This window comes from Pseudophryne corroboree, chromosome 3 (genome assembly GCF_028390025.1).
Source record: "Pseudophryne corroboree isolate aPseCor3 chromosome 3, aPseCor3.hap2, whole genome shotgun sequence".
NCBI classification, from domain to species: Eukaryota; Metazoa; Chordata; class Amphibia; order Anura; family Myobatrachidae; genus Pseudophryne; species Pseudophryne corroboree.
Genome location: NC_086446.1, coordinates 682,660,370 through 682,948,727, shown reverse-complemented (window position 1 = coordinate 682,948,727; position 288,358 = coordinate 682,660,370). Strand labels below are relative to the sequence as shown.

Genomic DNA, 288,358 nt, shown 5'->3' with positions numbered 1-288,358 from the left:
TAAATTTACCCCATAGTGTCCAAACAAAAGATCCACTCAGATTCAACGTTTGTGCAGTTGCAGTAAGCGATTCCCGCCCTTTACGGACAGTGGAATCCAGTCGATAATACGACATTGTAACATAGGAATTTGATGTCCAGCTTCAACCCAGAGCCCAGCAACTGGTTTATCCAAGCCTCCTGACTCCAAAGCCTGTCTGATCGAACATCGATGGTTTGCCATCCGATCTCTAAATCGTCGTTTTGTAAGTCGAACATGCAACAGCCCACACGTGTAAATAATAAGATAGATCACATGATGCAATAGGCAATGTAAGCGGTGCCTAATTGCAATAGGTGCCCCACTATGTGGGTGTGGGAAGGTGGATCCTGGTATTATGGATCGACAAGCAGTCTTAGCAGTTGAAACATCCCTTCTTTGAAGATCTTAACCACGTGTTACTCCCTCCCTTAGGTGGACCAGCAAATGGCCGCATCAGCATTTGCTTTAAATTCGCACCTCTGCAATATGCCATCGGTTGTCGTTGGAACTCTCTACCAAACTTGGCATCAGAAGAAATTATATTCCAATTTTTATTAAAAACATGCTTAACATTCAGTGCCTTATCATCATATTTGCTGGTGTATATCATTCTATTCAGTGGTTTCACTTTATTTGTAGAAGCCTGCATTGTAACCTTTTGGCGTGCTTTTTTCAAACACCCTTCAATGTTCTTATGGGTATAACCCCGCTCCTTCAATCTGATCTTAACTTCCCGGATCTGTTGTTCTGCCAGGGCACCATCTGAATTCATTCTCAAGACACGCATAAATTTAAAAATTGGTAGGCTTGCCTGTAGACTTGGAGAATGATGACTGGTGGCGTAGAGTAACGAATTCTTATCAGTCTCTTTTCTAAAGAGCGTAGTACTTATACAAGTATCCAGGCAGTATAGCAGGACTCCAGTGCAATTCGGACAGTTAGAAGATCCCAGTTTCATTTACCCAAAGGGTGCATTCTTCTACACTTTTTCAAGAACTGTACCCATCATCTGTTGATGTTCCAGTCCCAGTGACAAAAGGTATGAGTGATTGGGTTGACTGGGATTAGGTAAAAACTGGTGGGGGTCCAGACCATGAAGCGGCAGACCGGAGCGGCTCCCTGCAGCAAACTCTGCCATTCTGGAGCTTGTAGTGCTTGTCCCTGTCAGTCTCCCTCCGGGGGATGATCTGTCAGGGAAGGGGGGGGTGTACAGGGGTGCATTGTGTACCCTAATGTCAGGCACGCCCCTCACGCCAGCCGGCTTACCAAGTGTGGCCAGTAACAGCATTAAAGGGAGGCTGTCTGTCTTCCCCGCTGTATACCGAGCTGCCCTCCGCTGCTCCTCACACATCAATAGTAAGTGCCCCCGCCCTTTCCCATAGTGCTGTGATCTGTCTCTCCTGCAGCGCAATTAGGACAGGTTGCGCTTGTGAGGAGACCCACGGATATCACCACACCGACCGCGGGAGCCCGGCTTTTAGATGGCCGATGGGGGGTGGTCCAGACCATGAAACGGCAGACCGGAGCAGCTCCCTGCAGCAAACTCTGCCATTCTGGAGCTTGTAGTGCTTGTCCCTGTCAGTCCCCCTCTGGGGGGATGATCTGTCAGGAAAGGGGGGGGGTGCATTGTGTTCCGTAATGTCAGGCACGCCCCTCACGCCAGCCGGCTCACTAAGTGTGGCCACTAACAGCATTAAAGGGAGGCTGTCTGCCTTCCCCACTGTATACCGAGCTGCCCTCCGCTGCTCCTCACACATCAATAGTAAGTGCCCCCACCCATTGCCGCCATTCGCTGGTGCAAAGGGGCAGGGCATAATGCCATGAAGTACCTGCCCCTTTCGGAGAAGCTTAGCCAGGTAGTGTCTTTCCAGGTTGGGTTCGTGTGACCGGCAGTCGCCATACCGACCGCGGGAGCCCGGCTTTTAGATGGCCAATGGGGGGGGGGGGCTAGCGCAACAAAACCTCTTGCGGGCTTGGTGACTCTCTATGCTCGCCACAGGTTCTTTTCCCACTCTATGGGTGTCGTGGACAGAATAGTCCCCTGTTGGTCGCCATGCCAGTGGCCGGGCTGGTCACCGGTCGGTATCCTGGTGTTGGTGTAATGACTAGCAGTCTCCTGACCTCTCTCTGTCTCTCCCCTCTCTCTTGCACTGCTCTCTCTCCCTTTCTTTGTCTCACCCTCCTTCTGTCCCTGGCATGTTCTTGCGCTATCTCACTCCTTGACGGTATCGTTACCTTAACACCCTCTCACCTCTCCTGCTTACTACCCCCCTTACGCTCTCTCTTTCTCTTGCACCCCTCTATCTGTCCCTCTCTATCTCCCTCTTTCTCTCTGACACACTCTCTCCCTCTCTCTTGCTGCCCCCTCTCTGTCTCTCTCCCTCTTTCCCTGACATCCTCTCTCTCCCACTTACTCCCCCTCCCTCTCTCCCAGACACCCTGTTTCTCTCCATTTCTTGCTCCCCTCTTTCTCTCTCCCCAATCTCTCCCTGATACCATCGCTCTATCTCCCATCTCATCCCTCTCTCTTTTTCTTCATCACTCTCTCTTTCTATTGCTACTCTCTCTCTCTTTCTCCGTCTCTTTTTTGCTTTTCTCTCTCTCCCTGACATCCTTTCTCGCTCTGACATCCTCTTTCTCTAGCTATCTCGCTCTTCTCTCTTTTACCATCTCTCTCTCTCATTCACCCCTCTGTCGCTCGTTTGCTTCCCCGTATTGCTCACCCTCTTTGTCTCCGTCTTACTCCCCTCACTCTCTCTCCTGTGCCCCTAAAGGACAAAGTAGTGACAGCGTTGGGGTGCAGAGTAAATTTTATTGGTGAGGGCCCCCACACATTTGTTGCCCTGGGGCCCCTACTAGCCTTAATCCAGCATTATGGTGGAAGCAGTATTGCTACTGTAGGTTTTATGTGTAAGGGGCAGTACCACTGTGGGCATTAAAAGTGTGTAAGCAGTATTGCTACTATGGGCATTAGGTGTGTAAGCAGCACTGCTACTGTGGGCTTTATGTGTAAGGAGAACGACTACTGTGGGCATCGTTTATAAGGGGCACTACTGTGTGGCGTAATGTGTATAAAAGGTACTACTGTGTAGTGTAACATGAATAAGTGGCACTACTGTATGTCATAACGTGAATAAGGGGCACTAATGTGTGTTGTAACATGAATAAAGGGCACTACTAAGTGGTGTAATGTGATTTGGGCGCTACGTGTGGTGTAATCATGTGAATAAGATTGTGCTACTGTGTGGCGTAATTTGCATTGGAGTAATAGTCTTTGTGAGACTACACTCCTTTTTTGCGGCAAAGTCATGTGCTGTGGCAGGTGTAGAGGAGTCAGTTAAAATACTAATAATTTTTTATAAAGGGGTGTGGGGGGGGCACAGCATTTATCTTGCCTCCGGGCAACTGGGATGAAGGTACACCACTGTACTGCATAGATGTTATATTAATATACAAACATCAGACTGTAACACCCCAACTCCTCTTCACTTACTTACTCACTCTATTCTTAGGCACCCCGTGGTACTCTATAGACCACTCCTTTCACCCAGAAAATCTTTTTGAAGCAGTAGTGTCACCAATATTTCGTGTGACAACTGTGATATCTCAGTACACACTCCCCTTCAAGATTCTAATGACAGTGCACCATGGTGTGATGCCTCTTTCTATTATTTCCTGAATGCCCTGATGAATACTTTTTAAAATTTTGAAATGTTTATGAAGTACAGTATAAGTACAATATGCGTATATACTTATCATTATGCCTCTCAGCATTCAATATATGTGTCCCCATGGATCTCAGTAGAGAACAGAAGATAGCTTACAAAATCAGCCTAGGGGCTTCTTCTATACTGTAGTGTCATTTCTTCTGAGCAGTCAACTAACCCTGCAGACATAGGAATAATACTGTTACAGCCATGGATCTTGTTTTATATATTGATAGAAATTTACAATAAATGACAATTTTTTCTTTGGGCAGGATTCACATTGTTTAGAGTCAAATGAATTGTTTTTAGAATTCCCTTTAAACACTGTAAATACAGCAGTCAGCATCACTACTTCTCCATAGCCGGGTTATTTTTGCAGTTCCATGTGATGTGCTGCTGGGCATACCAGACAATGGCTGTTTCAGCTATTTTTCTCTGCTTCTCCTGCTTCACCCTGACCAGGTGTCAGTAATACTGAAGCCCCGACTCCAACCTGGGATACTGAGTATGGGTCAAAGCCAGGGCTTCAGATATACTTACCCCTCTCACTCTGACAGCGGGCCCTGGGTCATCATCGATCACACAGGACGCTTGGAGATGACATAATCTCCAAGTGCTCCTGAGCTACCCAATAGACGGCCTTTTTGGGTCTGCCTTTCACACTGCAGCTGACCTGGGTCAGACCTGGGAATAACCCTGGTCGCAACCCGGGTCAGACCTTTCAGATCAAGCCTGGACCCAGATCACTTTCAGATCAAAATATGTAAGAATTCAGAGGACACAATGCTGGGTGCGTGCAAACAACAGCAGCCGATCTGCGGTGTTCGCACCCACACAGCCGTGGGCCCCAAGAATAATTCAGGCACAAAAAAGAACACTATGTATATTTAAATACACAGAAAACACTAGAAATTCGTGTAAAAATGTATAATTGTGCTGACCACCTATAACCAATCGTATGTAGCTCCCAGTGGGTGTAGTAGGGTATGCCGGCGGCCGGGCTCCCGGCGGCCAGCATACCGGCGCCGGAATCCCGACCACCGGCATACCGACAGCTGGGCAAGCGCAAATGAGCCCCTTGCGGGCTCGCTGCGCTCGCCACACTGCGGGCACTGTGGCGCGCTACGCACACCACGCTCTCTATTCTCCCTCCAGGGGGGTCGTGGACCCCCAAGAGGGAGAAAAAGTGTCAGTATGCCGGCTGTCGGGTTTCCGGCGTCGGTATACTGTGCGCCGGGATCCCGACAGTCGTCAAACTGAAGGCCACCCGCTCCCAGTATAGTAATCTGAAAGAGGTTTAAAACAAAAATAGAATATATAGTGAAAGAGAGCGCTTAGCAATTGGAAAATTTATTATATATACACAATATTAAAAAATTAAAACATAAAACATTCCTTATGAAAGCACACTTAATATAGTACCAGTATAGCCGGCAAATGACATCAATTAATAGCAATATATCTTATAAAGAATTATTTGTATAGCTGCCAAATTGTACTTGGTCCACCAATATTTTTAAAGGATAGCGCCGTGCTCCACCTCTTGGTAAGCCTTGTACTTATTTTCACTAGTGGGCCCAGACAGTCTCTAGATAAAAGATAAATAGTATCCAAACTCCTCTAGACAAACTCCTCAGTTCATAGCAGCAATAGTTGCACACACAGGTGAAAGAACTTGTACTCCGGTATTCACATAGCAAGTGTCCGGGACCGGGTAATGATTACCTGTTTCAAGTGCAATACAGAGTTCGTAGCAGCAAGGAGAGCGGTGTTCCGTGTGAGACGTCAGTCGGGCAGCGACACAGTGCAGCAACGAGGGAGAGCGTTGTCCGGTGGTGGGCAGCGTTTCCAAGGTCAAACTGGTATAGAAGTCAGGTGAGGATCCCTTAACATGTTTCTCCGTACAATTTGGCAGCTATACAAATAATTCGTTATAAGATATATTGCTATTGATTAATGTAATTTTGCCGGCTATACTGGTACTATATTAAGGGTGCTTTTATAAGGAATGTTTTATGTTTTAATTTTTTAATATTGTATATGTATATATATATATATATATATAAAATACATTTTCCAATCGCTAAGCGCTCTCTTTCACTATATATTCTACTTTCAGATCAAGCCTGGACCTAGATCACTTTCAGATCAAGCCTGGACCTGGGTAGCCCTGGCTTGCCCCAGCAATAACCCGGGTACTCGGCTCTGTATGAGTGGTATATCCAGCTGCAGCTCCTGCTACCTGTTTGGAGGAGAGGGGCTGGTGCTACTCGTGCTAGCTGCAGTCTGAAGAGGAAGAGAGGAGATAGTCCCAGTGTTTTGTGGGACTACACATACACAAAACACTGGCTTTACGGATTGCATCAGAAGCAGTCCCGGACGGTTAGGGCTGACGATAAAGAGGGGAATGTGGCTTCTCTCTGGATGAACACTGTCTATCAGTCGCAGCCTGGACTGGCAATCCCAGAGAGAGAAAACACCTCCCAATTGAGCTGGCTGTGTGTGATTGGCAGGTAGCACTTGCAGTGGTAAATCACTGGCAGTCACAGTTTAGCTAGTGCAGACGTGGGCCCTCATTCCGAGTTGATCGCTCGCTAGCTACTTTTCTCTGACGTCCTAGTGGATGCTGGGAACTCCGAAAGGACCATGGGGAATAGCGGCTCTGCAGGAGACTGGGCACAACTAAAGAAAGCTTTTAGGTCACCTGGTGTGCACTGGCTCCTCCCACTATGACCCTCCTCCAAGCCTCAGTTAGATTTTGTGCCCGGCCGAGGTTGGATGCACACTAGGGGCTCTCCTGAGCTTCTAGAAAGAAAGTATATAATTAGGTTTTTTATTTTACAGTGAGACCTGCTGGCAACAGGCTCACTGCAGCGAGGGACTAAGGGGAGAAGAAGCGAACCTACCTGCTTGCAGCTAGCTTGGGCGTCTTAGGCTACTGGACACCATTAGCTCCAGAGGGATCGACCGCATGGAACTGGCCTTGGTGTTCGGTCCCGGAGCCGCGCCGCCGTCCTCCTTACAGAGCCAGAAGCAAGAAGAGGTCCGGAAAATCGGCGGCAGAAGACATCAGTCTTCACCAAGGTAGCGCACAGCACTGCAGCTGTGCGCCATTGCTCCTCATACACACTTCACACTCCGGTCACTGAGGGTGCAGGGCGCTAGGGGGGGGCGCCCTGAGCAGCAATAAAAACACCTTGGCTGGCAAAAATACCACAATATATAGCCCTAAAGGCTATATATGTGATAATTACCCCTGCCAGAATCCATAAAAAAGCGGGAGAATAGTCCGCGAAAAAGGGGCGGAGCTATCTCCTTCAGCACACTGGCGCCATTTCTCCCTCACAGCTCCGCTGGAAGGAAGCTCCCTGGCTCTCCCCTGCAGTCTACACTACAGAAAAGGGTAAAAAAGAGAGGGGGGGCACTAAATTTAGGCGCAGTATATATAACAGCAGCTATAGGGGACATAATTCAGTTAGTCCCTGCATTATATAGCGCTCTGGTGTGTGCTGGCATACTCTCACTCTGTCTCCCCAAAGGGCTTTGGTGGGTCCTGTCCTCTGTTAGAGCATTCCCTGTGTGTGTGCGGTGTGTCGGTACGGCTGTGTCGACATGTTTGATGAGGATAATGATGTGGAGGCGGAGCAGATGCCTATAGAAGGGATGTCACCCCCTGCGGGGCAGACACCTGAGTGGATGGACTTATGGAAGGAATTGCGTGCACGTGTCGACTCCTTACACAAAAAATTTGACGACATGCCAAATGCGGGACAGCCGGCTTCTCAGCTCGTGCCTGTCCAGGCGTCTCAAAGGCCATCGGGGGCTCTAAAACACCCGCTGCCTCAGATGGCAGACGCAGATGTCGACACGGATACTGACACCAGTGTCGACGACGATGAGTCTAGTCTAATGTCCACTAAGGCCATTCGTTGCATGATTGAAGCAATGAAAGAGGTGTTACAAATTTCTGATATAAACCCAGGTACCACTAAAAAGGGTATTATGTTTGGGGAGAAAAAACTACCCGTAGTTTTTCCCCCATCAGAAGAATTAAATGAAGTGTGTGAAGAAGCGTGGGCTTTCCCTGATAAAAGATTGGTAATCTCTAAGAAGTTACTAATGGCGTTCCCTTTCCCGCCAGAGGATAGGTCACGTTGGGAGACACCCCCTAGGGTGGATAAAGCGCTCACACGTTTGTCTAAAAAGGTGGCACTACCGTCTCCGGATACGGCCGCCCTCAAGGAACCTGCTGATAGAAAGCAGGAGGCGATCCTGAAGTCTGTATATACACACTCAGGCATTATACTTAGACCAGCTATTGCGTCAGCATGGATGTGCAGTGCTGCCGCTGCGTGGTCAGATTCCCTGTCAAGAAAATATTGACACCCTAGACAGGGACACTATTCTGCTAACCATAGAGCATATAAAAGACTCAGTCTTATACATGAGAGATGCACAGAGGGAGATCTGCCGGCTGGCATCTAAAATAAGTGCATTGTCCATTTCTGCTAGGAGAGGCTTATGGACTCGCCAGTGGACAGGGGATGCAGATTCAAAAAGGCACATGGAAGTTTTGCCTTATAAGGGTGAGGAGTTATTCGGGGATGGTCTCTCGGACCTAGTTTCCACAGCAACTGCTGGGAAGTCAGCATTTTTACCCCATGTTCCCTCACAGCCTAAAAAGGCGCAGTTTTATCAGGTACAGTCCTTTCGGACTCAGAAAAACAGGCGTGGAAAAGGCGGGTCTTTTCTGTCCAGAGGCAGAGGTAGGGGAAAAAGACTGCAACAAACAGCAGGTTCCCAGGAGCAAAAGTTCTCCCCCGCTTCTTCCAAGTCCGCCGCATGACGGTGGGGTTCCACAGGCGGAGCCAGGTACGGTGGGGGGCCGCCTCAAAAATTTCAGCGATCAGTGGGCTTGCTCACAGGTGGATCCCTGGATCCTGCAAATAGTATCTCAAGGGTACAAACTGGAATTCGAGGCGTCTCCTCCCCACCGGTTCCTAAAATCTGCCTTGCCGACAACTCCCTCAGGCAGGGAGGCTGTGCTAGAGGCAATTCACAAGCTGTATTCCCAGCAGGTGATAGTCAAGGTGCCCCTACTTCAACAATGACGGGGTTACTATTCCACACTGTTTGTGGTACCGAAACCGGACGGTTCGGTGAGACCCATTTTAAATTTGAAATCCTTGAACACATACATAAAAAAAATTCAAGTTCAAGATGGAATCGCTCAGGGCGGTTATTGCAAGCCTGGACGAGGGGGATTACATGGTATCCCTGGACATCAAGGATGCTTACCTGCATGTCCCCATTTACTATCCTCACCAGGAGTACCTCAGATTTGTGGTACAGGATTGCCATTACCAATTCCAGACGCTGCCGTTTGGACTCTCCACGGCACCGAGGGTGTTTACCAAGGTAATGGCGGAAATGATGATACTTCTTCGAAGAAAGGGAGTTTTAATTATCCCGTACTTGGACGATCTCCTAATAAAGGCGAGGTCCAAGGAGCAGTTGTTGATGGGAGTAGCACTATCTCAGGAGGTGCTACACCAGCACGGTTGGATTCTGAATATTCCAAAATCACAGCTGGTTCCGACGACACGTCTACTGTTCCTGGGTATGATTCTGGATACAGTCCAGAAAAAAGTGTTTCTCCCGGAGGAGAAAGCCAAGGAGCTGTCATCTCTAGTCAGAGACCTCCTGAAACCGAAACAGGTATCGGTGCATCACTGCACGCGGGTCCTGGGAAAGATGGTGGCTTCTTACGAAGCAATTCCTTTCGGCAGGTTCCATGCCAGAATCTTTCAGTGGGACCTGTTGGACCAATGGTCCGGATCGCATCTTCAGATGCATCGCCTAATAACCCTGTCTCCAAGGACCAGGGTGTCTCTGCTGTGGTGGCTGCAGAGTGCTCATCTTCTAGAGGGCCGCAGATTCGGCATACAGGACTGGGTCCTGGTGACCACGGATGCCAGCCTTCGAGGCAGGGGGGCAGTCACACAGGGAAGAAACTTCCAAGGACTATGGTCGAGTCAGGAGACTTCCCTACACATAAATATTCTGGAACTAAGGGCCATTTACAATGCCCTAAGTCAGGCAAAATCCCTGCTTCTACACCAGCCGGTACTGATCCAGTCAGACAACATCACGGCAGTCGCCCATGTAAATCGACAGGGCGGCACAAGAAGCAGGATGGCAATGGCAGAAGCCACAAGGATTCTCCGATGGGCGGAAAATCACGTACTAGCACTGTCAGCAGTGTTCATTCCGGGAGTGGACAACTGGGAAGCAGACTTTCTCAGCAGACACGACCTCCACCCGGGAGAGTGGGGACTTCATCCAGAAGTCTTCACGCTGATTGTAAATCGATGGGAACGGCCACAGGTGGACATGATGGCGTCCCGCCTAAACAAAAAACTAGAGAGATATTGCGCCAGGTCAAGGGACCCTCAGGCGATAGCTGTGGACGCTCTAGTGACACCGTGGGTGTACCAGTCAGTTTATGTGTTCCCTCCTCTGCCTCTCATACCAAGGGTACTGAGAATAATAAGAAAACGAGGAGTAAGAACAATACTCGTGGTTCCGGATTGGCCAAGACGAGCGTGGTACCCGGAACTTCAAGAGATGATCTCAGAGGATCCATGGACTCTGCCGCTCAGACAGGACCTGCTGCAGCAGGGGCCCTGTCTGTTCCAAGACTTACCGCGGCTGCGTTTGACGGCATTGCGGTTGAACACCGGATCCTGAAGGAAAAGGGCATTCCGGAGGAAGTCATTCCTATGCTGATTAAAGCCAGGAAAGATGTGACTGTACAGCATTATCACCGCATATGGCGGAAATATGTTGCTTGGTGTGAGGCCAAAAAGGCCCCAACAGAGGAATTTCAACTAGGTCGATTTCTGCATTTCCTACAAGCAGGAGTGACTATGGGCCTGAAATTAGGCTCCATTAAGGTACAGATCTCGGCTCTGTCGATTTTCTTCCAGAAAGAACTAGCTTTACTACCTGAAGTTCAGACGTTTGTGAAAGGAGTGCTGCATATTCAGCCCCCGTTTGTGCCTCCAGTGGCACCTTGGGATCTCAACGTGGTGTTGAGTTTCTTAAAATCACATTGGTTTGAGCCACTTAAAACCGTGGATCTAAAATATCTCACGTGGAAAGTGGTCATGTTACTGGCCTTGGCTTCAGCCAGGCGTGTGTCAGAATTGGCAGCTTTGTCATGTAAAAGCCCTTATCTGATTTTCCATATGGATAGAGCGGAATTGAGGACTCGTCCCCAGTTTCTCCCTAAGGTGGTATCAGCTTTTCACTTGAACCAACCTATTGTGGTGCCTGCGGCTACTAGCGACTTGGAGGATTCCAAGTTACTGGACGTGGTCAGGGCCTTGAAAATTTATGTTTCCAGGACGGCTAGAGTCAGGAAAACTGACTCGCTATTTATCCTGTATGCACCCAACAAGCTCGGTGCTCCTGCTTCTAAGCAGACTATTGCTCGCTGGATTTGTAGCACAATTCAGCTGGCGCATTCTGCGGCTGGACTGCCGCATCCTAAATCAGTAAAAGCCCATTCCACAAGGAAGGTGGGCTCATCTTGGGCGGCTGCCCGAGGGGTCTCGGCTTTACAACTTTGCCGAGCTGCTACTTGGTCAGGGGCAAACACGTTTGCAAAATTCTACAAATTTGATACCCTGGCTGAGGAGGACCTTGAGTTCTCTCATTCGGTGCTGCAGAGTCATCCGCACTCTCCCGCCCGTTTGGGAGCTTTGGTATAATCCCCATGGTCCTTTCGGAGTTCCCAGCATCCACTAGGACGTCAGAGAAAATAAGATTTTACTCACCGGTAAATCTATTTCTCGTAGTCCGTAGTGGATGCTGGGCGCCCGTCCCAAGTGCGGATTGTCTGCAATACTTGTACATAGTTATTGTTAACTAAAGGGTTATTGTTGAGCCATCTGTTGAGAGGCTCAGTTGTTTTCATACTGTTAAACTGGGTATAGTATCACGAGTTATACGGTGTGATTGGTGTGGCTGGTAAGAGTCTTACCCGGGATTCAAAATCCTTCCTTATTATGTCAGCTCGTCCGGGCACAGTGTCCTAACTGAGGCTTGGAGGAGGGTCATAGTGGGAGGAGCCAGTGCACACCAGGTGACCTAAAAGCTTTCTTTAGTTGTGCCCAGTCTCCTGCGGAGCCGCTATTCCCCATGGTCCTTTCGGAGTTCCCAGCATCCACTACGGACTACGAGAAATAGATTTACCGGTGAGTAAAATCTTATTTTAGCAGCTTGTCAAACGCATAGTCGGCGCCCACGGGGGAGTGTATTTTCGCTTTGCAAGTGTGCGATCGCATGTGCAGCCGAGCGGTACAAAAACATTTTGTGCAAAACAAGACCAGCCCTGTAGTAATTTATCCTGTGCAATGATTCCAGCGACGGAGGTCCCGGAATTGACGTCAGATACCCGTCCTGCAAACGCCTGGTCATGCCTGCGTTTTTCCAGCCACTCCCAGAAAACGGTCAGTTGACACCCATAAATGCCCTTTTCCTGTCAATCTCCTTGCGATCGGCTGTGCGAATGGATTCGCCGCTAGAAGCATTGTACAGCAACGATCTGCTTTGTACCCATACAACACGCCAGCGCATTGCGGTGCATACGCACACGCAGTTTTGCAGTTTTTTTACCTGATCGCTGCGCTGTGAAAATCGGCAGCGAGTGATCAACACGGAATGACCCCCATGGACTGCAACTGGCTCACTAAGGTGGTGGATTTTACTTGGGCAGCCCTGCAGCCTATAGGCAAAATCCTCCACTGGGTATAACTGTCTCCTGCTCTCTCCATGGATTCAGTTGTTATAGCGCGCCCGATCTCCTGTCTAAAGTGATGGGAGATTGTGGGGCAATGTTCAACTGATCTCTTTTCTCATACACTAGCTGGAGTACCCGGCATTGCCTGGGATTTTCAGAATGTCTGTTTACAAAAATAAATGTAAACACACAGTAGAAATAACATTGTAGATAGCTGAATACCCGTGCTTCACTACGGGATGAGGATGGTAAATTAGAATGATAGTTGTTCGTTAATTTACGTTGGTTGGAGATCCAGTATATAGCATATCTTGCTTCCCTGACGCACTTTGTGTAGCGGCAGGACCCCTTTTGGTCCCACAAGGGGCCCTGCTCTTCCCACTATACAACTCTAAGTCTGTGGCTTCCTGCTGCCTCCATTCCCCTCCTCACATCATGTCAGTGCCCCTGTGAAATTATCGATTTTTTTACAGTTTCTTATATAGCGCAGCACATTATGCATCTCCTGATATACTCTGTGCTGCTGGGGGACCGTGCTACTTCCACTATATAACTCTCAGTGTGTGGGTTCGTGCTACCTGCATTCCCCTCCTCACATCATGTCACTGGCCCTGTCACATGCAGCCCTGTTATCATCATGCATGTCCTCATAAAGGGGGTAATTCCAAGTTGATCGCAGCAGGATTTTTCATAGCAATTGGGCAAAATCATGTGCACTGCAGGGGAGGCAGATATAACATGTGCAGAAAGAGTTAGATTTGGGTGGGTTATTTTATTTCTGTGCAGGGTAAATACTGGCTGCTTTATTTTTACACTGCAAATTAGATTGCAGATTGAACACACCCCACCCAAATCTAACTCTCTCTGCACATGTTATATCTGCCTCCCTTGCAGTGCACACGGGGGATCATTCCGAGTTGTTCGCTCGTTATTTTTTTCTCGCAACGGAGCGATTAGTCGCTAATGCGCATGCGCAATGTCCGCAGTGCGACTGCGCCAAGTAAATTTGCTATGCAGTTAGGTATTTTACGCACGGCATTACAAGGTTTTTTCTTCGTTCTGGTTATCGTAATGTGATTGACAGGAAGTGGGTGTTTCTGGGCGGAAACAGGCCGTTTTATGGGAGTGTTTGAAAAAACGCTACCGTTTCTGGAAAAAACGCGGGAGTGGCTGGAGAAACGGAGGAGTGTCTGGGCGAACGCTGGGTGTGCTTGTGACGTCAAACCAGGAACGACAAGCACTGAACTGATCGCACTGGCAGAGTAAGTCTCGAGCTACTCCGAAACTGCACAGAGAAGTCTTTTCGCAATATTGCGAATCTTTCGTTCGCAATTTTGATAAGCTAAGATTCACTCCCAGTAGGCGGCGGCTTAGTGTGTGCAAAGCTGCTAAGAGCAGCTTGCGAGCGAACAACTCGGAATGACCCCCATGGTTTTGCCCAATTGCTAACAAAAATCCTGCTGCGATCAACTTGGAATTACCCCCATAGTCTGTGCTGCTGGCCCACCCCTAGGGGTGCTAGTGGTGTGTTACCCCCACAGTGTTTGTTCCCAGAGTGTAAGTCATATGTGTAGCAAGTTTGGTGTAAATTGCTTCAGGCATTCCAGAGTTATGCTCTCTGCTGAAAAACTCTTTGCTGCTGCCTCACCCCTAGGGGTGTCTAACCCCCACAGAGTTTGTTCCCAGATTTTAAGTAAGATGTGTACCAAGTTTGGTGTAAATTGCTCTAGGCCTTCCACAGTTATGCTGTCTGCTGAAATACTCAGTGCTGCTGGCTCACCCCTAGGGGTGCTAGGGGTGTCTTCCCCTCACAGTGTTTGTTGCCAGATTGTAAGGCATATGTGTACCAATTTTTTAGTACATTGCTCCAGCAATTCCGGAGTTATGCTGTCTCCTGATATACTCTGTGCTGCTGTCTCCCCCCTAGGGGTGCTAGGGATTTCAAATTGTTTTAGTTGCCTCCACCGTATTTTAATATGCTCGTATGTAAAATTTCACAATCTTCGCTTGTAAACTGTGAATTTATATAGAAATACAGAAGGACAGAAGGACAAATTTTCATTTTTTTATATTAGATATTGTGGCCAGAGTAGCGGATCTTGCCACGGGCAAGCAGGACTTTGCCCGGGACGCCACCTTCCGGAGGGTGCCCGCGCCATCCGGAGGGCGCCGCACCATGGCAAGATCCGCTACTGTGCCCCCCGCCGCTGTGCGCCCCGCTGTGAAGGGAACCAGACGCTACGCGTCTAGTTTCCCTTCGTGGAGGGGACCTTTGCTGTGCGGTGCGCGATGACGTCATCGCGCACCGCACAGCAATGTGGCACAGACGCTAGGGGTCATAATTGACCTCTAGTGTCTATGCTGATCGGAGGAGAGGAGCGGCGCCGGCGGAGGTCTGCAGCGGTCTGGAATCAGGAGCGGGGATAGTAAGTATACATTTTTTTTTCCTCTTTCAGCGGCACTACAGGAGGCACAAATGGGGGCGTAACTGACCATGCCCCGTATGAAGCCACGCCCCTATAGTTTTGCCCGGGGTGCCACAAGGGCAAGAACCGTCCCTGTGCGGCCAGAGAGTTGGGTTTAGCTGCGTAAAGCGGTTAAACCCAACCAAACTAATGATCGCAACACAAAAAATCCTGTTAAAGTGCTGTCACCTTGCTACTCCTGGGGGTTGAGCGCTGAAATGCCAGTGGCGGCAGCCATCGCGCCGAATGGAGCAACAATTCAATTACTCCATTGACCGCCATCTAGTGGCTGCTGGCACAAAAACAATTGAATAGTGCCCCCTATGTAACTGTCACTTACTCTGCAACTTTCAAACTGCCACAACAACTCACACACTCATTTGCCTTTCAATTTATTTTTCATAAACTTTATTGCACTCAGTTAAGTCATAGGTTGACCATTACTCTGTAGTTTCCTAGCACATTACATTCTGACCAAAAATAGCCTTGGGTATAGGCATTATAGGTGAATATCTAAGATATTCCATATGCCATAGCAAAAGACACCAGACTTACGGTTCCGGCGGCTTGATGAGTGGCAGCTAAACAGACCGGCTCCGCTACCCGTGCCACCCTCTTACCTCTGTCAAGGCATCCGCCTCCCCACATCACGCCCTCCGCTAGCCGCTGTCCCACTGGTGCTGCCCCACTGTATGGAGCGGCACTTAGAGGCTATGCCGGGATCTAAGAGCCGCGCACATCGCGACAGGGAGTGCATGGAACGAGAGGCCAAAATGGCACCGAGTGCTAGCGCCGGTGCCGGAGGGGTCTCTGCTGCATTATTTCCTCAGCCACTGCTCCCCACTCAGGACGCTTTGCCAGCCTTGGGCACCGCTGTGGACACAGGCATACCAGCTTCACCATCTCTCTCCTCTGCATCCAGCAGTGAGGACAAGGTACTCCCTGCACACACAGACCCTGCCATCTATGGAGATATGGTGCAGGCTATTAGAGCAGCCATCAGTCCTTTACTTAAAGAGCAGACTGCTGACATCAATAGGCACATTTCCCAGCTGCAGCACAGGCTCCTTATGACAGAACACAGGGTGGGTGAGAATTTTGCTGAAGTTTTTGACCTTAAACAGGAATCTCACAGACAAGCAAAAAAAATCTATCAGCTCCATAACAAAATCCAAGACCTCGAAAATAGGTCCAGTCATAATAACCTGCGTATTATTGGCCTGCCTGAGTTAGTAAAAGGCCAGGATCTGTATGATTTCATTAAACTCACACTCCCTGCTATGCTACAGGTTCAAGACAGGTGTACAAATTTGGTTATACAGTGCGCCCATAGACTCGGCCCGCAGCGGTCGCAGGAAGGAGCGCATCCCAGGGCGGTCATCTTTAAAACCTTAAACTATCTGCATAATGAACTGTTATGGGTGGCATCCCGCAAATTGAGAAATCTTAAATGGGAAGGACGGGTGGTCTTCAGTATGCCGAATGTCGGGATCCCGGCGCACATTATACCGGCGCCGGAATCCCGACACCCGGCATACCGACAGCTATTCTCCCTCGTGGGGGTCCACTACCCCCCTGGAGGGAGAATAAAATAGTGTGGCGCGCGTATCGCGCCACCGTGCCCGCAAGGGGCTCCTTAGCGCTCGTCACGCTGTCGGTATGCCGGCGGTCGGGCTCCCGGCGCTTGTATGCTGGTCGCCGGGAGCCCGAGCGCCGGCATACCGTACTACACCCGGAAGGACATAACTATCCTGAGTTTCCAGGACTATTTGGCCGAATTAGCAAAGGCGAGGAAGGAGTTATCCCCGATTTGCACCCGCTTGATACAGGACGGCTGCAAATTTGCTTTATTGTGTCCGGCCAGGATGAGGATCTTTGAAGGCTCCACGTTTAAGGATTTCCTAAATCCCAAGGATGCGGAAGCTTATTTCAATGAAATCTCCGCAGACCGCCGCCATTCTTCCCAGATGTCAGACTATGATTAATATTGCTCAGAAGGGCTTCCTACCTGACTCTACCATGTTTTCTAGTTGGAATATTCGGTTACTGGGTTCTACCTAGTGATCAGTTGCTCATTCTCAGTTGTCTTGTTCATCTTATTATGTGTCTGTTTTGTACGTTCCTTTTCTCTACACGCCGGTGTATACCAGTTACTATTTTTCCTAATATCAGACTGTGCTCCTGTTATATGCTTATATGTATATTTCCTACATTTTTCCACCACTGCACAGTAGATTGCCATACCTTTATACTGCTACCTTTAGCGAAGGAAACTTTCTTTTTTTTTTACTTTGTCGACCATTGTGATGTTCATATTATTCACTTTTTCATAGGGCCCTCGGGCCCAGGAGTTCATTTCTGTTAAGCAACTTTAGGTTGTATCTGTTGACATTCTTCTATATAACTGCGGAAGTATATTAATATTGTTATGTTTCTTTGTTTTTCTCTTACTACTTTGTCTCTTCCTACTTTTCTATCTTTCTCTCTTTTCCCCCATTCCCTCCCTGATATTGGCGCAATTCCACTTCTGACTGTATTGAGCCTGTTGGTGTGTCCCACCCTAAGGTCTGTAATTGAATTCTTCTGTACCTCTCATACCTGGTATAATGTCATTTAAAGTTGGATGTTGAAATGTGGGTGGGATAAATTCCCCACAAAAACGTAAACATATTCTGTTATACCTAACCAAATTGCACCTCGATGTTATCATCTTACAGGAAACCCACTTAACAGTGCCACAGACACAAAAATTGAACGCCCTCCAGTGAACACTGTTGGCGTCTGCTCCTTATTCCTCCAAAGCCCGCGGTCTTGTAATTCTCACTAAAGCTCATTTATCCATCATAGTTAAGCATGTTATAGCGGACCCAGAGGGTCGTTATCTCCTGTGCTATGTGACCCATGACACTCGGGATTGTATCTATTTTATTATGTATGCCCCGAACACCTATTCTATATTATTTTTTCAAAAAATTGTCTCTCTTTTGACTCCTTATCTTCATCTCCCGATTCTGCTTGGGGGTGATTTTAATTTAATAGCCTTCTCTCAATTAGATAAACAATTCCCCAATACATTTAGGAGAAAGCTGCTGAAATTCGGAGTGAACGCTCTGGCATCCAAACTACACCTCATAGACATCTGGAGAGTGCTTAACCCAACTGAAAGAGAATATACATGTCTTTCCGCATCCACGGGGACATTATCCAGAATTGATTATCTATTGATTTTCGACACATGGCTACCAAGAGTGGAGGAGACCAATATTGAACCAATCACTTTTCCTGACCACGCTGTCACCTGGGTCAAATATTCTCTGATGAAGGAAAGGGACTCTTTCATCTTGTGACGATGCCTGATATCACTGGCCACCTCCTCTAAACTGAAATCGGTAGTCATAAATGCATGGGATTCCTTCCACCATTCCAATATTGACACTTTCAACTCTAACCCTATTCTTTTCTGGCAGGCCTCTAAGGCCACAATCAGAGGTGAGATTATTTCCTCTTCTGCCCATCAAAAATGTCAATTGACTCAGGAATACCTAAACGCCCAAGACATTCTGACCGAATCCTTTCAAAAATTCAAATCTACCCCATCCCCTTCTTCCAAATTGCAATATATTGAGGCAAAATCGAAATTTGATTCTATATTCTCCAATATGGAATCTTGGTATACTTTTAACAAGGAATTCAAATTCCACAAATTCAGCAATAAATCCAGCAAACTTCTGTCTAATTTATTTAAAGGCCACTTCTTCTATGATTCACCCACTGAAATTGCCTAATCATGCTCACACATCCTCTAATGCACAAACAGCCGCTGTTCTCAATACTTTCTACACTGATTTATACTCCCCTCTGACCTCCGATATCTCTCAAACTGACAAATTTTGGGAACAATTATCTTTACCCCAATTACCTGAGGATGCTGGTTTTGCCCTTACCCGACCTATCACACTGCAGGAGGTACTTGACTCCATTACACACCTCAAATATGGCAAGGCCCCAGGCCCCGACGGCTTTGTTTCAGAATATTATAAATTGCTCGCCCCAAAAATAGCACCTTGTTTAGTGCTGGTTTTTAATGCCATTCTTCAAAAAGACTCGATGCCACTTTATTTTAACATGGCCAACATTACAGTTCTACCGAAACCAGGCAGGGATCTTTCTGACCCTGCTTCTTACAGGCCCATATCTTTATTTAATTTATAATATAAATTATTGACCAAAATAATAACGAATCGTCTTAAATTAATAGTGCCCCTTTTGGTACATCAAGATCAAACCAATCCAATATTCGCCGGGTTTTATCTGTGATTTGTGACTCCCAGTGTGCCGTGTCGAATTCTCCAAAAGCAATCCTCTCACTTGATGCTGAAATAGCCTTCGACATGGTGCACTGGGACCACTTATATAGTACCCTACACCGGTTTGGCTTCCCCCAGCAATTTATCCTTTGGGTGACTACGCTATACACCTCCTCAGCTTCCAGGATAATATGTAACGGTATTATGTCGGAACCTTTTCAGGTCTTGAGAGGCACACGACAGGGCTGTCCGTTGTCTCCACTATTATTCGCCCTTGCCCTGGAACCCTTTGCAGTGGCGATTAGATCATCCCCATTATACCAAGGCATCTGCATTAAAAATATTGACTTACGGGTCTCTTTATTTGCAGATGATATGTTGCTGTTTTTTTCTCACCCCAAACACTCTGTCCCAGAGGCCTCAACATTATTGAACAGTTTAGAAGTTTCTCTGGTTACAAGATCAATATTAACAAGTCTCAACTCCTTACCCTCTCTGGCCCTTCTCCTGATTTTTCCACTAACTCCCGCCTGAACACTATAAAACTCAAATCTTCACATATCAAATATTTATGGATACAGATCCCTAATAAAATTGAGGCCCTTTATAAATTGAACTTTATGCCGGCTGTTGCTAATATTAGGAATAATACTGAATTGTAGCACGATCTCCCTCTCTCCTTACTTGGCAGAATTGAAATTATTAAATCTATCATTTTCCCTAAGCTCACGTATATTATGCAATTACTCCCAATCAAACTTTCGGTTAAGGATAGTCTTACGATCACTAAATTGTGTAGCAAATTCATATGGAAATCTCGAAAACCTTGTTTATCACTCTCAAAAACTTAAATTGCCTAAATCCGGAGGGGGACTTGGTTTTCCAAATTTGCTTCTATATTCTAGGGCACTCCTCATCAGGTACGCGCTTGACTGGCTTCTAGAACTCAACACATTTTCTATATATGACTTAGATTGTGCCTTGCTTCATCTGTACTCTCCTGGCGCCCTACTTCATACCCCGAAATCACATATTCCGCGGGAAATTTATTCCCATGTCTTATTTAAAGATACGTATGAAGCATGGCTATCTATGTGCAAAACTTTACCTAGAAATCCCTTAGTGTCGGAATGGCTTTGCATTTGGGGTAACCAGATGTTCTTGCCAGGTATCGGCAACTCTGATTTTAGACGTCTTCGTCAGAAGGGCTTGAAACTTATATCTCAGGTATTTGACCCAGGTGGCAAGCACTTAACCTTTCAACAACTAAAATCCATGTTTGGCATATCTGCTTACAGCTTTTATCAATAATGCAGCTATCTCACTATGTTGCCTCTCTGCCCCCCATAAATGATATCAAATCCCCATTGGATCCACTACATAATGTTGTCAGGTTATTTAAATAAAAAACAATCAAAACCAGGATGATTTACGAGATATTTATTACCCCTATGACCGCGAAATTATGGACGCAGACAATGTCTAAATGGACATCCGATTTGCCTTTAATAACTCAATCCCATGCCTTATTTCAATATTTTCACAACACATTACGTATTCTTCGGTCATCCTTACTACAAGAAACACATGTTAAGGTACTTTACAGAGCATACATTTCCCAGGGTCAGAGACGTCATTACATCCTTGAAGAATCTGGCCTCTGTCCCAAATGTAGACATTCCTCCGCTACCCTCTTCCATAATCTGCGATCCTGTGGACACATTAACAAATTTTGGAATAAAATTATTAACTACATCAATACCTCTTTTGACTTCCATGTCACCTTGCATCCTATCCCACTATTGTTTGTTAACTTCGATTTTTGGAACCTCCCTTTACCTCACCGACATCTAATACCTTTTTTAACTATTCTGCTTACCTCAGCGAAGAAACTTAAACTATGGATAGCCTCTAATTCTCCTAAATTATCGAATTTGTTGGCTCTATTGTCTAGTAAATACATGCATTTTGAAAAATATGGTGCTTCTATATATAACCAAAATCAGACCAGTTTTGAATACAGATGGGGTCCATTTGAAGCTCTCCACACAGGGGATTGCAGTATTCTCTCAAGGGTATGATTATATATACATTTATGTTTTATCTCAGTTCTGCTCTAATTACTGTGGGTTACTTTACTCACCTTATGGATGTACCTCTACTTACTTTCCTCTGTATGCACTACAGGCGAGTGTTGATTGTCAAGTAATTGGGCCCATTACAGGTTGTGCACCTCCCCCCCCCCCCTCCCTTATCACCCTCCCTACCTCATCTTCCATCCTCTCTTCTTTTCCTTTCTCTCTTTCTTCTTTCTAACTTTTTCTTCTCATTCTTCCATTAATCAAGTATACTGTACTTAAAGTATTCTATTTCGGGATGTATGCCAACATTTTGTTACCTGTAACTACTTGTTTTCTAGGTGCTATATTGCTATTTTTATCTCACTGCACAGATGCGCTATCTCAGGATCCATTACTACCTAAAACACCTAGTCTATGTCTCTACGCATCCTCTATTTGTCTGCACTACTATTGCACTATTTTTTTCAGCTTCTCCAGGAATCCTTCCTATGTAAATCACCGTTATCCTTTGTAATTTTCTATACAATTACTTGTGAAACCTAATAAAAATATTTTGAAAAAAAAAAAAATAGGAGACACCAGCAGACGTGACCTCTCAACAGTGGAGCTACAGTCAGTGTTTTTCTTTTCAGCATTTTCAATATGCTGATAAGAGCACTAACGGTAGTCCAGCTGCTGGGAGAGGTCACGTCTGCTCCCCCCAACACGTCAGGAGACAGACAGTGGAGCTGCCAGCAGATCATGTGACCACATCAATGGCAACCACCAGTGAGGAGACGAAGGGGCATCAATTTGGGCATGTCTGTGTGACCTGGGGCAGTAATTTATATTATAATATTATATTATATTAATTTCTGTTCCTTGATATTCATATTTTCATTATAATTCTGTGTTTATGCATATAGCACTGGTTCCTTTAAAAATTACAAATCTCAAAGACATTAAGTGCCTGATTCTGAGTGTCACGCAGTGGCACCCATGTCTGCGTCTCTTGCCGGTTGCATGTCTGCAATTTTATGCAAATGTCGTTACAAGCCCTTCTTTGGTGTACAGCCATGCTTCTGCATCTGCAGGGACTGAGATACCCTCTTTAAGCATCTTAAGATGCTCAAATACTGCTGTGTGCATTTTTAGAAGCAGCTATCGGTAGTATCCAAACTTGAACCAGCCCCATGCGAAAGATTAACAAACTGAGTTCACAAGCAGTTCAATAACATGCCCAAGACACTCCCATAACTACCTCATGTCGACCTTTTGACTTGTTGACCTAGAGACCCTGTCGACCTAGTTACTGTCGACAAATAGTGGTCGACCTAGACAGGTGGGTGTTTCGAGGGGTGCTCGATGACGCAATTTGTGTTGAATCACGCCATCATAGCCCCACCCCTGCTATACAAAGCCTCTAATATCGGCATGTAATAACGGCATAATGTGACCGCGAGTGCCACGCCCCCTGTGTGGCCTCATATCCTGAGCCCTGTCCATGACCCACCCCCTCTGTGAGTCCCACCCATCCCGCCCCCTGCTGCGCTGAGCTGGAGAGTCCCCCTACACGATCAGCCCCAATGTCACCATAACTACTGCAGGTAAAAGTAGATAAATTGCATCATTCTGTGAGGAAGATATAAATACTGTATTTATATCATTAATACCTATGATTTATGGCCAACCGTGTGGCCAGGTGGGTTACTTGTCATCGTATGATGATGGGCCTGAAGCTGTAGTTCTATCCTATCCATTTTATTCTGGCCCTGCTCACATAATGTTGTTCACCTCTATACCACTTGTTTCAACTTTAGTTCTATCCTACATTTTTAGTCACATATTACATTGGATACAATCGCACCCAGGAAATAACCTTGTGTTGTGTCCCAGGACAATGAAAGTAAACCAATCTTACTTGGCTAATCAGTACAGAATGGAGCTGGGAAGGAACAGTGCATTTGGTAAAAGTAGCATGAGGGGGATGCAGTCACTGTGACGACATTCAAAATATCGACAATAACAATAATAATGTCATCACCACAATGTTGACTGTTTTGATGCCAATATTGTTGCTATATATCGACATAGAACATGTAAATATCTGCAGAACAATTCTTGACGTGAAATATTGACATTGCCTTGGGACCCTTGCAGGGGTGCCTTAGCTTGGTGATCCAGGACCAATTCAAATTATTTATGGTCAGTGTAATAGGCAAAACCAGTGCTGGTGGCTGCCAATCATAAAATATGTGGACAAACAGAAGCAAATCTTGTCTCTCACCACACAACTGACCTAAGGATGACATATAAACACAAGTTACTTAATTTACTCTTTCTAAATTTCTCAAAATATTTTGGCCTAGGGGTGCCGTGATTTAAAAAAGTTTGGGAACCACTGGATTAGGCTATGGAATGGGAAGGTTAGGGTTAGGCACCTGAGGGGAGGGCTAGGGTTAGGTACTAGGAGGTGGGTTAGGGTTAGGCACTGGGGGGGGGGTTGGGCTATGGTTAGGCACTAGGGTGAAGGTTAGGGTTAGGCACTGGAGGGGGGGGTCAGGGTTAGGCACTAATGGGAGGTTTAGGGTTAGGCTCTGGGGGGGAATTAAAGGTTAGGCACTAGGGAGAGGGTTAGAGATAATTGCCTCCACTATTTTTGTAGAACTCAGTGCGAGTTCTAAACATAATTAACACGTCATAATTTTTAGGTGTGAATAATAGTAGACCCCTCAGTATTTGACAAAACGAGTTCTGTAATTTAGCCCACGTTTCTGCAGTATGCATAGAAGCGGGAAAACAGAAGTACAGCTGTATTCTATAACAATGTGAATAGGAAGGAAGTTGACAAGTGCTGTATGAGTACTGTCTCATAGTTACATAATATAAAACTCAGCACATACCATATCTGATCACGAGTCATGCCCTCATTTGCCATTACTGAAGAGGGCATGACCAGCGTTCTGTGAGCTGCTGGCATGCCCCCCTCTCCCTCTGTCTCCAGTGTCTATTCACGATTCACCGCTGCTCTGGCAGCACACCGGGGGATACTGCGGCCTGCGGGTGGGATAGCGGGACAGTCCCAAAACAACGAGACTGTCCCGCAAAAATGGGACAGTTGGGAAGTATGCTTGAACGCATTGTCTGTCCGAGGAGAAAACTAGCCTGAAGTGGGCTCCTAATGCCATCTTTTGAAATTGTGAATGATGGTATTGTATTTTTGTTGTCCTACCAACTTGCAGAACAGGTTGCCGAGGGCACAGATGGTGCAATAATTTAAATGCAAGAAAAACTAAATAGTTATTAGAATATTGGTTCTACATCTAATATAGGGATTTATGTAATGACTCCCGAGTTCAGTGGGCGTGCGGGATGCTGGCTGAACTCGGACGTTTTTTTAAAGGGGCAATCTCTTACAAGGAAAAACCATGACTTGTAAGTGATTGACCCTTTAAAAACCGTCCGAGTTCGGCTGGCATCCCGCACGTCCGCCGAACTTGGGCATCATTACATCCGGCCCATTGTGTATTTGCTTGAGGATGCCCTTTTTTTCAAAGCTGAAATAATAAAAACTAAATTTACATTTATACAACATGATCAAATTCTTAATCAGCGTCGTAAAAAATAATAATTATACTGTAAATATCTACAGCCCTATCTGGATCTCTGGAAATTAAACTTGGTAAGAAAAATCCTCTTTGGTTGCACTGAACAGCATATTCTAAATGATCAACCCTTCATACTGCAGTTCTTTTTTAATTAAGATTTTAACTTTTAATTTTAATTACTCATTTTGGAGGGAACAGTTATCCAGTAGCATAACTACAGGGTGGCACACAAGGTAAAGGGGGCCCACTACGAAATCAATCACTACATACTGTAAACTCAAAGGGAATGCCATATCTATATGAGGGAGAGAGGGTGATTACTTGGAGAGGCAGAGGGTAACAGGAGAGAGATGATGATGGGGATAGTGTACTATCTAGTGCAAAGTGTAGTCAAAATTGGCACTTAGTCAAAATTGTACATAGACAAAATCTCAAGCACAGATTGTCAAAATCTGTACTATCTGTGCTATCTGGACTCTGGGAGAGTTCAAGGGAAATCGCATAGTCAAAATCGAACATATCGAGGATCTCACCGTGTATACACACCTTAAGAGGCAGTGGGTTATGCCAGGGATTGGGTGGTGGGGAGGCAGTGGGTGACGCCAGGGAATGGGTGACGGGGGAGGAAGTTGGTGACACCAGGGGTAGGCAATGGGTGATGTAGAGGATGATGGGGAGAGGCAGTGGGTGACAGGCAGAGGGTGAAGGGTAGAGGCAGAAGGTGACGGGTACAAGCAGAGGGTGAAGGGTAGAAGCAGAGGGTATCTGAGGTCTATGAACGAGTAGGGGGAAGTAAAGGGTGTAAACTGGGTTGAAAGGGTTCACTGAGACATGAAGGGAAAGTATCAGCAGGATGACAGACAGAAAAAAACATGGTGGTTTAACACGATAGCTGAGAGGAGAGATGAGAGAGAGATGAGGAAGAAAGAGAGGGGGAGAGAGATAAAGAGAAAGAAAGAGAGAGGGCGAGATAAAGAGACAGAAAGAGAGAGTAAAAGTGAGAAAGCGAGCGATAAAGAGAGATCGTGAGTATGCTGTGAGTGAAGAACTGACCTATCACCAAGTCCACCATCCTTGTGCATGCAGAGAAGCTACTCACAGCAGGAGGCATCTACCCATTGTCAACACAGTGGGGACAAAGCCTGGGCCAAAGTAGTGACGTAGGTGACTGGCATGCCTGACTGTAGGGTGATCTAGGAAGGCAGTCCAGACTCCTCTCCATGCCGCTGTGGGCCCTTCAACACAGCAGGCTTCAGTGAGCTGCAACGGCTGCACTGCAACTAGTTCCATCACAGGAGCTGCTGCTGCTTTAATAAAAAAAAAAAAGTGTCTGAGTGCAAGATTTGTCTATGGCCATCACATATACTACATGTAACATTAAAGGTATGCAGGGCCGGCGACAGAGGGGGTGTGGAGGGGAACCTGTACCGGGCCCCAAGGATCAGAGGGGTCCCAAGGATACTCCACTTAGAGCACGGCAGGGATGTGAGCCGCATTGTCTAAATAGGGCAGCGAGCTGTAGGTGGTGAAGGCACAGCCTCAGAGTGACAGAAGCCTCTTACATACAGTGACTGTGCGGGTGACTTCTGGGAACCAGCTCTGTTGCAGGCAGTTTATGTACACTGCAGTGCATTGGCAGGACGCGTCGGGAGGATTGTTGATCGGTTGCCAGGCGACGGTGACGTCATAAACTGCAGCCGGATGTTAGAGCCGCCGGAGACTTCCCGCCCGCCACGTCCTCCCAGTCCATTCGGTGTGTGTGTAAAGTATTTAAGGTAAGTTTTGTCAATGCACTGTTTGCTTCATCACCATTTGTCCTTGAAAAAAATACCCTACGTGGTATTAAAACGTTGGACCAGAATGCTGTTTTATCACTTATAAATTCACTACTTTGCTACTGAAGTCCGTGGAGTGCCGCCTGCATTTGTTATGCGTTGATCGGTGAGACACCTTTCACACAAACAAGTCCTATATTTTATATATATATATATATATATATATATATATATATGCTGCAGTCAGGCTCGGCACTCCTTACAGGGAAGAAATACTTGCTGTGGTGCCATCTGAGGATGTGTACCGTCCTTTGTATACAGTGGAAAACAGCGGCACTCAACAGACTGTAGAATCAAATATGTAGCCTTTATTACGGTCCTACGCCGTTTCGGGGTGATCCCCCGTCTTCAGGGACAAGCAATATGAGCAATGCTTGTCCCTGAAGACGGGGGATCACCCCGAAACGGCGTAGGACCGTAATAAAGGCTACATATTTGATTCTACAGTCTGTTGAGTGCCGCTGTTTTCCACTATATATATATATATATATATATATATAAAAACAACATGCAGGTCCGGCTCTCCCATTAGTCAGTACAATAGCGCTGGGTGCCTCCACAGTAATAGGATACAGGCAACGTCGGGTGCGGCACTCCAAGCGGCGGGGACAAAAGTACACTTACATCCAAAGTGAAGACAACGTTTCAATGCGCTTTACTTATGCATTTTCATCAGGTCAAGTGAGAAAGAACAAAAGTGCTTACCTAAATAGTGTGTGCAGACGCAATCACTGCGCTTCCGGATCACAGGCACACGCCAGGTCCGTTGGCTCTCTCACATGACGTCATCACCCATGGCCAGTAGCTATAGTAGCAACATCAATAAACAAAAGTAATGCAAACATGTTCAATATACATCACAGGCAGCAACAACATAGTAAACAACATATAGAAAATACATATGGAAAGACTTACTGAGGTATAAACACCAATCAATACATATTGACATATAGCCTGAGTAAACCAGCGTAGGCCAGTGTGGTATTAGCGTATACAACAGCATCTATAAACAATGCATGATATAAGCAATGCATGGTGCAAACAATTGCTATATCCTAGAGGCACACATAATGGATCTTGTTAGAACTTAGCCCTGCAGCGGTAGGCACCATACTCGCTGCATCCCAGGTACCTTGCATGTACATTGCAACAAGGCACCTAAGACTAAATTATATCATATAACAGCAGAACTTATAAAAATACATTAAGCCCTAAATGCTCGTTCAAGCCTCTAGGGTGCAGTGTCCCCAGGCGGTGAATCCACCTGGTTTCAAGCCGGAGAAGTTTAAGGCACCTGTCCCCACCCCGGGTAAGGGAGGGAACATGATCGATCATGCGGTACCGTAGGGCCACTAACGGGTGTCGTGCTACCGCAAAATGTCGAGCGACCGGCTGGTCACTCGAACCTTTAGCAATGGCCGTTTTAATTGCCGACCGGTGGGCTGCCATACGTTCTTTAAACATTCTTTCTGTTTTGCCTATGTATGACAGCCCACACGGACAAAGCAACTGATAAACTACGAACTTGGATGAACAAGTGAGTGTATAATTAATGGTCAAGACTCTGCCCGTAAGTGGATGTGAAAAACTTTTACCACTAATCATGAACTGGCATGTGGTACATGAGTTGGCATGCAATATCCCCTGTGGGTTTGGATAGATATCTGCTTTAACAAGCATATCCCTAATGTTGCGCCGTCTAGTATAGCATGACAATAATTTAGTCTGACCTAAATTCAATTCCTTATCAGATTGTACTATGTGCCACATTCTCTTAGAAATCTGATTGATACCGCTGCTAGCAGGACTAAATTGACCCACCCATGGCAAAATGGTATTGGGCTCAGTGGTTTTTGGTTTGACCTGTAATAGTTTAGACCGATCAGCAGCCAAAGCCTTCAATTTAGCTTGCTCAAGTAATGCTAATGGGTAACCTCTAGCTAAAAATTTGCTAATCATGCTATTCATTTGGATCTCAGCTAACACAGGATCAGACGTTATCCGGCGGACCCTTAGTAGCTGAGAATAGGGCAGGCCCCGCTTGAGTGGTGTAGGATGAAAGCTAGAAAAATGCAAGAGGTTATTCCTATCCGTTGCTTTACTAAAGATGGATGTATGAATGTATTCATCTCTAATCGAAATCTCCACATCCAAGTAGTTCACAGAATGTGTACTCATATTATATGTAAACTTAACTGGGTGGTTACAGCTATTGTGTGTCTCTATAAGCTGAACTAGTCGTTCCTGGGTGCCCTTCCATAGAATTAGTAAATCGTCAATGTAGCGACAATACATAATAATATCAGACGCTACTTCTGGGTCCTCAAAAAATATCTCCTGTTCAACCTTAAACATATAAATGTTCGAGTACGATGGGGCCACCGGGGACCCCATCGCACAACCAGTCTGTTGCAAATAAATCTTACCATCGAACAGGAAGACATTTTTAGTAAGGGTCATGTATAAAAGATCCAAGCAAAATTGTAGCTCTGGCCCTTTAAATTCAGGATGCCCATGCAGAAACTCTCGAGCTGCCTCTATACCCTTATCATGGGGAATTATCGTGTACAGACTCTGCACGTCAATACTACAGAGGATTACTTCATTGTTAAATCTACTCAGCATCTGTAGCTTGCGTAGTAGAGTACTAGTATCAAGAAGATATCGAGGGTGTGACTGGATGCATGGCTGAAAAAAAGCATGAAGAAATAAGGCTACCGGTTGGAACAGGGATTTGTTGGCCGATATAATTGGCCTCCCGGGAGGTTTAACCAAGCTCTTATGGATCTTGGGGGTAGTATACAATAACGGTATAACTGGAAATTTAGGCAGCAATGCCTTACAGAGCTCATGTGAAATAATCCCTGTCCCAACCGCCTCCTCAAGTATGTTAGATAACTCAGTCAAAAAGGCAGACGTTGGGTCCTCAGATAGCAATCTGTAAACAGAAGCATCATTAAGCTGTGATATAATTTCCACTCTATAATCAGCTAAATCCTGCAACACCAAGGCACCGCCTTTATCGGCAGGCCTAAATATGATATTAGAACAGGTGGACAAACGATCAAGAGCCAATCTCTCAGCTCTAGTTAAATTACTCCTCAAATGCAGTAAAGAGGAGATATGTGGTCAGTCTCAAGTTCAAGGAGGCGCATAAAAGTTCGAACAGATGCATTGTGTGTCTGCGGTTCAAAGACCGACTTTGGCAATATTTTTTGTAATTTAACCGGTATTTCCATGTTCTCAGTTGCCGGCATAGAACTCTTGGCAAAGTGTTCTTTTAACTTTAACTGGCGATGTAGCCGATATTTATCAACTTTCCATTGTAGTGGGTCTTGTGGGCAAGATGGTATATAAGACAAGCCTTTAGATAATACTGATTTCTCAACGTCACTAAGCTCATAGCTAGAAAGATTGATAACTAAGTTTTCTGATATCGCGGATTCTTGGGTGGACGCCCCACTCTTCCCCTTCCTCTGCCATTGGTGCCCACGTCTGGTGTACCGACGTTGCCTCTTACACCAGGGATCTTGGCCCTGGTGGCCACCCCTAAAGGGTGGTCACTACGGGTTGTTTGTGATGTTGACTCCGAATCGCTGGTAGTGGAGGTGTGTTCCTTAGAGAACTCAAGGTCACGAGTGCAATGGATTCTCCGATGAAAAAAAGGTCGCTTAAAGTCGCGTTTGGTGGCCCCATCCACTCACCTATACACATTGTGTTGCTCATAATCAATATCCACTTTTTGTCGCTTGGATGCTTTAAATTTAATGAGTTCCCGTTTGTGGAGCTGTAATTGATCATTCCATTTAGAAATCCAGTCGACTGTGGTGTCGGCTTGTAAGTTGGCTTTATGCTTCAACTCAAACTCGGCAGCCTTAGACTTATACGCATTCATCTCTTTTGTTGACTGCTCAATAATGAGCAGCATTAAGTCCATTGAACAACGGTTTAAAATGCCGACCCACTTACGGCAAAAGTTGGGATCATTGCGTCCAATTGTAGGAGAGTTTCGTACTCGCAACCCACGAGGTATCTTTTTAGCTCTATAATAATCAGATAGAGAGAGGCAATGATAAAAGTAATCTATTTCTTTGCGCTTAATTTTTAATAATTCATGATAGAGATCTTCCGATGAAAGTGCCTCCTGTTGGTCACTAAGTAATGCTGAATAAAGAATGGCATCTGCTTCAGCTTCCGTATAACCATGTAGCTCCCCGATAGGGTACTGGACCAGGGGCATGCCTGGAATAATGTGTATCTGCAGGTTCTTCAGCCATACTGCACAACGGAAACCAACAAGGTCACAGAAACACTGGGTGAGGGACTAGAGTGACCTTACAGATCCACTCAAAGTAGAAGAATGTCACCACAACATTCTTTTCCGGCTTGAAACCAGGTGGATTCACCGCCTGGGGACACTGCACCCTAGAGGCTTGAACGAGCATTTAGGGCTTAATGTATTTTTATAAGTTCTGCTGTTATATGGTATAATTTAGTCTTAGGTGCCTTGTTGCAATGTACATGCAGGGTACCTGGGATGCAGCAAGTATGGTGCCTACCGCTGCAGGGCTAAGTTCTAACAAGATCCATTATGTGTGCCTCTAGGATATAGCAATTGTTTGCACCATGCATTGTTTATATCATGCATTGTTTATAGATGCTGTTGTATACGCTAATACCACACTGGCCTACGCTGGTTTACTCAGGCTATATGTCAATATGTATTGATTGGTGTTTATATCTCAGTAAGTCTTTCCATATGTATTTTCTATATGTTGTTTACTATGTTGTTGCTGCCTGTGATGTATATTGAACATGTTTGCATTACTTTTGTTTATTGGTGTTGCTATAGCTACTGGCCATGGGTGATGACGTCATGTGAGAGCGCCGACGGACCTGGCATGTGCCTGTGATCCAGAAGCGCGGTGATGGCGTCTGCACACACTATTTAGGTAAGCACTTTTGTTCTTTCTCACTTGACCTGATGAAAATGCATAAGTAAAACGCATTGAAACGTTGTCCTCACTTTGGATGTAAGTGTACTTGAGTGCCGCACCCGACCTTTGCCTGTATATATATATATATAAATATATATACAAAGAACAAACGGTGTCCGGCACTCCCACAATATTGCAGCTGGTCCCAGTGCCCGAATCAAAGGGTTAATAGCAAAAAGGGAAGAAACGGCACTCAGGAACTATCAAAGTTGAAAAAATGCGTGTTCTACATTTCGAGAGACCTTTAATCTTCTTCGTCAGGACATATAAAGACACTAAAGATAACATACCTTTAAATACCTCACCCAGGTGCATTGTAAGCCCGCGGCCGCATCCCGTCGCTGTCCCGCTGGCGTCGCCGTGTCACAACTGAGGGTTTTGGCTGACAGGAGAAAGCCTCAGTTGTAGGGGCTGAGAGGAACTTAAACCGGGGAGGTTTAATCAGACCCCTGGACATGTAAGTGTTAAAAGGAAACCCGAAGGTGTGACCATGACAACCAGGTAAAAGTCAAAATAAAAGTTTATTAACAGACTCCGTGTAAACAAACAGCATTCAAGGTAAATAATGGCAATGATAAATAATATGATTCCTGGAGCACTCTGACCATGAAATGGTTACACAGGACACTGGTAGGTAAGAACAGCTGTTACAGTCCTTAGATGGAATAACCTTACCAGGCCTGGCTGTAGTAGTGAAGATATCCAAGGAACATGCCAGTAGATGGAACAGATGAAGTTGGTAACTTGAATCAGCTGTTGTAATTGCTGGATGGAACCAGCCAGGTGGTAAGACACGGAGTGGATGCGGAATGGAATCAGCCAGATGATAAAGTCACTGAATGAATGCTGGGTGGAACCAGCCAGGTGATGAAACACGGAGTGAATATAGTAAGATGCTAGGGAGCGTGGAAACAGAGGAATTGAAGGATGATTACCGGTGGTAGTGGATACTGCTGGAAGCAGATGAAATAGCTGGAAGCTGGAAACTGGATCAGCCACGGAGGACTGCAGAGTCAGGCTGCACCGCAGGATGGTAGGCAGGTGCGGGTCTCTTTGGTGGATGCTGGAGACAGGAGCTGGAACCTGGAAACACAACCACAGGAGAGAGACTGGAACAAGGTATGACAAACAAAGCACTGACCATTTCCTGGCCCAGGCACAGGATACTTATACCTGCAGCAATGCAGGTATTGGCTGGGCAATTATGCAGATTTCCAGGCAGTGGATTGGAGGAACTGAAGCATGTGATTAGATCCAACATGGCTGCGCCAATGTTAGAACTTGGAGGGAAAACTGGCTTGGGAAACCATGTGGAAACATAACTGTAATGGTGGCGCCGCCCACAGAGGACAGGAGACGCCAGACTGACAAATGTATGCTGAGACTCGTGGATGACAACGGAGGCCGCGGCAGGCATGGAACACCACACTGACAACCTGCACCTATAACACAGGAGTGGCGGCGGAGGCCGCGGAGAACGGGAGACGCCATGCAGGATTCAAACATGGCGCGCTGTGACAGCATCTCAGCGTGACAGGAGGAATGTGCAGTATGTGGAACACAGATGAGATCCGGCCTTGGAACGCTGAGCGAGCCTCAGGAGACATCTGAAAGGCAGGTAATGGCGTCCAGATACCCGGATCGTGACAGCACCCCCCCCTTTAGGAGTGGCCCCAGGACGCTTCTTAGGCTTTAGTGGAAACTCCGAGTGGAAATTCCGGACCAAGGCAGGAGCATGGACATCAGACGCATTGGTCCAAGAGCGTTCTTCAGGACTATAGCCCTTCCAGTCAATAAGATACTGCAACTGACCGTAACGGAAACGTGAGTCCAGAATCTTGGCCACCTCATACTCGATTCCCCATTGAGTCTGAACTTTAAGAGTTGGAGGAAGCGCAGAATGAAACCGATTGAGGATCAGCGGTTTCAACAAGGAAACATGGAATGTCCTGGGTATTTTCAAGAAGGGAGGTAACTGGAGTCTGTAAGCAACAGGATTGATGACTTGTTCAATTTTAAAAGGACCGATGTAATGAGGAGCAAATTTCATAGTGGGAACTCTCAACCTCAAATTCTTTGTGGACAACCATACTCGATCACCCACCTTGAGAGCAGGAACCGCTCTACGCTTCCTATCGGCAAACTTCTTGTACCTAAATGAGGCTTTAAGCAGGGCTGCGCGGACATTCTTCCAGTTGTTTGAAAACTGACGCAAGGTGACATCCACTGCTGGAACAGAAGTTGCTGGAAGCGGTTGGAATTCTGGAACCTTAGGGTGAAATCCATAGTTGATGAAGAATGGTGTTGAGGAGGATGAGGAATGGTATTGATTGTTGTGGCTAAACTCGGCCCAAGGAAGGAGTTGAACCCAGTCATCTTGGGAGGAAGGCACATAAATGCGGAGGAAGGCCTCCAAGTCCTGATTCACCCTCTCGGTTTGACCATTGTTCTGAGGATGGTAAGCTGTAGAAAACTTTAACTTGACTTGGAGGGCTTGACACAAACTTCGCCAAAATTTGGCTACAAATTGTACTCCACGATCGGAGATGATCTCATCAGGAAGACCGTGAAGTCGGAAGATCTCTTGGATAAACACTTGGGCCAACTTGGAAGCTGACGGGAGACCGGTGAGGGGTATGAAATGTGCCATCTTGGTGAACCGGTCAACTACCACCCAGATGGTATTAAACTTATTGCATATAGGCAGATCTGTAACAAAGTCCATCGACAAATGGGTCCACGGTTGACTGGGAACAGATATTGGAACCAGTTGCCCCGCAGGAGACTGGCGGGGAACTTTGTGTTGGGTACACTTTGGGCAAGAGGCAATAAACTCCTTGACGTCCTTCTTCAGAGTTGGCCACCAGTAGGACCTAGAGATACACTTGAGGGTTTTCTGAATGCCTGTATGTCCGGCAAAACGGGAAGCATGGACCCAATGCATGAGCTTCTTCCTTAACACCGGCTTCACAAAACTTTTCCCTGGTGGGGGCGTAGAGTCCATCCCTACCGTGGAGAATGCCAACGGATTAATAATAGGATGCTTGTCTGAAGACTCTGACTCGTTTTCTTGCTCCCAAGAGCGGGAAAGGGCATCAGCCTTGCGATTCTGAGAGCCCGGACAGAACTGGAGTTTAAAGTCGAACCTGGAAAAGAAAAGTGCCCATCTGGCCTGACGGGGGTTAAGACATTGTGCGCCTTTCAGGTATAAAAGATTCTTGTGGTCGGTAAGTATCGTGATTGAATGAGAAGCTCCCTCCAACAGATATCTCCACTCCTCAAGAGCGAGCTTGATGGCTAGCAACTCCTGGTCGCCAATGGCATAGTTGCGCTCAGCTGGGGAGAACTTCCGGGAGAAGAAACTGCAGGGATGTAGATGGCCATCTTTAGCCCTCTGGGATAACACCGCTCCTACTCCAACGGAGGAGGCATCCACCTCTAAGATGAAAGGAGAGTCGGTGTCGGGCTGTTTCAGAACTGGTGCAGAGATGAAACGTTTTACAAGATGAAAAGCTTGCGTAGCTTCTTCAGACCACTTGGACGGGTTAGCACCCTTCTTGGTTAATGCAGTGATAGGCGCCACAATGGTGGAAAAGTCTCGTATGAACTTTCTGTAATAATTGGCGAACCCTAAGAACCTCTGGACCCCTTTGAGGGTTAAGGGTATCGGCCAATTCTGGATTGCTTGTAGTTTCTCAGGATCCATCTCTAGTCCGGAACCGGACACAATGTAACCTAGGAACGGAGTGGATTTAACTTCAAAGACACATTTCTCCAATTTGCAATAGAGATGATTGACACGGAGACGGGACAGAACCTCCTTTACCCAGAAACGATGTTCCTCTAGATTATTGGCAAAGATGAGGATATCATCTAGATAAACCACGACATGGCGGTATAAGATGTCTCTGAAGATCTCATTCACGAAATGCTGGAAGACAGCTGAAGCATTGCTCAATCCGAAGGGCATGACGAGGTACTCATAATGTCCATCACGGGTGTTAAAAGCGGTCTTCCACTCGTCACCCTCACGGATCCGGATGAGATTGTAGGCACCCCTCAAATCCAACTTTGTAAAGATGGTTGCTCCGCTGACTCTATCGAAGAGCTCTGTAATCAAAGGTAAAGGATACCGGTTGTTGACGGTAATGTCGTTCAGACCTCTGTAATCAATGCACGGTCGCAGACCACCATCCTTCTTCTTAACGAAGAAGAAGCCTGCGCCAGCTGGAGAAGAAGAAGGTCGGATAAAACCTTTCGCCAGGTTCTCTTTGATGTACTCCTCCATGGAGTGCATCTCAGGCAGAGACAACGGGTAAGTTCGGCCTCGAGGTGGAACCTTCCCTGGAATGAGATCAATTGGGCAGTCCCATTCTCTATGAGGAGGAAGGATATCAGCAGAAGCCTTACTGAACACGTCCGTGTAGTCTTGATATGGAGGAGGTGGAACATCAGACGACCTGGGGAAAGAAGAACAAACAGGAAGCACTTTGGACAAACAAGTCTTAGCACAGGAGGGACCCCATGCTAGTATTTGCGTAGTCGTCCAGTCAATCGACGGATTGTGGAGACGGAGCCATGGAAGGCCCAAAACCACTGGATGTGTGGCTCTTGGAATCACTAGGAAGGAAATAAATTCTGCATGAAGAACTCCCACTCTCAGACGAACTGGTAGAGTCCTTAGAGAAATAACTGCGTAAAAAATCTTGCTGCCATCTATTGCAGTTAAGGAGATGGACGAAGGAAGTCTCTCGGTGGGTAGGGACCACCGTTTAACATAAGCTTAGGTTATGAAATTCCCAGCTGCTCCGGAATCAAGGAGGGCAATGACGTTCCTGTAACGTTGAGCAATTTGGAGCGAGACTGGGAGATTACAATCATGAGGAGATGGAGAGGAGATCATTACTCCTAGCCGGCCCTCTCCTTGGCGAGCTAGGATTTGGAGTTTCCCGGACGTTTGGGACAGGCATTGATAATGTGAGACGGAGCTGCACAATAGAGACAGAGAGACTCAGAGAGACGTCTTCGGCGCTCAGCGGGAGATAGACGGGAATGGCCAATTTGCATAGGCTCATCCTTGGATGGAGACGGTTGACGAAGAGGAGGAGCAGAAGATTTTGGAGCAGACGATCTTCCTCGCTCGGTTGCTCTCTCTCTGAAACGTAGATCAACCTTCGTGCAAAGAGAAATTAGCTCATCCAACTTAGAGGGCAAGTCTCTGGTAGCTAACTCATCCTTGATGCGTTCTGATAAGCCATGCCAGAATGCAGCATACAGGGCCTCGTCGTTCCATGCCAGTTCGGATGCCAGGATTTTGAACTGTATGAGATACTGTCCCACAGTACGTGTTCCCTGGCGTAAACGGAGAATCTCAGATGAAGCAGAGGTTACCCGGCCTGGCTCGTCGAAGATGCGCCTGAATGTTGCCACAAAGTACGTATAGGAGGACAGCAGGGGATCAGACTTCTCCCATAAAGGTGATGCCCAGTCAAGGGCTGAGCCGCTGAGAAGGGAAATTATATAGGCAATTTTAGTACGGTCGCTGCTGGGCAAATTACCAGGTTGAAGCTCAAAGTGGATTTCGCATTGGTTAAGAATTCCCCTGCAGAACCTTGGAGATCCGTCAAACTTTGCTGGCGTTGGGAGATGAAGACGTGGAATGGAAATGGATAAGGTGGGTGGGGTTACAGCTGGTGTCACTGTAGTGGACGCACCGGACGTGCCAGGTCCACGGAGGGTCGTTTGAATCCCATCCAGCCGCGTAGAGAGAACCTGGAGACAGCGGATGATGTGGCCTTGTGCAGCCTCCTGATGTTCGAGTCTGGCTGCCAGTTCTTGCATCGGCCTAGCCGCTTGATCCTGGTCTCCGGCTGGATTCATATGGTCAGTGCTTACTGTCACAACTGAGGGTTTTGGCTGACAGGAGAAAGCCTCAGTTGTAGGGGCTGAGAGGAACTTAAACCGGGGAGGTTTAATCAGACCCCTGGACATGTAAGTGTTAAAAGGAAACCCGAAGGTGTGACCATGACAACCAGGTAAAAGTCAAAATAAAAGTTTATTAACAGACTCCGTGTAAACAAACAGCATTCAAGGTAAATAATGGCAATGATAAATAATATGATTCCTGGAGCACTCAGACCATGAAATGGTTACACAGGACACTGGTAGGTAAGAACAGCTATTACAGTCCTTAGATGGAATAACCTTACCAGGCCTGGCTGTAGTAGTGAAGACATCCAAGGAACATGCCAGTAGATGGAACAGATGAAGTTGGTAACTTGAATCAGCTGTTGTAATTGCTGGATGGAACCAGCCAGGTGGTAAGACACGGAGTGGATGCGGAATGGAATCAGCCAGATGATAAAGTCACTGAATGAATGCTGGGTGGAACCAGCCAGGTGATGAAACACGGAGTGAATATAGTAAGATGCTAGGGAGCATGGAAACAGAGGAATTGAAGGATGATTACCGGTGGTAGTGGATACTGCTGGAAGCAGATGAAATAGCTGGAAGCTGGAAACTGGATCAGCCACGGAGGACTGCAGAATCAGGCTGCACCGCAGGATGGTAGGCAGGTGCGGGTCTCTTTGGTGGATGCTGGAGACAGGAGCTGGAACCTGGAAACACAACCACAGGAGAGAGACTGGAACAAGGTATGACAAACAAAGCACTGACCATTTCCTGGCCCAGGCACAGGATACTTATACCTGCAGCAATGCAGGTATTGGCTGGGCAATTATGCAGATTTCCAGGCAGTGGATTGGAGGAACTGAAGCATGTGATTAGATCCAACATGGCTGCGCCCATGTTAGAACTTGGAGGGAAAACTGGCTTGGGAAACCATGTGGAAACATAACTGTAATGGCGGCGCCGGCCACAGAGGACAGACTGACAAATGTATGCTGAGACTCGTGGATGACAACGGAGGCCGTGGCAGGCATGGAACACCACACTGACAACCTGCACCTATAACACAGGAGTGGCGGCGGAGGCCGCGGAGAACGGGAGACGCCATGCAGGATTCAAACATGGCGCCGCTGTGACAGCATCTCAGCGTGAAAGGAGGAATGTGCAGTATGTGGACACAGATGAGATCCGGCCTTGGAACGCTGAGCGAGCCTCAGGAGACATCTGAAAGGCAGGTAATGGCGTCCAGATACCCGGATCGTGACACGCCGGAAGTGACCTCACGCCCGCGTCACCAGCTGGCCGAGGCGGGGGGGCCTGGGCGTTCCACAAGTGTTTACCCGTCACCATAGTTACAGGGCTGCTTAATACAAGAACAAAATATGGACAGTTTGAGTGACACAACGTAACTGCTTTAGATGGAAACCATAAATCGGGTTAATATGGATTAATATACAATAGATTACATAAACACTGATAATATTAGGCATACATGTAAATGATTATGTTCCCAAAAACTGATCAATAATCTATAGGAACCTAGGCATATCCTAAGATCCCAAATAGCAAGAATAGGACAATTGCTCATTAAGCCCAAAGGGTTGCAGGGTTTGGAACTTATAGATCCATTTTGTCTCTAGACGTAATAATAGATTGTCCCTGTTCCCTCCTCTTTTACAAGGCGGTACCCAATCTATCATCTAGTACCTTAATGTGGCTAAATTGTGATGAAAATCACGAAAATGCCTAGCGACTGGCTGATCGTTCATTTTTGTTTTTGTGCTGGTGTTTGCCTCTACGCTCTCAATGGCCTTTCTAATACTAGATCTGTGGGCTGCCATCCTTTCCTTAAAACATCGGATTGTTTTGCCCACGTATAGTAAACCGCACGGGCATTTGATGTAATATACTACGTGAGTACTAGAACATGTTAAGGGATAATTTATTTGAAATCTTCTGCCTGAACGTAGATGTGAAAAGAAGGCCCCTGTCTCTAGGTATTGACAAGTAGTGCAATTAATGCACTTAAAATTCCCTGGTTTTCTGGACAAAAAGTGTGTCCATGAATTGGCTGCAAAGCCAGTGATATCATTATGCACTACGATATCTTTAATGTTACGGCCTCTACGAAACCCTGGCATTAGGGATTTATTAAGGAGGCTTGGTAAATCTGAATCGCTATTCACAATGGGCCAATATCTTTTGGCTGCTCTCATAAAGGATTCTGAATTAGATGAGAATTGTTGTGGCCAGATCATCTTATTTTGTATAGTGGGTTCTTTTTTTATACTTAAGTGCCTGCTCTCTGGGGTATGCCAATGCTTTATTCCTGGCTTCCCTAAGCATCTTTGGGGAGTAGCCTCTCAAAAGGAACTTATTCAGCATCAAATTGATTTGAGTTATTGCATCCTGATGGTTAGAACAGATGCGAATAATGCGCAGAAATTGAGAGAACGGCAGACCTCGTTTAAGTGAAAATGGATGCTGACTATCAGCATGTAGATGTGTATTCCTGTCTACCGTTTTTTGGTAAACATTAGTCACCAGTTGACGGTCAACTAGAGAGACTGAAACGTCCAAGTAATATATATTCTGTGTACTGTACTCATGTGTAAATTTGATGTTCTCATCTCTGAGGTTGAGATCATCAAGAAACTGTCTGAGCTCAAGTTCTGGACCAGTCCAGAACATGCACACGTCATCAATGTAGCGGCAGTAGAAAGAGATATATTGCGACTCTTGCAAACGAGAGAAGAATAATTCCCTTTCTACTGCAAACATAAATATGTTGGCGAAGCTTGGTGCCACGCAAGACCCCATTGCACACCCAAGCAACTGAATGTACAATATGCCATCGAAAAGAAAATAATTCCTCTTGAGAGTCAACTCTATCAAGGTAAGGAATAAATCTAGATCTGGGCCCTTATAATGAACATTACCCGTTAGGTGTGTCCTAAGTGCCTGTAGGCCCGTGTGGTGGGGGATGTTAGTATATAGACTAACCACGTCTATTGTACACATAATGGTGTTTGACTTAACTGGGTTAAGGTCTTGTAATTTCAAAATGTAGGCAGTAGTATCTTTTAAGAAACTCTCCTCAGCCTGGACAACTGGCTGTAGGTAATAATCCAAGAACTGGGATACAGCATAATACAGGGAGTCCCTCGCCGCTATGATCGGCCTACCCGGTGGTTTTTGCGGGTCTTTGTGTAGTTTAGGAATTAAATAAAAGACCGGTATCTTGGGCCAGTCTTGTCTGAGGGAGTCCCTGTGCTTAGGGTCCAAAAGCCCTTTGGTTACTGCTGTGTCCAGAACCTGAGTAAGTTCCTGCTGAAATCATGATGTGGGATCATAATCAAGGCGTTTGTATACAGTTGTATCAGACAACTGTCTTAGCGCCTCTGCTCTATAATCGTCGACATTCAATACGACTAGGCCCCCACCCTTATCTGCCACCCTCACGACAATATCTTGGTACGTACTCAGGGCTGTTAATGCTTTACGTTCTGGTACTGTAAGGTTACAATGGTTGACTTCAAGTCGGCTGGTTTTAGTAACCTCATTCTCGAGGCGTTGGACAAATACTTTGATAGCAGTATTTGAAGAGGGGGGATCATAGGTAGATTTTTTATAAAAGTTGGGCATCTTAATATTTTGGGAGCTAGACTCCTCAAAATGATCCCTAAGGCGCAATTGTCTACCGAACTTATATAAATCAACACTGTTAGTAAATACATCAAATCTGCCTGTTGGAATAAAAGAGAGTCCCTTATTAAGTACTGCCAATTCATGTTCTGTTAAGGACCTGTCGGAAAGATTAAACACTAAGTTTTCTTTTTGTATTTTCTTTTTGCTTTCGCGGGCCCACTGGCAGCCTCGTCTGGCTCTGGTTCTTTTGACGTGTCCACCTTCGCCCGTGTAGTAACCCCTAAAGGGGGCTTTTGTGAAGAGATAAGTCCACTGTGCCCAGCACATTCCTGGTCGCTGTTGGCTGATGTACCGCCACTAAATGAATCAGTGTCTCTGATAGGTCTTCTCTGGAATCTATGTCTCCTGAAGTTGTCGGTTCCGGTCGATCTGTTTTTAACCCAGCTGTAGACCTTTTGCTCTGAATAGTCTTTCTGAACAGTGACTAATTTGGCCTTCTTGAACTTTATTAAGTCCGCACAGTACTTGTCAATCTGCTCTTTTAACTTAGGTAACCACAGGGTATTAGAGTCCGTTTGTAGTTTATGTAAATGAAGGTCATCAAGGGTGCTGATCTGGGATTTAATTTTAGCCAATTCTTTAGAGCACAGGTTCTCAAACTCGGTCCTCAGGACCCCACACAGTGCATGTTTTGCAGGTCTCCTCACAGAATCACAAGTGAAATAATTTGTTCCACCTGTGGACCTTTTAAAATGTGTCAGTGAGTAATTAATACACCTGTGCACCTGCTGGGTTACCTGCAAAACATGCACTGTGTGGGGTCCTGAGGACTGAGTTTGAGAACCTATGCTTTAGAGGATTCTTCTATCACCAGTAGAATCAGGTCGAATGAGCACTTGTTAAGAATCGCTGCCCACTTGCGGCAAAAATCAGGGTTATACCTCCCAATTGTTGGGGTATTCTTAACCCTGAAGCCCCGTGGGATAAGACGTTCCCTATAATAATCAGACAATGTTACCCCGTGAAGGTAGTAATCGACTTCCTGTTTCTTCAATTTACATAATTGGGCATAGATCTGCCCCGGTAATTCAGCTCCTGCTGTAGAGGTCAAATTGTCCTTGATCAGGATCGCGTCGGCATCACTATCCGAAAAGGAGAAGAATTCTCCCTTTTGTAGGGTTAAATGACTAAAGCCAGGGACTTGAACAGTATCAGTCTCCTGGCGTTCCTCCATTCAAGTAAAGATGCAGTCTGTTACTCCAAGTGCTGTCTCATCTGAGACTAAAAACAACAGGGATGCTCCTGTGTGTGTAAGTCCAGTATAATAATTTTAACAGCGGGTGCCTTGACTATAGCTCTGCACACCGTGACAGGTGCTGCAGGCAATAATACAAAGAACAAACGGTGTCCGGCACTCCCACAATATTGCAGCTGGTCCCGGTGCCCGAATCAAAGGGTTAATACCAAAAAGGGAAGAAACGGCACTCAGGAACTACCAAAGTTGAAAAAATGCGTGGTCTACGTTTCGGGGACCTTTAATCTCCTTCGTCAGGACATTTAAAGGCAATGAAGATAACATACCTTTAAATACCTCACCCAGGTGCATTGTAAGCCCACGGCCGCATCCCGTCACTGTCCCGCTGGCGTCACCGGAAGTGACCTCACGCCCGCGTCACCAGCTGGCCGAGCCGGGCGGGGGGCCTGGGCGTTCCACAAGTGTTTACCCGTCACCATAGTTACAGGGCTGCATAATACAAGAACAAAATATGGACAGTTAGAGTGACACAACGTAACTGCTTTAGATGGGAACCATAAATCGGGTTAATATGGATTAATATACAATAGATTACATAAACACTGATAATATTAGGCATACATGTAAATTATTATGTTCCCAAAAACTGATCAATAATCTATAGGAACCTAGGCATATCCTAAGATCCCAAATAGCAAGAATAGGACAATTGCTCATTAAGCCCAAAGGGTTGCAGGGTTTGGAGCTTATAGATCCATTTTGTCTCTAGACGTAATAATAGATTGTCCCTGTTCCCTCCTCTTTTACAAGGCGGTACCCAATCTATCATCTAGTACCTTAATGTGGCTAAATTGTGATGAAAATCACGAAAATGCCTAGCGACTGGCTGATCGTTCATTTTTGTTTTTGTGCTGGTGTTTGCCTCTACGCTCTCAATGGCCTTTCTAATACTAGATCTGTGGGCTGCCATCCTTTCCTTAAAACATCGGATTGTTTTGCCCACGTATAGTAAACTGCACGGGCATTTGATGTAATATACTACGTGAGTACTAGAACATGTTCTAATTCAGAATCCTTTATGTCAGCAGCCAAAAGATATTGGCCCATTGTGAATAGCGATTCAGATTTACCAAGCCTCCTTAATAAATCCCTAATGCCAGGGTTTCGTAGAGGCCGTAACATTAAAGATATCGTAGTGAATAATGATGTCACTGGCTTTGCAGCCAATTCACGTACACACTTTTTGTCCAGAAAACCAGGGAATTTTAAGTGCATTAATTGCACTACTTGTCAATACCTAGAGACAGGGGCTTTCTTTTCACATCCACGTTCAGGCAGAAGATTTATAATAAATTATCCCTTAACATGTTCTAGTAAGAATACCCCAACAATTGGGAGGTATAACCCTGATTTTTGCCGCAAGTGGGCAGCGATTCTTAACAAGTGCTCGTTCGACCTGATTCTACTGGTGATAGAAGAATCCTCTAAAGAATTGGCAAAAATTAAATCCCAGATCAGCACCCTTGAAGACCTTAATTTACATAAACTACAAACGGATTCTAATATCCTGTGGTTACCTAAGTTAAAAGAGCAGATTGACAAGTACCGTGCGGACTTAATAAAGTTCAAGAAGGCCAAATTAATCACTGTTCAGAAAGACTATTCAGAGCAAAAGGTCTACAGCTGGGTTAATAACAGATCGACCGGAACCGACAACTTCAGGAGACGTAGATTCCAGAGAAGACCCATCAGAGACACTGATTCATCTAGTGGCGGTACATCAGCCAACAGCGACCAGGAATGTGCTGGGCACAGTGGACTTATCTCTTCACAAAAGCCCCCTTTAGGGGTTACTACACGGGTGAAGGTCGACACGTCAAAAGAACCAGAACCAGACGAGGCTGCCAGTGGGCCCGCGAAAGCAAAAAGAAAATACAAAAAGAAAACTTAGTGTTTAATCTTTCCGACAGGTCCTTAACAGAACATGAATTGGCAGTACTTAATAAGGGACTCTCTTTTGTTCTAACAGGCAGATTTGATGTATTTACTAACAGTGTTGATTTATATAAGTGCGGTAGACAATTGCACCTTAGGGATCATTTTGGGGAGTCTAGCTCCCAAAATATTAAGATGCCCAACTTTTATAAAAAATCTACCTATGATCCCCCCTCTTCAAATACTGCTATCAAAGTATTTGACCAACGCCTCGAGAATGAGGTTACTAAAACCAGCCGACTTGAAGTCAACCATTGTAACCTTACAGTACCAGAACGTAAAGCATTAACAGCCCTGAGTACGTACCAAGATATTGTCGTGAGGGTGGCAGATAAGGGTGGGGGCCTAGTCGTATTGAATGTCGACGATTATAGAGCAGAGGCGCTAAGACAGTTGTCTGATACAACTGTATACAAGCGCCTTGATTATGATCCCACATCATCATTTCAGCAGGAACTTACTCAGGTTTTGGACACAGCAGTAACCAAAGGGCTTTTGGACCCTAAGGACAGGGACTCCCTCAGACAAGACTGGCCCAAGATACCGGTCTTTTATTTAATTCCTAAACTACACAAAGACCCGCAAAAACCACCGGGTAGGCCGATCATAGCGGCGAGGGACTCCCTGTATTATGCTGTATCCCAGTTCTTGGATTATTACCTACAGCCAGTTGTCCAGGCTGAGGAGAGTTTCTTAAAAGATACTACTGCCTACATTTTGAAATTACAAGACCTTAACCCAGTTAAGTCAAACACCATTATGTGTACAATAGACGTGGTTAGTCTATATACTAACATCCCCCACCACAGGGGCCTACAGGCACTTAGGACACACTTAACGGGTAATGTTCATTATAAAGGCCCAGATCTAGATTTATTCCTTTCCTTGATAGAGTTGACTCTCAAGAGGAATTATTTTCTTTTCGATGGCACATTGTACATTCAGTTGCTTGGGTGTGCAATGGGGTCTTGCGTGGCACCAAGCTTCGCCAACATATTTATGTTTGCAGTAGAAAGGGAATTATTCTTCTCTCGTTCGCAAGAGTCGCAATATATCTCTTTCTACTGCCGCTACATTGATGACGTGTGCATGTTCTGGACTGGTCCAGAACTTGAGCTCAGACAGTTTCTTGATGATCTCAACCTCAGAGATGAGAACATCAAATTTACACATGAGATTGAGTACAGTACACAGAATATATATTACTTGGACGTTTAAGTCTCTCTAGTTGACCGTCAGCTGGTGACTAATGTTTACCAAAAAACGGTAGACAGTAATACACATCTACATGCTGATAGTCAGCATCCATTTTCACTTAAACGAGGTCTGCCGTTCTCTCAATTTCTGCGCATTATTCGCATCTGTTCTAACCATCAGGATGCAATAACTCAAATCAATTTGATGCTGAATAAGTTCCTTTTGAGAGGCTACTCCCCAAAGATGCTTAGGGAAGCCAGGAATAAAGCATTAGCATACCCCAGAGAGCAGGCACTTAAGTATAAAAAAGAACCCACTATACAAAATAAGATGATCTGGCCACAACAATTCTCATCTAATTCAGAATCCTTTATGAGAGCAGCCAAAAGATATTGGCCCATTGTGAATAGCGATTCAGATTTACCAAGTCTCCTTAATAAATCCCTAATGCCAGGGTTTCGTAGAGGCCGTAACATTAAAGATATCGTAGTGCATAATGATATCACTGGCTTTGCAGCCAATTCATGGACACACTTTTTGTCCAGAAAACCAGGGAATTTTAAGTGCATTAATTGCACTACTTGTCAATACCTAGAGACTGGGGCCTTCTTTTCACATCCACGTTCAGGCAGAAGATTTCAAATAAATTATCCCTTAACATGTTCTAGTACTCACGTAGTATATTACATCAAATGCCCGTGCGGTTTACTATACGTGGGCAAAACAATCCGATGTTTTAAGGAAAGGATGGCAGCCCACAGATCTAGTATTAGAAAGGCCATTGAGAGCGTAGAGGCAAACACCAGCACAAAAACAAAAATGAACGATCAGCCAGTCGCTAGGCATTTTCGTGATTTTCATCACAATTTAGTAGAGATGAGCGCCTGAAATTTTTCGGGTTTTGTGTTTTGGTTTTGGGTTCGGTTCCGCGGCCGTGTTTTGGGTTCGACCGCGTTTTGGCAAAACCTCACCAAATTTTTTTTGTCGGATTCGGGTGTGTTTTGGATTCGGGTGTTTTTTTCAAAAAACCCTAAAAAACAGCTTAAATCATAGAATTTGGGGGTCATTTTGATCCCATATTATTATTAACCTCAAAAACCATAATTTCCACTCATTTTCAGTCTATTCTGAATACCTCACAATATTATTTTTAGTCCTAAAATTTGCACCGAGGTCGCTGGATGACTAAGCTAAGCGACCCTAGTGGCCGACACAAACACCTGGCCCATCTAGGAGTGGCACTGCAGTGTCACGCAGGATGGCCCTTCCAAAAAACACTCCCCAAACAGCACATGACGCAAAGAAAAAAAGAGGTGCAATGAGGTAGCTGTGTGACTAAGCTCAGCGACCCAAGTGCCCGACACAAACACCTGGCCCATCTAGGAGTGGCACTGCAGTGTCACGCAGGATGTCCCTTCCAAAAAACCCTCCCCAAACAGCACATGACGCAAAGAAAAAAAGAGGCGCAATGAGGTAGCTGTGTGAGTAAGATTAGCGACCCTAGTGGCCGACACAAACACCGGGCCCATCTAGGAGTGGCACTGCAGTGTCACGCAGGATGGCCCTTCCAAAAAACCCTCCCCAAACAGCACATGACGCAAAGAAAAAGAAAAGAAAAAAGAGGTGCAAGATGGAATTGTCCTTGGGCCCTCCCACCCACCCTTATGTTGTATAAACAGGACATGCACACTTTAACCAACCCATCATTTCAGTGACAGGGTCTGCCACACGACTGTGACTGATATGACGGGTTGGTTTGGACCCCCACCAAAAAAGAAGCAATTAATCTCTCCTTGCACAAACTGGCTCTACAGAGGCAAGATGTCCACCTCATCATCATCCTCCGATATATCACCGTGTACATCCCCCTCCTCACAGATTATCAATTCGTCCCCACTGGAATCCACCATCTCAGCTCCCTGTGTACTTTGTGGAGGCAATTGCTGCTGGTCAATGTCTCCGCGGAGGAATTGATTATAATTCATTTTAATGAACATCATCTTCTCCACATTTTCTGGATGTAACCTCGTACGCCGATTGCTGACAAGGTGAGCGGCGGCACTAAACACTCTTTCGGAGTACACACTTGTGGGAGGGCAACTTAGGTAGAATAAAGCCAGTTTGTGCAAGGGCCTCCAAATTGCCTCTTTTTCCTGCCAGTATAAGTACGGACTGTGTGACGTGCCTACTTGGATGCGGTCACTCATATAATCCTCCACCATTCTTTCAATGTTGAGAGAATCATATGCAGTGACAGTAGACGACATGTCCGTAATCGTTGTCAGGTCCTTCAGTCCGGACCAGATGTCAGCATCAGCAGTCGCTCCAGACTGCCCTGCATCACCGCCAGCGGGTGGGCTCGGAATTCTGAGCCTTTTCCTCGCACCCCCAGTTGCGGGAGAATGTGAAGGAGGAGATGTTGACAGGTCGCGTTCCGCTTGACTTGACAATTTTGTCACCAGCAGGTCTTTGCACCCCAGCAGACTTGTGTCTGCCGGAAAGAGAGATCCAAGGTAGGTTTTAAATCTAGGATCGAGCACGGTGGCCAAAATGTAGTGCTCTGATTTCAACAGATTGACCACCCGTGAATCCTTGTTAAGCGAATTAAGGGCTGCATCCACAAGTCCCACATGCCTAGCGGAATCGCTCCCTTTTAGCTCCTTCTTCAATGCCTCCAGCTTCTTCTGCAAAAGCCTGATGAGGGGAATGACCTGACTCAGGCTGGCAGTGTCTGAACTGACTTCACGTGTGGCAAGTTCAAAGGGCATCAGAACCTTGCACAACGTTGAAATCATTCTCCACTGCACTTGAGACAGGTGCATTCCACCTCCTATATCGTGCTCAATTGTATAGGCTTGAATGGCCTTTTGCTGCTCCTCCAACCTCTGAAGCATATAGAGGGTTGAATTCCACCTCGTTACCACTTCTTGCTTCAGATGATGGCAGGGCAGGTTCAGTAGTTTTTGGTGGTGCTCCAGTCTTCTGTACGTGGTGCCTGTACGCCGAAAGTGTCCCGCAATTCTTCTGGCCACCGACAGCATCTCTTGCACGCCCCTGTCGTTTTTAAAAAAATTCTGCACCACCAAATTCAAGGTATGTGCAAAACATGGGACGTGCTGGAATTTGCCCATATTTAATGCACACACAATATTGCTGGCGTTGTCCGATGCCACAAATCCACAGGAGAGTCCAATTGGGGTAAGCCATTCTGCGATGATCTTCCTCAGTTGCCGTAAGAGGTTTTCAGCTGTGTGCGTATTCTGGAAAGCGGTGATACAAAGCGTAGCCTGCCTAGGAAAGAGTTGGCGTTTGCGAGATGCTGCTACTGGTGCCGCCGCTGCTGTTCTTGCGGCGGGAGTCCATACATCTACCCAGTGGGCTGTCACAGTCATATAGTCCTGACCCTGCCCTGCTCCACTTGTCCACATGTCCGTGGTTAAGTGGACATTGGGTACAACTGCATTTTTTAGGACACTGGTGAGTCTTTTTCTGACGTCCGTGTACATTCTCGGTATCGCCTGCCTACAGAAGTGGAACCTAGATGGTATTTGGTAGCGGGGGCACACTGCCTCAATAAATTGTCTAGTTCCCTGTGAACTAACGGCGGATACCGGACGCACGTCTAACACCAACATAGTTGTCAAGGACTCAGTTATCCGCTTTGCAACAGGATGACTGCTGTGATATTTCATCTTCCTCGCAAAGGACTGTTGGACAGTCAATTGCTTACTGGAAGTACTACAAGTGGGCTTACGACTTCCCCTCTGGGATGACCATCGACTCCCAGCAGCAACAACAGCAGCGCCAGCAGCAGTAGGCGTTACACGCAAGGATGCATCGGAGGAATCCCAGGCAGGAGAGGACTCGTCAGAATTGCCAGTGACATGGCCTGCAGGACTATTGGCATTCCTGGGGAAGGAGGAAATTGACACTGAGGGAGTTGGTGGGGTGGTTTGCGTGAGCTTGGTTACAAGAGGAAGGGATTTACTGGTCAGTGGACTGCTTCCGCTGTCGGCCCAAGTTTTTGAACTTGTCACTGACTTATTATGAATGCGTTGCAGGTGACGTATAAGGGAGGATGTTCCGAGGTGGTTAACGTCCTTACCCCTACTTATTACAGCTTGACAAAGGGAACACACGGCTTGACACCTGTTGTCCGCATTTCTGGTGAAATACTTCCACACCGAAGAGCTGATTTTTTTGGTATTTTCACCAGGCATGTCAACGGCCCTATTCCTCCCACGGACAACAGGTGTCTCCCCGGGTGCCTGACTTAAACAAACCACCTCACCATCAGAATCCTCCTGGTCAATTTCCTCCCCAGCGCCAGCAACACCCATATCCTCCTCATCCTGGTGTACTTCAACACTGACATCTTCAATCTGACTATCAGGAACTGGACTGCGGGTGCTCCTTCCAGCACTTGCAGGGGGCGTGCAAATGGTGGAAGGCGCATGCTCTTCACGTCCAGTGTTGGGAAGGTCAGGCATCGCAACCGACACAATTGGACTCTCCTTGTGGATTTGGGATTTCGAAGAACGCACAGTTCTTTGCGGTGCTACTGCTTTTGCCAGCTTAAGTCTTTTCATTTTTCTAGCGAGAGGCTGAGTGCCTCCATCCTCATGTGAAGCTGAACCACAAGCCATGAACATAGGCCAGGGCCTCAGCCGTTCCTTGCCACTCCGTGTGGTAAATGGCATATTGGCAAGTTTACGCTTCTCCTCCGACAATTTTATTTTAGGTTTTGGAGTCCTTTTTTTACTGATATTTGGTGTTTTGGATTTGACATGCTCTGTACTATGACATTGGGCATCGGCCTTGGCAGACGACGTTGCTGGCATTTCATCGTCTCGGCCATGACTAGTGGCAGCAGCTTCAGCACGAGGTGGAAGTGGATCTTGATCTTTCCCTAATTTTGGAACCTCAACATTTTTGTTCTCCATATTTTAATAGGCACAACTAAAAGGCACCTCAGGTAAACAATGGAGATGGATGGATACTAGTATACAATTATGGATGGACTGCCGAGTGCCGACACAGAGGTAGCTACAGCCGTGGACTACCGTACTGTACTGTGTCTGCTGCTAATATAGACTGGTTGATAAAGAGATGTAGTAGTAGTAGTATGTATGTATAAAGAAGAAAGAAAAAAAAACCACGGGTAGGTGGTATACAATTATGGACGGACTGCCCAGTGCCGACACAGAGGTAGCTACAGCCGTGGACTACCGTACTGTACTGTGTCTGCTGCTAATATAGACTGGTTGATAAAGAGATGTAGTAGTAGTAGTATGTATGTATAAAGAAGAAAGAAAAAAAAACCACGGGTAGGTGGTATACAATTATGGACGGACTGCCCAGTGCCGACACAGAGGTAGCTACAGCCGTGGACTACCGTACTGTACTGTGTCTGCTGCTAATATAGACTGGTTGATAAAGAGATGTAGTAGTAGTATGTATGTATAAAGAAGAAAGAAAAAAAAAACCACGGGTAGGTGGTATACAATTATGGACGGACTGCCCAGTGCCGACACAGAGGTAGCTACAGCCGTGGACTACCGTACTGTACTGTGTCTGCTGCTAATATAGACTGGTTGATAAAGAGATGTAGTAGTAGTAGTATGTATGTATAAAGAAGAAAGAAAAAAAAACCACGGGTAGGTGGTATACAATTATGGACGGACTGCCGAGTGCCGACACAGAGGTAGCTACAGCCGTGGACTACCGTACTGTACTGTGTCTGCTGCTAATATAGACTGGTTGATAAAGAGATGTAGTAGTAGTATGTATGTATAAAGAAGAAAGAAAAAAAAAAACACGGGTAGGTGGTATACAATTATGGACGGACTGCCGAGTGCCGACACAGAGGTAGCTACAGCCGTGAACTACCGTACTGTGTCTGCTGCGACTGGATGATAAATAATGATATAAAAAATATATATATATCACTACTGCAGCCGGACAGGTATATATTATATAATGACGGACCTGCTGGACACTGTCTGTCAGCAGAATGAGTTTTTTATAGAATAAAAAAAAAAACACCACACAAGTGAAGTCACACGACGAGTGTTTAACTTTTTCAGGCAATCACAATATAGTATACTATACTACTAACTATACTGGTGGTCAGTGTGGTCAGGTCACTGGTCAGTCACACTGGCAGTGGCACTCCTGCAGCAAAAGTGTGCACTGTTTAATTTTAATAATAATATGTACTCCTGGCTCCTGCTATAACCTATAACTGGCACTGCAGTGCTCCCCAGTCTCCCCCACAATTATAAGATGTGTGAGCTGAGCACAGTCAGATACGAGTGTTTAACTTTTTCAGGCAATCACAATATAGTATACTATACTACTAACTATACTGGTGGTCAGTGTGGTCAGGTCACTGGTCAGTCACACTGGCAGTGGCACTCCTGCAGCAAAAGTGTGCACTGTTTAATTTTAATAATAATATGTACTCCTGGCTCCTGCTATAACCTATAACTGGCACTGCAGTGCTCCCCAGTCTCCCCCACAATTATAAGATGTGTGAGCTGAGCACAGTTAGATATATACATAGATGATGCAGCACACTGGGCTGAGCAGTGCACACAGATATGGTATGTGACTGAGTCACTGTGTATCGTTTTTTTCAGGCAGAGAACGGATATATAAAATAAAACTGCACTGTCTGGTGGTCACTGTGGTCAGTCACTAGTAAACTCTGCACTCTCTACAGTTCTACAGTACTCCTAAGCTCCAGTAAATCAGGTCAATCTCTCTCTCTCTCTCTTCTAATCTAAATGGAGAGGACGCCAGCCACGTCCTCTCCCTATCAATCTCAATGCACGTGTGAAAATGGCGGCGACGCGCGGCTCCTTATATAGAATCCGAGTCTCGCGAGAATCCGACAGCGTCATGATGACGTTCGGGCGTGCTCGGGTTAACCGAGCAAGGCGGGAAGATCCGAGTCGCTCGGACCCGTGAAAAAAAACATGAAGTTCATGCGGGTTCGGATTCAGAGAAACCGAACCCGCTCATCTCTACAATTTAGCCACATTAAGGTACTAGATGATAGATTGGGTACCGCCTTGTAAAAGAGGAGGGAACAGGGACAATCTATTATTACGTCTAGCGACAAAATGGATCTATAAGTTCCAAACCCTGCAACCCTTTGGGCTTAATGAGCAATTGTCCTATTCTTGCTATTTGGGATCTTAGGATATGCCTAGGTTCCTATAGATTATTGATCAGTTTTTGGGAACATAATCATTTACATGTATGCCTAACATTATCAGTGTTTATGTAATCTATTGTATATTAATCCATATTAACCCGATTTATGGTTTCCATCTAAAGCAGTTACGTTGTGTCACTCAAACTGTCCCTATTTTGTTCTTGTATTATGCAGCCCTGTAACTATGGTGACGGGTAAACACTTGTGGAACGCCCAGGCCCCCCGCCCGGCTCGGCCAGCTGGTGACACGGGCGTGAGGTCACTTCCGGCGACGCCAGCGGGACAGCGACGGGATGCGGCTGCGGGCTTACAATGCACCTGGGTGAGGTATTTAAAGGTATGTTATCTTTATTGTCTTTATATGTCCTGACGAAGGAGATTAAAGGTCTCCGAAACGTAGACCACGCATTTTTTCAACTTTGGTAGTTCCTGAGTGCCGTTTCTTCCCTTTTTGCTATATATATATATATACATATATATATATATAATATATGAAGGGGCCCCAGGGATATCACTGTACCGGGCCCCAAGATTTCTGTTGCTGACCATGTCGGTATATTTATCTATTTTAACTGCCACCCCGCCATGTTATGTGTGGTCTGCGCTGATTAACGACTAGCAGCTGGATAAAACGTGTAGACCTAAGAATGTATAGAAATCAAATAGGAGGCCCATCTTCAGAGTTTACCAGGGGTCTCCAAGCCTGTAGTTACACCACTGCTGTTATCCAGAATATTTGTACCAGGAACCAAGTTGATAGCATCATTAGCCAAGGTTATCTGACTCTGCTTGTTATATCCTATATTGCCAGATGAATGTCATGTACATTTGAGCAGACAGGCTGGAAATATGCAAGTTGGTGATTGCTAATGAACTCAGTGCCCCTGTCAAGGCCACGAATACAGCGGCCAAGTGGGAACTGAAAAGCATGCATTATCTTTTCCTCTATGAAGGTTCAAACTACTCTTGCTACATTATAATTTGCTGAGCTGGCCCAATCACATACAGCACACGCTGCACTGCAAGGGATCAGGAACAAATTACTTTGTATTGGCAAATAAGGACAAAAGAGTATACAGTTGATAGATGCAGTTGAGAAGCACAATTTACTATAGAAGTACCGCATTCCTCTTTTAGGTAACAATATTGTGTTATCAGCTTCCCCGGGTGTGCTGAGTCATGTGCAATAACCTCATTTTACAAACAATGCACTATATAGTATTAATATGCTAATGTGATCTAGCTATTGTTTCTCTGACGTCCTAGTGGATGCTGGGAACTCCGTAAGGACCATGGGGAATAGCGGCTCCGCAGGAGACTGGGCACAACTAAAAGAAAGCTTTTAGACTACCTGGTGTACACTGGCTCCTCCCACTATGACCCTCCTCCAAGCCTCAGTTAGATTTCTGTGCCCGGCCGAGCTGGATGCACACTAGGGGCTCTCCTGAGCTCCTAGAAAGAAAGTTTATTTTAGGTTTTTTATTTTACAGTGAGACCTGCTGGCAACAGGCTCACTGCATCGAGGGACTAAGGGGAGAAGAAGCGAACCTACCTGCTTGCAGCTAGCTTGGGCTTCTTAGGCTACTGGACACCATTAGCTCCAGAGGGATCGACCGCATGGAACTGGCCTTGGTGTTCGTTCCCGGAGCCGCGCCGCCGTCCCCCTTACAGAGCCAGAAGCAAGAAGAGGTCCGGAAAATCGTCGGCAGAAGACATCAGTCTTCACCAAGGTAGCGCACAGCACTGCAGCTGTGCGCCATTGCTCCTCATACACACCTCACACTCCGGTCACTGAGGGTGCAGGGCGCTGTGGGGGGGGGGGGGGCCCTGAGCAGCAATAAAAACACCTTGCTGGCAAATATATCACAATATATAGCCCCAGAGGCTATATATGTGATAAATACCCCTGCCAGAATCCATAAAAAAGCGGGAGAAAAGTCAGCGAAAAAGGGGCGGAGCTATCTCCCTCAGCACACTGGCGCCATTTTCTCTTCACAGTGCAGCTGGAAGACAGCTCCCCAGGCTCTCCCCTGTAGTTTGCAGGCTCAAAGGGTTAAAAAGAGAGGGGGGGGGGGCATTAAATTTAGGCGCAATATTGTATAGACAAGCAGCTATTGGGAAAAATTCACTCAATATAGTGTTAATCCCTATATTATATAACGCTCTGGTGTGTGCTGGCATACTCTCTCTCTGTCTCCCCAAAGGGCTGTGTGGGGTCCTGTCCTCAGTCAGAGCATTCCCTGTGTGTGTGCGGTGTGTCGGTACAGCTGTGTCGACACGTTTGATGAGGAGGCTTATGTGGTGGCAGAGCAGATGCCGATAAATGTGATGTCGCCCCCTGTGGGGCCGACACCAGAGTGGATGGATAGGTGGAAGGTATAAACCGACAGTGTCAACTTCTTACATAAAAGGCTGGATGACGTAACAGCTGTGGGACAGCCGGCTTCTCAGCTGCGCCTGCCCAGGCGTCTCAAAGGCCATCAGGGGCTCAAAAACGCCCGCTCCCTCAGATGGCAGACACAGATGTCGACACGGAGTCTGACTCCAGTGTCGACGAGGTTGAGACATATACACAATCCACTAGGAACATCTGTTACATGATCCCGGCAATAAAAAATGTGTTACACATTTCTGACATTAACCCAAGTACCACTAAAAAAGGGTTTTATGTGTGGGGAGAAAAAGCAGGCAGTGTTTTGTTCCCCCATCAAATGAGTGAATGAAGTGTGAAAAAGCGTGGGTTCCCCCGATAAGAAACTGGTAATTTCTAAAAAGTTACTGATGGCGTACCCTTTCCCGCCAGAGGATAAGTTACGCTGGGAGATATCCCCTAGGGTGGATAAGGCGCTCACACGTTTGTCAAAAAAGGTGGCACTGCCGTCTTAGGATACGGCCACTTTGAAGGTACCTGCTGATAAAAAGCAGGAGGCTATCCTGAAGTCTGTATTTACACACTCAGGTACTAGACTGAGACCTGCAGATAGTGCTGCTGCAGCGTGGTCTACTATTTTGCGAACATAAGAGCATATTAAAGACGTCGTCTTATATATGAGGGATGCACAGAGGGATATTTTGCCGGCTGGCATCCAGAATTAATGCAATGTCCATTCTGTCAGGAGGGGATTAGAGACCCGACACTGGACAGGTGATGCTGACTTTAAAAGGCACATAGAGCCTTATAAGGGTGAGGAATTGTTTGGGGATGGTCTCTGGGACCTCGTATCCACAGCAACAGCTGGGAAGAATTTTTTTTACCTCAGGTTTCCTCACAGCCTAAGAAAGCACTGTATTATCAGATACAGTCCTTTCGGCTTCAGAAAAGCAAGCGGGTCAAAGGCGCTTCCTTTCTACACAGAGACGAGGGAAGAGGGAAAAAGCTGCACCAGTCAGCCAGTTCCCAGAATCAAAATTCTTCCCCCGCTTCCTCTGAGTCCACCGCATGACGCGGGGGCTCCACAGGCGTAGCCAGTTACGGTGGGGGGCCGCCTCAAAAATGTCAGCGATCAGTGGGCTCGCTCACAGGTGGATCCCTGGATCCTTCAAGTAGTATCTCAGGGGTACAAGCTGGAATTCGAGGCGTCTCCCCCCCGCCGTTTCCTCAAATCTGCCTTGCCGACAACTCCCTCAGGCAGGGAGGCTGTGCTAGAGGCAATTCACAAGCTGTATTCCCAGCAGGTGATAGTCAAGGTGCCCCTACTTCAACAAGAACGGGGCTACTATTCCACACTGTTTGTGGTACCGAAACCGGACGGTTCGGTGAGACCCATGTTAAATTTGAAATCCTTGAACACATACATAAAAAAATTCAAGTTCAAGATGGAATCGCTCAGGGCGGTTATTGCAAGCCTGGAGGAGGGGGATTACATGGTATCCCTGGACATCAAGGATGCTTACCTACATGTCCCCATTTACCATCCTCACCAGGAGTACCTCAGATTTGTGGTACAGGATTGCCATTACCAATTCCAAACACTGCCGTTTGGACTGTCCACGGCACCGAGGGTCTTTACCAAGGTAATGGCAGAAATGATGATACTCCTTCGAAAAAAGGGAGTTTTAATTATCCCGTACTTGGACGATCTCCTTATAAAGGCGAGGTCCAAGGAGCAGTTGTTGGTCGGAGTAGCACTATCTCGGGAAGTGCTACAACAGCACGGATGGATTCTACACATTCCAAAGTCACAGCTGGTTCCTACCACACGCTTACTGTTCCTGGGGATGGTTCTGGACACAGAACAGAAAAAAGTATTTCTCCCGCAGGAGAAAGCCAAGGAGCTGTCATCTCTAGTCAGAGACCTCCTGAAACCAAAACAGGTATCGGTGCATCACTGCACACGAGTCCTGGGAAAAATGATAGCTTCTTACGAAGCAGAATTCCATTCGGCAGGTTCCATGCAAGAACCTTTCAGTGGGACCTCTTGGACAAGTGGTCGGGATCGCATCTTCAGATGCATCGGCTGATAACCCTGTCTCCAAGGACCAGGGTATCTCTACTGTGGTGGCTGCAGAGTGCTCATCTTCAAGAGGGCCGCAGATTCGGCATACAGGACTGGGTCCTGGTAACCACGGATGCCAGCTTTCGAGGCTGGGGGGCAGTCACACAGGGAAGAAATTTCCAAGGACTTTGGTCAAGTCAGGAGTCGTCCCTACACATAAATATTCTGGAACTGAGGGCCATTTACAATGCCCTAAGTCTGGCAAGGCCTCTGCTTCAAAACCAGCCGGTACTGATCCAATCAGACAACATCACGGCAGTCGCCCATGTAAACCGACAGGACGGCACAAGAAGCAGGATGGCGATGGCAGAAGCCACAAGGATTCTCCGATGGGCGGAAAATCACGTCTTAGCACTGTCAGCAGTGTTCATTCCGGGAGTGGTCAACTGGGAAGCAGACTTCCTCAGCAGACACGACCTACACCCGGGAGAGTGGGGACTTCATCCAGAAGTCTTCCAACTGTTGGTAAACTGTTGGGAAAGGCCACAGGTGGACATGATGGCGTCCCGCCAAAACAAAAAACTAGCTATTGCGCCAGGTCAAGGGAACCTCAGGCGATAGCTGTGGACGCTCTAGTGACACCGTGGGTGTACCAGTCGGTTTATGTATTCCCTCCTCTGCCTTTCATACCAAAGGTACTGAGAATAATAAGAAAACGAGGAGTAAGAACGATACTCGTGGTTCCGGATGGGCCAAGAAGAGCTTGGTACCCAGAACTTCAAGAAATTATATCAGAGGACCCATGGCCTCTACCGCTCAGACAGGATCTGCTACAGCAGGGGCCCTGTCTGTTCCAAGACTTACCGCGGCTGCGTTTGACGGCATGGCGGTTGAATTCCGGATCCTAAAGGAAAAGGGCATTCCGGAGGAAGTCATTCCTACGCTGATAAAAGCCAGGAAAGAAGTAACCGCAAACCATTATCACCGTATTTGGCGAAAATATGTTGCGTGGTGTGAGGCCAGGAAGGCCCCAACAGAGGAATTTCAGCTGGGTCGTTTTCTGCACTTCCTACAGTCAGGAGTGACTATGGGCCTAAACTTGGGTTCCATTAAGGTCCAGATTTCGGCTCTGTCGATTTTCTTCCAGAAAGAACTGGCTTCACTGCCTGGAGTTCAGACATTTGTAAAGGGAGTGCTACATATTCAGCCCCCTTTTGTGCCTCCTGTGGCACCTTGGGATCTCAACGTGGTGTTGAGTTTCCTAAAATCACATTGGTTTGAGCCACTTAAAACTGTGGATTTGAAATATCTCACATGGAAAGTGGTCATGTTATTGGCCTTGGCTTCGGCCAGGCGTGTGTCAGAATTGGCGGCTTTGTCATGTAAAAGCCCTTATCTGATTTTCCATATGGATAGGGCAGAATCGAGGACTCGTCCCCAGTTTCTCCCTAAGGTGGTATCAGCTTTTCACTTGAACCAACCTATTGTAGTGCCTGCGGCTACTAGGGACTTGGAAGATTCCAAGTTACTGGACGTAGTCAGGGCCTTAAAAATGTATATTTCCAGGACGGCTGGAGTCAGGAAAATTGACTCGCTTTTTATCCTGTAGGCACCCAACAAAATAGGTGCTCCTGCTTCTAAGCAGACTATTGCTCGCTGAATTTGTAGCACAATTCAGCTGGAGCATTCTGCGGCTGGATTGCCGCATCCTAAATCAGTAAAAGCCCATTCCACGAGGAAAGTGGGCTCATCTTGGGCGGCTGCCCGAGGGGTCTCGGCTTTACAACTTTGCCGAGCTGTAACTTGGTCAGGGGCAAACACGTTTGCAAAATTCTAAAAATTTGATACCCTGGCTGTGGAGGACCTGGAGTTCTCTCATTCGGTGCTGCAGAGTCATCCGCACTCTCCCGCCCGTTTGGGAGCTTTGGTATAATCCCCATGGTCCTTACGGAGTTCCCAGCATCCACTAGGACGTCAGAGAAAATAAGATTTTACTCACCGGTAAATCTATTTCTCGTAGTCCGTAGTGGATGCTGGGCGCCCATCCCAAGTGCGGATTGTCTGCAATACTTGTATGTAGTTATTGCCTAACTAAGGGTTATTGTTGAGCCATCTGTTGAGAGGTTTAGTTATATTTCATACTGTTAACTGGGTATAGTATCACAAGTTATACGGTGTGATTGGTGTGGCTGGTATGAGTCTTACCCGGGATTCAAAATCCTTCCTTATTGTGTCAGCTCTTCCGGGCACAGTATCCTAACTGAGGCTTGGAGGAGGGTCATAGTGGGAGGAGCCAGTGCACACCAGGTAGTCTAAAAGCTTTCTTTTAGTTGTGCCCAGTCTCCTGCGGAGCCGCTATTCCCCATGGTCCTTACGCAGTTCCCAGCATCCACTACGGACTACGAGAAATAGATTTACCGGTGAGTAAAATCTTATTTTCACTGTGTGCTCTGCAAATCAAGGTAATAAAAATGAAACCACACTGGCTGCATTGAGAATCTGTGATAAAATATTTCCATGCAAATTTACTAATTTTCTCTTGCTAGGAGACCAGCTCTGATAAAACCAGTAGCGGATCTTGCCACGGGCAAGCAGGACTTTTGCCTGGGGCGCCGCCTTCCGGAGGGCGCCGCACCAGGGCAAGATCCGCTGCTGCTGTGCCCCCCGCTGCCCGCCTGCCCCCTGCTGCCGCTGTGAAGGGAAACTAGACGCTACGCGTCTAGTTTCCCTTCGTGGAGAGGACCTTTGCTGTGCGGTGCGCGATGACGTCATCGCGCACTGCACATCATTTCAGTCTGTACAGGGGGCGTAAATGACCATGCCCCCTGTACGAAGCCACGTCCCCTATTGTCGCCTGGGGCGCACAGCGCCCAAGATCCGTCCCTGGATAAAACCCTGTCCTGGCAAATAGCTGAAAGCAGTGTTAAAGCGTAAAGCCTGTGCCCTGCCCCTTTTATGTACATTGGTGCAGTTTGCTTGCTGGAGCCGAACTCGAGAGGGACCACGGCACATGCTTATTCCTGCTCCCGGGCGCATAAAGCAAAACCTAGAGCAATGGAGTCAGGGTGCCCACTTCAGGGCTGGTGTCCAGAGGCAGGGCCGCCATCAGAAATTCTGGGGCCCGGGACTACCTATCACAGGCTGGCCGGAGCTGTAGCAGCCTGGTCCCATGTAGCCTCCTCTAGTATCTTTAATAACTGTCTCCTCTGAGGCGGCGGCCATTTTTGGAGGGACGTTTACAATAGAAGCTTGCAGCATCTTCTTCCACTCCTTTGACAGTGCGAGAACTCGATAATGAAAAGTGGGCGGAGCATCGTGGCGGCGGACGGCGGCATGAGTGGCCCGGGCCCTCTCCTCCTGTCAGAGAGGCCGGGCCCGGGACATCTGTGCCAGCAGCACCCCCCTGATGGCGGGCCTGTCCAGAGGCGACCACCTTCCATTGTCTCCTGTGTTTATTCCCCTGCTCCTCCTATCACAGAATACTTACCCCCCTCTGACACAGATCTCCAGTTGTAAAGCGCAATGGAATGTGCTGCGCTATATAAGAAACTGTTAATAATAATAATAATAATAATAATAATAATAATAATAATCTCCCCCTAGCACAGAAGACCTAACCCCCTGACACAGATCTACTCCTAGCACAGAAAACCTACCTCCCTTACACAAATCTCCCCCTACACAGAATACCTACCTCCCTTACATACATTCCCCCTAGCACAGAAGACCTACCACCCTTACACAAATCTCCCCTACACAGAAGACCTACCCCCTGACACAGATCTCCGCTAGCACAGAAGACCTAATGGTGCCCACACACAGTGTGATTATCGCGTGCGATTTGATCTTTTTAGTTCAAGTCGCATTGCGTCTAGTTCAAATCGCACCGTGTTTATTTTCCATTGCGATGCGATGCACGCTCCCGCGTAGTCAATATCGCAAGGCAAAATAGTATGTGCAGGCAGGTATTTTTGTACTACATCGCATACATTACATGTTGTAGTGTAGTCAAAATCTCATGTAGTTAAAATCGCGTAGCAACATTGAATAGGCTCAGATCACACCTTGCACAGATCTCACCATGTGTGGGCACCATAAGCTTCCTCCCCTAGCCCCTTAAACCTAACCCTCCCACCCCCACAGCCTTACCCTAACCCTCGGCGGGGGTGCCTAACTCTAACCCCCCCTCCCCGCAGCCTAAACCTAACCCCCCAGGACCACAGCCTAACCCTCCCCAGTAACCTAAACCTAACCCCCCCACCCACAGCTTACTTATCCTGCATCCCTGTGGATTGTAGTTCGGCATCTTGGCTTTCAAGATTCCGGATCCTGGATGGTGAACCTATTTGGGATGCCGTTGTCGGTATTCTGATTGCTGGGATCCTAACTGTATCTCCCTCACACAGATCTCCCCCTAGCACAGAAGACCTACTATCCTCTATCACACAGATCTCCCCCTAGCACAGAAGACCTACTATCCTCTATCACACATATTTGCCCCTAGCACAGAAGACCTACTCTCCTCTATCACACAGATCTCCCCCTAGCACAGAAGACCTACTCTCCTCTATCACACAGATCTCCCCCTAGCACAGAAGACCTACTCTCCTCTATCACAGATCTCCCCCTAGCACAGAAGACCTACTCTCTTCTATCACACAGACCTCCCCCTAGCACAGAAGACCTACTCTCCTCTATCACACAGATCTCCCTCTAGCACAGAAGACCTACTCTCCTCTATCACTCAGATCTCCCCCTAGCACAGGAGACCTACTCTCCTCTATCACACAGACCTCCCCCTAGCACAGAAGACCTACTCTCCTCTATCACAGATCTCCCCCTAGCACAGAAGACCTACTCTCCTCTATCACACAGACCTCCCCCTAGCACAGAAGACCTACTCTCCTCTATCACACAGATCTCCCTCTAGCACAGAAGACCTACTCTCCTCTATCACACAGATCTCCCTCTACAATAGCACAGAAGACATACTCTCCTCTATCACTCAGATCTCCCTCTAGCACAGAAGACCTACTCTCCTCTATCACACAGATCTCCCCCTAGCACAGAAGACCTACTCTCCTCTATCACACAGATCTCCCCCTAGCACAGAAGACCTACTCTCCTTTATCACAGATCTCCCCCTAGCACAGAAGACCTACTCTCCTCTATCACACAGATCTCCCTCTAGCACAGAAGACCTACTCTCCTCTATCACACAGATCTCCCTCTACAATAGCACAGAAGACATACTCTCCTCTATCACTCAGATCTCCCTCTAGCACAGAAGACCTACTCTCCTCTATCACACAGATCTCCCCCTAGCACAGAAGACCTACTCTCCTCTATCACACAGATCTCCCCCTAGCACAGAAGACCTACTCTCCTTTATCACAGATCTCCCCCTAGCACAGAAGACCTACTCTCCTCTATCACACAGACCTCCCCCTAGCACAGAAGACCTACTCTCCTCTATCATACAGATCTCCCTCTACAATAGCACAGAAGACATACTCTCCTCTATCACACAGATCTCCCTCCAGCACAGAAGACATACTCTCCTCTATCACACAGATCTCCCTCTACAATAGCACAGAAGACATACTCTCCTCTATCACACAGATCTCCCTCTAGCACAGAAGACATACTCTCCTCTATCACACAGATCTCCCACTAGCACAGAAGACCTAGTCTCCTCTATCACACAGATCTCCCCCTAGCACAGAAGACCTACTCTCCTCTATCACACAGATCTTCCCCTAGCACAGAAGACCTACTCTCCTCTATCACACAGATCTCCCCCTAGCACAGAAGACCTTCTCTCCTCTATCACACAGAACTCCCTCTAGAATAATACCCACCCCCACCCCCACCACCACTCCATCACACAGATCTCCTTCTAGCTCTTTATGCTCCCAATCCACCTCCACCTACTGCGAGACACTGCGACCCGCTGGTGGGACAGTGGTATAGTACCAGAAAAACAGGGCTGCCCCACTGAATGTGCACTGGTACATTGCACCGGGTACATTGCCTACCTCCCAACTGTCCCATGTGGGACAGTTGGGAAGTAGGCAACGTACCGGGTGCAATGTACCTGCTGCACAATGGGAAACACTGCCTTAAGTATTTATACTGAAATATACATACTATGTCCATTTTCTTCCCATATATGTCACAAAGCTTTGAAAAAAGGAGAAGAATAAGAACAAAGAACACAGAAGTGGTTTATAAACTCATCAAGGGAAGTACTTTTCCTTTATATTCTCTATAAACTCAGTGCCAACTGTTAAGTTAATTTTCTATGTATATTAGAGATGAGCGGGTTCGGTTCCTCGGAATCCGAACCCCCCCGAACTTCAGCCTTTTTACACGGGTCCGAGGCAGACTCGGATCTTCCCGCCTTGCTCGGTTAACCCGAGCGCGCCCGAACGTCATCATCCCGCTGTCGGATTCTCGCGAGGCTCGTATTCTATCGCGAGACTCGGATTCTATATAAGGAGCCGCGCGTCGCCGCCATTTTCACACGTGCATTGAGATTGATAGGGAGAGGACGTGGCTGGCGTCCTCTCCGTTAGAATAGATAGAGACACTTGAGTTGATTTACTACTAACTTAGTAATTTTGGGGAGCATTAGGAGTACTCAGAGTGCAGAGTTTTGCTGATAGTTACTAGTGACCACCACCAGTTTTATTTATTATTTAATATAATCCGTTCTCTGCCTGAAAAAAAATGATACACAGTCACATACCATATCTGTGCTCAGCCTCAGTGTGCTGCATGATAATATCATCTATGCATATCTGACTGTGCTGAGTGCTCACTGCTCACACAGCTGAATTGTGGGGGAGACTGGGGTGCAGTTATAGCAGGAGTACAGTGCACACTTTTGCTGCCAGTGTGACTGACCAGTGACCACCAGTATATTGTCTGCCTGAAAAAGTTAAACACTCCTGTGGTGTTTTTTTTTTTATTCTATAAACGCATTCTGCTGACAGTGTCCAGCAGGTCCGTCATTCATTATATTATATAAATATTTACCTGCAGTAGTGTTATATTTTTTTTGTTCATCTCTATCATCTTTATCATCTCTATATTAGCAGACGCAGTACGGTAGTCCACGGCTGTGGCTACCTCTGTGTCGTCAGTGCTCGTCCATAATTGTATACCTACCTGTGGTGGGTTTTTTTTTTCTATCTTCTTCATACTAGTAGTTTAGGAGTCTGCTGACAGTGTCCAGCAGGTCCGTCATTATATTATATATACCTGCAGTAGTGATATATATATATTTTTTTATATCATTATCATCTCTATACTAGCAGACGCAGTACGGTAGTCCACGGCTGTAGCTACCTCTGTGTCGTCAGTGCTCGTCCATAATTGTATACCTACCTGTGGTGGGTTTTTTTTTTCTATCTTCTTCATACTAGTAGTTTAGGAGTCTGCTGACAGTGTCCAGCAGGTCCGTCATTATATTATATATACCTGCAGTAGTGATATATATATATTTTTTATATCATTATCATCTCTATACTAGCAGACGCAGTACGGTAGTCCACGGCTGTAGCTACCTCTGTGTCGTCAGTGCTCGTCCATAATTGTATACCTACCTGTGGTGGGGTTTTTTTTCTATCTTCTTCATACTAGTAGTTTAGGAGTCTGCTGACAGTGTCCAGCAGGTCCGTCATTATATTATATATACCTGCAGTAGGGATATATATATATTTTTTATATCATTATCATCTCTATACTAGCAGACGCAGTACGGTAGTCCACGGCTGTAGCTACCTCTGTGTCATCAGTGCTCGTCCATAATTGTATACCTACCTGTGGTGGGGTTTTTTTTTCTATCTTCTTCATACTAGTAGTTTAGGAGTCTGCTGACAGTGTCCAGCAGGTCCGTCATTATATTATATATACCTGCAGTAGTGATATATATATATTTTTTATATCATTATCATCTCTATACTAGCAGACGCAGTACGGTAGTCCACGGCTGTAGCTACCTCTGTGTCGTCAGTGCTCGTCCATAATTGTATACCTACCTGTGGTGGGGTTTTTTTTTCTATCTTCTTCATACTAGTAGTTTAGGAGTCTGCTGACAGTGTCCAGCAGGTCCGTCATTATATTATATATACCTGCAGTAGTGATATATATATATTTTTTATATCATTATCATCTCTATACTAGCAGACGCAGTACGGTAGTCCACGGCTGTAGCTACCTCTGTGTCGTCAGTCACTCGTCATCCATAAGTATACTAGTATCCATCCATCTCCATTGTTTACCTGAGGTGCCTTTTAGTTGTGCCTATTAAAATATGGAGAACAAAAATGTTGAGGTTCCAAAAATAGGGAAAGATCAAGATCCACTTCCACCTCGTGCTGAAGCTGCTGCCACTAGTCATGGCCGAGACGATGAAATTCCATCAACGTCGTCTGCCAAGGCCGATGCCCAATGTCATAGTACAGAGCATGTAAAATCCAAAACACAAAATATCAGTAAAAAAAGGACTCAAAAATCTAAAATAAAATCGTCGGAGGAGAAGCGTAAACTTGCCAATATGCCATTTACCACACGGAGTGGCAAGGAACGGCTGAGGCCCTGGCCTATGTTCATGGCTAGTGGTTCAGCTTCACATGAGGATGGAAGCACTCAGCCTCTCGCTAGAAAAATGAAAAGACTTAAGCTGGCAAAAGCACAGCAAAGAACTGTGCGTTCTTCGAAATCACAAATCCACAAGGAGAGTCCAATTGTGTCGGTTGCGATGCCTGACCTTCCCAACACTGGACGTGAAGAGCATGCGCCTTCCACCATTTGCACGCCCCCTGCAAGTGCTGGAAGGAGCACCCGCAGTCCAGTTCCTGATAGTCAGATTGAAGATGTCAGTGTTGAAGTACACCAGGATGAGGAGGATATGGGTGTTGCTGGCGCTGGGGAGGAAATTGACAAGGAGGATTCTGATGGTGAGGTGGTTTGTTTAAGTCAGGCACCCGGGGAGACACCTGTTGTCCGTGGGAGGAATATGGCCATTGACATGCCTGGTGAAAATACCAAAAAAATTAGCTCTTCGGTGTGGAAGTATTTCAACAGAAATGCGGACAACAGGTGTCAAGCCGTGTGTTGCCTTTGTCAAGCTGTAATAAGTAGGGGTAAGGACGTTAACCACCTCGGAACATCCTCCCTTATACGTCACCTGCAGCGCATTCATCATAAGTCAGTGACAAGTTCAAAAACTTTGGGCGACAGCGGAAGCAGTCCACTGACCAGTAAATCCCTTCCTCTTGTAACCAAGCTCACGCAAACCACCCCACCAACTCCCTCAGTGTCAATTTCCTCCTTCCCCAGGAATGCCAATAGTCCTGCAGGCCATGTCACTGGCAATTCTGACGAGTCCTCTCCTGCCTGGGATTCCTCCGATGCATCCTTGCGTGTAACGCCTACTGCTGCTGGCGCTGCTGTTGTTGCTGCTGGGAGTCGATGGTCATCCCAGAGGGGAAGTCGTAAGACGACTTTTACTACTTCCACCAAGCAATTGACTGTCCAACAGTCCTTTGCGAGGAAGATGAAATATCACAGCAGTCATCCTGCTGCAAAGCGGATAACTGAGGCCTTGGCATCCTGGGCGGTGAGAAACGTGGTTCCGGTATCCATCATTACTGCAGAGCCAACTATAGACTTGTTTGAGGTACTGTGTCCCCGGTACCAAATACCATCTAGGTTCCATTTCTCTAGGCAGGCGATACCGAAAATGTACACAGGCCTCAGAAAAAGACTCACCAGTGTCCTAAAAAATGCAGTTGTACCCAATGTCCACTTAACCATGGACATGTGGACAAGTGGAGCAGGGCAGACTCAGGACTATATGACTGTGACAGCCCACTGGGTAGATGTATTGACTCCCGCCGCAAGAACAGCAGCGGCGGCACCAGTAGCAGCATCTCGCAAACGCCAACTCTTTCCTAGGCAGGCTACGCTTTGTATCACCGCTTTCCAGAATACACACACAGCTGAAAACCTCTTACGGCAACTGAGGAAGATCATCGCAGAATGACTTACCCCAATTGGACTCTCCTGTGGATTTGTGGCATCGGACAACGCCAGCAATATTGTGTGTGCATTAAATCTGGGCAAATTCCAGCACGTCCCATGTTTTGCACATACCTTGAATTTGGTGGTGCAGAATTATTTAAAAAACTACAGGGGCGTGCAAGAGATGCTGTCGGTGGCCAGAAGAATTGCGGGACACTTTCGGCGTACAGGCACCACGTACAGAAGACTGGAGCAACACCAAAAACGCCTGAACCTGCCCTGCCATCATCTGAAGCAAGAAGTGGTAACGAGGTGGAATTCAACCCTCTATATGCTTCAGAGGTTGGAGGAGCAGCAAAAGGCCATTCAAGCCTATACAACTGAGCACGCTATAGGAGGTGGAATGCACCTGTCTCAAGCGCAGTGGAGAATGATTTCAACGTTGTGCAAGGTTCTGCAACCTTTTGAACTTGCCACACGTGAAGTCAGTTCAGACACTGCCAGCCTGAGTCAGGTCATTCCCCTCATCAGGCTTTTGCAGAAGAAGCTGGAGACATTGAAGGAGGAGCTAACACTGAGCGATTCCGCTAGGCATGTGGGACTTGTGGATGGAGCCCTTAATTCGCTTAACAAGGATTCACGGGTGGTCAATCTGTTGAAATCAGAGCACTACATTTTGGCCACCGTGCTCGATCCTAGATTTAAAACCTACGTTGTATCTCTCTTTCCGGCAGACACAAGTCTGCAGGGGTTCAAAGAACTGCTGGTGAGAAAATTGTCAAGTCAAGCGGAACGCGACCTGTCAACATCTCCTCCTTCACATTCTCCCGCAACTGGGGGTGCGAGGAAAAGGCTCAGAATTCCGAGCCCACCCGCTGGCGGTGATGCAGGGCAGTCTGGAGCGACTGCTGATGCTGACATCTGGTCCGGACTGAAGGACCTGCCAACGATTACGGACATGTCGTCTACTGTCACTGCATATGATTCTCTCACCATTGAAAGAATGGTGGAGGATTATATGAGTGACCGCATCCAAGTAGGCGCGTCAGACAGTCCGTACGTATACTGGCAGGAAAAAGAGGCAATTTGGAGGCCCTTGCACAAACTGGCTTTATTCTACCTAAGTTGCCCTCCCACAAGTGTGTACTCCGAAAGAGTGTTTAGTGCCGCCGCTCACCTTGTCAGCAATCGGCGTACGAGGTTACTTCCAGAAAATGTGGAGAAGATGATGTTCATTAAAATGAATTATAATCAATTCCTCCGTGGAGACATTCACCAGCAGCAATTGCCTCCACAAAGTACACAGGGAGCTGTGATGGTGGATTCCAGTGGGGACGAATTGATAATCTGTGAGGAGGGGGATGTACACGGTGATGAATCGGAGGATGATGATGAGGTGGACATCTTGCCTCTGTAGAGCCAGTTTGTGCAAGGAGAGATTAATTGCTTCTTTTTTGGTGGGGGTCCAAACCAACCCGTCATTTCAGTCACAGTCGTGTGGCAGACCCTGTCACTGAAATGATGGGTTGGTTAAAGTGTGCATGTCCTGTTTATACAACATAAGGGTGGGTGGGAGGGCCCAAGGACAATTCCATCTTGCACCTCTTTTTTCTTTCATTTTTCTTTGCGTCATGTGCTGTTTGGGGAGTGTTTTTTGGAAGGGCCATCCTGCGTGACACTGCAGTGCCACTCCTAGATGGGCCAGGTGTTTGTGTCGGCCACTAGGGTCGCTTATCTTAGTCACACAGCTACCTCATTGCGCCTCTTTTTTTTCTTCTTTGCGTCATGTGCTGTTTGGGGAGTATTTTTTGGAAGGGCCATCCGGCCTGACACTGCAGTGCCACTCCTAGATGGGCCAGGTGTTTGTGTCGGCCACTAGGGTCACTTATCTTAGTCACACAGCTACCTCATTGCGCCTCTTTTTTTCTTTGCGTCATGTGCTGTTTGGGGGGTGTTTTTTGGAAGGGCCATCCTGCGTGACACTGCAGTGCCACTCCTAGATGGGCCAGGTGTTTGTGTCGGCCACTTGGGTCGCTGAGCTTAGTCATCCAGCGACCTCGGTGCAAATTTTAGGACTAAAAATAATATTGTGAGGTGTGAGGTGTTCAGAATAGACTGAAAATGAGTGAAAATTATGGTTATTGAGGTTAATAATACTTTGGGATCAAAATGACCCCCAAATTCTATGATTTAAGCTGTTTTTTAGGGTTTTTTGCAAAAAACACCCGAATCCAAAACACACCCGAATTCGACAAAAAAAATTCGGTGAGGTTTTGCCAAAACGCGTTCGAACCCAAAACACGGCCACGGAACCGAACCCAAAACCAAAACACAAAACCCGAAAAATTTCCGGTGCACATCTCTAATGTATATTTCTGTTTTAAGGTGTAACACAGGGTTTACAGAGGCTGCTTGGTTTAGAGAAGCGCTTAATTGTCACTGCCTATTTATACATTATATAGAGATGTATGATGTCCGCTGGCTATCATCAGGTGGCAGGGGCATAGCCAGAACTTTGTGGGCCCCGTAGCAACATTTTGAAGGGGCCCCCATCCCAATTCTTCTAGACACTTCACTGCAGCAGTTGTTCATTTTATGTCCTATAATAGTGCCCTGTTCATTTTCTGAAACATAGTAGAGTCTTATTTAATGTTATGCCCCATAGTAGTGCCCTAGTTTCTTTTATAAATCGTAGTAGTGCTTAAGTTCACCCTATGTCACATTTTAGAGCTGCCAGTACACATTATGCAATACAGTGCCCCCAGTTTACATTATGATATAAAGTGCTCCCTGTTCATATTGTGTCTCATTACAGTGCCCCGGTTCATATTATATAACATTAAAATGCCCTCTAGTTAATTTTATGCCACACTACAATGAGCAGGTCCAAGGGCATACCTAGATATATTGCAGGCTACAAGGAAAAAGTTTGAAAGGACCCCTTCGTACCACCTAATGGTGAAAAATGTATATAACACATGTATTTTGACAGGGAAGGGGACCCCTCTCAGCTCTGGGCCCCATAGCAGCTGCACTGCCTGCACCTATGGTAGCTACGCCCTTGTCAGGTGCCTAGATTAATGTTTATAAATATTTATATCAACAACAACATCACCTTTGGTATGAAGTATGTGATACCAACACAGCTTTATGAAAGTAGAAGAATCTTTAATCCAGAGCACTGGCATATAATACAAATACAGTCATATTTGGAGTATAGTATATTCACCCATCCAAAGTTAATGGTTCAGTGTCATCACCCATTGTTTAGTCGACTGTACCGTTTCGGTGCAGCAAGCACCTTCCTTGAGGACTGCTTTTTTGTTAAGGTGTGCTGGTCTCACATACTTCACCCCAAAGGCGTACGTACCTCCCAACACTTTGTTCCCGAAAAAGGGGCATGGCCTTAGGAAAAGGGAACGCCACAATCGCGGCCACGCCCCCTGTCCCTCTCTCACAGTGCATAGATCAGACATGTCCAAATTGCGGCCCTCCAGCTGTTGAAAAACTACACATCCCAGCATACCCTGACACAGCTTTAGCATTCTCTGACAGCAAAACTGTGTCAGGGCATGCTGGGATATGTAGTTTCACAACAGCTGGAGGGCCGCAGTTTGGACATGCATGGCATAGATGGTGTGCGCATGTGTAGAGCAGCAGACTAAAGAGGTCTCCCAACTATCCACAACCCCCCCTCCCCCCCTTCACCACCACCACAGGGCACGGCGGCCCATGGGTGGGACAGCGGGACAGTCACCAAAAGATGGGACTGTCCGACGAAAATCGGGACAGTTGGGTGGTATGCCAAAAGTGACGTTGTTGTAGTTGTTGGTATACAAATTGATTAGACCTGCACCCAATTGTTTATTTTTAGAACGTGTGCGATTCGTGCAAGTTTGAATATAGATAGATATAGAGGCGCTGCTATAGAAATCTGGAGACACAGCCCCCGGTACAAAGCCACTGTTTACCGGTTCAGACCATAAAAAATTGTACTGTACCGACAAAAACTGTACAGTTGGAGGGTGTGAGAGAGCGCTGCTCCTTCATTTCTTTATGTAGTTCACAATTCGGTGAGTGCTCCACTCCGGGGGCTCCGGTTTCCTCCCACACTCCAAAACTACACTGATAGGTTAACTTGCTTCTGATAAAAACAACTAAAAAAACGTGTACTTGGGAAGATCAGATGGGCCAAGTCGTTCTCATCTGCCATCAAATTGTGTATAATTGAGAGATTGATTTATTGTCAGCCAGGATATTCGTGGTATATTTAAAAAACACATGATAACACATAGGGTTTATATAGTGCTGCTTGGTACTGATACAACAATACAGCACAGATGATCAGTGAGTGTACTGGCCCAGGGGGCGGGTTTATGGAGTGTAACAGTGACGTATTTCGATGACCGCGTCTGTAATAGAAAGTGACTGGGCTGTGCGCTTTTTGTGGAGTTGGACGTTGACTCCGGTCCCTGAGCACAGGGCTTTGCGCATGCGTGCTGTGTTGGCTCTTGCAGTCGTTTGCTGCTTTCACTGACAAGAGCGGAAGGTGAGTAACAGGGGCAGAGCAGCTGCCGCAACAGCGGGGACTCTGTTCCGGGTATGGTCCCAGCTCCGGGGTGTCTGAGGGTCCATGGCTGCTATTAGTGGGAGGTCTATTATTTATCAGTGAGTTTATGGGAGGCTGGCGTGAACACAGCTGTGCCCAGAGAGGGGCACAGGAGGTACACAGAACAGGGCACCGGTACACAGAGCTGGTGACCAGTATGCGGAGAGCTACACACCGCTGAGCCCAAGTATGCAGAGAGGTACCCAGGCAGAGCACCATTATGCGGAGAGGTACACAGAGCAGAGCCCCAGTATGCAAAGGTACACAGAGCAGAGCCCCAGTATGCAGAGGTACACAGAGCAGAGCCCCAGTATGCAGAGGTACACAGAGCAGAGTCCCAGTATGCAGAGGTACACAGAGCAGAGCCCCAGTATGCAGAGGTACACAGAGCAGAGCCCCAGTATGCAGAGGTACACAGAGCAGAGTCCCAGTATGCAGAGGTACACAGAGCAGAGCCCCAGTATGCGGAGAGGTACCCAGGCAGAGAACCAGTATGCGGAGAGGTACATAGAGCAGAGCCCCAGTATGCAGAGGTACACAGAGCAGAGTCCCAGTATGCAGAGGTACACAGAGCAGAGCCCCAGTATGCAGAGGTACACAGAGCAGAGTCCCAGTATGCAGAGGTACACAGAGCAGAGTCCCAGTATGCAGAGGTACACAGAGCAGAGCCCCAGTATGCAGAGGTACACAGAGCAGAGCCCCAGTATGCAGAGGTACACAGAGCAGAGCCCCAGTATGCAGAGGTACACAGAGCAGAGCCCCAGTATGCAGAGGTACACAGAGCAGAGCCCCAGTATGCGGAGAGGTACCCAGGCAGAGAACCAGTATGCGGAGAGGTACATAGAGCAGAGCCCCAGTATGCAGAGGTACACAGAGCAGAGCCCCAGTATGCAGAGGTACACAGAGCAGAGCCCCAGTATGCAGAGAGGTACACAGAGCAGAGCCCCAGTATGCAGAGAGGTACCCAGGCAGAGAACCAGTATGCGGAGAGGTACACAGAGCAGAGCCCCAGTATGCAGAGGTACACAGAGCAGAGCCCCAGTATGCAGAGGTACACAGAGCAGAGCCCCAGTATGCAGAGGTACACAGAGCAGAGCCCCAGTATGCAGAGGTACACAGAGCAGAGCCCCAGTATGCAGAGGTACACAGAGCAGAGCCCCAGTATGCAGAGGTACACAGAGCAGAGCCCCAGTATGCAGAGAGGTACCCAGGCAGAGAACCAGTATGCGGAGAGGTACACAGAGCAGAGCCCCAGTATGCAGAGGTACACAGAGCAGAGCCCCAGTATGCAGAGGTACACAGAGCAGAGCCCCAGTATGCAGAGAGGTACCCAGGCAGAGAACCAGTATGCGGAGAGGTACACAGAGCAGAGCCCCAGTATGCAGAGGTACACAGAGCAGAGCCCCAGTATGCAGAGGTACACAGAGCAGAGCCCCAGTATGCAGAGGTACACAGAGCAGAGCCCCAGTATGCAGAGGTACACAGAGCAGAGCCCCAGTATGCAGAGGTACGCAGAGCAGAGCCCCAGTATGCGGAGAGGTATGCAGAGCAGAGCCCCAGTACGCGGAGAGATACGCAGAGCCGAGCCCCAGTACGCGGAGAGGTACGCAGAGCAGAGCCCCAGTACGCGGAGAGGTACACAGAGCAGAGCCCCAGTATGCGGAGAGGTACCCAGGCAGAGAACCAGTATGCGGAGAGGTACACAGAGCAGAGCCCCAATATGCAGAGAGGTACACAGAGCAGAGCCCCAGTATGCAGAGGTACACAGAGCAGAGCCCCAGTATGCAGAGAGGTACACAGAGCAGAGCCCCAGTATGCAGAGAACCAGTATGCGGAGAGGTACACAGAGCAGAGCCTCAGTATGCGGACAGGTACACAGAGCAGAGCCTCAGTATGCAGAGGTACACAGAGCAGAGCCCCAGTATGCAGAGGTACACAGAGCAGAGCCCCAGTATGCAGAGGTACACAGAGCAGAGCCCCAGTATGCAGAGGTACACAGAGCAGAGCCCCAGTATGCAGAGGTACACAGAGCAGAGCCCCAGTATGCAGAGGTACACAGAGCAGAGCCCCAGTATGCAGAGGTACGCAGAGCAGAGCCCCAGTATGCAGAGGTACGCAGAGCAGAGCCCCAGTATGCAGAGGTACGCAGAGCAGAGCCCCAGTATGCAGAGGTACGCAGAGCAGAGCCCCAGTATGCAGAGGTACGCAGAGCAGAGCCCCAGTATGCAGAGGTACGCAGAGCAGAGCCCCAGTATGCAGAGGTACGCAGAGCAGAGCCCCAGTATGCAGAGGTACGCAGAGCAGAGCCCCAGTATGCAGAGGTACGCAGAGCAGAGCCCCAGTATGCAGAGGTACGCAGAGCAGAGCCCCAGTATGCAGAGGTACGCAGAGCAGAGCCCCAGTATGCAGAGGTACGCAGAGCAGAGCCCCAGTATGCGGAGAGGTATGCAGAGCAGAGCCCCAGTATGCGGAGAGGTATGCAGAGCAGAGCCCCAGTACGCGGAGAGGTACGCAGAGCCGAGCCCCAGTACGCGGAGAGGTACGCAGAGCAGAGCCCCAGTACGCGGAGAGGTACGCAGAGCAGAGCCCCAGTATGCGGAGAGGTACGCAGAGCAGAGCCCCAATATGCGGAGAGGTACGCAGAGCACCAGTATGCGGAGAGGTTCACTGAGCAGTGCCCCAGTATGCGGAGGGGTACACAGAGCAGAGCCCCAATATGCGGAGAGGTACGCAGAGCAGAGCTCCAGTATGCGGAGAGTAACACTGAGCAGAGCCCCATTATGCTGAGAGGTACACTGAGCAGTGCGCCAGTATGCGGAGAGTTACACTGAGCGTTCTGTGCGTGCCACACTATTTATTCTCCCTCCAGTGGTGTCGTGGACAACCCAAGAGGGAGAATAGTTGTCGGTATCCCATGCTTAGCGCCGGGATACTGACAGCGAGGATTTCGAATGCTTCCCCTGAACAGGGCCCCAGTATGCAGTGAGGTACACAGAGCAGTGCCCCAGTATGCGGAGTGGTATACAGAGCAGAGCCCCTGTATGCGGAGTGGTATACAGAGCAGAGCCCCAGTATGCGGAGTGGTATACAGAGCAGAGCCCCTGTATGCGGAGTGGTATACAGAGCAGAGCCCCTGTATGCGGAGTGGTATACAGGGCAGAGCCCCTGTATGCGAAGTGGTATACAGAGCAGAGCCCCAGTATGCGGAGTAGTACACAGAGCAGAGCCCCTGTATGCGGAGAGGTATACATAGGAGAGCCCCAGTATGCGGAGAGGTACACAGAGCTGAGCCCCAGTATGCGGAGAGGTATACAGAACAGTGCCCCTGTATGTGGAGAGGTACACTGATCAGAGCCCCAGTATGCAGAGAGGTACACAGAGCAGTGTCCCAGTATGCAAAGAGGTACACAGACCTGGTGACCAGTATGTGGAGAGCTACACTGAGCAGAGCCCCAGTATGTGGAGAGGTACACCGAGCAGAGCCCCAGTATGTGGAGAGGTACACTGAGCAGAGCCCCTATATGTGGAGAGGTACACTGAGCAGAGCCCCTGTATGTGGAGAGGTACACTGAGCAGAACCCCTGTATGTGGAGAGGTACACAGAGCAGAGCCCCTGTATGTGGAGAGGTACACTGAGCAGAGCCCCTGTATGTGGAGAGGTACACTGAGCAGAGTCCCTGTATGTGGAGAGGTACACTGAGCAGAGCCCCTGTATGTGGAGAGGTACACTGAGCAGAGCCCCAGTATGTGGAGAGCTACACTGAGCAGAGCCCCTGTATGTGGAGAGCTACACTGAGCAGAGTCCCTGTATGTGGAGAGCTACACTGAGCAGAGCCCCTGTATGTGGAGAGCTACACAGAGCAGAGCCCCTGTATGCGGAGAGCTACACAGAGCAGAGCCCCTGTATGCGGAGAGCTACACAGAGCAGAGCCCCAGTATGCGGAGAGCTACACAGAGCAGAGCCCCTGTATGCGGAGAGCTACACAGAGCAGAGCCCCTGTATGCGGAGAGCTACACAGAGCAGAGCCCCTGTATGTGGAGAGCTACACAGAGCAGAGCCCCTGTATGTGGAGAGCTACACAGAGCAGAGCCCTAGTATGCGGAGAGGTACACAGAGCAGAGCCCCTGTATGCGGAGGGGTATACAGAGCAGAGCCCCAATATGCGGAGAGGTACGCAGAGCAGAGCTCCAGTATGCGGAGAGTAACACTGAGCAGAGCCCCATTATGCTGAAAGGTACACTGAGCAGTGCGCCAGTATGCGGAGAGTTACACTGAGCGTTCTGTGCGTGCCACACTATTTATTCTCCAGTGGTGTCGTGGACAACCCAAGAGGGAGAATAGTTGTCGGTATCCCATGCTTAGCGCCGGGATACCGACAGCGAGGATATCGAATGCTTCCCCTGAACAGGGCCCCAGTATGCAGAGAGGTACAGAGAGCTGGTGACCAGTATGCAGAGAGGTACACAGAGCAGTGCCCCAGTATGCGGAGTGGTATACAGAGCAGAGCCCCTGTATGCGGAGTGGTATACAGGGCAGAGCCCCTGTATGCGGAGTGGTATACAGGGCAGAGCCCCTGTATGCGGAGTGGTATACAGAGCAGAGCCCCAGTATGCGGAGTAGTACACAGAGCAGAGCCCCTGTATGCGGAGAGGTATACATAGGAGAGCCCCAGTATGCGGAGAGGTACACAGAGCTGAGCCCCAGTATGCGGAGAGGTATACAGAACAGTGCCCCTGTATGTGGAGAGGTACACTGATCAGAGCCCCAGTATGCAGAGAGGTACACAGAGCAGTGTCCCAGTATGCAAAGAGGTACACAGACCTGGTGACCAGTATGTGGAGAGCTACACTGAGCAGAGCCCCAGTATGTGGAGAGCTACACTGAGCAGAGCCCCAGTATGTGGAGAGGTACACTGAGCAGAGCCCCAGTATGTGGAGAGGTACACTGAGCAGAGCCCCTGTATGTGGAGAGGTACACTGAGCAGAGCCCCTGTATGTGGAGAGGTTCACTGAGCAGAGCCCCTGTATGTGGAGAGGTACACTGAGCAGAGCCCCTGTATGTGGAGAGGTACACTGAGCAGAGCCCCAGTATGTGGAGAGGTACACTGAGCAGAGCCCCTGTATGTGGAGAGGTACACTGAGCAGAGCCCCAGTATGTGGAGAGCTACACTGAGCAGAGCCCCTGTATGTGGAGAGCTACACTGAGCAGAGCCCCTGTATGTGGAGAGCTACACTGAGCAGAGCCCCTGTATGTGGAGAGCTACACAGAGCAGAGCCCCTGTATGTGGAGAGCTACACAGAGCAGAGCCCCTGTATGTGGAGAGCTACACAGAGCAGAGCCCCTGTATGTAGAGAGCTACACAGAGCAGAGCCCCAGTATGCGAAGAGGTTCACAGACCTGGTGACCAGTATGCGGAGAGCTACACAGAGCAGAGCCCCAGTATGCGGAGAGCTACACAGAGCAGAGCCCCAGTATGCGGAGAGCTACACAGAGCAGAGCCCCTGTAAGTGGAGAGCTACACAGAGCAGAGCCCTAGTATGCGGAGAGGTACACTGAGCAGAGCCCCTGTATGTGGAGAGCTACACAGAGCAGAGCCCCTGTATGCGGAGAGGTACACTGAGCAGAGCCCCTGTATGCGGAGAGGTACACTGAGCAGAGCCCCTGTATGTGTAGAGGTACACTGAGCAGTGCCCCAGTATGCGGAAAGGTACACAGAGCAGTGTCCCAGTATGCGGAGAGGTTCACAGACCTGGTGACCAGTATGCGGAGAGCTACACTGAGCAGAGCCCCAGTATGCGGACAGCTACACAGAGCAGAGCCCTAGTATGCGGAGAGCTACACAGAGCAGAGCCCTAGTATGCGGAGAGGTACACCGAGCAGAGCCCCAGTATGCAGAGAGGTATACAAAGAAAAGCACCAGTATGCACAGAGGTACACAGGACTAGGGGCCTTATTCAGGTTTGTTAACAAACCAAAAAAACACACCAATGGGCAAAGCCATGTTGCACTGCAGGTGGGGTAGATGTAACGTGCAGCGAAATTTAGATTTGGGTGGGGTGTGCTCAAACTGAAATCTAAAGGCCCATACACACTAGGCGATTTTGAGCTCAAAGTAGCTCACTTTTGGCGTTTCGAGCTACTGTAGTTTGAGCTCAAAACCTCCTAGTGTGTATGGCCGGGCGATGGGCACTGATGCGCGCTCCCGCATCATCGCTGGCCGCCGCCGCCGTCCGTCAACCGGTTTCACCGGCTGAGTGAACCACTTTACACAGTCTTCTACTGTGGAAAGTGGTTCACCCCTGTGAAAATTGTTGGGCCGGGAGAAAATCGCTCAGTATGTATGCACTGAGCGATTTTCCGGCCAGTGATTTTCACATCATCGCTGTGCATGCACACTGGGCAAAAACGTCCAGTGTGTATGCACCTTAAATTGCTGTGTAAAAATAAAGCAGCCAGTATTTATCATGCACATAAACAATATAACCCACCCAAATCTAAATCTTTTTGCATATGTTTTTTCTGCCCCACCTGCAGTGCAACATGGTTTTGGCCATTTGTGTACTTTTTTGGTTGCTAAGAAACCTGAATAACACCCTAGGCACTGTTACATAGAGAGGTACACAGGGCTATGCCCTAGTACTCGGAGAGGTACACAGAGCTGGTAACCAGTATGCAGAGAGGTACACTGAGCTGGTGACCAGTATGCAGAGAGGTACACTATTGAGCTGGTGACCCGTATGCAGAGACACTGAGCTGGTGACCAGTATGCAGAGAGGTACACTACTGAGCTGGTAACCAGTATGCAGAGAGGTACACTACTGAACTGGTGACCAGTATGCAGAGAGGTAAACTACTGAACTGTTGACCAGTATGTAGACAGATACACTACTGAGCTGGTGACCAGTATGCAGACAGGTACACTACTGAGCTGGTGACCAGTATGCAGGGAGGTACATTATTGAGCTGGTGACCAGTATGCAGGGAGGTACATTATTGAGCTGGTGACCAGTATGCAGAGAGGTACACTACTGAGCTGGTGACCAGTATGCAGAGAGGTAAACTACTGAACTGGTGACCAGTATGCAGAGAGGTAAACTACTGAACTGGTGACCAGTATGTAGACAGATACACTACTGAGCTGGTGACCAGTATGCAGACAGGTACACTACTGAGCTGGTGACCAGTATGCAGAGAGGTAAACTACTGAACTGGTGACCAGTATGTAGACAGATACACTACTGAGCTGGTGACCAGTATGCAGACAGGTACACTACTGAGCTGGTGACCAGTATGCAGAGAGGTAAACTACTGAACTGGTGACCAGTATGTAGACAGATACACTACTAAGCTGGTGACCAGTATGCAGACAGGTACACTACTGAGCTGGCGACCAGTATGCAGGGAGGTACATTATTGAGCTGGTGACCAGTATGCAGAGAGGTACACTACTGAGCTGGTTACCAGTATGCAGAGAGGTAAACTACTGAGTTGGTGAGCAGTATGCAGACAGGTACACTACTGAGGTGGTGACCAGTATGCAGACAGGTACACTACTGAGGTGGTGACCAGTATGCAGACAGGTACACTACTGAGCTGGTGACCAGTATGCAGAGAGGTACACTACTGAGCTGGTGACCGGTATGCAGACAGGTACACTACTGAGCTGGTGACCAGTATGCAGACAGGTATACTACTGAGCTGGTGACCAGTATGCAGACAGGTACACTACTGAGCTGGTGACCAGTATGCAGACAGGTACACTACTGAGCTGGTGACCAGTATGCAGACAGGTACACTACTGAGCTGGTGACCAGTATGCAGACAGGTACACTACTGAGCTGGTGACCAGTATGCAGACAGGTACACTACTGAGCTGGTGACTAGTATGCAGACAAGTACACTACTGAGCTGGTGACCAGTATGCAGACAGGTACCCTTGAGCAGTACCCTACTATGCACAGAGGGTTTGGCAAGATATTGTAAATACTTGAATGTAGAGGAGGGCAATGTCAGTGTGCTATACATAGAACATTGCATGGAGGAAATTCAGGTAAACAGAAGGGATGCAGTTAAATTACCGTCTGTCAGGATCCCGGCATACAGGAGACCAACGCCAGAATCCCGACAGTGGGTGAAATACCACTGGATGGAATACGTAATTTTGCTGAGTCTGACCACTTGGTTGGTGGGTCCATGCCACTAACCAGGTAGGAATATAACCTGTAGCATGCAAAGTGAGCCACCGGGCCCGAAACACAGCGAGCCAGCAAGGGAACTCGATGCCTCGCTGCAGGGATTCCGACAGACGGATTTCTGCTGTTGGTATACTGACAGCCGTCATCACATCTGTCGGTAAAACATACAGGTTCCAAACAGAGCTTAATATCTTGATGTATACTGATATACATATACCGTAGCTGGGCACTAGCATGCTCAGAGTTGTACACAGAGCTGGGATCACACACATGGAAACAAAGCTAGCCCTTGTGCTTCTATCTTAGAGCACACACTAAATGTACAAGTAGCTGGGCATTATTTAGTAAGGCAGTGGTTCTCAAACTCGGTCCTCAGGACCCCACTCAGTGCATGTTTTGCAGGTAACCCAGCAGGTGCACAGGTGTATTAATTACTCACTGACACATTTTAAAAGGTCTACAGGTGGAGCTAATCATTTCACTTGTGATTCTGTGAGGAGACCTGCAAAACATGTACTGTGTGGGGTCCTGAGGACCGAGTTTGAGAACCTGTGTAGTAAGGTATCAGAATTTACACAGATGCATGGACCTGAACAGAAAGTGGCAGAGATCTGGTCTCTATGACACATGTACAGTAGCATATAGACCTGGGCTTTGGAATATACTGTAGACCGTTGTATACAGAGCTCATTATTACCACAACAAAAACACACAAGATGCATTCAGATGTGCATAGGGCTGGATAGTGTGGCCTAAGTATTCAGAGCAGGCACCTATTGGGCAACAGTCAGCACATTGACACATAAGAAGTAGAGCATTAAGAAATACACAAGTTTTGTACAAGCACACAGACATATTACGGTAGCTTGTCAGAACACAGATATTCAGCTGGGTACTGAGGAGTACCTACAGTACAGTTTCCTAGAAATATACACTTAAGCTGGAATCTGGATGTACAGTAAATAGAAGTAGGAATTGTAATAAAAACATGTATACAGACATGCACTGGAATATATCCATTTGTAAATATGACTAAATATAGATATGTATTCCATGCTAAGGACAGAGATATTCCCAGGTGTTTGTCGATATATAGGAAAATATAGATATGGACTTGGGAATTAGTATATTTTGAGATCTATGCAGCAATGGGAGTGCAAGAGCTTCTCAGGCTTTATAAATGTTTTTTTTTGCAGCAGTCATTTAGATTTGTATACAGAACTAGAAGATATGTTACCATCTTTGCATATCTACTCAATGTGATATACACAGATGTATACAAAACTGGAGTATATAGAGATACAGAAAGCTTGGCAATAGGGTACAGTATATACAGATCGTTACATAGCTAGTCACTATAATATCCAGAGAGGTATACAGAACTGGAATATACAGTATAGAGTTACAGAAAGTTAGGCAATGTGGTATACACGCTTTGTAATATAACTAGTCCCTATAGTTTATGCAGATGTATACAGAATTGAAGTATTTAGAAATACATGAAGCTAGGCAGTGGAGCAGCTAGTCACTAATATACACAGATGCTGATGTAGCAATGCCTTTAAACCATGTACTTGTCCGGCAATTTATTGTACTGTAAGTCATTGTTTTCCCTCAAATGTTTATGTACTTAGGCGCTGTGGAACCATTGTGGCGCCATAGAAAGAAAGGATAATAATATATAGAGATACAGTACAGGAAGTTAGGTACGGGATGTACGGAATCCGGTCTCTAGGTCGACATGTTCTTAGTCGACAGGTCAAAAGGTCGACATGAGTTTTTCACAATTTTTTTTCTTTTTTTGACTGTTTTCATACTTAACGATCCACGCGGACTACGATTGGGAATAGTACGCGAGGCACCTTGCCCGAAGCATGGCGAGCGAAGTGGTGCACTAATTGGGGTTCCCGGTCACTGTACAGAGAAAACGATACAAAAAAGACATACAAAACTCATGTTGACCTTTTGACCTGTCGACCTAGAACATGTCGACTTAGATACCCTGTCAACCTAGTTACTGTCGACCAATAGTGGTCTACCTAGTTACTGTCGACCTTGCATACCTTACCCGGGATGTACAGTACACTGATGTAGCTAGTCAGTGTAATATGCCTAGATGTATACAGAACTGGAGCATATAGAGGAACAGGAAGCTAAGTCAAGTGATGTACATAGCTAGTCACTGTAATATGCACAGATGTTTACACAGGTACACTTAGCAAAGCAATGGAATGTACGCAGATGAGTAGCCTAGATGCAGCGCTTGGTATTATCTGCAGACAATGGTCCTGATACAGAGATGCACAGATGCAGCACTTGGTATTATCTGTGGACAATGGTCCTGATACAGAGATGCACAGATGCAGCACTTGGTATTATCTGCTGACAATGGTCCTGATACAGAGATGCAGCACTTGGTATTATCTGCGGACAATGGTCCTGATACAGAGATGCACAGATGCAGCACTTGGTATTATCTGTGGACAATGGTCCTGATACAGAGATGCACAGATGCAGCACTTGGTATTATCTGCAGACAATGGTCCTGATACAGAGATGCAGCACTTGGTATTATCTGCGGACAATGGTCCTGATACAGAGATGCATAGATGCAGCACTTGGTATTATCTGCGGACAATGCTCCTGATACAGAAATGCATAGATGCAGCACTTGGTATTATCTGCAGACAATGGTGCTGATACAGAGATGCACAGATGCAGCACTTGGTATTATCTGCAAACAATGCTCCTGATACAGAGATGCACAGATGCAGCACTTGGTATTATCTGTGGACAATGGTCCTGATACAGAGATGCAGCACTTGGTATTATCTGCGGACAATGCTCCTGATACAGAGATGCACAGATGCAGCACTTGGTATTCTCTGCGGACAATGCTCCTGATACAGAGATGCACAGATGCAGCACTTGGTATTATCTGCGGACAATGCTCCTGATACAGAAATGCATAGATGCAGCACTTGGTATTATCTGCAGACAATGGTGCTGATACAGAGATGCACAGATGCAGCACTTGGTATTATCTGCGGGCAATGCTCCTGATACAGAGATGCACAGATGCAGCACTTGGTATTATCTGTGGACAATGGTCCTGATACAGAGATGCAGCACTTGGTATTATCTGCGGACAATGCTCCTGATACAGAGATGCATAGATGCGGCACTTGGTATTATTTGCAGACAATGGTGCTGATACAGAGATGCACAGATGCAGCACTTGGTATTATCTGCGGACAATGGTCCTGATAGAGAGATGCACAGATGCAGCACTTGGTATTATCTGCGGACAATGGTCCTGATACAGAGATGCACAGATGCAGCACTTGGTATTATCGGTGGACAATGGTCCTGATACAGAGACGCACTCAATGTTGATGTTGGACGCAGCAGTGCGGGATGGGGGAGTTGCCACTGTGAATATGCCAAAGCTGCACTCTGCACGCACAGCGAATTATTAGCCATTGTGGACGCACGGAGGATGTATTCGCAAAGTGAGGCTAGTCAGAGTTTGGGGGAGGTAATTGGGGGTAGTTGGAGAGATTCAAGCGTCTTAAGAGAGACTCTCAGTCCGATACTATGCCCCTGATGTCTCTACTTATGTATGTAAGCGGTGGATGTGTGACGCTAGCAGTGGGTGTCTTTGTGCACAAAACAGTGGCTGTACCATTAACATATCTACCCAAGTCCACTGCGAATGAAACTGCAGCTGCGCATGCCACTGTATGCACCTCTGTATCCAGCCCAGTGTTCTCTTTTCCTTTTACACAAGTTATTACTCTGATAAGTTGATGATCTTCATCTTTGCAGTGTAATAAATAGCGGTGTACACTCCTCTTAGCTTTAGGATCTATGTATACAGTGAGCTGTACACTGGATTATTTACATGTACTATACACAGAGGTTTGATATACTTAGATGACTACAGACAGCCTGCCGCTGCAATGTACACAGTTCTGGACTGTGGTGTATGTACACAAGCTAAGCACTGGCGTATAGGCAGGGCCTCACATGATGTACTAGGCAGAGCATGACACATGCATAAGCACACAGAGTAAGGCTTAGGAAACACTGTACTGCAGAAGCTCTTGGTTGCTCAGTGGTTACTGAGTAATTCTATATATAGCCAGCAAAACAATATATGGTTAAACCTTGTTTACATTAACAAAGAAGATTGAAATAACAATATGCTATGCAGATAATCTAATCTATTTGTTACATACAGCAAAATCTGTTGTTGCTTCATATCTTTGCATAGTGTACAGTTGCTTACTGTGTTATGCAAATGTTGACAGAATTTGAAGCCTTTGCTACATTGTGCTGAAGTCACTGTCCCAGTATAATTAGCTATTTCAGCTTGTTACATACTCACTAATTGAGGCTGGTTCTGCCCTTCTCATTTTACAGGCTTAACTGAGCTGTAAACATCCCCAGTGTGTTACATAAAGTACAGAGGTGTTTTATGATGCTGTAATACTCTACTGAGTTTGTATGTTCTTAAAATCATTATGCAGTGTAGTGAGGCTTAGCCTACATAGGCTAGCACAGCTCTATAGCCTCATACACATGTTTTGTGATTGAGCATCACTCTTGGACCCTCTTTAATATTGCAGAGGGATCGTTATGCCTTGGGTCCCTACTGCACATACCATATGTTTGAATATTACATTCATCCAGCATTCTAAATACATGCTGATTGTTGGGACTCTCTGTTCTCTAGTCTAATGAGTTCAAACTTACTGTGTGAACTATTTGCATTCTGTCCTTCTCCAAAGAGGAATCTATTGGCTGGTGATATAGGGAAGCACATTACATATATTCATGTAGATCAGGGACCAGCTATAAATCTTCATGAATAGATTTTTTTTTAAATCTTTAATCACCTTGTTATATTTGTCCTCAGGTTATCTCCACATTTTTACTGTACTTTATATGTGTAGGTGGAGCGAGTAGAAATGGGGAAGATTTTAGGTGATTTGTGTCCCATTAGTGTATGATTAAAATAAGGATATGTCAAGAAGTAGTTTTTAGGGTATGTAGTCATTACGTTGACATTCAGAAAGTCAATATTAGAATGTGTGTAAGGTCTACAAGGTCTGATTGTTTACAGTGAACATGTCAACATCTACAAATCTGCTCATAAAGACATTCACCGTGTACCAGGTGCACTAGATGACAGTGTTCATATCGGATGTCTTTCTTTTTTGCCTTTTGTACCCAGATTTGCGACCTAGTCGCTTACAGAAGTAAGGTTGTTTAAATGCACTTGCTTCCAGTTATGGCTGTGAAGCAGACAACGCCTCAGTGTAAATGGAACAGAGCTCATTAATGGAGTCATGTAGCAGTATGGCTAGATTCATGGCCCTGTAAACTCTCACGGAGTGAAAACCGCACCCAGCCACAGACTGAAACCTGGTGTTATAGGGACAGTGGCAATATACATAGTATGCGACATGTACTGTATGAATTTCAGTGTGCTTTTGCGCAGAGAAGCACCTGTTGGTTAGGAAAGGATGCAGTCATGTGACTGGTGCTTGGGGGTCCAGGCGGTCACCATGCGGCCGCTGGGCTCCTGAGCAATCACAATGCCGCACGACGGAATGCCGACACACAGAGACTATTCCCACTGGTGGGTGTCCACTACACCCATGGAGTGGGAATAGAACCTGTGATGAGTGCAGCGAGCTACCGAGCCTGCAAGGGAATTTGTTACGATAGCTGGCGGGATTCTGCGGTGGGTATGCTAACCACTGGGATCCCGGGCGCCGGCAAACCATTACCAACCCGGTAAAAAAGGCTGACTTTCTAATTTGGGGTGGCATATTGAGTGAACTCTATAAACACATTTTAGTATTGTGATAATGAAAAGAAAGGTTATTTTGACCCCATGAGGGCAATTCAGTTGTTTTGTGGGTGCCCAAACATAATACCCCCCCGCATTCACGTCTGAACGAAGCAACAATTGAATAGCCATCTACTGGCAGCCGGGGCGAACAACCATTGAATCGTTCCCAAGGAGGAATACTGGCAGTGAGGATGCCGAGGGTCAGAATACCGACACTGGCATCCCGATTGCTAAAATCCCAACAGGTTAGAAGAACTAAACTAACCCTAACCCTCCCGCATAATTACATTTGGGATTCTGGCACCAGTCTTCTGACCACCAGGATCATGGTAGGCAGGATGCCCACTACATCCCCCCCAAGGAGTATGTACTTGAAACTAGATCAGTGGCTTTCATGTCATCTCAACCAAGTAATAGGGCACATGTACATTAGTTTTGCAATGAATCTGTCTGAAACATTGTAAGTTGTTCACTTGTGTTCTTTTCAAACTGTTTTGCTTTATAAGCTAAAAAGTTTTGTGTGAACCTTTAACTCTAGCCCACTGGATAATTATACAGTCCACCCCAAGTTATACAGCTAACACGTTTTTTTTTTCGGGATGTTTTTTTCACTGTCATGTTTGTTCTCACACAGCTACTTATATACAGTATATCTAGAAGTGTCGTACTGAGTGACGCTAAACCCTAGGCAACTTTGTATGCGATAAATGAATAATCTTGTAGACAATTAACTGTATTATTGCTCTGATTTATTTTGGGGAATCCTTTTTATAGGGGCTGATCCATCTGCAACCTTACGCAAATGCTGCTACAAAGGCTTTTCCTTGTGTTCATCTGTACGGCCAAATGTGCAAGGACTGAGACGTCCACTGTCAGCGACAGTAAAGATTGCTGCGTGTTTAGACACCACCATCTGTCACAAAACATGCACGAGACCTCTGGCAGGTGCAGTTTCTCTGTCCGAGTGTGGCCTCCTATTTCAGCGGTTGAGCTTCAGTGTACGCAACCACTTTCACCGACACGCCAATAAGATGGACAAATCCGCGCGTGCGCTAAGCCACGTCCCAGTAATGGCCATCACTTTTCCATGACATTCCAGATACTGCGCGTACACTCTGTGTAACGCATGCATGGGGGGAGTTTTTAAGAATTGTTATGGTTACATGTTTGCCTTGCATTAAGTCTTTCCCTTCTTTTGACAAAATGTATGGGTGTTCTGGAGAGGGCAGAGTGTCATGAAGTGCCAAACTTTCTACCCCTGCATAGCACTGCTTTCAACATTTCATGATGACTTTCAGAAACAGCAATCGCCTGTTATCACAAGCTTTAACTAATGCCCTGCCCTGTCAATTTATCCCACTGCAGACTATTGTTTTACCTGTTCTCACGCTCTCGTATATATACAATCAGCACATTATCATTACAGCTTCCAATCGGGAAAGGGAGAGACTGTAGAACCGGTTTTAAGTCAATATATATTACTCATCTCTCACTTTCTCACTTTCAAAGGTTGTGTTTCAGAATTATCACTGGTTCCAAGTGTATTAATACGTTGCATTATTGTGAACAGGATCTATCTGCCTCCATTGCGTGCAGGTACAAGTTTATCTACAGATTTATTGTTTAACTTTTATATAGTATATTATTTGCTTTTGTCTCATGAAGATCTGGGTGCCAACTTTGTGCGGTATCCTATTAGCCGCGTAAATTACCGTGGCTAAAGGTCTTGCCGGGGGCTATCCTATTAACCCTGATAAGGTGGCACAAGCTGTGGCTTATCCGGGATTTTGTTTCACCTGGCTCAGGCAGACGAAACCAAACAAACCAAATCCCCGGAAACAGCACTGTGCTGTTTCTACAGAATGCACACAGGCCCCTCATTTGTCCATGTGCTTATCTGTAAGGGATTTGTCCCCAGAGGAAGGCACCTGAGCAACTCAGCCCCGCAGCAGGATATATATAATTTTTTTTTATTTTTATTTTTTAATTGGTAAACATTGGAAAAAAGTGTGAAAAACATGTTTTCGCACCCAATGTTTTATCTCCTCGAATAGGATACTGCCACTAGTTATATAACATTTCACCCATGATGGATGTTCAGTCTTAAGCTGAGAACACACTAAACAATTATTGGTCTGATTTGCCAATAATTGGGAGAACGACCAACGTTATTATTTAGTGTGTACAAACGATCATTTCGGTGTTTTCTCCGATAATTCTGCAAAAAAATCTTGCCCACACACACGAATGATTGATTTTCTGACCTGTCGTCCCAAACCAAAAATCTCGGCCACAATTTCTCGATATCGAGCAGTGTGTGTACATTCTCTCAATAATCTGCCCATATTTCCTATGTTTTCCTGTCACTATGTCATCCTGTGGGTGTACATATGCAAATGCAGTAGGATGTGGCAGAAAATGGGTTTAAAAAAAGATCTTTTAGTGTGTAGCTCAGATATTGGTGCCTAAAACTGCCCGTTAAATTGGACGATTGTCGGGCCGACCAACAAAAAAATCTGACCGTGTGTACCTAGCTTTATACTGGCCTCTGGAAACTTCTTGGGCCCGATACACAGTGGAACACAGTTTGATTTTGTGGCCTTATCTTGCGTGTTTTTGCACTGGAGCCAAGTGTACTCAAGGACGGGTGATTTATAGTCATATGCAATGCAGTTGGTATGCCATGCGTGGCTGAAGGGGCATTACTGGTTGTCAGTGTATATAGCCTAATGTCAGAGAGTGTGTGTAGATGGGATTGTGGCTATGCAGAATTCTTCATATCCATATTTACTCCTGTTTGCAGACATATCTTTTACACTAGAGAGTGCACATATAGTAATGACAGCTATATGGATAGAGATTGTCTGACCACCAAGAAGTGTACAACTCTGGATATGGGCGACTATTTACATCTAGCTATGGGCCTGATTCGAGTTCCAATGCAGCTTGAAGCATGTTGTAAAGTACAGATGGCCAGTACTTTGCGGATATGCCGGTCACATACTGTATAGTACTGGTCCTGCACAGTGGCGTTTTAAGAGAGGAGAGGACCCACGTGCAGTCTCCATTGCAGGCCCCTTCCTCTCCGGCAGCTAGTAGACTCTGGCATAATGCCAGAGTCTACCGCGCATGCGCAGGTCTCTGGGAACATGGCGCCCACGTCTTGTTCCCAGAGACATCTCCAGCACGCATGTGCAAGTCACTCGGTAATGGCCACGGCAGCCATTTTTCAAGTATTTGTGCCTTCACTGCATGGCCGCCGCCGTGGGACTGCGGGGCTCCGGAGGGGTAAGTATACTATATGGGTGCAGTGTGTACGGTGTGGGCCCCCCAGACCTAGGGGCCCGTGTGTGCCGCATACACTGCACCATTATAGAAATGCCTATGGTCCTGCATCATTGGACGCACTATGGCTGCAGTTATCAAGTGATTGATGGTCTGCAGCCATTTGGGGGTAGGGAGGGGGTGGCTATGGCCTCTTGTTTCCCTAAACGAAGGTGTGTCACCTCCATTTTGGAGGAGTGCATAGGCCAGGTTCTCTGTCTTCTGACAAGATTTTCTGGCCTCTTGGTAGGAGTTGCAGTGGCAGGCTTACATGATCCCATGGATCACGCAGCCAGGTGTGGATTAAAAGATTAGTATATAGATTGACAGTAAATAGGTCAACACTAGATGGTCGACAGGGTCAAAATGTTGATGGGCAAATGATCAGAACAGAGAAGGTCATTACACTTTTTTTTATTTTGTTATTTTAACCCTAATCCTAAACCTAACACCTCCCGTCTGGTGCCTAACCCGAAAACTCTCCGTGGTGCCTAACCCTAACCTTCCCCATGGTGCCTAACACTAAACCTCCCTTTCCGCAGTCAAACCCTAACCATCTCCTCCAGTAGCCTGAACCTAACCCTACCCATTGTGACTTACCCTAATCCTCCCCTCCCGCAGCCTAACCCTCTGCCAAGTGCCTAACCCTAACCGTGCCCTCCAGCAGCCTAAACCTAACGTGCCCTACACTTAAAATCATGAAAAACCACATGTCGACCATTTGCATGTCGATTTTTTTTTTTTTTTTTAACCTGTAGACCTATTTACTGTCGACCATCTGTCTATTTACGGTGTATCTTTTATCCAGATACCCATGCAGCCGGGTGATGATGCTGCAGGTGATCTGATGCTGCCTCCTCGGACGCAGCAGTGTATCATAAATGCATGCAGGAGGTGTCTGCATTACCATATCTGTGCATCACTGCTTCCAAGTAAGCAGCAGCGATGCACAATCAAGCCACATCTGAAACAGGCCCTATGTGCTACTGACTTGCATTCAAACTCTGCATCAGGCCCATTGTATTTAATTGTGCAGTTATATGGGGTCCTTCGTGTATCGTCTGTCTTTACACATTACCATCAAAAATAGACTGGCGTGTGAATCCAGCCAGCATCTCCTAGGAGAGATGTAGACTCTAGCTGATGCACAGTATTATTTTAGGGGAAAAATACTGGTGACCTGACTTTGCTCTTGTAATGGAGACATGTTAATTGGACTTGGCATTAGCAAATGTCACATTTCACAGTGATGAAATGTAGAGCTAGAAAGCATCAGCCAAGCTAGACCCTGACTCACCGTAATGACAGCAATCTAGTCTGTATAATGTAATTCAACCTTCCAATCGAAGGGAAGTCATTTTGTTTATTGAGTGTTAATACAGGAATGTGGCAGAAATGCTGTCTTGGGACACAGATTTTGAGTTAACCATCATAGAAATGGCTCATACTACGCCCAGTTCATGACTACACACTCTGCTATCAATATGCGGTTAGCATACTGCAGGCCTGGCCAACCTGTGGCTCTCCAGATGTTGTAAAATTACAAGTCCCATCATGCTTTGCCACAGTTTTGCTATTGGGAAATGCTAAAACTGTGGCAGGGCATGCTGGGATGTGTAGTTTCACAACATCTGGAGAGCCACAAGTTGGCCAGGCCTGGCATACTGCTTGTCAGGTTCCTGGCTGTCACAATACAGATGCCGGGATCCCGACGGCGGCACCATACCGTCGCCAGTATACCGGCAAGGTAGGTGATTCCCCCTCTATGGATGTCCACAGCACCCATAGAGGGAGCGCCACCGAGCCTGCAAGGGTCTATGTTGCGCTCATCCCCCGCCAGCATTCAACCGCTCGGGATGCTGATGTCGGTATACTGACATTCGGCATCCCGTGCGCCGGTAAAACATACCGAAGGTTAGGAGGCTTACTGGGGGACTATTGAGATTATGATGGACAGGATGCCAGTGTTGGTATGATAACCACTGGCATCCCATCCATTGGTCATTTGTACTGATCCCGCCCATGGCTCCCCAGCTGTTGCGAACCTACAAGTCCCAGCATTCTCTTCAACAGATTTACTATTATGGAATGCTAAAACTGTGGCAGGACATCCTGGGATGTGTAGTTTCACAACAGCTGGAGAGCCACAGGTTGGCCAGGTCTAGTAAATATCCTAACCCAGGTGGTACTCAGCAGGTGAGCAAACTGACCTAATATACAGTGCCTTGCTAAAGTATTCACCCCCTTGGCTTTTTACCTATTTTGTTAGATTACAACCTGTAATGTCATTTTTAATTTAATCTGAATTTTGTCATGGATCTGCACAAAATAGTCTGAGTTGGTGAATTGAAATGAGAAAAATTTATATAATTTTTTTTTTTATAAATAAAAATTTGAAAATTGGCATGTGCATATGTATTCACCCCCCTTTGCTATGAAACCCTCAAAAGTTCTGGTGCAACCAATTACCTTCAGAAGTCACATAATTAGTAAAATGAAGTCCACCTGTGTGCAATCTAAGTGTCACATGATCTGTCAGTATAAACACACCTTTTCTGAAAGGCCCCAGAGGCTGCAGCACCACTAAGCAAGAGGCATCACACCATGAACACCAAGGAGCTCTCCAAACAAGTCAGGGACAAAGTTGTTGAGAAGTACAAGTCAGAGTTGGGTTATAAATAAAAATATCCAAATCTTTGATCCCCCGGAGCACTGTCAAATCCATCATGGAAGTGGAAAGAACATGGTACCACAACAAACCTGCCAAGAGAGGTCCAGCCACCAAAACTCACAGACCGGGCAAGGAGGGCGTTAATCAGAGAGGCAGCACAGAGACCAAAGGTAAACCTGAAGAAGCTGCAGAGTTCCACAGCAGAGACTGGTGTATCTGCGCATGTGGCCACAATAAGCTGTACACTCCATAAAGCTGGGTTTTATGGAAGAGTGGCCAGGAAAAAAAAACATTACTTGGTGTTAAAAATAAGATGGCACGTTTTGAGTTTGCCAAAAGGCATGTGGACGACTCCCCAAATGTATGGAGGAAGGTACTCTGGTCAGATGAGACTAAAAGTTAACTTTTCGGCCACCGAGGAAAACGCTATGTCTGGCGCAAAACCAACACATCCCATCACCCCAAGAACACCATCCCCACAGTGAAACATGGTGGTGGCAGCATCATTGCTGTGGGGATGTTTTTCAGCAGCAGGGACTGGGAAACTGTTTCGAGTCGAGGGAAAAATGGATGGTGCTAAATACAGGGATATTCTTGAGCAAAACCTGTTTCAGTCTGCCTGTGATTTGGGACTTGGACAGAGGTTCACCTTCCAGCAGGACAGTGACCCGAAGCATACTGCTAAAGCAACACTCGAGTGGTTTAAGGGGAAACATTTAAATGTGTTGGAATGGCCTAGTCAAAGGCCAGATCTCAATTCAACTGAGAATTTGTGGTCAAACTTGAAGATTGCGGTTCACAAGCTGAAACAATCCAACATGAAGGAGCTGGAGCAGTTTTGCCTTGAGGAATGGGCAAAAATCCCAGTGGCAAGATGTGGTAAGCTCATAGAGACTTATCCAAAGTGACTTGCTTCTGTAATTGCCGCAAAAGGTGGCTCTACAAAGTACTGACTTTAGGAGGGTGAATAGTTATGCACACTGGAGTTTTCATTTATTTTGTCCTATTTTCTGTTTACTTCACAATAAAAACTAAACAAAAAACCTCTACAAAGTTGTAGCCATGGTCTGTGAATGAATTGATACAAACCTTCAAACAATCCATTTTAATTCAAGGTTGTGAGACAACAAAAATGAAAAATGCAAAGGGGGTGAATACTTTAGCAAGGCACTGTATCCAAGATATAATGAGATTGGTACTATTGGCTGGCCAGCCAGGCTGGTCTGTCAACATACATCCAGGCCAAGTGAGTCAAAAAGCCTAACAAAAAAGGCAGCAGCAAATACAGAGGAACACAATGGGTTTTAAACATTTCAAAGAAATGTGAGTCCAGTAGATAACCAAATAAAAATGACCACACTCCAATTCCAAACAGCGTAATACTGTATCTGATTTCACATTGTTTTCACTTTTTCTACATGTAATAAAATATCATGAGGTAATTAGGGTGTCATAGCATGCCACTGCCCACCTGGTGTGGTTTATCAGTTATTTGGGGAGAGTAGTCAACTAATGTATGCCATAAATGAATAGGTGGCATTCTTGCGCATATTGATTTAACTTACACAATGACGGTTTCCCCTGTTTTACACCGTTTTTGCGTTAATTTGTCCACTGGATGATCTATCTCATTAGTTGTTCAGGCTTTTATGTATATAACACCACTAGTTAGGAGGAATTTGTGCACCAGTCCATACAAGGTAATATTTTCTGTTCAATAATGTAGCAGAGGCAGCCTATGTGTCATGGCATTTAAGGAATGCTTACTTTCCGTAATGTTTTATATTGTACCTGAATCAGTACCATGTGCTGAAATGTCAGAATATCAGTGACAGTTTGTGCATATATTTAACACACAAACAATCGCTGAATGTCCAGGCTTAAGGACAATCATGCTTGGGAACAGGTGACTAATACCCCTTAAACAACAAAAATAACATGGGTTTCAAGCTGCGTTACAGCAGCTTGAAATCTCGTTTACTCCGCAGGCTAATGTTGGGTTAATGCGGGGGCTTCCCCTTGTCGTTGCTTGGAAATGACATCAACTCCATGTGCCGCTGAGCCTTAGGCTTGTCACCCATTTGCATGCCCTGTTACCCAGGTCCTACCCTGCTTGCTACCCGCATTGGATTCCTGTGTCACTAGACCCAGGTTATGTTTTGGGGACCCTTTTACACCGAGCCTCGAACCGGCAATAACCCTGGTTATTGTGGTGGTGTGAAAGGGTTATTAATTAGTACCTCAGTCAGTTTGATTGAACCATTTGTGTTCAGCCATTGATTTCCCTAAAACCTGGACAGGTAGGGTACCTTGAGGGCAGAGTATCAGAACCACTACTTTAACATATTGACTTGATTACGATGTCTGTGGGTTTTAATAACAAAACATTACTTTGGGGATAAGATCACTTTTTAGCAGTACTACATTTGTTACCTGCTTCAGAACAAAGCATTAGATGACTATGCGCAGAGCCTAGTAATGTAGTGATTGACTGCTGATATGATACGTATGCACCCTTTGCCTTGGAAGGGACAAACTAGCCTAGATTTTTTGTAATTTCGATTCTAATGCTCAGCAAATGAGGCAGTTCTGTAGTATATGATTCACCTCCCACAAAATGTTGCTTTAGAATGTAGATTCACACAAGTATATAAGATAGACAGCATGCATAAAAGAACTGCAAACCTAGGGTATAAATCATATTTTTTTACAAATACCTCATATGTATGTACTTCCTATTACATCATAAATCACAGCTAGAAAACTCCATACCACTACATGTCATAAGCTTTTTTTTAATTATTTTTTTAATCACTGTATTTGCTTGCAGTGCCTGCTGCTTTACCATTCCTTATTTATGACATTTTTGCTTCTACCTTTGATTTACTAGTAACTTCTGTGTGTTACATGCAAAGGCGCTGTCCCCGTTAGCTACTACGATAAACTCTGCGTTTGCGGTTGTACACTATAGTAACGCAAACCTTTTAAACTTTACACAAAGCTCTGCATCAAGTCATTTCAGAGGCTTAAGCAGTTGAAGCTTGTAAACTGGAGCAAGTCCAGCGCATGACTCTTCTGATGTGAAATCATCTCAGAATTTACTGTGGTTTACCTTGCATATACAGTATGACTGCATTCCGAAGCGTACAAACAGTGATAGTACTCTCCGCGCCTTGCCATATATTTTCCACTGGTGACTCTAACTTTAGAGTTTGTGATAAAACATATCTGAATTCCTCTTACATGATGTTAGGGACAGGATTATACCTGGATTATAGTGGATATTGTATAGGCTACACTGCAAGCAATGTATAAAAATTAGGCTTCTGTAAATTCCCCATTATTATAGTTAATGTGACACTGAACGTATGCTGTTTCCAGACAATATGACCATGAAGTAGTTAATCCAAGTAGATTTTCCAAGTAGGGAAAGAATGCAGCAATTCATCTTCATATGCACAAAGATTAAAAACTTTAGCAAAAGATTATGGAATTATGTGTGGCCTTTGTAGTGTTCTAGTTAGGACGTAATTAAATTAAACGCATTCCTTTTCCTCCATGATGAACATATTACTGTGTATGGGCCCACAGCTGTGAGAACCTTGGTGAGATCATCAGTACTAAAGAGGCATAATTCAGTTCACTTTGCCATAGACGATATTCTCCGGTCACTTGGCTTTCAGGTCACTTGGCTTTCAAAGCCTCAAGTGGTCTTTATGTAGCACAGGGTTTTCAAGTCATTTTCAAGAATTGCTCTTTCTTAGGGCAGCTACGGTATTTTCTGTTTCTGGTAAATCACAGAACATAAATTGCAATTAACGGTGCACAATACAGAAAATTAAATTGAGACAAGTAAACGTTGTGAATATTTTATTCCCACGGGTTCAGTATGTCCGGCGTCCTCATTCTGACGAGTGTCGAGATCCCGGCGTCTGTATTCCAACTGCCAGGATCCCGATTTAACTGCATCCATACTCCCAGCCAACCCCGCAGTTGGTTAAAGGGAATTTCTCTAACGTCCTAGTGGATGCTGGGGACTCCGTCAGGACCATGGGGAATAGCGGCTCCGCAGGAGACAGGGCACAAAAGCAAGCTTTTAGGATCACATGGTGTGTACTGGCTCCTCCCCCTATGACCCTCCTCCAAGCCTCAGTTAGGTTTTTGTGCCCGGCCGAGAAGGGTGCAATCTAGGTGGCTCTCTTAAAGAGTTGCTTAGAAAAAGTTTTTAGGTTCTTTATTTTCAGTGAGTCCTGCTGGCAACAGGCTCACTGCATCGAGGGACTTAGGGGAGAGATTTTCAACTCACCTGCGTGCAGGATGGATTGGATTCTTAGGCTACTGGACATAGCTCCAGAGGGAGTCGGAACACAGGGCTCGCCCTGGGGTTCGTCCCGGAGCCGCGCCGCCGACCCCCCTTGCAGATGCTGAAGATGAAGAGGTCCGGAACCAGGCGGCAGAAGACTCTCAGTCTTCATCAGGTAGCGCACAGCACTGCAGCTGTGCGCCATTGTTGTCAGCACACTTCACACAGCGGTCACGGAGGGTGCAGGGCGCTGGGGGGGGGCGCCCTGGGCAGCAATGTATAATACCTGTATGGCGAAAAATACATCACATATAGCCCTTGAGGCTATATGGATGTATTTAACCCCTGCCAGATATCTAAAACTCCGGAGAAGAAGCCCGCCGAAAAGGGGGCGGGGCCTATTCTCCTCAGCACACAGCGCCATTTTCCCTCACAGAAAGGCTGGTGGGAAGGCTCCCATGATCTCCCCTGCACTGCACTACAGAAACAGGGTTAAAACAGAGAGGGGGGGCACTGATTTGGCGATATGTATATATATTAAAATGCTATAAAAGGAACACTTATATAAAGGTTGTCCCTGGATAATTATAGCGTTTTGGTGTGTGCTGGCAAACTCTCCCTCTGTCTCCCCAAAGGGCTAGTGGGTCCTGTCCTCTATCAGAGCATTCCCTATGTGTGTGCTGTATGTCGGTACGTGTGTGTCGACATGTATGAGGAAAATATTGGTGAGGAGGCGGAGCAAATTGCCTGTAATGGTGATGTCACTCTCTAGGGAGTCGACACCGGAATGGATGGCTTATTTATGGAAATTACGTGACAATGTTAACACGCTGCAAGCCGGTTGACGACATGAGAGGGCCGGCGAACAAATTAGTATCTATCCAGGCGTCTCAAACACCGTCAGGGGCTGTAAAATGCCCATTTGCCTCAGTCGGTCGACACAGACCCAGACACGGACACTGATTTCAGTGTCGACGGTGAAGAAACAAACGTATTTTCTTTTAGGGCCACACGTTAAGGGCAATGAAGGAGGTGTTACATATTTCTGATACTCCAAGTACCACAAAAAAGGGTATTATGTGTGAGGTGAAAAAACTACCTGTAGTTTTTCCTGAATCAGATAAATTAAATGAAGTGTGTGATGATGCGTGGGTTTCCCCCGATAGAAAATTATTGGCGGTATACCCTTTCCCGCCAGAAGTTAAGGCGCGGTGGGAAACACCCCTCAGGGTGGATAAGGCGCTCACACGCTTATCAGAACAAGTGGCGGTACCATCTACGGATAGGGCCGTACTTAAGGAGCCAGCTTGATAGGAGGCTGAAAAATATCCTAAAAAGTATACACACACATGCTGGTGTTATACTACGACCAGCGATCGCCTCAGCCTGGATGTGCAGAGCTGAGGTGGCTTGGTCGGATTCCCTGACTAAAAATATTGATACCTTTGACAGGGACAGTATTTTATTGAATATAGAGCATTTAAAGGATGCATTTCTATATATGCGAGATGCGCAGAGGGATATTTGCACTCTGGCATCAAGAGTAAATGCGATGTCCATATCTGCAAGAAGATGTTTATGGACACGACAGTGGTCAGGTGATGCAGATTCCAAACGGCACAAAGATGTATTGCCGTATAAAGGGGAGGAGTTATTTGGGGTCGGTCCATGGGACCTGGTGGCCAGGGCATCTGCTGGAAAATCCACAGTTTTTTACCCTAAGTCACATCTCTGCAGAAAAAGACACCGTCTTTTCAGCCTCAGTCCTTTCGTCCCTATAAGAGTCATATCTGCCCAGGGATAGAGGAAAGGGAAGAAGACTGCAGCAGGCAGCCCATTCCCAGGAACAGAAGCCCTCCACCGCTTCTACCAAGTTCTCAGCATGACGCTGGGACCGTACAGGACCCCTGGATCCTACAAGTAGTATCCAAGGGGTACAGATTGGAATGTCGAGAGGTTTCCCCCCTCGCAGGTTCCTGTAGTCTGCTGTACCAATGTCTCCCTCCGACAGGGAGGCAGTATTGAAAACAATTCACAAGCTGTATTCCCAGCAGGTGATAATAAAATTACCCCTCCGACAACAAGGAAAGGGGTATTACTCCACACTATATGGTGGTACTGAAGGCTAGGTGAGACCTATTCTAAATCTGAAAAATTTGAACACTTGCAAGGGTTCAAATCCAGATGGAGTCACTCAGAGCAGTGATAGCAAAGAACAAGGGGACTATATGGTGTCCCGGGACATCAGGGATGCTTACCTCCATGTCCCAAAATTTGCCTTTTCTCACCAAGGGTACCTCAGGTTCGTGGTACAGAACTGTCACTATCAGTTTCAAGACGATGCCGTTGGATTGTCCAAGGCACCCCGGGTCCTTACCAAGGTAATGACCGAAAGGAGGATTCGTCTTCAAAGAAAATGGACGACCTCCTGATAAGAACAAGGTCCAGAGAACAGTTGGAGGTCGGAGTAGCACTATCTCAAGTAGTTCTACGACAGCACGGGTGGATTCTAAATATTCCAAAACCGCAGTTGTTCCGACGACACGTCTGCTGGTCCTAGGGATGATTCTGGACACAGTCCAGGAAAAGGTGTTTCTCCCAGAGGAGAAAGCCAGGGAGTTATCCGAGCTAATCGGGATCCTCCTAAAACCAGGAAAAGTGTCAGTGCATCATTGCACAAGAGTCCTGGTAAAAATGGTGGCTTATTACGAAGCGCTTCCATTCGGCAGATTTCACGCAAGAACTCTTCAGTGGGATCTGCTGGACAAATGGTCCGGATCGCATCTTCAGATGCATCAGCGGATAACCCTATATCCAAGGACAAGGGTGTCTCTCCTGTGGTGATTACAGAGTGCTCATCTTCTAGAGGGCCGCAGATTCGGCATTCAGGATTGGATGCTGGTGACCACGGAGGCCAGCCTGAGAGGCTGGGGAGCAGTCACACAAGGAGTGTGATCAAGTCTGGAGAATTCTCTCCACATAAATATACTGGAGCTAAGAGCAAATTTATAATGCTCTAAGCTTAGCAAGACCTCTGCTTCAAGGTCAGCCGGTATTGATCCAGTGGGATAACATCACGGCAGTCGCCCACGTAAACAGAAAGGGCGGCACAAGAAGCAGGAGGGCAGTGGCAAAACTGCAAGGATTTTTCGCTAGGCGGAAAATCATGTGATAGCACTGTCAGCACTGTCATTCCGGGAGTGGACGACTGGGAAGCAGACTTCCTCAGCAGGCACGACCTCCACCCGGGAGAGTGGGAACTTCATCGGGAAGTTTTCCGCATGATTGTGAACCGTTGGGAAAGACCAAAGGTGGACATGATGGCGTCCCGCCCGAACAAAAAATGGGACAGGTATTGCGCCAGGTCACGAGACCTTCAGGCGATAGCTGTGGACGTCCTGGTAACACCGTGGGTGTAACAGTCGGTGTATGTGTTCCCTCCTCTGCTTCTCATAACCAAGGTATTGAGAATTATAAGACATAGAGGAGTAAGAACTATACTCGTGGCTCCGGATTGGCCAAGAGGGACTTGGTAACTGGAACTTCAAGAGATGCTCACAGAGGAATAATGGCCTCGGGAGCTAAGAAGGGATTTGCTTTCAGCAAGTACCATGTCTGTTCCAAGAGGAACCGTGGCATCGGCCTTTAAGAAAGGACCTGCTCCAGCAGGGACCTTGTCTGTTCCAAGACTTACCGCGACTGCGTTTGACGGCATGGCGGTTTGAACGCCGGATCCTAAGGGAAAAGGCATTCCGGAAGAGGTCATACCTACCCTGGTCAAAGCCAGGAAGGAGGTGACCGCACAACGTTATCACCACATGTGGTAAAAATATGTTGCGTGGGTGAGGCCAGGAAGGCCCCACAAAAAAAATTTCAACTAGGTCGATTTCTGCACTTCCTGCAAACAGGAGTGTCTATGAGCCTCAAATTGGGGTCCATTAAGGTTCAAGTTTCGGCCCTATAGATTTTCTTCCAAAAAGAATTGGCTTCAGTTCCTGAAGTCCAGACGTTTGTCAAGGGAGTATTGCATATACAGCCCTTGTGTGCCTCCAGTGGCACCGTGGGATCTCAACGTAGTGTTGGGATTCCTCAAATCATATTGGTTTGAACCACTCAAATCTGTGGATTTGAAATATCTCACATGGAAAGTGACCATGCTGTTGGCCCTGGCCTCGGCCAGGCGATTGTCAAAATTGGCGGCTTTGTCTTACAAAAGCCCATATTTGATTTTCCATTCGGACAGGGCAGAACTGCGGACTCGTCCCCAGTTTCTTCCTAAGGTGGTGTCAGCGTTTCACCTGAAACAACCTATTGTGGTGCCTGCGGCTACTAGGGACTTGGAGGACTCCAAGTTGCTAGACGTTGTCAGGGCCCTGAAAATATATATATATATATAATTCCAGGACGGCTGGAGTCAGAAAGTCTGACTTGCTGTTTATATTGTAGGCACCCAAAAAGCTGGGTGCTCCTGCTTCTAAGCAGACTATTGCTCGTTGGATTTGTAGTACAATTCAGCTTGCACATTCTGTGGCAGGCCTGCCACAGCCAAAATCTGTAAATGCCCATTCCACAAGGAAGGTGGGCTCATCTTGGGCGGCTGCCCGAGGGGTCTCGGCTTTACAACTTTGCCGAGCAGCTACTTGGTCAGGGGCAAACACGTTTGCAAAATTCTACAAATTTGATACCCTGGCTGAGGAGGACCTGGAGTTCTCTCATTCGGTGCTGCAGAGTCATCCGCACTCTCCCGCCCGTTTGGGAGCTTTGGTATAATCCCCATGGTCCTGACGGAGTCCCCAGCATCCACTAGGACGTTAGAGAAAATAAGATTTTACTTACCGATAAATCTATTTCTCATAGTCCGTAGTGGATGCTGGGCGCCCATCCCAAGTGCGGATTGTCTGCATTACTTGTACATAGTTATTGTTACAAAAAATCGGGTTATTATTGTTGTGAGCCATCTTTTTTAGAGGCTACTTCATTGTTATCATACTGTTAACTGGGTTCAAATCACAAGTTGTACGGTGTGATTGGTGTGGCTGGTATGAGTCTTACCCGGGATTCAAGATCCTTCCTTATTGTGTACGCTCGTCCGGGCACAGTACCTAACTGAGGCTTGGAGGAGGGTCATAGGGGGAGGAGCCAGTACACACCATGTGATCCTAAAAGCTTGCTTTTGTGCCCTGTCTCCTGCGGAGCCGCTATTCCCCATGGTCCTGACGGAGTCCCCAGCATCCACTACGGACTATGAGAAATAGATTTATCGGTAAGTAAAATCTTATTTTAAAACTGCTGCCAAAATTGAACATAGTTAATAGAGAGAGAAAAAAGTAACAGATGAAAGGCTGTTTTATTATTTTAGGGGTTTGTTAATCCTTTTTGACACCAATGCTTAAATTTGATTACAGATGTGCCCTCATACACCTATCATTTTTGAGCCATATGGCTCGAGACACAAGGCGTGACTTAGACTCTCCACCGCGGGTAGCCATTCCTGGACTGTTGTACATTTTCCTAAATTTGGTGTGTATTTCGCATCGTAGCTTATAGTCATTTGTAATGCACTATGAACTAGGATTAGTGTTTTTAGGCAAATGAATTGGTACAGCGATACATAGTAGCATGACACTACTCACTTGTATCTGACCTCCATCATTTGCCTTTTTGCAAAGGGTAGCATCTGAATTGGCCACAGCAGCTGCGGGCAATGCCAACGCCAGTGTTCAGGGCACCCATTGATTGTAATTTTGTTACATTAGCCATGCAACTACAGTAAGATGTATATTTTGTGAAAGCCTCTGTGGCGAGGCAGATGGCACAACTTAGGTGCAAAGTCTCTGGCCCGCCAAACAAGGCTATTTGGCATGATTTGAGCATAGGTCAGTGGTTCCCAAACACTGTCCTCAAGGCACCCCAACAGTCCAGGTTTTAGGGATTTCCTGTTTAATGTGGAATAGATATCAGAAAACAGGCCTTCTGCCATAGACCAATTGTGAAGCGTTATGTAGCTAATCCTCCGCCACCCACCTCTGTTTTGTGGTGTAATTAATATGATGGCAAGCAAGTGCTTGTGAAGAGCAGGATGTGGGAAGATGTTCTCTGACAAAGCAATAGAATACACTGAATGAAATGTCAATATTAGCAATGTATTCCTGCCATTAAAAGTAATGTGCAAGTAATATATACCACAAGTATCCTGATCTACGTATATGCCGATTTCCAACCAAAACAGTGCAGGTTACCCTCACTGGGACAGATTCAGAGTTGAGTAGTCGGCTGCATTTGCACTTGTGTTGCTTGCACAGAACTTACTGTATACGTTGCAATTCTATTCTTGGTGCAAGCGAATTATCTGGATTCATACGGATCTCTGCGTACGCACATAGGGCCTAATTCAGCATGGAACGCTGACAGGCAGAGGCGTTCGTAGGGCAGCAAGGGGTGTCGCGGGGCATTAGGTGGCACGGTCCAGACCCATTTGCGGGGCGGCTGTGTGACATCACACGCAGCCGCTGCGACCCAAAACATGGCGGGTAGCTGTCTGCCTTAGCAGCTAAGCAGAAGGGCTACCCTACACATGTGAAAGACTTGCCGCAGTGCGATGCTTTTGCATGTTTGTTTGTTTGTTTTTTTCTGGTGGTGGGGGGGGGGGTTGGAAGCTGGATCTGGCATGCTGGGCAGACTTGCCCTTTGCTGGGCGCCCCCCCCCCCCCGTGGATGTGATATTTTTTGCACATATACAGTCCATGCTGAATCGGGCACATAGTACACAGTTGTGTCTTCATTCCCTCCCTAAACTTAGCCTATCAGCCATGCCCCTGCAGTAGCAGTTGGAGATACAACTAGTTGTGTGAGACTGAATCGTCCATAGATACTACTCAGCCACAGCGCATGCATAGTCGAGGAAATGGCAGAAAATTGTATGTCGAAGACATATAAATGTTCCGTTATCACCTCTGGAGAAAGAATGGAATCTAACTCAGAAGTAGGTACCACTTGATTGGATGGGTGTTTCTAGCAATCGGCAAACTAGAGGTGCCATCATGATCTAAAGTACTGATATTAATTTAATCACTTGGGAGATGGAAAAGACAATCTGACAAAAACCACTGTAGAAATAATCTAAATGCTGTGCTAGAAATGGCCACGCCAACCCTGCAAATGTTAAATTGCATAAATTAGTTTTTGTTTGGACTTCTTCACGTTGCATTTCTGGATATTATTTGCTATTGTTTTACCATTAATGCATATTTTTGTTTTCTCCAGCCCTATTGTTTTCTCTCTCTCCCCCTTTCAGCCAGAGGATTGCAGACACTGACTTTCCTGTTACTGTTTGCTTAGAAGAGGCAAAAAGTGACCAATACAATAGGTGACAGGTTTATTTTTTCCTACGTGCTCATCCAAGCTATTAACACCGCTTCTATTTTCATGAAATATTAATACACTTACCAGTGCTTCTATTTTAAACATCCCGCACATCCTCTGGCCAGCTTGTAATTGAAACTTGTCGCTTACAACATTGGTGCCAGCTGTAGAATGACAGGTGTCCTTTATCTTCATAAATAGACTGTAATAAAGAGCTGCAGCGCTCCCAACAACAACATTGGCAGCTGGATTATGAGGATGATGAGACACGGCTATCCAGTGAGTGTAAATGATGTTTGTTCTCGCCATTCGGCGCTGTGGGCTCTACCTAAAGATACTCTTTCTGCTGTGCGCACCCATTTATTAAGGATCCTAACAAAAATAGATTGTGAATGGAGGAAGAAGCCTCACATTACAGCACTTGAGTCGATTCTCATTGACTGCTTGCCCAGTCTGGTAGGAAATGTCTCTGTTATTTATGAGTGTTTGGTTTGTAGACGCTCGTTCTAAGCATCCACATGTGTGGCTAATGCAGTAACATTTTAGTTATGTATTATTATTATTATTATTTTTTTTTCAAAGTCAGATAAAATTAGAGGTTGTGTTTTGAGATTTCTAGAGACTTGTGTGAAGTTGGGGCAAAGTCTAATATTTGCAAAGTATCTTTTACAGGAATACCTTTTTTTGTAAGGTTTTTAAAACGTTCTAAAATTGTAACAGATACTTGGTGCCACAAAGATAATTGTTTCAGAACAGTAGTTTCCTGTGCAGTCCATTAAATTTAACAAGGAAGTTGCATAAGTTTTTCTCAATAGTTAATGATCCTCTTCATACACTCATAGGGCAGGATTCAAATCTTTTATTACCCCCGATCTCCTGTCTAAAGTGACGGGAGATCGCGGGGCGATATTCTATGGCCCCCGTTATTGCGCTGATTGCGGCCATAAGAGACGGGTTTAGCCGCGTAAAGCAGCTAAACCCGACTAAACATATGGGCGCGATCATGAAAAGTCCCGTTTTGACGTCCAAACGGGTCACTTTTTGCGCATTTCAGCTCACCTCCCCTGGGGGTAGTGAGCTGAAATGCTGATATCGCACCCATCGGCAGTAACATTTGAATACTGCCGGCGGGCGGGAAGGGGGGGAACAGAAGATTTGAATCCCGCCCTTAATGTCTGTTCTATTTGACAGAAAAGATGTAGTACTGTATATGTACTAAAGGCTTCTAGTGATTTCAGGTGTGCAGTGAGGGTGCTACAGCAGCTGATCGTCTGCAGCTCCTGTCTGATCAGATGCTGCACTCACTGCACACCTTCTGTTCATTTTCAGTCTCCTACTCTGTCCACATCCCGTCTTCTAAAGCTTCTCCATTTGATTTTCCTGGTGGGGTTATATAGAAATTTCTGTATCGAAAGATAAAGAACATAATAATAGAAAACAATCCGTATTATCGATTTATTTTCCTACACGTAATAAGTAAAATAGGCTTAATTTAGTTCTGACTTGCAAACCTTTATTTGTAAAATCACATGAAGTGCAATGCGGCAGAGGAATTAAGCCTGGAGAAGTAATAAAGAAGTGATAAGTGGAAAGTGATAAGGCGCAAGCCAATCAGTATGGGTTTGAAAAATGACAGGAGCTGATTGGCTGGTACAATATCACCTTCCACTTATCACTTCTTTATCACTTCTCCAGGCTTAATACATCTGCCCCAATGTGTGCAAATGCAGTTGCAGAATTAGTACAATAAATTCCATATTTGCAAAGGTTTGGTTTGACACTTTTTCGTAAAAAAAGTTGAGGGTGCATTAAAAATTGGAGGATTAAAACCCGAAAGATAATATACCAAAGTATTACTTTACTGGAAGATTTAAAAAAAAAATCTTTATTAATCATTTAGTTTTGAGCAACGTATATGCAAATTTGACTAATGATCATTTACATTTGATTGAGTAAAATGGATGATGGCACATTTGGTATATAGGCCCTCATTCCGAGTTGATCGCTCGCTAGCTGCTTTTAGCAGCAGTGCACACGCTAGGCCGTCGCCCTCTGGGAGTGTATCTTAGCTTAGCAGAAGTGCGACCGAAAGGTTAGCAGAACTGCGCGTAAAAATTTTCATGCAGTTTCTGAGCAGCTCGAAACTTACTCCTACCTTGCGATCACTTCAGTCAGTTTAGTTCCTGCTTTGACGTCACAAACACGCCCTGTGTTTGGCCAGCCACTCCCCCGTTTCCCCAGGCACGCCTGCGTTTTTATCTGTCACGCCAGCGTTTTTTAGCACACTCCCTGAAAACGGCCAGTTACCACCCAGAAACACCCACTTCCTATCAATCACTCACCGATCAACACAGCGACAGAAAAGCGTCGCTCGGCCGTGTGTAAAACTGCATAGTTTTGTGTGAAAATACTTCGCGCGTGCGTACTGCGGCCCATACGCATGCGCAGAAATGCCACTTTTTCACCTACTCGCCGCGCTGCGACCGAAAGCAGCTAGCGATCAACTCGGAATGAGGGCCATAGTCATCATAGTAGATGGGTCTATCCATGAGCACGGTGAGTTAGTGGAAAGTTTCTTCAACTAAAGTTATGTACAGTATCTGTTTGCAAGAGCTGACAGCACTTTGGGCTAAAGTTGCATGTTATACAATAGGTGTAGCCAACTAACATCCTACTGCTTGTACATAGATTTTCCAATAGATTTGTATTTATTGCATATGTGAGACCATTCCATGGAAACCATGGACAATAATGTTATTTCCATTATTTTTTTATTTTATTTCTTACAACGTATTGTTTTTTTAATGTAGCTCATACTGTTTGGCTAACATACATGGTACAAGTAATGTTCGTTCAATCCCATTATTATTACTATCCAGTGGTGCACCAAAATCTCAGTAAAAACATATGAAATTAGTAAATCTTATTGTTTGGGTGTCCTGCCATCTTCTGACTCTATTTCTTTTGCTGCACAGAACCGAGCTTCAGGCTTAAAAATGACCACATCATGGAGTGATCGTCTTCAGAATGCGGCAGATCTTCCTGCCAACATGGATGGCCACGCGATGAAGAAGTATCGGCGAGAGGCTTATCACAGGTGAGTAGCACCAGTTTAGAACTCCAGCACTTAAAATTACAATACATTTTGATATGCCTTTTCATAAACCATTTTTGAAGATAACCGACGCGGATAAATACATCTGACATATAGGGGCGAGTCAATTGTTTGTCACACCCGATCTCCCATCTAAAGTGATGGGAGATAGGGGGGATATAGTTAAATGTGTTTTTTATCCCTTACTTCGTGCCCAGACAGGCTGGGTTTAGCCGCGTAAAACTGCTAGTCCCGACCAAAGTGCTGGGCGCCCAAATGGGTCACTTTTTCGCACCCGTGTCTGCCGGCGGCTCAGTGCGCCCCAACCGAGCAATAATTGAATTGCTCCATTGGGCACCTTCTAGTGGCGGCCACGGGGAGAAACAATTGAATTCCCCTGCTAGAATAATGGAGCTGCTGCCAGTACATACAAAATAACGTACAGTGAGAATGACAAGAGTATTACATCCAGAACATAGAACAAGAGAAGTGGTATAGTGGGGTTGCCCATTCACACATCTAGGGGCTGATTCAGAGGCGGACACTAATCCGTGTCACCATCAGACATGTGAGTAACCATCAGGTTGCTCAGGATGCCTGGTGAAATCACCCTGCAGAGGCCAGTAAATCTGCTGGCCTTGGCACACCTACAAGATGTGGCTGATACGCCCCTTGTTTTGTAAAACGCTCCCCGTCGTCACCCCCAAACGGCCACAGCCGGTCAATCAGGATGATGTCTGCACATGAGCAGTGCGGAGATGTACACTAGTATCGAGTAAACGTATGTCTCTGAATCAGACTCATAATTAGCACAAAAACTGAGCATTACATGAGAACAAGTGATCCGGTATTGACAAAATTGACCATGCACCACAGAATGACAGCATATACTATAGATGAAGTCCTTGTTACAGAACAAGAGAAGAGGCAGTGGCCCTCATTCCGAGTTGTTTGCTCGTTCTTTTTCATCGCATCGCAGCGATTTTCCGCAAACTGCGCATGCGCAATGTTCGCACTGCGACTGCGCCAAGTAAATTTGCTATGAAGTTTGGTAAACAGGAAGTGGGTGTTTCTGGGCGGAAACTGGCCGTTTTATGGGTGTGTGTGAAAAAACGCTGCCGTTTCCGGTGAAAAACGCGGGAGTGGCTGGAGAAACGGGGGAGTGTCTGGGCGAACGCTTGGTGTGTTTGTGACGTCAAACCAGGAACGAAACTGACTGAACTGATCGCAGTGGCAGTGTAAGTCCCGAGCTACTCAGAAACTGCTAAGAAATTTCTATTCGCAATTTTGAGAATCTTTCGTTCGCAATTTTGCTAAGCTAAGATTCACTCCCAGTAGGCGGCGGCTTAGCGTGTGCAATGCTGCTAAAAGCAGCTTGCGAGCGAACAACTCGGAATGAGGGCCCGTGTGCTCTTGTATATACATACAGAATAATAACATACACAGAACATGAGAAATGGCACTGTGCAGTAACATAGACGTACAGGGGTTGGATATGACATCCCAGCAGTTGGGATCTCAGTGGTCAGAATTCTGATCGATTGCGGTAAATATTTTAACCCTAATCCTGACCGCCCCCCTCCCGCTGCCTAAACCTAACCATGTCCCCAGAGCCCCCTCCCCCCCACATCATAACCCTTACCTCTCCCACTCCTTCAGCCTATCCCTCCCCCTAATGTCTCAGGGATCCATCAGCATTGTGCTGTTGGTTTTCTGATTGTCGGGATCCTGACGGCATCCCACATACAGAATAAGAATGACACAGTAGAATTACATACAGTATGCAGAGCAAGAAAACTGGTACAGTGCAAAATAAGAACGTACAATGGGAATGACTCTATTACAAGTTCTCTGTTGTCCATAGCACAGTATATGAATTCTATTCTCAGAGGCAAAATGTAAAAATGTGTACACCTACATACTGTATGTTACTACCAATGTCTTTCATCCTTAAAACTGACTCCATAGACAGCCCACTCCCACTATTCTATGCAATAAAAGTCAAGTAACCTTGCAATAATGTTGTCATGGTGCCTTGGCTGATATTGCCTAGCTGACAGAGGATCTGATCCAGATCTCCGCAAATATATTTGGGACTGTGCATGCACCTGATAATCAACAGCAGTCATAGTGAGGACTTAGATGCACTGTGATTCACAGACAATGAGATACCAGGATTGACGAGTGAAACACGGGTGTCTCGCGCCTCTTTTAGAGGTGTGTCTGTACGTAATTGCGATCCAACCTGAATGAGCTTCTTTGATCCATGTTTTTGAAGTGATCTGTTCCTCTTTAATCTGTACTAATTCTAACACCAGGAGCATGCTGCAACTGCACTTACTATACAGGAAGTTCAAAAAGTGCGCAGTGGCTGTGTGCTACGCATGTTTTCCCAAAGAGAATGTGTGCTAAGTAGTAAGATAAAATATTAGTTTTTGAACACTTTATTTACATGAAATAAAAGAGAATTTGCCATGTACTTATCTACATTTAATGTTGAAAACGTTGTCAAATCACCGCTCACTGTGGAGGGACTTTTTGAACTCTGTGTACTGTACTGTATATTGTTTACTGATTGAAATCATTATCATTGGTGCGATTCCTTTGAGAATGAAGGCCGGATGTTTACAAGGCATGGTTTTGCCTTGTAAGTGATTGCCCCTTTAAAAAAAAAATGTCCGAGTTTGGCTGGTATCCCGCACGGTCGCCGAACTTGGGAGGCATTACATCCGGCCCTAAGTTTCTTTTATGTGACCTAACATTACTAGAAAGCAACAAGTGTTCATCTGATCGAAGTATACATGTGAGGCTACACGTGCGGCTCATAACATCAGTGTGGTTGGAGTATACACGTGCGTCTCAACATCAGTGTGGTTGGAGTATACACGTGTGTCTCAACATCAGTGTGGTTGGAGTATACATGTGTGTCTCAACATCAGTGTGGTTGGAGTATACACATGTGGCTCATAACATCAGTGTGGTTGGAGTATACACATGTGGCTCATAACATCAGTGTGGTTGGAGTATACACGTGTGTCTCAACATCAGTGTGGTTGGAGTATACACATGTGGCTCATAACATCAGTGTGGTTGGAGTATACACGTGTGTCTCAACATCAGTGTGGTTGGAGTATACACATGTGGCTTATAACATCAGTGTGGTTGGAGTATACACGTGGCTCATAACATCAGTGTGGTTGGAGTATACACGTGTGTCTCAACAGTGTGGTTGGAGTATACACATGTGGCTCATAACATCAGTGTGGTTGGAGTATACACGTGCGGCTCATAACATCAGTGTGGTTGGAGTATACACATGCGGCTCATAACATCAGTGTGGTTGGAGTATACACGTGTGTCTCAACATCAGTGTGGTTGGAGTATACACGTGTGTCTCAACATCAGTGTGGTTGGAGTATACACATGTGGCTCATAACATCAGTGTGGTTGGAGTATACACGTGCGGCTCATAACATCAGTGTGGTTGGAGTATACACATGCGGCTCATAACATCAGTGTGGTTGGAGTATACACATGTGGCTCATAACATCAGTGTGGTTGGAGTATACACGTGTGTCTCAACATCAGTGTGGTTGGAGTATACACATGTGGCTCATAACATCAGTGTGGTTGGAGTATACACGTGCGGCTCATAACATCAGTGTGGTTGGAGTATACACGTGCGGCTCATAACATCAGTGTGGTTGGAGTATACACGTGCGGCTCATAACATCAGTGTGGTTGGAGTATACACGTGTGTCTCAACATCAGTGTTGTTGGAGTATACACCTGTGTCTCAACATCAGTGTGGTTGGAGTATACACGTGTGTCTCAACAACAGTGTGGTTGGAGTATACACGTGTGGCTCATAACATCAGTGTGGTTGGAGTATACACGTGTGTCTCAACATCAGTGTTGTTGGAGTATACACCTGTGTCTCAACATCAGTGTGGTTGGAGTATACACGTGTGTCTCAACAACAGTGTGGTTGGAGTATACACGTGTGGCTCATAACATCAGTGTGGTTGGAGTATACACGTGTGTCTCAACATCAGTGTGGTTGGAGTATACACGTGTGTCTCAACATCAGTGTGGTTGGAGTATACACGTGTGTCTCAACATCAGTGTGGTTGGAGTATACACGTGTGTCTCAACATCAGTGTGGTTGGAGTATACACGTGTGTCTCAACATCAGTGTGGTTGGAGTATACACGTGTGGCTCATAACATCAGTGTGGTTGGAGTATACACATGTGGCTCCTAACATCAGTGTGGTTGGAGTATACACATGTGGCTCATAACATCAGTGTGGTTGGAGTATACACGTGTGTCTCAACATCAGTGTGGTTGGAGTATACACATGTGGCTCATAACATCAGTGTGGTTGGAGTATACACGTGCGGCTCATAACAACAGTGTGGTTGGAGTATACACGTGCGGCTCATAACATCAGTGTGGTTGGAGTATACACATGTGGCTCATAACATCAGTGTGGTTGGAGTATACACATGCGGCTCATAACATCAGTGTGGTTGGAGTATACACATGTGGCTCATAACATCAGTGTGGTTGGAGTATACACGTGTGTCTCAACATCAGTGTGGTTGGAGTATACACATGTGGCTCATAACATCAGTGTGGTTGGAGTATACACGTGCGGCTCATAACAACAGTGTGGTTGGAGTATACACGTGCGGCTCATAACATCAGTGTGGTTGGAGTATACACATGTGGCTCATAACATTAGTGTGGTTGGAGTATACATGTGCGGCTCATAACATCAGTGTGGTTGGAGTATACACGTTTATCTCAACATCAGTGTGGTTGGAGTATACACGTGTGTCTCGTAACATCAGTGTGGTTGGAGTATACACGTGTGTCTCGTAACATCAGTGTGGTTGGAGTATTCATGCACAAGTTGCAGTATCACTTGGACATTTTTCTGTGTTTGACACATTGATACGTGGACAACTTTGGGTTGTTATTGTATTGAATGTTTTTGTATGTGGATAATGTTGGTTTGAGAAAACACATTTCTCTTGTTGCAGCATGGTTCAGTGAGAATATTCCTTGAAGGTGTTCTGGGTAATTTTAAGGGTTTTATTACGTATTCCTTTTCTCTTTATAGCTCAGAGCCATTATCTGTATAAGGGGCCCATACATCAGGCAGGTATTGGGGCAATTCCCCATTCTGCCGATGCCTGGGTTGGGGAATTGTGAAAAGCCAACATGTTCAAAATCCTCAATTCGCCATTTCCAGCCAAAAAATGATCGTGATCGGAGAGTCAGGTATTTTAACATGCTGTTTTTTATCGGTCCCTGACTGATCTCCAATCATTGATGTTCACCAATTGCCGGATTGGCAGAACGGGGAATCGGGCCATAAATGTATAAATATTGTTTATCAGTTAAAGTGTTTGTACACAACGTTGCTCCGTTGCTGTTTATTGTGGGCATTCGCCCCATATTAAGTGTAGCTTTTTGTTTTAGGAGTTATTGGAAATCCGCAGCAATTTACTATTTTCTAGATAAAGCTTTTGGGAGTAAATTATTCTGTTACAGAGATTTCTCTAGGAAATAGTCCAGTTTTCTTACATTAATAAACCTAATGTTCCAATCAAATTCTACCCTGGCTGGGTTTTTACAGCAAGTACCCAGCTATACGATTGACTTGACTTGTGTGTGTTGTGGGCTGTACAGATAGTTTGTAATGAATTGTTCCCTATGGCCATCGCTCTACCTCATATCACAGTATGGGGGAAGATGTAATAGCCTGCAAGATGCTGGCATTGACGTGATTTAGACGAGGCTGCCTGATGTATTAAAGTGCCAATCATTTTTAAAGGCAAAATCAACCTGGTTTTGCCTTTTAAATGCCAATGTAAAACATTGGGCAATCTTGCCGGAATCTCGGCTGATGCCTGCATCTCGCAGGCTGTTACCTTTCCCCCATGTGTAACTCCAGCTTGCAGAAATAGCTGCATGCAGCCCTGCTTGAGTGCAGCATTCTGAGAACTTACGTGCGCATGTTACATTATACACACATTACATGTGAGAACTATGATCACTGACATGATGCCTGAACGAGGTGACCTTTAATATGCAGTAAGATGTAAGTGGAAAGCAATGCTCATCACTGGGCTGAATAGTCACATGATCACCTTATTTGTTTACAGGTTACAACATACATTATACAAATTCCTTTGTCTTTATATCACGTCCTAGCTACACTTTTTACACATACTATATAACAAAGGTATAACTTTGTTGGGAGTGGTGTAAACAACAACACAAACATGTCACGCAAGTGTGAGTAATCCCGCTGTATTAGTAAGTGGTAAGTCGCTCCACCCTCATTCTCAGCATGCTGACCTACTGTATCTGGCCCATTACGTGTCGTTTCTCCATCATGGATATTAGAGCTTTTCCATTTGAATGAAGTCAACAAAACAGTGTGTACCCGGGTCTCTTCATTAAAGCCCTGACTGTCCCTACAAGTGTCATCAGTCCAGCTGGCAGGCGTTAGGGTGCGTTAGTGGATTGTGTCTGAGAGATTGGGTGTGTTCCAACATGGAGCTCCCTGGACCACCCTCCGCATACGTGGCATGTAATGACCTGGATGCAGCTCACAGGTATCGTGCTGGGTGCTTTCATTTTAATCTTTCTTCTTCAAAGTTTTTTTATTTTATTTTTAATGTAATTTTCAGAACAATTTGAAATGTGAGTATTTTTATATACACAATTTATGTTTTTATTTATCCATATTGGGAACAAACTGGAGGATTGCTAGAACTTTCTGCTTGCTTGAGGTTACATTATAATTATATTACACTTTTGGTTTTATATTCTCTGTTGGTTTTTTTTTATTTGTTATGTTTGTTCCTACTGTGCATGATTGAAAATGAATGGCCTAAAGCTATTTTGAGAATGGATTGTAAAATACCAAGATTTCTAAAGCTTGGAGAGAGAAATTCTCAACCAATCGGCTCTAAATTATCATTTTTCAAACCCAGCCTGTACATTGAAAGAAGTTGATTGGCTAGTATTTGTCTCTTCCCAAGCTTAGATAAATCTCCCCAAAAATCTAGAATGAGTTTCCATTTATAGCAACACTCAGCCAGTGCGTGTCAATATTCTCATGTTAATAGGATTCCTTAGAACAGGTCGATTAAAACTTGTTACTTTGCACCGTGGTGATTGCACTGTTACATAAATGTATTGATTAGTTTCATTAGATGTTGTACAGTAACACTGTCTTATATATATCTTTATACAAGATTCAGATTATAATAACCAAACTGAACACAATTGATTTGAAAATAGATTGACAGCTGGCAAAACACAGCAATACCCCCCTCCCCCCCACACAAACACACACCTTCCCAAAACACACACACACACGGGGTTGGGGGGGTTCTACTTCCTATGTGGTCAGACAGACTACATTGTGAGTCCAGAATGGGGTGTGGCCTTGCGGTACACCACCGTGTTATCTATCTGTCAGACAGCCAAGCAGAGTGCCAGTAGGCTGCGCTGCTTGGCCAGCCCATATCATTGTGTGGCTGGACAGGACCATCGGGCCGGATGGGCAGTCCAGCCCTGGCACCCAGTTTGGGAAGCACTGGTATATGTTCTTTTTAGGCAATATCTCCCCTCTTCCCAGCTAGCAGAAATGAGGCAGTCCAAATCCAGGGTCCTCAGAGTGCAGAAGAACTGGGCTTGTCAGCGGCTTTTATTTTCCTGGGTGGAGAAAAGGTTGAAATGCAGTCATTTACTACTAACACACTGACCATTCACTGGATATGTCCATTCAGCACCTATAGTATGTAAGAAACTGATATATCTCATGATTTCAGTATATCAGTTGTCACCATAGGAACAGTAAAGCGCCTATAGTGATAGTGTGGGGGTCAGTCCTAGGAATTCTGCTACCTGGATTTTTTTTATATCTTGAAGTATATTAAATGTGTTTAAATAGACCTTTATCTATTCTGCAGTACACCCTGAATTCTCTCTGTAAGCATTTTCTATATATCTGTAGTATACAATATATTACATTCCTCTCCTTAATCTTGGCTATCTCCAGTGGGCCAGGTGTAATGAGTCCTCTGCCTATATTTGGCCCCCCCGCTGCCATGTCCCAAACCTGTTGTCTTTGGGCTGGAACTGACTAGAGCAGGTTGGATATATTAGGTTGACGTGGTCATTATGTCAGAAGTGAACATGTCGACCTTCAGCTTGTTTACACTGATGAAATATCGATATGGTCAGAATGTCGGCAATGTGTTTTTAAGGTATATCTAACACTAAATCTCTAAATCTTAACCCTTTAGCATAAAACATTATGTCCACATTTATCAAGTTTCGACATTTTAAAAATGTGGTTTACATAACTGTGGACATTGTGAATTACCGTATTTGCCAGCATGAGCAAGCTGACTGCATACCGACGAGAGCAAACAGATGACTCAGTGGAGTGGGTTCAGCCTCAGAAATGCTTAGTAATGGACGCTACTGCACTCTACAACAGTGTGCATCATGCCATAACCCATGGAGACCAATCTGCTTCTAACTCTTGTTCCCAATTACAGGTTTAGTGAATTGCCGCAAATGGTTTGGGCGATATGGTTTAGCACCATGCTACTAAATGGGCTGAAATGTGCATGCAATAGATGCACCTGTATGAACAAGCCTGTATGACACAAAGCAAACACGCAGAACAGGGCTTACTAGTTCTTTAGGAGACAAAAGGCCTTCAAATCTGAAATACACATTGACGTACAGCATTATTAGGGTGTTCTCAGAATGCAATTAGTGTATTTTTAACTAGAGCTAAATAATCTGGATACCTGAATGGCTCATGCTTTTAATTACCTCCCATTTACCGGAATGTGTGTGTCATGTGTCTACGGAATAGTTAATAGTCCCACGTTATTAACAACCAGCAATATACTTCTTATATTAATGTGTTGGCACAAATTCTTACTTTCTAAACAAAATCAGTGTCTAAGATCACCTCCGATAAGCACATTGTTTAGTTATATACTCGGGCTTGTTTTGTACAGGATGAATTATATTAAGTAAAGAAGAAAGATGGCCCTATACACTGCAGCAGTGGTATGATATTGTCTTGTTAACAAATAAATAAGAAAGTGCTTTTGGTTTCAGTGATAGTGTTTTCTGTTCCATGAGTTGTGCCATCTTAATGTACTGCATGTGGACCTTTCTTTACTCATAACATGTTCTGATAGGATCGCATATTGGAAAACTGGATTTAGCTATCCGCTCCCCTCTGTAGGCAGCAGAACTGTGTAGGGCAGTGGTTCCCAAACTGTGTTCCTCAGCACCCTGCAGTGCCGCAGGCTCTTGCAGCGGTACCTCGGGTTGGTGGTCCAGGACCAAATCCAGATTATTTATGGTCAAAGTGATAGACAAAACCAGTGCTAGAGGCTGCCAATTATAAAACATGTTTTCATTCAGAAGCACAACTGTATACCACCACATAACTCAACCTAATGATGCCAGTTAGGTACAAATTGCTTAATTTTATATATTTTCCAAATTTATGAATACAAGACGTTTATACTAGGAGGGCCGTGATAAAAATGCTGATACTCTAGAAAGTTTGGAAACCTCTGGTGTAGGGTTTCCTCCTGTAGATACCACAGATCAGAACGTTCCACTGTCAGTGCTGCAGTGTTTCTTATGTCATTGCTTGCAGACTGGAACAGTTAAATACCAAACTGCACTGTGCTTGTCTCTAAAATCAGCACTAATTGCAGCAGACAGTATTAGAAACTGGCATAGCATTGTTGCACAGACCGCCCCACCTAGTTGTTGTTGTTGTACAGAAAGGGTCCATTGCAAAGGGTGGTGAGTTCGTAGGGGTCCTTGTCATCCCCTACAGTTGTGTTACAGAGAGGATGGGAGAAATTAAATTTAATAGATGTATACAGTATCTGTTTAATTTAACCTAAAACAAAACAATTTTATGAATACTTAATTGACACACACTGGAGCTGATTCTGGGAGCTAAATAAAAAAGGAGTGACTTTTTGCACCTGGAAACAATGTTGCAGTACATTTATTATTTTTGCATGCAGGGTATATACTTGCTGCATTTGCATGTGGCCCACGAATGCTAGACAGCTTTAGCTTTACACTGCAATTTACTTTAAAGTTTGGACACAGTCCTCTCAAACTGACATTTCCAAGTACAATTTATATTTGCCTCACTGGCAGTGCATCATGGTTTGTCCAGGTGCAAAACTGAATGTGTCATGCTGTCACACAAACATATATTCAGATTGTTGCTAGATTACTTTTGAAACTATTTGTGGCGTTGGACTTGCTGTGATAATGACACCCAGCTGAAATCTGTCCTGTCACGGGTTGAGATAGCAATAAAATTCTTGTTTGCCATGGAACTCGATACTAATCTGTGTTTTTGTCTAGTATTGAAATGAAATAATCAGTTGTGTTTCTATGAAACAAGGTCTATTTTTAACCTAGTTACAGTATATGAGAATGGGTAGAAAATATCCCATGTCACACAAGTTAAGTAGTCTGTGGGCGTTAATATCACTTATGTGTCGGAAGATGTGCAGGTTGCTTCGAGGAGGTTCTCTGTATATCCATGGGGACAATACACAGATCTCTACTGTTGTCATGGATATTTCTCTGTCCTGCTCAGCATGTGTGTGATACACATTTATTATGTACAACTGCACAATAAAGATGTGGTATAAAACTGTTCACTTAAAATTATTAAGGAAATTTACTTTTTCTTTGCTTCTCACTTTTGCCTATTAAACTCAAGATGTAGATTTTATTTTGAGTAGCTGGCAGATCGGTGTTACACTAAAGTGTGATGGTATATTCCCTAATACCCCTTTTCCACTAGCTGTTTTTACCCGTGTTTTTGCACGGGGGCGCGCATCGACACGGGTTTTTAGTAGGTGGAAACGGGTCAACACGGGTTGAGTGACCCGGGAATCCTACCCGGCTATTTACCTGGGTAGAACATGGTAATGACATGGATAACGGTGCAGTGGAAACAGTCATTACACGTGTTTTCAGACTCGAGTAACGCTCTGAGACGCTGATTGGTGCTTCTGGGGCACTGGAAGATGATGTCATCCCTGGGAGACACGCTGGGCACATGCAGGCACCGCAGCAGCAAACAAACGCGGATGCACATCTATTGCAGCAGCTACAACACTACGCTGGGCACATGCAGGCATTGAGGCAGCTTGCAAACAAAACACTCTGAAGTCACGCTGGGTACATACAGATATTTTTATTGCAGCAGCTTTTATTGCAAACAGTCTGCGACTCCATGCTAGACACAGCTACTGCACCGGCGTCCATTGCTGCAATGCTGTGAGCAGGCCCCACCCCTCCCTTTTGGTCCTTTTGATGACATCATCTTGATGAGACAGTAAAAAGTCCATTTGTAATGACAGCAATAGGCTTTTACAGAACTTACCCGGGTTAGGTGGAAACAGATCAGACACTGGAATAACCCGTGTCGAAGTGTAGTGGAAATGGGGGAGCCGACACGGGCTGTAGCCGTGTTAAACATCCCGGATCGGACACGGTACGTGGGTGGAAAAGAGGTATTACTGTTTCCCATTGTGCTGTCCCATTGCTTTTAATCACTGGCTGGCAAGATGTTGGGAATGGATAAAAAAACATAAACCGCTAAATGTGTGTCCATAATTCTTGTTATTTAGGGTTCTATTTCTCATCGGTGGCTAGGGGTGAGTTGCGGCGGTGGGTACTTAAGTACCCCGGCAATTCAGCATTGCTCCGGTGCAGGGACAGTTGCTACTTACCACTGCCGTGTTGGCCTTGTGCGCATGAGTGACCAGAGGTCATGCATGTGTACAACCTTGGGTCATTCAACGCAGAGAAATCTGCTCTGATGCCTCTGCAACCACGGACCTACTTTCCATAGGAAGGAGTAGGGCTTTGGGAATCATCGCCATCTAAAGATGGGGTTAGTTCCTGCAGGCAAGCTCTGAAAACTTGAAATTTTCAGAGTTTGCTTAATACTAGGCAGTCCTATCATGCCCCAATTAAGAATGTCCCTTTATATGTAATGGGCCTATTAGTGATATTGAATTTGCCCCTTAAGGGGCACACACACATAGTGCAATTTAAACTACTGATATGGACTATATAGTCTCTATCGGTAGAAAACATAGTACATATTGCACCGTGTGTGTACAGTTTGCGATGCGCGCTCCCGCAGGGTCGTTATCGCAAGATAAAATAGACTGTGCAGACAGGTAAATTTTGACTAGAAGGTGTACAATCTAGTACATTGTATAGTCAAAATTGGCCGCAGCAAAAATCGGCCAGAGCCAAAATCACACCGTTTGTATAGTCAATATCGGTGGTTTTGGGCTCCTGGGAGTTCAAGGGAAATCGCATAGTGCAAATTGGCCATTAGACTTGCAACTAAGTTCGCTGGTTATGCCTTGCGTATGAATTCATCAAACTGGAAAGAACATCTAAGAATATAAGCCAGTGTCATAACTGGGGTGTATGTAGTCAAAATGTCGACTTTTAAAAGTTACACCAGAATGTCAACATGGTCTGAATGTTGATATTCGGAACTTCACAATGTCGATATTGTGAAGTCATAATGTCTGCAGTCCATTTTAGTGTTAGGCTGTGCATTCTGCCAATGTCAAAACAATGTCTCTGTCAACGTTCAGACCATGATAACTTTCTGAATGTTGACATTTTATACCACACCCATCTGCGTTGACTCCAGCTCATGGCGCCACCGCTTTGACTTGTGGGGTTTTGAGTGAAACAAGGCTGAGAATGCCCCCCCCCCAAAAAAAATAATAATAAAATAAATAAAATAAAAAATAAAACATAAAAAAAATCTTTTACCAACGGGATTGTACAGTATATTCTGGACAGTTTCAATTCCAGGGACATTTCAGTCAGTAGAGCCTGTCATTTATATTTGTGTATAAACAGCATTATGTAACTATATATTTTGTGTACACACAATGTGTCACTTTTGTTGCACTTTGGGAAACTAGCTATTAGTGTTGCAGTCTCCCTTTTCATGGTGATGTAAGTCCTGGCTAATTAAAGGAGTTGTGCACCTTTCAGACCCCTCTTACCTCTAATGTAATCGCCCATCCTTTACCTGAAACTGGGTAGTTTGTTCATGGGGGTTATTCAGGTTTGTTAGCAAACCAAAAAAGTTAGCTATTGGGCAAAACCATGTTGCACTGCAGGTGGGGCAGATGTAATGTGCAGAAAGATTTAGATTCGGGTGGGTTATATTGTTTCTATACAGGTTATATGCTGGCTACTTAATTTCTACAGTGTAATTTAGATTTCAGTTTGAACACACCCCACCCAGATCTAACTCTCTCTACACGTTATATCTGCCCCCATCTGCAGTGCACATGATTTTTCCCAAAAGCTAACTTTTTTGGTTTGCTAACAAACCTGAATAACCCCCATAAACCAACTACCCAGTTTCAGGTAAAGGATGGGCGATCACATTAGAGGTAAGAGGGGTCTGAAAGGTGCACAACTCCTTTATTTAGCCAGGACTTACATCACCATGAAAAGGGAGACTGCAACACTAATAGCTAGTTTCCAGTGCTCTTTAATGGGGCTCCATTGAAAAAACTGTGTGTATTGAATTCTCCAGGTGTGTTAGTTTTGACCTGGTTGGACTCCTAGCTTCAGGTACAGGGAGCGTCTCAGTGGATCCCTATATTTAATACCTGAGGGCAAGAATATACTATGGGTGTTTGTCCAAATGTACACACATCCTTTTTCGAGTGAATTGAGCAAGTGATTGATACCAACTGTTGTTCCCGGCTGTACTAGCGCATTCATTGACTGTAAATCAGTACAATTAAAAAATCCCTATAAGAGTGTAAGCTCTTGCATGCAGAGCTCTCCCCATTTGTCCTGTGTTCTGTATTACTGAACGATGATCAATGTGTGTCTTTTTTTGTAGTCCCTGTTTATCACTACAGAATAGATTGTTAATCTAATGGATAAACAGCAGCTGCGCATATTGAGTATGATTTTAAGTCGGATGCAGTGGTGTTGGTGTCTGTGTTTTACGCCTGTGCCTTTATGAAATATCACTACAATCCCTTCTCGGGTGTACATCCAGGTGTCTGCATTTGCATGGACTGAGTCGCCAACTTTGAGCGTCTTTAAACATTCAAATAACACTTGGTTGCACGATCGGAGCTTGCACTAGTCCTATGGTATGAGCTGATGTCATGTGTCCTGTATGTGTAATTAAGCATCTGTGTATGCAACCACCTCTGTGTCACTCCCATACCATGCCCGTAACAAGGTCCATGTCTCAGTGCATCTCAATAGCCACCTCCCTGTCCCCATCCAGACATCTTTCAGGAGTGTAAATAAATTTTCAGTACACTTCTGCATGCATCTGAAATCACTACCACGTATGAGCACAGTTGTGACCCATGCATAGCGTGCAACTCAGAATCAGGACGTTCGTGTTTGCGATGTTGATTATTGCTCATTAGTCTACAAATAAATGTACATTCCATAATAGAAATTAGTAATGCACTGCCATTCTCCCTACTCTGGGGCCACTCCACCTGCCTTGACATTGGCAGACCTTCTCTCCATCTATGGCCAGACGCCCTCGCCTCCACTTGGGATCATAGCAGGCCTTACATTTTTTTCTTTAAATACATTTTATAACCCTACTGTCCATTTTTGCTCCATATCTTCTCCAATTGTTTTACTTAGACCTCTTGTATTGCTAGACTCACGTCTATGCCCCCCACTGTATTTTGCACACATGGCCTAGCATGTAACTTTGCTATACATTCAAGATGTCAGATGTCGGAATCTTGGCTCCCATCAGAACACTGATGCCAGAGTCCTGAACAGGTAAACATCCTGAAGCCGGGATCCCGAAGGTACAGTATAGCCAGGAGGGTTAAGGTTTGGCTGCAGGAGGGGGGTGTTTAGGAGTCATCCGGGTAGTTAGGGTTTGGTTTTGGGGTGTGGGGGAGTGGGTGGGGGGTAGGGTTAGGCTGGAGGGAGGGTGTTTAGGGTTAGGCACCACTGGGGGGTGAGTGGGGGATTAGGTTTAGGCACAAAAGGGATCGGGTTACAGTTAGGCTGTGGAAAGGGGGGTTAGGTTTAGGCACTAAGGGGGCATGTAAGGGTTAGGCACTAAGGGTGGAGGTAAGGGTTAGGCTGCGGTAAGGGAGGGTTAGGGGGGTAGTTAGAATACTTACCTTGCCCCTGTCAGGATCATGACCATTGGGATGCAGATGACTGTGTTATGACCGCTGACATCCTGTCCGCCGGTGGTCATACCGATCTTGTAACTTTATGCCACATCGGCTGTTCTTTTTAATCAAGAACTCTTTTTTTTTTTTTCCCTGCTGTAGTATTTTCTATGCAATGCATATTTGCACATTGTAACCAATTTAGTGAGCCTGACCTGATGCTTTTCATACAGGGCATACCATATTGCTTCACACAGTCTTCCCACATAGGCATCGGGTCCCTGTATGGCTTATCTCCCACAGTGTAACCTTTGTAGTGCGCCCAACATGCTTACCTCGCCGGGCACACTGGATGAGATGAAAAATACATGGACCTGACAGTCATGTAGGGCCCTGTTTCTAACGTTAGTGTTAGAAAACTGCAACCACAGAGTTTGGGCCATTCTTTCTAGGTGTAACCCTTTCCTCCCTGGGTAATACTACGTAGTGCGCCCAGCATGGCTGCCTCACCTGGTACACTTTTGTTGGTGGAATTTACAATGCATGGGAATTATTGTCCAAAATTCCTACACCAACCCTGCATTATGCTTATTGTGCTCTCTAATGGCCCCCATACACTTATATGATATGGCATACAATCATGCGATTTCGATCGCATTTGTGCGATCAATCGCATGATTGTATGCACATATTGTGCACCATGCGACGCAATGCGTGGACATGCCGGTCGAATCTCGCATCTCAGGCTCTTATGTGCTGCACTTAATATTTATCGCATTGCAGTGTGATCGCGATGGGCACCCGCCGGGAGTGGCCACAGGCCGCTCATACTCGGAGGTGACGTGCCCATCACGTGATTACCATGCGATCTATCACATGATCTCATGGTAATCACTTGGCAGTTCAGGTGCGATTTCATCGCACCTGAACTGCTGGCGCGATGCCCCGCAATGTCGTGTCGCGGGTCATCGCACAAGTGTATGGGGGGCATTAGTTTCGTTTTAATTATTTTGGCGTGGTTACTTGCTCTAATTCTTAATCCTTGTGCAATGTGTTATGTTTTTGATGTCTGTAAAGTGACTATGAGTCCTGCTGGAGATGAGCGCTATAATATTATTATTATTATTATTATTAAGTATTATGCTACGTATATATACACAGGCTTTGTTATTTTCATAGTCTCATAGTGAGGAATCTGTGAGGATGCCGGCTGTCAACATACTGACAGCAGCATCCCGTCTGTCGGAATCCCGGCAGTGAGTCCCCTCGCGGACTTGCTGCGCTCGCCACGCTCCAGGATATATTCGCACTCTGTTAGTGGCCTGGACCCACCAACCGAGTGGGAATACCCGGCGGTGGTCCAGATTCTGTCCAGCTGTATTTCAGCAGCTGCCAGGATTCCGGCGTCGGTCTCTTGAACGCCGAGATCCCAGCAGCCGGTATTTTTACTGCATCCCTATAGTGAGTTAGTATGGCGAAAATGTTATGGAATCACTTTCTCACAGCTATGATTATAAATTACAGAGATTTTTATTATTGTATATACTTCAAAATAAGGTACCCAGGTAAATTGTCTAATTATTATTAAGTGCAGGCAGTGCAGCTGCTATGGAGCCCAGAGCTGAGAGGTGCCCACCTTCCCTGTGGAAGCAGGAAGAACCTTTATGAAACTTTCCCATGTGGCACTTTTTTAACATCTCTAGGAACCCGAGTGCCGGAAAGTTAAAGACCAAATATCACCCATTCAGGTCTAAATGGAGCGTAATTCACTATATGGGTAGTATAAAAACCAAAGACCTCCTGCCAAAATTGCCTATCAAAACCGCAGACCCATAATCAATGATCGAGATCGGCTGAGGATTGTCGAAATTTAGGACAAATAGAATCATCCAAAGTACATATTCGTAAACCTCTATAAGGAAAGACGTATGAGTGGTGGAATATATTGAGATACATTTCTGAATATTTGGCCGCAGGGAACGTATTGATAGAATACGACGACATACCCAGTAGGTCTTTTGTAGATAAGGAGGGGAAATGCTCCATCCATTGGGACAGGCCAGATTTTAGGGAAGATTGTTCCACAGAGTTTCTAAGAAATTTATAATAAGAGGATATAATGCCCTTAGATAAAGTCGGTTTTAACAGTGAAGTGCCTAGAGGGTTGCCCCAATTCTCATTATCAGTTTGGAAACTTTACTCACATAATGGTGGTCATTCCGAGTTGATCGCAGCCAGCAACTTTTTGCTGCTGCTGCGATCAATAGTCCACGCCTATGGGGGAGTGTATTATAGCTTAGCAGGGCTGCGAACGCTTGTGCAGCCCTGCTAAGCTAAAAAAAAATTCCAGCAAAACTAGACTAGGCCTTTACCTACTTACTCTGTGCGATGGATCCAGCGATGATGGGCCCGGCTTTGACGTCACTCCTCCGCCCTCCGTTCTGCTGGACACGCCTGCGTTATACTCCCCACTCCCCGAAAACGGCTCCAAACGGTCCGGATCTGCCCTGGCACGCCTCCTTCTTGTCAATCTTCTTAGCGGTCGGCTCTGCGACCGCTTCCTTTGTAAGTTGCGACATAACCCGGTGACCCCCGTTGCCGGGCAACGTCGTGCACTGCGCCCGCCGTGCATGCGCATTCTGCACCCGTTCCCACCGAAGCGATAAACCGCTGCGTGCGAACGGGTCAGAATGACCCCCAATATTGGGTCTGAACAAAAAAAAACACAAGTACCAATAATAGGAAATTTAGCAACAACTTCAGAATGGGTTAACGGTTTATGTGATTGGGAAGCACTCAGTTGGCTCAATGTGCAAAGCCCTCCAGATTGGATTTTGTAGAAAAGACAAGTGAATTGAATAAGACTGGTGCAATTTAAATTTATGTCGTAACAGTAACCACATTTTTCTAGTCATCATAAGAAGGGGATTATCGAGCATTTCAGGAGGTATTTTCCGATTTGCCAAGTGCAAAAATTCCACCAGTGAAATCCGGGGCAAAAAAACCTTGTTCCAGTGGGGTATTAGTATATATCTGGTGAGCCGTTAACCAGTCTTGTAAATAACAAAGTAATGCAGCGCAATTAGTAAGGACATCCAGAAAATTAATACCGCGTTATGCTTAGGCTGACATAATTTAATCAGTCCAATTAGAGTCTGCCTATTGTTCTAAATGAAAATACAGAACCAGCGAGTGATGTGGACAGTGTCTTTCCGAGACAAAAGAATAGGAAGTACCTAGAATGGATAAAGGAGTTTTGGACAATAGGCCATGCGTTGGAGGTTCAAGAACATTTTTCGTGGAAAAAAGATGTTAGACTGCTCTTCCATGGTGCACTTTATATACAGCTTAAACAAAAAAACAAGTTTTGACTTTATTCGACTTTTATCTGTGTGATGGAAATATGTGGCAGACTAATTTACATCTATAAAATAATCTTAATGTCTGTGTAGCAGATGCATGTGCACTAGAGCTGAGCTCTCAGTGGCAAGTAGAGAAGGACAGCAGAGAGGAGAAAGGGGCAAGGTAGAGGACAGAGAGGAAGGGTCTTAGCAGAGAGAGAGAGAGAGGAGAAGTGACAAGGTGGTAGGGCAGATGAGAGTTGTCACGAGAGAGGAAGAGAGAAGTAGGGCTATAACACACAAGCCGGTTTTCCCCGGTTGGCAAAAAGCCGGACAAACTTCGTCTGGCTTTTTGCCATCCGGCAGAGTCTTTCACACACAACGGCTTTGAGCGATGTGTAATGCTGTGCGCATGCGCAGCAGCAGACACGGCTTGGAAAAAAAACGTTGTGTGTGAAAGCTCCGCTTCACACACACAGTTCACTGCCTTGAAAGACGGCACGGCCCCGGCCCGGCAGCCGGGCATTCCAGTGGATATTTCCGGCTGCAACCCGGCAGCCGGGCCGGGACCGTGCAGTGTGAAAGGATCCTACCCTTTGCACTGTTCATTACAACACCGGCACGGGAAAAAGCCATCCGGCTTTTTCCCGGCCGGCAAAAGCCGGCGCGTGTGTTTCAGCCCGTAGGGACAAGCTGGCAGGGCAGAGTAGAGGGATCTGAGGAGAGAGAAAAACAGAGAGAGAGAGGAGAAAAAACAAGCTGGCATTGCAGAGTGGAGGGATTCCAGCAGAGAAAGGAGAGTAGACAAGGTCGCAGGGAGGAATCCAAGGAGTAAGAGAGGAGAGGGGTAGAAATTTTGTGGAGGGATATCAGGAAATTGAGCGGACAAGGTGGCAGGGCAGAGTGGAGGGATCCCAGGAGAGAAGCAACAATGTGGCAAGGCATAATGGAGGGGGTAGTAGGGTAGAGTGACAAGGTGGCAGGGAGGGAGAGAGTCAAGGAAAAGAGAAAGGAAGGGGGACAATGTGGTTGGGCAGTGAAGAGGGTTTCCAGTAGGGAGAGGAAGAGGAAAAGTGACAGGGTGGCGGGGCAGAGTGGAGGACTCCCAGACTAGAGGGACAATGTGGCAAAGCAAAGTGGATGGAGGAGTGCTATGGGAGAGGGGATAAGGTGATTGGGCAGTAAGCACGGGTTCCACTATGGAGAGAAAAGGGGACAAATATTTCCTAGGAGAGAGAGAGAAACCAAAACACCCAGTCCCTATACAGTAGGGAGTGAGTGGTAGGAATAGGTGGAGAAGGGAGATGGGAAGGTGTTTACTCACAACCTGGTGAATGACTGGTCCAAAATATTAGTTCAGGAATAAAAACTCAGTCTCCCCATAGGCTTTCCATATTTTGGAAATTACCTTAGCTACTTAGACAGGCAGGCACAAAAACAAATTATTTTTTTACATCTTGGGTTTGACTTTGATGAGCTGTAAATGTTCTTGGATCACTCAGCACCTACTTACACTCTCTGTTACACATCACATATCTGCAGTGGCTCGTGGAAAGCTGTGCTATTTCCCTCTGCCATCAGTCAGTCTGTTGCTCATGTATTTTCAAGTAAAGTGTGCAATGATAAGATACAAATATTTCTTTATCCACTATACTGTAACCATTAAAAATAAACTATAATATTATACCGTATTTCATTATGGATCTTCTTTTGTTTTTATAAAAAAAATTCAAATAACTAAAACAGAATTTGACGGCAGATAAGAACCACTTGGCCCATCTAGTCTGCTCTAAACACACGCACACACTAGGGTTATTTTTTTGTCAGGAGCCAATTAACCTATCAGTATACAGTATTTTTGGAGTAACCAGATTAAGTATGCATTCCCTTTAAGGGCTGTATCCAATTAGCTGTGGTTAAACATTGGTTTTCACACTTTTTCCCAATGTATCACCAATATTTTTTTTTACAGACTATCCAATTAGATTATCCATAAAAAAATACATTTTCTCCCAAAAAACACAGTTTCAGAGAACCTTGTGTGTTTTCGGTGGCCACAGCTCCATTTTCGCAGGAAAATGGGACTGCTTTCAGGGATATGGTTTTGCCTGCCTGAGGCAAAATCCTAAACCGCATCTTGCGCCACCTTATCAGGGCTACTTGGATAGCCCCCGACAAGACAATTAACTGCGGTAATTTACTGTGGCTAATCGGATACCACCCTTTGGGCCTAATTAAAGGTTGACTGCAAAACAAAATTTTCCTCTAGTGGGCAAAACCATGTGCAATGCAGGTGGGGCAGATATAACATGTGCAGAGAAAGTTACATTTTGGTGAAATCTAAATTGCAGTGTAAAAATAAAGCAGCCAGTATTTACCCTGCACAGAAAAAAAATAACCAACCCAAATGTAACTCTCTCTGCACATGTTATACCTGCCCCACCTGCGCTGCACATGGTTTAGTCTATTAGAGCAAAATGTTGTTTTGCAATCAACCTTGAATTAGGCCCTTTGTCTCATTCCTTGCCATGGATTTCACAGCTATTTGGTGGGTTTAGCTTAGCAAACTACTTTTCGTGCTTACATACTGTAGAACACATGCACACTCCAATGCAGAAAGGAAAGACATTGCTAAATAACGCTGGCTTATACACACCAGAGCGACCCGGTATTTCAACCCTGGTAGTGACCAGGGTTGAACACTGTTTCATCCCTGGTTGCTGTGCGGTGTGAACGGGTTTGCTGAGTCGATGTGACCTGTTTCTCGTTCACAGTGTATGGATGAGCGATGTTTGGAGATCATCTGATCTCCAAGCGCCGCCTCCGCGCGCGTCACCGCTGACTTCACCAACCCAGCAATATGTCGGACTGGGACGCCACAGTGAAAGGGGCCTGAAGCGGGTTGCACCCGTGGACGGCTCCCGGGTGCGACCCGCCATGTGAGGTCTGAAAGGGGTATAAGACTGGTATATGCACACACCAATGCAGAGAGGAAAGTCCTTGCTAAATAAGACTGGTATATGCACACTCCAATGCAGAGAGGAAATATATTGCTAAATAAGACTGGTATATGCACACTCTAATGCAGAGGAAGGACATGGCTAACACTGGCATGATATGTTGAAAGCTAGTCTTCGTAAAGCAACAAACTTAATAAGGTTTTATTAAAGAAATAATTTTGTGATAGAAATGATCTTGTTATGAAGGTGCACATATTTTTTGTGACTTGTAGATAATTAATCCTCTCATTCCCTGTAGCCTTTAAGGGAAGTTATATAAGATTCTCATTGTAACTATTTTTATGTTGCATGGTCAGTTATGTTTTTGTTCCCATTTATATGTCAATGACACTTAGTGGCCGATTCAAAAACATGTGAGCTGCCATTATTGCTGTTACGTGCGCAGCACGTGTCATGCAAAGCTGCTAAGGTATAACTGAATCCACTTCTTAAAGCAGCAATTGCTTGAATAAATCTGCTGATTTAAAAAAATCGCTGTGGCAAGAGGCTTGGAATTTGACATTTCTCTTTGGTTTGTTGTCAGGTTGCTATTAATGATTTATAATTCTCCAAATCTTCAAAATGTGATGTGATTACCATGGTAACCACAGTCAGATGGCATATGATTGTAGTGTGCAGATAAGCTTTGGAATGCCCCTCTGAGCTCTCTAAGCACTGTGAAACCTTCTCCTTCATTCTCTCCCTTTTATATGATATAATGAGTTTGAGAGTCTGGGTGTACGACTGGCAGCCATACTTATTTCCCAGCAAGGAGATAATTATTTTTAGGAAGTTAGCTAAGGAAAATAACCAGATTCATTCTAAAAGGTATTTGCAATTTTAAGGGGGAAAAAAGCCTTCCGTTTGACATTGCTGCCTTAAGTAGCTGTCGAGCCTGACAGAAACATTATGCTGTCAATTTGTTGACTCCATGATGGGCAATAAATGAGGTCTCACGTGTAATTTTCCTTTCTTGTCTTCTAGGGTCTTTGTGAATAGAAGCCTAGCCATGGAAAAGATCAAATGCTTCGGATTTGATATGGATTATACACTTGCTGGTGAGGATGGAAAGAATTCTGAGGCCTTACAAAGCCGCTATTTATAGCTTTTCCCTTTACTATTAGCATGTCGTCACTGTTTCTTAGAAGCATTTTTTTAGATGATTACGTGGGTCAGCTAAGCCTGGGAAATGTCTGAGGGAATGGACTTTGTTACAAAAGTCTTAACAGCTCATCCCTGTGTGAGATAAAGAGGTTATAGGATTATGATCCTACTGACATTTTGTGACCAACATGAACATGCTGGAACAAGATAATCTAGATAGAACCTATTTATTTTCTGTATAGTAAAGTTGAAGGTCAATTTCTGTGAATATTTACATGAAAGACAGCAGATTATTTTCTTATCTAATTTCATAGAGCTGTATGAAACAATGCCTCCGTAAGTCAAATTACAAATGGTAGAATGTGTGTTTTGGTTTATACTGCAAGGTGAGTTCTGCAGAAAGTTAAAAGAATCCATAGAATGTCTGTTCACACTAGCGGTGGGCAACAGGCAGCCATAGAGTCACATGTGGCCCTCTGAGTATAATGTCTCTTCACACCAACGATGGGCAACAGGCAGCCATAGAGTCACATGTGGCCCTCTGAGTATAATGTCTCTTCACACCAACGATGGGCAACAGGCAGCCATAGAGTCACATGTGGCCCTCTGAGTATAATGTCTCTTCACACCAACGATGGGCAACAGGCAGCCATAGAGTCACATGTGGCCCTCTGAGTATAATGTCTCTTCACACCAACGATGGGCAACAGGCAGCCATAGAGTCACATGTGGCCCTCTGAGTATAATGTCTCTTCACACCAACGATGGGCAACAGGCAGCCATAGAGTCACATGTGGCCCTCTGAGTATAATGTCTCTTCACACCAACGATGGGCAACAGGCAGCCATAGAGTCACATGTGGCCCTGTTAGCCTTCTACTACGACCCCCAGCTCTTTCCAGCTCAATTGGCAAATTTTGTTTGTTTCAGCTTGTAAAACACATTTAAAATGCTTGCTAATGGAATGCATTCATAATGTTGACACCACAATGTTGACATTGATTATGTCAGCTCAGAATATCGACATGTGGAATGTCAGCATCTACAGAATGTCAACATGTTCACAATGTTGACATGTGAAATATCGACATGATGCATGGACTGGCAGCAGAGGGCTAGGGTTAGGCTACAGGAGGGGAGGTTAAGGTTAGGTTACAGGAGGGGAGGTTAGGGTTAGGCTTAGGCTACAGGAGGGGAGGTTAGGGTTAGACACAAGGGGGAGGATTGGGCTATGGGAGAGGAGGTTAGGGTTAGGCTACAGGAGGGGAGGTTAGGGTTAGACACAAGGGGGAGGATTGGGCTATGGGAGAGGAGGTTAGGGTTAGGCTACAGGTTAGGGTTAGGCACTAGGGGGAGGGTTAAGCTGTGGAAGAGGAGGTTAAGGTTAGGTACTACGGGGAGGGATAGGAGTTGGCAATATACTTAGCAGCACAACATGAGATGAAGGTCTTAAGGACGTTACCCTTGGACCCTGAAGACAACGCTGGAGTTGCTGGACCCGCGGTACCAGGTAAAGCTGGGCCCACACTGCTGATATATCGGCCATTCAATTGAATGGTCGCTATATCGTGGGCACGTCGGCAGTTGTGTAACCCCGATATGTCTGTGAATGTTATAGCTGCCCCCACACTTGCAGCAGAGGCTGCTGGTGACTGACATCACAAATGGACAGGTACATGTAAATGTCAACCCATTTGTAAAGTCAGGCACAACACATGGGGCTGACGATCGGTAAGTGTGCATATACTTACAAATCGTCATATACAGTAGGTCGCGGATCAGCAGGACGGGCCATCCGTTGGCCTAGTGTGTACCCAGCTTAAGTCACCCTTAGACCACCAGTGATATTTTGTCAGTATTCTAATCATGTCACCATTTCATCAGTGTTGACATGGTCAATGTCAACATTCCAAGTATGTCGACATTACAACCATGTCAGCATTCTCATGTCGACAGACTATAGCACACCCCTGGCTAAGATATTTTTATAATTAATAACAAATAAAACCTCTATTTTTTTTTTACAACGAATGCACAATTTAATTTTGCTTACACCACTAGATGTTATTTGCACCTACTAGAGATACTAACCCCATTTGATTTGTGTCTCTTTGTTCATTAAATATATTGTTTTACCTTATTGCTGAGATGAAGGGACATGAGGTTACATGGAATGTGTACTATGTTGCCTATCACTGCTTCACATGGTCACATACACACAGTAAAGGCGATGTTCCTAGTGACAGGTGTCTGGCTGTTCATTTATGGATATTCCTTCAACTCACAAAATGGCTTCTTGAATTGTAAGCCACAGCTATATATACTGAAAGGGTTAATTCATAGAGTTTGCGCCACTCATGTACAGCTGGGCTACATCCTCTGGTGTCAATGAGGACATTTAGTTTTCCAGTGGGTGTCATCCTTGGCCTCTTGTACTTGCTCTATTTTAATACTTGTGCTTGAAAGTGACTTGGTGCTGCTTAACCTCATCCAAGTTCATGCCTCGTTGACATTCAGTGCATTAAAGAGATGGTGCAGTGGTTGTGTTTACAGCAGGGGTATTAAATAGCAGCTAATGGAAACGGTAAAGTGTTAGGGAGGAAAACAAGCTGTCAGTCAGATGTGTTTACTTGTAAATTAGACCTTCTGCCCTTATGACCACCACTGGGTACACATCACATTCTCTCATGACCTTTATTTTGTGTGCAAGTCAGACACACAAAACTGTTAAAGAGCCTTCCATGTAACCTCACTGAATAGGACCTTCTGTAAAACTGGCACTTGCATTATCATTACCAGTGCATCACTGCTAAGTCACACATTTTAGCATTACAGCATTTTTACTTTTCTAGTTAGTGATTGCATGGTGCGTCTTACCAGTGTCGGTGCAGCCGTTTATTATCTCTTGCTTGTTGTCACCGGTTATGAAGTGCAGTGGGAGAGGAGTAGAACACCCTGCGGCAATCTAATAATTGTGACGCTCACAGCATTATAAATTATTTCAGGATTAAGTTTGCTGACCTTATGGGGGGGCAGTGACCTGTCCACTCATGTGATTGTCAGTGAAGACAGGGCAGGGGGGATGCTGGGAATCTTCTAGAGATTGTCATATAATGCATAGAGCAGTGTGATCCTGCCAGATTGTAGCGTCAGATAAGTTTCATATGTCTTTATTACTTTATGTAACTTTTCTCGCTTTAATTGCTCCTGTTACTGCATACAATTGCCATAGCTGTTGTATACATTCATAACTCAGCCTATCAATACACTAGCAATCAGTGACCTCACTGAGGTACTGCAGTAATGTAATATTGTATGTCTGTATCATGGTAGGAACTTCAGCTTAAGCTGGGTACACTCCTGAACGATGGTGCAATGCGATGTAACAATATATCACATCACCATGCAAACTACACCATCCACTGAATGATGACGCAATATATTGTTACATACATAGTGTAACAGTACTGCATCGACTGCAGCATTGTCCCATCTGATGTGCAGCACGGTGGGGCGATGTGACCACCCAATTCATGAAATGATGAATTGGGTGGATGTGTGGGTAGACCCTGTACGTAGTTGTTGTGAGCTGCAACATCGTCTACTACACACTACTCAGCTTTGTGCAATGTATGCACATTGTGGCATAGTGTAGCTGGTATGACTATTGTTCCTATGCGTCTGTACGCATGCGCACATCCCTAGGCATTAATGGAGAGATCTTTGACTGCTAATAATCGCAGTGAGGCGCGCCATGTAGTAAGCAGAGATGCTACATCTGTATACTGTTTAGTGTGTCCCCACTTTTAGTGAGGTCACATGGGTCAAAGGCGTAGATAACTACTTGGAATAATGAATATAACTACATCTCTTTATCAAACAGGGCCCCCAGGAGAGCAGTGTAGCATCTGTTATTTTACCCCAACTATTTATAAAAGAGTAGATTTCATTTTTTGATTTATTTATTTTTAATTATATTGTGTCATTTATAATTATAATAATAATTTATAATCCAATGATATTGTGCACCTTTGTACAGTGTACACTCTGCACTTACTACAGTATATCAGAATAAGTGACCGCTGTACATTCACCCTGGTCGTATTCCCATTGACCGTGCCTTCCTGCGCTTAGTTTGTCTTCATCTTTCTAGGAAGTATTTTTTTTTTCTTCAAACAAATTTAATAACATTTCATTAAAGTTAGGAAATAAAATATATAACGTCGATTAGGCAGATTAGTTTTCGAAATTCAAGCCAGCAACTGGATCATTTGACTGTCTGTGTCAATGTGAAGCTTTTAGACAATGTACTTGGTCTCCTTGCTTTACACTGTAGCGAATACATTAGCGTAGTCTTAGATTACCTCTCTCTTCCGTCTGGCGCCCATTGAAGGAAGAAGCTAGAGTGTTTCTCTTGTTTTACATTTTATTTCTTTATTCTAGGACAGGTCCTAACAGAGATTAAACACACTTATCTGACATTAATTGGAAACAGATCAAAGAATCCAATTAAAATCATTGACAAATTCATGTTTTCAATTTTAGATAGGTTATATGCAACCTGATACACTTCTGGGGGTCTCATGGGAGGTCCTCTAACCTTCAAAAAGCTGCACTTTACATTTAAACTCACCAATAAGTTAAAACAATACATACAAGGTAAAAAAAAAAAAGAAAAAAAAAAAAAAAGACACCGATCTCAAATAACACATCAGGAAGAAATATAAACAAGTATTACAAGTTATGACAAACAAATATGACAATACAGCAGGAAAAAGCCTATCAGAGCTTGTCACTGCTTTAGCTTATCAGCCAGTACTTCTAGCAACCTAAAGCAACTGTTTAAAATATCTGGGCTTATTTACTAAAATAATATTATAGGCATAGCTGTGTATCACAATCAAATCAAATACTTATGGCACCATGCTACTAAAGAAACTCCCTTGTGTGTGCTGTTCCTATTGCTTCCATACAAACAACGGACCTGTCCTACTAGTGCAGACATTGCATCTTGCCTATGGTGAATTGCACCTAAAAAAAGGAGAAATCTTATTTTAATATTCTGCAGCTCTTACTGTATGGCAGATAAACTTCTGATCAGGGTTGGCTGGTTTAAACCAATTTTTTTTTAACACTTTAACTACAGTCGCCATGACTTCTTAAAAAAAGTGTATTATTTGGGAATCTTAAAGTGTAAATTTAAGTGAGCTGAACTAATGCAGAGAGGTATTAAATCTTCCTAGCATCAGCTAAGAATCTACAAGCTCCTCCCCTAACAATAGGACAGGAGAAAACTACACCAATTGAAAACAAAATAGGGAAAAGGTATTGGGAAATGACTACTGAACTAGTTATATTTTTATTATGTGATTTTGATGCCCCGTGTACCAATCACGTATTGAACACCAACTTGTAATCAATACCTTAATGTCCATATCAGTGGTCAAGGGGATTTAAGTTATATTATAATACTTTGAATTTATTGTGGATATAGCACAGCATCATATCTCTTAAGATTTCTGGTGCACTTTATTTGATAGAAAATAAGTTTATTATTATATTTATGACAAGTATTATTTAGAAAGTGTCTGAGTATCAGCACTTGACATTCAAGTAACACACGGTAGACGCTTATTCTTGCGGAACCGAGTCACTTTATTACTATAATAATCGGACAACACATACATATCCCGATGAAGTTTATAAATATCTTAAACAAATAATACTGTACAGGGATATCATACACACACAGTGATACACACTGTTTTTTTTTTAATCTCACAAATTCCTTTTTTTTCTATTCACATTAATGTCTAATTCTTGTTTTTTAATTATTTCACAGTATTTTTTATCATTATTAAAAATAAAAGTTAAATTTTAGTTTTGATAAAAAGCAGTAGTGTGGGCCTCTCTCCACTTTTAACCTTATCATTACAGGTTTGGCTAAGTGGAGAGACTCCTTCCCTGATCTTTCATTGCAGGCTATAGTTAAAACCTCGGTTTTATTAAACAAGCAATTCATATCTTCTTCTTTTGCCAAAATGCAATATAAAATATTACACAGGGCCTACTCTTCCCCAAAACTTCAATACATAACGGGTGTGTCCGATAATTCCAATTGCTTTAAATATACTTTACCCAAAGCAGATGTTCTTCACTGTTTGTGGTTCTGCGCCATTGTACAATCATTCTGGAAAGATTTCCACTCTTGTATCACTGATTTCTCTGACGTCCTAAGTGGATGCTGGGGACTCCGTCAGGACCATGGGGTTTTGCGGCTCCGCAGGAGACAGGGCACAAAAGTAAAAGCTTTAGGATCAGGTGGTGTGCACTGGCTCCTCCCCCTATGACCCTCCTCCAAGCCTCAGTTAGATTTCTGTGCCCGGCCGAGAAGGGTGCAATCTAGGTGGCTCTCCTAAAGAGCTGCTTAGAGTAAAAGTTTGTTAGGTTTTTTATTTTCAGTGAGTCCTGCTGGCAACAGGCTCACTGCTACGAGGGACTTAGGGGAGAGAAGTGAACTCACCTGCGTGCAGGATGGATTGGCTTCTTAGGCTACTGGACACCATTAGCTCCAGAGGGAGTCGGAACACAGGTCTCACCCTGGGGTTCGTCCCGGAGCCGCGCCGCCGACCCCCCTTGCAGATGCCGAAAAGTGAAGGTCCAGAAACGGCGGCAGAAGACTCTTCAGTCTTCATAAGGTAGCGCACAGCACTGCAGCTGTGCGCCATTGTTGTCAGCACACTTCATAGCAGCGGTCACTGAGGGTGCAGGGCGCTGGGGGGGGGCGCCCTGGGCAGCAATGATAGTACCTTATTCTGGCTAAAAATACATCACATATAGCCCCTGGGGGCTATATGGATGTATTTAACCCCTGCCAGGTCTCAGAAAAACGGGAGAAGAAGCCCGCCGAAAAGGGGGCGGGGCCTATTCTCCTCAGCACACAGCGCCATTTTCCCTCACAGAAATGCTGGTGGGAAGGCTCCCAGGCTCTCCCCTGCACTGCACTACAGAAACAGGGTTAAAACAGAGAGGGGGGGCACTTATTTGGCGATATGTATATATATATATTAAAATGCTATAAGGGAAAAACACTTATATAAAGGTTGTCCCTGTATAATTATAGCGTTTTTGGTGTGTGCTGGCAAACTCTCCCTCTGTCTCCCCAAAGGGCTAGTGGGGTCCTGTCCTCTATCAGAGCATTCCCTGTGTGTGTGCTGTGTGTCGGTACGTGTGTGTCGACATGTATGAGGACGATGTTGGTGAGGAGGCGGAGCAATTGCCTGAAATGGTGATGTCACTCTCTAGGGAGTCGACACCGGAATGGATGGCTTATTTAAGGAATTACGTGATAATGTCAACACGCTGCAAGGTCGGTTGACGACATGAGACGGCCGGCAAACAAATTAGTACCTGTCCAGGCGTCTCAAACACCGTCAGGGGCTGTAAAACGCTCATTTATCTCAGTCGGTCGACACAGACACGGACACTGACTCCAGTGTCGACGGTGAAGAAACAAACGTATTTTCCTTTAGGGCCACACGTTACATGTTAAGGGCAATGAAGGAGGTGTTACATATTTCTGATACTACAAGTACCACAAGAAGGGTATTATGTGGGGTGTGAAAAAACTACCTGTAGTTTTTCCTGAATCAGATAAATTAAATGAAGTGTGTGATGATGCGTGGGTTTCCCCCGATAGAAAATTATTGGCGGTATACCCTTTCCCGCCAGAAGTTAGGGCGCGTTGGGAAACACCCTTTAGGGTGGATAAGGTGCTCACACGCTTATCAAAACAAGTGGCGGTACCGTCCCCAGATAGGGCCGCCCTCAAGGAGCCAGCTGAGAGGCTGGAAAATATCCTAAAAAGGTATATACACACATACTGGTGTTATACTGCGACCAGCGATCGCCTCAGCCTGGATGTGCAGCGCTGGGGTGGCTTGGTCGAATTCCCTGACTGAAAATATTGATACCCTTGACAGGGACAGTATTTTATTGACTATAGAGCATTTAAAGGATGCATTTCTATATATGCGAGATGCACAGAGGGATATTTGCACTCTGGCATCAAGAGTAAGTGCGATGTCCATATCTGCCAGAAGATGTTTATGGACACGACAGTGGTCAGGTGATGCAGATTCCAAACGGCACATGGAAGTATTGCCGTATAAAGGGGAGGAGTTATTTGGGGTCGGTCCATCGGACCTGGTGGCCTCGGCAACAGCTGGAAAATCCACCTTTTTTACCCCAAATCACATCTCAGCAGAAAAAGACACCGTCTTTTCAGCCTCAGTCCTTTCGTCCCCATAAGGGCAAGCGGGCAAAAGGCCAGTCATATCTGCCCAGGGATAGAGGAAAGGGAAGAAGACTGCAGCAGGCAGCCCATTCCCAGGAACAGAAGCCCTCCACAGCTTCTGCCAAGTCCTCAGCATGACGCTGGGGCCGTACAAGCGGACTCAAGTGCGGTGGGGGGTCGTCTCAAGAGTTTCAGCGCGTAGTGGGCTCACTCGCAAGTGGACCCCTGGATCCTACAAGTAGTATCCCAGGGGTACAGACTGGAGATTCGAGACGTCTCCCCCTCGCAGGCTCCTGATGTCTGCTTTACCAACGTCTTCCTCCGACAGGGAGGCAGTATTGGAAACAATTCACAAGCTGTATTCCCAGCAGGTGATAATCAAAGTACCCCTCCTACAACAAGGAAAGGGGTATTATTCCACACTATATTGTGGTACTGAAGCCAGACGGCTCGGTGAGACCTATTCTAAATGGGAAATCTTTGAACACTTACATACAAAGGTTCAAATCAAGATGGAGTCACTCAGAGCAGTGATAGCGAACCAGGAAGAAGGGGACTATATGGTGTCCCTGGACATCAAGGATGCTTACCTCCATGTCCCAAATTGCCCTTCTCACCAAGGGTACCTCAGGTTCGTGGTACGGAACTGTCACTATCCGTTTCAGACGCTGCCGTTTGGATTGTCCACGGCACCCCGGGTCTTTACCAAAGTAATGGCCGAAATGATGATTCTTCTTCAAAGAAAAGGCGTCTTAATTATCCCTTACTTGGACGATCTCCTGATAAGGGCAAGGTCCAGAGAACAGTTGGAAGTCGGAGTAGCACTATCTCAAGTAGTTCTACGACAGCACGGGTGGATTCTAAATATCCAAAATCGCAGCCGTTTCCGACGACACGTCTGCTGTTCCTAGGGATGGTTCTGGACACAGTCCAGAAAAAGGTGTTTCTCCCGGAGGAGAAAGCCAGGGAGTTATCCGAGCTAGTCAGGAACCTCCTAAAACCAGGAAAAGTGTCAGTGCATCATTGCACAAGAGTCCTGGGAAAAATGGTGGCTTATTACGAAGCGATTCCATTTGGCAGATTCCACGCAAGAACTTTTCAGTGGGATCTGCTGGACAAATGGTCCGGATCGCATTTTCAGATGCATCAGCGGATAACCCTATCTCCAAGGACAAGGGTGTCTCTCCTGTGGTGGTTACAGAGTGCTCATCTTCTAGAGGGCCGCAGATTCGGCATTCAGGATTGGATGCTGGTGACCACGGAGGCCAGCCTGAGAGGCTGGGGAGCAGTCACACAGGGAAAAAATTTCCAGGGTGTGTGATCAAGTCTGGAGATTTTTCTCCACATAAATATACTGGAGCTAAGGGCAATTTACAATGCTCTAAGCTTAGCAAGACCTCTGCTTCAAGGTCAGCCGGTATTGATCCAGTGGGACAACATCACGGCAGTCGCCCACGTAAACAGACAGGGCGGCACAAGAAGCAGGAGGGCAATGGCAGAAACTGCAAGGATTTTTCGCTGGGCGGAAAATCATGTGATAGCACTGTCAGCAGTGTTCATTCCGGGAGTGGACAACTGGGAAGCAGACTTCCTCAGCAGGCACAACCTCCACCCGGGAGAGTGGGGACTTCATCGGGAAGTCTTCCACATGATTGTGAACCGTTGGAAAAGACCAAAGGTGGACATGATGGCGTCCCGTCTGAACAAAAAACTGGACAAGTATTGCGCCAGGTCAAAAGACCCTCAGGCAATAGCTGTGGACGTTCTGGTAACACCGTGGGTGTACCAGTCGGTGTATGTCTTCCCTCCTCTGCTTCTCATACCCAAGGTATTGAGAATTATAAGACGTAGAGGAGTAAGAACTATACTCGTGGCTCCGGATTGGCCAAGAAGGACTTGGTACCCGGAACTTCAAGAGATGCTCACAGAGGACTCATGGCCTCTGCCGCTAAGAAGGGACTTGCTTCAGCAAGTACCATGTCTGTTCCAAGACTTACCGCGGCTGCGTTTGACGGCATGGCGGTTGAACGCCGGATCCTAAGGGAAAAAGGCATTCCGGAAGAGGTCATTCCTACCCTGGTCAAAGCCAGGAAGGAGGTGACCGCACAACATTATCACCACATGTGGCGAAAATATGTTGCGTGGTGTGAGGCCAGGAAGGCCCCATGAAGAAATTTCAACTCGGTCGTTTCCTGCATTTCCTGCAAACAGGAGTGTCTATGGGCCTCAAATTGGGGTCCATTAAGGTTCAAATTTCGGCCCTGTCGATTTTCTTCCAGAAAGAATTGGCTTCAGTTCCTGAAGTCCAGAAGTTTGTCAAGGGAGTACTGCATATACAACCCCCTTTTGTGCCTCCAGTGGCACTGTGGGATCTCAACGTAGTTCTGGGATTCCTAAAATCACATTGGTTTAAACCGCTCAAATCTGTGGATTTGAAATATCTCACAGGGAAAATGACCATGCTGTTGGCCCTGGCCTCGGCCAGGCGAGTGTCAGAATTGGCGGCGTTTGTCTCAAAAAAGCCCATATCTGATTGTCCATTCGGACAGGGCAGAGCTGCGGACTCATCCCCAGTTTCTCCCTAAGGTGGTGTCAGTGTTTCACCCGAACCAGCTTATTGTGGTACCTGCGGCTACTAGGGACTTGGAGGACTCCAAGTTGCTAGATGTTGTCAGGGCCCTGAAAATATAGTTTCCAGGACGGCTGGAGTCAGGAAAACTGACTTGCTGTTATCCTGTATGCACCCAACAAACTGGGTGCTCTTGCTTCTAAGCAGACGATTGCTAGTTGGATGTGTAGTACAATTCAGCTTGCACATTCTGTGGCAGGCCTGCCACAGCCAAAATATGTAAATGCCCATTCCACAAGGAAGGTGGGCTCATCTTGGGCGGCTGCCCGAGGGGTCTCGGCTTTACAACTTTGCCGAGCTGATACTTGGTCAGGGGCACACCCTGACTGAGGAGGACCTGGAGTTCTCTCATTCGGTGCTGCAGAGTCATCCGCACTCTCCCGCCCGTTTGGGAGCTTTGGTATAATCCCCATGGTCCTGACGGAGTCCCCAGCATCCACTTAGGACGTCAGAGAAAATAAGAATTTATTTACCGATAATTCTATTTCTCGTAGTCCGTAGTGGATGCTGGGCGCCCATCCCAAGTGCGGATTGTCTGCAATACTTGTACATAGTTATTGTTACAAAAATCGGGTTATTATTGTTGTGAGCCATCTTTTCAGATGCTCCGCTGTTATCATGCTGTTAACTGGGTTCAGATCACAGGTTGTACAGTGTGATTGGTGTGGCTGGTATGAGTCTTACCCGGGATTCAAAATCCTTCCTTATTGTGTACGCTCGTCCGGGCACAGTATCCTAACTGAGGCTTGGAGGAGGGTCATAGGGGGAGGAGCCAGTGCACACCACCTGATCCTAAAGCTTTTACTTTTGTGCCCTGTCTCCTGCGGAGCCGCAAAACCCCATGGTCCTGATGGAGTCCCCAGCATCCACTACGGACTACGAGAAATAGAATTATCGGTAAGTAAATTCTTATTTTTTTTTTTACATATCCCATTTACGATAACCATGCCCTGGGCTCTGTGGTATGATTTATTCTCCTTCGCCAGCTGCTAAGCCTTCAGTAGGTGTTCGTCTTTTATTGGCTAAAGTAGCTGCTGTGGCCCAGAAAACTATCTTGTCTCAGTGGATCCAGCCTGAACGTATCTCTCTGACATTTATGCTCCCCAGACTTGCTTATGTTTACCAAATGGACTGGGTTGAGTGTTCATTAGATGCCGAATCACGAACACTGAAATTCTTTGATATTTGGTTGCCCTATATCTTTACACTCTCTAGTGTGGAAACAGACCACATTCGCAAGATAGTTTACCTGACCACGTGGTATAATATGTCTGTTTTAGAAGGAGGTGCTCCCCCTTTTAATTGTGTCATTTACTATTTTCCTTAGCATATTTAACTCTACGGTGCCTTCTTTAAATTGTATATTTGATGCCGTTGATGTTTTGCTCTGGTTGTGGATTTTACTCTTTTATGGATGGGTTATTGTCCCTCTGTTTTCCGATATTACTCATACCTATTGTGGGCTGTTTCTACCTCAATGCTGTGCCATACATTCCTGTATCGTTTACTTTCTTTGTCATACCTTTTTTTTTCTTCAGTAAACGTATATTTAAAAAAAATATGTTACATTTTATACAGTTTATCTATAAATTATCCTTTTGTAAGCCACTGTAAGACCAATGCTTTTCTTTTCTAAGAAAACTACAACTAACATTCTTATGTTCAATTTAATCTATCTGAGTGTACTTTGTATGTTTTTATATGTTTAGTCTATCTACATTATCTATCTACATATATTCAGTTGTACAGATGCGTCCTTCCTGGTACGTTATGAGTTGCGGTGCACTGGGCGCATGAAATCCTCCAGCTTTCATGCTACATTAAAGTGTCAGTGGAAAACACTGTAACGTAGCATTTTTTATGCAGATACACCTGCAGTCGCACTCAGAATATACACATGCCGCATATCATTTTAATCAGTGTAGTCGGCTTGTGCGTCTTAGGGTACACACCAGGACGAAATTGGTGTGACATGTCGTTTCCAGGCAAATCATAACTACATATCTGGATTGTGCAGCATGTACCCGCGACCGCGCAGTTTCATGTGTCGTTAACGTTATCTTCTGGTTGGCTGCGCTGCACGGTCAATCAGAAGATATATGACGTGTACATTGCGACGACATACCATTGCATCATCGTGCATGGGCGGCACGATATGTCGGCTGATGGTTGATCAAGGCTTCTAATACATATTAGTGTTTCACAGTATAAGTATAATAAGCAGGATACATTTTTTTCTTTCTTTTTTCTTAAAACGTCAGTGCAAAATAAACTTTATTTTTTCCAACCTGCATCTGATGCATGTACATGTATACCTAAACAGGCTCCGGTAAATTGCATCTTATAATAAGGGGAAAAAAAACATGCCCATATCATATTTCACTTGATCAGGCTACATGTTTTATTTTGGTTTAATTGTTGCCCGAGCAACATAATTTCCAGATATCTCCAGGTGTAGGGAGATTTCCCACCGGAGTCAGTTGGTGCGTGGACTTTAAACCAGGAATTATCTACTGAAACCAGGTGATCTGAATAATTAGCAGCAACAGCCTTTACAAAGGAGTCAAGGTTTCATTTTCTGGTTCAAGTTTTTTAATAACAAACTTCCAGAAAGGATTTTATTCAAAATTAAGATTCAGAATGAATCTCAGTCTTTGTACCTTTAATGAGTGAACTTTTTTTTTCCAGCCACAGTAAATGTGCCAACAACTGAATGTGGTTCCTTTTAGAGTTGCTTTATTCAGCCCCATTCAAAGGACCAAATTGTGAGTAACAGCCCAGCGTTGTAGAATAGATTCCCTTCTATCCTGGCTACCTGGGTACTGCTGCATTGCTCTTATTAACATGCAGAACGTGATGGTTGTGGGACTTCTGCATCTGGTTACAGTGTGCTGTGTGCCCACCCTGTAAAATAGAAATACTGCTTTAGTCTTTATCTCTTCTTCTTTTTTTTAAATTAGAATAACGTTTAACAGATTATGTATTTTCTACTTAGTAAGCAATTTGGTAGAGGGACTGGCTCTAGAAATGAGTTCAGTATGATATACCGGTGGCCGGAGTGCCAGCCGTCAGTATACCAACAATGGCATCCCGGCCGCATGTGGAGCGCATAGAGTCCCCTTGCGGGCTCGCTGTGCTCGCCACAGGTTCTGTTCCCACTCAGGGTGTCGTGGACACCCACGACTAGGAATAACCCCTGTTAGCCGGGATTCCGTCTGGCGGCATTGTCAGTGGTCAGGATACCGGTGTCTGTATCCTGACCATTGGGACCCCGACTGCCGATAACCTACAGTAACTGCATCCCCTAGGAACACCAATACTACATATAAGAACATTGCACTGCACTGTTTCATGGATGGCAGACCTGTCATTAGAAATGATGAGATAGCTCACTGCTCCTGTACCTTTAGGTGCCACCTTTACTTCTGCATTCCCATCTGTGGAAGCTTTAAATCTCTTCCCCCATCATGTTTAAAAGAGATTCTTATGGTGAGGTCACTGGAGTATGTAAAATGCAGATGTGGGCAGTTGCTAAATCGGAAGGGTCATCACAGGTCTTAAATGGGTTACGTTAACTATATCTGTGGAGGAAATCACGCTCTAAGGCAGACTTCCTCCATTTCAAACTTATGCTCTCATAATTCAGTGCTGCCCTTTCCCTCGCTAAACAGTCATACTTCCAAGAACTTCATCTCCTCCAGGTCTTTGAACCCCCGGCGCCTCTTTGCCACTCTCAACTCCCTCCTCTGCCCACCCGCACCTCGTCTTCCCTCCTCACTCTCTGCTCTTGACTTTGCCACTTCACGTGCAAAATTGACTCCATACGTCAGGACATCACATCCCGCCAAATCATCAGCAACTAGCCGCCTCCTTTCTCTTACTACCCCTTCTCATCCCTCTTACCAACTCTGATATCTTTCTCCCATGTATCTGGTGAGGAATTTATGGCCCTCATCCGTTCCACCCCCCCCTCCACCTACCCATTTGACCCCGTCCCCTCCCACCTGCTAACTCTCTGCCTGCTCCCATCTTGCCAACCTCCTCAATCTCTCCCTCTCATCAGGCACTGTCCCCTCTGCCTTAAAGCATGCACTCGTCTCACCTATTCTTAAAAAACCTACCCTTGATCCACACAATCTCTCCCGTCTCTCTCCTCCCTTTTGCCTCCAGACTCCTTGAGTGTATTGTCTACAAACGTCTTACTGCGTTTCTTTCCTCCCACTCACTGCTTGATCCATTCCAATCTGGCTTCTGTGCTCTTCACTCCACTGAAATTGCCCTCACAAGAGTCAGCAGTTATCTCCTTTCTGCTAAAGCCAAGGGCCACTACTCTTTGCTTTTTCTCATACGTCCTAGAGGATGCCGGGGATGCTTCAAGAACTATGGGGTATAGACGGGATCTGCAGGAGACATGGGCACTTTAAGACTTTAAAAGGGGTGTGAACTGGCTCCTCCCTCTATGCCCTCCTCCAGACTCCAGTTAGATTCTGTGCCCAGTGAGTCTGGATGCACACTGAGGAGCTCTCCAGAGTTTCTCAGAAAAATACTTTTTGTTAGGTTTATTATTTTCAGGGAGACCTGCTGGCAACAGGCTCCCTGCATCGTGGGACTGAGGCGAGAGAAGCAGACCTACTTCTGTGAGTTTCAAGGCTCTGCTTCTTAGGCTACTGGACACCATGAGCTCCAGAGGGTCTGATCGCTAGGTACGCCTAGATGCTCGTTCCCGAAGCCGCGCCGTCACCCCCCTTGCAGAGCCAGAAGTCAGAAGACGGGTGAGTAAAAGAAGATCAGAAGACTTAAGTGATGGCAGAAGACTTCAGTGTCTTTGAGGGCCGCTGGGCGCCATGCTCCCACACACACAGTGATACTACAGGGTGCATGGCGCAGGGGCGGGCGCCCTGGGCAGCATGAAACCTCACTAAACAAACTGGCAAAAGAGGCTTGCAGTGCCTGGGCACTAAAAACCGGACCCAGCCAGTATAAATATTTAAAAAATAGCGGGACTGAAGCGCGCCATTAAGGGGGTGTAGCTTAGCCCTCACAGCTCTAACCAGCGCCATTTTCTCTTCACAGAGCTGCAGAGACGCTGGTCCTGACCTCCTACACTGCTGTACAAGTAACAGGGTGCAAAACGGGGGGGGGGGGGGGGAGGGGGGGCACAGTATTTTGGTGCTGTATTATTATTATAAAAGCGCTAACAGGTCTGAGGCATTACTTTCATCGTTTCAGTACCGGGATAGGCGCTGGGTTGTGAGCTGGCAAAACTCCCTCTGTGTTTCTCTAACAGGCTTTGCTGTGGGTCTGTATCCTGTAGCCCCAGTGTGGTTGTGGGTGTCTGTACACGTGTGTCGACATGTCTGAGGCTGAGTGCTCTTCCCAGGAGGAGGCTGGAGTGGGGACAGAAAAGACTGTGGGAGTGACCGTGTCGGCACCGCCGACGGCTGGTTGGGTAAATATGTTGAGTGTTTTGAATGCAAATGTGGCTCGGTTGAATAAGAGATTAAATAAATCTGAGTCTCAGAACCAGACATGGAGAAAAACCATGGAGGATGCATTGTCGCAGGTTCAGACCCCCTTGGGGTCACAGAAGCGTTCATTTACCCAGATAGCGGATACAGATACCGACACGGACTCTGATTCCAGTGTCGACTATAGTGATGCCAGATTGAATCCTAAACTGGCTAAGAGCATTCAGTACATGATTGTGGTGATAAAAGACGTGTTACATATCACGGAAGACCCTGCTGTTCCTGATACTAGGGTCTGCATGTTTAAGGGAAAGAAACCTGAGGTGACTTTCCTCCCTCTCATGAACTGAACGCTCTTTTTGAAAAAGCTTGGGAAAATCCTGACAAGAAGTTACAGGTTCCCAAGAGAATTCCGGTGGCATATCCGTTCCCCTCTGGGGACAGGGAAAAGTGGGAGTCAACCCCCACGGTGCACAAAGCGCTATTGCGTCTGTCCAAAAAGGTGGCGCTTCCGTCTCCTGACACGGCAGCCCTAAAGGATCCTGCGGATCGTAAGCAGGAAAATACACTGAAATCCATTTATGTCACTACTGGTACGCTGCTCAGGCCTGCCGTTGCATCTGCGTGGGTGAGTAGCGCTATTGAAAAGTGGGCAGATAACTTGTCATCTGATATAGATTCCCTGGACAGGAATAGCGTTCTTTTGACACTGGGTCATATCAGGGACGCTGCAGCCTATCTAAAGGAAGCTGCGAGGGATATTGGCCTTTTGGGATGAAGGGCCAATGCCATGGCAGTCTCAGCTAGAAGTGCATTGTGCATTCATCAATGGAATGCTGATGCTGACTCTAAGAAGACTATGGAGTCTCTGCCGTTTAACGGTAGTGTCTTGTTTGGTGACGGCCTCACTGACCTGGTATCTACGGCTACCGCGGGTAAGTCATCGTTCCTACCTTATGTTCCTGCACAACAAAAGAAAACGCCCCACTATCATATGCAGGCCTTTCGGCCCAATAAATACAAAAAAGGACGAGGGTCTTCCTTCCTTGCTACGAGAGGAAGAGGAAGGGGAAAAAGGTCACAGGCTGTGACAAGTTCCCAAGAGCAGAAGTCCTCCCCAGCTTCTGCCAAATCCACCGCATGACGCTGGGGCTCCTCTGCGGTAGTCCGCACCGGTGGGGGCACGTCTCCAACTCTTCAGTCAGGTCTGGGTTCGCTCGGCCCTGGATCCTTGGGTATTAGAAATAGTAGCCCAAGGGTACAAATTGGAGTTTCAAGATGTGCCCCCTCACCGATTTTTCAAATCGGCCTTGCCAGCTTCTCTTTCAGAAAGGGAGGTAGTATGCGCTGCAATACTAAAGCTGTGTCAAAATCAGGTCATTGTCACGGTACCCCCGTCAGGGGGAAGGCTTTTATTCAAGCCTGTTCGTGGTCCTGAAGCCGGATGGCTCGGTCAGACCGATTCTGAACCTAAAACCCCTCAATTTCTATCTAAAAAATTCAAATTCAAGATGGAATCTCTCCGAGCAGTGATCTCCAGTCTGGAGGAGGGGGATTTTATGGTGTCGGTCGACATAAAGGTTGCCTACTTACACGTTCCCATATATCCTCCACATCAGGCTTATCTGAGTTTGCTGTTCAGGATTGTCATTACCAATTTCAGACGTTGCCGTTTGGTCTGTCCACGGCTCCGAGGATTTTCACCAAGGTTATGACGGAAATGATGGTTCTCCTGCGCAAGCAGGGAATCACAATTATCCCGTACTTGGACTATCTCCTGATAAAGGCGAGATCCGAGGAGAAATTACTGAAAAACGTTACGCTCTCCCTGACAATTCTGCAACAACATGGTTGGCTCCTAAACTTGCCAAAATCTCAGTTGGTTCCGACAACACGGCTGTCGTTCTTGGGCATGATTCTGGATACAGAATTACAGAGAGTTTTTCTTCCAGTGGAAAAGGCTCTAGAAATACAGAACATGGTAAAACAGATTCTGAAACTGGCTAGAGTGTTGATTCTTCAATGCACTCGGTTGCTGGGGAAAATGGTGGCGGCCTACGAGGCCATTCAGTTTGGCAGGTTCCATGCCAGGGTGTGTCAGTGGGACCTGTTGGATAAGTGGTCCGGGTCTCACCTCCACATGCACCGGAAAATAATCCTGTCTGCCAGGACCAGAATCTCTCTCCTGTGGTGGCTGCACAGTTCTCACCTTCTAGAGGGACGCAGGTTCGGGATCCAGGATTGGATCCTGGTGACCACGGATGCAAGTCTCCGAGGCTGGGGAGCAGTCACACAGGGGGAAAATTTCCAGGGAAAATGGTCAAGCCAGGAAGCTTGTCTGCACATAAACATTCTGGAATTAAGGGCCATTTACAACGGCCTTCGGCAAGCGGAACATCTTCTTTGCGGTCTGCCCGTCTTGATTCAGTCAGACAACGTAACAGCAGTGGCGTACGTAAACCGCCAGGGCGGAACAAAGAGCGGCGATGGCGGAGGCCACAAAAGTTCTTCGCTGGGCGGAAAAACATGCAAGCGCTCTGTCAGCAGTCTTCATTCCAGGAGTGGACAACTGGGAAGCAGACTTCCTCAGCAGACACGATCTGCATCCAGGAGAGTGGGGTCTTCATCAAGAGGTCTTTGCAGAAGTGACAAGTCGGTGGGGAATTCCTCAAATAGACATGATGGCGTCTCGCCTCAACAAGAAACTTCAGAGATATTGTTCCAGGTCGAGGGACCCTCAAGCAATAGTGGTGGACGCCCTGGTGACACCGAGGGTGTTTCAGTCGGTCTATGTGTTCCCTCCATTTCCACTCATTCCAAAGGTGATAAGGATCATAAGAAGAACAAGGGTTCAGGCGATACTCATTGTTCCAGACTGGCCACGGAGGGCCTGGTATCCCGATCTTCAAGAATTACTCATAGAAAATCCCTGGCCTCTTCCTCTATGAGAGGACCTGTTACAGCAAGGACCGTGCGTGTATCAAGACTTACAGCGGCTGCGTTTGACGGCATGGCGGTTGAACGCCAAATCCTAGCCCGGAAGGGTATTCCCAGTGAAATCAAACTAGAAATGAACAGAGAATTGGCGCTCCACAATAGACATAAACCCAATTAGACTCAGACGGCCGCTCACCGGTTGTGGGCGGGCTGCCCCAACAGAATATCAATAAGATAGAGAAAAAAAGAGGTACCTCTCAATTGTCTCCCACCTACATTATATTTTAGTCCGTGGATGCACGGCTGAAATATCTATTCACATATGAAGCGCCATTTCATTATTTGCTCCAGTCCATAAAAAGACTTGTTATTAGATATTGTTTATTTATTTCAGGTGATACACCGCAGTCATAATAAATACTGTTTTTTATGTGATTTTTCATTAAATTTATTTTATTTTATGATTTTTTCATCAGGCTATTTTATTGTCATTAATGTGTTATATGAAACATTGTTTCATTATTAAATTCATATATTAGACTCCTTCAGCGCTCCCATACCTCCCTTTTATTCCCAGTGAAGTCATTCCCACACTACTTCAGGCTAGAAAAGCAGTAACGGCGAAGCATTACCACCGTATTTGGAGAAAATATGTCTCTTGGTGTGAATCCAAGAAGGCTCCTACGGAAGAAATTCAGCTGGGGCATTTGCTCCATTTTTTGCAAGCAGGTGTGGATGCGGGCCTAAAGTTGGGCTCAATTAAAGTACAAATTTCGGCCTTATCAATTTTCTTTCAGAGAATTGGCCTCCCTTCCAGAAGTTCAGACCTTCGTGAAAGGCGTGTTACACATCCAACCTCCCTTTGTGCCCCCAGTGGCACCATGGGATCTTAATGTGGTGTTGCAGTTCCTGCAATCTCATTGGTTTGAACCTTTGCGTAAGGTTGAATTGAAATTCCTTACTTGGAAAGTAGTCATGTTGTTGGCCTTGGCATCCGCAAGGCGGGTATCTGAATTGGCGGCTTTGTCTCACATAAGCCCCTATTTAATCTTCCATGCTGATAGAGCGGAGTTGAGAACTCGTCAGCAATTTCTGCCAAAAGTGGTTTCATCGTTTCACGTAAACCAGCCTATTGTGGTGCCAGTGGCTACTGACGCCTTGGCGGAATCGAAGTCTCTCGATGTGGTTAGAGCTTTGAAAATCTATGTCGCCAGAACGGCTCAAATTAGGAAAACAGAGGCTCCTTCCAAGCAGACTATTGCACGCTGGATCTGTAATACGATTCAGCAAGCTCATTCTACGGCAGGATTGCCGTTACCGAAATCAGTGAAGGCCCATTCTACCAGAAAGGTGGGCTCATCCTGGGCGGCTGCCCGAGGGGTCTCAGCATTACAGCTTTGCCGAGCTGCTACTTGGTCGGGCTCAAACACCTTTGCGAAGTTTTACAAGTTTGATACCCTGGATGAGGAGGACCTCTTGTTTGGTCAATCGGTGCTGCAGAGTCATCCGCACTCTCCCGCCCGTTCTGGAGCTTTGGTATAAACCCCATGGTTCTTGAAGCATCCCCAGCATCCTCTAGGACGTATGAGAAAATAGGATTTTAATACCTACCGGTAAATCCTTGTCTCTTAGTCCGTAGAGGATGTTGGGCGCCCGTCCCAGTGCGGGCTGTTTCTTCAGTTATTGGTTATGATTACACTAATGTTGTGTTGAGTTCAGTCAGTCTGTGGCTGATGTTAGTCATGCCGTTGCATGCGTTGTTGTTAAATGCCATGTTGTACGGCGTGTTTGAGGTGTGAGCTGGTATGTATCTCACCTTAGTTTTAAAAATTAAATAAATCCTTTTCCTCGAAATGTCAGTCTCCCTGGGCACAGTTCCTATAACTGGAGTCTGGAGGAGGGGCATAGAGGGAGGAGCCAGTTCACACCCATTTTAAAGTCTTAAAGTGCCCATGTCTCCTGCGGATCCCGTCTATACCCCTTGGTTCTTGAAGCATCCCCAGCATCCTCTACGGACTAAGAGAAAAGGATTTACCGGTAGGTATTAAAATCCTATTTTCTCCTTGACTTCTCTGCTGCTTTTGACACTGTTGACCACCCTCTCCTGAAAATCCTTCACTACATTGGTCTGCATGATACTGCCCTCTCCTGGCTATCCTAGCTTTCTGACCTTTCCTTCTGTCTCCTCTCAAGGCTCCACCCCTCCTTCCTCTAACTGTAGGTGTCCCCCAAGGTTCTCTCCTTTCTTCTATACGTTTTCTTTAAGTGAACTCATTAGCTCTTTTGCCTTACAATATCATCTTTATGATACTCAAATCTATCTTTCCTCCCCTGACCTCCCACCTGCTCTCCTCACTCGTGTAACCAACTGTCTCTCTGCTATCTCTTCTTGGATGTCCCAGCGCTTAATTAAACTAAACATGTCTAATACTGAGCTGATCATTTTCCCACCCTCCCGCACAACCTCACCTCCCACAATTTCATTATCTGTTGATGGCACTGCTATCTCCTCTAGCCCCCAAGTGCAGTCTTGGAGTAATCCTTGACTCCTGCCTCTCCTTCAAACCACACATTCAGCAATTCTCACAAACCTGTCATTTTCATCTCAAAAATATTTCAAGGATCAGACCCTTTTTTCACCCAGGATGCCCCTAAGATCCTTATCCACTCACTGGTCATCTCCCAACTGGACTACTGTAATCTCCTCCTATCTTGCGCCGCTGACAAATATCTCTCTTTACTCCAATCTATACTCCGTGCCGCTCCCCGGCTCATCTTCCTCACCAAACGTGCTACATCCACCTCCCCTCATAAGCCCTTCACTGGCTCCCCTTTCCCTTCTGAATCCATTTCAAGCTTTTCACACTCGCTTACAAATCCCTCACCCACTCCTCTCCCAGTTACATCTCTGACCTTATATTCCTTTACACTCCCACCCATGCTCTTCGCTCTGCTAATGCACACCGCCTCTTGCCTACTGATTACCTCCTCCCACTCCTACCTCCAAGATTTTGCATGTGCTGTTGCTCCCTTTCTCTTGAATTCTCTACCTCTCCCCCTCAGACTCTCCACCTCTCTACAAAACTTCAAACGGGCTCTCAAGACCCTCTTCTTCACCAAACCCAGCCGTCTCTCATCCTAAGCCCTCTGTGGCCCACGCTCACTTTTAACCCCATCTGTGTCACCCCTGTCTGTCTGCCCTCCCCTTTAGAATGTAAGCTTTCACTAGCAGGGCCCTCTTCCCTCATGTGCTTTTACGTCTCTGACTTAACCTGTCTTCCTTTCATTACTCCCTTTGACCGCACCAAATCTCTCGGTTTTCTGCCGCCTTGATACTTATTTCAGTGTTGTCTGCTGACGCAGCCATGTTTATATACCTTGTACTGGTCCTATATTGTGTTGAATTGTAAGTCACTGTTTTCTTGTTTTTGCTTATTTGGTTATGTACTCCGTAATTGGGCGCTTCGGATCCCTTGTGGCGTCATAAGAATAAAGGATGCCGATGATAGTAATAATAATAATAATAATAATAAAAAATAACAATTATAATCTGCTTTAAAACATTTTGTGCATATTATTATTATTATCCGTTGTTGTGCTTACTGTATGTTGTACATTTGTTTTCTGTACTGATGCTGCTGTCTCTGGTATATATTCCCTCAGTTCTGACTGTTTCATATTTACTGTAAAACTTTCTCTTTTGCCCTGATCCTGTTTCCAGCATTAAGAACATCCTGTGTTGAGGCAGAGGCGGAAGAATTTGACTCCATGAAAAGGGGGCTGCCTAAAAATAATACACCTCTGTGTTTAGTGGACGGGTGCCAGAGTTTGCATAGCTTTCAACCAGGCTCAGTCTGAGTGAAGTATGAGACTGTTTCACAATAGTAGACGGCACACCAGTTTGTGTAACACTTTATGTGACTACAGGACTCCTTAAGTGACTCACAGTGCAGAGTGATTATACAGCAATTAAACAAGTGCTCTTATAATGGGACATCCGCTCCAAGATGTCTGATTGCCCAGCAGTGATTTATTAATAACGATGTTCTAATGGAGTCCTTAAGAATCTTGAACAAATTCCAAACAAATGATTCATATCAGGTTCTACACAGAATACAGTACAACTAAGGCGCAACAATGTTATATTGCAGTAGGAGCTTAATAAGTCCTACATTCCTTCTGATTTGCTCTCAGCACAGCTCCAAATTACTTGAATAATAACGGATCAGTTGCTCATCTTACTGTATGTTGCCATTTTTCCAAAAAAGTTCACCCCTTGTCATAGTAACATACTATACGTTTGTGTTATCTGTGTTCTTTTTCATCTTGGAACCATTTAACATTCAGCTATGTGACAAAATTCAGGAAGAAGTGCTTAAGCACAGGTACTGCTACCCGTGGCGTAGTGTCTTGTCATGCCAGGTGTCTCACGCTATATTGCACAAAAAGAATAGTTGCATGAGGACACCATCTCTGAGTCACTCGGGGCAATTTCATATTATCTTGGGATTTTATTTGTGATAAAGATGTACTGTGCTGTACTGTATGGCCCAACTGGTGTTAAATGCTGATGTTATTGTAGCAGACAGTTGTATTTAGAGTAATGCATTTGTGTTTTCTCAGTATACAAGTCTCCCGAGTATGAATCTCTTGGCTTTGACCTGACTGTGGAAAGACTGGTATCTATCGGCTATCCCCAAGAGCTTTCAAGCTTTGTCTATGACCCAACTTTCCCCACCAGGTGAGATATTTACACTTCATAAAATACAGCAAATGAGCCAAGGTCTGGGTTCCTACCAAAGAGAATGCTGGGATGGCTGTGTTGCTTATTTGTATCATCCATTCTCAGTGTGTTTACTGTGTTATGTTGTGGTCTTGTATCTGTTTCATTGTTTTCAAAAGTATTTTAAAGATTTGTGCTTTCTTTTATTTATTTTTTCCCTTTCCCACAGAGGTTTGGTGTTTGATACTACATATGGAAACCTTCTGAAGGTTGATGCCTATGGCAATATTCTGGTCTGTGCTCATGGATTCAACTTCATGAGAGGGTAAGTGAGCAGTTATTAGAAAAGTGCCTATTCCCATATAGGGGGAGATTCAATTATTTGCAGGAATTGCTGCGCAGAGAGAAGCTCCGGGTTTCACGCCTAGAGCTATTTAATTATCTGGCATTCTCCCTGTGTGGTAAACCCATGGTTAATGCATGCTAACCTAGAGATTCCAGGCAAAGTGATGCAATCTATGGGTTTCCCCGCATGTTAGAATGCTGTAACCTAATGCTGAGCCAGCCATTGCTGAGACTGGAAACAGACTGTTTTGCCCATACGCCGCTCAGTCAGTATGACTATATTTATTATATATCAGTGCCCCAGTGATTGTAGCAGGCATCTCCTGTACACGGTAGCATTTAAAATAGAGTATAATAGCATATTGGTATATCGCTAGTCAGTGTGTGCCTTCCCCCCCCAGCCATGATTGTTGCAGGCGGATGTTATACACTGCACTTAAAATAACACTGTCCATCCCCCACCTCCAGCCCTGTGTGATCGGAATTTGAAGTAGGTTGATGTTATACAACATAATTAAAAAAAATATTGTAATAAAGTACATTGGAAGACCTCATACACACGTGTGTCATGACAAGTCACATGCACAATACTGCAGGACTGGAGACACATGCGATCGCTGGAGCCGACACCCAACAGCTGTCTAATTAGTGACAGCCTGCCAGAAGTATTCAGCCAGTCCAGCTCTCGGCCAATTTCAGTGGAGCTCACAGTCTGCCGTAAAAATGCCCTTTATACAGTCTTCTCGGTGGGCCCTAAGCAGCCGCATTGGTTGTCTTGTGGTAAATCCGCTAATAACAGCGCCCCCCCCTCCCTATCAGACCGGTCTCTTCATGTTTTCTTCAGCCAGGATGGATGTGCTTAGTACTCAGCGGGGTCGCTGGCTCCCCACTCTCAGCTCAGGCTGCTGCTCCGTGCATGGTCAATGACAGCGTTTCCTTTTGATGGATGATGGCAGCCAAGTGCACTGACCACACTGCCCCCAATGTACCCCACAGATGCCACCTTTCCAGTTTGTACCTGTATTATTAGTACTATTATGCAGGGGCATAGTAGTAGCAGCTACACGCGCACTGGAATGTCAGGGACCCCCCCATTACAAATCCTACATTTGCCACTGCCCATGTCTGTGTTACAGCAGTGAGAGCTGATCATTATTAGCCAGTCAGGGACAGAGGTAACAGGACTCATTAGAAAGATCCTGTACATCAGTGAAGAGTCGATAATGTGAAAACATGGCATAATGAAACAAACAGATGTTCCCTCTGATGTGGCAGTCATGCTTTGTATCTTCTAAAGTGAACCTTTGTTTGCAGACAATGCATCACCCTATTTACCCACTGTGTCCATTGTTTGCTTTCTGTGTATGGCCATAAATCAAAACGAGTCTGGCTGCATCAGCATCACACAGAGGCATATGCTTTTTGTTTAAATCTAGTTCATTTTACAATAAATAAACCATACTAGTACATGTGATGTTAGACAGTATTGCAGATAATAGAACAGAGGGCAGTATGGATGGTGTAATGGTTAGCATTACTGCCTCACAGCACTGAGGTCATGGGTTCAACTCCCACCATGGCCCTAACTGTGCGGAGTTTGTATATTCTCCCCGTACTTGCGTGGGTTTCCTCCGGGTACTCCGGTTTCCTCCCACAATCCAAATATATACTGGTAGGTTAATTGGCTCCCAACAAAATTAACCCTAGCATGAATGTGTATGTGTGTACATGTGGTAGGGAATATAGATTGTAAGCTCCACTGGGGTAGGCACTGATGTGAATGGCTGAATATTCTCTGTAAAGCGCAGCAGAATATGTGTGTGCTATATAAATAACTGGTAATAATAATAATAATAATAACAACAACAACAACAGAGACCAGAGAGCATTACTATGTCTTGTTTGAAATATGTTATCTGTAATGTACAGGGTAACAAAAATAGGCGGCACTCCAAGTCTGTAGTAAATTTCAAGTGTATTACACACAAAACTTATTCCAACGTTTCGGGGTCCAAGCGCCCCTTTGTCAAGGTGAACAGTGTTGGACCCCGAAACGTTGGAATAAGTTTTGTGTGTAATACACTTGAAATTTACTACAGACTTGGAGTGCCGCCTATTTTTGTTACCCTGTATCCTACTCGCTAGGAGGGCACCCAAGCATTGAACCTGGGAGGAGGAGTGCCGGTCCTTTCTTTTTGCTTATCTGTAATGTATATATAATTATCAGAGGAAATTTCTCATTTGTTGTGATCAAATTGGTGTTCATGTGAAAATTGTGGTCTCTAGGCTGTTTTTCTGTGGGTTTATTTGGCAAGTGAGTTATGTCGATTTGCCCAAGTGGAGGGGGGTGTTCAGAGGTGGGGTAGGGAGGCTTGATAAACCAGTAGGTGCACGGGGGGGGGGGGGGAGTAGTAAGGGTAAGGATTCTGTTCTTACTAGTTTTTATACTGGAGTATTAGAGAGAGGCCGCATCACTAATGAACCCTTTCAGTTTGTTTTTACTTGTCCTGTATTAATTCTGGACAAGCCAGTCTGTTCCTTTTTATACAATACAATGTTTGATTGCTCAGTTCCCTAAGGACTTTATTGCTGGTATTTTTACAATGATTGTAGTGATTGTGTTTTGCGTGTGAGACACAGATTTTACATTGCTTCTATTCATCCTTATCATTATGTATTATCTCCTATATAATAGCCCAGATCTGTGACTTTGTGATTCATTTGCTAACGCTGGGCGGAGTCACAACAGTGGGCGGAGTTAGTCAATTGAGTCACAGATCTGGCCAAATCTACAGGAGACTAGGAGCAGAAGCAGATAGTATGGGCATGGCACAGGCAGGGGTGCATACCTCCCAGCTTTCTGCAGGAGCTTTCTTCAGACAGAAGGAGGGAAACACTCGGCGAGAAAGGGGGCGTGGCTTCACGGGAGGGCCCCGTTTTCGTCAATGAGGGGGCATGCCCAGCGCTCTGTGAGCTGCTGGCATGCCCCCAGGGGCTGATTATGAGTCCGGGGGGGCCAGGGCACTTGAGACAGGGGAGCCCTATCTCATTGCTGTGCCTGCTGTGGGTTGGGGCGTGGCCTAATCGCGGGACGCGAGGCCACGCCCCCTTACGCACATTCCGTTTTTTTTTTTTGTTGTTTTTTTTTTTTTATGGAATTTTGGCCCCTCAGCTAGGGGTAAATCCAGAGGAGGTGGTCGCTCCCACCTACACACCCGCACAGGCAGAAGAAAGCAGGGAGACTGCTGCCTCCCTGCAACACCACAGACCTGCCAACACGCAGCAGCGTGTGCTGACAGTAGCACAATGCTGCCGTTGATGCTGGCAGGACGGGGGGGGGGGCCTTCTGAGCTGGGACAGAGCTACTCGAGCCGGGGGGCCCCCTAAAACTGTGGGGCCAACGGTACGTACCCCCTGCCCCCCCCCCCCCCTTAATCCGGGTCTGCTGCTGGAACCCCCCCTTAATCCATACCCCCTGATGCCCCCTCTCCCTCTGTCTCCACTATTCACCGCTGCTCTGCTAAGCAGAACAGCGAGTACAGGAGCTTTCCAACTGACCCCCCCGTTACCGCGGGACACTGCGACCCGCGGGTGGGACAGCGGGACAGACCCCAAAAAATGGGACTGTCCCGCGAAAATCGGGACATTTGGGAGGTATGGGGGTGTGTGAGGGGGTATGCCGTACAGACAGACGGGCACCGGCTCACTGTGTGCTTGACCCCCCCCCCTCTCTGGCGCGGAGGAGCGTCACTTTCTGGCACACTCCACGCTTCTTAGCTGCAGTTTTGTGGGGCACCTGCCGCTGTGCAGGTTCCGTACTGCCTCTGTTATCTCCAGCCCCGGCAACCCCACCGCTAGCTGCAGCGCTGCCACCCACAGTGAGGTGCGCCCAGCTCCTTCACACACTTTAGCCGGCGGGTAACGCTGCAGAAGTCCGAGCTGCTTGCAGGCTCCGACCCCCTCCTCCCTCCAGCCGCAGCATCTCCTGGGGGCTAACCAGTCACTGCCAGTCTCCCCTTACCACACCCGGCAGCTGCGCGAGGTCTGCGGTGTGTGACTGAGGAGGGGGGGAGGGATGCGGACGGGCAGAGGAAGCAGGACTCCAGTCTAAGAGAGTCAGCCATGCCAAGTCTCCACCAGCAGCAGATCCCAACAGGTTGGAGTGGAACAGCAGCAGCCAGCAGCAGTGACTCCGGTAAGACACATCTGTCTGTCACCACTGTTTTGTCCCTAATACCAATCTCTCCCGTGCCCTGTGTTCTGTCATGTCCCTGTCACCCCTGGCCTTGCCCTGCCACCCTTATCCTGGCCCTTTCACCCTTATCCTGGCCCTGTCACCCTTAACCTGGCCCTTTCACCCTTATCCTGGCCCTGTCACCCTTATGCTGGCCCTGTCACCCTTATGCTGGCCCTGTCACCCTTATGCTGGCCCTGTCACCCTTATGCTGGCCCTGTCACCCTTATGCTGGCCCTGTCACCCTTATACTGGCCCTGTTACCCCTATCCTGGCCCTGTTACCCCTGTGCTTGCCCTGTCAACCCTATACTGGCCCTGTCACCCCTGTCCTGTTCCTGCCACCCCTATCCTGTCCCTGTCATTTCTGTCCTGGCCCCGTCGCCCCTGTCCTGGCCCCGTCACCCCTTTTCTGACCCTGTCACCCCTGTCCTGGCCCCGTCAACCCTGTTCTGACCCTGTCACCCCTGTCCTGGCCCTGTTACTGCATACCCTCCAACTACCTTTTTGGCAGCGCAGCGCCTCCAGACCACTCCCCAATGCACCACACCTCCGCACCTTCCCCTCCACCCCTCCCCCACACGCTGTGCCTCCAGACCCCCTACACCTCCCGCGGCTCCCACTCCTCCGCCCCTTCACCACCCACAGCACCTCCAGGCCCCCTCCACCATCCACCCCCTTTATATGTCTCCCCCCACACCTGCCCCCCTCCACCCGCAGCATCTGCAGACACCCTCCTCCATCCGCGGTCCCCACCTCACCCTCCCCTCCACTCCCCCACCAATGGCACCACCGCACCTGCTCCTCCACCACCAGCAGCACCTCCGAACCTCCTTCCCTATGCGCCGCACCACCCGTACCTGCCCCTCCCCTACCCATGGCGCCTGCAGACCCCTACCCCACCCCCGGCACTCTCGCCCCTTCCCATCCCACAGCACCTCCGGAACCCTTCACCCATCCACAACATCCCCACACCTGCCCCTCTCCCGCCCATTGCACCCCTGCCCCTCCCCCACCTGCAGTGCCTCCGGACCCCTCCCCAATCTGCATCCCCCACTCCTCTGCCCCTCCCCCACCCGCAGCACCTCCTGACTCTTCCCCATCCGGGCCCCACCCCCACTTCTGCCCCCCCTCCACCTGCAGCATCTACAGACACCATCCGCAGTCCTCCCCGCACCCGCTACATTCTGTACATCGTGCCCTGCAGGTGCTGTTCACGCCGTCGCAAGGGGCTGCGCCTCCTTCACCATCGCACGCCCTTTCATTGTGCAATATTTAACCACTAACAAAGGAATGCAGGTAATACTTTATATAATACAAATATTGAACCCCAGAAAGGCATGCAAGGGTTAAGGGGGCGTAGCCCCTTGCGACGGTGTGAAGAGCGCCCGTAGGGCGCGATGAAGCACCTAGTTATTAATAATAATAATAATAATAATAATAATAATATCATCAGTTATTTATAATAGAGTCTACATATCATGCAGCAATTTATGGAGAAGATTTATTCACTGACTACAGTCCCTTCCCCAGTGCAACTTACAATCTGTGGGCCTGATTCAGAGATGGACAGAAAGTCAATGCCGGCTTTTAAGCAGCTTTGAATTTCCATCTGATTTTAAGGAGGAACATGCAAGATACATCTCAGTAGAAGAGACTCCTCCTGCATGTAGCTGCGATTCCAGCACTGCGGCCGATGTCACAGGGTGGGATCCAATATTGTGTCTCGTGATGTTCTATGTTCTAAGCCTCATCTTACACAGTTGGCCAACGGAAGCTGGGGCTGCGAGGCAAGGACACGCAGACCCGTGGCTCTCCCCTACTAAATAACGGGGGTGACACATCCTCATTTCCAGAAACGCAACCCCCCCCCTCCCTAAACCAACCCCCCCCACCACCACCTTAACGCTGTTTCGTCTCAATCAGGCAATGACAGAGGGGAACTACGGGTAACATCGCATGGCCCATTTTGCACATGCAATAATCTGGAATCTTTATGCTGACACACTAAAGTTAATTTCATTAAGGCACAAAGGGGCCCATTTATCAACGATCACATATTGAATGCAATCTGGGCGGGATCTTATCGCCCAGGATCGCATTTCAATATGTGATCCCTTCATCTGCAGGAGGCCGGGGATCTTACACATGCGTGGTCACACGTGATCATGATGCACTGAGGCTTTCCGGCGGAGGGTTCCCGGGGAACTCAGCCGGAACTTCTTCCCGCGATCTGTAGCGCATAGGCTACAATGGGCCCTCCAATACCTGTTGCAGTCCCTCCTTCTTACATGCAGGTGATACTTAATATTTGCGGCTAAACTCCTGGAAACCGGTGTTTTCGGGGACATAGCTGCAGATATTGCTTGATAAATGGGCCCCTTAACATTTCCATTATGTCTTTGGAGTGTTGTTGGAAACTAGTGAAAACACCAGGAGAACATACATTTGCCGTATAGTATTTTCAACCAGTAGTTCTATAGCTGTTTTTAATTGTTTTAGAATAAAATCAGCACACTGTGTCAGCATCCAGCGAAAAGACATAGATGTTCCCCAGTACATGCATGTGTAGACAACGTCGCTCTTTGAGTGTCTAGTGTTTCCCCTCCCGGGCCGGGTGGTCGGTGGTCGGCGGCCGGCTGTAGACATTGAGCGATATGACCGTTAATACCGCTCAGTGACGTCACGCAGCGGCCGGGCCGTACAGGCAGTTCCTGAATGACAGTACAGATTGAGCATGCATGCACCGCCGATACAGAGAGTCGTTAACAACCCCTGGTGCCGTGCATTGGTCATCGTCGCCGGCATACACACTTGCATAGAAAGTGAACAACGTCGCTCAGGAAGGGTGAAAATGAGCGACGTCGTTCATTTTATCGGCAAGTGTGTATGCACCTTACCTTTCGACTTGTTCCTGTATAACAAAGCAGTTCTTTATTATTCACTGAACAGATTGGCTGAAGCTTCCAGTAAACATATGTTGATGCATTGTGGGTGCATGGTCATGCTTTTGATGCATCCTAATAGATAAATGCTCCCTTCTGGATATTGCACGTCTGCCCCTAAAGACTGAGGACTACACACTCTGAAAATGTTCTGTTGCTGATCCAAAAATCACATCTTTCCTAGTTTGTGCAGATGCTGACATGCTTGCAAGTCATAATTGTGAATGATTCGGAAAATTAGATTCATTACATAGTTCATTTTGTAGTAAAGGACTTATTTAACAAAATAATGAAACAAAAAATGTGACCTACCCAGTAGGAGCAATCAGTCATAGAATACACTAGACTAGGGGTGGGCAAAATACGGCCCGATCCTGCCCGGCCCGCTGCCGCCCACCTGCGCGCAATGACAAGCGGCCCGACCAGCTAAGCTGCTTGTCATTGCTCGGCAGTACTACCTCCAAGATACCGGCGCCAGTCCAGGGGCAGAACTGCCGGAGACAATGGAGTCTTTTGCCGCAGTGCTCCAGCCCTGATGTGGGCACTTCGACTCCATTGTCCCGGCCAGCTTCCAGCCCAGGTCAACAGCAGCGGCTGCGAGCTGATGCCTGCAGCTGCGCGGCTCTATTAGCTGCAGCCGGCACTATGTGATCTTTCCCCTCCTGCTCCTTGTCAGCCTGCACAGCTCCTCCTTCTCCTTGGCCTGCTACTCTCACTTACTCTCCGAGTCCCAGCCAGCCAGGCAAAGATCTGCCTCTGAGACAAGGGGAAGGACTTTGCTTTGCACTGCAGTCAGAGGTGGGCTCTCAGTCACAGGGGTCTCTCTGGCATGTGTCCTGGGCCCCCCTCCTTCAATGGGACATCCCTGATTACCAGAAAGGAGGAAGCAGTGTCCCAGCAGGGGTGGGGGCGGGGCTACCCAGCACGGAGCACAGCCCTGATGCTCCTGCACTGGCAGATAGGATGATGGACCTGTCAAAGTTTCCATGCAATGACAGTGTTTAAGGTATGAGGGACCATAAATGATATTATGTCTGTGTAACTGTATATGATAATGTGCCTGTAACTCGGTGTATGTGTCTGTATATGTCTCTGTGTAACTCTATATGTGTCTGTAGCTCTGTGTGTGTGTCTGTAGCTCTGTATGTGTGCCTGTAGCTCTGTATGTGTCTGTAGCTCTGTGTATGTGTCTGTGTAATTCTGTGTATACTGTATGTCTGTAACTCTGTATATGTATCTGTGTAACTATGCATCTGTAATTCTGTGTATGTGTTGGATCAGTATGATTCACCGCCGTTTGGGATCCCGGCGGTCAAAATACCGACGCCAGGATCCCGATATCTCGAAACCAACGGGGGTGAGTAAGGGGTGTTCTCCCCTCTCCCCATCCCCCTAACCCTCCCTCCCCGCAGCATAACGCTAACCTCCTCCCTTGGTGCCTAACCCTAACCACCACCCATGGTTGCCTAAACCCAACCTCCTGTCCCCGCTGCCTAAACCTAACCTCCCCACCGTAGCCTAACCCTCCGAGGGTGGTGCCCAACCCTAAGCTCCCCTCCTCGCAGCCTAACCCTAACCCACCTGGACGCAGCCTAACCAAACACCCCCCCCCCCCCCCCCCCCACAGTGTGTAAAAGAGAGTTCTACCTGCTGTAATGTGTCATGTAAAGGGGGGCTTTACCTGCCGTGATGTATAATAGGGGCTCTACTTGGAGTAATCTGTAAAATGGGTCTCTACCTGGCATAATGTGTGACGGGCTCTGCTGGCGTAATATGTGTAAAAGGGGCTCTACCTGGTGTAATGTGTGTAAGTGGTGCTACTGTGTGGTGTAATTTGAATAATGGATACTATTGTGCAGCCTAATATGAATCTGTATTATGTTTTGGCCACGCCTCTTCCACACGAAGCCACGTCCCTATATTTTTGGCGCATGGGGTGGGGCTGCTATTTTGCGTGCGCCCCCGAATACTGACAGGAAAGTGTCAAGTGGCCCCTCAGCTGAAATAATTGCCCACCCCTGCACTAGACTGATAAAAGCGGATACCTGATTGGTTGCTATGGGTAACAGCATCTCATTACTCTTTGTGCCATCTTCCTAAATAAGCCCCTTTATGATAAGGAAACATGTTTTAGTTAGATCTATTTTAGGTGGAAGGAAAGTCAGGGTGTCTATCACAAAGTGGCTGTATGTTCTATAATGCCTCTCACTGTCTGAGTTATTCAGTCTCTATGGGATACAGCTTGCAGCTATCTGTGGTAATAACGAAACACATTTCTGTTCTCCACAGACCAGACATAAGGGAACAGTATCCAAATAAATTTATTCAGAGAGATGACACAGACCGGTTCTACATCCTGAACACGCTGTTTAATTTACCAGGTAATGGAAATTCTACATTCTGGGCTTTTTTTTTTACACTTTTACATTTTGTTCCATCAGATCTTGCTGTCCTATATCGTCATGCAGTAATCCAAGAGGATCCATGTCTTGAAGCAGAGCTTAATGTTATTATTGGCTTTCATTTTTAAGATGCCTCACAATATGAGGGATCAGGAACAAAACTAGGGTTTTTGGCACCCGGGGCAAGGCAGTAATTTGTCTCCCTCCCCAAAATAAAAATCAATAGAGAGATAACACAATATACTACCACATGTCAAAAATACATTTTAATACTAAGCAACATTTTCTGTAAAGGGCATAATAGAGCTGCATATAAACAAAACACACCTTATTACACAGAAATATACGGAGTAGGTGGTTCATCATTGTAATCTGAAGCATAATTATGCCTAGCCCCCTGCTGCAGGGAGGATGTTGGGGAAAAAGCCCCATGTCCGGGTGATGGAAAGTCTGGGTGCCCTGGCTGTAATGAGGAGGATGAGGACATGGAGGGGGCAGAGGTGTGGGAATATTCATGCATGACTCAGGGGTGCACTCCTGCCACAAGAGCACTACACTGCCGGGGGTAGATCTCTCACGCTGCTTGTGCCTTCTTGCACCTGGATAGAGGGATATGGGCGGAGGCAATGGAGATGCCGTAGGGAATGCTCAGCTTGTTGACAGGCGCTCTTGTCCAGGGATTACTTCTAAGTCACATCCATGCAGATCCATCCCCTGGGGGCTGCCATTACCGTGCAGCCCCGTGCCGGGCTGGAAGCCATTCTGCTCTTGCTGCTGCTCCCCTTCCATGTCTCAGCGGCACGGGGTGTGACGAGTGTCTCTGTTTCCTGCTGCTGATGCTCTCAACGCTTAGCGCTGCTCTATCTGCCAGCCAGGAGCGGTACCCCCACAAAACTCCTGCGATCATCCTCAGTCTTACCACACCTTATCTCTTGCGTGTTTCCCCCTGGAAGGGGGAAGACGGGACAATGAGGATAGTTTTCGTCATGTTTAATTTGAGAAAGTGCTGGGATAAGAGGACAGTGAGGTAGTGAGAGACATGAGAGAGGATGGAGGGAGAGAACTCAGGGGAGGAGAGGTACATTTCAGTATCATCACCAAAGAGGTGGTACAGGAGACTGAATTAGCTGATGAGGTTTCTGAGGTATAAAGGGAAAAGAGGAGGATACCAAGAAGGAACCCTTTAGGGACACCCACAAGTAGAAGTAAGGGAAGAGGGGTGGAATCAGAGGTAGATAATGTGATTATTTCTACCCTTCTTATTGCTAAGCAGAGCGAGAGGCACTTCTCAGCATAACTGTAACACGTCTGTGGTTGTAATGCTTCAATATGTGTCACCATCTGTGTGTGAGCAGCCAGTTATGTAACATACAGCAACTAACCAAGTATTTCTACTTCATCTTCATTGTCCATGCACACAGGCCCGATGCAGACCTGGAAGTAAATCAGGCCTACATTGCTGAATAGAAAACTTGCACATAACAAATGTGTGTGTGCTGGTGCTATATAAATAAATGTTAATAATAATGAACTAACAATATTGACTCATGTGCAGAGCTGTATTCCTTGTGAGATGTGCCCACATCTGTGTATGTAACGTTTCCTGATTTGCTACCAGTCATCATCAGTGCCCTGTTGTTAGGTGCAGAAGAGACCACTCTAAACAGGTGTCTTTTCCCTTTGGTCCATACCCTGTATTCCCTGCATTAGCATGTCCTCGCTGACCTTTGCCTACATGAGCCCCTCCCTAGTTCTGCCTCTTTGGCCATAGGGGAGATGTGTATGAACATGCGCAGTGCAAGACCCGGCCTACAAACAGACATTAACCCTCAAGCCCTTCAGAACACCATGGGCATTTTTAACATAAACATAAAAAGGATTGGTCGTGTTTTTGCTCTACATGTTACATTTTAAACCCCCAAATCACTCCACATTTATAAAGTGTTGTTTCTTACAGTATATATGTCACTTCAACATAGGGGGGCAAATGTAATAGAGTGAGAGATTTGGTAAGGTTTTGTCGATTTTTTTAAAGTCATTTACACAGCAAGATCAACCTGGTTTTGCAGTGTAAATGATTGCCACTTTAAAAAAACTGAAAAACCTTACCAAATCTCTCACTTTCTGAAACTCTCACTCTATTACATTTGGCCCCATATGTCTGCTGTGGGAAAGTGCTAGTTCTTTGACGGCCTGCACGCTAATTACCTTGCTGTAAGCCACACCGCTTCTTGATGTCACTGACCTGCACAAGGGCAATGTTATGTTCTCACGCTGTCTTTTCCTTTTTGCGCCAAATTTTGATCAAATATCCTGTACTAGATTAAAGCGCAGCAGATGACTGAGATGACGTCTCTGTGTAGGTGGTATACTTACTGAGAAGAATATGTACTTGAAGTGGTACTCTTTGTCATCAAATAACCAACAAAATAATAGTGTGTGTTTGGAGGGGGTTGGAGGTTGTGTTTAGCCTGATATCATAAGGGATGATGTTCAAGAAATCCTTACTATCTTTAGTATGGCATGTTTTGTCCTCCCAGTCTCTACCAGGATGGCCTATACACCAAATGTATACAGTTTATAATCATTGTCTTCAGCAAGGTTGTTATGTAATGTGTAATTCATGTGGTTTTATCCCCTCCAGAGACCTACCTACTTGCTTGTTTAGTAGATTTCTTCACAAACTGTGACCGCTACACAAGGTAAGGACTCAGAACGCAGAAATGTATCTCCCACTTCATGTCATGTTATTGCCCATTGATCAGAAGCAGTATAACATTATACAATATTCAGCTTGATGACCTGTAACATCTGTGATTTATTTGAACCTGTGCCACAGCTCAGCACTGCCCTTCTCTCTTATGCACCATGGCCCATTGCACTCATTATAGTAATTCTGTTACTCCTGCTGTTCCCTCGCTATGCTGAACTCACGATCTTCCTCTGTTCCAGCATGTGTAGTGATATACCTGACACCTGTCCCCGTTCACCTTCTCAGTCTCTAAACACCTGTGTTTCCTTTATCCTGCAGCTGTGAAAAGGGGTTTAAAAATGGAGATCTCTTCATGTCATTCCGCAGCATGTTCCAAGATGTCAGGGATGCTGTTGACTGGGTTCATTACAAGGTAATGCTGGGTCTGCTCTTATGTCACAAAGTTGATGTATGTGGGTATTATCACCCATGAATCTGTTGTGTCTATACGGCAAATCCACACTGTGACTGGAGTAACACAGAGCCATGTGCTTTTGTGAACATTATCACGCCGGTCTGTCTTTAATCACCAAATCAATGCAAAGCTATTTAGATATTTTGTCTGGTTCCAGCTGTATGTCCTACTGTAGTCAGGGCTGTCGTTATGTGGGTTCAGGAGAGAACACCTCATTTCCGTATTGCTCCCTCCCTGTATGATTAAGCGGGGGAATAGTAATGTGTCCTCATACACATAGCGTCTATATGCCATATGATGCAAGACACCTGTGGAGTCAGGTTTATGCACAGAAACATGCCGGTCAGAAGGGCTTAATATACTTTAATGTGTTTGTAAAGGCTCATGCACACTAGCCGATTTTGAGCTCAAAGTAGCTCACTTTTGTCATTTTAAGCTACTTTGAGCTCAAACTTGGCCAGTGTGTGTGGCTTAGCGATGAGCGCTGATGCGCGCTCCCACATCATCGCTGGCCGCTGTCATCTGTCGGCCTGTTTCAACAGCTGAGTGAAGCACTTTCCACCATCTACTGAGGAAAGTGCTTCACCCCTCCGTGAACATCGCTGGGGACAGGGAAAATAGCTTAGTGTTTATGCACTGAGCTATTTTCCTGCCAGCGATGTTCACATCATCACTGTGCATACATGCTGGGCAAAAACGTCCAGTGTGTGTGCACCTTAACATATGCCCTGACCCAGAGATGTGCACCTAAGCTACAGCCGCTGCATCTTTTTACACTGTGGCTGTTCTGAAATATGTAGAAGCAGCAGGATGCGTCTGTAGTAGAAAGAGGCCCACTGTATTGTTTTGTGATCTGCTGTGTCCGAAGGCACAGTATCGGATCATCTGTTTCAGTATCGGTCGTCTGAGTAATAACGCTTCTGAAGCCATGGAAGCTGCTGTGTCCAAGGACTCAGTCACTGGCTTCAGCACACCCAGAAAATGGTGCCAACACATTCCTGTTTTCTGCAACGCTGCCTGTCCTCGTCCCCAATCATGGATTTATACTGCTGCTTTTGTAACGCTGGGAGCGTCATTGCAGCCTCAGATCTGCATATGCATAGTGAGGCTTCTGCGCTTGTGCAGATCCAAAATCATCGGTGATGTACGTAAACATTGGGTTTACATACTGTACATCTCTGAATTAGGCCCATACGTACCTTCTAGAATATTTTTGCTTGTTTTTTTTCGTTTTCTCTAACGTCCTAGTGGATGCTGGGGACTCCGTAAGGACCATGGGGATAGACGGACTCCGCAGGAGACATGGGCACTTTAAGAAAGAATTTAGATTCTGGTGTGCTCTGGCTCCTCCCTCTATGTCCCTCCTCCAGACCTCAGTTTTAATCTGTGCCCGGACGAGCTGGGTGCTTTTCAGTGAGCTCTCCTGAGTTTGCTGAGAGAAAGTATTTCGTTAGGTTTTTTATTTTCAGGGAGCTCTGCTGGCAACAGACTCCCTGCATCGTGGGACTGAGGGGAGAGAAGCAGCCCTACTCTCTGAAGCTAGGTCCTGCTTCTTAGGCTACTGGACACCATTAGCTCCAGAGGGATCGTACGCAGGATCTCACCCTCGCCGTCCGATCCCAGAGCCGCGCCGCCGTCCCCCTCGCAGAGCCGGAAGACAGAAGCCGGGTGAGTGTGAGAAGCAAGAAGACTTCAAATCGGCGGCAGAAGACTCCGTTCTTCACTGAGGTAACGCACAGCACTGCAGCTGTGCGCCATTGCTCCCACACACCTCACATACTCCGGTCACTGTAAGGGGGCAGGGCGCAGGGGGGGGCGCCCTGGGCAGCATTTGGACCTCTTTTTGGCAAAAGTAAACATATATACAGTTGGGCACTGTATATATGTATAAGCCCCCGCCAAGAAAATGTATATTTAAGCGGGACAGAAGCCCGCCGTCGAGGGGGCGGGGCTTCTTCCTCAGCACTCACCAGCGCCATGTTTTTTCTCCACAGCACCGCTGAGAGGAAGCTCCCCGGTCTCTCCCCTGCTTATACCACGGTAGAAGAGAGAGTTTTAAAGAAGAGGGGGGACACATAATTCGGCGCAGATAATAACAGCGCTACTGGGTAAACATTAAATTGCTGTGTTTTTTCCTGGGTCATATAGCGCTGGGGTGTGTTTATGGCATACTCTCTCTCTGTCTCTCCAAAGGGCCTTGTGGGGGAATTATCTTCAGATGAGCATTCCCTGAGTGTGTGGTGTCGGTACGTGTGTGTCGACATGTCTGAGGTAAAAGGCTCTCCTAAGGAGGTGATGGAGCAAATGTGTGTGTGTGTGGTGTCTCCGTCGACAACGCCGACACCTGATTGGATATGTGAAATTAAGTGCTGAGGTAAATTTATTGCACAATAGATTAGAGAACAGACAGGGAATCTACCCATGTCTGTCCCTATGTCGCAGAGACATTCGGAGTCTTACAACGCTCACTATCCAAAATAATAGACACTGCTATCGACACGGAGTCTGACTCCAGTGTCGACTACGATAATGCAAAGTTACAGCCAAAATGGCAGGAAAGTATTCAATATATGATTATTGTAATGAAAGATGTTTTGCATATCACTGATGACTCATCTGTCCCTGACACAAGGGTACACATGTTTAAGGGGAAGAAAGCTGAGGTAAATTTCCCTCCTCTCATGAAGAAAAAGAGCGGGAATCTCCAAACAAGAAGCTGCAGCTTCCCACAAAGAATTCTCAGGGAGTATCCTTTCCCTACTAGGGCCAGGATACGATGGGAATCTTCCCCTAGGGTGGACAAAGCTTGTCACGTTTACCCAAAAGGTAGCGCTGACTTAACAGCTATCCTCAGGGATCCTGCAGATAGCATGCAGTAAAAGTACTTTGAAGTCCATTTACACACATGCTGGTACACTACTCAGACCGGCGATTGTGTCGGCATGGGTATATAGCACTGTAGCAGCGTGGACAGATACCTTATCAGCAGACATTGAGACCCTAGTATGTGTATACATATAAAAGATGCTGTCATATATATATATATATATATATATATAACATGCCCAAAGAGACCTTAGTCTACTGGGTTCTAGAGTCAACGCTATGTCGATTTCTGCTAGACGTGTCCTGTGGAACATGCAATGGACAGGTGATGCCGACTAAAAGAGGCATATGCAAGGTTTACCTTACAAGGCTGAGGAATTGTGTGGAGAAGGGCTCTCGGACCTGGTCTCCACAGCTATAGCTCGTAATTCTGATCTTTTGCCTTATATTCCCGCACAGCCTAAGAAAGCACGACATTATCAAATGCAGTCCTTTCGATCACAAAGCAAGAAAGTCCGAGGTGCGTCCTTTCTTGCCAGAGGCAGGGGCAGAGGAAAGAAGCTGCACAACACAGCTAGTTCCCAGGAACAGAAGTCCTCCCCGGCCTTTACATAATTTGTGACGCTGGGGCTCCACAGGAGGAGCTAGGCCTGTGGGGGCACGTCTTCGAAATTTCAGCCACAAGTGGGTTCACTCCCAGGTGGATCCCTGGGCAATAAAAATTGTGTCTCAGGGATACAAGCTGGAAGTTGAAGAGATGCTCCCTCACCGATACCTCAAATCGGCCCGACCAGCTTCCCCCCACGAGAGGGAAATAGTGTTAACTGCAATTCACAAATTGTATCTTCAACGGGATCCGGTCTGAAGATCGACAGTATCTAGGTCGACAATGTTTAGGTCGACCACTATAGGTCGACAGTCACTAGGTCGACATGGGTGGAAGGTCGACAGGGTTTCTAGGTAGACATGTGCTAGGTCGACAAGTCTAAAGGTCGACATGAGTTTTTCACATTTTTTTTCTTTTTTTGAATTTTTTCATACTTAACGATCCACGTGGACTACGATTGGAACGGTAATCTGTGCCGAGCGAAGCGGTAGCGGAACGAAGGCACCATGCCCGAAGCTCGCTCGCCATGCGAGGGGACGCAGTGCACTAATTTGGGATCCCGGTCACTCTACGAAGAAAACGACACCAAAAAAAAAAAAAAATCCTCATGTCGACCTTTAGACATGTCGACCTAGAAACCCTGTCGACCTTCCATCCATGTCGACCTAGTGACTGTCGACCTAAACATTGTCGACCTAGATACTGTCGATTTGATAAACCACACCCATCTTCAACAGGTGGTGGTCAAGGTTCCCCTCCTTCAACAGGAAAGGGGTTATTATTCGACCATGTTTGTAGTCCCGAAACCGGACGGTTCGGTCAGACCCATATTGAATTTAAAATCCCTGAACATATACCTGAAAAGGTTCAAGTTCAAGATGGAATCGCTGAGAGCGGTCATCGCAAGCCTGGAAGGGGGGGATTTTATGGTGTCTCTGGACATAAAGGATGCATACCTTCATGTCCCCATTTATCCACCTCATCAGGCGTACCTCAGATTTGTGGTACAGGATTGTCATTACCAATTTCAGACGTTGCCGTTTGGTCTCTCCACGGCACCGAGATTATTTACCAAGGTAATGGCGGAAATGATGGTACTCCTGAGGAAGCAAGGGGTCACAATTATCCCATACTTGGGCGATCTCCTCATAAAGGCAAGATCAAGAGAGCAGTTGCTGATCAGCGTAGTACTTTCTCTGGAAGTGTTACGGCAACACGGCTGGATTCTAAATATTCCAAAGTCGCAGTTGGTTCCTACGACTAGTCTGCCTTTCCTAGGCATGATTCTAGACACAGACCAGAAAAGGGTTTATCTCCCGATAGAGAAAGCTCAGGAACTCATGACACTGGTCAGGAACCTATTAAAACCAAAACAGTCCTGGGAAAAGATGGTGGCATCATAGAGGCCATTCCCTTCGGCAGGTTCCATGCGAGGACCTTTCAATGGGACACACTGGACAAGTGGTCCGGATCACATCTTCAGATGCATCGGTTAATCACCCTATCCCCCAGGGCCAGGGTGTCTCTTCTGTGGTGGCTGCAGAGTGCTCACCTTCTCGAGGGCCGCAGATTCGGCATTCAGGACTGGGTCCTGGTGACCACGGATGCAAGCCTCCGAGGGTGGGGAGCAGTCACACAGGGAAGAGATTTCCAAGGTCTGTGGTCAAGTCAAGAGACTTGCCTTCACATCAACATCCTGGAACTAAGGGCCGTATACAACGCCCTGCGTCAAGCGGAGAACTTGCTTCGCGACCAACCGGTTCTGATTCAGTCAGACAACATCACCGCAGTGGCTCATGTAAACCGCCAAGGCGGCACAAGGAGCAGAGTGGCGATGGCGGAAGCCACCAGAATTCTTCGCTGGGCGGAGAATCACGGAAGCGCACTGTCAGCAGTGTTCATCCCGGGAGTGGACTACTGGGAAGCAGACTTCCTCAGCAGACACGACCTCCACCCGGGAGATGGGGACTTCATCAGGAAGTCTTCGCACAGATTACAAGTCGGTGGGAACTGCCACAGGTGGACATGATGGCATCCGGCTCTAACAAAAAGCTACAGAGGTATTGCGCCAGGTCAAGAGACCCTCAGGCGATAGCTGTAGACGCCCTTGTGACACCGTGGGTGTTCCAGTCGGTCTATGTATTCCCTCCTCTTCCTCTCATACCCAAGGTGCTGAGGATAATAAGAAAAAGAGGAGTGAGAACAATACTCATTGTTCCAGATTGGCCACGAAGGACTTGGTATCCAGATCTGCAAGAAATGCTCACAGAGGACCCGTGGCCTCTTCCTCTAAGACAGGACTTGTTGCAACAGGGGCCCTGTCTGTTCATAGACTTGCTGCGTTTGACGGCATGGCGGTTGAACGCCGGATCCTAGCAGAGAAAGGCATTCCGGATGAGGTCATTCCTACGCTGATAAAGGCTAGGAAGGACGTAACAGCTCAACATTATCACCGTATATGGCGAAAATATGTTGCTTGGTGTGAGGCCAGGAATGCCCCTATGGAGGAATTCCAGCTGGGCCGTTTCCTTCACTTCCTACAGTCAGGAGTGAATTTGGGCCTAAAATTGGGTTCCATTAAGGTCCAGATTTCGGCCCTATCCATTTTCTTTCAAAAGGAGTTGACTTCTCTACCTGAAGTTCAGACGTTTGTAAAGGGAGTGCTGCATATTCAGCCCCCTTTTGTGCCTCCAGTGGCACCTTGGGATCTTACCGTGGTGTTGAGTTTCCTGAAATCCACTGGTTTGAACCACTCAAAACGGTGGAGTTGAAATATCTCACGTGGAAGGTGGTCATGCTATTAGCCTTGGCTTCGGCTAGGCGTGTGTCAGAGTTGGCGGCTTTGTCACATAAAAGCCCCTATCTGGTTTTCCATGCGGATAGAGCAGAATTGCGGACCCGTCCACAATTTCTGCCGAAAGTGGTTTCATCCTTTCATATAAACCAACCTATTGTGGTGCCTGTGGCTACTACTGACTTGGAGGATTCCGAGTTACTTGATGTGGTCAGGGCTTTGAAGGTTTATGTAGCCAGAACGGCTAGGGTCAGGAAAACAGAGTCTTTGTTTATCCTGTATGCTTCCAACAAGCTTGGTGCTCCTGCTTCAAAGCAAACCATTGCTCGCTGGATCTGTAACACGATTCAGCAGGCTCATTCTGCGGCTGGATTGCCGCTGCCAAAATCAGTTAAGGCCCATTCCACTAGGAAGGTAGGCTCTTCTTGGGCGGCTGCACGAGGGGTCTCGGCATTACAACTTTGCAGAGCGGCTACTTGGTCAGGTTCAAACGCTTTTGCAAAGTTCTACAAGTTTGATACCCTGGCTGAGGAGGACCTTGTGTTTGCTCAATCGGTGCTGCAGAGTCATCCGCACTCTCCCGCCCGTTTGGGAGCTTTGGTATAATTCCCATGGTCCTTACGGAGTCCCCAGCATCCACTAGGACGTTAGAGAAAATAAGATTTTACTTACCGGTAAATCTATTTCTCGTAGTCCGTAGTGGATGCTGGGCGCCCGTCCCAAGTGCGGACTTCTTCTGCAATGCTTGTATATAGTTATTGCTTCAATAAGGGTTATGTTATGGTTGCATCAGGGTTGGACCTGATGCTCTGTTGTCATACTGTTGACTAGTTGTTATAAACTCATGTTATACGGTGTGATTGGTGTGGCTGGTATGAATCTTGCCCTGGATTACCAAAATTCTTTCCTTGTACTGTCAGCTCTTCTGGGCACAGTTTCTCTAACTGAGGTCTGGAGGAGGGGCATAGAGGGAGGAGCCAGAGCACACCAGAACCTAAATTCTTTCTTAAAGTGCCCATGTCTCCTGCGGAGCCCGTCTATCCCCATGGTTCTTACGGAGTCCCCAGCATCCACTACGGACTACGAGAAATAGATTTACCGGTAAGTAAAATCTTATTTTTTTTCTTGATATATGACCAATTATCTTTTTGTTTCACTTAGGGCCTTATTCAGCTTCCATTGCAAAATTGTAGAACGGTCGATTATCGGGCCTAATTCAGGCCTGAAAAAACGCACAGCAGTTGATCAGGTTTGAACTGCACAGTCTACAGCCATCTCAGCCCTGCGATCGCTGGGCGGGAGTGGGGGGGGGGGGGGGGGGGGGGGGCGGCAGCGTTTGGCCGCCATTTTAGGGGAGCGGTCCGGGCAATGCAGGCGTGCCTGGACCGTGCAGGGGGTGGGCCACGGTGGCTGCGTGACGTCACACGAAGCCGCTGCGATCCTCATAGCGACGAGTAGCTATCTGCCAACACGCAGGTGTTGCGCTGGTAGGGAGCTACTCTTCAAGTACAGAAGCTTCGTTTTTGTGCGATGCTTTTGTACTTGTGCAGGGTGAGGTGGGGGGGGGGGGGAAATCGGGCCTGACATGCGGGGCGGACTAGCCCTGTGCTGGGCATCCCCCTGTATGTCTGTGTGACTGATCGTAGATGTGCTAAATTTAGCACATCTACGATCAGGTCTGAATTAGGCCCATAGTCTGTCCTCGCATGCACTGCGAATGCATTGCACGTGTTCGGCCCACAATCTGCGATTCACTCAGGCGTGTCAAGGCCATTTTTGGGATGTACATTTGATGTCAGCTGCGATTGCTGCGACTTAAAACATTGCGCCCATTATTCTGAGTAGCTCTGGGTCAACGGCAGATGTCGATGGTACTTTTTTTATGTGATGCATATGCATTTCTGTGGCTGCATTTGCAGAATTGCGAATGCATCGGTGGACGACTTGTGTGCTGTGCGGCCCTTTGAACATGCTGCGTGGCTCTTGTTGTGCGATTCTTTGCAGCTACAGTTCTGCTACAATCACAGAACTGCAACTGAAGCTGAATGAGGACCTTAGTCAATAATTAATATTTCTTCTTTTGAATCATTTCTCTCTTTGCTTTAACTTTCTCTACTTTATGAAAGACATGACTATTTCTCTTATGTATACTGTACTAAATGTCTTACTGGCAGGATACTTAAATCTCATGTCTCTCTTTTCCAGGGATCCCTCAAGGAGAAGACTCTGGAGAATTTGCCGAAATATGTTGTTAAAGATGTAAGTTTGTTTTTCTTACCCTTAAAATAAATGTGATCTGTGTTCCAATGTAATATGACACTGCAGCATTCCAGAATAGGTCACATGACGATTTCATGGATTTTTTTTTCTTTCCCCAGTTTTCACTGTTAGTTTATTTACCCTTCAGAAGAAAGAAATCAGTGATATCTGCCTGTGCTTGTTTTTTTGTTTGTTAGTAGTAGTATTATTATTATTATTATTATTATTTTCAATTAATATTTTAGTCTTTTTCTTTAACCATTTCCTTTGAAAGCGCTTTATTTTGTTATTGAAAATTATCTTTTAGCAACTCTTATTATATACTTTCAGTCAAAGCTGTCCCTCTTGCTGAGTCGCATGAATGAAGTGGGGAAGATTTTCTTGGTCACAAACAGCGACTATAAGTATACCCATGTAAGTGCTAATTGCTTTTCTCACATCACTGTATGTTGCCAGGGTACCGAAAGGAGAGATGCAGTCTCCTCCTCTGTGTGTGCAGAGTGTGGTAATTCATTTAAAGGAGAAGAATGAAAGAATTAAATACTTATAGGGGTTGATTCAATTGATTGCGAAGTGAATAGAGCCAGGAAGGTGGTCCCGGCGCAGTTCAATTCAGCGTGCTGACCCGGTTAGTAGGTGGAAGACACCTGCATATTGAGCTTTCATCCTATAGGCTACTGATGAAGCTCAATTTGCTCTGTATGTTGGCTAAAACCACTAGCAAATTCAGGGGGAAGGGGGGACTCTCATTTTCAGGCTTTTTTTTTGCTAGCCGGAGGCTGGTGATCAGAGGCAGTGGGCAGATGACCAGCCCTCCTCACCGGACTATGGCAGCTGCGGCTGCCCCCCGCTGCTGCCTGCACCTACCACCAGCACCCGGCCGCCACATGTGGACGGCAGCATGATCACCTGCAGCGGGGACACCATGCAGGACAGTGGCCTGGGCACTACAGGGTGTTCCATTGCGCATGGCTCCCTGTCACTCACTATCTCCCTGTCACACACTGCCTCCGCAGTCACCAACTATCTCTGTCACCCTCCGCCCCTCTCTGTCACCCACTGCCTCCCCTGTCACCCTCTTCATCTCCCTGTCACCAGTGCCTCTTTCTGTCACTCACTGCCTCCATGTACCCACTGCATCCCCAGTCACCCACTATCTCCCTGTCACCCACTGCCTCCATGTCACCCTCTGCCTCTCCCTGTCACTCATTGCCTTTCCCCATCACCCTTTCTTGTTACTCTCTGCCCCTCCCACTGCCTCTCCATTTCCCACTGTCTCTTCCTGTCATCTCTCTCTCCTGTCACCCATTCCCTGGCATCACCACTGCCTCTCACTGTCACCCTCTGCCTCTCACTGTCACCCACTGGTTATCCATCTCCCACTATCTCTCCCTGTCACCCACTGCTTCTCCCCTGCGTCACTATCACCCCATCACCCTCTCTCTACTGTCACTCTCTGCCTCTCTAAGACATCACCCTCTCCATGTAGTACAGATACTTCATACCCTTTAAGGCATGGGCCTTCAACCTGTGGCCCTTCAGTTGCTGTGGAACTATACATACCAGCATGCCCTGTCTCAGTTTTAGCATGCCTTAATAGGGAAACTGTGGCAGGGCATGCTGGCATATGTAGTTCCACAGCATCTGGAGGGCCGCAGGTTAAAGATCCATGCTTTAAGGCAGGGATGGGGAACCTTCGGCACTCCAGCTGTTGCTGAACTACACATACCAGCATGCCTTGCTACAGTTTTGCTATTTGGCCATGCTAAAACTGTTGCAGGGCATGCTGGAATGTGTAGTTCAACAACAGCTGGAGGGACAAAGGTTCCCCATCCCTGCTTTAAGGGCACGCCCTTGTTGCAAGGCCACGTCCATCTTCCCAGGACTTCATCCTTCCCCTGTCATGGTGCCCCTCCCCTGGTCAATTTGTTCTGGATCCACCCCTGGATAAAACTATACACCAAGCTGTTCTGTATTAAGTGTAGTAAAAGTAAACCATTCTGCTCTAGGTGACAGAAGGATATTCTGAAAAAAATACAGGTGAAATTCCAATGGTAAAACATATTTAAATCTCATGGTATGTGGACATTTAAACTTGGTGACCTCAGCATACAACAGTTACACATACCATATATGTATGTATGTATGTATATTAGCTATTCTGTTAATAATCAAATCCATTTATGCTTTTCACTATTTGTCACCAGTCTTATTACTTCATCAGACGCATTTTATGTGTGACTGCCCCCTACTGTTAGTTAAGTTACTGTGTTTTTGCGTTACATGAACTGCAAATGCAACATTGAGATAGTCACAGCAAACATTTGGCATCTCCGGATCACAGTATGCCTCTACTTGATTTGTTAATTGTTGATTTGCATGGCAAGGAAAGATACTTGTTTAATATAGCATGATGTAAGTGCTGCAGATGTTTGATATTTTGCAAGAATAATAATTATTGTTGTATTGGGGTCCATGTTTTATACAGATGTGATTATTTAAAAGTGATCAACCCCTTTAATAAGACAGTACAGAATGGTATGAGTTTATCTTGGAAACATACTGTTGGAGATATATGAAGAGGCGAGTGGATGATTTATAGCTAAAGATAAAAATTATTACAACTTATTATTATTATAATTTTTTTTTTTTTTAAATCTCTTTATTTATAAAAGTGGAAGGCAAATATAAAAGACAACCAGAATTGTATGCAGCATACATAGTTGAGATAAATTATTAGAACTTTTAATTGGACATAGCACTTTTAGCCACAAAATATATCCGAAAATAGACTACCAACATCTAAAATAACATTGTCACTATGATTCCTAGGTCATTACACCTTCATCCATTAAAATAATTTTTGAGAATATTGTTATATAACACCTTCATCCACTCGCCTCTTCATTTATGGAGAGATTTGAGGATGTCAGAAGCAGGATAGTTTGTCAGGTGTGTGATGTATTAGTTGACTAATAATCTGACAAAAGAACAGATAGTCATGAGTCCAGAGAGTCCTATCTGTCGTTATATTATCCTAGACTTTGGGAACCTTTTGGCTCCTGTTCTTTATGTGGAACTACACTACCCAGCATGCCCTGGCAGCCATAGAGCATGCTGGATCTTACACTGCTACTACAACTGGATCAGCAGACATATTTAGAGGTATTTGTCTGTTGATGCTAGTTACCATCTTAAAATAGTCTCCTTTAAGTCTTGTGCTAAACCTTAATAAGTGAAGTGTCCACAGGCAGGGCAGCCATCCGGGGGGGACTGTGGGGCTGGTGTCCTGGGCTCTACCTGAGAGGAGGGCCCATCCCTGGCTCCTAGCATCAATACCTGGAGTGCTGCACCAGGCTGTGAAACAACAGAGGGCTGATGCACAGGGAGGACTTCTTAAAACAAGCCTTCAAAGGCACATCAGCTCTCTGTGAACCATTCCTGTAGGTCCGCACCACTCCACCTATATGAAATAACACAATGTATGACATCACATAGGGGTGGAGTGATGCTGCAGAATCTTTTTTTTTGGAGGGGCTGAGAGGCCCTATCTCTTTTGTCAGTCCCGGGCCCCACAATTTCTGATGGCAGCCCTGTCCACAGGGCTTATGTAGTAAAATGCTGTAACTGGAAGCAACTTCTCAGATATCTACTTTTTAGCAGATTATGGGACAGATGATCTAAACCTTGGAGAGTGATAAGGCCCGTATTCACGGGCGATGTGTGCTGAGCGTGCGGGGATGACGGGGGGGGGGGGGGGGGGGGGCGCTCGTTTCACCCAGCGGGTGAAATGAGCGACCTGCTAGATTGAGTCTGCATGCAGGCCAATCTAGCACCAGCGATAGCGACGCGCGGGGCCGCGCATCGCTAGCACTGTGGGGGGTACACACGGACAGATCATGCTAAAAATCTAAGCAATCTAGTCAGATTGCTTAGATTATCGCTCCGTGAGTACTCCCCTATAGAGTGGAGAGAGATAAAGCACCAGCCAATCAGCTTCTACAGTAACTGCGATGTTACAGGCTGTGTTTGAGAAATGATAGGAGCTGGTTGGTTGATAATTGATCTCTCTCCACTTTATCGATCTCCAAGGCTTAGTGCCCCTGTGTGTAGCCAGATAAATGAAAGCTGACATCTGATTGGCTGCCATGAGTTGTAGCACATGATTTATACTTACAGTTTACTCTATTAATGTGGCATTCTTGGTTGAGCACATGTGAAATCTGTGACAATGACCGTTCTCCTGACCAGCTCCCTTATACACACAAATCTGCTCATGTAGATGATGCGTTGCCCCTGGCATCGGTCTGGGTTTGTTATTATGAAAAACGAGCGTGAGCAGTGTTGCCGTAGACACTGTAGATTGCAGTATGTGTTTCCATACATTGAATTCAATTGTTTTTTTTTTGTATTCTAGAAAATTATGAATTACCTGTTTGACTTCTCACATGGATCAAAGGTACATTACCACAGTCAGTTGGAGCATCATTTATTCTTTATACTTGTGACTACGATCTGGCTCTTAAAAAAAGTGTATATAGATGCATATAGTATTACGCCGGGGATGTTAGGGGTTTAGGCGCCCCCGGGGGACTTACGGTTAGGGTGTATGGAGGGGAGGGTTAGGTTTTGGGTGTGGTCGGGGATGGTTAGGTTTAGAGTGCAGAGCGGGAGGGTTAGGGTTCGGCACCACCAGCGCGGGGGTGGTGATTAGGCTGTAGGGGGTTGGAATGGTTAGGTTTAGGGTTCGGGGAGAGAGGGTTGGGTTTAGGCACCACCAGGTGGGGGGGATTAGGGTTAGGCTGCGTGGAAGGAGGGAGGTTAAGGTTAGGCACATAAAAGGGAGAGTTAGGGTAGGGTAGAGGAAGGGTTAGAACTACTTACTGTCCCTTGTCGGGATTTAGACTGTCAGGACGCTGGCATTTCATACTCAACCCGTCAGTGGTTTTAATTTTATAGCTGATCTGTGTGTGTGTGTGTGTGTGTGTGTGTGTGTGTATATATATATATATATATATATGTATATATATATATATATATATATATATATATATATATATATAAAATATGTATATATATATATATATATATATATATATATCTATATATATCTATATATAATATAATTATAATATCATCATTTATGAATACAAGTTGCCCCGCCAAGTCTGCTTATGCAGCCAGCTGGAACATCACCCATCATAATTTCTCTGACGTCCTAGTGGATGCTGGGGACTCCGTCAGGACCATGGGGATTAGCGGCTCCGCAGGAGACAGGGCACAAAAATAAAGCTTTAGGATCAGCTGGTGTGCACTGGCTCCTCCCCCCATGACCCTCCTCCAAGCCTCAGTTAGGTTTTTGTGCCCGTCCGAGCAGGGTGCAATCTAGGTGGCTCTCCTAAAGAGCTGCTTACAAAAAGTTTTTAGGTTTTTTATTTTACAGTGAGTCCTGCTGGCAACAGGCTCACTGCAACGAGGGACTTAGGGGAGAAGAAGTGAACTCACCTGCGTGCAGGATGGATTGGCTTCTTAGGCTACTGGACACCATTAGCTCCAGAGGGATCGAACACAGGCCCAGCCATGGAGTCCGGTCCCGGAGCCGCGCCGCCGACCCCCTTGCAGATGCCGAAAAGTGAAGAGGTCCAGAAACCGGCGGCAGAAGACTTTTCAGTCTTCATGAGGTAGCGCACAGCACTGCAGCTGTGCGCCATTGTTGTCACACACTTCACACCAGCGGTCACGGAGGGTGCAGGGCGCTGCAGGGGGCGCCCTGGGCAGCAATGAGAATACCTTGTTCTGGCTAAAAAATACATTACATATAGCCCCTGGGGCTATATGGATGTATTTAACCCCTGCCAGGTCTCAGAAAAACGGGAGAAGAAGCCCGCCGAAAAGGGGGCGGGGCCTATTCTCCTCAGCACACAGCGCCATTTTCCCTCACAGAAATGCTGGTGGGAAGGCTCCCAGGCTCTCCCCTGCACTGCACTACAGAAACAGGGTTAAAACAGAGAGAGGGGGCACTTATTTGGCGATATGATTATATATATTAAGATGCTATAAGGGAAAAACACTTATATAAAGGTTGTCCCTGTATAATTATAGCGTTTTGGTGTGTGCTGGCAAACTCTCCCTCTGTCTCTCCAAAGGGCTAGTGGGGTCCTGTCCTCTATCAGAGCATTCCCTGTGTGTGTGCTGTGTGTCGGTACGTGTGTGTCGACATGTATGAGGACGATGTTGGTGAGGAGGCGGAGCAATTGCCTGTAATGGTGATGTCACTCTCTAGGGAGTCGACACCGGAATGGATGGCTTATTTAAGGAATTACGTGATAATGTCAACACGCTGCAAGGTCGGTTGACGACATGAGACGGCCCGCAAACCAATTAGTACCTGTCCAGGCGTCTCAAACACCGTCAGGGACGTTAAAACGTCCTTTTACCTCAGTCGGTCGACACAGACACGGACACTGACTCCAGTGTCGACGGTGAAGAAACAAACGTATTTTCCTTTAGGGCCACACGTTACTTGTTAAGGGCAATGAAGGAGGTGTTACATATTTCTGATACTACAAGTACCACAAAAAAGGGTATTATGTGGAGTGTGAAAAAACTACCTGTAGTTTTTCCTGAATCAGATAAATTAAATGAAGTGTGTGATGATGCGTGGGTTTCCCCCGATAGAAAATTATTGGCAGTATACCCTTTCCCGCCAGAAGTTAGGGCGCGTTGGGAAACACCCCTTAGGGTGGATAAGGCGCTCACACGCTTATCAAAACAAGTGGCGGTACCGTCTCCAGATAGGGCCGCCCTCAAGGAGCCAGCTGATAGGAGGCTGGAAAATATCCTAAAAAGTATATACACACATACTGGTGTTATACTGCGACCAGCGATCGCCTCAGCCTGGATGTGCAGCGCTGGGGTGGCTTGGTCGGATTCCCTGACTGAAAATATTGATACCCTTGACAGGGACAGTATTTTATTGACTATAGAGCATTTAAAGGATGCATTTCTATATATGCGAGATGCACAGAGGGATATTTGCACTCTGGCATCAAGAGTAAGTGCGATGTCCATATCTGCCAGAAGTTGTTTATGGACACGACAGTGGTCAGGTGATGCAGATTCCAAACGGCACATGGAAGTATTGCCGTATAAAGGAGAAAAAGACAACGTCTTTTCAGCCTCAGTCCTTTCGTCCCCATAAGGGCAAGCGGGCAAAAGGCCAGTCATATCTGCCATGGGATAGAGGAAAGGGAAGAAGACTGCAGCAGGCAGCCCATTCCCAGGAACAGAAGCCCTCCACCGCTTCTGCCAAGTCCTCAGCATGACGCTGGGGCCGTACAAGCGGACTCAGGTGCGGTGGGGGGGTCGTCTCAAGAGTTTCAGCACGCAGTGGGCTCACTCGCAAGTGGACCCCTGGATCCTACAAGTAGTATCCCAGGGGTACAGATTGGAAATTCGAGACGTCTCCCCCTCGCAGGTTCCTGAAGTCTGCTTTACCAACGTCTCCCTCCGACAGGGAGGCAGTAGTGGAAACAATTCACAAGCTGTATTCCCAGCAGGTGATAATCAAAGTACCCCTCCTACAACAAGGAAAGGGGTATTATTCCACACTATATTGTGGTACTGAAGCCAGACGGCTCGGTGAGACCTATTCTAAATCTGAAATATTTGAACACTTACATACAAAGGTTCAAATCAAGATGGAGTCACTCAGAGCAGTGATAGCGAACCAGGAAGAAGGGGACTATATGGTGTCCCGGGACATCAGGGATGCTTACCTCCATGTCCCAATTTGCCCTTCTCACCAAGGGTACCTCAGGTTCGTGGTACAGAACTGTCACTATCAGTTTCAGACGCTGCCGGTTGGATTGTCCACGGCACCCCGGGTCCTTACCAAGGTAATGGCCGAAATGATGATTCTTCTTCAAAGAAAATGGACGATCTCCTGATAAGGGCAAGGTCCAGAGAACAGTTGGAGGTCGGAGTAGCACTATCTCAAGTAGTTCTACGACAGCACGGGTGGATTCTAAATATTCCAAAACCGCAGCTGTTTCCGACGACACGTCTGCTGTTCCTAGGGATGATTCTGGACACAGTCCAGAAAAAGGTGTTTTTCCCGGAGAAGAAAGCCAGGGAGTTATCCGAGCTAGTCAGGAACCTCCTAAAACCAGGAAAAGTGTCAGTGCATCATTGCACAAGGGTCCTGGGAAAAATGGTGGCTTCTTACGAAGCGATTCCATTCGGCAGATTTCACGCAAGAACTTTTCAGTGGGATCTGCTGGAAAAATGGTCTGGATCGCATCTTCAGATGCATCAGCGGATAACCCTGTCTCCAAGGACAAGGGTGTTTCTTCTGCGGTGGCTGCAGAGTGCTCATCTACTAAAGGGCCGCAGATTCGGCATTCAGGACTGGGTCCTGGTGACCACGGATGCCAGCCTGAGAGGCTGGGGAGCAGTCACACAGGAAAAAAAAAATTTCCAGGGAGTGTGATCAAGTCTGGAGACTTCTCTCCACATAAATATACTGGAGCTAAGGGCAATTTACAATGTTCTAAGCTTAGCAAGACCTCTGCTTCAAGGTCAGCCGGTATTGATCCAGTGGGACAACATCACGGCAGTCGCCCACGTAAACAGACAGGGCGGCACAAGAAGCAGGAGGGCAATGGCAGAAACTGCAAGGATTCTTCGCTGGGCGAAAAATCATGTGATAGCACTGTCAGCAGTGTTCATTCCGGGAGTGGACAACTGGGAAGCAGACTTCCTCAGCAGGCACGACCTCCACCCGGGAGAGTGGGGACTTCATCGGGAAGTATTCCACATGATTGTGAACCATTGGGAAAGACCAAAGGTGGACATGATGGCGTCCCGCCTGAACAAAAAACTGGACAGGTATTGCGCCAGGTCAAGAGACCCTCAAGCAATAGCTGTGGACGTTCTGGTAACACCGTGGGTGTACCAGTCGGTGTATGTGTTCCCTCCTCTGCTTCTCATACCCAAGGTACTGAGAATTATAAGACGTAGAGGAGTAAGAACTATACTCGTAGCTCCGGATTGGCCAAGAAGGACGTGGCACCCGGAACTTCAAGAAATGCTCACAGAGGACTCATGGCCTCTGCCGCTAAGAAGGGACTTGCTTCAGCAAGTACCAGGTCTGTTCCAAGACTTACCGCGGCTGCGTTTGACGGCATGGCGGTGGAACGCCGGATCCTAAGGGAAAAAGGCATTCCGGAAGAGGTCATTCCTACCCTGGTCAAAGCCAGGAAGGAGGTGACCGCACAACATTATCACCACATGTGGCGAAAATATGTTGCGTGGTGTGAGGCCAGGAAGGCCCCACGAAGAAATTTCAACTCGGTCGATTCCTGCATTTCCTGCAAACAGGAGTGTCTATGGGCCTCAAATTGGGGTCCATTAAGGTTCAAATTTCGGCCCTGTCAATTTTCTTCCAGAAAGAATTGGCTTCAGTTCCTGAAGTCCAGAAGTTTGTCAAGGGAGTATTGCATATACAACCCCCTTTTTGTGCCTCCAGTGGCACTGTGGGATCTCAACGTAGTTCTGGGATTCCTCAAATCACATTTTAAACCGCTCAAATCTGTGGATTTGAAATATCTCACATGAAAAGTGACCATGCTGTTGGCCCTGGCCTCGGCCAGGCGAGTGTCAGAATTGGCGGCTTTGTCTCACAAAAGCCATATCTGATTGTCCATTCGGACAGGGCAGAGCTGCGGACTCGTCCCCAGTTTCTTCCTAAGGTGGTGTCAGCGTTTCACCTGAACCAGCTCATTGTGGTACCTGTGGCTACTAGGGACTTGGAGGACTCCAAGTTGCTAGATGTTGTCAGGGCCCTGAAAATATAGGTTTCCAGGACGGCTGGAGTCAGGAAAACTGACTTGCTGTTATCCTGTATGCACCCAACAAACTGGGTGCTCTTGCTTCTAAGCAGACGATTGCTCGTTGGATTTGTAGCACATTTCAACTTGCACATTCTGTGGCAGGCCTGCCACAGCCTTAATCTGTCAAGGCCCATTCCACAAGGAAGGTGGGCTCATCCTGGGCGGCTGCCCGAGGGGTCTCGGCATTACAACTCTGCCGAGCAGCTACGTGGTCGGGGGAGAACACGTTTGTAAAATTCTACAAATTTGATACCCTGGCTAAAGAGGACCTGGAGTTCTCTCATTCGGTGCTGCAGAGTCATCCGCACTCTCCCGCCCGTTTGGGAGCTTTGGTATAATCCCCATGGTCCTGACGGAGTCCCCAGCATCCACTAGGACGTCAGAGAAAATAAGATTTTACTTACCGATAAATCTATTTCTCGTAGTCCGTAGTGGATGCTGGGCGCCCATCCCAAGTGCGGATTGTCTGCAATACTTGTACATAGTTATTGTTACAAAAAAATCGGGTTGTTATTGTTGTGAGCCGTCTGTTCAGAGGCTCCTACGTTTGTCATACTGTTAACTGGGTTCAGATCACAAGTTGTACGGTGTGATTGGTGTGGCTGGTATGAGTCTTACCCGGGATTCAAAATCCTTCCTTATTGTGTATGCTCGTCCGGGCACAGTATCCTAACTGAGGCTTGGAGGAGGGTCATGGGGGGAGGAGCCAGTGCACACCACCTGATCCTAAAGCTTTATTTTTGTGCCCTGTCTCCTGCGGAGCCGCTAATCCCCATGGTCCTGACGGAGTCCCCAGCATCCACTACGGACTACGAGAAATAGATTTATCGGTAAGTAAAATCTTATTTTCACGTTACTTTAGCAGGCATTACCATTACTGGATAAAGTTGTGTTTACACCTAATTAAGAGGTGATATTGTCCTGCATTGTGCAGCAGTAACACAAAGATATTCAAACAACAGTAATCTATTATAATAAAAATGTACTTCCCATCAAGACCTCTCCACCCCTGTTGGCGAAGGATATATATTTACATTATTCACGAATTGTGTTATATACGTATATGTTGTAATATTTGTGTAGCACAGCCCCTTGATATATTCTGCTCTTATTCATTTGTCAGTTAAGTTGTCTTTGGTTATTTTGCAGCTTGGAAGCCCACATCAGCCATGGCAATCCTATTTTGACTTGATCTTAGTGGATGCAAGGAAGCCTGTCTTTTTTGGGGAAGGAACGGTACTGAGACAAGTGGATACTGTGAGTACCCCATTTATACTCCTCTGTATCTCATATTATATAGACCATAGAAGTGTGCAGATATTTTTTAAGGATTAATGTTTGCATCATGCTACAGTTGACTGTGCATTTGAAGATTCTTAGGAACATTTAGGACTTGTTCACACATTGATAATGGATAAAAGCTCATGAAAACTAACATGCACTTTATACAAGTTTTCGGTCTTGTTTTTAATGATGATAGATTTTTCTCAGCTGCATGACAGATATTTATGTCAATTTGAGTTTTCTATTTAGTTATTGTATTGTTTTACTACCTCTGCCCCCAGATTGGTTTGTGTAAACATCTGTTGTGATTTGCCACAACGCATGCAATCTATGGTTGCGTGGGAATGTCTTTCATATTGTACTTTTCTATTACAAACACAGAACACTGGCAAGCTGAAAATTGGAACTTACACAGGACCTTTACAGCATGGAATTATCTATTCAGGAGGTATGAACACTATAATGGCTAGCGGTGTGGCCTGCCGACTGCAGTTCCTCAAACATGTTTAATGTTGTGCCTAGAGTGGAGGCTGCGTATTCTGCCTATTCTTCACTGGGACGACATGAGGTGTCTCCGTAAAGGCACTAGTTACTATGATTACTGTTCCACACAACAGGATAGCTGTCTCCAGTGTTTAGTAGATGGTGGCTACACTGTAATTATAAATATCCTGGACTAACTGGTATTATCCGCTAATGAGATGACCCAAGAGTTTAGTAAGAATACATGCAGCCTGACTAAGAATCCATTTGCGATTTGGGGCAAAATTATATTATCAAGGTATATGTTGTTGATTTACGGTTATATAGCATTACGAAATATCTCCCTACCCGACCTCTCCACTCTGCACAAGATCTGCGGCTGTCACACGTATTCACCCACTCTGTGGAATGCCTTCCCACGCACAATAAGACTCACCCCCTAGTCTCCAAACCTTTAAACGTTCCCTGAAAACTTCAGACCCACCCACATAACCTTCAGTACATTACATCCTCTCTGTACAGAACACATAACCTCACATATTTTGTCTTTCTTTGCTCTCACACCCTCATGACTCTTGGCCAGCATTGCTGAGTGATCATATCATACAACCCATTAAGAACCTAGCAATCTGGATGGACCATTGTGCAATAGATAACACCTATCCTTGTGTATCAATGCCTTTTTCCCTATAGATTGTAAGCTTGCGAGCAGGGCCTTTCTACCTCTATGTCTGTCTGTTTTTGCCCAGTTTGTTCTATTACTATTGTTCTAATTGTAAAGCGCAACGGAATATGCTGCGCTACATAAGAAACTGTTAATAAATAAATAATTACATAGACAGTGCAGGAGAACACATTGCAGACTTTGGTTATGCTGGAAGGCAATTGTGATGATGGAGAAATACAGATGAGTCCTAATACATCTTTGCTGCAGTCACGCCAAACAGCCCCTCTTGGCACGCCAGGTCAATCTTCTAGCGTCGGGCATATTTTTTGCGGAAAATGCATCTTTATCGCAACACAATGCAACTAGGACACAAGGAGACTATGCTGATCAATTTGATATGACATTTGTATATATGTGTGCGACTGAGTCTCTAAATCTGTACATGAAGTGTTACAATGTAGCAGCCGCACCTTTTTTCCAGTACAGGTTATGTTCTGGTCCATATACAGACTCTGTCACACACAATATACAAGTGTCAAATGAATCAGCACACGCTCTTGTACATCTTAGCTGCATCGTGTTGTGACTAAGATGCATTTTCGGGGAAAAAAAGACGCCTGATGTTAGCAGAGTAACACAGGACCTTCCTGCTCACTCACGCCAGGCATCTCGCGCAGCATGGCGTACTGAGGCTAGATGTATGAGGACACATCAGTACGTCTTTAGAGGCACAAAACTCATTGATAATTAATAAGCTCAAATAACTTTTTAATGTGCTGCAACAACTGTCAAGTCATTGAAAAAGTATGTCTGCTCCCTACTGTACATGGGGAGTCACTAGACATTTTCCCTACAAATAGCATGCTAGTTCTGTCAATTTAGAAACTGATATCAGTTTTATTTAAAAAGAATGCAAAAATGGCAACCCCCAACAACATTGTTTATTAGAACAAATGTCAAAGCGCTCAAATCTGTGTCATATTTATGAATTCTAATATAATTTTTGGTGGAGAGAAGCGGCATTACTAGGGTGAGTGTTACCCTGGGCGAACACTCACCATGTCACCTTGCGATGTCATGCCCCCTAACTAATGACATCTTGGAGGCATAGCCTCATGTCACACTCTGGTATTCGTCATGCTGGGCAGTCCCCAGGCTCTCCCTGGTCTCATTGCTGCTCAGTGACACCTTCGGAGGGTGTGGCACCAAAATAGCAGAGAAGCTCAGCTGTTTTAGTGTCACCCCCTCAGATGGTGTCACCTGTTGCCGCCCATACCCTCCTAGTGACCGCACTGATGGAATGCTACATGTTATTAACAATTTCGCCAATAAAATCCCCCTCTCCCAACTATTGGATGTCCCAATCAACTGTGATACTCACCTTGCAAGCATAAATTCCCTGCATATATTCTAGCAATGTCTTTCTCTTTTTAGGCTCTTCGGATATTGTGTGTGATTTGCTTGGGGCGAAGGGTAAAGATATACTGTACATCGGGGATCATATCTTTGGAGACATTTTGAAGTCCAAGAAGCGCCAGGGTTGGAGAACATTCCTGGTCATCCCGGAGCTGGCGCAAGAGCTTCACGTCTGGACCGACAAAAGCTGTAAGAGACCACAAACCATAATAATGTTAGAACAGTATGTTGAACTACGCAACACGTAAATATTATACATTAGAACATAGCCTTATTTTAAGCACCATTTAGCTGAAACGTTACTTAACGGTTAATGCATTTATAGTGTTAGGAAATAAATGCAAGACTTGGAATGTATTTCGGTGTATTTAGTGGATAATGGGATAGCAACAGTGATTTAATCCCATGTGTGTTAAAGAAACCAACAGCTGTAGTGTACGTGGTTTATACAATGTCTATGTGTTTTTCAGACAGTTATTTAGTAATCTGGAGAGAAGTGAAGGTAGAACTGTTGGTATGGAGAAGAATAGATATGTTTAGTATTACAGAGTAATATTATCTGTCAAGACAGGCCCTTGTGTGCTTGACTGTATACTGGTACAAGCTTTTATGGACAGGTATTGGCCTTCTTGCCTCTGCATGCTGTCTCTGTATATGGAAATATGTACGTTTCATATGACAGAGGAAAACTGGAATAAAAATGATATGCTTTAACGTTTAACACAATTCTTGTTATGTTCATTAGGGATGTAAATAACATTGCTTAAACATTCTAATAATGTTATTAGTGAGAGTGAGAGGACGTGTGTGGGAATGTTTGTTGTGAAGGTAATCAGTGGAGATCAATGATCGGGGGGGTGTGGTATGGGACTATTGGTCGACAGGGATGCTAGGTCGACACGGTCTTTAGGTCGACATGTTCTGGGTCGACAGGTCAAAAGGTCGACATGAGTTTTTTCACTTTTTTGTTGTCGTTTTCTCCGTACAGTGACCGGAAACCCCAATTAGTGCACCGTGTCCCCTCGCTTCGCTCGCCATGCTTGGGCAAGGTGCCTCGCTCCGCTACCACTGCACTCGGCACAGGTTACCATTCCCAATTGTAGTCCACGTGGATCGTAGAGTATGAAAAAGTTCAAAAAAAATAAAAAATTTTTTGAAAAACTCATGTTGACCTTTTGACCTGTCGACCTAAAGACCCTGTCAACCTACTTACTGTCGACCAATAGTGGTCGACCAAAACTTGTCGACCTACTTGTTGTTGACCTAAAGACCGGATCCTGATTGGGGTGGGGGGTTTGTAAGTCTTAATTACTCATTACTTTAACCAATTGCAGAGGTTTTTAACGTGTGAATTTTAAACAAGGACTCCACCTCTCCTGAAAGCTTGTGTCTCTAAGTGAGAGTCAGCCACTCAACGGTAGTATTGTCCTATGCAGCTTCACCTTAGCTGCGACCACTGTTTAGACTATTTTCCATTGGTACATGTGTCATGATAAGTCACTTGGTGTAGATAAGGCACGCAAGTGGCATAGTGAGGTATATCTGCATGTTGGGTATAGTCAGGAGATCCCTACTGGGCTGTGCAGGAGGAGTGCAGGGTGAGGGTTACAATCTTTATATTGTGCAGGACATGTTTTCATGTCACCCAGAGGAACTTTAACCCTACATAGGATTACAGCTTCACATGTGCATGAGGTGCCTCAACAAGAGTCCACCACCTTTTTTGCTGAGTTCCAAAAGTAAGATTTAATTTTTACCCCTCTTAATCCTACTTGAGTGCTGCTTCAAGTTAAAATGTATCTTTTCCCAGTATATATTTAAATCGCACATATACTGTGTATACCTTATTGCTTTTTAGTTCTCAGATCCACCCCCCTCTGCTTCTATCTCACCGTGCTCTGTTTCTTCTGCATTCTGGCTGATTCCTGGTATCTCCCCCGTCCCTGTTGCCACCTGACACGGCTTCATGTGACCACAAAATTGTTATTGTATTAGTAGCATGCTAAGATCTGGTCAAGCTTGCACATTGGCAGAGCCATTTCATGTAGACGCTCCTTAGCTACCAGAGGGCTCTGCCACTTATTGGGAGACCGTGTGGTAGCTAACAGGGCTTAGATCCAGATTTTGCTTGTCACAGTCCGGGCAGTTTGTCTCCCTTCATAGCGTCTCATATTTGGGTGTCTTTGGCGTCTTTACTTTTCAGTTTCAGTCTTTTGTTTTGGTGTTTTTATTTTGTTTGTTTTGTTGTTTTTTATTTTACTTTCTGCTGTCTCTCTATTGTACAGTGTTTGCATATAATAGGCACAGCATTTTGTTGTTTGATGAGTGTACCTATAGCTTGTGCTTCATCTTCTCCTGTAATTTCACTTGGTTTAGCGCTGTTTGAAGAGCTCCAGAGTTTGGATATCTTCCTGTCAGAACTCTATAAGTAAGTAGTGTTATTGTTAGGTTTAGGCTGCGGGGGAGGGGTTAGGTTTAGACTGCGGGGATGGGGGGTTTGGTTTAGGCACCCCCGGGGAGGGTTAGGGTTAGGCTGCGAAGGAAGAGGGGAGGGTTTGGTTTAGGCTGCAGTAATGGAGGGTTAGGTCTTGGGAATTCTAAACAGGATGTGTAGTCCGTATTCAGACTGCCGGCATCCCGACCGTCTGCATTTCAGCTACAACCCCTATAGATTAAGGGCAATATTAACCATAAAGAGCTTGAAAAGTCCTAAAACCATGTTTCTTTTAATACGGTTTTAAATTATTGTTTGTTTTTTATTTAATTTTATGTAAGTTCTGTCCAGTATCTGTATATGGACAGTTTTGCACCTATATTGCTGGAAGGAAAACAGAAAACTGCAGTATATGGTAGACTTCTATAGAGGCCATTCCATTTACCAGGGGGCCACCTGTTTATGAGTTAGTATACCTGCCACAAACTATACCCCAGACACCAGCATGTGCTAATGTAGAAACTGTTTGCTATAGTTATTAAATGCTGTAGTAGTAGTAGTAGTAGTAGTAGTAGTAGTAGTAGTAGTAGTATGAATCAAATCTACAGGCTGTGTCTGTTATACACTATACAGCATTGTCTATAGGATGTTGTACAATATCCAATTTGTTGTTTTACTTTTAGGCATCTGGACAGTAGCAGCAATGAGAGACCCGACATCAGCTCCATCCAGAGGCGAATTAAGGTATTACTGTATATCTAACTGATTCTCTTCCTGCAGAGAACATTGCTTGGTTGTTATGCAAGATAGGAGCAATTGTGCCTGTTTTTTATCCGCTGCTGGCATATTGCTAGCCAGACACTTCTCCTTTTCTGATTCATCATAATTGAATTTCTCTAACGTCCTAGTGGATGCTGGGGATTCCGTAAGGACCATGGGGAATAGACGGGCTCCGCAGGAGATGGGGCACTCTAAAGAAAGATTTAGTACTACCTGGTGTGCACTGGCTCCTCCCTCTATGCCCCTCCTCCAGACCTCAGTTAGAATCTGTGCCCGGTCAGAGCTGGGTGCTTTTAGTGAGCTCTCCTGAGCTTGCTAATAAGAAAGTATTTTAGTTTTTTTATATTTAGTTATTTGTTTTTTTATTTTCAGAGAGCTTCTGCTGGCAACAGACTCTCTGCTACGTGGGACTGAGGGGAGAGAAGCAAACCTACTAACTGCGGCTAGGTTGCGCTTCTTAGGCTACTGGACACCATTAGCTCCAGAGGGATCGAACACAGGACCTGACCTTGTCGTCCGTTCCCGGAGCCGCGCCGCCGTCCCCCTCGCAGAGCCAGAAGTCAGAAGCCGGCAGAAGCAAGAAGACATCGAAATCGGCGGCAGAAGACTCCTGTCTTCACATGAGGTAGCCATTGCGCCCACACTACCCACACACTCCGGTCACTGTAGGGTGCAGGGCGCAGGGGGGGGCGCCCTGGGCAGCAATTAGGATACCTCTTGACAAAAAGACACATATATACAGCTGGGCACGGTATATATGTACGAGCCCCCGCCATTTTATTACACAGACCCGGGACTGAAGCCCGCCGCTAAGGGGGCGGGGCTTTCTTCCTCAGCACTAACCAGCGCCATTTTCTCTTCACAGCTCCGCTGAGAGGAAGCTCCCCAGGCTCTCCTCTGCAGTATCAAGGTAGAAAAAGGGTAAAAAGAGAGGGGGGGCACATAAATTTAGGCGCAAAATTATCATAAACAGCAGCTACTGGGTAAACACTAAGTTACTGTGTAATCCCTGGGTTATATAGCGCTGGGGTGTGTGCTGGCATACTCTCTCTCTGTCTCCCCAAAAGGCCTTGTGGGGTCCTGTCCTCAATTAGAGCATTCCCTGTGTGTGTGCGGTGTGTCGGTACGTTTGTGTCGACATGTTTGACGAGGACGGTTACGTGGAGGCAGAAATAGTGCAAGTGACTGTGGTGTCGCCGCACTGATTGGATGGATATGTGGAAGGTGTTAAATGATAATGTAAGCTCCTTGCATAAAAGGTTGGATAATCAATCAGGGTCTCAACCCGTGTCTGATTCTGCAGCTCAGAGGCCGTCAGGGTCTCAAAAGCGCCCACTATCCCAGTTGGTTGACACAGATGTCGACACGGATTCTGACTCCAGTGTCGATGACGATGAGGCAAAGTTGCAGCCTAAAATGACTAAAGCCATCCGATACATGATTATAGCAATGAAGGATGTATTGCACATACCGGAGGAAAACCCTGTCCCTGACAAAAGGGTATATATGTATGAGGAGAAAAAGCAAGAGGTGACTTTTCCCCCTTCACATGAGTTAAAATAAGATTTTACTTACCGATAAATCTATTTCTCGTAGTCCGTAGTGGATGCTGGGGACTCCATCAGGACCATGGGGATTAGCGGCTCCGCAGGAGACAGGGCACAAAACTAAAGCTTTAGGATCAGGTGGTGTGTACTGGCTCCTCCCCCTATGACCCTCCTCCAAGCCTCAGTTAGGATACTGTGCCCGGACGAGCGTACACAATAAGGAAGGATATTGAATCCCGGGTAAGACTCATACCAGCCACACCAATCACACCGTATAACTTGTGATCTAAACCCAGTTAACAGTATGACAAACGTAGGAGCCTCTGAACAGACGGCTCACAACAAATAACAACCCGATTTTTTTGTAACAATAACTATGTACAAGTATTGCAGACAATCCGCACTTGGGATGGGCGCCCAGCATCCACTACGGACTACGAGAAATAGATTTATCGGTAAGTAAAATCTTATTTTCTCTGACGTCCTAAGTGGATGCTGGGGACTCCGTCAGGACCATGGGGATTATACCAAAGCTCCCAAACGGGCGGGAGAGTGCGGATGACTCTGCAGCACCGAATGAGAAAACTCCAGGTCCTCTTTAGCCAGGGTATCAAATTTGTAGAATTTTACAAACGTGTTCTCCCCCGACCACGTAGCTGCTCGGCAGAGTTGTAATGCCGAGACCCCTCGGGCAGCCGCCCAGGATGAGCCCACCTTCCTTGTGGAATGGGCCTTGACAGATTTAGGCTGTGGCAGGCCTGCCACAGAATGTGCAAGTTGAATTGTGCTACAAATCCAACGAGCAATCGTCTGCTTAGAAGCAGGAGCACCCAGCTTGTTGGGTGCATACAGTATAAACAGCGAGTCAGATTTTCTGACTACAGCCGTCCTTGAAATGTATATTTTCAATGCCCTGACAACGTCCAGCAACTTGGAATCTTCCAAATCGCTAGTAGCCGCAGGCACCACAATAGGCTGGTTCAGGTGAAACGCTGACACCACCTTAAGCAGAAACTGAGGACGCGTCCGCAGTTCTGCCCTGTCCGAATGGAAAATCAGATATGGGCTCTTATACGATAAAGCCGCCAATTCTGATACTCTCCTGGCTGAAGCCAGGGCCAGTAGCATGGTTACTTTCCATGTAAGATATTTCAAATCCACCGATTTGAGTGGCTCAAACCAATGGGATTTGAGAAAATCCAAAACTACATTCAGGTCCCACGGAGCCACTGGGGGCACAACCGGGGGCTGTATATGTAGTACTCCTTTTACAAAAGTCTGGACTTCAGGAACTGAAGCCAATTCTTTCTGGAAGAAAATCGACAGGGCCGAAATTTGAACCTTAATGGACCCCAATTTGAGGCCCATAGACAATCCTGTTTGCAGGAAATGTAGGAATCGACCCAGTTGAAATTCCTCCGTGGGGGCCTTCCTGGCCTCACACCACGCAACATATTTTCTCCAAATGCGGTGATAATGTTGTGCAGTCACCTCCTTCCTGGCTTTAACCAGTGTAGGAATGACCTCTTCTGGAATGCCTTTTTCCTTTAGAATTCGGCGTTCAACCGCCATGCCGTCAAACGCAGCCGCGGTAAGTCTTGGAATAGACACGGTCCCTGCTGAATCAGGTCCCGTCTTAGAGGTAGAGGCCACGGATTTTCCGTGAGCATCTCCTGAAGTTCCGGGTACCAAGTTCTTCTTGGCCAATCCGGAGCCACGAGTATCGTTCTTACTCCCCTTTGCCGTATAATTCTCAGTACTTTGGGTATGAGAGGCAGAGGAGGAAACACATACACTGACTGGTACACCCACGGTGTTACCAGAGCGTCCACAGCTATTGCCTGAGGGTCTCTTGACCTGGCGCAATACCTGTCTTGTTGAGGCGAGACGCCATCATATCCACCTTTGGTTTTTCCCAACGGTTCACAATCATGTGGAAGACTTCTGGATGAAGTCCCCCACTCTCCCGGGTGTAGATCGTGTCTGCTGAGGAAGTCTGCTTCCCAGTTGTCTACTCCCGGAATGAACACTGCTGACAGTGCTATCACATGATCTTCCGCCCAGCGAAGAATCCTTGCAGCTTCTGCCATTGCTCTCCTGCTTCTTGTGCCGCCCTGTCTGTTTACGTGGGCGACTGCCGTGATGTTGTCCGACTGGATCAACACCGGCTGACCCTGAAGCAGGGGTTTTGCCAGGCTTAGAGCATTGTAAATTGCTCTTAGCTCCAGTATATTTATATGAAGAGACATCTCCAGGCTTGACCATACTCCCTGGAAGTTTCTTCCCTGTGTGACCGCTCCCCAGCCTCTCAGACTGGCATCCGTGGTCACCAGGACCCAGTCCTGTATGCCGAATCTGCGGCCCTCTAACAGATAAGCACTCTGCAACCACCACAGAAGAGACACCCTTGTCCCTGGCGATAAGGTTATCCGCTGATGCATCTGCAGATGCGATCCGGACCATTTGTCCAGCAGATCCCACTGAAAAGTTTGTGCGTGGAATCTGCCGAATGGAATTGCTTCGTAAGAAGCCACCATCTTTCCCAGGACTCTTGTGCATTGATGCACAGACACTTTTCCTGGTTTTAGGAGGTTCCTGACAAGTTCGGATAACTCCTTGGCTTTCTCCTCCGGAAGAAACACCTTTTTCTGAACCGTGTCCAGAATCATTCCCAGGAACAGCAGACGTGTTGTCGGGGTCAACTGAGATTTTGGAAAATTCAGAATCCACCCGTGTTGTTGCAGCACTACTTGGGTTAGTGCTACTCCGTCCTCCAGCTGTTCTCTGGACCTTGCCCTTATCAGGAGATCGTCCAAGTAAGGGATAATTAATACGCCTCTTCTTCGCAGAAGAATCATCATTTCGGCCATTACCTTGGTAAAGACCCGAGGTGCCGTGGACAATCCAAACGGCAGCGTCTGAAACTGATAATGACAGTTTTGCACCACGAACCTGAGGTACCCTTGATGTGAAGGGCAAATTGGGAAATGCAGGTAAGCATCCTTTATGTCCAGGGACACCATAAAGTCCCCTTCTTCCAGATTCGCTATCACTGCTCTGAGTGATTCCATCTTGAACTTGAATTTTTGTATGTACAGGTTCAAAGATTTCAGATTTAGAATAGGTCTTACCGAGCCGTCCGGCTTCGGTACCACAAATAGCGTGGAGTAATACCCCTTTCCCTGTTGTAGGAGGGGTACCTTGACTATCACCTGCTGAGAAAACAGCTTGTGAATGGCTTCCAATACCGTCGCCCTGTCTGAGGGAGACGTTGGCAAAGCAGACTTTAGGAACCGGCGAGGGGGAGACTTCTCGAATTCCAACCTGTAACCCTGAGATACTACCTGCAGGATCCAAGGGTCCACCTGTGAGCAAGCCCACTGTGCGCTGAAATTCCTGAGTCGACCCCCCACCGCTCCTGAGTCCGCTTGTACAGCCCCAGCGTCATGCTGAGGGCTTTGCAGAAACCTGGGAGGGCTTCTGTTCCTGGGCAGGGGCTGCTTGCTGCCCTCTCTTACCCCTTCCTCTGCCCCGGGGCAGATATGACTGTCCTTTTGCCCTCTTGTTCTTATAGGACCGAAAGGACTGCGGCTGAAAAGACGGTGTCTTTTTCTGTTGGGAGGGGGTCTGAGGTAAAAAGGTGGATTTTCCGGCAGTTGCCGTGGCCACCAGATCCGATAGACCTACGCCAAATAATTCCTCCCCTTTATACGGCAATACTTCCATATGTCGTTTGGAATCCGCATCACCTGACCACTGTCGCGTCCATAAACTTCTTCTGGCAGATATGGACATCGCACTTACTCTCGATGCCAGAGTGCAAATATCCCTCTGAGCATCTCGCATATAAAGAAAAGCATCCTTTAATTGCTCTATAGTCAATAAAATACTGTCCCTATCCAGGGTATCAATATTTTCAGTCAGGGAATCCGACCAGACCACCCCAGCACTGCACATCCAGGCTGAGGCGATGGCTGGTCGCAGTATAACACCAGAATGTGTGTATATACTCTTTAGGGTAGTTTCCAGCCTCCTATCAGCTGGATCCTTGAGGGCGGCCGTATCAGGAGACGGTAACGCCACTTGTTTTGATAAGCGTGTGAGCGCCTTATCCACCCTAGGGGGTGTTTCCCAGCGCGCCCTAACCTCTGGCGGGAAAGGGTATAATGCCAATAACTTTTTTGAAATTAGCACTTTTCTATCTGGGTTAACCCACGCTTCATTCAATTCCTCTGATTCAGGAAAAACTACAGGTAGTTTTTTTTACCCCCCCACATAATACCCCTTTTTGTGGTACTTGCAGTATCAGAGATATGCAAAGCCTCCTTCATTGCCGTGATCATATAACGTGTGGCTCTACTTGAAAATACGTTTGTTTCTTCACCGTCGACACTAGATTCAGTGTCTGTGTCTGTGTCGACCGACTGAGGTAAAGGGCGTTTTACAGCCCCTGACGGTGTCTGAGACGCCTGGGCAGGTACCAACTGGTTTTCCGGCCGTCTCATGTCGTCAACTGATTTTTGTAATGTGCTGACATTATCACGTAATTCCATAAACAAAGCCATCCATTCCGGTGTCGACTCCCTGGGGGGTGACATCACCATTACCGGCAATTGCTCTGCCTCCACACCAACATCGTCCTCATACATGTCGACACACACGTACCGACACACACAGCAGACACACAGGGAATGCTCTTATCGAAGACAGGACCCCACTAGCCCTTTGGGGAGACAGAGGGAGAGTTTGCCAGCACACACCCAAGCGCTATAATATATATGGGAACAACCTTATATAAGTGTTGTATCCTTATAGCAGCTTAAATATATAAAATATCGCCAAAAAAGTGCCCCCCCCTCTCTGTTTTACCCTGTTTCTGTAGTGCAGTGCAGGGGAGAGTCCTGGGAGCCTTCCTCACAGCGGAGCTGAGCAGGAAAATGGCGCTGTGTGCTGAGGAGAATAAGCCCCGCCCCCTATTCCGGCGGGCTTTTCTCCCGTAGTTTGTAATATCTGGCAGGGGTTAAATACATCCATATAGCCTCAAGGGCTATATGTGATGTATTTTTTATCCATAAAAGGTATTTACATTGCTGCCCAGGGCGCCCCCAGCAGCGCCCTGCACCCTCCGTGACCGTTGGTGAGAAGTGTGTGACAAACAATGGCGCACAGCTGCAGTGCTGTGCGCTACCTTCAAGAAGACTGAAGAGCCTTCTCCGCCGGTTTCTGGACCTTCAATCTTCAGCATCTGCAAGGGGGGTCGGCGGCGCGGCTCCGGGACGAACCCCAGGGTGAGACCTGTGTTCCGACTCCCTCTGGAGCTAATGGTGTCCAGTAGCCTAAGAAGCCAATCCATCCTGCACGCAGGTGAGTTGAACTTCTCTCCCCTAAGTCCCTCGATGCAGTGAGCCTGTTGCCAGCAGGACTCACTGAAAATAAAAAACCTAAAAACTTTTTCTAAGCAGCTCCTTAAGAGAGCCACCTAGATTGCACCCTGCTCGGACGGGCACAAAAACCTAACTGAGGCTTGGAGGAGGGTCATAGGGGGAGGAGCCAGTACACACCACCTGATCCTAAAGCTTTAGTTTTGTGCCCTGTTTCCTGCGGAGCCGCTAATCCCCATGGTCCTGACGGAGTCCCCAGCATCCACTTAGGACGTCAGAGAAATGAATTATGTGAAAAAGCATGGGATTCCCCCGATAAGAAAGTGCTGATTTCCAAAAGGTTACTTATATGGCGTACCCTTTCCCGCCAACGGACAGGATGCGCTGGGAATCCTCCCCTAGGGTAGATAAAGCTCTGACACGCTTATCTAAAAAGGTGGCCCTGCCGTCACAGGATACGGCCGCCCTAAAGGATCCTGCAGATAGGAAGCAGGAAAGTATCCTGAAGTCTGTTTATGCACACTCAGGTACTATACTGAGGCCGGCTATTGCGTCGGCCTGGATGTGTAGTGCTGTAGCAGCATGGACAGATAATCTGTCTGAGGAAATGGATATCTTAGACAAGGATACCATTTTACTGACCCTGGGGCATATAAAAGACGCTGTCCTATATATGAGGGATGCCCTACATTTGCCTACTGGGCTCTAGAATAAATGCAATGTCAATTTCTGCCAGAAGGGTCCTGTGGACTCGGCAATGGACAGGTGATGCCGACTCCAAAAAGCACATGGAGGTGTTACCTTACAAGGGTGAGGAATTGTTTGGGGACGGTCTCTCGGACCTAGTTTCCACAGCTACGGCTGGGAAGTCAAACTTTTTGCCATATATTCACTCACAGCCTAAGAAAGCACCGTATTACCAAATGCAGTCCTTTCGATCACAGAGAAGCAAGAAGGTCAGAGGTGCGTCCTTTCTGGCCAGAGGCAGGGGTAGAGGAAAGAAGCTGCACAACACAGCTAGTTCCCAGGAACAGAAGTCCTCCCCGGCTTCCACTAAATCCACCGCATGACGCTGGGGCTCCACAGGAGCCAGGAGCGGTGGGGGCGCGTCTCCGAAATTTCAGCCACCAGTGGGTTCGCTCACAGGTGGATCCCTGGGCTATACAGATTGTGTCTCAGGGATACAAGCTGGAATTCGAAGTGATGCCCCCTCACCGTTACCTCAAATCGGCCCTGCCAGCTTCCCCCAAAGAAAGGGAAGTAGTGTTAGCGGCAATTCACAAGTTATATCTCCAGCAGGTGGTGGTAAAGGTTCCCCTCCTTCAACAAGGAAGAGGATACTATTCCTCAATGTTTGTGGTACCGAAACCGGACGGTTCGGTCAGACCCATATTGAATTTAAAATCCCTGAATATTTATCTGAAAAGATTCAAGTTCAAAATGGAATCGCTCAGAGCGGTCATTGCAAGCCTGGAAGAGGGGGATTTTATGGTGTCTCTGGACATCAAGGATGCGTACTTGCATGTCCCCATTTATCCACCTCATCAGGAGTACCTCAGGTTTGTGGTACAGGACTGTCATTACCAATTCCAGACGTTGCCGTTTGGCCTGTCCACGGCACTGAGAATATTTACCAAGGTGATGGCGGAAATGATGGTGCTCCTTCGGAAGCAAGGGGTTACGATTATCCCATACTTGGACGATCTCCTCATAAAAGCGAGGTCCAAGGAGCGGTTGCTGATCAGCGTAGCACTCTCTCAGGAAGTGTTGCAACAGCACGGCTGGATTCTGAATATTCCAAAGTCGCAGCTGATTCCTACGACGCGTCTGCCCTTCCTGGGCATGATTCTGGACACAAACCAGAAAAGGGTGTTTCTCCCGGAGGAGAAGGCTCAGGAGCTCGTGACTCTGGTCAGAGGCCTCCTAAAACCAAAACAGGTATCGGTGCATCGCTGCACGCGTGTCCTGGGAAAGATGGTGGCGTCATACGAAGCCATTCCCTTCGGCAGGTTCCATGCGAGGATCTTTCAGTGGGATCTGTTGGACAAATGGTCGGATCGCATCTTCAGATGCATCGACTGATCACCCTGTCCCCCAGGGCCAGGGTGTCTCTTCTGTGGTGGCTGCAAAGTGCTCACCTCCTCGAGGGCTGCAGGTTCGGCATACAGGACTGGGTCCTGGTGACCACGGATGCAAGCCTCCGAGGATGGGGGGCAGTCACTCAAGGCAGAAACTTCCAGGGGCTGTGGTCAAGTCAGGAGACTTGTCTGCACATCAATATCCTGGAACTAAGGGCCGTATACAACGCCCTGAGTCAAGCGGAGCCTCTGCTGCAAAACCAACCAGTGCTGATTCAGTCAGACAACATCACGGCAGTGGCCCATGTAAACCGCCAGGGCGGCACAAGAAGCAGGGTGGCAATGGCAGAAGCCACCAGGATTCTTCGTTGGGCGGAGAATCACGTACCAGCACTGTCAGCAGTGTTCATTCCGGGAGTGGACAACTGGGAAGCAGACTTCCTCAGCAGGCACGACCTCCACCCGGGAGAGTGGGGACTTCATCAAGAAGTCTTCACGCAGATTGCAAATCGATGGGAACTGCCACAGGTGGACATGATGGCGTCCCGTCTCAACAAAAAGCTAAAAAGATATTGCGCCAGGTCAAGGGACCCTCAGGCGATAGCTGTGGACGCACTAGTAACACCGTGGGTGTTCCAGTCGGTCTATGTGTTTCCTCCTCTTCCTCTCATACCAAAGGTGCTGAGAATTGTAAGAAAAAGAGGAGTGAGAACAATACTCATTGTTCCGGACTGGCCAAGAAGGACTTGGTACCCGGAATTGCAAGAAATGCTCACAGAGGACCCGTGGCCTCTGCCTCTCAGACAGGACCTGTTACAACAGGGGCCCTGTCTGTTCCAAGACTTACCGCGGCTGCGTTTGACGGCATGGCGGTTGAACGCCGGATCCTAGCGGAAAAAGGCATTCCGGATGAAGTTATTCCTACGCTGATAAAGGCTAGGAAGGATGTGACAGCAAAGCATTATCACCGTATATGGCGAAAATATGTTGCTTGGTGTGAGGCCAGGAAGGCCCCTACAGAGGAATTCCAGCTGGGTCGATTCCTGCACTTCCTACAGTCAGGAGTGACTATGGGCCTGAAATTAGGGTCCATAAAGGTCCAGATTTCGGCCCTATCCATTTTCTTCCAAAAAGAACTGGCTTCACTGCCTGAGGTACAGACATTTGTTAAGGGAGTGCTGCATATTCAGCCCCCTTTTGTGCCACCAGTGGCACTTTGGGATCTTAACGGGGTGTTGAGTTTCCTGAAATCCCACTGGTGTGAGCCACTTAAGACCGTGGAGCTAAAGTATCTCACGTGGAAAGTGGTCATGCTGTTGGCCTTAGCTTCGGCTAGGCGTGTGTCAGAATTGGCGGCTTTGTCATGTAAAAGCCCCTATCTGGTTTTCCATATGGATAGGGCAGAATTGCGGACTCGTCCGCAATTTCTGCCAAAGGTGGTGTCATCCTTTCATTTGAACCAACCTATTGTGGTGCCTGCGGCTACTGGTGACTTGGAGGATTCCAAATTGCTTGACGTAGTCCGGGCTTTAAAGATTTATGTGACCAGAACGGCTGGAGTCAGGAAGACTGACTCGCTGTTTGTCCTGTATGCATCCAACAAGCTGGGTGCTCCTGCTTCAAAGCAAACTATTGCTCGCTGGATCTGTGGCACGATTCAGCAGGCTCATTCTGCGGCAGGGTTGCCGCATCCAAAATCAGTGAAAGCCCATTCCACGAGAAAGGTGGGCTCTTCTTGGGCGGCTGCCCGAGGAGTCATGGCGTTACAGCTTTGCCGAGCTGCTACTTGGTCGGGTTCAAACACATTTGCAAAGTTCTACAAGTTTGATACCCTGGCTGAGGAGGACCTTGAGTTTGCCCATTCGGTGCTGCAGAGTCATCAGCACTCTCCCGCCCGTTTGGGAGCTTTGGTATAATCCCCATGGTCCTTACGGAATCCCCAGCATCCACTAGGACGTTAGAGAAAATAAGATTTTACTCACCGGTAAATCTATTTCTCGTAGTCCGTAGTGGATGCTGGGCGCCCGTCCCAAGTGCGGACTTTCTGCAATACGTGTATATAGTTATTGCTTACTAAAGGGTTATGTTATGTGGCATCAGTTGAGTGATGCTTGTTTGTTGTTCATACTGTTAACTGGGTAAGTTTATCACGAGTTATACGGTGTGATTGGTGTGGCTGGTATGAGTCTTACCCTGGATTCCAAAATCCTTTCCTTGTAATGTCAGCTCTTCCGGGCACAGTTTCCTTAACTGAGGTCTGGAGGAGGGGCATAGAGGGAGGAGCCAGTGCACACCAGGTAGTACTAAATCTTTCTTTAGAGTGCCCAGTCTCCTGCGGAGCCCGTCTATTCCCCATGGTCCTTACGGAATCCCCAGCATCCACTACGGACTACGAGAAATAGATTTACCGGTGAGTAAAATCTTATTTTCTGCTGCAGGGTACACTGGGCTCCACAGGGAATGACTTTGGGTGTAGAGTAGGATCTTGATCCGAGGCACCAACAGACTCAAAGCTTTGACCTTCTTCCCAAGATGCATAGCGCCGCCTCCTCTATAACCCTGCCTCCGTGCACAGGAGCTCAGTTTTGTAGTTTGTGCCATGCAGTAAGCAGGCAAACAACAGGTGGGCTGCTACAGCAGCCCTAAGAAGAGCTTTTTAAGCGAAGATAGAAGACTTCAAGGGCTGCAGCAGTGATAGATGTCAGTCTGACATCTCCTGCTGCAGCTCCATCACCTCCCCCAGCGGCGCTGTATACTCCCGCGCTCTGGTTGCCGGGTACTTACAGCGGAGGCTCCGGTTTGCTCACCGTTAGTCACACACTCGCCGAAGTTTTCCTGGATCGCGTGGCCGCACTCAGGGAGGAGGTTAGTGGGTCCCCTAGGCGGGTCCCGCTGAAATCGCGATCCGGCGCGGACGGTGGACATTGTGGTCGAGCAGGGACTCCACTAAACCACCAGGGCAAGGGCACAGGTCGGTTTTTACCTCATAAAAAACGTTTTTTTATTACAGCCCATAGTACCAGCGGTGAGGTCCAGCAGGGGGATAAGGCTTGGACCTGTAGTCCCTCCCCCAGCCCCAGGGCGCCATTTACAGTAATGTTACCGCCCTGGAGCTGCATATATCTCTCTCCCTCACTCCCAGTCAGTGTTTGGGCGCCATTACACAGAGCAGCATTGTGACTGGGACTGTTTGGTCAAATCCTCCTTTGTAAAGCCGCCTGCCTGTCAGCGCTGTGCATTTTACAAGACACTTAAGTATTCTACATGTCTATAGACAGTGTTAGTTAAGAAACAGTGCATTTGGTCAGGGTTATATAGTACAAGTACCCTGTGATACACATCCAGTCTTTACTGTGCATTGATATATCTACTAATTATATAGCTATACTGAGTACTACTCTGTATTGCTAGTCCAGTGCAGTTTTATTGCATGTCATAATTTCTGCATTGTACATTGTGACTATGTGTGTGCATGTAGCTGCTGTGTAACCTCCATTTCGTGTCTCTCACTCAGATTGCTATCCCTATATTCTATAACCAGAGGGGGCTAAGTGCGTCAGGTTTAGCATTTAATATAAGTAGTTCACAGGATATACTCAGTGTGTATTTTTCTCTGTGATTTTTAGTCACGCTATACCTCTTGAATTCCCTGTTTGTGCTGATACACTGCACAGGGGGTTCTTGTCAGGTATTGTGCTGCTGATATTGTACTGTGTTGCCTTGCATTGAGCTTTCGGATATGTCAGCTACAAATGGCAATGGTACTGGGGCTGATCCCACTTTGCGTGGTGGTGACGCTGCAGACACATTTGAGGAAAACATAGCAGCTGAGGGTTCAGGTTCTGGGGGATCCTTACCCCCAAGTGGGACTGTAGCAACGGGGGTTCAAAAACCACCTTGGGCTACCTTCTCCACGCTATTAAATACGCTGTTAACTAGACTAATGCCCCCCGATGGGACCTCCTGTGCCGGTACAATCGCTTATGGTCCCCACGGTTATCCCGCCATGGGCAGATCAACTGTCTGCTCAGTTACAGCAATTGAACCAATCACTGATTACTCAAAGTCTAACTCTCGCCCGCCTAAGACCAAGGGGTCCTCTAAGCGGGCCGTTACTTCCTCACAGTCCACCAACGTCCCAGACTCCTCGTCTGATGAGGATGGCATTTATACTGACCCCACAGATTCTGATCCCGACGCTTCTGATGGGGAATGTTTCACAGGTGGATGTTCCTGACTTTTTGGAGGCTATCAGGACCATTCTTCAAATTACTGATGACCCGGAGCCTGATGCTGCCCCTAAGAAACCGGACAGGTTTAAACATCAGAAAGTGTTTAAACAAGTTTGACCTCCTTCTGATCATTTAGTTGACATATACGTCAGGAGTCCTGGGAAAATCCAGGAAAGAAATTCACGCCTCACAAGAAGATGCTGGCTCGCTACCCACTCGGAAACCCATTGGGAAACACCCCACGCCAGTGGATTCGCAGGTGGCGCGGCTGGTGGTATCCTCAGCTGTGCTGGAACTACCGTCACGTCTCTAAAAGAACCGACGGATAAGCGTGTGGAGGGTTGTTTAAAGGCAATTTACACCCTAACTGGTGCTGCGCATAGAAACATAGAATTTGTCGGCAGATAAGAACCACTTGGCCCATCTAGTCTGCCCCCCTTTTTTTTTTTTTTTTTTTTTACATTATTTTTATCTCTAACCTTATTTGATCCTTATTTCTTTGTAAGGATATCCTTATGTCTATCCCATGCATGTTTAAATTGCTCTACTGTCTTAGCCTCTACCACCTCTGATGGGAGGCTATTCCACTTGTCCACTACCCTTTCTGTGAAATAATTTTTCCGCAAATTTCCCCTGAACCTCCCCCCCTCCAGCCTCAGTGCATGTCCTCGTGTCCTATTGCTTCTCTTCATTTGGAGAATGTTTCCCTCCTGGACTTTGTTAAAACCCTTGATATATTTGAAAGTTTCTATCATGTCCCCCCTTTCCCTTCTCTGCTCCAAACTATACATATTGAGATTTCTTAGTCTTTCTGGGTATGTTTTGTGATATAATAGGCCCACCATTGCAGCGACATGGGTTGCAGAGGCTGTTGAAGCGTGGGCTCAGGAGCTGGAGGCGGAGTTGCCTTCCAACGCTTCTGATCATGCTAGACAATGTCTATCTTATATTGTAACAGCTTCTCATTACATTAAGGAGGCGGCTTCTGATGCCGGTATTCTGGCGGCCAAGGCTTCTACTACGTCCATTTTGGCTCGCCGGATTCTCTGGTTACGGTCCTGATCTGTGGATCTGGACTCAGAGAAGACCTCAATAAGATAGTGGCTGACATAGCTTCTGCTAAAACAGCATGTCTACCTAATACTGCTCCTTCGGTGCCGAAGGCTAAGAGTACTTTATTTCGCTCCTTTCGTCCTTCAGGGAAAGCTAAAGGTCAGGCGTACCCGAAACAGGTTCGCACTTCCAAACCCAGTAAGCCCAAACCCAAACGGGCCTGGGCTGCCCGTCAGCCTGCTTCCAAAACTGACAAGTCTGCCGCATGACGGGGCGGGCCTCCCTCTGGGGGATCCCAGGATGGGGGGCCGACTTCTAGGGTTTACCCAGGAATGGTTGAGGACCACTTCAGATGCCTGGGTACGGGAAGTCGTCCTTCGAGGTTACGCCATATCCTTCAAAAATCGTCTCCCTCATCGATTTTGCCTGACAGACATCCCTTCGGATCAGGTGAAGGCAAAAACTCTTTATTCGGTGGTACAGTCCCTCCTGGACACAGGAGTGGTAGTACAGGTGCCTCTGGCTCAGAGAGGCAAGGGGTACTATTCACCGCTGTTCCTAGTCCCGAAACTGAATGGGTCATCCCGGCCCATTCTCAACCTCAAGTCCTTGAACAAATTTGTGAGGGTCTCCAAGTTTCGTATGGAAACTCTTCGCTCTATTGTTCTGGCCTTGGGACCTGGGGATTATATGGTCTCCCTGGACATACAGGATGCTTACCTGCATATTCCCATTGCAGTGTCGCATCAGCAGTACCTGAGGTTTGCGGTTGGCAACCTCAATGAATAATTTCGGGCATTACCTTTTGGTTTGACCACGGCTCCGCGAGTCTTCACCAAGGTCACGGCGGTAATGATGGCTGTACTCCGCCGTCAAGGGGTCAGGCTCCTACCGTACCTGTACGACTTGTTGATCCTGGCAAATTCCCAAGAAATTCTCCTATGCCATCTATATCTGACTATCCAGTTTCTGCAAGCCCACGGGTGGCTCATCAACTGGAAGAAATATTCCCTGGTCCCTGCTCAGAGCATGGTGCAGCTGGGGGCATTGTTGGACACTCACAACCAGCGGTTGTTCTTGTCTCAGGAGAAAGTCCTGAAGCTTCAGGACAGGATTCGATGCTTCCTGTCTCGTCCGCAAGTGTCGATACATTCGGCAATGCAAGTGCTAGGTCTCATGGTGTCGGCTTTCGACATGGTGGAGTACACTCAATTCCATTCCCGCCCTCTGCAGAAACTGATTCTTGCCAAGTGGGCTGCCTGCCTCACCGGATCAGGTCTCAAATGATCTCCTTGTCGCCGGAGGTCCGTCTGTCACTGAGCTGGTGGCTTCAGGACCAACGATTGAGCAGGGGTCGTCCCTTCTGGATCTCCAACTGGGTCCTTCTGACGACGGATGCCAGTCTGAGAGGTTGGGGCGCGGTGTTGGAGCAACACTCTCTTCAGGGTCGGTGGACCAAGGAGTCTCTCCTCCCGAAAAACATTCTGGAATTGCGTGCGGTGTTCAACTCATTGAACTTGGCCCAGCATTTAATACAGAACAGACCTGTTCAAGTACAGTCTGACAACGCCACCACGGTGGCGTACATCAATCATCAAGGCGGCACTCGAAGCCACATGGCATTGAGGGAAGTATCACGGATTCTTCAGTGGGCGGAACGCCATCTGCCAGCCATATCGGCCGTGTTCATTCCTGTGGTCCTAAACTGGGAAGCGGACTCTCTCAGACGTCAGGACATACACGCCAGAGAGTGGAGCCTCCATCCAGAAGTGTTTCAACTCCTCGTGGACAAGTGGGGCCTTCCAGATGTGGACCTGATGGCATCTCGACACAATCACAAGGTTCCAGACAAGGGATCCTCAAGCAGCGTTCGTGGATGCACTGGCAATTCCATGGTACTTTCGGCTGCCATATGTGTTCCCTCCGGTGTCACTCCTGCCCAGAGTAATAAGGAAGTTCAAGCAAGAAGGAGGAATCCTACTTCTGATCACTCCAGCGTGGCCCAGACGGCATTGGTTCTCAGACCTTCAGGGCCTCTTGATAGAGCGTCCCCTTCTACTTCCGCAGCACCCGGATCTCCTTGTTCAGGGCCCCTGCGTATATCAGGATTTAGCCCGATTGGCTTTGACAGCGTGGCTCTTGAAGCTTTTGTCTTCAGGGCCAAAGGATTTCTGAGGCGGTCATTCAAATCATGTTGAAGGCCCGGAAACCGACTTCTGCATGGATTTATCATAGGGTCTGGAATTCTTACTTTGCTTGGTGCGCATCTAACAATCATGACGCTTACAAGTTTAGTACGGCCAAACTTTTGGCCTTTTTACAACAGGGCCTGGTCTTGGGCCTTCGTCTGGCCTCCATCAAGGTTCATATTTCTGCCTTGTCGGTTTGGTTCCAGAGAAAAATTGCAACTTTACCTGATGTTTATACATTTACTCAGGGTGTGTTGCGGATTCAACCTCCTTACTTCCCGCCTGTGGCTCCTTGGGATTTGTCGGTGGTTCTGGAGGCATTGCTAGGGTTTCTGTTTGAGCCTCTTGAATCTGCAGACCTTAAGTAGCTTTCTCTTAAGGTGTTGTTTCTACTGGCTATTGCCTCTGCTAGACGGGTGTCGGATTTGGGTGCCTTATCTTGTAGGTCACCATATCTGATTTTTCAGTGATCGGGCGGTTCTTAGAACTCGTCCCGGGTATTTACCTAAGGTGGTGTCTTCTTTCCACCTTAATCAGGAGATTGTGGTTCCGGCCTTTGCCTCTCCTGAATTGTCTTCCAAAGAGCGGTCTTTGGATGTAGTACGGGCTCTCCGTATCTACGTGAAGAGATCTGCCTCCATCAGGAAGTCTCTCTGGTTTTCACAAACGTGGCTGGCCTTCTCACAAGCAGGCCCTAGCCAGATGGATTAGAATGGTGATTGCACATGCTTATGTACAGGCTTGCCTTCCAGCTCCTGCTACCATAAAGGCCAATTCTACTTGGTCGGTTGGACCTACTTGGGCGTCCCGCCATGGTGCGACCCTTGAACAATTGTGCAAGGCGGCTACGTGGTCCTCAGTGAACACGTTCATAAGGTTTTATGCCTTTGATACTTCGCCTCCCAGGATGCTTCCTTTGGACGCCGGGTTCTTGTGCCCACTACAGTGCGTCCCCTCCCATAAGGAACTGCTTTAGGACATCCCCAATGTCATTCCCTGTGGAGCCCAGTGTACCCCGCAGCAGAAAATGAGATTTATGGTAAGAACTTACCGTTGTTAAATCTCTTTCTATGAGGTACACTGGGCTCCACAGGGCGCCCACCCTGACGCACTTAGCTTCTTTGGGTTGGTATGGCATTAGCCGCTGACACTTTCTCCTTTCATGAGAATGTGGTGTATGTGGCTACTAACAGTTGCCGTCTCTTTTGCCTGCTACTGCATTGGTATGGTTAACAAAAACTGAGCTCCTGTGCACAGAGGCGGGGTTATAGAGGAGGCGGCGCTATGCATTCTGGTAAGATGGTCAAAGCTTTGAGCCTGTTGGTGCCTCGGATCAAGATCCTACTCTACACCGAAAGTAATTCTCTGTGGAGCCCAGTGTACCTCGCAGAAAGAGATTTAACAACGGTAAGTTCTTTCCATAAATCTTGTTTTATTAATTATATAGCTGCTGTTGAACAAAGAGTAATAATTAGGGAAGCTTGGGATCCTGAGATTTTGAGCTAAAAATGCCAGGATTTAAATCCCGGGATTGGTGCCTCCAATCCTGGGATTTTCAGGATTAAGGTGTGGATTTCTGTTCTCAGCCATGGCAGCGCTGAGCACTGGTATTTGGAGACAGTGAGTGACACTGTCTCTTACTTTCTGAGCGGCGATTGCGGTCTGAGGGACTGGCAATTGGCTGCTGTGAGGGCCCGTGACTTGTGTGGAGGACCATGGTGGAAGTCGGACCCGAGAGATACTGGAGTCACTCGAGTCGGTACCTGCTGCTGCCTGGGCTGGTTCTGCCTGCACTTTTCAAAACTGCTGTCTCCTTGCTGGAGCCTGTATGTGCAATCTGGAGGAGGGTGAGTCAAGTGAAAGTGCACAGTTATATTAGGTGACTTCTATTATTCATAATATTGTGAAGAAGAGAAAAAGCTGGTCCTTATAATAGACACATTTTCCATGTGTACACTGAAGTGATGACATCAGAGCTCACTGATTACATTCAGTGACATCAGAACTCAGTTTCTTTGGTTTTTAATTATTTATAGAACTATAATCCTGTATTTTACACCCATATTGGCATCACTCGTTTGTTATACCCTTTTTAATCAGGCGTTTGATCGGCAACGACGCAGTGGTGGCTCTAGAGGTGGGGCTGCAGCGCAAAATTTAAATAGGCGAGTTACACTAACTGCCAGTGAGCCGTGGACAGTAATGTTTGGGGTGGCAGTTGGTGTTGCTCCCCTATTTGAATTTTTTGGCTGTGCTGCAGCCCCACCACTAGAGCCACCACTGGCAACGAGTATGTGGAATATTTATTTTATATTAATATACAGTAGGTTTCAGTTACCGTATCAATATAACAAACTTTCCTGGGTGAGTTGCTGCAGCTCGACACCAGTTTCATGAAGAACTGATTCACTTGGCACCACCAATTAATTTCACTCTTTATTAGTGATCAGTGAAGGAACATGTTACAAACACACTGTTTCTCTGTAAAGCTATTGGCACAGGGTGTATGAAGCAAAGTGACAGCAAATGGTATTGGTTTTACTTACATATAAGGCTATTAATCAAACTACACCAACGTACACATCTTCACTTATCTCAAACTATATCCCAACTCGACCTCTCCGTTCTGCACAAGATTTGCATCTCATCCACTCTCATTACTTGCTGCATGCACGATTTGCATACTTCTTTCGGGCTACACCTACTCGTTGGAATGCCCTCCAACACACAGCAAGACCCTCCTCTAATAATCAAACCTTCAAGCGTTCCCTGAAAACTCACCTCTTCAGGCAAGCGTATCAAATTCCATAACTGTCCACATAACCTTCATAAATGTACTTATCTAATTACATCCCCTCTGTACAGTCCACAGTATTTTCTTTTTCTTCAATTTCACATCCTTCTGACCTCTGGGCAGCATTGCTGTGTGACTATATCATACATCCCACCAAGAAACTCTGCAATCTGGCTGGACCATTATGCAATATATAGCACCTATCCTTGTGTATCAATGCCTATTTCCCTATAGGGGTTCAGTATGATATCCCGATAGATGGGATACCGGCGGTCCGTATACCGACAGCGGCATCCTGACCATCAGAATCCCGACAGCTCTGTGGAAAGTACCCTAACCCTCCCTTGTGAGTGCCTAACCCTAACCCTCCCCGCTGGTGCCTAACCCTAACCTTCCCTTCCCCACTGCCTTAACCTAACCCTCCCTGCTTGGTGCCTAACTCTAAACGCCCCTTCTAATGCCTAAACGTAACCCCTCACGCTGGAAAAACTATCAGGATTCCGGCTGTACGTATTTAGACGCCGGGTTCCCGACCTCCGACGGTATTTAGATGTTGGGCTTCTAGCATCCCAGCGTTGGTCACATAAAAAACACTGGGGATCCTGGGAATATGGAGGAGGGAAGAGGAGGGTTACACATTTCAATATTTAAATGTGCCTTCCCTGCTACGCATCGTCCATATCCCAAGAGTACTCCAGTGCCCCCTATGGATTCAAAGAAAAGGATTTACCTGGTAAGTACCAAAATCCCATTATCGACTGCCGGGATCCCGTCCTTTGGGATATTAACTGCATCTCCCCTATAAACTGTAAGCTTGCGAGCAGGGCCTTCCTACCGCTATAACTGTCTATTATTACCCAGTTTTGAGTTTTCACTGTTTTTCCAATTGAAAAATGCAACAGAATGTACTGCGCTATATAAGAATCTGTTAATAAATAAATAAATAAGTGATTCAAGATTCACTCCCCATGCATTTCACATGCCTTCAAAAGACACCATGGTAAACCATGGCCAGCCAAGACTGATGTTCATAGAAGTGAAGTTATGCCACTTTATGCATTATGACAGTGGCTCCAAAACGCGACCCTTATGGCACCCCAACTGTCCATGTTTTAAGGATATCACAGGTGAATTAACTAGTACCTCAGTCATTTTGATTTAAGCATCTGTGCTCAACCATGGATGCCCTTAAAACCTGAACCATTGGGGTGCCTTGAGGACTGCGTTTGGAAATCACTGGATTATGATATTAATGGTAATAGAAAGCAGTTGTCATGACCTACATTTTACCTGTGTCTCTCATGCAGAAAGTTACCCATGACATGGACATGTGCTACGGGATGATGGGAAGTCTCTTCCGCAGTGGCTCTCGCCAGACTCTGTTTGCCAGTCAGGTGATGCGTTATGCAGATCTCTATGCGGCCTCTTTCATCAATCTCCTGTATTATCCATTCAGCTACCTCTTCAGAGCCGCACACGTCTTGGTGAGTTTCTATCCATCCATCACCTCATCCTAGATTATGTCATTAGAGTAGTTTATGGCTGCATTGGTTGTACCAAGTTCTATTTGTACCTAACCCAATCAAATATGGCTGTGACAATAGAGGTGCGTTGTCTTCTAGATGCACCATGCAGATTCCTGGTTAGCGCCTGGTTTCAGAGCCCCTGTTTCAATAATCCCCATAATACCTGTGTAATAATAATTTTCAAACACCTAAAATTGCCAAATAATAAATAAAGTCCTTCATTTTCATGATTATCCACCTAACTGATGAATTTTTCCCCACAAAACCACTCAGAAATTGTAGGATTTTTTTATTACTTAATAAAGTTTAAAAAGTTTAATTAGATATTTAAATATTTTCTAAGTCTTTTGCATCCCCCCATGTGTCCTTAGGCCTCCATGTGTCCACAGGCCCCTAGCGGTCTTAAATCCTAATAACCGTACCACCCACCCACACTCCCTTAGCAGTAAAAAAAAATTCAACGTTTCACCCTCCCCCTTTTATGCACTCCCCTTCTCGTACCCAGTGATGAATGTTATTTCTCTTTCATCCACTAGGGGACACTGGAGTCTTATACAGTAGGGGTGTGAAGCTTGCAACCGGAGGTGTGGCACAATCTAAAATTAGCATTGTCTGCACAGCCGGCTCCTCCCCCTTCACATCCCTCGACCCTCAGTTTGGAAAATTGTGCCTAGGAGGTACAAGCACAAGAAGGGAGCTCCTGCTCCATTACATTAAGAGGCTGAGTCAACCTAATGAAAAGGGGGACAAATGTCTTTAAACTTGAGAGACAATGATCCCTAATAAAGGGGACCTGCATCTCTCCACAGAAAATCCTGAGCACAGAGCAGCAAACAGATCAAGGGCAGTAAGTACTGGTTGTTAAGGGCCCTAGTTAATCTCCAAGTATATAGCTTATACAGAGAAGCACAGGGGGAATCTGTGGTCCCGCGGTACAAGCTTACTGCCGCCACCGGACCCGCGCCTCACGCAGTCTTCTGGCTCTGAGCCCTGGCACTGCAGCGCAGCTTCCCCCGCTGCCCCCCTCCCTCCGCTTGCGCTGGACACCTTGCGGCTCCCTCAGCTGCCTTCAGTATCGGAGGAGGAAGCAACGCAGCCTCCCCCTCCGTCTCCCTTCTGCTGACACTGGGACATCTCGCGGCTGGCAGCTGCAGTCCCGCTGGTCTCTGCACTCAGCGGACTTCATATCGGAGGGGAAAGCAACGCAGCCTCCCCCTCCGTCTCCCTTCATTCCGCTGACGCTGGGACATCTCACGGCTGGAAGCTGCAGTCCCGCTGGTCTCTGCACTCAGCTGACTTCATATCGGAGGGGGAAGCAACGCAGCCTCCCCCTCCGTCTCCCTTCATTCTGCTGACGCTGGGACATCTCGCGGCTGGAAGCTGCAGTCCCGCTGGTCTCTGCACTCAGCTGACTTCATATCGGAGGGGGAAGCAACGCAGCCTCCCCCTCCGTCTCCCTTCCTTCCGCCGACGCTGGGACATCTCGCGGCTGGAAGCCGCAGCCTTGCTGGTCTCTTCCAACACTACACTGCTGCCCTCAGTGTTGGAGGCGGAAGCAGCACAGCTTACCCCGCCGCCCCCTCTCCCTCCACTGGCAGTGACTTTGGGGCTGGAAGCCACGGCTCCCCAACTGCACAGTAATCGGGGCAGGGGGGGAAACGATAAAAGCGGCATGGCAAAGCCTCAGTTGCTCATCACATTAATGCCCCAAACAGAAGCATAAACCATGCTGAAGGGGCGCTAGGGTTTTTAATGAAGTGATCAAAAACTTTCAGTGGTGGCCATCTTTCATATACAGAAGAGGCGCCAACGGGCTACACACTCTAGGGACAACACATTAGGTGGGAGGGAGGGATTCTTTATAATAGAGAGAAGTTGCTCCCTCTACTGGACAGTTAGGCTCTGCTGCAATGGATTTTCAATGTGTCTTAACAATTGGATGATCTATATTTTCAAGGGACTTCTGATACACAGATCCTGAGAAAATAAAAGAAACGACTGGATCGCAAACCCCGGCCTCACAGCTGACAAACAGTTGGGTGTGCGGGAGTTGCTACAAAGCTGGTGTTTATTATTATTTATTTAATTTTATTATTATTTATATATATATATATATATATCTATTGAAAAAGATCCAGACAGGTGTATCCAGTGTACCTTTCCGCCCATCATCCGTTACGGTCTTTCCATTCCTATTAAAAAAGGAGGAAAAGCTCTACGTGCGCTCAGTGGTTAAAGCACCTCAAACAAGTGTAATAAGAGCACTAGGGGAGCAGCTCCGGGATGTGCGATTCATAAGGACGCTAAACCCGTGAGTGGTATTCCAACAGGGGCATGGGAACAAGCCCTGGCAAATAATTCCAAAGAGGAGAATCCCACAGGCATCAGTCCGACTGGGCTGAGGGTTTTTCAAAGCTATGGAGGCATTTCTGATAACACCGCCTGCGAACAATAAATAATGTGCGCAAGGCGGTCAGAGACCACTCCCAATTTTACAAGTCGGAGAGGGGCCTGGTCATACATTAAGGCGAGTTAATTGAGACTACCTTTGATGTTGATACTCAGGAGGAGGACCCAGAGGTGACGGGTCCAGCTTTCCTTATAGAAGCGGTTAATAAGGATACTAAACTGCAAGAGTTTAAATCCCAATGTGGTTTGTCAAAGGAGACAGTCGGTAAGATTGTCTCCTTTGTACCTCATGTAACGACTTTCAAGATGCTTCAGATCGTAAAATTGACACAGCTTTAAAGTCAATTTTTTGTAGCAGCAGGTGCAGCACAGAGACCTACGATCGTCTGTGCTTGGGTTAACAAGGCCATGGGAGCATGGTCTGGACGTATTATACAGGCTATTGAGGAGGAAAATAGCTTGGAAGAAATTACCCAACTGGCGGAACACATTCGAGAATCTGCTTCATACTTGTGTCAAGCCTCAAAGGATATTAGTAGGATAGCATCGCGCATCTCTGCATAGGCCATATCGGCTAGACAGGTTTTATGGCTCAGAGAATGGCAAGGGGAATCTGTGACACCAAGAAGGAGGTGGAATCCATTCCCTTTGTGGGTGAAATGCTTTTCGGGCCAGAGGTGGATTTCACAAGCTACTGCCTTTTCCACAAGTCCACCTTTCTACCTACTCCTTCTACGAGAACCAGTGGCGTAACTAGAAATTTTTCTCCCCCAAGCCAAAAAATTCTTCGGCGCCCCCCCCCCCCCCCCCCCCTTCATGCTCCATAATTGTTCATGCTCCAGAATTGGGAGCAAGAAAGGGATAAACAAAAAAGGGGCGCGGTTTTGTTGAAGTGGGCGTGGTTTTGCATAAAGGGGCGTGGCATTGCAGGAAAAGACTACCTTATACCCCAGTTTTGCAACCTGCACGCCCATACGTTGACCACCACAGGAAAGAAAAATAATCCTGATTCATGCCCCTTACATTATTTGTAATTTTTTCTCCTTATAGTAATGCCCAGTATACATTATGCCACATACTGCAATGGCCCTTAGACATTATGCCGCACACAATATGCACACACTGTAATGCACCCGACACATTATGCCACACACCGTAATGTCTGTGACACATTATGCCACACACCGTAATGCCTGTGACACATTATGACAGGAATCGCAATGCCCGTTATACATTATGCTACACACTGCAATGCCCCTGATACATTATAGCACATACAATGTCTGTGACACATTATGACACACACCGCAATGTCCGTGATACATTATGCCACACACTGCAATGCCCGATACATTATAGCACATACAATGCCTGTGACACATTATGCCACACACTGCAATGACCTTGAGACATTATACCACAATGCCCGTGATATAGTATACCATACACCGTAATGCCTGTGACACATACCGCAATGCCCTGCCCGTTATACTCTATGCCACACATCGCAATGCCCGTTATGTATTATGCCACACTGCAATGACCCTGAGACATTATACCACATACCACAATGCCCGTGATATAGTATACCACACACCGTAATGCCTGACACATTATGACACACACCGCAATGTCCGTGATACATTATGCCACACACTGCAATGACCCTGAGACATTATACCACATACCACAATGCCCGTGATATAGTATACCACACACCGTAATGCCTGACACATTATGACACACACCGCAATGTCCGTGATACATTATGCCACACACCGTAATGCCCATTACACATTAAGTCCTACAGTAAGGCTTCTAATTACTTTTCAATTACCTGCTCGTTGTCAGGGGTTTCATGCACTGGGTGTCATGCTCGTTGCCAGGGGTTTCATGCTCTTGGTTCCATGCACGGTGCCAGGGGTTTTCATGCTCAGGGTGTCATGCTCGTTGCCAGGGGTTTCATGCACTGGGTGTCATGCTCGTTGCCAGGTGTTTCATGCACTGGGTGTCATGCTCGTTGCCAGGTGTTTCATGCACTGGGTGTCATGCTCGTTGCTAGGAGGTAGTCCTTGTTGCTAGGGCTGTGCTCCCAGTGCCACATATGTCCCCAGTGCCAGATATTCCCCCACGGTGCCAGGTACTTACATGCCCCAGTGCCAAATATAGTCGTCGTCCCCATGTGCCAGGTACACATATACCCCCCCAGTGCCACATATGCCCCCAGTGCCAGATATTCCCCCCCCCAGTGCCACATATGCCCCCAGTGCCATATATTCCCCCCCAGTGCCATATATTCCCCCCCAGTGCCATATATTCCCCCCCAGTGCCATATATTCCCCCCCAGTGCCAAATATGCCCCCAGTGCCAGATATTCCCCCCGTGCCATATATGCCCCCAGTGCCAGATATTCCCCCGTGCCATATATGCCCCCAGTGCCAGATATCCCCCCCAGTGCCATATATGCCCCCAGTGCCAGATATTCCCCCCCAGTGCCATATATGCCCCCAGTGCCATATATGCCCCCAGTGCCAGATATTCCCCCCCAGTGCCATATATGCCCCAGTGCCAGATATTCCCCCCAGTGCCAGATATTCCCCCCAGTGCCATATATGCCCCAGTGCCAGATATCCCCCCCCCAGTGCCAGATATTCCCCCCAGTGCCATATATGCCCCCAGTGCCAGATATTCCCCCCAGTGCCATATATGCCCCCGTGCCATATATGCCCCCAGTGCCGGATATCCCCCCCCCAGTGCCATATATGCCCCCAGTGCCAGATATTCCCCCCCAGTGCCATATATGCCCCAGTGCCAGATACCCCCCCCCCCAGTGCCAGATATGCCCCCAGTGCCAGATATTCCCCCAGTGCCAGAAATGCCCCAGTGCCAGATATTCCTCCCTCCCCCCCCCCCGTGCCATATATGCCCCCAGTGCCAGATATTCCCCCCGTGCCATATATGCCCCCAGTGCCAGATATCCCCCCCCAGTGCCATATATGCCCCCAGTGCCAGATATTCCCCCCCAGTGCCATATATGCCCCCAGTGCCATATATGCCCCCAGTGCCATATATGCCCCCAGTGCCAGATATTCCCCCCCAGTGCCATATATGCCCCAGTGCCAGATATTCCCCCCAGTGCCAGATATTCCCCCCAGTGCCATATATGCCCCAGTGCCAGATATCCCCCCCCCAGTGCCAGATATTCCCCCCAGTGCCATATATGCCCCCAGTGCCAGATATTCCCCCCAGTGCCATATATGCCCCCCGTGCCATATATGCCCCCAGTGCCGGATATCCCCCCCCCAGTGCCAGATATTCCCCCCCAGTGCCAGATATTCCCCCCCAGTGCCATATATGCCCCAGTGCCAGATATGCCCCCAGTGCCAGATATTCCCCCCAGTGCCAGAAATGCCCCAGTGCCAGATATTCCTCCCTCCCCCCCCCCGTGCCATATATGCCCCCAGTGCCAGATATTTACCCCCCCGCCGTCGCTTTTTGGAGGGACACGGAGGGCACAGCTCGTCTCTCCTGTGTCCCTCCTGCTGCATCATCTCCGGCGGCCGCGGGTCTAATAGGGGGAAGTGCCGGTTCGTGAGCCAATTAGAGCTCACGGACGGCACTTCCCCCTATTAGACCCGCGGCCGCCGGAGATGATGCAGCAGGAGGGACACAGGGAGGCGCGCTGTGTGCCCTCCGTGTCCCTCCAAAAAGCGGCGGAGGGAAGGAGACTGCAGACTGACATGTGGACGCTCGTCCGCATGTCAGTCTGCTGTAAATCAGTGGCGCCCCCGCAGCCCCTCGACCCCAAGCCACCGCGAGGACTGCGGTGGCAGTAGTTACGCCACTGACGAGAACCCCACTACAGGTTAGGAGAGGTTATTCGGGACCAAGGTCTCATGCATTCAGATCGCAGTCCTTTCGAGCCCAAAGAAGAGTTTTCGGTACACAAGCACGTAGAGGCCGCTCACAGGCACCGACCAGAGAGCAGGATAAACCGGCTGACAAGACAGTGGCATGACGGCCTCCCAGCTCACCTGGGGTCCCCCTTGGTGGGCACGCGTCAGGAAGGTTTTCAGGACATCTGGGCCAAAACCTCACCAGAACTTTGGATCAACAACATAAACTCCCAGGGGTACAAAATAGATTTTCAACAGAGACCTCACAGTCAGTTTTTTTGCAACGGGATTGCCTCGGTGCCCTCCGAAATCAAAAGCACTACTGACAGCGATTAAAAAATTGCTACGGTCAGAGGTCATTATTACAGTTCCCGCCTCTTAAAAGGAAACGGGTTTCTATTCCAGTCTGTTGGTTGTGCCAAAGCCAGATGGGACGGTCAGACCCATACTCAATTTAAAAGCTTTAAACGGTTTCTAAGGGTCTACAAATTTAAGATGGAATCAATCCAGTCAGTCATTGCAGGTTTGGAACATGCATACCTGCATATCCCAATTTGGACTTCTCACCAAGCTTACTGAAGGTTTGCACAGGTGACGGATCACTACCAATTCTGGGCCCTGCCATTCGGTCTATCATCAGCCCCTAGAATCTTTACGAAGATCATGGCAATAATGGTGGCAGGATTGAGACCTCAATATCTCATTCAACATGCGTGGATTGTGAACTTCCAGAAATCCGACCTCATGCCAACTCAACGGATTCAATTCCTCGGTCTCATCTTGGACACTATAAAATTGAGAGTATTCTTACCAGAGAACAAGATCCAGGCCCTACAGAGGTTAGTGGCTCCGGTACTAAGAACACAGACTGTTTCTCTACACCTCTGTGTGCAACTTCTCGGGAAGATGGTGGCGACGTTTGAAGCTCTCCAGTACGGCAGACTTCATTCCCGACCATTCCAGATGAACCTCATTGCACAGGGAGCAGGTTCGCACTGGCGTCTACACCAAGAATCCGACTTCCACCGCGCATATGAACCTCCTTGATTTGGTGGTCGTTTCACAAGAATCTAGCAGCAGGCAAGAGATTCGACATTTGGGATTGGAGGATCCTGACAACGGACGCCAGTCTCAGAGTTTGGGGTGCCATCCTAGAGGAACATCCGTTTCAGGGCAGATGGACGTTACGGGAGAGCAGTCTACCCATAAACATTTTAGAACTGAGAGCAGTTTACAATGCGCTTCTCTTAGCCGAAGACTTAGTCATGGGTCAACACCTTAGGATACAGTCGGACAATGTCACGATGACAGCTTACATAAGCCGTCAAGGAGGAACAAAGAGCAGGGTGGCGTTAAAGGAAGCCACAAAGATTTTGTTGTGGGCAGAAAGGCGAAACATTATCCTCTTGGCAGTGTTCATTCCAGGTGTGGAGAACTGGGAAGCGGATTATCTCAATCGCCATTACATGTATCCGGGATTTTCAACATGGCGGTGAGGAGGTGGGGTCTACCTCAAATGGGCCTCATGGCGTCTCGGCAAAACCATCAGCTGCCCAGATATGTGTCCAGGACAAGAGGTCCAGCAGCAGACGAAGTGGACACATTGACACTTCCTTGGGTTACAGAAGGGTTTACATTTTTCCACCTTTCCCACTCATAACAGGGTTCTGAAGAAGGGGAACCGAGAACGAGTGTGGGAAATTCTGATAGCACCAGATTGGCCCCGCAGGAGTTGGTACTCAGATTTAAGGGGATTACTAGCGGATGTTCCTTGGCGGTTACCTCAGAGACAGGACCTGCTATCTCAGGGGCCGTTACTACACCCAGACCTGAACAGGCTGCGTTTAACGGCGTGGTTATTGAAACCCGGATCTTAAGGAACAGAGAGATCCCGCGAACGGCTATTCCTATGATGATTGCTGCTAGGAAGCCAGTTACAGCCATGCACTACTACAGAATTTGGAAGAAGTACATGGACTGGTGTCAGAAACGTGGTTGGAATTCGACAAGCTTATCCAGACTTCTACTTTTTCTTCAAGCTGGTTTAGATGGAGGACTAAGACTAGGTTCCTTGAAGGTTCAAGTTTCGACTCTCTCCATCCTCTTTCAACAGCGGTTAGCATCCTTACAAGAGGTTAAAACCTTTTTACAGGGAGTTCTGAGGATACAGCCTCCTTTCTGTCCCCCCCCCCCCAACTGTGCCGTGGGACTTAAATTTGGTATTGGAATTTTTGAAGTCACCAACTTTTGAGCCGTTAGAAAGGACAGACCTGAAATTTCTTTCTTGGAAGGTCACGTTATTACTTGCTTCGGCCAGAAAGGTTTCTGAGTTAGGAGCCTTATGTATGAGTCCTTCTTTTTAAAAAACAAACAAAAAAAAAACAAAACAATTTCCGTGAAAATATGGCAGAACTCGGTACATGAGCGGATTTCCTTCCTAAGGTCATTTTGGGGTTTCACGTAAACCAGACGATTGTAGTCCCATCTTTTCAGGGATTTGCAGATGGGGACGTGTCTTTGGATGTTGTCCGAGCTTTGCGACTAAAAGTTACGTCGTCCTTCGGAAGGTTGGCCCATTTGTTAGTTCTCTATGATGGGCCAAAGAAGGGTTGGCCAGCATCTACGCAGTTCTTGTCTAGATGGATTAGACTTGCCATTCGGCAAGCTTGTAATTCCTGTGGTCGACAGGTTCCGGTTCAGGCTGGTGCTCATACCACCAGTTCAGTGGGTGCCGCATGGGCGGCTGCCAGTGGTGCTTCCGCTACTCAACTTTGCAGAGCGGCGACGTGGTCCTCAGCCCACACGTTCGCAAAATTTTACAAGTTTGATATCTTTGCGTCCGGAGACTCTAAGTTCGGACGTTTAGTTTTGCAGGCCACTGACAGCACTCCCTCCCTTGGGGATAACTTTGGGACGTCCCCTACTGTATAAGACTCCAGTGTCCCCTAGTGGATAAAAGAGAAAAGAGGATTTTGGTACTTACCGATAAATCCATTTCTCTGAATCCTCTAGGGGACACTGGACGCCCGCCTCGGTGCTGTCAACCTGCTGTGTTCAAGGGTCTTGTTCACACATTTCGTGCAAACAGCGTTAGTTTTTCTGTTAGGAGTTTCTTAGTTGCTGTTTGATATGTTGTACGGTTCGGTTCCTCGCCACGGGCTATAATCATGTCCTATTCTCAGTCAAATTTTCCAAACTGAGGGTCGAGGGATGTGAAGGGGGAGGAGCTGGCTGTGCAGACGATGCTAATTTTAGATTGTGCCACACCTCCGGTTGCAAGCTTCACACCCCTACTGTATAAGACTCTAGTGTCCCCTAGAGGATTCAGAGAAATGGATTTATCGGTAAGTACCAAAATCCTCTTTTTTTTATTTTATTATTTTGGTTGGTGGTCACAGATTGCTGCAAAACTGCAGGTGGTCCGGGGAGCCAGAGGAGATCTGTGCAGAACAGATCTCCTAATCTAAAGCTGGAGCACATAGTGGGGCGGGGCATTCGCATGTTATACGATCTTGACACCTGAAGTGCTTCCGGTAGCATCATGTGTGACGTCGCCAGGCAAGTGGTTAATTCAAGGCACAAGTTAGGCTGAAATTAGTAGTGTTTTAAGGGGAATAATTAAAAATGGGATTAGTCTAGGTTTTTAAATTCTTCTCTTAGGACCGTATGCATTTGTATGAGCTCCTGCAATCCCACAAAATAGGTGCATCTCCATTCTATATGCCAAGCTCCTATGCATGAGCAAGGTGCACAGATACGTACATTTGCAGATACGTAAATGTCTCATACATGAAATATAATCATACAATGCATTTCCACGTTTACAAGATGTCACAGCTACTGATCTAGTGAAATACTTACGTTTTATAAATGTTTTCTTTGCCTATAGATGCCCCATGAATCTACAGTGGAGCATATTCACATGGATATTAATGAGTCCGAGTCACCAATGGCCACACGGAACCGCAGCTCCTTGGACTTCAAAGATTCCGATTTTAAACGGCATCAGCTTACTCGGTCCATCAGTGAGATCAAACCGCCCAACCTCTTCCCGCTGGTGCCCCAGGAAATCACACACTGCCATGATGAGGATGATGATGAGGAGGAGGAAGAGGAGGAGGAGGAAGAATAGGATGTGTCATACAAGTATTATCCTGAAAAGGATCAGCAGCAGTTCCCCGTAATATACAGTGAAACGTTTCCTATTATGGGACAAATTTCCATACACAGAAAAATTATTTTTTCTGTTTTATATATATATATTTTTTTGTTAATCCCGTCCAACAGTTATAAATGCAAGCCGGTATTTGCACTTAATTACTCCCAAGTTGTACATATCTGTCGTAGAGTACTAAGTTATCCGGACCTCTCTTATGAGAGACATGGCACAGTATTTACTACTTACAGTTTGGTATTGTAGTCTTTACGTCCGATGCCATCCTGCAACGTGTTGTCTACAAAGATCTTTAATAAAAAGAGACGATTCTGCTCAGCACACGGGGCAGAGTTAGTTTATTTCAATATAGACGCTACAGTTATTTAGTTCTGACGACAATACTAAATTTGTCATTTGTTCTATGCTGGACTGTAGGCGAATTGGCTCCAGTGTGTTGCACATACAGAGTTGCAGTTCATGGATAAGAACGATGTGGTTCCGCCAGCTTCTCATAGTAACGGACTCTAGCAGTGACCAAGTTCTGGTGGACGACCCTTTCCTGCTATTCAGAAGGAACATGCATGTTTTCCTATCCGCTGCTGGAAAATCTTACGCATCACTTGTAGCAGCCAGTTTGTCAGTGATCTAATAGTAATAGGAATATTGCCCATCAGTTCGCCAGGAACTAGCCACTGAGAACTGTGCTCCAGTGATCTCGCTAGTTTGTAGTGAATTCATTGGCTGGATTTTTTGCAACATCAGTAGAGCCGACCGTATGGTTCCCTCTCCCGTGTGTAGACAATAGGGGCACCATAGAGGCAGACACAGCTACTGTAGAGGTCTGAATTCTGCATTGTGTAGCAAAGCTTGTGCATTTTTATTTTATTTAGGTTTTTTTGAAGCTGTGATATTTGTTTTGATGTATAAAGAGTAGCTATTTCCAAAAGTTATATACAATCAAAACACAATAACATGTTAAAGTAACATGTTCAGTGAAGACACTGCTAGGATCCTATGCAGCTGCATTGAAATGCATTTTGTCCTCTTACGTTCTCCACTGTAATCACTATAAGGTTTCATGCTAAGGAAAATACTTGCATTCAGATATATAGTACAGCACGCCAGAATTCTGATCAGTGTCGGGATTCCAGCTTCGGTCTTTTGATAGCCGGCATCTCGACCGCCGGGCTCCTGACCGGATCTCTTAGAATGAAGCCGTTTTTACCGAAGCAGCCCAATGGTAGACTGCGCAGGTCTAAGCACTTGTGTCTGTCACAGAAATCTCTGCAGTGGCCATTCTCCATGGCATGGGTAATTTATGCACACGTCATAGCATTTGGTCTCCGCACTGGTGTAGTATACTTGTATCTTCATACCATCCTCCTCCGTATCCTAAACTGTTCAGGACACTTTATAATGTTATGATCTATATTGTAGTAATTTTATGAAAGCTGGAGAAAAAAGAAAAAAGGCGTTGATATAAGCAACTACTTAAGGTCTAACTGTTACCTGGGCAACCATCCGGTTAGTTGCTGTGGACTGTAGTGTCTAAGTTTCCTTGCAGTTAAGAAACGCTTCTTGGATCCCCATCATGCCATTTGTATCGTTCTTTCATGAACGGCTGTCCTTGTTTTACTGTACATACAGCCAGTTTTGGTTTTCATTCTTACATTTTAGTGGGTTTTTAATGAGTTCTTTGTGGTTTTTTAATTGCAAAGATAAACTTTGCACCTACATCTGTTTACCTACAGGAGCTTTTACTACAGGTGAGGTACACTTGTTCAACCAGGTTTGCTGCGTTTATGTTTATTAAAAGTGACCAATATAGTATATTATTTCAGCCTTGTTTTTGTAGAAGCCCTTTTAGATCTTCAAATACATTGTGAGATTGCAAGGTGTACAATGGGATTTTACCCTTACGGTATATCATTTCTTTGGCGTTTTTAAGACATATTATCTTCTTAATGGGATTTACACATCTTGCCTAAATGACCGTTTAGGTTACAGTTTGAACTGTGTGGAATCTTTGGTGCACATTAGATTTGTACTAGTCATTAGAATCTTTTTACATATTGTTATTTTAGAGTTAGGCGACCTGTGTCTCTCAGCTACTGTACTATTATGCAGCGGGGGGGCTGGCAGGACACAGTGGAAGTAGTAGGTCTGTCACAGGTTGAACAGTAGGCGTACCCTACGTAAAGTCATTACACGTTACTCTAGAACACTTTACTGGTGCCTCTGATCCATTACTTTGTTATTTAACCATGCATGCTTTTATCATAATGATGATTTTATAATAATGTTTTGTTTTTGTTTGAAAGATAGCACATTTTACATATGTATATTCAGTTGTTTGTATTGCTTTCACCCTTATACATTAATGTATACTGTGAAATACTGCCCATTGATATTGTGGGGATTATTTGGGCATGGCTGTATAATCTTAGATAAGTTCTGTGAATTTTTTTGGGGGGGGGGTCTTTTACCCCAGTGCTGCAGCAGGAATGAATTATGGGTTTAGAACAGAGTGATGTATGCCAGTTATGGCAGTTTTCATAGCCCCCAGAATGATCAAGCATGACCCTGGACACTTTGCCAGTGCTCTTTGTCTATTCTACAGAATACAGACATTGTTGAGTATCTGACGCTATCCATTACCCACTCACACATATATGTATAGACTGATTCCTAATCGGACTCTTCAGCTGTGATTTGATTATATAGGGAAGAGTTACTCTATAATTTTCCAGGTTAATCTTGATAACATCTTCTCTACAAAAAGGAGAATAGACAATTGATATGAAAGCAGTATAGCCCATTTACATTTGTTCCTGCTGAAGACTTCATGACAATATTGACCCCAGAGAAACAAGCATCCTCCATATTCTCCAAAACAAATGCTTTCTTTATGTCACCCACCAGCAAATAGAATGATGCTCTGCTCGGAGCAGGAGAACGCTGGCGGTGAACGTATATACAGTATGTAATAATGAAAATAACCAACCGTGTAAACAGCCACTAATGTGTCTTAGTTGTATATTCCCTGAAGTCAGTTTTTCTCTGCATTGTTTAATGTACTCACATCTCACTCATTACCCGAGTTGAACCAGTATTCTGCCTATTGCTGTAATGGTAACTGGGGAGATCAATGAGGCATGAGTTTCCAAGTGAATTAATAAGCTGGACATTTGTTCAGCTCACACAATGCCTTCTTTCACTATGTGTAGGCGATGGGTCTACTTTAGTGTATGTTTCTCCCTTTACAGAAATACAATATGGGGTAATCACACATGGGGTGCTTTCGATACCAGCTGGAATTTCAATGAAGGAATAATCTACAAAGCACATATTGTTGTGTATCTGAAAATGACACAATGAAAAAGGTCACCTCAGCTGTTATTGTTATATGTACTGTATACGTGCATTTTGTAACTGGGGTGGGGGAACCCAATCCGACCTTCTATTTCTATGTACAGTGCTGCAGAGAATTTTCTACAACTGACTGGCATGAATCTTGTTTGAAAAATACAGCTAATTTTTAACAGTGACTTTTGTTTTCCTTTAAGTTTGATATTCTCATCTGGAATTGGTTCATATCCTTCACCAGTTTGTAAATTATGCTATACTGTATCACCAATAAAGTTTAAGAAATTAACCTTTTAATTGTATTACATTTTATTATTATTTCTTTGGTTAATATTCTTGTTTTCTGGGGAGGGGGGAGATGTGAAGTTCAACAACAGGGTGACAGTAATAAGAAAATCTTCAGTTGCGGAGTTCCGGGAGGCGGACTCAGCAGCTGGCTGCTTTTTAATAGAGCTCTCTGCTCCCCTGGATCATCCCCGCTGAGACATGCTGTCAGCGCCTGGAGTGGACCCCCACACATACCTAGGTGGGTCCATGAGATAGGCGTGGGCAAGTGGACATGAGTCCTGGCTCCCCACAACTCCTGTAATCCGGGCGTTTAAGTAGACGCCAACTGCCGCTGCCGCCATCTTTGATCTCTCCGCTCCTTCCTGCTGTGCTTGCCGGGCCGAGCTCACGGAGCTGTAAGCGGCAGCTGGGAGACCCACGGCTGGGCACCAGACTGGGTGGTGAGTGGCTACCTGGGACCCTCTAACCCTTCCACCACCCGCGCTTGATATCTACCTACAATACAACTGTGCCTTACCCCCGGCCACCATATTAGGAGCTCCTGTTCTCACACTCTGCCCACTGTCACCACTGTGAGCTGTTTATATCTGAGGGGAAGCAGGGATTTAACAAAGGTGCTGCACAGATGCTTAAGGTCCCCTAGCCCCATCAGTGACCGCTGCAGCGCTGGAGTGGTGGGAGATACAGGATATCTGGTGTCTTCCCAGTTTTAGATGAGAATAATCCATCCACAGTATTGAAGGGCTCCCTAGTGTAAACCCACTCTTTCTGTCTCACAGGAGCTGCTGATATACTGGGTTATCTCTTGGAACACCACTTTGTTCTCTGACCACTGTTATTCTTGACTCTGTATTATAGCCTCCGCATCTATTATTGTGTGCAGTTTGTCACAGTGATTTATATTACCCCCTGCTGGGCAGGATTGTGAATTACCTGCGTTTCATAATTGATATTCACTGTTGGAATTGCCTGGCCTGCAAGATACTCTCCCCTTTCCTGTTACCAACATATTCTATCATATATATCAGATGGAGAAGTTCATAGCTAAATCTCAAAGGGGTGGAAAATGCGGAACAGGACCAAACAGAGGAAAACACATGGTGCAATTACACAACGGCAAGCCCACCCTCTTCTCCTGTAAGGGACGATGTACTACAGGAAGTCGCTGATCCAACTGTTTTCTTAAGGAAGCCATTGGCTCTGCAGTCATGCAGCTCAGGGAACATAATACCAGATTTGATGAAGCAGAGCAGCGCATATCCAACATGGAAGATGACTTGATTGCAGCAAAAGCCACTATTGCCTCTCAAGAAGCCTCGCTGACTGTCGTCCAAGAAAAATTTGAGGATCTTGAGAATCGCAATCGTCGCAACAACCGTCACGTTATAGGTCTGCCTGAGTTGGTCAAGCTGAGAAACCTGATGGATCTGGTCTCCACATAGCTTCCACAGGGGTTGAGCTGTTTGCCCACAACAGGCGCAATGCTTGTTGAACGGGCACATCGCATTGGCCCAGATCGCCAACCTTATCGCCACAGACCCCGGGCGGTGATATTTAAGCTACTGAACTACACTGACAAGATGTGATTGATGGATGCTTACAGAAAATCTCAAGGTCTGATTTAACAGGGAGACAGGCTACTTTTGTTTCAAGACTTCTCTTATCAGTTGGCGATGAAAATAAGGGAGTTTTCGCCCGTCTGCAAGACTCTCTTCGATGCTAAAATCAGATTTGCCCTTCTTTACCCTGCGAAATTGAGAGTGCAACATGACGGCACACAATACTTCTTTGACTCTGTTTCCCCTGCAAAGTCATTCATTGATTCTCTCCCCACTCTGATGTCTATTCCACACGATGATGCTGATTTACTCCACGTATCATTTGCAAGTATTACATCACCTTTGGTGATCCGTGATGTCTACAAAGTGGATTATGTTGTTGATAACTTTCTTAAGGTTTGAGAATATACTGTTGTGATCCTGTCTCAATTTGGCTTAGGAATTGGTCACTTGGTATTGTTATTTCTTGTTATTACTATGTTTCATTATTAGATGCAAAACATTTCATTGCCTCTCCCCCTATCCCCCCCCCCCCTCCCACACACACTTTTTACAGAACCGGAAAAATTTATAATGATAATAATGAAGGGTCTCTAGGGCTCTTGGCTTGGGTTCCGAAAATTAAGAAAATGGTTAGGATTGCATTATGTAATTGTTATTTTGTGTTTATGAAAATGTTACTTACATTATGGAGAGAATGCACATTTCTTCCCTCAATGGTACCCCTGCTGGCTGGGACAAGGGGGCCCATTGAAATATGATTGTGTCGCGTAGTATGTTTCCTAGATTGGGCGTAGGTTAATATTTCTGGCTCTCAGGCTGCATCAGTTAGCACACAGGAACATATAAAGTTCTTAACTTGGAACGTAGAAGGGCTTAATACACCTTTAAAAAGATGTAAAGTATTGCAACATCTAAAACTATTAAAGCCAGACATCGCGGTGTTACAGGAGACGAACTGGTGGGACACTGACCCTAATACTCTGAAAGATACGTAGTTCACAGACTATGTGACAGCTTCATATAATGCTTAAAAACGTGGGGTGATTCTCCTTATAAATAAAACCTTACACTACGCGACAATAGATAAACTGTGTGATTCAGAAGGTCGCTTTTTGTTTCTTAAAATACGTATTCAAGGAAAATTGTTCACAATAGCCACACTTTACGCACCAACAGGCCCCAATAATGCCTTTTACACTGATCTCTATGTCAGATTACAGGACTGGGCGACAGGACAGTTACTATTAGGTGGAAACTTCAATACTACTCTTAACCCCCTCTTAGACAAGTCAAACCATACCAACTGCACTATCCCACCACCTGCTTTAGCATTACTGATGTCGTCATTGGACCTTTCAGATCCCTGGAGGTATCAACACCCAGTAGACAGAAATTACACCTTTTACTCCCATTCCTCCCATACCTCGACTAGAATTGATTATTGGCTTATGCCTACCTCACTTTTAGGTAGAGTGCACCGATCCAAGATAGAAAATATAGTCCTCTCAGAACACTCGCCGACGTGGTTCACATTAGCGATTTCCACCCCCAGATCCCTCTCTTTTAATTGGAGGTTTCCGTCTTACTTAGCCGATTCACCGGATTTTAAATTGTATCTAGAACAGAACTTTTTAAATTACGTTGATGATAACATACAACATATGGAAGACATTAATTTATTTTGGGCTGCCTCTAAGCCAGTGCATCGAGGCCATATAATTGCTTATATCATGGCAAAACTCAAAAAGCTGAACAAGAGATTACAGGAATTTCTCTGACGTCCTAGTGGATGCTGGGAACTCCGTAAGGACCATGGGGGAATAGCGGCTCCGCAGGAGACTGGGCACATCTAAAGAAAGCTTTAGGACTAGCTGGTGTGCACTGGCTCCTCCCCCTATGACCCTCCTCCAAGCCTCAGTTAGATTTCTGTGCCCGACGAGAAGGGTGCACACTAGGGGCTCTCCTGAGCTCTTTGTGAAAGTTTTAGTTTAGGTTTATTATTTTCAGTGAGACCTGATGGCAACAGGCTCACTGCATCGTGGGACTAAGGGGAGAAGAAACGGACTCACCTGAGTGCAGAGTGGATCGGGTTTCTTAGGCTACTGGACATTAGCTCCAGAGGGACGATCACAGGTTCAGCCTGGATGGGTCACCGGAGCCGCGCCGCCGTCCCCCTTACAGAGCCAGAAGAGCGAAGAGGTCCGGTGAAATCGGCGGCAGAAGACGATCCTGTCTTCAGATAAGGTAGCGCACAGCACCGCAGCTGTGCGCCATTGCTCTCAGCACACTTCACACTCCGGTCACTGAGGGTGCAGGGCGCTGGGGGGGCAGCGCCCTGAGACGCAATAAATCGATAAAACCTTATATGGCTAAAATAAATGCATCACATATAACTCCTGGGCTATATGGATGCATTTAACCCCTGCCAAAACATATAAAAAAACGGATGATAAGGACGCCGAGAAAGGGGCGGAGCCTATCTCCTCAGCACACTGGCGCCATTTTCCCTCACAGCTCAGTTGGAGGGAAGCTCCCTGGCTCTCCCCTGCAGTCACTACACTACAGAAAGGGGTTAAAAAAGAGAGGGGGGCACAAATTAGGCGCAGTATAAACAATACAGCAGCTATAAAGGGAAAAACACTTATATAAGGTTATCCCTGTATATATATAGCGCTCTGGTGTGTGCTGGCAAACTCTCCCTCTGTCTCCCCAAAGGGCTAGTGGGTCCTGTCCTCTATCAGAGCATTCCCTGTGTGTGTGCTGTGTGTCGGTACTTTTGTGTCGACATGTATGAGGAGAAAAATGATGTGGAGACGGAGTAGAGTGTCTGTTATAGTGTTGTCACCCCCTAGGGGGTCGACACCTGAGTGGATGTACTGTTGAAATTGCGTGACAGTGTCAGCTTTGTATAAAAGACAGTGGTTGACATGAGACAGCCGGCTACTCAGCTTGTGCCTGTCCAGACGTCTCATACAGGGGCTCTAAAGCGCCCGTTACCTCAGATACAGACGCCGACACGGATACTGGCTCCTGTGTCGACGGTGAAGAGACAACCGTGATTTCCAATAGGGCCACACATTGCATGATTGAGGCAATGGTAAATGTTTACACTTTTCTGATAATATGAATACCACCAAAAAAGGGGTATTATGTTTGGTGAGGAAAAACTTCCTATAGTTTTCCTGACTCTGAAAAATAAAATGAGGTGTGTGATGATGCGTGGGTTTTCCTCCGATAACAATTGATAATTCTAAAAAGTTATTGGCAGTACACCTTTTCCCGCCAGAGGTTAGGGTGCGTTGGGAAACACCCCCTACAGGGGATAAGGCGCTCACACGATTGTAAGAACAAGGGCTCTACCCTCTCTTGAGATGGCCGCCCTTAAGGATCCTGCTGATAAAAAGCAGGTGGGTATCCTAAAATGTATTTACACACATACTGGTGTTATACTGCGACCAGCAATCGCCTCAGCCTGGATGTGCAGTGCTGGGTGGCGTGGTCGGATTCCCTGACTGGAAATATTGATATCCTAGATACAGTATATTATTGCCTATAGAGCAATTAAAAGATGCTTTTCTATATATGCATGATGCACAGCGGAATATTTGCCGACTGGCATCAAGTATAAGTGTTTTGTATTCTAGTAAAGTGGTCAGGAATTCCAAACGGCATTTGGAAGTATTGCCTTAAAAAAGGGGATGTACCCTAGGTCGCCTCTCAAAATAAGACGCCGTATTATCAGGCGCAGTCCTGGTTGGCAAGCGGACAAAAGGGTTCCTCTTTTCTGCTCGTGACAGAGGGAGAGGAAAATGGCGGCAGAGATCAGCCAGTTCCCAGGAACAGAAACCCTTTTCCACCGCTGCCAAGCCCTCAGTATGACGCTAGGGCTTTACAAGTTCAGGCACGGTGGGGGCCCGTTCTCAGTGAATTTCAGTGCGCAGTGGGCTCACTCGCAAGTAGACCCCTGGATCCTTCAGGTAATATTTCAGGGGTACAAATTGGAATTCGAGACGTATTCCCCTCGCCGTTTCCAAAAGTCTGTTTTACCGACGTCTCCCGCTGACAGGGAGGCAGTTTTGGAAGCCATTCACAAGCTGTATTCCCAGCAGGTGATAATAAAGGTACCCCTCCTGCAACAGGGAACGGGGTATTATTCCACACTATTGTGGTACCGAAGCCAGACGGCTCGGTGAGACCGATTTTAAAATCTAAAATCTTTGAACACTTACATACAGAGGTTCAAATTCAAAATTGAGTCACTCAGAGCAGTGATTGCAAACCTGGAAGAAGGGGACTACATGATGTCTCGGGACATCAAGGATGCTTACCTTCATGTCAAAATTTACCCTTCTCACCAAAGGTATCTCAGGTTATGGTACAGAACTGTCACTATCAGTTCAGACGCTGCCGTAGGGATGGTCCACGGCACCCCGGGTCTTTACTGAAGTAATGACCGAAATGATGATATTCCTTCGAAGGAAGGGAATTTTAGTTATCCTTTACTTGGACGATTCCCTGATAAGGGTAAGATCCAGAGAACAGTTGGAGGTCGGTGTAGCACTATCTCAGGTAGTGTTGCGGCAGCACGAGTGGATTCTCAATATTCCAAAATCGCAGCTGGTTCCGACGACTTGTCTTCTGTTCCTAGGGATGATCCTGGACACAGTCCAGAAAGAAGGTGTTTCTCCCGGAGGAGAAAGCCAGGGAGTTATCCGAGCTAGTCAGGAACCTCCTAAAACCGAACCAAGTCTCAGTGCATCAATGCACAAGGGTTCTGGGTAAAAATGGTGGCTTCCTACGAAGCAATCCCATTCGGCAGATTCCACACAAGAACTTTCCAGTGGAACCTACTGGACAAATGGTCCGGGTCGCATCTTCAGATGCATCAGCGGATAACCCTGTCACCAAGGACAAGGGTGTCCCTCCTGTGGTGGTTGCAGAGTGCTCATCTTCTAGAGGGCCGCAGATTCGGCATTCAGGACTGGGTCCTGGTGACCACGGATGCCAGCCTGCGAGGCTGGGGAGCAGTCACACAGGGAAGGAATATCCAGGGCTTATGGTCAAGCCTGGAGACAAAAATATCCTGGAACTAAGGGCCATTTACAATGCCCTAAGTCAAGAAAAGCCTCTGCTTCAGGGTCAACCGGTATTGATCCAGTCGGACAACATCACGGCTGTCGCCCACGTAAACAGACAGGGCGGCACAAGAAGCAGGAGGGCAATGGCAGAAGCTGCAAGGATTCTCTGCTGGGCGGAAAATCATGTGATAGCACTGTCAGCAGTGTTCATTCAGGGAGTGGACAACTGGGAAGCAGACTTCCTCAGCATGACCTCCACCCGGGGGAGTGGGGACTTCACCCAGAAGTCTTCCAACTGCTTGTAAACCATTGGAAAAAACCAAAGGTGGACATGATGGCGTCCCGTCTTAACAAGAAAATGGACAGATATTGCGCAAGGTCAAGGGACCCTCAGGCAATAGCGGTGGACGCTCTGGTGACACCGTGGGTGTACCAGTCAGTGTATGTGTTCCCTCCTCTGCCTCTCATACCAAAAGTACTGAGAATCATAAGAAGGAGAGGAGTAAGAACGATACTCGTGGTTCTGGATTGGCCAAGAAGGACTTGGTACCCGGAACTTCAAGAGATGCTCACGGAAGACCCGTGGCCTCTACCTCTAAGAAAGGACCTGCTCCAGCAGGGGCCTTGTCTGTTCCAAGACTTACCGCGGCTGCGTTTGACGGCATGGCGGTTGAACGCCGGATCCTGAAGGAAAAAGGCATTCCAGATGAAGTCATCCCTACCCTGGTCAAAGCCAGGAAGGATGTAACCGCAAAACATTATCACCGCATTTGGCAAAAATATGTTGCGTGGTGTGAGGCCAAGAAGGCCCCTACAGAGGAATTTCAACTAGGTCGTTTCCTCCATTTCCTGCAGACAGGACTGTCTATGGGCCTAAAATTAGGGTCCATTAAGGTTCAAATTTCGGCCCTGTCGATTTTCTTCCAGAAAGAACTGGCTTCAGTACCTGAAGTTCAGACATTTGTAAAAGGGGTACTGCATATACAACCTCCTTTTGTGCCTCCAGTGGCACATTGGGATCTCAATGTTGTTTTGAGGTTCCTTAAGTCACATTGGTTTGAACCACTCACCACTATGGACTTAAAATATCTCACATGGAAGGTGACGATGCGGTTAGCCCTGGTTTCAACCAGGCGTGTGTCAGAATTGGCGGCTTTTATCATATAAAAGCCCTTACTTAATGTTTCATTCTGACAGGGCAGAATTGAGGACTCGTCCTCAATTTCTCCCTAAGGTGGTTTCTGCTTTTCACATGAACCAACCTGTTGTGGTGCCTGCGGCTACTAGGGACTTGGAGGACTCCAAGTTACTTGACGTGGTCAGGGCCCTGAAAATATATGTTTCCAGGACGGCTGGAGTCAGAAAGTCTGACTCGCTGTTTATCCTGTATGCACCCAACAAGCTGGGTGCTCCTGCTTCTAAAGCAGACTATTGCTCGTTGGATTTGTAGTACAATTCAGCTTGCACATTCTGTGGCAGGCCTGCCACAGCCAAAATCTGTAAAAGCCCATTCCACAAGGAAAGTGGGCTCATCTTGGGCGGCTGCCCGAGGGGTCTCGGCTTTACAACTTTGCCGAGCAGCTACTTGGTCAGGGGCAAACACGTTTGCTAAATTCTACAAATTTGATACCCTGGCTGAGGAGGACCTGGAGTTCTCTCATTCGGTGCTGCAGAGTCATCCGCACTCTCCCGCCCGTTTGGGAGCTTTGGTATAATCCCCATGGTCCTTACGGAGTTCCCAGCATCCACTAGGACGTCAGAGAAAATAAGATTTTACTTACCGATAAATCTATTTCTCGTAGTCCGTAGTGGATGCTGGGCGCCCATCCCAAGTGCGGATTGTCTGCAATACTTGTACATAGTTATTGTTAACTAAATCGGGTTATTGTTGTTGTGAGCCATCTTTTCAGAGGCTCCTTCGTTGTTATCATACTGTTAACTGGGTTCAGATCACAAGTTGTACGGTGTGATTGGTGTGATTGGTGTGGCTGGTATGAGTCTTACCCGGGATTCAATATCCTTCCTTATTATGTACGCTCGTCCGGGCACAGTATCCTAACTGAGGCTTGGAGGAGGGTCATAGGGGGAGGAGCCAGTGCACACCAGCTAGTCCTAAAGCTTTCTTTAGATGTGCCCAGTCTCCTGCGGAGCCGCTATTCCCCCATGGTCCTTACGGAGTTCCCAGCATCCACTACGGACTACGAGAAATAGATTTATCGGTAAGTAAAATCTTATTTTAGCCTGGCTGTCTCAGACTCCTATTCTATAATGCTAAATACTGATACCCCTGAAACCCATCGGATTTATACAGATGATAAATCATTATACAACTTTATTTGTACAGAAAAGGCTCAGTACTCTTTAGATTTCCAAAAACACAGTTACTTTAGATGGGGCAACAAAGCTGGCAAATTATTGGCCTCTGTTGTTCGAAGTCAACAACCTCCTGTGACCATTACAAAACTTGTCTCAGACACGGGACAATTGACTTCTGCCCCCGATATTGCCAACTCCTTTTTGGAATATTATACTCGCTTATACACGGCTCCCCGTGATAATCCATCCTTAGGCATGGATTTTCTCCGAATGGCTAGGGCCCCAAAATTAACAGAGGATGAAAAAGAAGCTTTGATAGATCCTATTTTGGAGCAAGAACTGTGCTCTGCCATTAGTCGCCTGGCTAATGGAGAGGCCCCGGGTCCAGATGGACTTGGCGCTGAATATTACAAGATGTTATCCCTACACTTATTACCGCATTTAATGCAATTATTCAATTCTATATTGTCTGGTGAAAATCTGCCGTCAGATTTTAACGAAGCTAGAATTATTATTTTACCAAAATGAAGCTAGAATTATTATTTTGCCAAAACCGGGTTAGGATCCTACACTGGTTCAATCATATAAGCCCATCTAATTGCTGAATCAGGATCTTAAATTATTAACAACCATTATGGCGCAACGGTTACAGATTGTACTACCAAAAATACTCCATCCTCCCAAACTGTTTTAGTAAAGGGCTGCTCATCAGTACATAACATTAGACAGGTGGTAGCTGCACTGACTCAATCTCGGGCTATCCAATCAGGCAAATCTCTTTTAATCAGCTGTGATGCAGATAAGGCCTTTGACAGGGTGTTTTGGGTGCACCTTTTACGAGTCTTACATGTACAAAATTACAAAATTTTGGGATGGGATTTATTAGTTTTTTTCGGAAATTATATAATACCCCTATGGCATTTCTTACTGTTAATGACCTAAATACCACTAATTTTACTCTACATCGCAGAACCAGACAAGGTTGTCCACTGTCCCCCTTCTTAATTTGGCACTAGATCCTTTAATTAGACATTTTTATCTGCAAACTTCCTGACGTGGCATAGCGGTAGCCACACACTCTTTGAAGGCCTCTGCATACGCAGATGATCTATTGCTATATTTTGCTAACCCTCAAGATGCATTTCCAGACTTCTTATGACTTCTCCATGATTTCAAGATACTATCAGGATTTTTGATTAATAAAACAAAATCAAGGGCTGTGGCATTGCACACAGGCGCATTATTAGGCTGGTCGGATAACTTCCTGTTTACGTGAGCAGACTACTCTCTCCAATACCTAGGCCTCAACATACCAGTAAATCCGACAGACTTATATATGGCTATTTACCCCGGAGTTATCTCTTGCATGCTGACGGATTTTCAGTCTTGGCGTTATTTACCATTGTCATACATTGGCAGATGCCACTTGGTTAAGATGATCTCATTTCCATGCCTATTGTATTTTATACAAATGCTTCCTTTATTATTAAAAGAATCTGATCTGAACGCATTAAATAATGCTATCAGCCACTTTATCTGGGCAGGAAAAAACCTAGGATATCCATGTTTAAATTGTATCAACCTGCCACATTAGGTGGCATAAACTTACCCTGTATACGAAGTTATTGTTTAGCAGCAAATTACCGCTATGTGGCGGACTGGGTTAATGCGACAATTATGCAAACACACCTTTAGAACAAGCTTTTAGTTCAGACTGGCCTCTAACTGCCTTACTACACATGAGACCTTCAAAATTTCCTGCCGCGATAGCTGACAACTTACTAATAACCACTACTTGTACGGCCTGGCGACTTACTCGGAAACGATTGGGTGTCTCACCACATACCACTATATTCCTTCCACTCAGTCGTAATGATAACAGATGCCTGCTCTTCCCACATCACTTTCTCAAATCATACCTGGGATAGGAATGGCCATTGTTTGATGTTTCATGTTCTTGATGAAAATTGTTAGACAATTCTACCCCTAACCCGGTTGCGAGACAAATGCCCAGCCTTACTGAGTCCTTTATTTGTCTATTACCAAATACGGAGCTATGTTTGTAGTGTCCTTTTAAAATTGTCTGCCATTGATATGTCAAATGGGTTGGACTCCATGGTCCGACGTTCTAATGATACGGTGTGTTCCACCTCCTTATTATATGTACATATAAAAAGACAACTTTCCCTAGATGGCCCACAGACAGGTTGGCAAAATGGACCGTGGATTTACCCAATATCCCTCTTAAATCAATCTTAGTTGCCTTTACTCGTCTTGGTGTCAGCCTCCTATGAGGAGATGCAATATAAACTGCTACACAGAGCATACTACACACCAACACGGAGGCTCCTTATGGGTACGTCCACTGACTCAAATTGTTTCAAATGTGCAACGCCTAATGCGGATCTATATCATTATATGTGGAGTTGTGCGGAAGTAAATAAATTCTGGTGGGCGGCCTGTAATTGTATAAAGAACACTTATAATATTGATATTGTGACTACTCCGGAGTGGGCATTATGGAACATATGCACATTACCGGCTGCAAACAGGCCTTCTATGGGTCAGAGGTTTTTGTTGGCTGAACTAGCAGCTGCAGTAAGGAAGACCATATTCTCCCAATGGGTCTCTTCTGATACTTTGACGTTAACTTTGTTTCTGCCTAGAGTTTCCCATTTGTTTCACATGGACTTGCTCGAAATGTCCGTTAATAAAGAAAAATGTGCAGACAAATTTTTTGACATATGGCTGCCCCATGTAAAGACCTTATCTCCTATTCAGAATACATTGAGAGCAGCTGTGTCATTAACTGCATGGTACAATTGCGAAGTGCTTACAACTGGAAATCGACCATTCTAACTCTTTGTTCATTTTATGATTGTAGTCTCAAAACACCCCAACATATAAGGATATGTACTTTTGTTTAAGATGTATTTGTATTATGCGTCTAAGAAAATCTTCAATTATAAGCCCAGCTTTAAAACAACAAACATGGAATGGGAAGTATGAACATATAACTGAGAGTATAGGCACATTACAACATTTAAGTGTGGTATGAAATATGCAGCGGCTATTGAAATAAAAGTTACTAAATAAAGAATGTCATATAAGTTCTATAAACAAACAAGTAAAATATCCAGTAATAAATGTAGACGAGAAGGATAAGGCGAACATGGGATCTCAGAGAGACAATTTATAATGTCATAGAGTTGGCTAACATTTGCAGTTGCTTAATTGCACACTGTAAGACTTGAGAATACTTACCTTGGCATCCCCTATAAATATATAGTACATACAAGGTTTATTTTCAGATAGCTTTCTTTACTGGGAACAGCCTAGTGACAGAAGACTAAACCCTGACTGGAGTGCAAGGCTGGAAAGCAGTGATGAGCAACCCAATGTACATGAAAAGGGATGCACATTCGTATTCATTTTAAGAATGAGAAAACAGCCTAAAACGATCTCCATCCCCTCCCTCATTCTCATCCCGAAATGACTCTGCCTTCACTTTCTCCAAAATACCACCAGATCCCTTCAAGCCATCCTCGCCATATTCCATAAAGGATTTTACTGAAAAACGCAAGCCCTCCTATCCCCCATGTACAGTACTCGAGAACACCCTGATGTGGCACTCAGGCCTCCCACATGCCACTCCATCCTTCCCACATGCCGCTCCCTTCACATTGAGAGCACTCAGAGGAGGAGGCGAGAGTACGTGGATAACACTGCACTCTCCTTTGGGTGTGCAGCAGCGGGTTGTGCACAGTGTCTAGATAGACGGTTAATAGGTTGACCCCACATGGTCAACATGCATTAGGTTGACATGATCAAAAGGTTGACAGGTATAAGGTAGACAGTGCTTAAAGTCGACAGGACAAAAGGTCAACACGCACATGGTCGACACAAGTTGTTTTTTGGGGGGCACATTTTTAAAATTTTGCTTGATTTACCTTCTGCGTGGGCTACGATTGAGAATATTAACCTGTGGCAAATGCAGCGATAGCACCTTACCCAGAGCGTAGTGATCGAAATGAGCCCACGAGGGTCTAGGTTTGCAATAATTGTGGTCACATATGATGAAACATAGAAAATTACACCCAAACTTTTAAAATCTTGTGTTGACCTTTTTTGTGTTGACCATTTCCATGTAGACCTTTTGTACCTGTTGGCCTTTTCTACTGTCTACCTTTTATCATACTGACCTTCTGATTCTGGTGACCATATGGGGTCAACCTAATGACTGTCTAATTACTGTAGATCTTCTATACAACACCCTGCTGCAACAACCGTGCAAAGTGTTCAGTGTAATTTGCAGAACACATACAAGCCAATAAATTATAGTTTTTTTGAGAACAGACAGACCCTTTAATGGCTACATGTAATATTAAGGTGTAATAATGAGTAATCATAAAAATATCATGGCAACTCCCACATTCCCAGCACTGAGAAAAAAAAGCCTGTCTATCCAGGAGGATCCAAATCTGTGTTTTGACTTTGCCCCATGACAGGCTTGCATGCTGTGTGGATGCAAGGCAGCAGGGATGATAGGTACTGACCATGGAAATGCTCATCCGGCTAAAAATAAAGCTTCACGCTCCAGATGTCTCTATCCGATCCATTATTTACAACTGCCTTGCATTTCAGTTTACTGGTAACCAGGAGGAAAAATAAATGATTAATCTCTTTAGTTTACAAATATAATTGTATCCAACAGAATAGCGGTTATGCGCCAATAATAGCTTTATATATATATATATATATATATATATACATACTGCTCAAAAAAATAAAGGGAACACTAAAATAACACATCCTAGCTCTGAATGAATGAAATATTCTTACTAAATACTTTGTTCTTTACATAGTTGAATGTGCTGACAACAAAATCACACAAAAATTATCAATGGAAATTAAATTTATTAACCCATGGAGGTCTGGATTTGGAGTCACACTAGAAATTAAAGTGGAAAAACACACTACAGGCTGATCCAACTTTGATGTAATGTCCTTAAAACAAGTCAAAATGAGGCTCAGTAGTGTGTGTGGCCTCCAAAGTCAAAACACAGATTTGGATCCTCCTGGATAGACAGGCTTTTTTTTCTCAGTGCTGGGAATGTGTGTTCTACATCTCGTTGTCACCGAGCCTGAGTGCCGCTACCAAACCTTGTATGTATGCTGCTGCCATGCAGCTGTGAGGGCACCGGACCAAATCACGTTTATCTCTGGGAGTGCCGAGTTCTGTGGATTTGTGTGTATATATGCACCCCTGTGTGGACTTTATTATCCTGAACCTGTCTCAGCTGTTTTTTAGCAATCATCTTTGAGCCAGTGCAATAGGTGACTAGTGTGCCTTTAAAAGCCATAAAGTCTGTGGCAGGTACACATTACATCTAGCAGGCAGATGATGCAGCAGTGTGGTAGTCAGGTTTTAAGACTCTGTGATAGTGTAGGACCTGTATGAAGGTGGGGTACCTTGAATCGGTATACAGGCTTCCGTGCATTGGCCAATCCACCAACTAAACCCCCATCATTTATTTATTGAATTGTTGAGGATAAGTGAGTTTACTTTGGTGAGTGCTGGGTTCTCTGTTTGTATTTATTAGAGCGATGTGGTCATGGGCTACATGCACCCCGCCCTGTGAGTGGTAAGTACAGCTGTGTACCCTGCTTCTGTGGTGGAGAGTGCAGTGTTACATGCACCCCACCCTGTGAGTGGTAAGTGCATAGCTGTGCCCCGCTTCTGGTGCGGTGAGTGCTGTGGTTTTTACTCTGTGTGTATATGAAGGGGTTAATCTATGGTTAGCTCTTATTAACCGTGGCCACTAGCTTTCTCATGCACCCCTGTGTGGACTTTATTATCCTGAACCTGTCTCAGCTGTTTTTTAGCAATCATCTTTGAGCCAGTGCAATAGGTGACTAGTGTGCCTTTAAAAGCCATAAAGTCTGTGGCAGGTACACATTACATCTAGCAGGCAGATGATGCAGCAGTGTGGTAGTCAGGTTTTAAGACTCTGTGATAGTGTAGGACCTGTATGAAGGTGGGGTACCTTGAATCGGTATACAGGCTTCCGTGCATTGGCCAATCCACCAACTAAACCCCCATCATTTATTTATTGAATTGTTGAGGATAAGTGAGTTTACTTTGGTGAGTGCTGGGTTCTCTGTTTGTATTTATTAGAGCGATGTGGTCATGGGCTACATGCACCCAGCCCTGTGAGTGGTAAGTACAGCTGTGTACCCTGCTTCTGTGGTGGAGAGTGCAGTGTTACATGCACCCCACCCTGTGAGTGGTAAGTGCATAGCTGTGCCCCGCTTCTGGTGCGGTGAGTGCTGTGGTTTTTACTCTGTGTGTATATGAAGGGGTTAATCTATGGTTAGCTCTTATTAACCGTGGCCACTAGCTTTCTCATGCACCCCTGTGTGGACTTTATTATCCTGAACCTGTCTCAGCTGTTTTTTAGCAATCATCTTTGAGCCAGTGCAATAGGTGACTAGTGTGCCTTTAAAAGCCATAAAGTCTGTGGCAGGTACACATTACATCTAGCAGGCAGATGATGCAGCAGTGTGGTAGTCAGGTTTTAAGACTCTGTGATAGTGTAGGACCTGTATGAAGGTGGGGTACCTTGAATCGGTATACAGGCTTCCGTGCATTGGCCAATCCACCAACTAAACCCCCATCATTTATTTATTGAATTGTTGAGGATAAGTGAGTTTACTTTGGTGAGTGCTGGGTTCTCTGTTTGTATTTATTAGAGCGATGTGGTCATGGGCTACATGCACCCCGCCCTGTGAGTGGTAAGTACAGCTGTGTACCCTGCTTCTGTGGTGGAGAGTGCAGTGTTACATGCACCCCACCCTGTGAGTGGTAAGTGCATAGCTGTGCCCCGCTTCTGGTGCGGTGAGTGCTGTGGTTTTTACTCTGTGTGTATATGAAGGGGTTAATCTATGGTTAGCTCTTATTAACCGTGGCCACTAGCTTTCTCATGCACCCCTGTGTGGACTTTATTATCCTGAACCTGTCTCAGCTGTTTTTTAGCAATCATCTTTGAGCCAGTGCAATAGGTGACTAGTGTGCCTTTAAAAGCCATAAAGTCTGTGGCAGGTACACATTACATCTAGCAGGCAGATGATGCAGCAGTGTGGTAGTCAGGTTTTAAGACTCTGTGATAGTGTAGGACCTGTATGAAGGTGGGGTACCTTGAATCGGTATACAGGCTTCCGTGCATTGGCCAATCCACCAACTAAACCCCCATCATTTATTTATTGAATTGTTGAGGATAAGTGAGTTTACTTTGGTGAGTGCTGGGTTCTCTGTTTGTATTTATTAGAGCGATGTGGTCATGGGCTACATGCACCCCGCCCTGTGAGTGGTAAGTACAGCTGTGTACCCTGCTTCTGTGGTGGAGAGTGCAGTGTTACATGCACCCCACCCTGTGAGTGGTAAGTGCATAGCTGTGCCCCGCTTCTGGTGCGGTGAGTGCTGTGGTTTTTACTCTGTGTGTATATGAAGGGGTTAATCTATGGTTAGCTCTTATTAACCGTGGCCACTAGCTTTCTCATGCACCCCTGTGTGGACTTTATTATCCTGAACCTGTCTCAGCTGTTTTTTAGCAATCATCTTTGAGCCAGTGCAATAGGTGACTAGTGTGCCTTTAAAAGCCATAAAGTCTGTGGCAGGTACACATTACATCTAGCAGGCAGATGATGCAGCAGTGTGGTAGTCAGGTTTTAAGACTCTGTGATAGTGTAGGACCTGTATGAAGGAGGGGTACCTTGAATCGGTATACAGGCTTCCGTGCATTGGCCAATCCACCAACTAAACCCCCATCATTTATTTATTGAATTGTTGAGGATAAGTGAGTTTACTTTGGTGAGTGCTGGGTTCTCTGTTTGTATTTATTAGAGCGATGTGGTCATGGGCTACATGCACCCCGCCCTGTGAGTGGTAAGTACAGCTGTGTACCCTGCTTCTGTGGTGGAGAGTGCAGTGTTACATGCACCCCACCCTGTGAGTGGTAAGTGCATAGCTGTGCCCCGCTTCTGGTGCGGTGAGTGCTGTGGTTTTTACTCTGTGTGTATATGAAGTGGTTAATCTATGGTTAGCTCTTATTAACCGTGGCCACTAGCTTTCTCATGCACCCCTGTGTGGACTTTATTATCCTGAACCTGTCTCAGCTGTTTTTTAGCAATCATCTTTGAGCCAGTGCAATAGGTGACTAGTGTGCCTTTAAAAGCCATAAAGTCTGTGGCAGGTACACATTACATCTAGCAGGCAGATGATGCAGCAGTGTGGTAGTCAGGTTTTAAGACTCTGTGATAGTGTAGGACCTGTATGAAGGTGGGGTACCTTGAATCGGTATACAGGCTTCCGTGCATTGGCCAATCCACCAACTAAACCCCCATCATTTATTTATTGAATTGTTGAGGATAAGTGAGTTTACTTTGGTGAGTGCTGGGTTCTCTGTTTGTATATATATATATATATATATATGCTGTTCTGAGGGCGCTAGTCTCATTTGTCTAGACAATACAGTCTTGACATTTACAACATGGTAAGGATTTTAGAAATAATAAGATGTAGATCGATTAAAATTTATTCACAGTTCCATTAAAAAAAGTAGGAAAGTACAAACATATACAGATTTTAATAAAAATACAAGGCAAATCCTTCCAGTTAGATATAGCTATTTTCTTGGCTGGAATATTGCTCAGATGGTAGCACTGAAATCAAAAGAACATTGAACCCAATGCGTTTCATCCCAAAGGACTTCCTCAGGGGTACATTATCAGTAAATTTGAAAAACACATGATAAATAAAAATGTATCATTAGAAGTGCCGGCTTGAAGTGATCTGGAAACAAATTCATGTATTGCACATATACAATCAATATGGATTTCAAATAGGATTCTTCAACTGAAAATAATCCTCAGAGGGAACTGTAGTATACTATCGTTGTACCAGATGTAGATGTAGAGAATACTACTAAACTGTTATTGGTTCTACGTCCACCTCCCCTCTCCTACAAGCCCTTCACTGGCTTCCCTTCCCTTTCAGAATCCAATTCAAACTTCTCACACTCACTTACAGAGCACTCTCCCATTTACGTCTCTGACCTTATCTCCCTTTACTCTCCCACCCGTCCTCTTCGCTCTGCTAATGCACGCCGACTCTCCTGTCTTCTGATTACTTCCTCCCACTCCTATCTCCAAGATTTTTCACATGCTGCTCCCTTTCTCTGGAATTCTTACCTCTCCCCCTCAGACTCTCTACCTCTCTACAAAACTTCAAACGGGCTCTTAAGACCCACTGCTTTACCAAACCCAGCCAAACCTTTACCAAACCCAGCCAAATACCATCCTAACAGAGGGTTCCACGCTCTCTATGTACCCCATCTGTGTCACCCCTGTCTGTCTACAGACACTTCTTTACCAAACCCAGCCAAACCTTTACCAAACCCAGCCAAATACCATCCTAACAGAGGGTTCCACGCTCTCTATGTACCCCATCTGTGTCACCCCTGTCTGTCTACAGACACTTCTTTACCAAACCCAGCCAAACCTTTACCAAACCCAGCCAAATACCATCCTAACAGAGGGTTCCACGCTCTCTATGTACCCCATCTGTGTCACCCCTGTCTGTCTACAGACACTTCTTTACCAAACCCAGCCAAACCTTTACCAAACCCAGCCAAATACCATCCTAACAGAGGGTTCCACGCTCTCTATGTACCCCATCTGTGTCACCCCTGTCTGTCTACTCCTCCCCTTAGAATGTAAGCTCTCACGAGTACGGCCCTCTTCCCTCATGTGCTTATCCTTTTCTTACTTTAATAATCCTCAACTGCCCAAATCCCGCAGTTTTTTGGCCACCTTGGAATTTATCTCTGTCGTTTACTGGTGTAGTTATGCTTAGTTACCCTGTACTTGTCCTGTATTGTCTTCAACTGTAAGTCACTGTTTCCTGTTTTGATTATGTGCATATGTACTCTGTAATTGGGCGCTGCGGAACCCTTGTGGCGCCATATAAATAAAGGATAATAATAATAATAATAATAATAATAATAATAATAATTGGTTCCAAGGTGGTAGACTAGACTACAGTAGATTACTCCTGAACTCTGACAGATACACATCAGGCTATTATTATCCTCTATTGTTGGTTCAGTGAAGTCAGTCTATTACCTTGGAACCAATAATAGCTTTGCCCATTTAATTATATTTTAATATACCTTTTATTATAATTTCACCCTTTATTTTTTTTTGTTTTGTGAAAGTTCACCTTATTTCACATTATGCAATTTTTTTTTATGTATACCAATAAAGATTGAACTTTTTATTTATTGTTGTCCCAGTGCACCCACAATTGAGCTCTTCTTTTCTTTGTGTCAATAAAACTTACGTACTGTATGTACCCTTTCAAGTTCCAGGGTCGGAATGGCCCACAGGGGTATAGGGGAAAACTGAGGGCCCACCCCTTCTCTAGGGATCAGGTTCCTGACTGTGCACTTGAATTATACATTATACATATGTTACATTGTACTGCACAGGACTTATGGACCTTACACATTTACCGATTACACTGAAAGATATGAACGATCTCGCTCATTAATGAACAAGATATCGTTCATATCTTTCAGTATGTATGCACCAACGATGCAAGGCCATTCATCGTTGGTGCCGTCTGGTTTATGCCTGCAAGCCAATTTGGACAATATCGCCCATATTAGCATGCAGGGCTCTGGGGCCGGGTGACGTGGAGTGAAGAAACTTAACTCCCCCCATCACCCCCTCCCCCCTCCGCCAGGTAGTCCGTCGGCCATATTGGTACCTCGCCAGTGTGTAGAGCCCTTAATGTGTATTTTGCAGTTATTAACCTGGTATTTCTGCTGCCGGGTACACTGGGCTCCACAGGGAATGACATTGGGGTGTAGAGTAGGATCTTGATCCGAGGCACCAACAGGCTCAAAGCTTTGACCTTCTTCCCAGAATGCCTAGCGCCGCCTCCTCTATAACCCCGCCTCCGTGCACAGGAGCTCAGTTTTGTAGTTGGTGCCATGCAGTAAGCAGGCATACAACAGGGGGGCTGCTCCAGCAGCCCTGAGAAGAAGCTTTTTAAGAAAAATGAAGACTTCAAGGGCTGCAGCAGAGGCACTGTCTGTGTTAGATGTCAGTCAGACATCTCCTGCTGCAGCTCCATCACCTCCCTCAGCGACGCTGTATACTCCCGCGCCCTGGTTGCTGGGTACTTACAGCGGAGGCTCTGTTTTTTTCCTGTTAATCACACACACACCGCCGCTGTTCTCCTGGATCGCGTGGCTGCACTTCAGGGGGGAGGTAAGTGGGTCCCCTTCACGGGACCGGCTTTAAATCGTGTGGCCGGTGGGCCGCGCGTGCTGGCGTGGACACTGGCAGTATAGGGACCACACTAGACCACCAGTGCAAGGGCACAGGTCGGTTTCTCCTAAAAACCATTTATATAAGCCCACAGTACCCGGTGGTGAAGTCCAGCAGGGGTATAAGGCTTTGACCTGTAGCCCCTCTCCCAGCCCCAGGGCGCCATTTAGAGTAAATGTTCCCACCCTGGAGCTGCATATCTCTCTCTCCCTCACTCCCTGTCAGCATTTGGGCGCCATTAGGACAACTGAGCTGATTCTGGGACTGCTTGGGCACTGTCTCCTCTGTAAAGCCGCCTGCATGTCAGCGCTGTGCATTTTACAGGACACTTAAGTATTCTACATGTCTGTAGACCGTGTTAGTTAAGATAGAGTGCATTTAGTCAGGGTTATATTATATAGTACAAGTACCCTCTGATATACATCCAGTCTTTACTGTTCATTGTTATATCTACTGACTGTATAGCTATACTTAGTATTACTCTGTATTGCTAGTACAGTGCAGTTTTATTGCATGTCATAATTTCTCTTACGTCCTAGAGGATGCTGGGGTCCACATTAGTACCATGGGGTATAGACTGGTCCACCAGGAGCCATTGGCATTTTAAGGGTTTGAGAGTGTGGGCTGGCTCCTCCCTCTATGCCCCTCCTACCAGACTCAGTTTAGAAAATGTGCCCGGAGGAGCCGGTCACAGCTAGGGGAGCTCTACAGAGCTTCTTTAGTTAAAGTTTATTTTTAGAGTTTATTATTTTACAGGGAGGCTGCTGTCAACAGCCTCCCTGCAGCGAGGGACTGAGGGGGGAGCAGTGTCCGCCCTGCGGGGTCTGAGCCGCTGTCTCCGCTGACTGGACACTGAGTTCCAGAGGGGATAGATCGTTCCCCACCGCAGGGGATCGCTCACCCCAGCAGCATGCCGCCACCCCCTTGCAGAGCTAAAGATTGTGACGAGTGAGTCACCGACCCCCCACACAAGCGGGGCGGGTAGTGTGAAGATGGCGGCATCAGGGTAGGAGCGCAGTATTACCTGCGCTCCAGTAGGCTCAGCGGTACGTAGTGCGGCGCTGTGAGGGGCGCCCTGAGCCAGCGCCTACACCCTACACTGGTCACACAGCCTGTGGGGGTCCCCGGATCTCAGCCATCATCAATCCTCAGGCCAGTAAAATCCTGTGAAGAGCGGCCATTTTCGGGGCGGAGCTTCTCAGAGCGGACCCAGCAGCGTTCAGCGCCATTTTCCTGCCTGCACAGCGCTGTCATTGAAGAGCAAGTCCCTCCACAGCAACTCCAGCTATCTATCACGGTACCAGGGGGTTGTAGAAGGAGGGGGGGGGGGAGGCTGCAAAACGACTGTGTAACCTATTAAGGTGCACAGTCAGCGCTGACAAGGGGTCTCCCTTTGTATTAAAAGCGCTGTGTGTGGGTTGGCTCCAATCTCTGTGTCTCTCTTGCCATTCTTGGGGGTGAACTCTGTCTGCCCTCCTCTGTGTGTGTGTGTGTGTGTGTGTAGTGTTTGTGGTCTCCATTAAGCAATGTCCAGGGACTCTGTGTCATATGCTGCAGAGGATATGTCCTCTCATGATGATCCCATTCCATGTAATCAGGATTGCATTGGTTTAGCACAGATTCCAGCAAGGGAGCCTGAGTGGTTATCCTCTATCAAATCTATGATTTCTCAGATTTCAAATAGGGTTGCACAAAATGAATCTGCAACTCGGGCATTACAGAACTCTATGGCAGTATGGCCCAGTTCTGGTACATCAGGGCTCCCTGCTGTATATTCACATAAATGTGCTCTGGCTCAGGTCATGCAGGATGATACTGATACTGACTCTGATACTAAAGACGGTGATGGTGATGTGTTGCGGGGGGGCTGCATCACTTGCAAAAGGGGTGCAGTTGATGATAGAGGCTATTAGGGATGTGTTGAATATTGCTGATACAACACCCGAGCAGGTTGAGGAGGCTTACTTCACTGAAAATAAGAAAGCCTCGCTAACCTTCCCTGCGTCAAAGGAATTAAATGCTATATTTGAAAAGGCTTGGGAAAACCAGAATAAAAAATTCCAGATACCTAAAAGGGTTCTGGCAGCGTTTCCTTTCATGGCAGAGGATAGGAAAAAATGGGAAAACCCACCTATTGTTGACGTGTCAGTATCCAGACTCTCAAAAAAAGGTGGTTTTGCCTGTCCCAGGTTCTACCGCCTTAAAAGAGCCGGCTGATCGTAAAAATTGACAATACACTCAAATCCATGTACACGGCTTCTGGGGCAATGCTATGTCCCACTTTTGCCAGTGCTTGGATTGCCAAAGCTATAGTAAAGTGGTCAGGCACGTTACTTGAGGATTTGGATACTATAGAAACATGTGATGTTGAATTGTTTTTACGTAACATTCAGGATTCAGCAGGATTTCTGGTAGAATCCATGAAGGACCTGGGTTCCATGGCTGCGGGGATTTCCTCCATGTCAGTATCAGCTCGTCGAGGACTGTGGTTGCACCAGTGGTCTGCCGACGCGGAATCCAGGAGAAGTGTGGAGATCCTACCCTACACAGGTCAGGCTCTCTTTGGGGAAGTGTTAGATGTGTGGATCTCCACGGCTACGGCTGGTAACTTACCCTTCCTTCCCTCAGCTACACCTACTCTGAAGAAATCCTTTTCTTCAGTTACGTCACAGTCCTTTCGGACTACCAAGCCCAGAAAGGCAAAGCTGTCCAACACCTTCTTTCGGGGAGGTTGGCCCAAGTTCAAGAAACCTGCGGCGGTATTGTTCCAGGTCGAGGGATCTGCAAGCTGTGGTGGTGGACGCCCTAGTGACTCCGTGGATGTTCGAGTCGGTGTATGTGTTTCCTCCACTTCCACTCATTCCAAGGGTTCTAAAACTCATAAGGAGAACAAGAGTTCAGGCGATCCTCATTGCTCCGGACTGGCCAAGAAGGGCTTGGTACACGGATCTTCTGGATCTACTGCAAGAAGAGCCGAGGCCTCTTCCTCTTCAGGAGGACCTGCTGCAGCAGGGGCCGTTCACCTATCAAGACTTACCGTGGCTACGTTTGACGGCATGGAAGTTGAACGCTTAATACTAGCTCGGAAGGGCATTCCGAAAAAGGTTATTCCTACCCTGATACAGGCTAGGAAAGGAGTAACGTCTAAACATTACCATCAAATTTGGAAAAAATATGTATCTTGGTGTGAGTCCAAGAAGTTTCCTGCGGTGGAGTTTCAACTGGGACGGTTTCTCCTCTTCTTACAAGCAGGTGTGGATATGGGCCTAAAGTTGGGATCTGTGAAGGTCCAGATTTCGGCCCTATCCATTTTCTTCCAAAAACAATTGGCTGTCCTCCCTGAGGTTCAGACCTTTTTGAAGGGAGTTCTGCACATCCAACCTCCCTTTATACCGCCTAGGGACCTTAACGTGGTGTTGCAGTTCCTCCAATCAGACTGGTTTGTGCCTCTACAGGAGGTTGAAGTAAACTTTCTTACATGGAAAGCTGTCACTTTGTTGGCTTTAGCTTCTGCTAGACGTGTGTCGGAGTTGGGGGCTTTCTCATGTAAAAGCCCATACTTGATCTTCCACGAAGATAGAACTGAGCTCCGGACACATCAGCAGTTTCTTCTGAAAGTTGTGTAGGCATTTCATATCAACCAACCTATTGTGGTACCAGTAGCTACTGACACCTCAATTCTATCAAAGTCCTTGGACGTTGTAAGGGCACTTAAAATATATGTGAAGAGGACTGCTCGTCACAGGAAATTGGACTCTCTGTTCGTCCTGTATGATCCCAAGAAAATTGGGTGTCCTGCTTCTAAGCAGACAATCTCTCGCTGGATTAGGTTTACTATCCAGCATGCGTATTCTACGGCAGGCTTGCCGTGTCTTACGTCTGTCAAGGCCCACTCTACTCGTAAGGTGGGGTCTTCCTGGGCGGCTGCCCGGGGTGTCTTGGTGTTACAACTTTGCCGAGCTGCAACTTGGTCTGGGTCGAACACGTTTGCAAAGTTCTACAAGTTCGATACTTTGGCCTCTGATGATCTGAAGTTCAGTTAATCAGTTCTGCAGGAGCCTCCGCGCTGTCCTTTCCATTCTGGGAGCTTTGGTACATCCCCATGGTACTAATGTGGACCCCAGCATCCTCTAGGACATAAGAGAAAGTAGGATTTTGGTTACCTACCGGTAAATCCTTTTCTCGTAGTCCGTAGAGGATTCTGGGCGCACTTCGTTTTCCTGCAATTGTTATCTGGTTCAGTACAACTTTGTTTTAGTTAAGTACTGCATTGTTACTTGGTAAGTAATGTTTCAGCGGTTGCTGAGTTTACAAGCTAAGTTAGCTTGATGTGCCTAGCTGGTATGAATCTCGCCACTATCTATGTTAAATCCTTCTCTCAAAGATGTCCGTCTCCTCGGGCACAGTTTCTAGACTGAGTCTGGTAGGACTGGCATAGCCCACACTCTCAAACTCTTAATGTGCCAATGGCTCCTGGTGGACCCCTCTATGGGGGTCATTCCGAGTTGATCGTTAGCTGCTTTCGTTCGCAGCGCAGCGATTAGGTAAAAAAGCGGCACTTCTGCGCATGCGTATGGGGCGCAGTGCGCACGCGCGACGTACTTTCACAAAAGCCGATGCAGTTTCACACAAGGTCTAGTGATGCTTTTCAGTTGCACTGCTGGATGCAGAGTGATTGACAGGAAGTGGGTGTTTCTGGGAGGTAACTGACCGTTTTCGGGGACTGTGAGGAAAAATGCAGGCGTGTCGGATAAAACGCAGGAGTGGCTGGGGAAACGTAGGCGTGGCTGGCCGAACGCAGGGCGTGTTTGTGACGTCAAAACAGGAACTAAACAGTCTGAAGTGATCGCTAGCTAGGAGTAAGTCTCGAGCTACTCAGAAACTGCACAATCTTTTTTTGTAGCAGCGCTGCGATCCTTTCGTTCGCACTTCTGCTAAGCTAAGATACACTCCCAGAGCGCGGCGGCTTAGCGTTTGCACTGCTGCTAAAAGCAGCTAGCGAGCGAACAACTCGGAATGAGGGCCTATACGCCATGGTACTAATGTGGACCCCAGCATCCTCTACGGACTACGAGAAAAGGATTTACCGGTAGGTAACCAAAATCCTATTTTCTGTATTGTAAAATATGACTAAGTGTGTGTGCATATAGCTGCTGTGTGACCTCCATTTTGTGTCTCTCACTCAGATTGCTATCCCTATATTCTATAACCTGAGGGGGCTAAGTGCGTCAGGTTTATTCTATGATATAGGTGTTTCACAAGATATACTTTTTGGGTATTTTTCTCTGTGAATTTCAGTCACATATACCTCTTGAATTCCCTGTTTGTGCTAATATACTGCACAGGGGGTTCTTGTCAGGTACAGTGCTCCTGATATTGTACTAGGTCGCCTTGTATTGAGCTTTCAGATATGTCAGCTACAAGGGGCGACGGGGCTGGGGCTGATCCCACATTGCGTGGTGGTGACGCTGCAGACACATTTGAGGAAAACATAGCAGCTGAGGGTTCAGGTCCTGGGGGTTCCCTACCCCCCAGTGGGACAGTTGCAATGGGGGTTCATAATAACCCACCTTGGGCAACTTTCTCCACGCTTTTGAATACGCTAGTAACTAAACTTGCGCACCCTATGGGACCTCCTGTGCCGGTACAACCGCTTATGGTCACCCGCCATGGGCAGATCAGCTGTCCGCTCAGTTACAGCAATTGAACCAATCACTAACTACACAGAAGTCTAGTGGTGTGTACACATGGTGAGGTCCTTGGTATGCCCGGTTTTCACTTTGCGATTTCCCCTGAACTCCCCGGAGCCCAGCACCACCGATTTTGACTAACTTTCTTGAGATATGGACTATGTGTGCTTACGATTTTGGCTTATGTGAGATTTAATTGACATGTGAGATGAACTAGATAGTACACCGATCTAGCAAGTCTATCTTTTCTTGCGATACCGACCTGGCGGGACCGCGCATCGGGATCGCAAGTGGCATAACATCTTGCGTTTTGCACTAACTTTTCTTACGATTTTGACTATATAGTCAAAATCGAAAGAAAAAATCTCACCGTGTGTACACACCATAACCCTCGCCCGCCTAAGACCAAGAGGTCCTCTAAGCGGGCCATTACTTCCTCATAATCCACCAATGTCCCAGACACCTCGTCTGATGAGGACTGAGAATATACTGACCCCACAGATTCTGACCCTGATGCTTCTGATGGGGAGTCTGTCGCACAGGTGGATGTCCCTGACTTGCTGGAGGCTATCAGGCTAATACTCCAAATTACTGATGAACCTGAGCCTGATGTTGGCCCTAAGAAACCGGACAGGTTTAAACATCAAAAAGTGGTTAAACAGGTTTTGTTTTTTTTAAACATTACATTTTTATTGAAGAGTTTTCACACAGAAATGGGGAACAAAAAAAAGAGGTAAGGGAAACATAGGGGTAGTCCAGAATGGTTACAATAATCAAAGCACACACAACGCACAGTTGGATGAATAAACAATTGGTTACATTGGGCGTTCAGAAACAAGAAGAAGAGAAAGCACAGAGAAGAGACATAACAAAAAAATTAAATAAATAAATAAAAAATATCTGATATCACAACATTCATGAAGAGGTCATTCTAGGTGGGGCAAAGCACAGATAAATCAATTGGAGAACCATAGACGGTTAGCCTACCTTCTCTTCCCCTATAGTCAGACCAATTTAACCATTTCAAGTGGATAGAGTTAGCTGAGGAAGAATATTTAGCCTCCGCTGTTTCGAAAATGAAATGTTTATGAATCTTATTTTGAATAATCGTTAAGGAAGGAATATTCTCAGATTTCCACAATTGTGCTATAGCAGCTTTAGTGGCTATCAAGATATGCCCCAAGACGTAGCGTCTTGGGGCATATCTTGATAGCCACTAAAGCTGCTATAGCACAATTGTGGAAATCTGAGAATATTCCTTCCTTAACGATCACCTGCAGAGAGGTGCTCTACGTGCAAATGAAATAACGCTAAAGCTGGGTCCAGGGGGATGATGAACCCTAGAACTATGCTAGCCATATTGAAAACTTCTTTCCAAAGTGGTTGTATACGAGGGCAGGCCCCAAAAATATGAAAGATATCCCCCACAGAGCCGCATTTTCTCCAACATAATTTAGATTGTGAAGGCCAGATTCTATTTTGTCTTCCAGGGGTGAAGTAGGCCCTCTGTATAAGTTTGTAGAACATTTCGGAGTGGTTAACACATTTGGAGACTTTAAAACAAGATCTAAATATACTGTCCCAATCTGCATCAATAAAGGATTTATTCAAATCACTTTCCCATAAAATCTGAGCTTTTAATTTAGTCTGTGTGCTGTTTGTCAATTGAAAATGATACCACCACGTAATCCCATATTTATGCGAGGACGTCTCCAATCGGCTTCTAATATAAGCCGGAGGAGAAGGTTTGTGAAGATGTGGGGGAGTGAATGAGTGTAACCAACTTCTCACCTGCAAGTATTTAAAAAAGTCTTGAGTCCGAATCCCAAATCTCTCTTGTAATTGAGAAAAGGACATCAAGACGTCTCCTAAAAATAAATCACCCACAGTGAAGAGCCCCTTCTGAATCCAATCCTCTAGGGAAATATTAGGAATCAATGACATAAGAGCGATTAACGACAGACAGGGGGACGGTAATTTAATCTCTTCCGAAGAGGATACTAGTTTATGCCATGAATCTATGGTCGTTTTAATAGATTTGCAGGATCCGGACCTACTTCGAGCAGCAGGCGGTGGCAACCAAAACAAATCAGAGAGAGTAACAGAGTTCACATAAGAAGCTTCCAGAATAACCCATGGTTAATCAGGTGTCAAACCAGTCTCTAGACTGACTTAACAGACATGCAGCATGGTACTTTTCTATATCTGGGAAAGCTACCCCACCGGATTGTTTGGGCATAACAAGAATCTTTTTAGCAATTTTTGGTCTAGAGCCTCCCCACACATCTAATCAGGACCTGATTAAATTTATTATAGAAGAGTTTGGGAAGGGGTCTTGGTATAGCGCGAAACAGGTACATTAATTTCGGCAATAAGACCATCTTCGCAGCAGCAATCCTACCCAGCCAAGACACCTCCTGTAGCATCCACTCCCCAGTCAGCTCCATAAATGCTTTTAATAACAGGGCATAATTACACTCAATTAAATTATCTTCTCTGGTTAAATTAATCCCTAGATATCTCAAGGAGCAGGACTTCCAAGCATATTTGTACGAATCCTTCAACCTAGAGACCACAGTCGGAGATACATTGAGTGGGAGGGCTTCAGTTTTATTAGTATTTAATTTAAAAAGAAACATCCGAATAGTCTTGAAGGACGTCATGAAGAACTGGCAAGGAAGGATCAGAAAGACATAATAAAATATCGTCTGCAAACAAGCTGATTTTGTGAGAGATGCCCCCAATAACAGGGCCACTAATCGAATCCCGGGATCTAATGCAAGCAGCCAAGGGTTCTATCGCCAATGCGAATATAATGCGAATATAATAGGAGATAACGGGCAGCCCTGACGAGTGCCATTGGAGATATTGAAGGGTGAAGAAAGACAGCCGTTAACAAAGACCCGCGCACAGGGTGCGGAATAAAGAGCCAGGATAGAGTCTAAGATCCTTCCAGAGAAGCCAAATTTGTCCAGAGTTAATCTCATAAAGTCCCAGTTCAACCTATCGAACGCCTTTTCGGCATCCAGAGACAAAACTAGGAGGGGTTCTTTTCTACTGGCAGAATGCTCAATAACATTAATCACCCTACGCGTATTATCCGGGGCCTGTCTGTTTAATACGAAGCTTACTTGATCAGAGTTGATAAGAGAAGGGAGAAGTGGACTGATACGGTTGGCAACTAATTTGGCATAAATTTTTAGATCCGTATTTAATAGAGCTATTGGTCTAAAATTTTGGACTGAAGTAGGGTTTTTTCCCGGTTTGGGGATGGTGATGATTTGAGCTTCCAGCATCTCTTTGGGAAAGTGCCCAACTTCTGAGGATTCATTAAACACTGACAAGAGCACCGGGGCCAAACTCTCCTTAAAGGATTTATAGAAACCAGAAGGATAACCATCAGGTCCCGGGGCCTTATCCGCTGGAAGGGAGTCAATAGCCTTTTCGACTTCTGCTAAAGTCCAAGGCTCACTAAGGGAGCTACAAGTCTCCGGTGACAGCGAGGGGAGAGTAAAATTGCTCAGAAAATTTTGAACATCAATGCCTGTAGGTTGAAAAGTGGAAGAGTCCCCCTTCAAGTTGTATAGTTTAGAGTAATAGGGGTATATGCAATTGCGGTCGAATTGCCGCAAAAGTCGAAAAACGGGGCATTTTCGACAAAAAAAACATGTTGAATTGGATTCGACAATGCAATACAGTACTTTTCGACAAAAAAATGGACGTTTCAGATTCGACTTTTTGCAATTCGACATTTTTAAAATTCGACATGTCTGCAGTGGTAAAAATGTGGCTTTTCGACAAAAGTATATTCAATTGAAGAATGTCGATTTGACAACAGTGCTTTTCGACAGTAATTTCGTCAATTTCATTCTGCCTCACTTTGCTGGCGGAATCTAATAAAAAAAATTAAAAACTTTTTTTGTGTTTTTTTTATTGCTAATAGCATATCTATTTATATTAGAAGGGATTATCTACTTGGTTTGTCTATTAGGAGACACAAGTATTATTTATATATTTTTTAAAATAATTTTGTATTTTTTTTAACTGACTAATATGGTTTTCAGTGGGAAGGGGTGGGAATGGGTTAAAATCCTGAAAAAAAATGAGTGGGTTCCCCCCTCCTAAGCATAACCAGCCTCGGGCTCTTTAAGCCGGTCCTGGTTGTAAAAATACGGGGGGGAAATTGACAGGGGATCCCCCGTATTTTTAGAACCAGCACCGGGCTCTGCGTCCGGTCCTGGTGCAAAAAATACGGAGGGCAAAAGACGTAGGGGTCCCCCGTATTTTTAACACCAGCACCGGGCTCCACTAGCTGGAGAGATAATGCCACAGCCGGGGGACACTTTTATATCGGTCCCTGCGGCCGCGGCATTAAATCCCCAACTAGTCACCCCTGGCCGGGGTACCCTGGAGGAGTGGGGACCCCTTAAATCAAGGGGTCCCCCCCTCCAGCCACCCAAGGGCCAGGGGTGAAGCCCGAGGCTGTCCCCCCCATCCGTGGGCTGCGGATGGGGGGCTGATAGCCTTGTGACAAATAAAATAATATTGTTTTTTGCAGCAGAACTACAAGTCCCAGCAATCCTCCCCCGCAAGCTGGTACTTGGAGAACCACAAGTACCAGCATGTGGGGGGAAACGGGCCCACTGGTACCTGTAGTTCTACTGCAAAAAAAATACCCAAATAAAAACAGGACACGCACACCGTGATAGTAAAACTTTATTACATACATGCAGACACACATACTTACCTATGTTCACACGCCGACTCTGTCCACGTCTCCAAGATGAATCCATGGGGTACCTGAAAATAAAATTATACTCACCTCAATCCAGTGTAGCTGTCCTGTACTTTTTTGTAATCCACGTACTTGGCAAAAAAACAAACCGCATACCCGAACCACGCACTGAAAGGGGTCCCATGTTTACACATGGGACCCCTTTCCCCGAATGCTGAGACTCCCCGTGACCAGAGCCGGCCCTAACTAATATGATGCCCTAGGCAAGATTTTGGCTGGTGCCCCCTAGCACCACCGCTAGTTCTGCAGGAGATGCCTGGCATGAGTCAGCTGGCAGTGCTGCTAACGTCAGGCGCATTTTGTTTACTATGTGCATTACTATGTGCATTACTATGTGGCTAGAATGCACAAGCAGCTTCTGCTGATTAAAAGGATATGCGGCATGCCTATATTCTGTGTGCGACTGCGGCTGTATCTGCATATACGAAATGCTACATTACAGTGATTTCCAGGAAAACACGCAATGTAGCATTTTGTATGCAGATACAGCCGCAGTCACACACAAAATATAGGCATGCTGCATATCATTTTAATCAGCAGAAGCTGCTGGTGCCCCTAAGCATACCAAATGCCCTAGGCATTTGCCTAGTTTGCCTATGCCTAAGGCCGGCTCTGCCCGTGACTCCTGTCACAGAGGGTCCCTTCTGCCAATCAGGGAGCGCCACATCGTGGCACTCTCCTGATTGGCTATGCGCGTCTGAGCTGTCAGACAGCGCATCGCACAGCCGCTCCATTATCTTCAATGGTGGGAACTTTGCGGTCAGCGGTGATGTTACCCGCGGTCAGCCTCGGGCTTCACCCCTGGTCCTTGGGTGGCTGGAGGGGGGGACCCCTTGATTTAAGGGGTCCCCACTCCTCCAGGGTACCCCGGCCAGGGGTGACTATTTGGGGATTTAATGCCACGGCCGCAGGGACCGATATAAAAGTGTCCCCCGGCTGTGGCATTATCTCTCCAGCTAGTGGAGCCCGGTGCTGGTGTTAAAAATACGGGGGTCCCCTATGTCTTTTGTCCCCCGTATTTTTTGCACCAGGACCGGACGCAGAGCCTGGTGCTGGTTCTAAAAATACGGGGGATCCCCTGTCAATTTCCTCCCGTATTTTTACAACCAGGACCGGCTCAAAGAGCCAGAGGCTGGTTATGCTTAGGAGGGGGGACCCCACGCAATTTTTTTTAGGGTTTTTTTAACCATTTTTGTGCCATCCGAAAAGTCGAATCCAGGACGCACTTATCCGTCAATTGGTCCGTTTTTCGACAGCGGGACTGTCGAATCCGTTTTTAATTGAATATGTTGAATTCCGGCACCCACCGGCCAGGATTCGACGGTCGAGTTGTGTCGAATTTAAAAACGGGCGAAAAAAAGTCACAATTCGTCCGGAATTGCATATACCCAATAAGATGCAAAGACATTTGCAATCTCATCAGGGTCGTAGACTCTCTTACCTCTATCCGAGTGGACAATATGAACTTTTCCTTTAGCTTTCTTACCCCTCAGCTTCCTCGCCAGTAGTCTACCAGCCCGGTTACCATGAACATAGAATTTTGGGTTCAGTCTATGTAGGTTGCGTTGGACTTCCGCTAAATAGAAAACATTTACCGCCTCTCTGGCTTCCTTCAATGAATTAGGAAGGGCTTTATCGTGTGAATGTGCCTTGTGAGAACTCTCCAGGGAAGCGACTGCAAGCTCAGCTTGTTCAAGTTTTTTACGATATGCCCTTTTAAGTTTAACCGCTGTTTGAATCGCTGTCCCTCGTGTTGCTTTGAGTGCGCACCAGAATGTGAAGATAGATGTCTCCCGAGGAGAGTTCTCAGAAAGGTAATAGTCCATGGTGGTTTGGATAGCCTGTGTGGTCTCCGGCTGAAGAAGACTTAGTTTACCTAAACGCCAGGGAGCCAGGGTAACCTTTCAACTATTAATATCCAATTGTTATGACTACTAAGCTTCTGTGTGTGCACATGCAGGAAGAACCTGAAATGAGGTCAGCTGAAGCCAGGTGAAAATTAAACAAGGTTTATTGCAGTAAAAGAACCAGTAAGATATCAGCATACAGAGAATGGATCCTTGATAAACATGGAACAGAATGCAATATTCCCAGATAATAGTAATGGCTTGATATTTAACAGGGAGTATGATTATGCTTGAATTTAGATACAGTCCAGATTAATTGCAGAGGTGAAAATGAACATGAAGAAATCCAGGTTTAAACAAAGCAGAGGGAAAATAACATACCAACATGAAGTAACCAGGCTGGGGTGGAAACAGACTGCAAATAATAATTCAGGAATGCAGATATTGCTCCAGCAGGGCAAGAAGTTTCATAACAAGGCATAGGTGAAACCAGGCTCCAAGAAATGTCTGAGATGCAGGTATGGCAGAAGCAGGACAGGATAACTGGAGAGAGCCTAGTCACAATCCACATGGAACCACAATGATCTGCACATGAATGCTGGCGAGCTGGAGCTAAATAGCAGCACAAGGTGTTGGCCACAGCTGCTCACAATCAGGTAATCAACCTGCAGGGACAGAGTGTGCAACTGCCATTCAGACCTAAGGCAGCAAGTAAGACCCCTAGAGGCAGGAATGAGATAATGCAAGGCAACACAAACACACAGACATTCCTAACACCCATTCGATGAATAGTGGGGAGTGATCCGACCAAGACATGGGGAGAATGGAGATTTTACGGATGGACTGTAGAGTCCACTTATCTGCTAAAGCTAGGTCTATTCTAGAATAAGAGGCATGTACCGGGGAATAAAATGTTTAATCTCTGTCCATTGGGTGCTTAACGCGCCAAAGGTCTAAAAGATCATATTCCGCTAATAACTGGCTAAAGCCCTTTGCATTCCTATGGAGCTGACTGAAGAGTGAGGGCCGCTTGCCAGAATTGTCAACCAAAGGGTCCAGGGTCAAGTAAAAGTCCCCCATTAAGAGTAAAGCACCCTTGGCCAATTGTTGCACCTTATCACAGAGTTTCCTGCAAAATGCTAGTTGCTTGGTGTTAGGAGCATAGCAAGACACTATTGTCACCTCTTTATTTTCGAGAGTACCAACCAGAATTAGAATTCTCCCCTCAGGGTCGCAGTATTGCGACGAGAGGGAAAACGCGCAATGCTGAGATACCAAGATTGGCACCCCCACCTTCTTCGCTGGTCCGTTGGCCAAATAGCAGTGGAGAAATCTCCCATTAGTAAACCATAGAGGGGCAGATTTAATAAAATGAGTCTCTTGGACGGCTATGATTTGAGCTTTAAGTTTATGGAAATAATTAAGTGCCAACCTCCTCTTTTGTGGGGAATTAAGACCCTTTGCATTTATAGAGACAATGTTAACCATACTGTAAAGATATCGAGGATTGCATAGCTATCATCTACCAACCGGCATGTAGAAAGTGAGTGTAGAAATTTCTGGACAGAAGGAGAGGAAAAGGGAAAGAAAGGATAAAAAAAAGAAGAACAGGAAAAGGAAACATAACATTAACCCCTCGCGGGGGCACAGTTGGACGCCTAACCATGGCGACTCAGAGTTAAATTGTGGGGGGTAGTGGTCAATCTACCTGCACCCGAACTAAAATTAATCCAGATATAGTTCCTCGGTCCTCCATCTCTGGTCCCCCGCATCGCCAGCCGCCGGGACTAAAAGAAACTCAGGTAGCATTCCCAGCTAACAAAGAAATGGGGGCGGCAGTCGGGGCAGCAGAGGCAGACAACAAACAGTTAACTAGTGGTGTTGAGGCAACACCCAAGAACAATCTAATAACACTCAGATATCACATAAACACCCGCATCATACAACCGCCAAGGAACTGGTGCAACATAGGAAACATGACATGGCAAACCGATTAGAAAAACATGAAATCAATGCAAACGTAGTAAAACAGACGATACTCAAAGATCTGCAGCCGATGAGGCCCAGTCCCGCTGAAGGCCCCGTTCGGGGGAGGTGTGTGTAGAAGAGCTTGCAGAGATCCATGATGCTAGGATCTTTTTACCCTCCTCGACGTTCGTTATGACAACAGTAGAACCTTCTCGAGAAATAAGCAACTTAGTAGGATATCCCCATCTGTATAGAATGTTCTCTTTACGTAACACTGATGTGATGAGGTAAAGAGAGTGCCTTTTCGCTAGAGTAGCAGGGGACAGGTCTCCGAATATCTGAAGTGATCCCAGAGCCTCTGAAGCAGTATCCGAGGGTCTAGCAGCTTTCAAGATTGCCTCCTTCACGTGGAAATAGTGTAACCTCATAAGGACATCTCGGGGGACACCATCAGGAGCGTTCCTGGCTTTAGGGAGCCTATGGATGCGATCGATTAGAAAGTCCACTGAGCGGTACGAAGGGAGGAGTTTTCTAAAGAGGTCAACTGCAAAATCGTTCAAAGCGCTATTAGCGACAGCCTCCGGGACACCTCGCAGCTTTATGTTGTTACGTCTCGATCTGTCCTCTATGTCAGCGAGTTTGTCCCTGAGCGCCGTGACCTCATTGTGAAGCAGTTCATGGGAAGAGATCAGGTCGTTGTGCGAAGACACCACTTCACCCATTTTTGTTTCTAAGTGATCGGTGCGGCCACCAATCTTGTGAATAGATCTCTGACATTCCTTCATAGTCGCTCTAAATTCTGCCGCAACTTCATCCTTAAATTGCATTAGGAGGTGCTTCATAGCGCCCACCGTAAGCGAGTTACTGTCTTCGATAGAACTAGTGTGTATGGTAACAGAGGCAGGGGTGGACGCATCCCGAAGTGATGAGGGCACAGGGACAGCAGGCTTAGAGGCGCCACTCCGTGCATCTTTTGTTTTAGCGGCTTGAGGAGAAGGTTTAAAGGACGCCACCTGGGAAACCGTTTTAGCGGCCTTATATTTCTTGGGAGGCATAATAAAGCTGAACGATAAAAGTAGAGGGACTGGAGGTAAGAGGCATCTGTAATATCAATCAAGGAAGGATCCACATAAAAGTTGAGTTGTCATATCATGCCATAGGAGCATTCGGGTGGAGGTAGAATTATCTCAGAGCAGTCACATCATAATATCGTGGTCATTCAACCATGAGGACATCGCAGCCAAACGTCTCGGGAGGTGCTGGGGTATCTGCGGTCCAATGAAGTCTGCAGTGCAATATGTATTATATATCGAGCACACTGTGTGAGAAATGCATGCAGTTACACCCAGTGGCCACAAGATGGGGCAGCTGTAGTAGAAGAAAATACTGCTGAGAAATAGGTGGTCATTCAGAGTTGTTCGCTCGCAAACTGCTTTTAGCAGCTTTGCACACGCTAAGCCGCCGCCTACTGGGAGTGAATCTTAGCATAGTAAAATTGCGAACGAAAGATTAGCAGAATTGCGAATAGACACTTCTTAGCAGTTTCTGAGTAGCTCCACACTTACTCGGCAACTGCGATCAGTTCAGTCAGTTTCGTTCCTGGTTTGACGTCACAAACACACCCAGCATTCGCCCAGACACTCCCCCGTTTCTTCAGACACTCCCGCGTTTTTCCCAGAAACGGCAGCGTTTTTTCACACACACCCATAAAACGGCCAGTTTCCGCCCAGAAACACCCACTTCCTGTCAATCACATAACGATCACCAGAACGAAGAAAAAACCTCATAATGCCGTGAGTAAAATTCCTAACTGCATAGCAAATTTACTTGGCGCAGTGTGAACATTGCGCATGCGCAATTAGCGGAAAATCGCTGCGATGCGAAGAAAATTACCGAGCGAACAACTCGGAATGAGGGCCATAGTCCATTACTCCACAAAGAAAGGTAAGCACAAATCCCTCAACAGAGGCCCCAGAGTGATATCAAAGGGAGGATAGTGCCAGAGGGCCACCAGTCTCGGTGTGGCCCTAATCCAGAGTCCCCCACAACACACAGGCACACCACCACCTCAGAGCAGCTCCTTCAGTGCAATCCAAGATGGCCGCCGCGTCTCCCTGGGCGTCTGCTTCACCGCTGTTCCCCGCTGCCAGGCGCCTTCCCGACCCGCTGCCCCATGGGGCGACCACCCCGGGGGTCTGGGGAAGGCCACCGATGGGTCCTGTGACACTGGCAAGGCCCGCGCCATGTCCCCGCTATGGAGCTCAAAACGCGGGCACTGAGAGTACGCGAGGCCCTGGCTTCTGGAGGTCCGTAGGCCGCAACCTGCGGGAACAGTGAAAACTGCTCCCCGGCTCTGCTGCAGTCACTGCTGTGCTCAGGAGGTCTGCAGGGGGGGAAGGGGAGCCCCCGGAGAGGGTATGCAGCGGGTAAATATGCTCTAGGATGTGTTTAATAGAGCTGGAGAGAGGAGTTAAGCAGAAACACGTCTGCTCTCTTCTCCAGCCAGGCCACGCCCCTGTTAAACAGGTTTTACCTCATTCTGACCATCTAGTTGACATACATCAGGAATCCTGGGAAAATCCAAGAAAGAAATGTACGCCTCATAAGAAGTTGCTGGTTCGCTACCCCCTTGTGGCAGAGATAAGTAAAAATTGTGAGACACCCCCGCCAGTGGATTCGCAAATTGCACGGCTGGTGGTATCCTCAGCTCTGCCAGTCACTACTATCACCTCGCTGAAGGAACCGACGGATAAGCGGTTGTTTAAAGGAGGGTTGTTTAAAGGCGATTTGCACCCTAACTGGTGCAGCGCATAGGCCCACCATTGCAGCTACATGGGCTGCAGAGGCTGTTGAAACGTGGGCTCAGGAGCTGGAGGCGGAGCTGCCTTCCAACGCTTCTGATCATGCCAGACAATGTCTGTCGTATATTGTCACAGCTTCTCATTACATTAAGGAGGCGCAACCGGATTCTCTGGTTGCGTTCCTGGTCTGTGGATCTGGAATCTAAGAAAACCCTGGAGGTACTCCCTTTTAAGGGAGACATTCTTTTTGGAAAAGACCTCAATGAGATAGTGGCTGACTTAGCTTCTGCTAAAACAGCATGTCTGCCTAGTACTGCTCCTTCGGTGCCAAAGGCTAAGAGTACTTCCTTTCGCTCCTTTCGTGCTTCAGGGAAAGCAAAAGGTCAGGCGTACCCGAAACAGGTTCGCACTTCCAAGCCCAATAAGCCCAAACCCAAATGGGCCTGGGCTGCCCGTCAGCCTGCTTCCAAAACTGACAAGCCTGCTGCATAACGGGGTGGGCCTCCCTCTGGGGGATCCCAGGGTAGAGGGCCGACTTCTAGGGTTCACCCAGGAATGGTTGAAGCCCACTTCCGATGCCTGGGTATGGGAAGTCATCACTCGAGGTTACACCATATCCTTCAAAAATCGCCCCCCCTCATCGATTCGGATCAGGTGAAGGCAAAGACTCTTTATTCGGTGGTACAGTCCCTCCTGGACACAGGAGTGGTAGTACAGATGCCTCTGGCTCAGAGAGGCAAGGGGTACTATTCACCGCTGTTCCTAGTCCCGAAACCGAGTGGGTCATCCCGGCCCATTCTCAACCACAAGATCTTGAACAAATTTGTGAGGGTCTCCAAGTTTCATGTGGAAACTCTTTGCTCTATTGTTGTGGCCTTGGAACCTGGGGACTATATGGTCTCCCTGGATATATAGGATGCTTACCTGCACATTCCTATTGCAATGCCGCATCAGCAGTACCTGAGGCTTGCGGTTGGCAACCTCCATTACAAATTTCGGGTGTTACCCTTTGGTTTGACCACGGCTCTGCGAGTCTTCACCAAGGTCATGGCGGTAATGACGGCTATACTCCGCCGTCGAGGGATCAGGATCCTGCTGTATCTGCACAACTTTTTGAACCTGGCAAATTCCCCTAAAATTCTCCTACGCAATCTGGATCTGACTACCCAGTTTCTGCAAACCCACGGGTGGCTCATCAACTGGAAAAAGTCTTCCCTGGTCCCTGCTCAGAGCATGGTGCACCTGGGGGCATTGTTGGACACTCACAACCAGCGGTTGTTCTTGTCTCAGGAGAAGGTCCTGAAACTTCAAGACAGGATTCAATACTTCCTATCTCATCCGCTAGTGTCAATACATTCGGCGATGCAAATGCTACTGTAGGTCTCGTGGTGTCGGCTTTCGACATGGTGGAGTACACTCTATTCCATTCCCGCCCTCTGCAGAAGCTGATTCTTGCCAAGTGGGACGGCCTACCTCACCGGATCAGGTCTCAAATGATCTCCTTGTCTCCGGAGGTCCGTCTGTCACTGAGCTGGTGGCTTCAGGACCAACGATTGAGCAAGAGTCATCCCTTCTCAACTGAGTCCTTCTGACGATGGATGCCAGTCTGAGAGGTTGGGGCGCGGTGTTGGAGCAACACTCCCTTCAGGGTCGGTGGACCAGGGAGGAATCTCTCCTCCCGATAAACATTCTGGAACTGCAGGCGGTGTTCAATGCTCTGATCCTGGCCCAGCGTTTAATACAGAACAGACCTGTTCAAGTACAGTCGGACAAAGCCACCACAGTGGCGTACATAAATCATCAAGGCGGCACTCAAAGCCGCATGGCAATGAGGGAAGTATCAAGAATTCTTCAGTGGGCAGAGCGCCATCTGCCAGCCATATCGGCAATGTTCATTCCGGGGGTCCTAAACTGGGAAGCGGCCTTCCTCAGTCATCAGGACGTACATGCTGGAGAGTGGAGCCTCCATCCAGAAGTGTTTCGACTCCTCATGGACAGGTGGGGCCTTCCAGAGGTGGACCTGATGGCGTCTCGACACAATCACAAGGTTCCGGTCTTCGGACCAAGGACAAGGGATCCTCAAGCAGCGTTCGTGGACGCGCTGGCAATTCCATGGAACTTTCGGCTGCCGTACGTGTTCCCTCCGGTGTCACTCCTGTCCAGAGTAATAAGGAAGTTCAAGCAAGAAGGAGGAATCCTGTTTCTGATTGCTCCCGCGTGGCCCAGACGGCATTGGTTCTCCGACCTTCAGGGTCTCTCGATAGAGCATCCACTTATACTTCCACAGCCCCCAGATCTCCTCGTTCAGGGCCCCTATGTATATTAGAATTTAGCCCAGATGGCTTTGACGGCGAGGCTCTTGAAGCTTCCGTCTTGAGGGCCAAAGGATTTTCTGAGGCGGTCATTCAAACCATGTTGAAGGCCCGTAAACCGGCTTCTGCTCGGATTTATCAAAGGGTCTGGAATTCTTACTTTGCTTGGTGCGCCTCTAACAATTATGACGCTTCCAAGTTTAGTACGGCCAAACTTTTGGCCTTTCTACAGCAGGGCCTGGACTTGGGCCTTCGTCTGGCCTCCATCAAGGTTCATATTTCTGCCTTGTCGGTTTGGTTCCAGAGAAAAATTGCGACTTTACACCCAGGGTGTGTTGCGGATTCAACCTCCTAATGTCCCGCCTGTGGCTCCTTGGGACTTGTCGGTGTTTCAGGAGGCGCTGCAAGGGTCTCCCTTTGAGCCCCTTGAATCTGCAGACCTTAAGTGGCTTTCTCTTAAGGTGTTGTTTCTGCTTACTATTGCCTCTGCTAGACGAGTGTCAGATTTGGGTGCCTTGTCCTGTAGGTCACCTTATCTGATTTTTCACCGTGATCGGGCGTTTCTTAGAACACGTCCCGGGTATTTACCTAAGGTGGTGTCTTCTTTCCACCTTAATCAGGAGATCATCATTCCAGCCTTTGCTTCTCCTGAATTGTCTTCCAAAGAGCTGTCTTTGGATGTGGTACGGGCTCTCCGTATCTACGTGAAGAGGACAGCTCCTATCAGGAAGTCTCTTTGTACTGTTTGGTTTTCACAAGCAGACACTGGCCAGATGGATTAGAATGGTGATTGCACATGCTTATGTACAGGCTGGTCGTCCAGCTCCTGCTACTATAAAGGCCCATTCTACTCTGTCTGTTGGACCTTCTTGGGTGGCCCACCGTGGTGCGACCCTTGAACAATTGTGCAAGGCGGCTACGAGGTCCTCAGTGAACATGTTCATAAGGTTCTATGCCTTTGATACATCCGCCTCCCAGGATACTTCCTTTGGACACCGGGTTCTTGTGCCCACTACAGTATGTCCCCTCCCATAAGGAACTGCTTTAGGACATCCCCAATGTCATTCCCTGTGGAGCCCAGTGTACCCCGCAGCAGAAAACGAGATTTATGGTAAGAACTTACCGTTGTTAAATCTCTTTCTGCGAGGTACACTGGGCTCCACAGGGCGCCCACCCTGACGCACTTAGTTTCTTTGGGTTGGTATGGCATTAGCCGCTGACACTTTCTCCTGTTGTGAGAATGTGGTGTATGTGGCTACTAGCAGTTGTCATCTCTTTTGCCTGCTACTGCATTGAACTGGTTAACAAAAACTGAGCTCCTGTGCACGGAGGCGGAGTTATAGAGGAGGCGGCGCTAGGCATTCTGGGAAAAAGGTCAAAGCTTTGAGCCTGTTGGTGCCTCGGATCAAGATCCTACTCTACACCCCAATGTCATTCCCTGTGCAGCCCAGTGTACCTCGCAGAAAGAGATTTAACAACGGTAAGTTCTTACCATAAATCCCGTTATTGTCATGCATGCACTAGCAGTATTTACTATATACTCTGTATATTTATAAAGGGGCCCTCATCTCTTTGTCTGTTCGCTGTTACCCAGTTTAATTTTCTTACTGTTTTGTTCCCATTTGTAAAGCCCAGTGGAATTATCTGGCACTATGTAAATAAATGTTCTTAAAAAAATAATACATTTTAATAGTATAGTCAATGCAGTTTTGGATAATCAGTCAGGACAATCCTCTAAAGTTGGGTTAGGAAATATAAGCATGCAGCGCCAGCTAGTGGAAGTTTGAAGAACTATGCACGGTGAGGATAGGGATATTACAAGCCTTAACCAATGCTTTTGATTCATTGTGCCAGTTAGGTGACACTGTGGCAGACACACATAATTATTAGTGTGATACATGCTTTGACAGAACAGTTTTGATCTCTCTCAAAAGAAGATGTATCAGATTGCAAGCTTGTGAGCAGGGCCTTCCTACCTCTATGGCTGTCCGTTATTACCCAGTTTTGTTTTATCACTGTTTACAATTGTAAAGCGCAACAGAATTTGTGTACTATATAAGAAACTGCTAGTAAATAAATAACCTTTGAGAGAGATATAGCAGGTAAGTTTACTATAGCAACTAATCAGCTTCAAGTTGTCACTTATCTAGCACAGTCTATAAAATGGGCAACTTCTCCACTTTTATCTCTTTTGAAGGTTTGATACATCTCCCGCAGTGTAGTCCTCAAATGGTAGAATACAATTAAATGTTAAATGAATACTATTGTGATGTATTTAAACATAAAACTACAAAGATGCAGATAGACAGAGATGAATACAAATGTCTCATGGCCCCTGGTCTCTCCTCAGTACAGTTCCTGTGGGGTCTATTCACCAGTGGCGTGCGGTGAGGTCAGAGGCTGGTGAGGCACTACAGCCATAATGTCCGCCGAATCCTGCCGATTACCCCTACCGCCGCCGAGCCAATGCCCACTACTGCCACTTAGCCGATGCCTGCTGCCACCGCCAATGGCTTACAAACTAGCCCACCATCAACTGACCCAGCCCTCTGCCACTAATTTGCACCTCAGTCCGATGCCGCCAATGCCCGCTGCCTGCCTGCTCATCATACTTGTGATATATTGTACATTTTTATAGAAAAAAATAAAAATTAGTGTTTGGGAAGGGAGTGGGAGGAGGACATGAATGCAATTTTATTGTCCAGGGCTTCCATTAACTTAATGGAGAAGGATCTGAATGGGTTAAACATTTTTAAAAAAATAATGCGTGAGGTCCCCCTTCCTAAGTATAACCAGCCTCGGGCTCTTTGAGCCGCTCCTGGTTGTTTAAATACTGGGAAAAAATTGGACAGGGGTTCCCCATATTTAGACAACCAGCACCGGGCTCTTAGACCGGTCCTGGTTCCAAAAATACGGGGGACAAAAGATGTAGGGGTCCCCCGTATTTTTAAAACCAGCACCGGACTCCACTAGCCAGGGACATAATGCCACAGCCGGGGGACACATTTAAGTAGGTCCCTGCGGCCGTGGCATTACCCCCCCAACTAGTCACCCCTGGTCGGGGTTCCCTGGAGGAGTGGGGACCCCTTAAATCAAGAGGTCCCCCCCAAGGGCCAGGGGTGAAGCCCGAGGCTGTCCCCAGCACCCCTGGGCGGTGGGTGCCGGGCTGATAGCCATAAGTGTGTATAAAAAAGAATATTGTTTTTTGTTGTGGAACTACAAGGCCCAGCAAGCCTCCCCCGCTTGCTGGTACTTGGAGAACCTCAAGTGCCAGCATGCGGGGAAATAACGGGCCCGCTGGTACCTGTAGTTCTACAACAACAAAAATACCCAAATAAAAACACAACACACACACACCGTGAAAGTAAAAATTTATTAAAAAACACTTACACACTCACACATACTTACCTACATCCCACGCCGGTCACGTCCACTTGTCCAGTAGAATCCAATAGGTGGTTCCTGTAAAAATGAGAGAGAGATCACTTACCTACATCCCACGCCGGTCACGTCCACTTGTCCAGTAGAATCCAAAAGGGGTACCTGTAAAAATGAAAATTATACTTACAAACAAAGTAATCCACAGGAGGAGAGAGAGAGAGAGCGAGAGAGAGAGCGAGAGAGAGAGAGAGAGAGAGAGAGAGAGAAATTAATGAATATTATGCCCTCGCTGACGCGGGAAGACGTTCGTTAGCACAGACAGGGGAGAGTGCTGCTGCTAACTGGGATGATGGAGCAGGCTCCCCCAATAGTTGTGAGCCTAGTTAGCTGTACCCCTAGTAGCTTTGCCCCCTGTAGCAGTGCCCCCAGTAGCAGTGCCCCGAGTAGTTGTGACCCCTGTAGTTGTGCCCCCAGTCGCTGTGCCCCTTGTAGCTGTGCCCCCTGTAGCTTTGCCCCTTGTGGCTGTGCCCCCCAGTTGCTGTGCCCCTTGTACTTGTGCCCCTTATAGCTGTGCCCCTTGTTGTGCCCCTGTTGCTGTGCCCCTTGTTGTTGTGCCCCCCAGTTGCTGTGCCCCTTGTTGATGTGCCCCCCAGTTGCTGTGCCCCTGTTGCTGTGCCCCTTGTTGTTGTGCCCCCCAGTTGCTGTGCCCCTTGTTGATGTGCCCCCCAGTTGCTGTGCCCCTGTTGCTGTGCCCCTTGTTGTTGCGCCCCCCAGTTGCTGTGCCCCTTGTTGTTGCGCCCCCCAGTTGCTGTGCCCCTGTTGCTGTGCCCCTTGTTGTTGTGCCCCCCAGTTGCTGTACCCCTGTTGCTGTGCCCCTTGTTGTTGCGCCCCCCAGTTGCTGTGTCCGTTGCTGTGCCCCTTGTAGTTGTGCCCCCAGTCGCTGTGCCCCCAGTAGTTGTGACCCCAGTCGCTGTGCCCCTTGTAGCTTTGCCCCTAGCTGTGCCCGAAGTAGTTGTGCCCCCTGTCGCTGTGCCCCCAGTCGCTTTGCCCCCAGTAGCTGTGACCCCTGTAATTGTGCCCCCAGTTGCTGTGCCCCTTGTAGTTGAGCCCCCCAATTGCTGTTCCCCATGTAGTTGTGCCCACAGTTGCTGTGCCCCCAGTTGCTGTGCCCCTTGTACTTGTGCCCCTTATAGCTGTGCCCCTTGTTGTTGTGCCCCCCAGTTGCTGTGCCCCTGTTGCTGTGCCCCTTGTTGTTGTGCCCCCCAGTTGCTGTGCCCCTTGTTGTTGTGCCCCCCAGTTGCTGTGCCCCTTGTTGATGCGCCCCCCAGTTGCTGTGCCCCTGTTGCTGTGCCCCTTGTTGTTGTGCCCCCCAGTTGCTGTGTCCCTCTTGCTGTGCCCCTTGTTGTTGTGCCCCCCAGTTGCTGTGCCCCTGTTGCAGTGCCCCCCAGTTGCTGTGCCCCTTGTTGTTGTGCCCCCCAGTTGCTGTGCCCCTCTTGCTGTGCCCCTGTTGCTGTGCCAGTTGCTGTGCCCTCCAGTTGCTGTGCCCCCCAGTTGTTGTGCCCCCCAGTTGCTGTGCCCCCCAGTTGTTGTGCCCCAACACAAACACATTAAAAAAAAAAACACACACACACATACTTACCGCTCCTGCAGCGCTGTCCTCCGTCCGTCCTCCGTCCGTCCGCCGCCGGCTCGTCTCTTCTGTACTATGGGAGAGACGTCATGACTCATGACGTCTCTCCCATAGTAGCGGCGCTGGCTGCAGCAGGCGCCCACACAGCCCACGGCGCCTGCTGCAGCCGGGAAGGGGGTGATTGGACAGCGGATCCAGCACTGGATCCGCTGGGCCAATCACATCTGGACACTGACAGAGGCGTGCATTCATCGCACGCCCCTGTCATTGCGGCACCAGTATAGGTGCCGCTTGCCCATTCATTTTCAATGGGCTTTCACAGCCCATTGCTGCGCCCCGCCCCCTGCCCGCCCCCCGCTGCCCGGAGTTTTAATGTTAGCAGCGGGAGGCACCTCTCCCGCTGCCTCCCACCCTCACAAGCAGCCACAGGGGGGGGATTATTAAAATAAGGAAAAAAGATATTGATAACAGACTCTGTTATAAATATCTTCTTTTTATTATTTTAATCATTATGACAGGGGAGGCACTGCCTCCCCTGCCTCCCCTGACTGCACGTCCCTGCTATTCACATACCTCCCAACTGTCCCGATTTTCGCGGGACAGTCCCGTTTTTTGGGGACTGTCCCGCTGTCCCACCCGCGGGCCGCAGTGTCCCGCGGTGGTGGGGGGGGGGGCAGTCGGGAGGCACTGTCTATCGCTGCCCTGCTTAGCAGAGCAGCGTTGAATAGACACTGTGTGCATGCGCACATCGTCTATTCACTAGAGTCAGAGGCAGAGGGGGCATGCCAGCGGCTCACAGAGCGCTGGGCGTGCCCCCTCAGTAATGAAAATGGGGGTGTGGCTCGCGATTGTGGGTCCTCCGCAAAGCCACACACCCTTTCCATAGGCCACATCCCCTTTTCGGGATTGCGCGCGACTTCGCCGCGCGTGTGTCCCTCTACAAGCCAGGGCAAAGTTGGGAGGTATGTATTCATGAAGCCGTGAAAAGAGTGGAGTCCATGGAGAAGCTGCCCATGGCAACCAATCAGCTGCTCTGTATAATTTTATAGTATGAATGTGCAGAGAGAGTTAGATTTGGGTGGGTTATATTGTGTCTGTGCGTGGTAAATACTGGCTGCTTTATTTTTACACTGCAATTTAGATTTCAGTTTAAAAACACCCCATCCAAATCTAACTCTCTCTGCACATGTTATAAAATTAGAAAATTTTTGCTGCTGACATCAGGTCTGAATTAGGCCCTTAATATGCCCATGTGCTGAATAAAGCATTTTGCTGGTTAAGTGCTGGGCAACTGCTCGTTTACTTTTAGTGTATCCATTACTCTGCTTTACTATCACCAACAGTACATACATATTCCAGCATAAGGTGTATATTACATGTATGTATTCTACGTATTTACTGTGGCTCATTGTCTTTAAAGACAGAAAAATGAAAGGTTTGGGACTCGCAGAGTTCCAGCCAGATTTAACTCCCCCCAGAAGATAAAGGGATTTTTAGACTGGATGTCAATCTTGAAAGATAATCAACAGGGATGTAGTTAAAATGCCACCAGATGGGATCCCAGTGGTCGAAATACCAATGCCGGAATCCCAAATGGTGGCATAATGCCTGCATCACAATCCCAATGGAGCTCGGGATCCGAGCTTCAAAATACAGACGCCTGGGATCCCAAACACACTGTTAGTGGGACACGCTCACGTACTCCCACGGGGGTGAGAGGTTAGGTTTAGGCACTAATTGAGTGGTTAGGGTGCAGGGATGGGAAGGGGATGGTTAGGTACTGGTTAGGCACTTACAAGGGGAAGTTAGGTTTAAGCACCAAGCGGAAAGGGTTAGGTTCAGGCAGCGGGGAAGGGAAGGTTAGGCACCATCGGGGAGGGTTAGGGTTAGCGGAGGGTTACAGTACTTTCTGGGGGGATGTCAGGATTTTGATGGACGGGATGCCACTGTCAGTATTATGACCGCCGGCATCCTGTCCATCCGTATATAATACCGAATACAATCAACACACTTATGACCCTATATTATTCCAGGAAACTGCCAAGAGGCAGTCATAATACCGACAGTAGCCTCCCGATGCTCAGGATCCCGACACATACTAGGTGAGTATACTATCTCTAATCCCCAAACCCCATAACCTCCTATAATGCAGCCTGACCATAACCCTAACCACCCGTTCCCGCAGCCTAAACGTAACCCTCCCTCCCCTTGCAACCTAACCTTGGGTCCCCCTACCCACAGCCTAACCATAACCTTCCGTCCCCGCAGCCTAACCTTAATCCTGTGTCTTACATTTCCGCTGGCCCAGCAAATCCTCATCCAGTGCCGGCATTCCAAGGAGTGTCTGGATTCTGGAGTCGGTATTTCGACTGCCTGGATCCCATTAGGAGGTAGCATCATCGCATACACTAGTATGATTCTCAAAAGGATTGGACAACTCTATATTACAACTCATATTTCAGTGCTGCTTTAATTCACAAAAACAGGAGACTTCCTATACAGTAGATCCTGAACTATGCAGACCAATATCACTACCTATTGCAATATAGAAAATATACCTATATACCTACTGCAATAGGTGATCAGTATGGGATCCCGGCGTACGGCATCCCATCTGCCAGAATGCCGATAGCGGGGCAAGCACATTGAGGCCCCTTTGTGGGCTCGCTGCGGGAACGGTAGATTGTGTCGCTTGCCACAGGTTCTATTCTCCCTCTATGGGTGTCGTGAGTGTAAATATATATACTGTATATATATATATATATATATATATATATGAATAAACATACCGATTTCACTTAAAAGACAGATGATTGAGACTATCAGTCCCTCCGCTGAGGACTTGCAACCCTGTGGTACTTCCTGCAATGGGTTCAGTATGGTATGCCGGCCGTCGGGCTCCCGGCAACCAGCATACCGGCGCCGGGAGCCCGACCGCCGGCTTACCGACAGTGTGGCGAGCGCAAATGAGCCCCTTGGTACAGCTGCAGCGGTACCGCTACCAATTACATAGTGCTGCTGCAGCTCCCTCCTTCCCCTCCCTCCTCCTCCTTCCCTGCCTCCGGAGCTGCCAACACCAAGGAGCCTGACTGCCTGAGCCAGCGGAAAGATGGTAAGTATCTGTCTGTCTCTCTGTCTATCTCTCTACCTCTCCTGTCTAATTAATCTGTAAAAGGGGGGCTGCCTGCCGTAACTCTATTAATCACCATACTTCTTAGGGACGCCAAGGAATGACGAGCTTCACAGAAGTGCTTGGCAACTGGTTTATCTGAATTGCCACTCATTATAGCATTCCTAATCGAGAGCCGGTGCTTAGCCATTCTTTCACGAAATGGACGGATGGTCTTGCCCACATACATTAGAGAACACGGGCATGTCAAGGTGTATACAACAAAGTCCCTAAGAAGTATGGTGATGGACAGAGTCGAGCGACTTAAAAGAGGGCTACACTCCTGTTGAAACGAGAGGCGGCCTGGATTCACAGACTAGATACAATACGACCCCGTGGCCTCAATGACGGAATACATTACAGTATTTTTCTGGAGTAATATGATTATATTTTTCTTTATTTTTCATTCATTTTTATTTCTATTTTTATTTTTATATATTTCTTGTTTGAAATGTTCCTGTCGTCGGTCAACTGTGTTTTTTTCCTATATAATAGTCTGAAACCTAAAATTTTTTTTTTACCTGTAATCATAGAGTAAAATATATATGGATCTTGATGATTAAGCCATATATCATTGAGAAAAAGATTTTGATATGATTATAAGTTATGTATGATAATGTGATGCTCTTAGAGTGATACCCGCTATAGGTTATCTCCTCCAGTGACCATCTGACCCCACTGTGGCCTAGTCTCTGTGCAGGGCCGGCTCCAGGCCTACTAATACCCTGAGCGAGAACATGTAAAAGCCCCCCCCCCCCAACACCTATGCTCCAGGGAAAGTGGGCGTGACCTCGGGGAAAGTGGGCGTGGCCTCATAACTTCATATTATTAGACTATAAATAAATATATTTTCACACCCCCTCTACGCACACAATTAGCAGCCTTACACATAACAGCCACAGTAGTGTTCCTTACACACAGTGTGTCCAGTATAGTGCCAGATACACATAATGTGCAGTGCCAGATAGAAATGATATACCCCCCAGCAGTGCCAGCTACACATGACATGTCCCCCAGAAGTGCCAGCTACACATGACATGCCCCCAGCAGTGCCAGCTACACATGACATGCCCCCCAGCAGTGCCAGCTACACATGACATGCCCCCCAGCAGTGCCAGCTACACATGATAAGTGTTCACTTTTTAGGGCAGGATGCTGATCACAGGGAGGGCACATTTTTAAGTTAGGAGGGCAAAATGATGTACATACTGTAATGCTTGGTGCTCATCTACCAACATGGTGAAGCATGGACCTTGCGCGTTAGACACTTTGCACCAGGCAGAGCACGTTAGACACATTGCCTAGCCACAGACGCCTAGTGGGAACACTACATGATATGCTCCCCATGCCAGCTACAAGACATGCCCCCCAGCAGTGCCAGATACATAAATGGCCACACAGTGCCAGATATGTCCCTACAGTTTCAGATACAGAAATGCCCCCACAGTGTCAGATACAGATATGCCCCCACAGTGTCAGATACAGATATGCCCCCACAGTGCCAGATACAGATATGCCCCCACAGTGCCAGATACAGATATGCCCCCACAGTGCCAGATACAGATATGCCCCCACAGTGCCAGATACAGATATGCCCCCACAGTGCCAGATACAGAAATGCCCCCACAGTGCAAGATACATAAATGCCCCCACAGTGCAAGATACATAAATGCCCCCACAGTGCCAGATAAATGCCCCCACAGTGCCAGATAAATGCCCCCACAGTGCCAGATACATAAATGCCCCCACAGTGCCAGATAAATTCCCCCACAGTGCCAGATAAATGCCCCCACAGTGCCAGATACATAAATGCCCCCACAGTGCCAGATATGTCCCCACAGTTCCAGATACATAAATGCCCCCACAGTGCTATATATGCCCCCACAGTGCTAGATAAATGCCCCCACACAGTGCCATGCCCCCACAGTGCCAGATATGACCCCACACAGTGCCATGCCCCCACAGTGCAGATATGACCCCACACAGTGCCATGCCCCCACAGTGCAATCCATAAATGCCCGCCCCCCAAAAAAAATACCTGCAGCGCTGGGAGGGGGAGGAGTGCTGCTGTCTGCAGGGCCGAGTGCTGGTGCGGGTCCGGGTCCTGGTCTGGGTGCTGGGCCGGGTGGGGATCCGGGTGCTGGGCTGGGCGGCCGGGCGGGGATCCGGATGCTGGGCCGGGCGGGGAACCGGGTGCTGGGCTGGGCGGCCGGGCGGCCTCCAAAGCGCTTGTGTGCGATATGCGCACTGCGCGGTGCCGGCGTCTTATGTTAGACACCGGCGCCGCTCAGCGCGCATATCGCACACAAGAGTTCAAGGCAGTGCAGCATTACTCGGCCAGCTCCAGGTTTGAATATGGCGGCGCCAGCGCACGGTGCCCATTAAGGGTGGCGCCCTGCGCGGCCGCTCTATTCGAACATGCCTGGAGCCGGCCCTGTCTCTGTGGACACCTATATACTTTATGTATTTACTAAAGTGCCAACGGATGCTGAAATCTTTAATGTCTATTATTAAACCTGAACGCGCTGATAACAGTGCGCTGATAGCCGCCTGTTGCCATGGAGCGCTTGAAGCTCCAGTCATGAGACCCGCTATGTGCGCTCCACGGACCGGAACTCTGGTGAAACGCATGTGATCCCACCTATTCCTCTTTATGTTAATACAGCAAATGCGTTCCACGGACCAGAAGTGAGGCAGGTGTTGGAACGCACGCCGCTTCTGTGAATATGGTGTTATGATACACAGTGATGGCTACAGTTGGGGATGATTGAGACACTGGTAATGAGGATCTAATATGGATCACTGTGACTCTTGGATTTTTAATCTATGTTTGCTGTAATGTAATGTAATGTTTTATGTCTGTGCTTGTCTGCTATGTGGGGTGTTGGGGAGTTGCTGAGATTAATTGGAGGGAGGGACCAATAGTGTTATATAGGTACAGGGCCGGTTCTTGCCCTTTTGGTGCCCCGGGTGGGAAATAGGGGCGTGGCTTCATACAGGGGGCATGGTCAGTTACGTCCCCTGTACAGTAGAGTAGCGCCGCTGAAAAAAATAATAATAATACTTACTATCCCTGCTCCCGACCGCTGCAGACCTCCGCCGGCGCCGCTCCTCTCCTCGGATCTGGCATAGACAGACACTAGAGGTCAAGTATGACCCTTAGCGTCTGTGTCAGTCCCACAATGCTGTGCGCAATGACGTCATCGCGCACCGCACAGCAAAGGTCCTCTCCACGAAGGGAAACTAGTGTTAGGGTCTCCTGCCCTGTGCTGCCACGTCGTCATGGCAACCGGGAGACAAGTGCTAGTGGAGTAACCTGAGCGCAGCTGATACTCCGGTTCGGGTCTTTTGCTGTGCAGTGGTTATAGGCTCTGTGCACGGCAGGGGATCCGGTGCTGGTTTTTGTGCTCACAGTCTGTGAGGTCTGAGTGGGGCGTGGACAGCACCTGCTTTATAAGGCCTCTTTTCAGGGTAAGCAGATGCTGCTGAATCTTTGTTGGTTAGTCAGTTCATGAAAGTTAGCCAGTACTGTGTAGCTTTGTATTTGTTTGTTGCTTACTGCAAATAGGCCTGGGGATTTGGTATTACACTCTGCCAATCCAGACCTAGCAGTAAGACTGGAGTCAGTCGTTTAGCTTGCTGGGGTTCTGTTACTACTCTGTGAACTTAGCAAGTTTGCGGCTGTATTCTAAGACTTGCCTGTCTAATCCTGTCTCACTGTGCTAGGTGTCAGGGGTCAGTTTAGTGGCAGTAAGCTAAAACCTGTGCACTGCAAGTGAGAAATAGGATTGTGGAGACTCTCCTTGTGTCTATCATTCCATCTCTGACCAAGGAGTTTACTGCCACACCCGTTGGTAACCCTTTAGGGTTTTGCTGTTGCCCTTAGCAACAGCATTTCGGGTTCTCTATGTATTAAAACACAACATTTTGCTTTTTCCATCTGTGCAGTTCTAATACAAGGGAGATACCCAGTTCCTTAGCCTCTGGGCTTCTCTGTTCACTTTGTGTGTATTTTGTTACCCTATTACCTTCTGTGTACGTTATGTCATATTCCCCAGTTTGTCTGTGAGTCCATTTGTTTTGCATAACAGTTCAAACACCAGTACATTCCTGCAGACACTGGAGTGCATAACAGTTCTGACACCAGTACTTTCCTGCAGGCACTGGTGTGCATAACAACTAGATGCGTTGCGTCTAGTTCCCTTCACAGTGGGACCAGCGGGGGACACAGCGGGGGGCACAGCAGTAGCGGATCTTGCCATGGTGCGGCGCCCTCCGGAAGGCGGCGCCCCAGGCAAAAGTCCTGCTTCCCCGTGGCAAGATCCGCTACTGTATAGGTAACACTGTTTCAGTTTACTGGTATCCTGACAAAGGTCAGAACTATGACCGAAACGTCAATGTGAATTGCATGCTGTTGGTCTGATTAAACTATCCATTTTGCTACTTGAAGACTGGTGAGTGCTCCCTTATTTTGGAAACTGCATTGGAGGGAGAACTGTTTCTCCCTCATTGGATGGCACCCCAGCATTTTATATGGAAAACGTGAGTGTGGACCCTCTACTTCTATGTGATGATTTGCATTTTTTGCAAATATTGTCCGGCACCAGTGACTGTATATCATTTTGATGGGAATTGGATTTTAGAACTATGGATACACTGAAATATCTTTAGTCTACTAGTGGACTGTATCAGTGATACCTATGGATCAATGACGATATTGGACTTTTTTCTTTAGTTGTTTTTTCTTAATTTCTTGATTTTTATAATTTTGTATTTTTGATTGGATTTTCAATTTTTTTTATTTTATATTTTATTATTTTTTGGAGCTACATTGGTGGTGCAACATATTTTGCCAGTATTTACTGACAGTGATATCTCTAGTGCTGGTGGTGTACATTGGTACATCTGTTATATAAATGGAAAATCTTGTTTCAACTGAATTACTGTTTGCTGCTGAACATGATATATTAGCACTTACAGATGATGATGCAGAACGGGTATTATCAGAGTTTAGTGATTTTGAACAAATACCAGCTGAGGGTGCCCTTGATTTATATCATAAGCTGTTGAATCTTGAGAAAACAGAAGTAGACCTTATGCTACATGAACAGTTTTTATCTGATTACTTTCATAAAAAACAGATTCCCCGGGGGTTTCGTTTGAAAAATATCCCCACGATTGGGAGAGCGAATCCTGCCTTATGTAGCAGATGGTGTTCTGTTCTGAACAAATGTTCCTTTGATCTGCTCCTGCTAGTTATTGAGGAGGTTGGAAGTGATTTGAAAAAATTAAGAACTGAGATTGCAGATTTTAGACTACTAGTGATGAGCGGGTTCGGTTTCTCGGAAACCGAACCCCCCCGAAACTTCACTCTTTTTTACACGGGTGCGAGCAGACTTGGATCCTCCCGCCTTGCTCGGCTAACCCGAGCGCGCCCGAACGTCATCATCCCGCTGTCGGATTCTCGCGAGATTCGGATTCTATATAAGCAGCCGCGCGTCGCTGCCATTTTCACACGCGCATTGAGATTGATAGGGAGAGGACGTGGCTGGCGTCCTCTCCGTTTAGTTATAGAGCCTTAGAGTTAGTTGATCTGATTGATTGCTACTGCTTAGCTTATTGTGGGGAGGATTGGGGAGCAGCTGTTAGGACAGGAGGAGTACAGTGCAGAGTTTTGCTAGTTTTTTTTTATCCGTTCTCTGCCTGAAAAAAACGCTCCATACCATATCTGTGCTCAGCCTTAGTGTGCTGCATGATATATCTGACTGTGCTGAGTGCTCACACTGCTTAATTGTGGGGGAGACTGGTGAGCAGCTATAGCAGGAGTACAGTGCAGAGTTTTGCTGACAGTGACCACCAGTATACGTTTGTCTGCCTGAAAAACACTCCTGTGGTGTCTTTTTTTCTTTATACTATAAACGCAGTCTGCTGACAGTGTCCACCAGGTCCATTATACTGTATATAGCAGTACGGTAGGCCACTGCTGTACCTACCTCTGTGTCGTCACTCGTCGTCATACATAAAGTATACTAGTAGTATATCCATCCATCTACATTGTATACCTGTGGTGTCTTTTTTTCTTTATACTATAAACGCAGTCTGCTGACAGTGTCCACCAGGTCCATTATACTGTATATAGCAGTATGGTAGGCCACTGCTGTACCTACCTCTGTGTCGTCACTCGTCATCATACATAAAGTATACTAGTAGTATATCCATCCATCTACATTGTATACCTGTGGTGTCTTTTTTTCTTTATACTATAAACGCAGTCTGCTGACAGTGCCCACCAGGTCCATTATACTGTATATAGCAGTACGGTAAGCCACTGCTGTACCTACCTCTGTGTCGTCACTCGTCGTCATACATAAAGTATACTAGTAGTATATCCATCCATCTACATTGTATACCTGTGGTGTCTTTTAGTTGTGCGCATTAAAATATGGAGAACAAAAATGTGGAGGTTAAAAAAATAGGAAAAGATCAAGATCCACTTCCACCTCGTGCTGAAGCTGCTGCCACTAGTCATGGCCGAGACGATGAAATGCCATCAACGTCGTCTGCCAAGGCCGATGCCCAATGTCATAGTACAGAGCATGTAAAATCCAAAACACAAAAGATCAGTAAAAAAATGACCCAAAAATCAAAATTAAAAGCGTCTGAGGAGAAGCGTAAACTTGCCAATATGCCATTTACGACACGGAGTGGCAAGGAACGGCTGAGGCCCTGGCCTATGTTCATGGCTAGTGGTTCAGCTTCAAATGAGGATGGAAGCACTCAGCCTCTCGCTAGAAAAATGAAAAGACTTAAGCTGGCAAAAGCACAGCAAAGAACTGTGCGTTCTTCGAAATCCAATTGTGTCGGTTGCGATGCCTGACCTTCCCAACACTGGACGGGAAGAGCTTGCGCCTTCCACCATTTGCACGCCCCCTGCAAGTGCTGGAAGGAGCACCCGCAGTCCAGTTCCTGATAGTCAAATTGATGATGTCAGTGTTGAAGTACACCAGGATGAGGATATGGGTGTTGCTGGCGCTGGGGAGGAAATTGACAAGGAGGATTCTGATGGGTGAGGTGGTTTGCCTTTGTCAAGCCGTAATAAGTAGGGGTAAAGACGTTAACCACCTCGGAACATTCTCCCTTATACGTTACCTGAAGCGCATTCATCATAAGTCAGTGACAAGTTCAAAAACTTTGGGCGACAGCGGAAGCAGTCCACTGACCAGTAAATCCCTTCCTCTTGTAACCAAGCTCACGCAAACCACACCACCAACTCCCTCAGTGTCAATTTCCTCCTTACCCAGGAAAGCCAATAGTCCTGCAGGCCATGTCACTGGCAAGTCTGACGAGTCCTCTCCTGCCTGGGATTCCTCCGATGCATCCTTGAGTGTAACGCCTACTGCTGCTGGCGCTGCTGTTGCTGTTGTTGCTGCTGGGAGTCGATGGTCATCCCAGAGGGGAAGTCGGAAGACCACTTGTACTACTTCCAGTAAGCAATTGACTGTCCAACAGTCCTTTGCGAGGAAGATTAAATATCACAGCAGTCATCCTGCTGCAAAGCGGATAACTGAGGCCTTGGCAGCCTGGGCGGTGAGAAACGTGGTTGCGGTATCCATCGTTACTTCAGAGCCAACTATAGACTTGATTGAGGTACTGTGTCCCCGGTACCAAATACCATCTAGGTTCCATTTCTCTAGGCAGGCGATACCGAGAATGTACACAGATGTCAGAAAAAGAGTCACCAGTGTCCTAAAAAATGCAGTTGTACCCAATGTCCACTTAACCACGGACATGTGGACAAGTGGAGCAGGGCAGACTCAGGACTACATGACTGTGACAGCCCACTGGGTAGATGTATTGCCTCCCGCTGCAAGAACAGCAGCGGCGGCACCAGTAGCAGCATCTCGCAAACGCCAACTCGTTCCTAGGCAGGCTACGCTTTGTATCACCGCTTTCCAGAATACGCACACAGCTGAAAACCTCTTACGGCAACTGAGGAAGATCATCGCAGAATAGCTTACCCCAATTGGACTCTCCTGGGGATTTGTGGCATCGGACAACGCCAGCAATATTGTGCGTGCATTACATCTGGGCAAATTCCAGCACGTCCCATGTTTTGCACATACCTTGAATTTGGTGGTGCAGAATTATTTAAAAAACGACAGGGGCGTGCAAGAGATGCTGTCGGTGGCCAGAATAATTGCGGGCCACTTTCGGCGTACAGGCACCGCGTACAGAAGACTGGAGCACCACCAAAAACACCTGAACCTGCCCTGCCATCATCTGAAGCAAGAGGTGGTAACGAGGTGGAATTCAACGCTCTATATGCTTCAGAGGATGGAGGAGCAGCAAAAGGCCATTCAAGCCTATACATCTGCCCACGATATAGGCAAAGGAGGTGGAATGCACCTGTCTCAAGCGCAGTGGAGAATGATTTCAACGTTGTGCAAGGTTCTGCAACCTTTTGAACTTGCCACACGTGAAGTCAGTTCAGACACTGCCAGCCTGAGTCAGGTCATTCCCCTCATCAGGCTTTTGCAGAAGAAGCTGGAGGCATTGAAGGAGGAGCTAAAACAGAGCGATTCCGCTAGGCATGTGGGACTTGTGGATGGAGCCCTTCATTCGCTTAACCAGGATTCACGGGTGGTCAATCTGTTGAAATCAGAGCACTACATTTTGGCCACCGTGCTCGATCCTAGATTTAAAACCTACGTTGTATCTCTCTTTCCGGCAGACACAAGTCTGCAGAGGTTCAAAGACCTGCTGGTGAGAAAATTGTCAAGTTAAGCGGAACGTGACCCGTCACCATCTCCTCCTTCACATTCTCCCGCAACTGGGGGTGCGAGGAAAAGGCTAAGAATTCCGAGCCCACCCGCTGGCGGTGATGCAGGGCAGTCTGGAGCGAGTGCTGACATCTGGTCCAGACTGAAGGACCTGCCAACGATTACTGACATGTCGTCTACTGTCACTGCATATGATTCTGTCACCATTGAAAGAATGGTGGAGGATTATATGAGTGACCGCATCCAAGTAGGCACGTCAGACAGTCCGTACGTATACTGGCAGGAAAAAGAGGCAATTTGGAGGCCCTTGCACAAACTGGCTTTATTCTACCTAAGTTGCCCTCCCTCCAGTGTGTACTCCGAAAGAGTGTTTAGTGCCGCCGCTCACCTTGTCAGCAATCGGCGTACGAGGTTACTTCCAGAAAATGTGGAGAAGATGATGTTCATTAAAATGAATTATAATCAATTCCTCCGTGGAGACATTCACCAGCAGCAATTGCCTCCAGAAAGTACACGGCGACCTGAGATGGTGGATTCCAGTGGGGACGAATTAATAATCTGTGAGGAGGGGGATGTACACAGTGAAAGGGGTGATGAATCGGACGATGATGATGAGGTGGACATCTTACCTCCGTAGAGCCAGTTTGTGCAAGGAGAGATTGATTGCTTCTTTTTTGGTGGGGGCCCAAACCAACCAGTCATTTCAGTCACAGTCGTGTGGCAGACCCTGTCGCTGAAATGATGGGTTCGTTAAAGTGTGCATGTCCTGTTTATACAACATAAGGGTGGGTGGGAGGGCCCAAGGACAATTCCATCTTGCACCTCTTTTTTCTTTCATTTTTCCTTGCATCATGTGCTGTTTGGGGAGTATTTTTTTGAAGGGCCATCCTGCGTGACACTGCAGTGCCACTCCTAGATGGGCCAGGTGTTTGTGTCGGCCACTAGGGTCGCTTAGCTTAGTCACACAGCTACCTCATTGCGCCTCTTTTTTTCTTTGCGTCATGTGCTGTTTGGGGAGTATTTTTTTGAAGGGCCATCCTGCGTGACACTGCAGTGCCACTCCTAGATGGGCTAGGTGTTTGTGTCAGCCACTTGGGTCGCTTATCTTAGTCACACAGCTACCTCATTGCGCCTCTTTTTTTCTTTGCGTCATGTGCTGTTTGGGGAGTATTTTTTTGAAGGGCCATCCTGCGTGACACTGCAGTGCCACTCCTAGATGGGCCAGGTGTTTGTGTCGGCCACTAGGGTCGCTTAGCTTAGTCACACAGCTACCTCATTGCGCCTCTTTTTTTCTTTGCGTCATGTGCTGTTTGGGGAGTATTTTTTTGAAGGGCCATCCTGCGTGACACTGCAGTGCCACTCCTAGATGGGCCAGGTGTTTGTGTCGGCCACTTGGGTCGCTTAGCTTAGTCACACAGCTACCTCATTGCGCCTCTTTTTTTCTTTGCGTCATGTGCTGTTTGGGGAGTATTTTTTTGAAGGGCCATCCTGCGTGACACTGCAGTGCCACTCCTAGATGGGCCAGGTGTTTGTGTCGGCCACTTGGGTCGCTTAGCTTAGTCATCCAGCGACCTCGGTGCAAATTTTAGGACTAAAAATAATATTGTGAGGTGTGAGGTGTTCAGAATAGACTGAAAATGAGTGGAAATTATGGTTATTGAGGTTAATAATACTATGGGATCAAAATGACCCCCAAATTCTATGATTTAAGCTGTTTTTTAGGGTTTTTTGAAAAAAAACACCCGAATCCAAAACACACCCGAATCCGACAAAAAAATTTCGGTGAGATTTTGCCAAAATGCGTTCGAACCCAAAACACGGCCGCGGAACCGAACACAAAACTAAAACACAAAACCCGAAAAATTGCCGGTGCACATCACTAATAGCTACAGAATGTTTACAAAAAGATAATACCCAACAGTGGCTGGTTAAACTTAAACAACAAATTGATAAATATCGCAAAGTTCTGATTACTTTTAAAAGGTCTAAGCTTGAGAAAGTGGATCGTGATTATAAAGATCACAGAGTCTACAGATGGCTGGTAGGCAATGAGAATCCCACGTTTAGATTTAGGGGTAACAGATTTAGACAAGATCAATCACAACTAGATAGTTACTTGTCTCCTGAAAGGGACTCTTCTGATTCCCAAACACATTTGAAACTCCCTCTACCAAGAGCTAATACTCGCTCACAATTTGGAGAGCCGTCTTTAAACGTAGAAGGCTCCACCTCCGGCGGGGCAAATACAAAAGAAAAGAAAAAACAAACCAAAGCTCAGAAGAGTCCGTAATAAATTTGTCCATGTATAAACTTTCACCTGCAGAATTGAGTGTACTGTCCAGAGGTTTGAGTTTTATACCTACCCCAAAATTTAATGATTTTGAATGGTCCATAGACAGATTTAAAATGAGTAGGAAACTAAGACTTGATGAGAAATTTGCTAATGAGAAATTAAATACTGAGGTCATTAGACCATTCAAAAACAAAAGTGCTTATGACCCTTCATCACAAAATCCAAGTATTAAAACCTTTACTAGAATGCTTGACCTTGACATTAAAAAGTCACTAGCCAAACAGAAGAGCATTAGATATAATCTCACTGTGGTAGAAAGAAAAGCCCTGTATGAAATAAAGAATAATTCCTGCATCACTGTGAGACCTGCCGATAAGGGAGTTGCAGTTGTAGTATTGAATACTGTGGGTTATAATACTGAAGCATTGAGACAACTTGCTGACATTGAGACATACAAACTATTACCGAGTGATCCAGTTCTAGCTTTTAAGAACCGCTTAGATAATATTTTGGATACGGCATTCACCTACGGGTGGATTGATGAGGATATTATTGGCTTCTTGAAAACAGACTTCCCGATCTGTCCGATTCTCTACTTGTTGCCAAAAGATACACAAAACATTGGATAGGCCGCCTGGCCGTCCAATTATATTGGCACATAATTCACTCTTTTCTAATGTGGCACAGTATGTTGACAGTTTCTTGCAAGTCTGTGTCAAGAAAACCAGCAGCTATCTAAAGGTGGGTACACACTATTAGATATATCTACAGATCAATTGATCTGCAGATATATCTATGTACGGATCGGTCAGTGTGCTGTGCATACACACAGCCCGATCCGTCGGGGGACTGACGTCATGAACTGGGTGGGCGGGCGCTCGCGCCCGCCCAGTTCACCTGTCAATCACCGCCGGCCGCCGCAGCATGTGTACGGGCGGTCGGACGACCGCCCCGTAAACACACAGCGATGCGCCAATATGTCGTTAGATATATTGGCTGTCGGCTGTGCTGCGCGGCCGACGCGATACGTCTGTGAACGACGGAGTTCACAGACGTATCGCCCGTACACACTGGCCGACGGTCCCGCGATGTATCGGCCGTTCAAGAGAACGGCCGATACATCGACCAGTGTGTACGGGCCTTAAGAGATACCAAAGATTTTTTGAGATTTATAAAGTTGCAGTCCCATGTTGGCCATAGGATTTTGGTCACCATAGATGTAATGTCATTATATATGGTAATACCCCATGGGTAGGGATTAGCAATGACCAGACAAGCATTGAATATGTTTCATACGGGTTCTCCTCCCACTGATTTTTTGATGGATTTGTTAGAATTAATTTTGACTTGTAATTACTTCAGTTATGGGGGCGGTACTATCTCCAGACGGTGGGTACTGCAATGGGGAGTAACATCGCCCCATCTTATGCTAATCCATATATGGATGCATATGAAAATATGAACATCTTCCCACTTTTTGGATATAGTACCGCCTTCTATCGAAGATTTATCGATGATGTCTTTCTAATATGGGTAGATACAGAAGAGTCTCTACAGAAGATGTTGGAGTATTTAAATGGTCTTGAATCAACAATCAAATTTACTATGCATTTTAGTACAGAAACAGTAAACTTTCTTGATGTTAGTATATGCACCACCAATGAAGCTATGATTTCAGACTATATAGGAATCTGACTGACAGGAACACCATACTATCATTTGATAGTCATCATCCTGGACCACTGAAACAAAATCTACCTGTGTCCCAATACTTGAGGGTTCTCCGGAATAACTCAAATGAGGAAGTAGCTGTTGTACAGCTGAATGAGATGAAACTGAGGTTGGAGGCAAGGGGATATAATAAGCAGACCATCAACAGGTCCTTCATAGGGCAAAGAATATTTATGCAGGGACGTCACATATAAAAAGAAAGGAAGATAACCCCTTTGTCATTTCCACCACGTTCAACACGGCTGGACCGGCAATTCGAAAAGTGGGCAATTAATTATGGCCAGTAGTGAGAACTGACCCAATTCTGATGAAGAAATTACCTGATAAACCGCTATTAAGTTTCCGACATGCTCATAATCCGAAAGATATCCTGATGCAACCAGATAGACCAATGGCACAGGCTTCAAATGGCTGATGCCTAAAAAGTTGGGGTGCTTTAGGTGTATAAATTGCACCACGTGTAGAAGTATGACC

The 288,358-nt window shown here is 46.6% G+C and overlaps 1 protein-coding gene across 5 annotated transcripts; it reads left to right on the top strand.

Annotated features, from left to right (window-relative positions):
• Positions 1-71,947: 71,947 nt before the first annotated feature.
• On the top strand, positions 71,948-227,146 carry NT5C2 (5'-nucleotidase, cytosolic II). 5 transcript variants are annotated; one of them, XM_063961950.1, is made up of 20 exons: positions 71,959-72,047; positions 87,676-87,762; positions 103,728-103,830; positions 106,802-106,923; positions 129,516-129,589; positions 153,588-153,705; positions 153,917-154,012; positions 163,500-163,591; positions 166,257-166,314; positions 166,644-166,737; positions 175,212-175,265; positions 175,596-175,679; positions 179,683-179,724; positions 186,308-186,415; positions 186,824-186,890; positions 189,027-189,197; positions 191,385-191,436; positions 192,126-192,186; positions 212,804-212,980; positions 223,217-227,146. In XM_063961950.1, the coding sequence occupies exons 4-20, from the start codon at positions 106,823-106,825 to the stop codon at positions 223,457-223,459; spliced, it is 1,692 nt and encodes a 563-aa protein (XP_063818020.1). In that variant the 5' UTR covers positions 71,959-72,047; positions 87,676-87,762; positions 103,728-103,830; positions 106,802-106,822; the 3' UTR covers positions 223,460-227,146. The 5 variants fall into 5 exon arrangements, with proteins under 5 accessions (XP_063818022.1, XP_063818020.1, XP_063818023.1 ...); XM_063961949.1 differs by lacking the exon at positions 103,728-103,830 and adding an exon at positions 104,028-104,105 and having other exon boundaries at positions 71,960-72,047; XM_063961953.1 differs by lacking the exon at positions 103,728-103,830.
• Positions 227,147-288,358: the final 61,212 nt, after the last annotated feature.

Excerpts from the sequence above, each read along its gene's own strand:
- NT5C2 (XM_063961949.1), top strand. The coding sequence starts at position 104,079 with ATGAGGATGATGAGACACGGCTATCCA. Across the intron at positions 129,590-153,587 it reads TATGGATTATACACTTGCTG|TATACAAGTCTCCCGAGTAT; the intron begins GTGAGGATGGAA and ends GTGTTTTCTCAG. Across the intron at positions 175,266-175,595 it reads CGAAATATGTTGTTAAAGAT|TCAAAGCTGTCCCTCTTGCT; the intron begins GTAAGTTTGTTT and ends ATATACTTTCAG.